Source organism: Falco cherrug, chromosome 4, assembly GCF_023634085.1.
Source record: "Falco cherrug isolate bFalChe1 chromosome 4, bFalChe1.pri, whole genome shotgun sequence".
In the NCBI taxonomy this organism is placed as follows: domain Eukaryota; kingdom Metazoa; phylum Chordata; class Aves; order Falconiformes; family Falconidae; genus Falco; species Falco cherrug.
The window spans coordinates 18,272,405-18,556,900 of record NC_073700.1 but is presented as its reverse complement, the minus strand read 5'-3'; the positions used below and the strand labels follow the sequence as shown (position 1 = coordinate 18,556,900).

The 284,496-nt window shown below is 43.2% G+C and overlaps 7 protein-coding genes across 22 annotated transcripts in view; 6 read left to right on the top strand and 1 right to left on the bottom strand.

The window, feature by feature from the left end:
* Positions 1-84,260, top strand: part of FRMD4B (FERM domain containing 4B) — a 138,488-nt gene extending 54,228 nt beyond the window's left edge. For 4 of the 5 annotated variants that reach the window (XM_055708650.1, XM_055708647.1, XM_055708648.1 and 1 more), the window contains 22 exons: positions 18,346-18,411; positions 19,157-19,251; positions 21,487-21,579; positions 26,154-26,238; positions 38,822-38,878; positions 39,867-39,889; positions 53,821-53,904; positions 55,100-55,165; positions 56,221-56,278; positions 57,211-57,297; positions 67,754-67,830; positions 68,874-69,012; positions 69,522-69,663; positions 70,491-70,624; positions 70,715-70,834; positions 72,084-72,312; positions 75,531-75,587; positions 76,943-77,090; positions 78,294-78,419; positions 79,548-80,353; positions 80,919-81,051; positions 82,508-84,260. In XM_055708650.1, coding sequence (XP_055564625.1) covers positions 18,346-18,411; positions 19,157-19,251; positions 21,487-21,579; positions 26,154-26,238; positions 38,822-38,878; positions 39,867-39,889; positions 53,821-53,904; positions 55,100-55,165; positions 56,221-56,278; positions 57,211-57,297; positions 67,754-67,830; positions 68,874-69,012; positions 69,522-69,663; positions 70,491-70,624; positions 70,715-70,834; positions 72,084-72,312; positions 75,531-75,587; positions 76,943-77,090; positions 78,294-78,419; positions 79,548-80,353; positions 80,919-81,051; positions 82,508-82,628 — 2,946 coding nt within the window. In that variant the 3' untranslated portion in view covers positions 82,629-84,260. Of the gene's footprint in view, positions 1-6,945; positions 7,066-18,345; positions 18,412-19,156; positions 19,252-21,486; positions 21,580-26,153; positions 26,239-38,821; positions 38,879-39,866; positions 39,890-53,820; positions 53,905-55,099; positions 55,166-56,220; positions 56,279-57,210; positions 57,298-67,753; positions 67,831-68,873; positions 69,013-69,521; positions 69,664-70,490; positions 70,625-70,714; positions 70,835-72,083; positions 72,313-75,530; positions 75,588-76,942; positions 77,091-78,293; positions 78,420-79,547; positions 80,354-80,918; positions 81,052-82,507 lie in introns of those variants that run through there. The other variant, XM_055708649.1, reaches the window with a different exon arrangement.
* Positions 84,261-94,482: 10,222 nt separating this feature from the next.
* LMOD3 (leiomodin 3) lies at positions 94,483-103,481 on the top strand. Its single transcript, XM_005432568.3, has 3 exons — positions 94,483-94,907; positions 96,727-98,079; positions 100,523-103,481. The coding sequence occupies exons 1-3, from the start codon at positions 94,617-94,619 to the stop codon at positions 100,547-100,549; spliced, it is 1,671 nt and encodes a 556-aa protein (XP_005432625.2). The 5' UTR covers positions 94,483-94,616; the 3' UTR covers positions 100,550-103,481.
* Positions 102,967-113,035, bottom strand: ARL6IP5 (ADP ribosylation factor like GTPase 6 interacting protein 5). Its single transcript, XM_005432567.4, has 3 exons — positions 112,792-113,035; positions 105,024-105,241; positions 102,967-104,706 (listed from the first exon to the last, which is right to left on the bottom strand). The coding sequence occupies exons 1-3, from the start codon at positions 112,965-112,967 to the stop codon at positions 104,534-104,536; spliced, it is 567 nt and encodes a 188-aa protein (XP_005432624.4). The 5' UTR covers positions 112,968-113,035; the 3' UTR covers positions 102,967-104,533.
* Positions 113,036-114,206: 1,171 nt separating this feature from the next.
* Positions 114,207-129,918, top strand: UBA3 (ubiquitin like modifier activating enzyme 3). Of its 4 annotated transcripts, none has more exons than XM_005432566.3 (18): positions 114,214-114,276; positions 114,413-114,454; positions 117,370-117,490; positions 118,484-118,564; positions 121,564-121,646; positions 122,220-122,300; positions 122,934-122,977; positions 123,266-123,330; positions 124,176-124,331; positions 124,455-124,557; positions 125,053-125,166; positions 126,645-126,698; positions 127,126-127,162; positions 127,242-127,323; positions 128,234-128,334; positions 128,461-128,524; positions 128,637-128,691; positions 129,133-129,918. In XM_005432566.3, exons 1-18 carry the CDS (start codon positions 114,257-114,259, stop codon positions 129,219-129,221), a joined length of 1,392 nt encoding a protein of 463 aa, XP_005432623.1. In that variant the 5' UTR covers positions 114,214-114,256; the 3' UTR covers positions 129,222-129,918. The 4 variants fall into 4 exon arrangements, with proteins under 4 accessions (XP_005432622.1, XP_005432623.1, XP_027662425.1 ...); XM_027806624.2 differs by having other exon boundaries at positions 114,233-114,287; XM_005432565.4 differs by lacking the exon at positions 114,413-114,454 and having other exon boundaries at positions 114,207-114,276.
* Positions 129,919-130,437: 519 nt separating this feature from the next.
* Positions 130,438-149,601, top strand: TMF1 (TATA element modulatory factor 1). Its single transcript, XM_055708638.1, has 17 exons — positions 130,438-130,734; positions 133,198-134,438; positions 136,115-136,218; positions 137,090-137,216; positions 138,161-138,266; positions 138,916-139,058; positions 139,636-139,802; positions 140,002-140,158; positions 140,656-140,748; positions 141,383-141,539; positions 142,272-142,464; positions 142,804-142,873; positions 142,953-143,045; positions 144,105-144,215; positions 144,854-145,000; positions 145,457-145,582; positions 146,421-149,601. Exons 1-17 carry the CDS (start codon positions 130,593-130,595, stop codon positions 146,562-146,564), a joined length of 3,321 nt encoding a protein of 1,106 aa, XP_055564613.1. The 5' UTR covers positions 130,438-130,592; the 3' UTR covers positions 146,565-149,601.
* Positions 149,602-150,446: 845 nt separating this feature from the next.
* Positions 150,447-171,505, top strand: EOGT (EGF domain specific O-linked N-acetylglucosamine transferase). The gene is made up of 17 exons (XM_055708836.1): positions 150,447-150,709; positions 151,187-151,233; positions 152,034-152,258; positions 153,114-153,214; positions 153,790-153,898; positions 153,990-154,084; positions 155,247-155,351; positions 156,507-156,613; positions 158,191-158,294; positions 160,878-160,970; positions 161,716-161,787; positions 162,328-162,414; positions 163,560-163,628; positions 164,937-164,998; positions 166,743-166,862; positions 167,836-167,938; positions 168,319-171,505. Exons 3-17 carry the CDS (start codon positions 152,049-152,051, stop codon positions 168,463-168,465), a joined length of 1,584 nt encoding a protein of 527 aa, XP_055564811.1. The 5' UTR covers positions 150,447-150,709; positions 151,187-151,233; positions 152,034-152,048; the 3' UTR covers positions 168,466-171,505.
* An 8,770-nt stretch (positions 171,506-180,275) lies between these two features.
* Positions 180,276-274,060, top strand: TAFA4 (TAFA chemokine like family member 4). 9 transcript variants are annotated; one of them, XM_027806580.2, is made up of 7 exons: positions 189,483-189,758; positions 205,477-205,586; positions 217,977-218,112; positions 221,208-221,323; positions 258,034-258,189; positions 267,587-267,670; positions 272,146-274,060. In XM_027806580.2, exons 3-7 carry the CDS (start codon positions 218,033-218,035, stop codon positions 272,265-272,267), a joined length of 558 nt encoding a protein of 185 aa, XP_027662381.1. In that variant the 5' UTR covers positions 189,483-189,758; positions 205,477-205,586; positions 217,977-218,032; the 3' UTR covers positions 272,268-274,060. The 9 variants fall into 9 exon arrangements, with proteins under 9 accessions (XP_027662401.1, XP_005432700.2, XP_027662381.1 ...); XM_027806585.2 differs by lacking the exon at positions 189,483-189,758 and adding an exon at positions 192,323-192,458; XM_055710169.1 differs by lacking the exon at positions 189,483-189,758 and adding an exon at positions 192,932-193,185.
* The last annotated feature ends 10,436 nt before the right edge of the window (positions 274,061-284,496 follow it).

Here is a 284,496-nt window from a genome sequence, read left to right as displayed (position 1 = left end):
TTACCTGTCTTAGCAGCTTTATGTACAACCCCCCCAACCCAACAGGAACAAACCAGCCTTTGTCAGTCATCTTCTCTTCAGCCTTCTTGTTTCTAGCACGTGTGTGCAGGAAACACCTGCCAAGGTCTTACCGGCTGTGGTGTCACCAGGACACCGGTGCAAGGACTCCAGCCCAACAAGCCAAGCTCAGGTGCTTCCCCGAGCTGGTCTCTGCTCCAGGGTGCTTGCCGTCATCTGTCTCATCTGCCAAAAGAGAAGGGATGTCCTATTTGCCCAGAGCCTGTTCATCTGGAGGAGTTTGTGAGCCAAAGTGCTGACGGGGTGTCCCCTTTCAGTCTGAAATAACCTCTGAACCCACGCGAGGGGAGCAGGGCTGTGCAGTGTGTGAATTTAGCTCCTGTGAGCACTTGGGTGGTGTGCCAGGGAACATTGCCTTGTCCGTGGCACGGAGTATCTGAAAGCCTGTCCTCAAAAAAACAGAGACTTGCAGAGGCAGCTGATGGAAGATCTGGCACAGATCTTCCTTCTGACTGCAGCAAGTCAATATAAGTTATTTGGGCTATTAGGGTTTGGAAAAAATTCTAGGTGAGAATTCAGCATAGAAGCCTTCATGCAAGGGTACCCATTTCCTATGAGGGAGAGGAGCGAGGGCTGTGGTCTGTTGTGGGTGTCTGGCACGTAGTACTCTGGCCTGCCAGCTCTGACCCCCCTGGGCTTTGGGGGGGTCTTCCCAGAGCCCCTCCTGATGCCCACAGCAGGACAGTGCTGCGCTTCTGGGTGTCCGGATACTCTTCCAAAACAAAGCTTTTGGCAGGGCTCTCTGCATACTGGTTTTATAGGCCACCTGTCTCGGATTTAAATATAGAGCAATAAAGCAGAAAGTGAAATTTTTATATAAATTAGGTTAATAAGCAGTGGCAAAGCAAAGTTTTCAGGATCAACATCTATCCTGTGTTTAGCTACTTAGGTTACCACTGGCCTGACTTCCATTGGGATATCGACACTACCATATTCCAGCGCATGTCTTCCCCTGCAGTATGACTGCCAATTTTCACCCGTATGTCCCACGGCACAGTCACTCCTCATTAGCCCCTGTGCTTTAAGCATGAAAGAAACATTGCATCAAAGTCTATTTGGTAATGCAACTAACTTATAAATTAAAATCTGGTCAAGTGAATGCTTTAGTGTCAGGGTTAAAATGCATGTCAGTCAGTCTGTTTGATGCAAAGCGGAGAAGAGAAACCAGGCAAACTGTCCCCAAACTCCTGCTGAATACGGTGACATGCTGTGATCAATATCTGCTGGACAGGAAAGCAGGTATAGGAGCATCTCTGTGATTAAGCTATTTGGTTACACTGGTAATTTGGCTAACAATCTTCAGTGGGAAAGTGTAAATTGAATTAATGTGAGTTTTTTGGACAAATGCTTTTTAACTTCTGAAAGGTCATTTCCTTTGTGTGAAGGGAAAAAAAAGATTTTGCTGATGAAGCACAATGAGTCAACTTTGTTTGTGCATCTGTCCCATACGTACCTGGGGTGGAGGAGCGAGAGAGGAAGCAGTAGACTTCTGTTTCCTATGGTGCTAATGTAGTTGGTTTGGATAGCGAGGACCATGTTTCCTCTGCTAGCCCACACCTTAACTTTTCATTATAAAATATGCTGACAAATTGGAGATGTCGTCTTTTTCCCCTCCCCCACCCCCTTTTCACAGCAATGGAAAGTGTGGTGCTGGAGCAGTGAGGGTGAGCACGAAGGGGGAGCTCTGTGTTGCCAGGGCAGAGCTTTCCTTCCTCCACACCAGTGGAGATGATGCTCAGAGGAAGCATCACGGGTTTCCTTCTGGGTTAGGCCTTTCCACAAGGGAACTTGAAGACCTTTTTGGAGGACGCTGAGTATGTGCCCCTTCAAAGACTTAAGCTTGGGCGCTGGGATTACTGGCTGCTCTGGAAAAACTTTGCTGCGATGGCTTTCATCCAGCTGTTTTCTTTGTTCACAAAGATCTGATCTAACGCTGTGACACTGCTCATACATCACCTGCAGAGCTTTGGCTCTACTTGAAACTCCTGTCACATCCAAACACGGCACGTGGAGGCTTCCCTGCGGCTGGGGCTTTGGGGGAGCCTCTTGCAGAGCTCGGAACAGGACTGGTTCTGGGCACTGCCTCCCGAGAGCTTAAACTTGGCTTTACACGTTTCCAACAGCAGCTTTCCAAAGCGCTCTGCCAGACATATTTCCATCGGACCTCATGATATAGCATTTTCTGTTTGAGAGAGTTTATTGAAACAAAAATATGATTTTTTTTGTACAGCTCCTCCCTCTTCCCTAGCAGACAAACTTCACAACCAGACTGTGAACTTCATCTCATTTCCTTCAGGGTGTCACAGTGCCAGTTTCAAACAGTGCCTTCTATTCACTAACTGCTTTGGCCCGTATAAATATTTTTTTTTCTTCGATCTGACGCAGTTTGCAAAATAAGTTAGATTTCAAATGTTGCTGGCGCCACTTTTCAGAAGCAGACTCCTATACAAAGGTATCACTGTATGAACTTGCCTGGATAAATCTCGTCTTTGGTCTGGTGCAGAGAGGCTGGCCAGCTTGCTCTGACTGGACAAGAGGCTTATGAAAAGGTGAATTAGACGTGTTTCAGGCACGTGCTGATTTTTCCATACTTCATTTTTTTGTCTGCATGCTTAGCTTTCCTTCCTTCTGCTAGTGTTGTCACTGCAGTGCTCTGTAATCTTGGTTGGACTGTCCATGTCCTTAAAATAACACTGTGCTATCTTTGTCTCCCCATTTTCTAAAAATCAGGCCACTCTTGTACAGTCTGCGTTGCTCTTAAAACCTCTGAGTCATAATTAGTGATTGGTAATTCTACTAATCTTCTGTACAGATGGAGGCCAGTTCATTCTAAGAGACTGAAAAGAGGATAAAGCTATCAGCACTGGAATATATTAGCTTAAATACCCTCCCACACACTAATACACTTCTCCCCGCTAGCTGGTCTGTCATTCATATAAACATGCATCTACTCTGCCTGTTGGGGAAGGAGAGGTGGGGTTATCAAAAGGTTGAGAATAGCCTGGTTTTAGCCATTAAAAGCCATCATTGACAGTACAAGCAACATGAGTTTTAAGACTGTACTGTTTCTGTGGTTGCTTTTGCAGCTGATGTAGAACAGGTGGTGTCCCAGTGATGGGTGTCCCAGTGTTCAGCTTGCTATCGGGCGCAAATGTGCAGTGCCAGCAGAGCTGGGGGGTGGTGATGGAGAAGTTCCTACGCAGAGCACTTGTACCATTAGGCCATTGCGAAGGATGTGTTTTCTTCTGAGTGTCCTGGTTTTACCTTTCGTTGGGCTAGCAGCTTGTAGACAGGGTGATGTGGGCTGGGCAGAGGGTGTATGGTATGGAGAGGGCCGTGCTTGTTCGTATCTCTTGCAGGCAGGCTACTGGCTTGTGCAAGTGCGAGGGAGGCAAAGGACTGAAGGATGGGAGTGAAGAAGCTGGAAGAGCAGGAGAGTAGCACAAGAATTACATAGCACAAAAAGTACAGGCTGTGTAAGCAAGGAAAGGGATGGGAGGGACCAGGGAATAAAAAGAATAATCATTCTGACCCCTTTCAGGTGTATGTCGAACCCCCCAGTACTCCAGACTGAGCACAAATTTGCAAGAAAGTTGTGGGGTGGGGAGAAACAACAAAAACAGGTAGGGGAAAAAAAGGCAGCAGAAGTGCAACAGGAGAGGAAAACTGAGGTTGTAAGAGAGACAAGAAAAAAATAAGAAGGAAACAGTCTCTCCAGGAAGGTGGCTGTCCTAGGCGAAGAGGTCCCTGCCATACTGAGTGTAGAGTTGTTTGGCTGATGCCAGACTGAACGTGTTTGGTAGCCACAGCTGTTTTGGGAGAGCAAATATGCTGGTGTAGGTGAAGGCCGTCAGGAATCTGGTTGGGCTGGTGCACTTAGCTGGTGTGCAAGTTGCTGTTTGCTAAGCCATAGTGAAAGTGGGAGTAATTCCTCTCTAATACCAAGCACATGGCATCAGTTTGCCTTGTTCAGAGAGGCTGGGGTGCACTGCCTTTGCTGTAGGGTTACGTACCCTTTGGCAAGGAGTTGTGATGCTGCCATCCCCAAAGCCCAGCTTGGGGCTTTTCTGGTGGCCTCAGAGTTACAGAGACTTCACCCTGCCCAACTCTTGCTGCTCCAACAGCTTCCCACTACTAGAACCTCTTACAGGTATGCTACATTTTGTTTAAACTTTAATTTTTCTTGTTTAGAAAAATTACCTGTGGCCTAGAGCACAGCTGAATTATAGCCCAGATCTGTAGTTGTTTGGAAGCCCTGGATCCTCTGAGGAGCTGTGCTCTTCCCTTCCTCCAGCTATTCCTGTCCCTGTGGCTGTCCCAGCAGGGCAGAAGTTGGCACCACCCAGGTAACCTTCACGTCATTTCTTGAAGGAAAAATGAGTCACTGTCTATTTTCCGTCTTATTTTAGGGCTTTGGAGCCTGTGTTTTGGAGACAAATGCAAGTTTGTTTTTCTGAAACGCTCTCCCAAAACTGTCCCAGCTGCCATCCCTTAGGCTGTTGGTGCAGTGTGGATCCAGCTGGCTGGACCTGACCTGGCACCCTCCTGCCTGGTGTGGGACCAGCTTATGTTTTGGTTTTTTTGTTTTTTTTTTTTTTTTTTTTAATGAAACCTGTGATATTGAGCATTGTGTGGAGAACTTCTGTAGTCTCCTGGCTATGACAATGTTACCTTTTACAAAGTAACCTGGGGAAAAAAACCCCACCTCTTGGTCTGCAGCTATTTAAAAGGCGGGTATTTGATCAAAGCTAGTTTCTCTGCATTAAACAAGGAGGGCGAGACACCTCTGGCACCTCCCTGCATCCCAGGTGTCTGGGGTAGCTGGGGTGAGTTGGCCTCTGGAGGTGTCTGGGTTGATGATAACTTACAGAGGCAACCTCAGGCCAGGGGAGCAGGGCTGACTCACGCTGTGGGATCGTGTGGACCAAGCAGCTCTGCTTCCCTTCCCAGCAGTATCAGTAAGGCTCCGGCTTCACACAGGGCTCCGCAGCCTGGTGGAGCCCCATGTTGGCCTCAGATGCTCAGTACTCAGAGCCTCCTGTTCAGGGGAGTTTAGCTGCACCAAGAGGGCTTGGTGTCTCTGGCACGTGGGAGCCACATCTCCCTGAGGTGTTGCTTTCAAAAGTTTGACAGACCCTGATGATCTTGCTTCCCATCCTGATATAAGCAAGTTAGTTTGTTCCAGGTGTTGAACTTAATTTTTTCCTATTAAAATAGATCCATGGATTATAAAAGTTAGGGTGGAAAGGTCCTTGTAGTTTGGTCCTCTCTGTGCATGGTGACTGCTCGGTTGGTAGCATAAATAACTGAAGAGGAGCATCTAGTTAAAGGGAAGAGGTTGTTCTTGCTCCCAGGTGAAGTGTCTTGGTGTGTGTCCAGAGCTCCTCCCTGCTCTGCTAGCATTTGGTGGTGTTCCCCCAGCCTGTGTCCTCCAGCCCACATCGGATGCTGTGGTCCTGGGCTGTGCTGTTTCCTTGGATTCAGTTTTCCTACCATAATTTATGTGGCCAGAGGATGTGAATCAGTGTTGTGATTCAAAAACTTGGGGTACCCATACTCACATCACAGGAAAAGAAAATAATAATGCTAAGGCTGTGTTTGTGAAGGAGGAACAAGCTTGTATTGCAGACTTTGAAACGTGTACATTTGAGAACTTGTGTCTTTTGTTTACCTGCCTGGAGGTCAGGCTGCAGCTCTGGAGGTTACAACCTCCTGGATTTGGGTGTGCAGTTCTTCAGTTTTCTGTTTTGTTCCACCACCCCCCACCTCCCTTTTCAGTAAAAGCGATGCTATACAGGCATTTGGCATTCCTTTTGGAGACCTCAGGTTTTGAGCCTTGGTGTGATACCTGTGCTCTGCCTGATGCTGTTACACAGGCAGTGGGGCTGTGTCAGAGCTCAGCAGTGTGCGAAGCCTCGCAGGTTGATGTACCAGAGGGGAAGAAATCAGGAGATGAACTACAAGTTTTGCACATAGAGAAAGTCCTACAAAGGAAGCAGCAGATCAGCAGGTAGGTGATTTACTCCTGTGCCTCTGCCAGCAGCAAACTGCACTCCTGGAGACCAGCCCTGACCCCAGAACAAATTCAGATTGATGGCCAAGGGTGTGAACTGTGTCTGCATGCCTAGTTCTCTCCCTGACGTGTGGTAGCCCACATCAGAGGCAGCAGACCTGTGCTTTGGAAAGGAGTTTTGGAAATCCAGCGAAACGCTGTGCTGGGGGGTGTCTGCTGCAGCGAGGGACTATGGAGATGTGTGTACGGAATGAGGGCAGGTGTGCTGAGAAGACCAGGTCTAGTTACCTTCGTTTACCTGTATACCTTCAGGTCAGTAGATGACCCTCCCTGCTGCCATGGGGCTAAGCCCCCTGTCCCAGGAGTTGGAAGTGGAGGCAGCTTGAAGTTTTCGTGCTGTGCCAGGTTTTGTTGTAAAGGCCCTTTCTGTCCCCTGGATGGGGATGCGTGGGGTTTAAGAGCCAGAGGGGTGATGGCAGCTCCCAACAAGCGCAGAGCTGCTGGCGTGGGGTCCTCAGCCGGCTGCTGTGGGGCTGGCAGGGACCCGGGGTCCCACAGTGAGGTGTCTTGCTGCCCCAGGGCTGGCACCTCGTGCTGTGCCTTTGGTCAGTAACTGCTGGTTTTTTTACTTAGTTTTGCTTCGTAATAAAGGGGTTAATATTTACAAAGGAAAAAAAATTAAAATAATTGTAATGCTTTCCCAGCTCACCTCCCGTTTTTAACAAGCACATTTCAATCTCTTGTGTCCCCTGACTCACGCTGGAAGGGCTTTTGTTTGTGAATCTGAAATCAAAGCAACAAATGCGAAGGTCACTTCCTTGAGATTATATGGCAACGGAAGAAGTCCGGGATCTGTCTCCCTTCTTCCCCCAGCTCAAATGTACAGAAAACTTGAAGGCTTAGTACATGCACACTGTTGAGTACTTCTTGGGTTTCTCCAGTCCTTTTAAACCAGCAGGGCGCGTGATTTGGAGGTAAGAGGCTATATTTTAATTGCTGGTGCTTAGCAGCAACAGATAATGTTACTTAGTGCTGTTACCTGGTGCCCCAACTCAAACACCGTGCGGGAGAGGAGGCAGCCAGAGCGCAGCACACAGCCAAGCAGGATTGCTTTGGGGTGCTTGGGTAGCACAGGCTGAAAACTTTCTGCTTGCTCTTTTCTTTGCCCTGTGAAAGATCAATCCATAAAAATTTCTTTGTATCTGTTGCACTCCATTGTGGAGATAAGGGGTTGTTTGTTTACTCCCAGTGTTTACAGCTGCTTTTTCCTGCCTTTGTTGTAAGTGCTGCCTTGACTGCTTTAGGAAAGTGCTAAATCCAAGCTTGGTTCTGCTAATTTTGTCGCAGCTGGAGGTCTGTTAACTCCTGATTATAGAGAGTAACCCATTTTCTGAGGTTACCCTTATAGGCTGCTCTGAGATGTGATTTAAACTGAACAAAGCCCAGATTCATAAGTCCTGAGCAACGGCAGTCAGTGCCTGGTACAGTAGCTCCTTTCAGCATGTAACTATTAAATGTCTCATCAATAAGGTCCCCACCCCTCCTGCCCAAAAAAAAACCCTCACGAAGAGGCTGGGCGCTGGAGATGCAGCAGTGCACGCGGAGCTCAGTAACGGCTGTTGAGAAAGAGCCTTTGATCCCAAGTGCTTGTTTTGCTTTAAAAGTGGAGTGTGGAGCAGTCCAAACCTGTGAAAGCCTCCAAGTGCCTGGCAAGGCGCTGGCAGCTGGGCAGGCTGGCCCCTCACCGCCGGCACTGCCAAGGAACACTGCTCAGCGCCTGCTGTGGCCAGTATCCACTATTAGATTTCTTCCAGAGAGCTTAAGATTTCAGGCTTTTCTGGGGTTGTTTGCTTGCTCTTTGCTTTTTTTTTTTTTTTTTTTTTTTGAAAGTTACAGATTTAAAGGCAATTTGGTGATATAACCTTTTTCAAAATGAATTATTTTTCATTGTCTGCTTACCTAATGTCTCTTCAAGGCTGGCGTCTGGGTTTCCTGAGGGGCTGCTCTCAAGCATGAGAGCAGCTGGAAAAGTCCAGGGGAAGGATGGGAACAGGATTGGGGGATGAGCTGGGTACAAGACTCTGATGGGGCAGGAGGGGAGGAGGTGCTAGATGCTCTCAGAGGGCATGGTGCTGCCTGGCAAGAATGGCAGATACTTGGTCAAGGCTTGCTTTACCGAAGTCTCCTGCCTCAGGAACCTTCCCACAAAAACCCAACCCAGGGGCGAGCAGGTGGTGGTGGTGGAGAAGCAATGCAGTGGGGAACAGAGCAGCAGCCTGTGAGAAGCCATCAAAGAGACAGAGCAGAGGCAAAGATGCATTAAGGGCAGAGTGTGGGTCTCTGGGGATGAAACTTCTCTAAGGGGAATTTTTTAGTCTTCTGTAACTGTGCCTGTTACAGGGAAAGCTGAGTTTCTGTTTCAGGTGGGTCAGGGATGGGTGGGGTGAAACGCAGGAGGAGTTACGAGCTCTGCACAGAATATCTCTGGAGCCTCATGTTGTAGAGACTTAAGCAAAGAAGCAGGAGCTTAACTGATTTGCCTGCAACCTCCTGGCTGAGGAGCGAGGGTCGCAGGAAGGCAGGAGACCAGCCGTGCCCCGTGGTGGGTACCGCTCATTCAAGGGCAGAGGATGCTGCTGCCTCCACACAGTGCCCTTTCAGGGCCAACACTGCATTTTCTCCATTGGGTAGTGTCAGGAAAGCTCTCTGATCCCCCAGGATCACCACCAAGTTCCCAGGAGATTGCACGGGAACAAAACATCACCATGGGCTTGTGTGCAGTAATGACCAGACTACAGTGTCTCAGCACTGGCGGTGATAAGCACGTCTCCACCAGACACTAATTTATGGGCTGTGTTCCGCCAAGGAAAGCAGATGTTGGATGAAGTATTTCACTGACTTGATATTTGTGGCAGATTTGCACTGATTGTTTCCTATTAATTTTCCTGATTTTTAGGATTAGCTGTAGAGTTGCCTGCCTACAATTTTCTTGCTGTTATTTTAAATACTCTGCAAAGTAGTAGGAATGGTAACATCAGCACTTGTGGAATGACAGGAACTGTTTGAGAAACATTTCAATTGAGAGTATGAGACCTTTATTTAATATAAGGAGAATCCCAATGCAGCAACGAGGCTCTTCCTTCCAGAAGATGGCTAACTAACCTCTCCCCCTGTCAGAGGGACTCGGCATCTACTGATAACACAGCCTGCCATATCCTGTGGCCTTTGGCAGTGTTGGGAGAGGCAAAATGCTGTCTGAAAGCTGCTTGTCAATGCTTGTCGAAAGTATGGGGCCAGCAGGGCCAGTGAAGGCTCTTCTGCAGCAGTTTGTCCCTCTGCCTCGTGCAGTGGCTTGTGATGTGCTCATCTGTGTGCTGGTGCACAGGTCGTGGGCGAGCAACCCCTCACCCCTGCATGGGGGAAGCAGCACCCACTACATCATCGGTAGCATCAGAAGAGGCAGCCATGCTGCAAAATTTCCTTGCGGGGAGGAGAGGGGTTAGTTTTTCACATTGCACACTCCTGGTAGAGATCAAGAAGCAGCAACTCTCCTGTTTAGATTTTGCACTTGGCAAAGGGCTTTATCTCGTGGCTGGGACACCATATTTACCATTTTGAGGAAGACTGAATTCATTTGTTCCCTGGATTTTCATTTGCCACTGTTCTTTGGGTTTTGTGCATGTGTGTTGTTTGTGTTTTTTCATTTTATTAATTGCAGTATGCTCATCATTCTCTCTGAGCACTGCATTTGAGCATTTTGGGAGAGGAGGAGATTTATGAGCCCCCACGACTTGCTCCAAAGAGGGTGATCTTGCTCATGACCACAAGAGGCTGTGCCTGTTGTCCTGTACAAATTGGCAAACTGTCTATAAAGGGAGTGAAAGACCTCTTAGATTTGCCATCCCCTGCAACGAGAAATAGTAGAATAAAAGGGGAGAAGGAGAATTGTATGGAAAGTGTGCTGGCACTTAGCCCTGAAAAGCCATGATGCCTGTGGTGAGCGAGAGCACTTGGGCTGTTACGTTGCCAGATTTTTTTACTGGCTCAGCTGGTGGGACTTACATGAAAGTCAGTTGATGCTCTGCAGGAGCCAGGTTTTTTTCACTGTATCTTCAGTTCACGCGGTTATTTTAGGAAGGTGCCATGCAACCCAGAGAGCTTCTCGGCCCCCTGTGTTTTATCTCTAACTCTTTGCCAAACTTCAGCAGAGCCAACATTTCCATGGAAAGCATCATCAAAGGGGCATTTGTACCAGCTTGCACTTAAGATGAGAAATGCTGGAGAAAACTTATTTAAAACATAATTTCTGTGCATGGTGTATTCAGTCAGGTCTTCAAGTGTCTGTCCCTGCCTGGCTGGTCCCGAGACAAGAAGCACAGGGACACCCTGAGGTGGGGAATGACTCTGTAAGGTCCTTGCAGTTGCTGTGGGTGAGCACCCCGTAAGTGTGGGGACGGGAGCGTGCGGCGCCAGTGTGGGCTCTGCAGCCCTTGAGAAGGACAGAGGTGGCACTTGGAGTCACCCTGGTGAGGTGGGATGGGTCTTAAAGAGTGGTTTGCCATAGCACGAAGGCTGAAAGATGTAGCCAGCCACTTCAGTGCATCACTGGCTATTTAACATTAAGCAGATGCTGGCTTCTGTTAAGGTTAATAGCAAGATAACGATTTAAGGCAAAATCCTGGCCCTATTAAAGTTAACGGCAAAATTCATTGACTACATTGGAGTCAGGACTTCAGCCAAAGGTTTCTTTATGACTTGATGATTAGGAAGGAGAGTCAGTATGTCTGGAGACGTGCTCTGCCCCCTGTAATGCTGGTGGAAGCTCTTGCCAGTTGCCTTCAAAGGGATCACATCTGCGTGGGCCAGGCTGCAGTGCCACAGCAGGGAACCCACCAGCTGCCCCGCCTGCTGTGTGCACAGACAGGGGGGAAACTGAGTGTTTTAGACCCAGAGCCAACTCTTTTGTAGGGGATATCGGTGAGTCCAAGAGACTTTGAGGGGAGGGCAGCTGTGCAGAGGAGGCATCACTTGGGATCCTCGCGCTGCACTCCTTGCTGGCAAAGGAGGTGATGGAAAGGCTGGAGAGGCATGGAAGTGGGCTGTGATGGGATGGGGTCATGTTTCCCTTCCCTGGATCCTTACCTGTGGGAGGGTGGAGCATTTCTAGCCCCCTCCCTGAGCACTTCCCACCACAGGGCACTGTGCTGGGCACCCACACTGGGTCAAGGAGGCCCCCAGGCTGCTAACAGGCTCACAAGAAGTGTGATCCTATGTGGATCCTTTAAAAAGTTTCCGTAGAAATGCTGGTATAAAACTGAAGTCCTGTTTGTTATTTTTCTGCTTATTCCTTAAAGTTTTGAGCGACTCTAAGTGCTAGAACACCACAAGGCTTTGCTCTCCCAACAGACACACCAGGAAACTCTGAGGTCATTTAAACCATTATAACTTTTTCCTTCTCCCCCCCAGCTGCATGCAGGCCCCTTCCTTCCAGAAGGATAGGCAAAGGCTTTTATTTTGCTGAGATGTGCCTTGTTAGGGCAGCTTCATATTGCAATACATTCTTGCACCTTATTTCATATTTTTATCAGGCCGTACATGTTTATGGGCTAGATATAAGCCAGCCAGTTGAATCAAAGTCAATGAAACAATGCTGATCTAAGGCAGCTGAGGATCTGATCCTAAATGTTTTCAGGACCAAAGGAAAAAAAAAACAACCCACAACACCCAAAAAACCCCTCCTAAATGCTGATGAAAATCCAACGTCAGCATAGGAGCTTCAGTATTAAGCTTTGAAATCTCGTACAGGCTTATGAGTTATAGGTTTGTGGGGTGGGGGGAAACAAAACCCTTACAGGAAATTACTGGTGATGTTTTATAGCTGGTTAACTGCAGCTCAGGTAAGGATTTTGAGATGAAATTCAAAGTGCAAGGCTGGTTCTCTGGGCTCGTACACCTGCAAAGCAGCACTGCTGCCTCTGAGTCACTGATCAAAAGCAGGACGGCAGGATTTTGGGGCCCCTTTGTGGAGGCTGGATCAGCGTGGCAAATGGATTTCCAAATGCACCACATGCCTCTTGTGAGTGGGAATATTGCTCTTTTGCTTTTTGTTATCTGTATGATTTTCTTCAGTGCTCTGACTGCTTGAGCCACCGTGAAGTTATATGCCTGGTTCAGGAATAAATGAGCCAGTTTTTATAATCCATGTGCTAATGACGCACTGCGGTCCAATTTTTCGCTTTTAAAACTGCAGGTTGAAGGCTTTGTGTGCAGCCATTTAGTGAGAATGGTTCCCCTTTCCTCTCATCACTGGATGCATGAATGCAGGGTTGGTTTTAATTCTGCCTGTAAAATATCTTCTGGAGCTTACTCACCTGCCAGTGAAGTGTAATTTCATGTGGTTACCTTGCAAGGAGCTCATGGAAATAGTATCTGCAGTTCTGTGCAGCTGGGACTGAATCCCCAGAGTCACAAGGGGCTGGGGGTTTGCAGGCAGAGCCCCCGTGGGAGCTCAGTAACACCCGTGCCCGAACAAAAGGGTTTCTCTGGAGAGAAGAGTAAGAGAATGGGGGGGCAGAGGTTTGCTACTTGCAAAAGATTTCTCCTGGAGTTTGGGGTGTTAAAAATATGAAGCCTTACTGGATGGGCAAGGTTGGTTTTAAAGCTTCCAGCGATGCATATTTATGTGGCTGCAGGAGCCCAGCACAGCCGTCCTGTCCCCGGGCACATCAGTTACCCATCGGTGTGACGCTGGTGTGCCAGAAGTGCGTGCACAGGGGCTGCTGGAGCCCGAATCGTGGCACATCCCAAATAAGAGCAGCTGGGATGCAGGCGCAGACCTCTGAGTGTTTTGATGGTAGAAACAGTTACTAATTTTGTCTCAATTATGTGCAGTTTATGTATAATCCTCTCCCCTCCGGCCACAGAGTCGTTAGGGTTTGGAGGTTTCTTGGCTTTCCCTAGTAGCGAAGACTCCAGACTTTCTTAAAACAAGGCTTAAAAATAGGAGTCGGTGACACATCTGGCTGGCTACGCTGAGCGGTGCCTCTAATTTGCCCCATTCTGGGAGGTGAAATCTGGTTTGCGGGGAGTGCAACACCTTTGGGTTTGCTTCTGACCTGGATCCTTTAGGTTTTTCCCATTCCTAAGCTATACTTCAGGAGATGAGTTATTCTGTTGGCTTTTTTTTTGGGCTTAAGTTTTTTGAGGTTTCCTGTTTACACTTTGTCCAATTATTTTTTTCGTTTTCTTATTTTTTTCCTAACTGGATGACACACATGAGTGTCTAAAAATATTGCATGTAACAACCAGCTTCGAATAGGGAGGATGTTTCTGCTGAAGAGAAATAGCATAAATATCCTGTATATGTTTCCCCCCCCCCCAAATAAACGTTCAGGCTCAGGATATCACAGGGAATTGGTTTAAGTAGCCAAGAAACAGGTTTGGGTTCTTTTCCTGTTTGTTTTGTTGTTGTTTGGGGTTTTTTTCCCATTATTTATTTTGGGGGGTGTGGTTTATTTTTGGTGGTTTTTGTGTTGTGTTCTTTTTGGGTTTTGTGTTTTGTGTTTTTTTTTTTTTTTTTTTTTTTTTGTTGCTGCTGTTGTTTTTTGTTTTAAAGGACTGGTGTTTTGGAAAATCTGCCTTGATTTTTAGCTGGAGAATTTGTCTTATTTTTTGTGTTATGAGTGAGATAGAGGAAAAAATTTGGGTTTTTTTCCCCAGCTATATGAAACCTTTCCATGTTCACCAGCTATATGGAATCACAATATCTCTCCTATGCTTTAATTTCCACATATGAATATATTGAGAATTGTGTGTTTCTTCATTATTTGTCTCTCTCACTGAAGCTCTGGGTAAACCAGGTTCTTGCTGAAAGTCGCCTGCCTGTAAGTTAGGAGGGGCTGCAGGGTTTTGATATTACTGCATTTCTGCATCGGACAGTGTTTGTCTCCTTTTTCACTTCTCTCTATTTTTGAGGAGCTCTTGCCTTCTTGCGTGCAGAGCATATGAGTGATTTTGGGAAAAAATAAGAATCCAGCATCCCAGTATCTTGGTTTTGCCAAAAATGGGGCTGTGCGTTATGTTGCTCAGCTTATTTCCTATTGGGAATGAGATAAGATATAGGGATACTTCATGAATTTTATGCTGCTACTTCTTTTACTGGGTAATAGCTGAAATATTAGCAGGCTTTTAAAAATAACTGCTCAAAAGACCAACTTGGGGGCATGTTGCAAAAATATAACAAAATTGTTCATTTGTACAGACAATGCAAAATCAATGAGAATATGATGAAAACCCAGATGCATGTATATATATCTCAAACTGCTCATGCCACCTCATAACTGAGCCAGACAGCTGTGCTTATCTCATAATGGATGGGTCCAACTACATAGAAAATCAATTATATTGTTCAGATTAGCAAGGCGTACTGAATTAAAGATGAAAGAAGATGTATCTGCAAGGGGCTCCCAGGGTGTTGGGTCTCTGAGGAGCCCTGAGAGCCAGGGAGCCCGGTACAAGTCCCTTCCCTGAGCCCAAGGAAACAGGCCTGTGAGTGGATATACTGTGGGAAAATAAATCACGCCAGTGTCCTTGGGGGATTTAAAAATGAGTCCTTTGCTTTGGCTCCAGGAGCTCAGTGTCTCAGCTGAGCTGGAGGCATTCTTCCATGGCCAAAATCCTTTCTGTATCTAGTGAAACTATAGTGGTGAAGTCCTCTTTATGAAGCTCTCCAGCTTTTCTTCAGGCAAGAGAAGACCAGAGCAGACAATTGATACCTGTGACTGTGCTGGGGCGTGTGGCAATGGCTGTGGCATGGCAATGTCACACCTCTGTGTCCCTGTGCTGAGACAATGTGGGGCTGCTGGAAGGTGACTGATGCTCCAAACCTGGTGAGATGGGCTGGTGGCTGCAGTAGCCTCTGAAGCTTCTGGTTCTGCCCCCTGTACAAACGAGGCTTGCAAAATGTGAGTATGGTCTCGTATATAGGAGCCCTGTCTGCATGGGAGGGCAGCTCCGCGGGGCGAGAATAGTCTACTGGAGATGACCTCTCTGATGGGTGACATTCCTGATGCAGGATGGGCTTGGGTTGTTCTGCAGTAGTAACTGGGAATGATTTGCTTCTGATTGTGTTTGTAAGTACAGAGCAAGCCAAGTGAAGTGCTCTCTGCCCCATCAGGAATGGGGTGGGGATACTTGGAGTGAGCTCTTGCACAGCTGCAGGAGCCAGGGTGCTGGTTGCTGCAGCCTTGGCTCTGCAAGAGGAGGATAAAGGCTGGTGTCCGGACTGCCCTGGTTAACACGGCTTTGGTAGGGACTGGAGCCTGCAAATGCAAAGCTGGTGGTCACTCCAGCAGAACTGTGCTCCTCGACCGGGCTTGGGTGCCACACAGTGAGTATCAATGCTGTGCCACTCAAGCCCAGGTGGAGAAGGCATCTTAGCAGGGATGTGGGCGGGGGGGCAGAGGGGTGCAAGCAGCAAACTAAGGGCTCCAGAGCCCCCCTTTTCCTTGACCTACAGCCAGCAGCAGGCATTTTCATGGCTGGGGATATTGCTGTTGTGTCCCACCATGCGACAGCTTTCCTGGGGTGACACACGTCCATGGCTGCATAGAACTCCAGGGATACAGGCTGGAGCTGTCAGGTTTGTCACAGGAATGGCATTTCACGGTGCTGTATCACCGAGCACCCCGGCATTTTCTGCAGCTTCTTGACTGAGCTTTCCAGTCCTCTGGGAAGCAGCTGTATGACTTGTTCAGAGATGAGATTCCTGGAGACTCAGATACTGAATATTATCTCTAAATCGGGCTTTTAAGCAGTGTCCAAGGTTTTTCATCAATGAAGTTGGGGCTAATTGTGTCTTGCCTGTATTCAGGAGAGTCATGAGGCTTAATTGCTTTACTTTTAAGGTGCTTTGTAATTACCTTGGATAGCTGAATAGAAGCACAGATCGTGGTCGGTATTTTTTTCATGTTTTAATCTTCCCAGCAACCTTCCTTTCTCCTTAGCACAAGGCTTTGTGGATGTGTTTGCTGTAATAGAAACCTTTTTTACTTAACAACAAACTGAGACAATTACAAGTCAGAAGTGATTAATGTGATTTCACTGGGTGAAAGCAAAAGCAGCTAGGAATTAAATAATGGCAACCCTTGTGCTATCTCAGAGCAACAGATGGGAAATGATTTAAAAACACTATTGGATCAGGTGCTTTGCAACAGGGGCAGATTGGTAACAGTGTGTCAGAGCCAGAAATATGCACCACCTTGAAGGGTGGGCTGATGAAATGATTAGTTGATGGTGACATGTAACTTAGTTATGAGTGTGCGATGGCAGACCTTCAGTTCTGGGGAATAAATGGACCTGTGATCAGATCATACTGGATTTAAGGGCTCCAGGCAGTGTGTTTGGTGAGCGGATAAATCGCAGGGAGTGCACTGGAAGCTGGAATTGGGGTGGTGCAGCTTTGCTTCCAAAACCCCAAGTATAAAGCACTGGAAGTGGTATCTTGCTGGGAGTGCAGGGCATGGGGCTGGAGCAGCTCTGGGATGATGCCTTTGCAGGGTGCAGCACCAAGGAGTGCAGCTGTGGTTTGCCTGGAGAACATCACTATCTCCTTGATGGTGCAGCCTTTGCTCTGCACCCCTGCACGCACAACAGGTTGTTCTTCATCTGCCGCTTCTGTACAAATTCACATTCGTAGCAGTAGGAGAAATTAAAAGGGAGGGGTTTCTTTCAGCTAGACGTGCTTTGCAAATGGTCCTTTTACCACTATTGCTGTTTCAGTGGGTGGTGTGTTGATCCATGTTTAGCAGTGCCAGAGGTTGTCAGTCCCGGTGCCGCAGACGCTGCAGCCCCTTTTCCCGGCCACTAGCCAGTTGTGCTTGCAGGCACTCATCTCTGACCTGTTTCCAGAGCTCCTCAGGAGGAGAATCCCTCTCTGCTTTTGGTCAAAATGAGCTCAATTAGTTGAAACAATAAAGCTTTGTTAATTTGGCTTCTTAGGGCTGAAAGGGCTGAGTGGTGACGGAAGAGGCTGTGTCTCTGCAGCCCTGGCATTGGAGCAGGGCAGCGCTGCGGGGAGGCAGCAGGTCTCTTTTCAGTTTTACTGCAATCAGGTTTAAATTGTATTTATTTTTAACTTTTTATAAGGTTTGGATGTACAGCATCCGAGGATGGGAGGTGATGGGGGGATGCTGGTGGCAGTAAGCTGAGCCCTGTCCTTGTCCCCCATCCCTGCAGATCCAGAGGGATGTGAAAGGAGAAACCACTGTGTGTTGCCATTTAATCCCTCTGGGACCCCCTATCTAAGCAAACCACCCTCAGCCTCTGCTCACAGCTCAGAATTTATAGTCCATGAGAAGCTTGTGCTGTCAGGGAAATGAGTCTTTCTGAGGCTGGGAGAATAAATAAAAAGGCGAGGTTTCCTTCCCCAGCTCCCGCCTGGGGAGTGTCGCGAAGCTGGTCCTTGCTGAGGCTGCTGAGAGGCCCAGAATTAGAGCAGATTTTAAATAATGTAAAAGCTTTCATGGAAATGTATTAAATTTCAAAGGGCAGATATTAAAAGGGCATAATGTGCAGCTATTTCTGAATTGCTTGACTATTGAAGAGAGGAAGACTCTTTGTTTGCAGAGATAAATGTGATACGAAGTAGGTGGTCCGGATATAACACCAGAGGCTGCAAAGCTCACCCCGTTCTTAATCATCCAATTTGAGCACCTGTCTTGACGTGTGCGAGCACCTGTATAAAGAATCCTATGGAGGCAATGACTTCTCGTACTTGGGAGAAGTTAGCCAAGGGAGATGGCTAATGTGCTGGTGGAGACTCCACCGAGACTGGAGACCAGTCCTCTGCCAACAGACCAAACGTAGGCTGACCCATCTGCAGGGAGGGGTGGCTGGACGGGAGGGTTTCATGGGTCCTTGGTCACGAAAGGCCATTCCTGTCGCCTGTGGCTATAGTACTAGCCAGGCTGGTTCATTCTCAGATTAAATTCTTGCATCATTTATGTTGTTATCTGATCCTGAGCACTGCTAAGCACCCTTAATTCCAGCTCAAAGCTGATGGGAGCTGGGGCAGCTCCCCAGACTGAGTCCTTGGAGAAGGACACTCAGCTCAGTACGGAGTCGATTCACTTATCGGTGCAGATTAGATGCTTGCTGCAGGCTGCCCTTGCCCCTGAGCCACATATGGCTGGGTGCAAGCCGGGAAAGCCGTGGATCCTGCCCTTCCTCAGGGGGCTGTGTTGCTGTCTTTGCAGATGACAGAGGGCCGGCACTGCCAGGTGCATCTCCTCGATGACAGGAACTTGGAGCTGCTGGTTCAGGTGAGGACCCCTCTCTCTTGAGCGCTAGTCACACAGTGCCAGATTGCTGCTTTTCTTCAGCAGTGCTGCCTGGGGGCTGATGCATAAGTGGTGGTTGAAGAAAAGTTGTATCTTTTATTGGAGCAACTCACAGAAGCGGAGTGAACAGCCGTGCTTTCAGGCATGCGTGCCCTTCCTCAGACTTGAATTAGCAGGAGGGTTTCCCTTGGACACTGGTGCATGGTGGGCAAAATATCTGCTGTCAGTTCTACATTCAATTTTTCATCTGCTCTGCTTTCACCAAAATTCATGAAGTTTTTAAATACACCCCCTGTGAGTAGTGGTTTATTGTAATTTGGAAGAGAAGAAAAGTTTTTCGAAATGTATTTTATTCCCACAACAGAAGCCAAAGCACAAGACCCTCTAGTACACAGTATTTTCTTAATTGACAATTTTCTCCTGCTGTAATTGCAGGAAAGCCCGAGCTGCTGCCTTTCTGCCCCAGAAAGCAGCGGTCAGGCTAGGCACTTCGATGTCTTGGATTAAGTATGCAATTGCCTCCCCATGCTCCGCATGTCCCACACAGCTCCATGGTGACGCTAAATCCGGCTGCCCGGAGACTGATGGAGCCACTTCTGCACTGAGTTGTACTACAGGGTTTTAACTCAGCCATGTGTACTTAAAGTCAGTATTTGCAGAAATTTTTTTTACTCTGTATGAAAAGCCTGGACTGAAACGAATTAAATGGTTCTTATTCTTTCAATAGCCCAAACTTTTATCTCGGGAATTACTGGATCTGGTGGCCTCACACTTCAACCTGAAAGAAAAGGAGTATTTTGGGATAACATTTATAGATGATACGTAAGTATGTTAATTTATTTTTAAACAGCTGTGTGATTATTGCAACGTGAAACCTATCCCCGACACTGTGGCAGCTCAGCATGATGGAAAATTGAGTTTTTCTTTTGAAGAAGAAAGATTTTCCTACCTTGCACTTGTGCTGCTTGGCTGGGGAAAGGGGAAGGCACAAACCAGAAAATAATTGGAAAATATCTTCTGGGCACAAACCGGTTGTAAAATACCTTCCTCCTGATGCTTTTACTTTTCGTGTTTGTCTCACAAGGTGAAAAAATAGGTTCAGCGATAATTTCCCATGTGAACACCCATGTGAGCTCTCCTACTCTGCACTTTTAGTAACAACAAAAAGGTTTTCATTTATTTTCAAAATGAATTGCTCCTACTGCTTTGCATTTTAATCTTAAATGTATTATTGAGTCTTTCAAACCTGAACTTCCCTAGCAGCAGTGGAATATGAGGTTAGTCCTTGCCATAAACAGCTTTCCTCTAGATTCCCTATTGCTTTCGGGTATCCAAGCTATTCTGCAGACTCCCAAAAAGAGCTGCAAAAGCAAAACACGCTCAAAATGCACAACCCTCCCTCCCCGGCAGCTGGAATATTGCAAGCACGTGGCGATGTTGGGTGCAGTTTGTCATCACCACTGATGCCAGCGGGGCAGTCCCTGCCACCCTTCGCCAGCAGCTGCCATGGGCTGGGTGGGCTGCTACAGCTGGGCTCTGGAGCGCCGTGGGATATCTGCTTCCATGGCATGAACCCGGAGCCAGCTGGGTTAATGGAAATCTCAGCTGGTGTTTAGACTCATCTGTCAGCATTGCACTGAAATGCTTCCCCACGTCTGCTGGGCGCAGGACCGAAACCCTCAGGCAGGACTCTGCTCTCCAGGACCAGGGTCTCCAGAAGGTACCTTCAGCCACCCAAAAAAAGCTGGAGCAGAGCCGCTTAGGGCAGTAGAGAAATGGAGCTGTGCACTAATACAGCCCCTAAATAAACCTCTTCTTGTCTAACGGGAATAGTACTAGTCCCCGCTGCTCTCTGTTGCTGTTTTTTATGGCATCCTGGATTGGAAGCTTTCGCCTACATGTCACGTCGGAGCAGTGTTTGGGGCCACCCTGCTGAGGCAGTCCCTGTCCCCAGGTGTGGGGCTGGTGTCACCGAGCTGGTTGGAGCCGCTCGCTCTGCAGCGCTGACAGCACCAGGGGGTTATTTTTACCAGCCACTCTCATCTTGGGCCCTCCCTAGAATATTTTTGCCACATTCTTGTCCTTTCAAACATCGGAAAATACTTTCTTCCAGCTCTTCTGTAAATCCCTTGAGGATGCTGTTTGCACTTGGCTTACGTTTTTCCCCCAGAAAAGCTGCCATGAAATTCTTCTTGGAGGTTTTTGATGGCTGGCGCTTCCTCGCAGTGAGCTTTAAAGTGTTGCCAGGGGATTACCCAAAAGCTGTTGGCTTCCCCAGCAGCACCAGTGGGACTCCAGAGGCTGCCTTGGGTGTACAGCACTGGGCTGGGTGCTTGGAAGGGAGCGTGTGGCCTCTGGAGGGCACCCATGCCCCAGCCTTTCGGGCCGGCCGCAGGGTCTGCACTGCCCCTTGGCCCCAGGGTCCTCAGGGAGGTTATTGGGGTCGGGGGGGGGGGGGGGGGGGAGTTTTGTTTTCTTTCTGGTTTCCTTCCCATTTCAGCCAGAGAAGCTGCTGCAGAGCACTGTGGTTTAGACACCTGGCTCATGGAAGGAGCGTGCCTGGGTGAGCCCTCTGCTCGGAACGGGGTTTATGTCACGCTGGGGTGGTGCGGAGCAGGGCTGGGGGTACAGCGGCAGAGCCGTGCGGCCCCTGTGCAGCAAAAGAGATAGACCCATTGCTGCTGCAGGCAAACATCCAGCCCCTGCCATGGATCACACCCCCCCTGCTAGATATAAGAAGTCAACAGAAGCATCCCCAGCTATAGCAAAGGGGGGTATTTCAATAATATTTAGTTTTTCTGGGTGTCATGCTATGATTTTGGGGCTACAGCTGAACATACAACTGCAAAGAGTATTCTCTAATGTCCTCCACCAGTGAATTACATCAAAATATGAAAGTTTAGGAAAAAAGGAAATAATTTGGTAAGATGTTTGCCTGCCTCAGAATAGAATCACATGCTTTAAAGTGACACTTGGAGCCAACACGAGCCCTGAGAAGACCCAGTTTCCCTGTTTCTCACCCCAGTTTCTAACTGCCTCCCCAACCTGTTTCCACAGAGGTCAGAGTGTCTGGCTGCAGCTGGATCACAGAGTCCTGGACCATGACTTGCCCAAGAAACCAGGCCCGGCAACTTTGTACTTTGCTGTTAGGTGAGTAATTGTTTCCACAAAGAAAACATTACCACTTGGGTTTATTATTTATCACCAGGGGGTTTTGTTTAAAAGAACTGATTACGGATTTGATAAAGGAAATAAATGTCAAAGTGATATACTATTTTTAGAGGGAGATTAGGTCCTGGACAAGTCCTGCTCTCTTTTGTATTTAAGTACAAAATGAAGTGCTTTGGAACCTACTTCTTTTTAAACTGTTACTAGGACATTGTTCCTAGGTTTGTGTTTGGTTTTCTTTGTTTAAAACCCCATATGTTAAATATCTTCTTTGCCTGGCTTATCTTTAGTAGTGCTAAATTTTAATACAGTTTGTTTAAACTTTTTTCTTTTCGTGTTTACTTAAGGGTTGTCTGTACTTGAAAGGGATTGCTGATGGCTTCTTTGCTCGTGCAGCTTAAGCCAGTCCCCAGGAGAGAATAAAATCCCTGGCAAAGTGATGATTTTGGCCAATGTAATTGCATTACTCTAGGGCTTTTGCTGGCAAAGCTCTGCTGGTTAAGGGCCTGAAAAAAACACTCGTGTCCTACGAGACAGAGCTGTGCTGGCAGAAAAGACCAAGCATCATATTCTTAATATTGTTGGAGTTTTTGTTTTCCTTGCAGTCTATGAGGAAAATGAGAGCAGACTGACCTCATTTGCTTTTCATATCTCAGTAAATTTATGCCTTGTGTGCTTAATTATTTGAAGCACTTCCAAGGCAGAGCCTCTTGTGTAGTTGGGTCGCCTCGCCATGTCCTCTGCTCCCTGGTCATTGAGGGAACGGTTCAAACAAGTGGCACTTTGTTTCGGCTGAATATGTGCTTATTTGTGATGGAGTTCAGAGCTTCTCTTCCCTTCCCCACTTTTAAAAGAAATCTAAAAATCCATTTTAAAAGGGATGATAGGTTCTTCAGCATATTCGCCGTGTTTGAGGACCTGGGAGGCTAAAATCTCTAGCTGCCTGAGAAAGCTGTGATGGCAATCATAAAACTTGAGCGTTTCTTTGGTTGGGGTTAATGCTGGTGGCTTGTGATGTTCGGTTTGGCCCTCCCTGTTGCAAGGTGGTCCTCTCCAGGGTGGGATGTGCGGAAACATGGGCAAGAGTTAATGTGTGAGGGGTGGGCTTGGAAAAGATCAACTTCTAGAAGCTAGTTTTAAAGCCTGACTACTGTGGGGTTGTGAGATCCAAAACAAGCACTTAGGAGCCAAGGAGGTGGGCAGTGAATGGGGAGCAGAGCAGGAGGAGGAGGATGATGATGGAGAAATAATTGGCAATATAAAAACTGTCTGATCTGTAGAAAATAGATATTCCAGCAGAAAAGCCACTTAAACCTGCAGCTCTCTACTTCGTTACAACTTTCTGGATAAGTAAGCGATTCTAGGCCTTTGCTCCATGGTGTATGCCTTGGGTGGTTAGTTCACTTACCTCATGTGAACTCCTCTGCCTTGTGACAGCCTATTCCTTAATCAAACCCCCAGGAGAGCAGCCCAAATACACGGCTGCGGCTGTGCGTGCCCATGGCTGGAATGGAAAAGCATAGCTGGGAATGGGGCGAGTGGCACGGCGGGGACGGGCAGAGAGCCCCAGCGCCTGGCTCTCAATCCCCTGGGCTGGATCGTCTCCAGCCGCACGTGGTGTGACAGCGGTGGCCCTGCTGCAGGGATAGGGGGTCCCTGGGGCTAGGCGAGCCCTCTGAGTGTTTGCAGTGGGTTCAGCCACAAATGCCATAACTACTGCTTCAGTGTGACTTTGGTTTGAGATACAATTAGAACGAGGCAGGGCACTGAGCTGCTCTTGTCATAACAAGTGGCAAATGTGCAACAGCATCAGTTCTTAGTGTCTTTCAGTGCTGCACTGGACAGTTTCCAGTAGTCATACTGGAAATGGGCTGGGATCACCAGATATCTGGTTGTGACCTCCTTTTCTTGATAACTCCTTGGCCCTGAGCTTTTGCTGTTCAGTAATGAAAAAGATGATAATCCTTTCAGATTTTAATTATTCTTCTTCAGATGGCATAAACTCAATCCAGTCACATAAGTTTTCATATGGTACACACAGCCGGTGAAGGGCTCTTTAATGCAGATTTAGGACTTGATAAAAGCGTCATTCTAGTTTCAAGGATGCTGACAACATCAGAAATAAAAGCAGAACATACACTTTATGATGTTCCCAAATATGCCTGGTGTTCCCTGTGCATCTTTGTTGCCGGGACTCCACCTTGGAGAGGACCACCTTGCAACAGAGAGGGCCAAACCGAACATCACAAGCCACCAGCATTAACCCCAACCAAAGAAACGCTCAAGTTTTATGATTGCCATCACAGCTTTCTCAGGCAGCTAGAGATTTTAGCCTCCCAGGTCCTCAAACACGGCGAATATGTTGAAGAATATGCTATTTGTAGCGTGGCAATAAGAGCATACAGCTTGTTGCGTGGAAGGAACAGAGCGCACGAACCTGGCTGGGGCAGGGGTAACGCTCCCCAGTGCTCTACCTAACTCCATGGACCCTGCAGTCTCCTGTTTGTGCCAGCGGTGACTGGGAGCTCCCTCTGTTCAGAGCCAGGGGTACTCTCCTGCTTCTGAAGCCTGACATCTCATCCTGACATCTCTGCCAGGTCTGGCTATTAGTTGAAAGGAATTGCAAATGAGGTCATTAGTTGAGGACAGTTGCCTTTGTGGTTCGGAGGAGGAGGAAGGCCTTAGCAGACGGAGGAAGGAGCATGGCTGCGAAGGGCTGGTCTGGCAGCAGGTAGGGGAAGGATGAAGCGTGAGGCTCCTGCCCTCTGATGCTCTGCCTTTCTGGAGAGAAACACACAAGTGCATGTAAACTGAAGTTTAGTAAAGCTGCTGGAGAGGGAAAAAAAAAATAGCCAGTGTGATCAAGAAAGGGTGGAAGTACCTGTGGCTCCTACAGTTCTCAGTGGAGGGTGAGTCATGGAAATATCAAATAGCCTTTCAAATGTCTGGGGCAGCCTGCTGAGCTTGTGTCTGCCCCTTGGGCGGGCTGCATGCCTGTAAAATGGGTAAATTACCTCCTTATCCTGCAGAGGCTTTCTGAGGAGTGTTTTAAAATTAATTTGATGGAACATGCTGCAGGAATGCGAAATATTAAAACAATTACTGTTTAATGTATTGCCTCCACTTACAGCATAAATACTGCATATGTTCCTAACAAGTGCAGCAGGTGCTAGATTTACTGCTTCCTAATATGTGCTCCGTGCTTCTGCTGTGGACTTAGTCCAGTATCTTGCAAATCACCTACACCAAGAAATGAGTGGCCGGAGCCTGAGACTGTGAGGAGCCTTAGGAGCACCATGGGGGCTGCAGGAGGCATCGGTCTAGCTCCGATAAACATCGTGGGCTGTGTGCCCTGTGTTGGCCATTCAGTCCTCCTGCTATTAAAAGAAAGACACTGAGAAGCCCTGGTGTGGTTTGCTGGGACAGTGGTGTTGGTGGTCCAAGTCTTTGCTTGGCTGGAAAAAATGCACTTTCTGTCTAGTATTGGGTGGGAGAGTCTGGACCCAACTCATTTCTCCTCCATAAGGAGCTGAAGAACAAGTATCCTGCTTTCAGATCCAGCTAAAGGAGGATTGACAGGACCACGTTCGCACAAATTTGTCTCTCTTTAAACTGACTTGGCAGTTCCACACTCCTCAAATTATAGATGTGTTTTCTCCACAACATTTAATGCATCTCGGAGCTGTTTGGTTTGATGCCCCGAGTGACTCAGAGAAGCGCACAGACAGGTTGTGTGTGATTTTCTGCAGGGTGCCCATGGCATACGTGATGTTTGCTGTAGCTCTGTAACATACTGGTACCCATCTGCCAACCTTGACCAGGTCAGAGTAACCAGTGATGGGATTGCTTCAGTTTGTGTGTGCCTCTGATGCACCCGTGGCCCTGGGAAGCAGAAGCCAGGGAAGGGGAGGAAGGCGACGAGCACTGTACAGAGTGGTGTCTGTAAGGCTGAGCCAGTTTGCAGCCCTTCCATGTAAAAAGCTGGGTTTGGGGTTCCCGTTGCTACTAGGATGTGCCTGATGGGATGGAGCTGATCCCAAAGTGTTCCTCACGTAGTCTTTTTTTGCTTGTCCCTGTTTGCTAGGAGCAAAGTTAATGGGTCTCAGCGTGTGGCTGCTCTTTTCTCCTGGGGAAGAGGAGGTCATGCAGGGCTGCTGCCAGCTCCTCTCCTCCAGCAAAGTGTCAGGCCAGCTTCCCAATCTGCGTTGGCATTAATTACTTTTTCCACTTTAGCTTTTCCACTGCGCTTTAGGCTTTATTTGCATAGGCAGGATGGGCTTTGCTCCTTTGGTGTTTGACAGGGTTTTCAAATGAGATGAAGTGTCATCAGATATCTACGATCTATTGAACAAGGAATGTGTTGTTCCCTGTGTGCTGCTGGCCGGTGATTTGCTACTTGTTCTCTCCTAATAGGCAGGAAATTAAGTGCAGTAGCTCATAGTTCCTCTGTGCCATTTTATTTCTAGAGAACAAAACATTGAGGAAATAAAATTATTTGGGAGGAAGATGAAACCTATTCAAGAAAGTAACAATTCTTTTTTTATTATTATTTTCAGGTTCTACATCGAAAGTATTTCCTTTCTCAAGGACAAAACCACAGTAGAGCTGTTCTTTCTGAATGCCAAGTCCTGTGTACACCAGGTAACGCTCTGTCCTTTGGAGCTCCTTGATGTCCATCCCCCTTTTATTGCTCCTCCACCACCTACATAGTCCTGCAAAATTGCTAAGAGTTGCATCTGATTTCTAGATTTTATTGAAGTGTTAAGATCTCAGCGTGCTTACTCTACTCTTTCACTTAAATGATGATACCACTGGCAAATGGGTAAGGATGATGATGGTTTCCTGGTGCTGTTTCTGCAGCCCCGCTGTGTGTTCACCACGCTAGAATAAGCCTTAAATACTCAAAAGCTTTAAAGTTGTTTGAAATCTGGGTTGTAACTTTGCAGGCAGGCTCTGTCTCAGTGGTGTACCCTTCTATACACTGCTTAGTGAACACTCAAGGCGAGTATCTCTTTACTAATCTCGAGTCAAATTTGTCTCAAGACAAATTTTCTCCATGAGGAAGGTCCTGTGCTGTGAACTTGCTTCTTGTTTCCCTGATTTCCTGCCTTCATTCAGTGTAGTAGTAAAGTAATAAATTCTATAAAATAGCATTAAAAGCTAGATATTAAAATACTTCCTGCATTTACTCTCTGCTTAAGAAGATTCCACTGTTTTTTTTAAAAATGTCCAGATTGGTAAAAATATATATTTTACCAATTTACTTCATGATGTGGTGGCCAAAATCTCAAAAAAAATAAGGTTGATCTGCTGCAGATACATCTTGGTCTGAAAAAAGTGGTGTGGCAGCTGCTTGTGCCATGCCCCTAATAACTGGTGGTATGGTAGCAGCTGCAGTTCAGTGAACTTCACTCTAGCAATGCTGATGTTTCTGGGATTTTCCAGTTAATATCAAACTTTGGCATCTGGGGGGGGGGTTGGGGTTTTGTTTTTTTGTTTGTTTGTTTTTTTCACTCATGATTCAGTTGGTCTAAGAGGGTCATGCAGTTCTTACAACCTTTTCTTGGAAAACAGTGCTGTATCATGAGCTGGTGGTGGAGCTTGGTATAGCCGGCCAAAGTTTTCACCTTTAATATGCTTCATATTTTACAGGATTCTCATTCAGTATTCGTTATTTTATGGTGGGATTAGAAACCTGACGTGAAGGTGGTTAATGGCAAAGTTGTGACTGTGCTTTGTACAGGAATTGCTTTCTGGAGGAGTGGAGGAAATTGGTGCATTTTTACAACATGCTAAAGTTTTAAAGATGCTTGAGGAACTTGGGGCCTCACTAGTTAAGACGAATAAAAAGCTGATCTCCATTTGACATGTCTGCCACTGAGTGAAAGGTCTTGGCAATGCACAGTCATCCTTTTGGGGAAAACTGGAGCAGTTTAGCTAGACAGAACAAATTATTTTGGATCTGGAAAATGGATCTGGTTTTAGGATGGAATGTGAAAATGCCACTGCTATCGAAACAAATGCTGATCAACATAAACACATATACTTGCACCCAAATATTTTAATTTGTAGAATCATAGAATCATTTAGGTTGGAAAAGACCTTTGAGATCATTGAGTCTAACCGTTAACCCAGTGCTGCCAAGCTCACTGCTAACCCATGTTCCCAGCTGCCACATCTATATTTCTTTTAAACACCCCCAGGGTGGTGACTCACCACCTCCCCGGGCAGCTTGTTCCAGTGCTTGACCACCCTTTCCATGAAGAATTTTTTCCTGATGCCCAACCTAAGCCTCCCCTGGCACCACCTGAGGCCATTTGCCCTTGTCCTGTGGCTTGTCTGGGCGAAGACACAACCCCCACCCGCACCGCCCAGCCTACCCCCCTTTCAGGCATCTGCAGAGAGCGATCAGCCCCCCCAGCCCCTCCTCTCCAGGCTGAACCCCCCCAGCTCCCCCCGCCCCCCCTCAGCCTTGTGCCCCAGCCCCTGCCCGGCTCTGGACACGCTCCAGCCCCTCAGGGCCTGGCTGGGGCTGAGGGGCCCAAACCTGAGCCCCGGCTCCGAGGGGCGGCCGCACCAGCGCCCAGCGCAGGGGGACGGGCGCTGCCCTCTCCTGCTGGCCACGCTGCTTCGGACACCAGCCAGGTGCCGCTGGCCGCCTTGGCCACCCGGGCACACTGCCGGCTCACGGTCAGCCGGCCGCCCACCAGCTCCCCCAGGCCCTTTTCCACCAGACAGGTCTGCGTCTGCACAAAGCAAAGAAGAGAAGCATAAAGCTGCCCTGACTGATCATAGACATGCATGTCATCAAACCAATAAGGAATCATCTCTGGCTGGATAAATATTATTATTCAAGCAACATAACTTCATATTACTGGACTGAAGTGCTGATAGCATGTGAAGTGCTGATGATGCACAGAGTGCCACAATAAGCAGACTGTGCATCACCCGTTTGAGTTCAGGGCTTCAGGACCTGGGGGAGGCTTGAAGGAAGGCTGGCTCGGATTTTCCTCCCATGGCTTTGCGAGGTCTGTGCTCTAAATGGTAGCAACCCAATGTGCCGGCTTCCCTGTTCCTGCAAGCAAAACTGCCAGAAGCGGAGGTTTCCTGTTGCGTCCAGTTTCTGTGGGCGGTGGAGGGATGAGGAGCATCGCTTCCTCCTGAGAGAAGGATCTCTGCGAGCAGCACCGGGTGATACAGCATGTATCAAAATCAAGAGGCCCTGCTCTGCCTGCAGCACTCTGTGCTGGGCGGCTTTGCAGCCCTGCTTCGGCAGAAGCCACTTCATTTACTTTCAAGATACATTTGGCTTTTAACATTCAATTGAAGTATTTAAAAAATATTTTATCCTGCTTGGTAAACTAATTGTTGGTCTCTAGGTTTCAAGTAGTGCATGAAGGGCATGCAAGACCAGTTCTCATACTTAAGCCCACGGGATGTGGACAAGAGGATGCACAAAGGCACCTGGTATGTGCTCGCACAGCGTGTCCGCTCCCGCCGTGCTGCCAGGCTCTGTTGTGCTGCGGGGAAGGAGGCACAGGCTGCAGGATGAATGCGGTCAGCTTCTGCATATGAGCAGATCCCCAGTTCTGGTGAAGCAAGTGAAGGCTGATGCTCACTGATGACAGCCAGGAATGTTCCCTGGCATTTCTCAGTCATTAATCCAGCTCCAGGAGATCAGACCTGTCTCAGTTTAGCTTTTCTTTCTCTTTTTTTTTTTTTTAAAATGCCTTTCTACTTTCTTTTTCTTGCCTTGTTCATGGAGCAAGGAAACCCCAGCATCTTAAAGCAGCAGCCTGCCCCCAGCCCACGCGCTCAGGGGTGCCCCTCAATGCACAGGGTGTGCCAGAGTGTGCCTTGCTGGGGCAGTATCCTAACCTGGATCTTTTCATGAAGCTTCTTCTCTGTGTGGGCCAGGAATGTGGCTCAGAGGACAAATGCTGCAATACCTGGCATGTGGGAAGACTTGCATGGATATGATTGCTTAAAAGCCAGCCATGTTTTTTTGCTTTCATAAAGCTGTTTCCAAGGTTTTCACAGCACCTTGTTCCCCAGAGAGCACAGTGTGTGAAAAGCCCATACCCAGGGTGGCGCAAAGGCCTGATGCTTGGAGGAGTTTGTGTGTGTGCTCTTTTGACATTCCTAAGCACTGACACGTGTTGACAGCCCAGCAGTTTGTAGGTACTCATGCTTATATGGTTTGTGTGCTTTAAATGAGAACGATGCTTCCCTGAGCAGAGGGTGAGACAGTGATCTTGCTCTGCATGCGAGATGGTGCATGTCGGGGCTCCCGCCAGCACGTAGGATGCATCACGAGAGCCAACTGAAGGCTTGGGTGAATACAGCCAGTGCGTTGGCAAAGAGTCATGCCATTCCCTCCTCTGGAGGGGATTTATTTGTTACTTAAGAGGTTCAGAGGCTGCATCAGGAATGGTTTTTACAGTATTCTCCGAGGGATCTGTGGGCTATCTTATGCGTGAAATCCTGGAAATGGCTCTGTCTAATCAAAGAGAAAGGTGTATTTCTGATGGAGTTTGCTATCTCTGGGTTTAGGCTGGAGCTGCTGGGCAGTGTGTGTTGGCTGTCTTGCCCCAGATGACTCGAGAGAGGCTTTGCTCCTAGCCGAATAAAAGTTCAGAATAAATAATATAGCATATTAAATACTTTTATTAATTATAATCTTTCTTTTGTAATATATTATATGAACAGTATATAGTGGAATAAACCCCTGCATAACCGTTCTGAAAATGGTTCACCTCACCCTGAAAAGGGTGAGGGCTGGCTTTGTGCTCTGTAGTGCATAGCCCTGCTGGTTTTGCTCACCTTTCAACTGCATGTTCCTTCCTGCAAATCTCTCTGCTCCTTTCTGTAAATCACCACTTTTTGCTGCTAGGGGTTGGAGGAATCTGGGGCTTGTGCATTTTGCAATTTCTGTAGACATTTTGGCAAGGCAGGGACACAAGAGAGATAGTAAAATCACTGCTGCCAAAAATGCATTTCTTTCTACTTCCCACCCACTCCCCTATCTCCGTGCACTTCTATACAGCCAAAGCTCCTTTGTGCCTCTGGGGCCTTTACTGCCTCTCACCACAGTTGTGCATCCCCTATGACCTGTGCTGTTCTCTGCACAGCCCCCTCTCTACCTTGCTCTCAGGCCCTACAAGCAGCTAGGGAGCCGGGGGAGACCTCTTTATCCAAAGCACAACAGGACTGAGACCTCATTTTTACTTTTGTGAATCGTGTTTTAGCAGTGTTGCAATTCTGCATCGGGAGCAAAGGGTCACTGAGCACTGAGTGCAGGGCATCCATGGCTGCTCCTTTCTACCTCACCCCTATCTTAACCCACTACCCCATCAGCACCAGCATCTTCCTTCTGCACAGTGCACCTTGACCAGTGCTTTATATGCCTGAAGAATAAACTTCCTCTGCTGGATGTGCCAACATGACCCACGCAGCATTTCCTGGCCTTGCCCTCCCCACACCTCCTTGCATATGAACTGAACGCAACATTTGCTGCCGCGCTTGTAAAAGCACCCGGTGTTTCCTCACTGCTGGTGCGTTTACAAACCTTGACTGCCAGCCAATATAACAAATGCTGCCAGTCCTCTTGCCCTACCCTCCTTTCATGTCAAGCTGCCCATTTTTTTTATTCCTGGTCTGATGCTGCTGTCCCCAGGCCCTCTCAGCCCTGTGTGGTCCAGCCAGCTGCCTGGCTGCTGCTCTCCAGCATCCCTGCTCTTTGGGTTGGAGCTTGGAGAAGCCGTATCTGCTGCCAGGAACAGCCTGGGCCACCAAGCAGGAGGTGGGAGCTGGCAAAACTTAGATCTCCAGGTCTGTGGAAGGGCCTCCCAGTGACTTAGTTAAAAGCTCGTTTATCCATGTGTGTTTTGGGAGGATGCAAAGGCTAGAAGGATGCTTTGTGTATGGCTGGGCTCTGTTTCCTTATGTACCTCTCTTTCAAGGTTTTGAGAACTGCTGCCTGAAAACCCTCAGTGGTGACAACTTCAGTTTAAAAGCTTTTTCTCCTGTCATTGAGTTCTAAGAAGCCGGCTTTAGATTTACAGCTATCTCTGAAATCTACTGTACAGCTGGAATTTAAACTAGTGAAAGCCTAGCACTTGGTTTCAGGTGAAATGGGCATCTCTGAGCTGGTGTGTTTGCACAGCGATAGGGGAGCTGTGTAACATGTTCAGCGTGCTACCGCACAGCCCGTGACCGTAGCTGGGATACTTTTAAGGCAGTGGGTCGGAACTGGTCACGCATATGTTGATGATAAATTTGGAAAGATAAATTACTCTTTTTCTTCTTTCAAAACAGCCAAGTTTGGAAAAATAACACCCTACTTGGCTAGCAAAGCACTGTCAAGTTTATTATGCATTAGAGCTAACCTCCATATAGTTCTGCAGCCATACAGTTGACTCTTTGCCAGTTCTTAAAATATGTTCTGTAAACTCAGATCTTGGTCAAGTTGGCTGTGTTCCCCTTTTCCCCTCTCTATTTGAGTGTTGGGGGGTTGGTTTATTTAATTTCCCGTTTGTTTCAAGGACTTGTAACAGTTGCTTTTAAAAAAGCAAAAGAAAAAAGTTAAAGGAAGTAGAAGTTTTCAGAGGAGTCTGTACCATGATAGCTTCATGAACAGCGATGCTTGTAAGCACTTGGCAGCCTGAAGACCAGTGCTTACCAAGAAGAGCTGTTGAAACAGACCCCTGGTGCAAGCATAAAGTCTGGCTGGCTTCCAGCTTGTGGAGAGCAAAGTAGTCATATATCAGAGAGCTCTCGAAAGTTTTATAACAGATATTTCCTAATTCTCCCCCACCTCAAGGGAGAGGGGAGCGTTCCCATGCAGCCTTGTAACACAGTGTAGTGTGCTCCTAGCCAAGGCTGTTAAAATGTGCTGTGTCCATTGCCTGTGTTAGCTGTTCTGCTCACGAAGATGAAAGATGGTCCCTGTAAAGCCCTGGAGGAGGATCAGCGAGACCCGTTGGCCTTTTGCACCTTCAGGGCTGTTATCTTCCATGAGTGTTGGCAGTCACCTCCATGAACCAAACCCCCTAGCAGCATGTCAACAGATGAGAAGGATGGAGCACGGTTGTGCCTGTGACCAAAATGTGAGAGGAGGAGGCAGGATGCCCATGCTGATGTAAGCCGGCAGGTCTCCGTGAGGCCCTCCTACTTTTTACCCCATGAACGTTCCACGGGGCTGCACTGGTGGCTTGAGGGGGACTTGGCCATGCTGTGGGCATAGTCAAGGAGCTCCACTAAGCGCCTCCAAGAGTGGTTGAGGTTGGTCCAAGGCTGCCTGCTGTAAAGGGAGGGGGTGCCCCGGGGACCTCTTGGGCTCTTGTTAGGGGAGGTGTATGTTGTCCTAGCTGGGCTTGGCCCATTACATATGAAGATTCAGTTGGTTTGCAGCCAGAGTTTCATGCCTTGCATCTCCTGATGTAGTTATCTCCTCGGTCTAACTACCAGTGTTAATTGTGAGGGAGAGTTTTGCTCTCTGATCTCCTAGCCATAGGGTAAAGATGCTGCAACAGCTCAGCCTGGTCTTTTGTTGGTGTGTGTTGGGTATCTCACCATGGTGCTGGGTTAGGAAAGCAAAAGGCTGTGATTACAAGCCTAATGATGCTTGCCATATAGCCTGGCTTGCAAACAGGGAAGTCTTTATGTCCTTCCTCCATTCTCTGCTTTTACTCTTGTATTAATGTAACAACAACAACAACAAAAAGGCAGCATCTTGTGCTCCTGTTGCACTGAACTGTGTAGGCAAGTCTCAGAGTAGCTGCTGCTGTCCCTGGAGTTTCATTGAAGTGTTGGCTGAGGCACAAAATGCAAACAAGGGAGATGGATGAGAGTGGCTGGCAGAGGCAGCAAAATAAAGGGTGTGACAGAGAAACCTGAAGCTGTTGCTCACCACGAGGCACTACCAGCTTTTTTTTGGCTGGGTGGCCCTGAGCTGCTGAGGTGGGAAGCAGCAGGTCCTGCCAGGAGGGAGCTACGGTGGCCGCTGCCCACGCACTGAGCTGCGTTCAGTCTCAGGCTGCACCCCCATGTTGGGTAGGAAGGGCTCAGTGGATGAAATTAAAGACATCTTGGACCATCTCAACGCTGTGAAGCAGCTGTGAGGCCACCTGAGCCATCTAGGCTGTGGTCCCCCATGGGGTATATGCAGCACGAGTAGAAAATTGAAGTGCTTTTTTGAGGAGGGTCAGAAGGACCAGCCTTTAATTCGCTTCTGTACTCTGCATCTCCTGTCGGCTTAGTGCTTTGCTTTACCTCCCTAGTGTGTTGGAGGCAGATGCTTGCTTTGCTGTGCTTTTTCTCAGCCCAGAGTTTCTGCCCTTAGGAAACTGGCCTTAGCTGAGATGCTCAGCCAAGTCTGGATCTTCCGATGCAGAAGGGAATGGGATGGGGTGCCTGGTGTGTTGCAGGGCAGCGTGAACAGCACCAGGATTGAGATATAGAAGCAAATGCCCGCAATCAGGACGGGTGCTTTAAAGTTGGAGGGTTACTTGTTTGCTGCCGTTGTTTGTCTCCTCGGTGTAATTACCCGGCAGAGCCACACCGACAGAGCCAGTTGCTGAATTTGCCTGACCTAGTTCCTCCTGCACTGCTCAACTTGTGCCGGGTCTGTGGCCAACAGCCCCTCCCGAGCTCAGCGCCGCCTTGCTGCAGCCTCTGCTGCCAAAGGCGACTTAAATGCTGCAAAGCTGTGAAGCTTTGTGCTGCAGGGTCCTGCCTTCACATCCCCTGGCCATCAGGACGCATCGCAGGGGTACGGGATCCCTTGTGGAAAATTGCAGCGGTGCTGGGTAAGGGCACAGGCGCTGGCATCGCTTTGTTCACTTGTGCTGGGCTCACACCCAGCTAATTGCCTCCCTCGGCTTCAACAGCTTGTTGTAGGCATTTGGGTCCTTTCTTTCCCTCTAATTGCATCCTTCTTTCTCTCAGCTTTTTGTAATCACAGGTAATTATTCAATATTGTGGCTGTCTTGAGGCTATTTGATCGTAGTGTGTGTATTTGGGGGTGTCTTTGTTTAATACAAATTCTTGAAGGGGTTGGTTTGAGGGAAGAGATGTGTTGGTATCTCAAGTCTCAAATCTTCAGGTGAAACGTTGCTATCAGTCTTTAACCTCTGGAGGTTACATGTGGTTTGAACAAACCATATCCACTTTCATTTCTTGCTCTGGCTCTAAAGAATTAAAGGTGACAGTTCCTGGCTGTTGCTTTTTTTTTGGATCTGCTTTAATCTGAGTTTACAGTCTAAAGATTTGCTTAGCACAGTTAACGCTCATCTGACTATCGTCATTCTTGATCTGTGTTTTCATCAGATTCCAGACTTGTATCTCTATGACAGTAAATTCTAGTGTTGTTGCTGTGTCTGATGAGGGTTCACTGCTCTGTTCATGACTGGGCTTGTGATTTTTATCACATAAGTCCATGTTTGTGCAGCAAAAGACTTGAGTTCTTATCTGAATCGGGGGCAAAGTCTGTGTCCATGGGCACTGAAGGCAGGAGTTGGTCTTCACTAGCTGCTGAGATAGCAACCTATTCCTGCTCTGCAGTAATTGCCACCCCATTTGGACATCTGCTACAAGCTTTTATTTTTCTGATGTTTGTCAGTGTGACAAAAGCCACCATTTGAATCTGCTGGACCAAATGCAGTGTTTTGATAAACCAGTGGCCTGTCAGAGAGCTGCAGAAGGGGCTGAATCTGTCTTGCTGGTTAAAATGACTGGTCCGTGCACAAACTCTAATTGAAAAATATCAGTTTCATCCCCTCCCTGGAGCTGCAGCCACTAGTCTTTTAAACTTATTTACATCTAAAATGTAGAAGACTCAAATTCCATTATCTGAATTACATCCATCTACTTAACCTCGCGCTAGTGACCTTGCTCCCACTTGGGATAGGTCTAGGAAAACCTTCCATCTTCAGCTATGAGAGCGCTCACTGCCCTGGTTCCCAGAACCCCCCCGCCTGCTCGCTGAAGTCTCTGCTTAAATTACGCTGGCAACTGCAGGCATTGCAAATTAATCTTCTTGCAGCCATTTTCCCCCTCTATTTTTGAAATTTGACCTTGCTGTTAAAGCAGTGCTAAAACAGACATCCCTGTCCGCCAGCCTTAGGGCTGAAGGATGGTCATAAAATCCAAAGTATTGCCTGAGTAGGGAGAGCCACGGCTCGGCACTCCGGAGCGACGTGTATTGCTGCATGGATCTGTGTCAAGCCAAGGGCTGCCCAGACTCCTTGACAGCCCAGGGCAGGGCTGGATTGCATTATAGCAATGGCCAACTGGGGAACCAGGTGGCAAATAATTTTATACTATGATGGAAAATAATTCCAGGCTCAGGCTCCAAGAGACTTGTCACTTGTATAGCATTAGTCTGTTAGGCAAAGGCTGAGCTGGGCTTTAGGATCCCTTTCTTCAAACCCTTGCTCTGCTACTCAGCTACTGCATGACCTCAGGGCAGTCCTTTGGTCTCCCTGCATCTCATTTCTTTGCTTTTTGGCCCCTTTAAAGGGTAGGCAGTTCTTTCTCTGATGGGTCTTTGGGGGGGTGGGTTTTTTTTTTTTTTGGTGCAGAGCCTCCCTCAGAATGGCCCCAGTCTCCTGCCACTGTTATTGTATAATGTGTATAAATAATATTATCACGGTATGTGATAGTAATTAGGGCTGGTCCACCCTGACCTGAGGCTTGCAACAGCTGGAGAGCTGTGATGGCAGCCCTGCACCTGCGGTGTCCTGTTTGTCCCCTTTGCTCAGGTCAAGACACCTTCAGCACCTTGTTTGAGAGAAGTCAGTTCAGGGAGAATCTCCTTACCCGTTTGCTCCTCAATACAGCTTCGAAGCGAATGCATTTGAAATGGAAGACATTGGCACAGCGAAACCCTTGCTGTGAATGCAAAGACTGAAACTTTGTTGCCTGAGGAAGGCAGTCCCCTTTCAGCATGTTTGGTTTCCAAAAACCCTCCACGCAGTGGTGTGTGTGATCACTTTTAATGTTTGTGGCAATGCCATAGCAGCCTAGTAAAGTAACCGGAGTTTCTTAACACTCATTTTTTAGCAACAAGTAAATAAACACAGAAGGGCAGCCTCGTAATTGCTATTGCTAATTAGTTAATGGTTGTGAGGTGCTTTGAAGATGAAAAGTGAAGAGGTACTTGGTTATTAAGTCCCAAACATCCCTGTAATGCCAACAGCAGCTATTGCTATGGGTCAGCAGAGACTTGCTGGCTGCAGTAGCTCACAGAGTGCTGCAAAGTTTTTCTTGGGGCCAGCAGCAAAGAGACGAGGGCCTTTGGACAGTTAAATCTCGATAACTTTTCTGGTACTGGTTCTGCCTTGGGGTGGAGAATGGTCTTGATGAGCTTTAAGGTCCCTTCTGGCCCTGTTTTCCCTGATTTTGTGGTCCAAGGACAGCTTTGCTGACTAGAGCCTGTCTTTCCTGCTGAGCAGGGGTTCCTTGCAGTGGCACTTTCTCACGCTTGGGTTCCCCGCCTGCCTGTGCAGGAGAGCATGGTGCTGGGATGACCTGATCTCCCGTAATCCTGCTGTCACAGTTGGACTCAGAGGCTGTTTGAGCAGATGCAATTTAGACTTAAAAAAAGGCAGCTCAGATGCATGACAAAGACTAACCTGATACAGACCTGGAAGTAACAAAGTGCCTTAAAGTTGCACCTATGTGAAGAGTTTCTGGGCTGCAATCCTTGCCCTTTTTCTTAAGCATCAACATGAAAGAGATCTGAAGGAAGGATGAACTCAAAGCTTTTTTTGTTTTTCCCCTCCTAACTTGTGATGTGCCTCTCCTCTTCTTCTAATAAAATGTCTGGGAATGCTTTGGAGGCTACTTCTGCATAGCTGTTGCCACACCTGTTGGGAAGGGGAAATTCCTCTTGGTCTGCCGCTGCAGAGCAGCCTGGGGGAGTGCTGCTGCTGCCGGAACGTTTTATTGACAAAGCTGGCAAAAAAACTTCCTTTCCAAGAAAATTGAATTATTTGTTTGTTCACTTTTGAATTTAGTCTCTGTGGGCCAGACCTGCAGCTGTGGTAAATTAGCTCAGCTCCAGATGTGCTCTATATATTTTGAGATGTCATTTCCCTGTATCTGTATGTAATTCTGTAGATCTTCCTGCTGCCCTGGTTTTGGCACTATTTCAGCCAAAGTTTCCAAACTTTCAGTCTGCTTTGTCCCCTCATTCAGCTGACAGGTCTTGTGGACAGAGGATGTGTTGGGATCTTAGAGGCAGGAGACAAGCATCATGTCTACCACCTTCACTTGCAAAAGGTCAATAAGAGAAAAAATAATCTCTGTATTCATGTGCTGGCTCATGGGCTCAGTTTTGTCCTTTATACACAGTTTGCAAGATGCAGTAGGTATAAGGGGTAGCTTTGATAACCCAAGAGCCCAAGTGTAACTGCATCTTCTACTCTTCCAGTGTTACTGCTGGTCCAAGTATAGAACCAAGACCAGTTTTTTTGCTGGTAAGAAGCTAACTTTGAAAGACTGCGCTTAAGCTCGCAAGCAGGGAAAAAAAAAAAAAGGATCTTTGTGTAGTTTCAATGTTTTGACGTTTATCAGCTGGACACCTCTGAGGCCAGCGTGGGCATAGCGCTGCTGGGACAGGACAGGTTTTGCAGTGGTGTCAAGGCGTGGGGCTCCATGCGGTTTTTCTGAGTGCAGCACCACAGCTCTGAGGTACTTGCAAGACCTGGAGCCTGCAAGATCCGGACTGCACGGGGCGAAGGGAGCTGAGTTATGCTATCCTTGTGACTGATAAGCACTACTTATCTAGCATCAGGGGTGTGCGTACCACCTCGCAGCAAAGAACCCAGATCCCTGCCCTGAGGAGCTGGTGTGCTTCAAGCCGTAAAAATACCCTTCTCTCACCCAGCCCTGCCTCCCTGCCCCACGGCAAGTGCGTCGTGTGTTTGCGGGGTGCAGGATCAGGCCCCGAGGAGGCACGCACAGCCGGATGCGGTACCGTCCAGCGCAGCGCAATAACCGGCAGCTTTGCAAAGCAAACGGCGAGGGCGAGAGAGGCGCTGGCGGGAGGAGGAGAGGCGCTGCCATGCTGACAGCGGGTGTGGGGGGGCAGCCCAGGGGCCGCGGGGAGGGGCTCCAGCCCTGCGGGGGCGGGACGCACCGTGTCTGAGCGGTGCGGAACGCCGCGGGGCGGTGCGGAGCGCTGCGGGCACGGCTCATGCTCTGCTCTTTCCCTGCACAGGGGCAGATCGAGGTGGACAGCGAGACCGTCTTCAAGTTGGCAGCCCTGGTTCTGCAGGTAAGTGCCTGGTCTGGCTGCCGGGGACCCGCTGGGTGCTGCGCCCCCCGCACAGCCAGCCCGCTGCAGCATCCCTCGGGCGGGGGGGACGGAAAGCTGGGAAACCTGGGGAGGGGGCTCGCCTTATAGGCGAGAGGGGGAAAAACTTACGTGCAAAGCTTGAAATTGAAAAAGGGAGGGAAAGAGGAAGAACTCATCAAGGGAAGGCATTTATTTGGGTAGGCTTCCATCCACTTGTCACCTGTTCTAATTTAAATACTTTCGGGAGATCTGGGAAGAAACAAGTACAATATTGTAGCTAAATTTACTGTTATGCCTGTGAGTCTTAGAGCATACGTTTTTGATATGTCTGTTATGTTGAAATATGCGATGTCAGTTTTTCCTTTATCAAGTTTTGTTGTACTCAAGAGTTAAACTCTTATTTTAATTTTTTTAAACAAAAATACAGATTTTGATATTAACGTTAAAACAAGGGGGTTATTTACTGCTTTTTAAGAAATAAAATTTGACCTTTAAAACACCGGGATTTTTCCTTGTTGCGCTGTTGGTGACAAAATGTCACCAACACTGACACTACAGCAAAGCTGCAGCGGCTCAAGCTGCCCCAACTGTTTTCATCTCGAGCGAGTGGCGTTTGCTCAGCTACCGACCCCCCTGCAAAGCCAGCCTGTCCCTGGCCGCGGCCAGCTGGAGAGAGCGCTGTATTTTGCTGCTTGTACAGTAAAAGTGATATCGGATTTGCAATATGAAATTCATCCCTGTTTTGGTTGCTGTTTTACTTACGGTGTAGTTGGATTATCTGTAGCTGGAAGTGTAAAGGGCCAAGTTCTGTGCCTGCTTGCAGGCAGCCTCCGTGCTCTGCGCCGAGTGGAACTGGGGTCAGGATGCGGCTGCAGAGCTGTGGGAGTGGGGAAGTGAACAATGCTGGGAAAAGCAAGGACTTTTGAAGAGATCATGTTTTAATTCTGTCACTGTTTTTCAATTGTAGGAAGCTAAAGGGGACTATTCCAGGTAATAACATTTTTCCTTTCTAATACTGGTGTGCTTGATGGATGTGTTTTTCTGTGTTGGCATTGTATTGCAAACAATCAAAAATGGGGGTAAAGTCCAGCGGCCAGCAGTGGCTGAAGAAAGTGAAATGCGCTGCTGGGCTGGATAACATCTGAGTCTGCAGGGTGAGTAATCCCTTTTGTGAGCAGGCTCTGAGTCAAAACGCTTTTTCAGGCTGTCCTGCTTTGCTCCCCTCCCCGAACACGGGTGCCAAAGCGGAATGGCGAGGAAGTTCCCCCTCTTTCCTACCCCAGAAAGGCTGTGCTTTGCACTGTGGCTTGTGCCCGTGTGGGCAGCCCTGCCCGTAGCGCCGCAGCACGTGCAGGGACGTGGAGCCCGTCAGCTGCCGGTGCCGGAGGTCAATGAGCTGCTTGCTTCGGCAGCTGCCCCTCGGAGCCTCTCCCTGCTCGTGCCTGACCCCACAGTTGTGTTGTAGCTGGTGTGCGACCCGGTTGCTGAGCTTTAGCTGTCCAAAGCTGTATCATCAGCTTGGGCTTGCCCTTGGAGATGGCTTTCTACCACGCACTGGTTATGCTAACTGGCTGCGGGGAGGGGGTGGGGTCGCACCCCGACCTGTTAGAGCCAGGGGAAAAGACCTTCTATTAGGAACAGCTCACTAAGCAAATAAAAAATCAGAGGGTTGGCTCTGGTCAGGTTAATATTTGACTACTTGCTGAGTTTCCATATGGGAAGAGAGGTGTGTTTTGTGCTTTAGCTACAATGGCTTTCAAGAACCGTGCTTTGAAACGGCTCGGTGAAGAGCTATCTGCCCAAACACGGGGAGCAAGTCACATCTGACTGCCAAAGTGACGTGACTCTCTTTTCCTTCAGTGTGCAGTTGTCAAGTGAGTGCCAGTCCTCCTGCCTGAGACCCTTTCTTCTCTAGGTGCCAGTCCTTCTCCGCTGATGGACATGCTCTGTGAAGTCCATCACAACCTCCTTCTTTTTGTTGGCATGCTGTCATGCCTGCAGGGAGGAAAAGATGTCCTTGTGACTGAGATCAACCGGGTGGGCTGGCTGCAGAGACAATTTCTGTTTGTGTTCACGTGTAGACCTGCTTTGTGACCCACAGTATATTGCTTATAGCTGCAGCATGCTGTATTTTTCTCCAGAAAAACTGCTCATCTTGCCTGATCTCACAGGGACACCCTATGATGCCCCAAGCTTAACTCAGTTTAGGCACAGATCACCAGACAACTGCTGTTCACTTTACAAGAACGAACTTGTTAAGCTGTAGCAGCTGGTGGCACATGCTGTCAATTCTCAAGAAAAGGGGTTAAGGTTAAAAACTCTCTTTGTGGTGAAAACCTCCCTTACGTGGCTTAAACTTAGCACTGACTCCTTATCATTTGCCATAAATAGGTTTGTAAGCATTGCTTCACATGCCCAAGATCTGGGTCTGTGGTTATTTTCCGTGCCTCTGCGGACATATTGCAAGGAGTGGATTGCCCATGGTTACCTTCAGAAGTATTTAAAGAAAACTGGAGGGAAGAATACTCTGCCCACAAGTGTGATTTTCAAGCATAGCTCTTCCCCTAACAGTTGCATGAAAATAGCCGCAGCAATTGTTTCCTCTGTTAAACAAAACATATGTTATGCCTCCGTAGCAAATGAGCACAGCCAGCTGTCCCAGGGCTAGCGAGCACACCAGGAGTGAAGGAATTTCATTTTATGTGTCACAAGTGGTCCTTTGGGCTACTGCTGATAAAGCACTAGCTTAATTACCAGCATATCTTAACAAAGATACTGCAGGACTGGCCTCCCCTGCCACGCTTGCTGTGATACAAGGCACAGGTTCTTGCAGCAGTGCCACTTGTGCGCGTGGTCGCCTCCGTTTGCTGTGGCCGGGGTTGGTGCATGCGTTGTTTGCTGTTGTCTGGCCATTCCGCCTTGAATCACTTTTCGGAATGTGACTCTTGCACCATTTCTGCTTACGTGAGAGCACACAAGTTCCTTTTTTGTTTTATATCGGATTAGTGTGGAGTGAATGCAGGTAAATACAGGAATTGCCTGAAGTCCTAGAGATTAGCTTTCTGGAAGTGAAAAAATGGGCCAGTCCGGACAACGCTGGTGATCTCTGCTTGGCTGATTTTTCACACATCCCCCAGGGAGCTTTTCCATGGGGACACGTCCAGTAGTGGGGTCACAGTGTGGCATGCCCACTGGCTTTAACTGGGAACAGGCAGGTCGGTATCAGGGTCCAAACGCTTCAAAGTCCTGCGGCTCTGCAGTAACCCCTTTCCCAATCCGCTGCTCAAATTCTCAGATAAAGTCTTGATGGCAGAGAGCAGCAATCTCCTGAGAAACACCCTCCCCTGTGCCGTGCTGAGTGGGTGAGCACATTCTTTTGAAATCTGTTTATTTTCAGTGAGCAAACCTCATGCATGGGCACTCGGAGAAAGTAAAAACTTTTGATTTCCGCACCACAAAGGTCACTCTGGAGGGACTTCACACCGGCAGCATGAAAATATCAGGGTCTTTGGGGTTTGGCTCTTGCAGGTGGTTTACAGTAGGACCCTGGGGTCCTGAGCTGGGCTGTTCAGAGAAGAGTATGCACCTTATCGTTTGGAGAGAGGCTTTATGCAAGGTAAACCACCCAAGTCCTGCTTTGAGAGGACCCTGGCTTTTAAGACATCTTGATAAAACTGAAGTACGTGCTTCAGAATTGTACCCACAGCATGTCCATTGCACATGTGCCTGGTCTGGACAGCTCTGGTTTCCCAAAGGCAGTCTGAAATGACTGTGGACTGCAGGAGGAATGATTAATGAAGGTGGTGGTGGATCACGGTTGGTATAGCTCACCGCACACCCGGTTTCTTTTCCTGTTTACTGAACTGGCAATCCCAGGCAAAGTAATTACCCCCTGTATGTGATGAAGAACACGTTGCAGGGGCACTCGGGGCAGCATTCCTTTGCCCCTTGCATGGGACAGTGTTGGGGCTGCCATGGGCAGAGCAGTTCCTCCCGAGAGTCTTGCAGCTCTGGTGTTCCTGGCAAGCCTGGGATGCTCCAAGTCTGTGGCTCTCGTGCCCAGTGCTTGCACAGGAAGGCAGTTTTGCTCGAGAGGAGGGATGTAACGCTTTGCTCATGTTTGTTTTTCACAACTCGTGTATGGCTTCTAGCTGGCTGCTTCTCTGTTTAAATGAATTCCCATCAGTTCTTCTCTAGCTCCTGTAATAAGATCCTCAAGCAAAGTATTAGTCATTAAAAGCAGTTTTGAAACTCTGCATTAGTTAATTGCGCTCCTCTGCTTGTATTTGCACATGAAACAGAAAAAGCTGCAAGCCTGGTTTTACAAAATTGTGATTTTTAAACTATGCAAGAGTTCTAGAAGGAGAATTTGATTCAAGTTGCAGCTTCTGGCATGGCTCAATTTTTTGGGGAAAAAAGTCCATATTCTATCAATTTTTGAAATTTTATTTAAATTTTAAAGAAAGCTAATCTCTTGGCAGGCAAGCGAAACAATAGATCAGTCTGGTAATTATTCATTGTGTAAATATACAACATAGAGTTCCTGCCTCCTTGGGAAACAAATGATTTAGCTGTATTTAGTTTACAGACGAAGTATCTGCCCTCGAATATGCTGTACAATAACAGTATATAGTATCATTTTTCTTAGTGGTTTGATGAAAGAGACAGTTTATAACTGAGACTTCCTAAATACTGTCCTTCTAGCATTAGAAAAATGTTTATTAAAGTCAGAGTAGCTACAGGGACTGTGTAAGGGAGGTAACTTTTTAAAAGTTTTTCTGACTGGTAATCCTGGATCGTATTTTCTCCCGTAACATTTCCAGGACTGAAACCCAGCCGTGCTCCCTGAAAGTTAATTAAATTGCTGGAGGAGGGCTTCCATTTTCTTTAAATAGCTGACACATTCAATTTTGATTCTGGCCTGTGGGCTGCAAAGATAACTCCCGACTGGTATAACATAACACAGACTAAATAATGAATTCCTGATAGCTGACATGTGCGAGGCACCAGGTTTATCATTATGTGGGTGATAAATGCCGTTTGTAAAAGGAAAAGGTTTGTGTGAAAGATACCTCTGCAAACTGCAGCTATGGAGCAATTGGTTCAGAGACTCCTGAATTTAAAAACTTTACTGAGGAAAAAATGAAGTGCCTGGTCTTGGTGCAGAAAACTGGTATTAACAGCTTGCTCCTAATTAAGAGTGTATCTCACTATTAGATTTTTGAGTAGCATTTACTGGGGAAGATGACTGTTTTGCCAAACAATTTGGAAAACCTTTTGGTAGGAAAGAATGTGTAAATGGTAACGCGGGCAGTGCTGGCAAATAGCTGCTTGAAAGAAGTTAGTAATTCTCTGATAACAAAGCACCTGTTCGCTATACTGCTTACCCCAAGATTAAGGTAGCTTCAGATGGAGGACACACCTGAGATTTTCTAGCGGTGGCTTGTCCAGCCTGTTTTTGGAAATCTCACCAGGTCCATATGACCAGAACTCCATGTGTGGCCATGTCCAGGGCTGGGGTCGGAGCAGAAAGACAAATTTGGACCAAAGCTCCCAGTTGTTCCTACTCCCCTCTCTCCGGTTTGCATCCTGGAGAGGTCTCAGAGGGCTCAAGGTGGGTCCGTGTGGCATGGATGGAGCCCACCTAGTGTGTCCCAGCACTAAGAGGTGCTCAGGCGATGGGGCCAGGCTAGAGCTGACCTAAAGAAAGCCCTGAAATGGGTACAGTGTGGGTGTCTGGTCCCCTTTTGCTCCACAGACCTGCTCCCCTTCCGCTGCCCTGTTGGTGAAGGAGACCAGTTGTGAGCTGTTCACTGGAAGCTCTTTTCCAGAGCCACTGCGTTTGGGGATGACTTACAAGGAGATGCCCGTGCTGGTCTGACGCAGGGAGGCTGAAGACCTGAGCATGGTCTAGGTGCCTCTCTCAGCTGCCAAGGATTTCCTTCTACATGTAACAGTGGGTGATAGAAAAGAGGTGTTGGCTCACCATAGGGTTCGCTCTTAGGGCATCCATCTGGTGCCTGTTATAAGTAGCACTGTGGTTTAGGTTTTGATTTTCTTTTCCATGCACTGATATTTACAGAGGCTTTCTCTAGTGTAAGCCACAGCTCCCCGTGGGCTGTGTCTGCCTTGCTGTAAATCAGTGCTCGGCACTGGTGCTGGGGTTGTGCTCCTGGTGCGCCACGGCTGCTTGTTTGCCAAGTGAGTCATGGTGTGTTTTGCCTTTCAGCTTTGACTCTGCACGCTTTTTCTTTAAAAATCTTTGCCAGGTGCTTGCTCCATGAACCATTAACTCTGCCTCCGTCAAACCCAGCTGTGCGCTTTCCTGAGCTCACACTTTTGCAATAAACAACTAATTTGAAAGAAGATGAGCGAAGATTTATTAACTTGGGGCCTGTTCGCTGAGGGGGGTGATTATTTATTTCACTTTATTTGGGAAGGTCTAATGAACCAAGGTAGTAAATTAGCAAGTTTAAGGAAAGTTATGTTTGCTATTTATTTCATACAATGATGACAAATCCGCTACTTGACAGATATCAGATACCCACTTCCCCAAAGAGCGCTCTGCTTAACTGAATTTTATATCCTCTTCAAAGAAAGCTGGCTGAAACTAGTAATTTTTCTCTAGCAGTGTGCAAATCTTGCTTTTCTTCTCAAGTCACTGCAGTTTGGTTTTTGGGTACCATGAGGAATGGGTGGCTGAGGCAAGGCAGTGGGCAAAGGGCAGGGGGGGGAAGGAGCTGCTGAACATCATCCCTGAGCATTTAGGCAGCAGTTCTGAGGTGAAAATGTTCTCTCTTGGTGTGTTACTTTTCAATAAAAAGTGGAAGTTCACTGTGTAAACTAGGTGTAATTGTGAAAAAAATATGGAGTTAAGACCCTAATTTTCTGCTAGACTTTTTAACAGCAAGAGGTGTTTTTTTCTACTGGTGCGACTTGTAGATTCAGTTCAGGGCAGACCAAAGCATACATAGTCATTGCAATTATGTTATTTTAATGGGATTTTTTACCATTTCCTATTTTACAGCAGTTCTGTAAGGACTGTCGAGGAATTGCTTCTCAAATAGCAGATGAATTAGGTGGAAGCACTGTGGGTGAAATGAGCAAAAAGAATTAGATGAAGCAGGGAAAAAAGGATGTTTTCAGTAACTTAATAATCTGATCTCATGGGATTTACTGCTTATGTATGGCAGTGTAACTTTTAATATCAATACATAATGATGGTGATTTGGTGAGGTACATGCACTTACAGATTTCATATGTGTGACATTCATACAGTTTCTTGAGGGGCAGCAAAGAGGTGGTTGTGTTTTGTCCTCTTTAATTGTCCCTCCACAGTCTTTTCTTTATTTTCTGTTAAGGCACTTTTAACTCAGAGAGGCAGTGCTGTAGTGGTACAACCCAGCCCCCTAGAGAGGGCTTCTGCGTGTGCTCTGCATCCCAAGCAGGTAGGAGACAAGGCAAGCATGGTGCCAGAAAAATTCATTATCCCCTAAGCTGCGTCCTGTGCAGGGGACAATGTTGCTGTCGTAGTTGTTAGCCTTGGAGTAGCGTCATGGCATCCGCAGCCTTAGGTGAAACATGCTGTCCTCCTTGTCCCTAAACATTCCCTCAAACACAGGTTCAGCATTAAAACACATTGCTTTTTCCTGTTGTAAAATTAAATTTCATGGCTTTTGCATTATAAGGTATTCAACTCCTTTCTGTTGAAAATCAGGAAAACTTTGGTCTACTGAGAGCTTTTCCAGTCTTGCACCATCAGCTGTGAGCAGGAATTTGGGCTCTGGTCTGACTCCAAACAACATCCTTGCTTTAAAAAAGCAAAAATAAATATCTCTTGCTTTTCCTTCCCATGGTGGTTGGGATGTATCACGTGGGGTGTAATTTGTGCTTTGAGGAAATGGAACGACAACTTTTCAGTCTCAGCTTTTTTGCTTTTGCAGATTTGTGAGGCCTTTATCATTATTTGGATACGTTATTTTTCTTGTGGTTCCATGTATCTCTGTATCAGCATGCAGGGCTGTGATAACAAGCTTTACACTGTGCTGCTGTAGTCAGACATGCGAAAACCCCACCGCTAATATGGCTAAGCTGACTTTTGTGTGAACAGGAAGAAAGCCTGAACATTAGAAATAACAGTCTGTTGTTGTGAGGAAGGGTTTGGGATCCTTCAAGCGTTGTATCAACTGGGAATAGTCATCTTTGGCTCTGCAGTAAATCCCCAGGTAAAGCAGAGCTGTTCTGCTTCCCGTCTGGTCTGAGAGCAGCACTGCCAGCACGTGCCGTTGGTACGGCTGAGCAGCTCTGGGAACGTGGATGTACTGCGCCAGATCCATGGGACTGCGGGCCATCACTGGTGGGAGCTGTGGTGTGCAAGGACCAGAGGGTTTTATCCTCAGAATATTCATATTTCACAGCAAGAGCTGTAAAAGAAGACTTGAGAATTTAGGGCAGATTCAGGTCACAGGTTTTCTGTAGCTTCTTTCTTGAACCTTCTTCTAGTTCAAGGAGAACTGCTTCCTTGGAACCCCATTCCTCAACTGCAAAGTGTATATATGAATTTCCCAGAGCCAGGGTGGCTCTGGGAGCAGGTCATGTTCGCATTTGTCCAGTCCCCATGTCCCAGGCAGAGAGGTGCATGCATACAGCTGATCTGAGAAATGTTGCTTTTTCCTTGGTGCTTTTGATCCATCTTCCAAAAGCCAATGAGCAGGGTCACCAGACCCCCGTGAGAACAGTAGGCACTGCTGCTGCCTTCTGAGTTGGACAGGGCTCAGGAAGCAGAAAAATTATCCTAAAGGAGCAGGGCTGGAGCTGGAGGTCAGGTCTGGAGGTCCAAGGCTATGGTCCAGCCTGTGCCGAGTGTGGGAGAGGGATGCCCAGCCCCAGCCACGCTGTGTGTTTGTTGCGGGTCCCTCTGGAGCTGTGAAAGTAAAGCTGTTGGTGCAGCACAGCATGGGAACCCACAGCACGGCTGCGGCGTAGATGCATGACAAACCTGGCATTGAAAAAGCCATCTGCACTGCTTATCGTGTTCCTTTTCACGTATGGGGTTTGGAAGGCTCTTAAAAATGCTCCTTCAAATACCTCTGTGAGCAGGCGGTCCCTATCTGGTGTTCAAGTGGCAGACTTTGCAGCCCTGCCCCAGCAAAGCTCCCCGCTGGCCGGGGGGGCAACGTTTGGGCTCCGGCTGTCCCATGCCAATGGGAGCCCCTTGTTCGTGGTCTTTCCAGATCCTGGTCTTCCTTCAATAGAAAAATAACTTTCTTGAGTGTGCCAGCAGACCATAAACTGAAAGGTTGGGAAATGATGGGAAACGTCTGGCATTTGTCACAAAAGAGGATTTGTCAGAGAGCCTGTTTTCAAAATCCTGCTGCCAAGTTCCTGCTGCTCCAACATACTCAAAAGCTGCTAAATCCATCGGCTCTCCCCATACCCTCCCTGCTCTCTCTTCCACCCCCAGTCTTTTTTTCTCTTGCATTTTTAACCCTGTGCATTTTTCCCCCCACTCCACTGCCTTGCTGCTTCCTCCTCCCACCTGTTCCTCGTGGTACCCTGAAAGGCAGTCCAGCCTCCATGGGAGTGTGAGGTTGCCACGCTCTGCCCTTCCATTTATTTTTAAACAAAACAACAGCCTACAGGGAAATCACCTGTTGCTGGAGCAGTCCAGCTGCAGAGTGATGGTCCGTGTTGCCCTCTCTCGTCTGTGAACATATGGAATGGGAGCACCTTGGAGGCTTTGGTGATGCTATCCTAAGCCTGGTCACTTTAGAAAGTCACTTTAGGACCGGGCTGGGGTATGGGCAGCAACATGGGATGTTCTTGTACCGTTACAGCATTGCTTGTAATCAGATAGCAGAGGAATTCAGTGGTTATCCTGGAGAAATAGGGCCATTACTAACATCATCTGAGTAACCTGACCAGCCCTCTGAAAACTTAAGATTGTCAAGCTTTCAAGTGTCTAGTCTAATTGTGTGCTGTTTCTGTGTATTTATTTCGCTAGCTCTAAATATAACAAAAAGATTTTGAAGCATCTTGATGATGCAGGGTAATATTGTATTGTCCTTTAGCTGTGAAGCTCCACATTGCCTTGTATCTCTCATGCAATTCTCAGAATCATTTGCTGATTTGTAGGTGTCCATGAAATAACTTTCAGGTTAACTTAGGAGGTTGGTCGATAACTTTTAAAAACAAGGCTACTCTAAGTTCTGTCTATGGTGTGCTTAAAATTCATTTTAAGAATTAACCGAACATAAAATTGTGACATTTAGAAAGACTCAGGAGTGACTTATTCTAACGATCACATAGCAACACAAGAGTAAGTATTTGTGTGAGGTCAGGAGGCTTCGAGAGTAGAGCACAACCACTATGCAGTGAGTGCACTTTCCCCAGTGATAAATTCCTACCTTATAAAGTGTTATGACCTTGATTTAGCAGAGGCAGACACACCTGCCATCACTTTAGTCAGTTAAAAGTTGTCTGAAGTCCTATCCTTATCAAGTTGTTAATATTTATAAAGATGATATGGGCTGATAAGCTTTTATGTTGTAGTCCAGTATATTGCTTTTGCTGCTCTGGGTGTGTCTGTTGCTCTTCACGTTTTAGGCTAATCTCATTAACCACAGTTTATTACATCGAAGCTCTTCCCTGCGTTAGCAACAGGCATAAGCTGGTTTTGACAGTGGGCGCAGGGGGGAGAGCCTGGGCAACCACTGAGGAGTGGTCCCAGTTGGCACAGTTCTGTGAATCTTTGCCTGGCAGGGAGTGTGGAATTGCTTGATTATAAGCTGTGAATGTGCACTTTTGCGAACCATAAATATATATGTCTTTTTTGATTCTCAGTAACGTGTTTTAGGCAGAGTGTGCCACGATAGTCTGGCTTGGTTCCTTCCCATATTTCTGGTGGAGTTTTAGCAAAATGCCTAAAATTTCACTGTGAAGCCAGTGGGTTGTAGGAAGCATGTGGGATTGGTCTTGGTTTGCTGCTAGAGATAGTAGTTTGAATGTGAGAACTCCTATTAGAAGTACGGTATGTGGTTAAATATTGCTGTGGGTTATTTTGGAGACAAGCTGCCCTTCCGTCTCCAGAGAGCTGGCACTGCTGAGCAGGGCGTGCTGCTGGGGATAGTGTCCTGCCCAGCGTTCGTTCCTGTTGGGACAGAAAATGAAATGTGGTCAGCACCAAGAAGAATGCAAGCTGAGGTTTGGCGCGAGGAGGATCTGATGTCATTTTTCATTTACATCACCCAGGTCAATTCAAGTTCTGCTCGATATCTGCTGGAGAGAAAACTTCCCTTTAGAGGGTGGAATAGGAAGGAAAGGGTCTGTCTGCTGGTTTTCTTTAGTTCTTCTCCATAATGGAAAAATACTTGAGATGAGTTTCCTATATTCTCCTCCTGGGGAATAAACAAACCTTTTGCCAAAAAAATGTTAGTCCTCTTGACTCTGGGCAGTTTATGTATTGAAACCATGCCAAGAACCACCAGTCAAGAAGCCCCCTCCGTAGCAGAGGTCAGATGAAATACAAGTGAGCCTCTCCATCCTGCCGGCCGAGTCGTCCCACCCTGATGCGAGCATCCCGTGGACATGCCAGATACAACATTGGTGTGTTGGGCTGGTAGATAGCACAGACGGTTGGACATCTGGAGCTGGGGCTGTCTGCCCTGTGATTTCTGCATCGTCTTGTGGCCCCTGTGAAACCAAACAGGAACAGGTAATAATTCAAACCGTCGCTCCTGCTATCTGGAGTCGTCACCTCTGGGGAACGGCTGGGTCTCGGAGGGCTTGGGAAAGTGATCCTGAAGGTCAAGGGGAGACGTGCTTGGGCTTCTCAGTGCAGATGAAGTGATAATGAACTCTGTGGAAGGAGGGGGAGGACCTTTTGAGGCTTTTATTATCCCTGAAGCCGTGAATCATCCCAAATGCTAATCCTCAGGCGCGCAGTCAGCAGATCGGGGTTGCTGCGTGCCAGCCTGCGCTGTCTGAAGGCGTCCAGCGTGCAAGGAGCTCTGCCCTGTTTCTCCCAGGTCTTTTACATTTTTCTAGGATGGTTTCATCCTTTATCTTACAATTACGCAGGGGGAAAAAAATCTTCATATAGCTTCTTGGAGACTTTCAGGCCTCGTAAGTCCATTTTGATGGACTGCCTCCAGCTGCAGATGGATGGGACGGTGCATCTGTACCTCAGGGTATGAGGATGAGTTCCTTCAGGAAGGCAGGTCCCAAGGGCCAACTTTGCCCTGTAAAAGAAGTGTTTTCTCTGCTATTGCAAGAAGTTGGATGCGTTTGTAGTTTGGCAGAAGAACAGAGAAGGTCCAGCTCTGCTGTGAGTTGTCACAGCTCTGTGGCCTCTGCCTGCTGACAGAGCCTGTGGTTCTGGGTCAGCGCCGGAGGGACGTGCCCCATGTCGTTGCAGCCCTTTAGTCGCGATAAGTCCCAGCTCAGAGCCCACAAACCTTGTCAGGGAGGTGGGTGTGCTGGCTGGCGCTTGGCTGAAATTCAGTGGTAGACATCTCCATATTGATGAGCTGCTGCTCATTACTCAAGCTTAACTAGTGCCCTCACTTTGGTGTTTGAGGATCAAGTAAATTGCTACTTAACCAGGTCTAGAGGCAAGGGACCCGAAAACCAACTGGGAAGGCGAGTAGCCCTGCTGGAGGCCACCAATTGTGCAAAAGGTGGCACTTCAGCGTGTGGTAGGGTGCACCTGCCAGGATTCGTGATGTTTCTGCAGAGTCTTGGTGCCTGCGGGGTAGCTGGCCCTGTAATGACTGGCGAAGGAGAGCTTGGCACATTTTCCCCTCAGCTGTAGTGGTGACAGCTTGGGAGTCACCTGTCTCCCCTGCCCAGCTGCCTCTGCCAAAGCTCAGCTCCTGCCTCCAGCATCAGCTGTGGTGCTTCAGCCCTTGCTTGGGTGGTTTGTTGTTCATTGGCAAGGAAGTTTCTAACTAGGGGTTTAGAGACCAACCATTAAACCTCTGATTCTGAATATTGTGGATTGAGAATCTATATTTAGAGGAACAGCCCTTTTGTTTGGTAAAAATGAGCTATTTCGTTATTGCTTCCTTCCAGAGTCTCTCCTTCTTCACTGTATTTCCCTGCCAGCCCTGACTGCTGCAGCAGCCATTGCAGTTACAAGTCGGGCTTAAAAATAGGAGGAAATTTTTATTTCAGTAATCAGTTAGCTTGTGAGTCTGATTGAAGTTGGAAGTGACCTCAGGAGGTCATCTGGCCAAACCTCCTGCTCGAGAGGAGTCAGCTGTGAGATCAGGCCAGGTTGCTTAGGGCTTGGGTTTTGGGATGAGGGGTTTTTTTTAATTTTTTTTCTTTTTTCTCTCTGGTATCTGGAGGCCTCAGGATAGTGTGCTCTGTCTGCATTTTCATGTGTCCCTACAAAACCCTGGTAATCTACCTTCTCAGCTGCAAGCTGAGATGTCCAGCAGCCTTTTGAGCCACTCAAAATGGGCTTTTAAAGGGTGAATAAAATGCTCTCAGCTTTTGTGAGCATTGGCTGTATTTGAAGGGTTGGGAGGAGAGATCCCGATTTTCCACCCAGCTGTCCCCGTTTGTGGCATTTGGGTGCTGGCCAGCTTGCAAAGAAAAGTGCATATTCCTGGCAGAAGAGTGCCGGCCCAGCAAAGCTCGGCAACAACAGCTCCTCAGCGCTAATTGACCCCTTTCTTGGCAACTTCATCAAAGACGTTGAAGAATAAATAGGCTGTTGATTGAACTGTTTCCTCGTCCCCAGAGGTGGTCCCTCCTAGTCAGGGTTGAGGCACATTGTCAGGGCTGGGGAAGGAGCTTGCAGAGCGATTAGCCCCTGCTCGCCAAGGAACAAAAAGCTTTAATTTACTGCGTCTTCCATGTGACATCTGCTGTGTGAGAGGGAATGTGGTAGGGGTTTGCTGCAGAGGTCGAGCTGCGGTGCCCGTGGAACAGATTTCTGTGCTCTGGTCCATTCTACTGATGCGCAGTGTGCTGGTTTTGAGGGAAGAGGGAGAACATAGCTCAGATGAAATCTCTTCATAGCGCAACCTGATGAAAACAGAGGTTGGGAGCCGGAAAGCACCTTCAAGGAAAGCCTGGGTGCAGGAGTCGAGGTGGATGCTGATGGACATGACTGATGCATTCTTTACATAGAAAAGTCATGTTCGTGCTTGTTGGCACTGCTGGGAAGGCACGCAGAAATCCTGCAGAAATGAGGCGTGCAGCTTTCAGCTGATTAATTAAGGGAGCACACAAGAAGAAAATATTAACCATTTTCCTGATGACTGTAAAGAGATATTTAAATACTTTGCTGGGGTTTTTTGTGACAAATTGCATTCAAATACTTCAACACAATTTATTTTGTTCCATGTTAAGCCTGGAGTCCAAACTATTTGAACTTTCTATGGAATAAGCAGTCCAAGAATGCTGTTTTCAGTGAAAATATTTTAAAGTATATGAACTGAAACCTTCTGTTTTGAATGAGATCAGTGTTAAATTCTGAGATTTGACAAATACCAGGCTGCTTCATAAAATATATTGTCTAGAGGTAGGATTTTAGTGAAAAGCAGAGCAAAAATTGGCACTACCACCTTTGCTTTGGGGAAGAGGCTTTCCTCCTGCAGCTGTTTGAGGGCTCATTCTGCACTCAGCAGGTAGAGTGAGTGTGTGCAAAATAAATATTGATAGGGTGCTCCCGCCGCAGTGGCCCCAGCGTCACGTGTCTGTGTAATGAGTTACAGCATGAGTCTGCATGACACCATATACATCACTGTCATGTGAGAGGGCCTATAGAGTTACGTTGCTATGACAGCCTGATATGGGGCAACGCGATGTTCTTGGGCAGCAAATACAGCCCTTTCCTTCTGCTGAAATGAATGATTGCATTGATGATTCACTAGCAGTGACTCTGTGCCATTTTTGTGGGTTTTTTTTAGTGATGAAAACACTAGAAAAGACTTGAAGACGCTGCCTGTCTTTCCTACCAAGACACTGCAGGAGCATCCATCACTCGCTTACTGGTGAGCTATTTAATTTAAAATGTAAATCATTGCTACGAATGGTAATGACAAGATGACTATTAAACAGTTTTGCAAACTCCTTTAAAAGTTTTCAGCCTGTATGATATAGGACTCGGAGTTAATTGCTCATGTTCAAGCATTTCCAGTTTCTAGAAGTTTATAAATTATGCAAGATCAGATGCAAATCCCTCATTGAAAGTTTGCTCAAATGAAATTCCTGGATCAGACTATGTGGGGACCATGCAGTAGAATGAGCTGACATCTGAACTCCAGCCAAGCCTGGGTTTGCAAAGAGCACCTTGCTCTTCAACTGTCGCACAGTAGAGCCTCTGTGGTGGGTTGACCTTGGCTGGCTGCCAGATGCCCACCCAGCTGCTCTCCTGAAGAGGACGGGGAGAAAATAAGCTAGAAAAGCTGGAGACAGAAAGGCAGGTCCAATTATGTGGCTTGAATCTGCTCTAAAGGAATTGGAATGAATCAATAATATTGTTTCCTTGCAATTGATTCCCTTTGTGAAAGTTTGACTCCCTCATTTGTTTCATTTTTTTCAGGCTTGATGCCTATCTGATGGATTTTCAAGTATACCAGGACATGCTTATGATTTTTTTTTTTTTTTCAGAATGAATGGTGCTGGGTTTTCCTTTGCTTCCAAGTGTCTGACACTTAAACGCTTATATTATTAAGCATTCCACTAAAACAAAATGTTCAAGTACATAACAGGAAAAATGCAAAAAGGTCATTGCTGACAATTTTTTTTTTTTTTTTTTTTTTAACCTATGAAAGTTCAGGGGGAAAAATACACCGGAATGAAAAAGTTTCTGGTTTAACTTCTTCTGTCTTACATATGGAGCAGTAACCATCCTTTGAAGTTTTGGTCCTTTGGAATGTGAAAATGAATTTATACAATTAGCACCATTATTCTGCAGCAGCATCTGCAGCAGAACAGGCTGATCCGAAACGATTCGTTAATTAGTCTGGAACGCGGTATGCGATGGCAGGGATCAGGCAGGCAGCTCCATGCTGCCTAATGAAGGGTGGGAAAGAAATCAGTAAGAAACAGAATGTAAACCAGAGTGAGAAATGTACAGAAGGACGCTTCTCTGCATGCTGAGCAGGCGTCTGAATTTCGACAGATGCTGTCACACATGAACAAAGTCACTGAGCCTCTAAATTGGGTTTTGTGCTTGGTTTGCAGTGAGGACAGAGTAATTGAGCATTATACACAAATTAAAGGTCTGACCAGAGGACAAGCCATTGTTCAGTGAGTATGACACTTGTTAATTTGTGAAGATGATATTTTTACTTTTCTTCTGTTCTTTGTTGAGAAGTGGTAATGCAGGCTGTTTTGGTCATTCGCTTCCAAACTTTACAATTATTATCTGTCAGAGTCTTTTTTTTAAAATTGAGTTATATTTTAAAGTTAAATTATTTGAAGTTTCAGATTTCACAGGCTTGCAGTTAAGGTTGTGTATCTTCGTTCATATGCCCCAAATATAAAAATTTTTTTGGACTTTATTGAAAGACTCTTCTCCATACCCTGCTTGCTATCAATTAGTTTTCAAACCAAACTTTTAAGGGCAAGTATTACCTGAGGTCGTATAAAAAACCCAAATGCGTGTTTGTTGAAATTTTCAGAATTTGGCTTTCAAAAGAACAAGGTCTTCCAAGATGCATACAGAGCTTGTGGAATTTTATTTTTAATTTACTGTTAATATTACTGAATGTACTTACATATAAATGCAGCGGGATGTGTTATGAGCCAGGAAGTTGGACTGCTACGGTTGCATGATGTAGAAAACTTGTAGTTTTTCTCACGTACCTCAATGCCTGTAAGTGTCTCAATAATTCAGGAGCTCCTTTCAATAGGAACAAGGGAGAAAATTGTCTGTTCAGTGCTTGTCTGAATTGCCTCATGAAACAGTCGTACAACTGCCTGAACACTTCTGGAGCCTATCCATTGTAACCAGAGCACCACAATGGAATCATTATAGACAGGTCTTTACCACCAGCATTTCCCAAAAGGCACACGTGTTCAGCTCAGAATTTTTACTTTCAGTTCTTCAGCCTTCTGATAAAAGATGGAATGTTCTGTTGTATGAGAGATTTTCCATTTTCCATAGCTGGGCTGAAGTATCACATCCTTCCCAAGCCAGGATGCTAAGTTTTTTTTGGAAAATGTGGGCCTTCAATTATTAAGACCTGCAAAATATCCAAATGGTAAATAGCATGTCCCAAATGTACGTGTGAAAAAAATATGTTAATAGATATTATTCCCTCCAGAGAAAAACATCTGATATGCTATAAATCTGTCTACAGGTACATGAAAGTGGTAGAAGCTTTGCCAACATATGGAGTTCATTACTATGGAGTAAAGGTTAGTAAATGCCTGTGGATAATGTGATTGCTTAGCTTATTACATGTGATTACATTCCTATAGGAGTAGTTTGATGATTCAGTACACTTCTATCAGTATTAGACCCTGCATTTTTCAACCTCTTTAATTTTTCCCACTTCAGTATTCTTAAAAAATTGTTTCCAGACAGGAGCAAAGCATTACGTGCTACAGAAGACAGAAAGGAATCTTTGTAAAACCTTCTGTAATCCTATCAGGAGCTAAATTCATATAATCTTAATTAAACAGGTTATCACTTCTAGATCCAAAGCAGTTAATAGTTTCCCCAGAGATGTTTCTAATTAGGAAAAAAATGCAATGTAAGAAAGACTACTTTTAAGTGGCAGGTGATTAGTGGGTGCGTACCTGGAGCAGGGAAATGCTGAGAAATATTTTTGGTGATGGCAATGCAGCATTTATTCCCATTGTAGAGCAGAGCCTGGGCCAAAGCATTTTGTGCAGAAGAGCTCAGCAGAGATGATGTCTCCTTACTTAGTCATGGCCATGGCACTGGTACCTGAGGAGCTGATGCTTTGCTCTCTTCTCTCCTCCTGTGGCTGTCTGTGCCTGAATTTCCTGGATGCACTCACTCACCACAATTTTTCTGTCCCATATCCTTCCCCCCTCACAGCCGCTCCTGCAACAAGTGACACCCCATCGTTTCAGCAGCACTGTTGCTTTTTTTGCCCACTTTGCACAACCACCACCCAGTTTCTTGCCTCTGTCTGGAAAAGCAGGGGAAGAAAATTTCAACACTCACTTCAGCAATCCACTTCACATCAATGTCTTTGCAAAAAAAAAAAAAATCTTTGTTCAGTACCTACTCATACTTGTCACAGAATTAAATGGGCTGTAGTCTTGGAATTGTGTATTTCTTAAGTAGCTCTTGGTTCATGTAGGTGTCCATTTTTCAGGATAAACAAGGAATCCCGTGGTGGCTTGGCATAAGTTACAAAGGAATAGGCCAGTACGACTTACAAGACAAAGTTAAACCCAGAAAAGTAAGTTTTTTGTGTCTGACCTTTTTTTTTTTTTTTTTTTTTTGGGGGGGGGGGGAGGTGGAATATTGCATGTTAGAGTATACTTTTTCAAGTTGTTGCTTGTTAAACTAGTGAGCAAAAGACAAAGGGTTGGAGGCAGAAGGCGAATTCTGCTGGCACTCAGGCAGTCAAACTCTCCCTCACACAGATCATAGACATTCCCTTTGGGAACTTTGGCTCCTGTGTTGTCCAGAGTTTGGTGGTCTCGGGACAGGAATTTTGGCAGCCTCCAGGGATAACTACAGAAGTATGAAGCAAATGGGTTTCTGCAAGTCCCGGACTAAAGGCCTTGTACTCGAGCAATGTATCCACTTGGCTTTCGTAGGTGTGTGTTGTGTGTGAATGGATAAAAGGCTCCACTGATACCTGCGAAATACAAGGGAACTGCATGGAACTGCAGGCCTGTTTGGGCAGCCCTATGTTTCCATGATGCAATGAATTGTAAGAGGAGGCTGAGAGTAAATGCCAAATGCTGGAGGTCGTCCTTCTGTTTTTCCACCCCTCTGCTCCCCCGTATGTCTCCTGCAGAGCGAACTCTGCCAGCAAACCTCCCACATTGTTTGAACAGGGCAGAGGGTCCCGTGTGGTGCTGGTGGCCCCCCCAGACGCCCCTCCGGCTAGCCCCAACAGGCTCCTCTGCCGGCAGCCTTGGAAAGCCCATTGTGAGCCCAGCACACTGGGAGCTCACCCGGTCCTGTAGCCACAGGCATCTCCCCATGACAGCGCTGAGCCTTGGAAGCCTTTGAAGGGTGATTTAACCCGCCTGGCTGTTAAAACCACCGGGGCTGCACGTGCAGGAGCCGTGCGGTTGGGCTGGGTGCGTGTGGTTTCTTTCTGGTCGTGTCTTCGTTGAAGTATCTGAGCCGTGAGGAGATAGGGACCTGGAGTTTTGCTGTTCTTCTTCCCCGGGAATGATCTGGGCAGGAGTTCACATGAAGCGTGTGCTTCCTGCCAGGGAATTTTATATTTGCAAAATGATATTGTTTAGTGTATCTGTGCCAAAAAACGCAGATTAACAAAACTTCCTTGTTAAGAGTAATTGCCCTTCAAGCTCCCAACTTGATCTTCTCTTTTTCCAGAGCAGGCTATGACTTGGTTTCTTTTGGTGTATTTATATACCTGTGTGTCCAAGGTTGATCTTGTATCTCCTTCCTTTGTTTAGTAAAGCACATAGTTTCATCCCAGGTCTCTCTTACTGTACCTCTTCTAAATGACAGTGACACAAGAGGAACCCCAGAAAGTCAAGTCAGTGTTAGTGCAGCTGTCAATTGTCAAAGGAGAGCATCAAGGAGCTCCTCTTGCTCATGAGCACTTCCCTGGTTTTAGGCAACATCTACAAGATTTTTTCCGGTCAGGTCAAACACGGATCACTCTCTAGCCCAGATGTCCAGCTGTGACCAGCAATGCTTTCCAAGAAAATGCAGCCTGCCTGGCTAGAAACATTGCTTCACCAAGCAGTTTTTATGCTTGTGGGATTTCAGTTTGCAACATCAACCAGGCAGATTAAGAAAAATTTTTAAGGTCAGCAGGGCCCAGATACCAAGTCACACCCTGCTACAGTTCGTTACAAGGCGTTGCCTCTGAATGCACCGGGAGCTGTGTTTAAGAAAAATAAAATAAAAACCAAAGTTCACCTCTGCAGTGGAAGTGTTACAATGGAAATGATACTAGTTGTCTGCTTTACTGTAGTTGTAATTATACAACAGAAGATAGAGATGAAAAGGGAAGGTGGGAAAGAGGAGTCTAAATGCAGAGGGGAGGTATAACACTAATAAGCTGATTGAAAAAGTGGGGATGGATATGGCTGTAGTATCCTTATGGATTTGTGTCTGGTGTTAATAGGAAGGGACACAAATGACTGAAGCCACAGCTTGTCCTGACACATGACTGCTTTTAACCAACGTGGCTAAATATGCAAATGGTTTCTTTATACAAAAAGTGTCTGAGGGTTTGAAATATAAAGTGCACTTCTGATGTGATCCATGGAAGCACTTGGAATCAGATCACTTTTGGTGGGGGGAAGCAAACGCTGGATCCAGAGAGGCACCCGCTTCCAGACTTGGTTTTGGAGTTAAAATGTTGACGTACTGCCGTTTATTTCAGCGTAGCAATAGCCTTGCTGCCTGTGGTGCAGCAGGCAGAAGTCTCCTTTTAACCAGTATTGTTGTTTGTTCATATTTATGAATGTATCAGAATATATTTCACAGAGAAAAGAGTCTGTATAGCTTGCCTGAATCCCCAAGGAATCAGCAAGCACAGTCCTTTCAGAACCAGCAGGCAGGAGGGGAGTAGGCATGGTTTACATGCCTGTCTTTTGGAGCAGAGGTGTTGGTTTTGCTGGATTTAGCAGAATTTTCTTGCTTTCCTTTGCGGGATGGAGCCAAAGTCAAGTGCCATGTGCTGGTGTTATCCTGTGGATCAAAAGTGCTGTTGTGTTTATCCCTAGCCATCTGGGAAAGAGCATCCTTATTGTGTTCCACTTGTCCAGTTAGCAATGTTTAAATATACATGAAGCTGATTATCTCAATAAAAGGGAGGGGCTGAGTCCAAGTCTTACAAAGACCAAGCTGATCTTTGCTAATTTTACAGATACAAGTGATCTATGGGTGTGCAAACCTCTCTGACCCTGGCTGCTGTGGGAAAGCTGCTGGGTTTCAGGTGGGAGGCTTTGGGCAGGAATTGGTGCCTGTGCTCCAGCTGAGTTTACACCAGGGGGTTTTATTCTGCTCCCCCATGTCTTTTCTGCAGTGCTAATGGCTGCTGTCAGATATAGCTGCATTTGCTTAATGTGTTCATCATAGGCATCTGGTAAGAGTCCACATTCAGAATAAAATTTTAAATAATAATTATGATAAAAAATATTTATGTAACTAACTGCACCCATTAATGAAGCATCAGTCAAATCCCAGCAAATATAACTGTACTCCTCAAAAAGTGAAATCTTTTGGCTTTATCAAAGCAGGTCTCTAGGCAAAGAGACATAAATATGAGCCTTGAAGCACAGTGGTTATCCCAAGACTTCGCTGTTGGCTCAACACTGTTGTGTGAATTCCAAGGCTGAGAACTCTGCACAGGAGACAACTTGCACGATGGACCTGGATGAAGCAACCTCCAGATCCTTATCTTGATCCAGCCTTGCCAAGGCCTGTGCACGTACTGTCAATCATCTGTGAGGGAAGCATGTGTTGCGGGAGAGGACGGTGCGTGACTCAGGGCTGGACCAGGAGAACCTGCTGTGTGTGTCTGGGTGTAAAGCTGGCTGGGGAGGTTGGAGTCCGGCTATTAATATTCTGCTGCTTGACCTGAGATGGTTTGGAGAAAGGAGTTTTGTTGCTGTAAGTTACTCCTGAAAGCTTGTATTGCTTTGGAACTGGTTTCCGGCAAAGTGAGCCCCTGTTTTACCCCTCACCGACAACTGCAAACTGATGAGCACGGAGGAGAGCGCTGTGCTCCAGCTCTGTAATAGACTGAAAATGGAGAGTTATTTTTGCGTCACTTAGGAAAATTGTCCTTTTCTTTGTATAGTGGCTCCACACTGGCTGGAGGTTACGCTGAGCTCTGTTGATTATAATCCTGAAGTCTCACAGGGCATAAAAAAAGACCGGCTTTTGAAACCCTTGTTCCGATTTCAGCTCAGACCTGGGATTAACTCTGCAGTCCTGCTGCTTTGCAAACATATTCTCCCTTTGGCTGCAGTTAATACCAAGAGATGCCTCCTGCCTGGAGAGATGCCTCCTGCTTGCTATGGGGTGGCATGCCAAGATCCTGCCCCAGTCTCCTCTGAATCAATTAGGGAAAGCATAAAACGGGTCCCAGGAATTTGTTTGCTGTTTCAAAACAGAATAGATCTCCCTTGTATGTCTACCCCTATCCTCCCTGATGAGATAAACAGTGCGTCCTCTTGTTTATGGAATGTGTGTTAGGGTATGAGTTGAGTTTATTCTGTGTTCAGCCAGTATGTGGTGAGCCTCTGAGGGATAGGAATTTGGGAAGGCAGCTTGCTGGCTTTTTTACTTGTTGTCCCACTTCGTTGTGTTTCTGTGGTGACTCCTTGGTGATAAAATGAACTATAGTGTCTGAAGAGAAGAACTAATCTTGCTATGGTATTGTTTCAAATCTACAAGAATTTCAACTCTACTGCAGGTTGTTGTGAATGCATTATGTTCTTAGAAGTGGTTTTGTTAGAGTTTACTCATTTTGAAATGGGTAATATTTATCATAGAATCCTAGAATGGTTTGGGTTGGAAGGGACTTTTAAAGACCATCTTTAAAGGTTCCAAAGGGACAGCTCCTACTAGCCCAGGTAAATGACATCAGTTGCTCTTCCCTTATCCACCAACACTGTAACCCTGTTGTAGAAGGCCACCAGGTCTCTCAGGTGCAGTTTGCCCTTTAGTGGATCTGTGCTGGCTGTCACCAGTGATCTCCTTATTTCGCATGTGCCCTAACATCATTTCCAGGAGGATCTGCTCCATGATCTTGCTGGGTACAGTGGTGAGACCAACTGGCCTGGGTCTTCCTTTTTCCATTTTTAAAAATGGGGGTTATGTTTCCCCTTTTTCAATCGGTGGACTGCTACGACTTCTCAAGTACAATTGATAGTGGCTTAGCCACTTGATCTGCCAGTACCCCAAGGACCTGTGGATGCACCTCATCAGGTCCCATGGACTTGTGCCCCTTCAGGTTCCTTAGATGGTCTTGAACATGATCCCCTACAGTGGGAAGTTCTTCATTCTCCTGGTCCTTGCCTTTGCCTTCTGTGAGCTGGGCGGTGTGGCTGGAGCACATGCCCGTGAAGACTGAGGAAACAAAGTTGTCTGCCTCAGGCTTCTCCATGTTCTGGATAACCAGGTCTCTGTTTAATTCCAGAGAGGGCCCACATTTTCCCTAGTCTTCCTTTTATCACCAACCTATAGAAGAAGCTTTTCTTGTTGCCGTTGACATCCCTGGCCAGACTTAATCCTGTCAGGGCTTTACCTTTTCTGACCTGATCCCTGGCTGCTTGGACAGTTTCTCTGTATTTCTTCCCAGGCTCCCTGTCCTTGCTTCCTTTTTGTGTGTGTTTTTGTCCACGAGCTGCATGTTCATCCATGCAGCCTCCTGGTGGTTTTGCCTGACTCCCTCTTTGTTGGGGTGCATCACTCCTGAGCTTGGAGGAGGGACATGTTTTGATATTTTTCTTTTAACTCAACATACACTAAGAGCTGATGCTGAAAGTTTTCCCTTGTGGAACATTTACTTAATGTAAATTTGCTGTCCTGCTTTGCGGAGTGGTTCAGAAGACAATGGCGTTTGTACGGGCTTCTCAGCAGGCGGATCTAATTAGGGAGAGATTTCTTTTACGGTGTTTATTTCTCACTGAGTAGAAGCCATTGATTTAGGCGTAAGAGGCTAAGCTCGCATGATGATTTAAAATAAACACAGAGCTGTGATGAGACCACTCTGAAATTCAGTTCCTTCCAGATGTGCAGAAAGTTGCTTGAGCATCGCCTGCCCCAAAACACACGCGTTTGGTGTCGAGGCATCTCTCATTCTTACTAATGCCAATGCCAGTGAGAGCTGGGCAAGGTCAGATCATCACATGTTAGAAAAAATGTGACTGAAGAGGTTTTTATAGGACTGGCTTAATATGTACGAGATGAAGGATGCCTTCAGGTGAGCTCTGCCAATTTATGCTGGCACAGGTGGGAGCAGTCTGCTGCCTCCTCTCAGAAGCTGCTGCAGGTGGAGCAGTTTGTGCCATCTCCTCAAATGCTTCCCTCCCTGGCCAGGAAAAGCAATTTAAAACAAAAAGATTTCAGTTGAGGATAGTATGCCAGACAGTAAACTGCAACGGAGGGGCTGAAATGCAGCCCTTCTTCCAGCATTGCCGGCAGGGTGGTAATTTCCTTCACCGGGGTGGGGTGCATTCCTGTGGGCAGAAATCTTTTTATGTTTCCATGGTCTGAATTGCCAGATTTGTCTGGAGATTGCTGTTCCCAGCCAGTTCCTGGGATGCTGGTTGCTGAACCTCCTTACAGGATCTGCACGTACCACCAGTTGCTTTGAAAGCGCTTCCCGAGGGGAAGGCTGCTGCTAACACTGTAGTGTGGTTTGCACTTCCATGCTCAATGATCCCTTGGGTGGAAATTCAGAAATTCAGAGGTCTGGGTAATTTAGCTTGTGGTCAGGATTTGCCATCAAATTCAGTGGGAAACATCCTGGCTGCAAAGCCAGCATGTGCTGTGCCCAGGGCTGGCGCAGCAGCGCTTGGCTGCACTACCCGTGCAGCCAGCTTCTCTCTTGGTTTTTCACCCCCTTGCAAAAAAAAAAAAAAAAAAAAAAAAAAAAGTAAACAAAATGCATCAGGCTATAGGAATATTAAGCAAAGGGCCCCTGAGCAGCTCTCTGGCGTGTCTCAAGGTGGAGGCCCTGCCAGTTCCTGCCTGTGATCCTGATGGGGCCGTTTTTCCGAGCCAGTGAGCTCCTGCTGTCAGGCCCAGACAAACTTGCATTTTATTCAAAACTGGATGTAAAATCAGCCAGGTAGGGGTGGGGAAAAAGTTGCTTCTTTTACTAAGGTGTCTCCCTACTTAAGCAGTCTGTGTCTGCTCTGTGTCTTGTTAGACTACAATTACAGCTCCTTTTGCATGGAAAGGAAGGTTAGAAGGGTGACACCTTTTTGTTGGATGTTCTGCAGTATCGGGAAGAGGATCGCAGCAGAAATGCAGGAAGCTTAAAGTCATGGGCTGGCAAAAGCAGCAGCTGGGTGGCAGGAACCTGGCTGGTGCATGGAGGGGGCTGAGTAAGGAGGTGCAATCAGGGAGCTTCGCCCCTCCACCTTCTCCAGAAAGACCCAGAAAACCAACCTCAGCCAGGCTACGTTCAGCCTGTAGTCGGATAGGGCTGTATGGTCAGGCAGCCCTTGCCATACTCCCTGCAATTTTCAGGAGCTTTTAAGGATCAGGCAATCTAAATGGATGGGAAGGCTATTAGGAAAACATTCATTAGCTCAGGTGGACCTAATCGTCTGGTTAAAGAGAACATGCATTGCAAAACTTCCACAAAAACATTTTAATTATTCCTAATTGTTCTTCCAGCCCTCAAAAACCAGTTTGATTTCCAGATTATTATTATTTTTTTTACAACTCTTTTGTCTTTTAATATGCATGTTGTTTAGGTAGGATTGAAATTAGGAATGATTTAGAAACATGTCTCTACAGAGTTAGGGAGTATTTGAAGAGCAGGAAGACTCTAGTGCAGTGATGGTTTCCTGAGTATTGCCTTTTGACCACAATTTAGAAAAGTTTTATTTGAAGGAGTTCATAGAATTTCATTCGGTGTACTATAGTTTATTTTTATTCCTTTTTTTCCCCCCCTTCGTTGTATTGAGACCTTTTTTCCTTCTTTTTGTCCTCATGAATCCAGCCATGATTATTTTTAAGTGCACCTATATAAATATTATTAGTCCACAACTTATTCTGGAGCTACTCATACAATCACTGGCCTTTTGTTTAAGGACCTGACTGCAGGAGGGTTTGTTGGAGGAGCTGATTGCTAAGGAGCTCATGTTGTTCTGAAGTGAGATGGCTGAACAGGGCGCTTCTCAGTCCAGAGGAGCACAAATGCACCCTGTGTGCGGAATTTTGAACCCGGCTTGCCCGGTGGAGCAGCAGAGGGACAGCCGTGGGTGCCACAGCCCCGTGGAGGCGAGTGTCTGCGCTGAATGTGCCGGCGCATCGGGCGCCCAGCAGCTCCCGCTTGGGCTGGGATGGATCGCACAGGGTGGGGAGGAAGTGGAGCACAGCTCTACCCACACCCTGAGGCAATACCACGCAGGTTTTTTTAAAAAGGCAAAGACTTTTTTTTTTTTTTTTTTTTGTGTTTCTTCTCTTTTTGCTTTCTTTTTCCTCTTTTTCCCTGCTCTCCTGCCTCAGCACCAAAGGTAATCAGGGGTACATCTCACCCAAGGTTGGTGTTGGATTTGCACTTGACAGATTTGCTCCTCACAGAGGGTCCCCCCAGCCCCTCGGAGTGCTGGTGTCCCTCTGCCCGGGCAGGAGCCTGCTCAAGGCCATGAGGCAGCTGCACACTGTCCCCCTGCCAGACGTGACCCTTGTCACCCCCGCTGCCCCACAGGCAGGCAACCCCTTCTCCCGCAGCCCTCGGGAATGCCGAGTGCGTCCGGTGGTGGAAAACCCAGAGGAAGTGATAAAGGGGACAAGGGGATGGGGAGTCAACACCTGCAACCGATAAGAGGCAGCAAGGCGGTTTTTCCCAGAGGTCAGGGTCAAAGCCCGCCCATCGTTGTTACGAGCGTGGGAGCAGGGCACCACGCTTCTGGTCCAACCTGTTGCCTCTCGGGCATGAGTCAATGCCAGCAGGGCCAGGGCTCGGCCACCACGGGGGCTTGGGGGGCTGCTGCAGCCCCTCACCATGCCGGGTCCCACCACAGCCCCCCGCTGAGGGCTCAGCATGCTCTGAAGGGGCACAGCCCCTCGGTGGAAACCTTCTTCTCTTCCCTCCTCGGTTGGGTTTTCCCTTTATCTGGGAGGAAGGGTGGGTCGGGAGGCGTCGCTGCCGCGGGGAGCGGCGGTGATGTCAGGCGTGTGTCAGCAGTGGGAGGCGAAGCCGGTGGAGCACCGGCGGGGAGGGATGGCACCGTGGCCGCCTCTTGCTCCACACTTCCCATGTCACCCCTGAATATCCCTGATGCTTCCCAGAGTGGCCGGTGGTACCAGGGAGAAGGGGCCGGTGCTGCAGGGAGGTGAGTGCCGGGGGCGGCTGTGAGGGGAGGTGGGCGGCCGGGGTCCTGCTGGGGATCCCTGCGCACTGCAGCACCCACAGGTGCTATTGCTCAACATCCTGACGCACTGCATGAGCTGTTGGAACTTTTGAAAAATGTATTTATTTAACAGTTCAATGCCAACTTATAAAGAGGGCTCTTCTGAAAGCAACATGGATTGGACGAGGTGCTTTTAATACAAAGATAAACTTATTTAAGCATCAGGGTAAAACTTCCACAGTCTTCTGGGAAATGACTGATTAGTTTAAGTAAATGACATTTCCCCTTGCTGCATTTTTCACATAGCAGGGTCTAATGATAAATTGTAGTACTAGAAAGGAAAGCTTTAACTAAACAGAGGGAAAGGTCACCGAGAGCGCCAGCATTTTCCCCGCAAGCGCATGCCCTGGGTTTTGTTTCATTTACGATCCGTGTTAAGAATATCTCAAGCGCAGTGTGGTGTAACTAGTAATTTTTTTCTGTAACTCAAAGTTCTTCCGTAGTCGGAGCATGGCGTGCCGGGTTGTGGCAGAGGCCAGCGGGAATGTCGCGTGTCCAGGGGACTGCCAGTGGGGTGGCTGCACCCTCGGAGGCTTTGGAAATCTCCTGTGGGGAAGGAGGGGGTCGCTGGAATGGCACAGGTGCCTCGGCTGGATCGTGCAGGTTGCCAGCTGATCTCCCTCTGGACGCTGGCCCTGCCTGGGTGGAAGTACCTCGGCTGCCTCCGCCTGGGCTGTAGCTCTGGAAAGCAGCCGGCTGTAAACTACAGCACGTGTGTGCCGCACCTGTGCACCCTGTCATCTTCAGGTGATGTCCCTGGGGACACCTGTGTGGCTTTCCGTGTGCACCCACGCACCCTGGCACTGCTGGGGGGGGCAGGAGGTGGAGCTGCAGAAACCTGCGCTGAGGGGCCAGGGAACAGCTCGGCCAAATGCAGCCCCTGACGGATCCCACCCGGAGGGTGGCTAATGCTGGTGCAAAGGGAGAGCGGATTCATATGAAATTCTGATCCCACGGGTGCAGCTGCCAAGCCCTGGTTGACTTTGATCTCTTCTCTCAGCTGGCACTTTGCAGGAAATCTGTGGTTTCCTTACAGGAGTATGTGTTGTGGGGTGCCTTCCTCCTGCAGCTGCTCTTTCTCTGCATGTGTTGTACCCCTGCTCCAAAATGTCATGCTGAACCTCTCACCCAGTGTCTTCAGTGGAGAAAAGTCTTGGTTTGCCCTGAGCTGCTGCCATTCCCTGGGGATGTTCTGACTGAAGGAAGAGACTGTAGGTGTCTATGCAATGACTTTGTATAGAGATTTTTGCATTTAATCAGAGAGAAGGCAGCTTTAGCTGCCCTCCCAAGTTCTTTGTGAACCTCTAGCAGTGAAATTAAATGTGCTGTTAATGGAAACAGATATTGTCACAGGCAAAATCCTCAATCTGCAATGCATTGTCTGTAAGAGTGTGAAATCACTTGAGAGGCATCCTATATGTTTGTATCTATGTACTTATTTTAGTTGATGTTATGAATGTTGTTGTTGCTGAGCCCATGCATAGCTGAGGATACACAGGAATTGTAATTTGCAGAAATTGCATAACCCTGGGGGCAGGAGCCTGGTGATTCTTGTAGTGACAGTGTTCTGCTTCTCTCTTGCAATTCTCCTAGCTATTTCAATGGAAACAGCTGGAAAATCTCTATTTCCGTGAAAAGAAGTTTGCTGTGGAAGTACATGATCCCCGCAGGTAAGGCTGGGGGAAGCGGTTGCAGCAGTGGGATGAGTCGTTACCCAGCCTGGGGATTCGTCGTCATCTGTTAGCAGATGGGGATGGGAGGGTGCCTCCAAGTTTAACATGGAGCTGAGTTTACTGTGGGCTTTGTGACACTGAGCCTGATCCTGCACTTGGCAGGGTGGCCGGGCTGGATGCAGCCTGTGGGTGATGGACACGCGGCGCTGTGATGTTGAAGAGGTACAGGCACAGTGTGCAACCTGGAGTGACTGTTCCTGTGTTACAGCTCTGGGTGTTCTTCTCTCAGATGTGTCCCCCAGGGGAGCTCCTGGAGCAGAGGGAGGGCTATCTGTCATGGCCACATTTGCTCACTGTATAAAACCCTTCCCCGAAAGGCCACTGTAACGTGCCTGTGCAGCAGGAGACCCAGGAATGCAGCCTGCAGGACCCAGACATGCCTTTCTTGCTCACCTTCTTCCCTCCCCTGCCTTGGCAGCAATACTCCCTCCTCGGAGCTTGAGCCTCCAGCGGCCCAGAGGAGCCCTGCCAGTTTGGGTGGGAGCTCGCCCGCGGGCTCTTTTCCTTGTGCTAAGAAGAAAGAGCCTTTGCCCAGGGTGAATTTCTGACTCCACTTTCCTTCCTGCTTCTCCTGCTGCCATCCTTTCTATCTCTGGCACAGGACCACTGTGCCTCTCAGTTGGGCCCAGGGGAGTGACGAGATGCTCTGCTGATCCCCCCAGATCCCCTATCCTGCCTGGTCACTCCTTTCGGGACCCCATGGCAGTCTGCTTGCCCTTTCTGCATTTATAGTGTACCCAACCATTGGTCTCATTAGCCACAATTATGCTGCTGAGCTAAAAGGCACAGCGGTTGTTACTGCTGCCCGTTGCAAAGGTTGACCAGGAGGGACTTCAACCTTGTAAAAGTAAGAGAAGGTTAGGAGGGAAGAAAGGCAGCAATGCCGGGTGGTGGGGAGAAGGAAATCTGGAGAGAGGGGCATGTGGGAGTTAAAACCTCAAGGACTTGTCTTGAAATTGCGTTTATCTTTGCCGCTTCAGAATTTCAGTGTCAAGAAGGACCTTTGGTCAGAGTGGATTGGTAGTGCAAACCTGGTATGCAAATACTTCCCTGATCAAGTCCATCTGGGTGATGGCCATCAGTCAACATCAGTTTTACTTGGACAGAAAGCAAAGCAAAGTAAGTTATAAGGCATTTTACTGTGGGCATAAGTTTCAACACCTTTCCGGAATACCCTTCACTGTATGTTTTCTTTAGCTTGAACTACTCTCCAGAGTAAAAGTACACATTGTTTTTGTCAGCTTTTTGAGCAGTCTATTAGCAACAGTATTGTTATTTGATCCATCTTAGCCTGTGTGCAATTAAGGGCTATGGAACTGTAATCACTGAAGAGGGAATTCCCACATCTCAGTGTTTAACCTGCTTTTTCTTTTGTCTCCTTCTCCTGTTCACTTTGAACATGGTGAAAACAGCAAAGAGATTTGGAACTGGGAGATGGTTCAGGCTTTGGGGGCAGAAGGGAGAGGAATGCCAGCACACTGAGCTCCCTGATGCTGTTGCTTTAGCCTTTAATCTTGTGGGAGATGAGGTGTGAAACATCATCTTCTGTGACCCCCTGGTTCTGAAGTTAATTAGAGGTAACTTGATGAGGCTGCATTTTCTTTTTTTTTTTTTTTTAACTCCTTCAGGCAAAAATTCCTTCAGCCAGAAGTTTGGATGATATCGCCATGGATCTGACGGAGATGGGAACACCAAAAGTTTCAAAACTAGTGACTTTGGAGGCAAAGAACCAACTTATTATGGCCAGCAACGGCAGTTTGATCTCATCAGGTAATATTTCATGTAAATGCAACCTAGTGAAGTACAGTGGGGCTTGTGTATGTGAAGAGGGAAAGCAAGGCTAGCTGGCCATAAATACGGTGACACATGTGAAGGCATGTATTAGTTATGTATCTGAAACAGTAGTATCGATGGTATGATCTGCTGTTTCCCCTCCATAACTAAATCGGAAATAAAAATCTGCTAGATGGATAAGCACCCGTGTACTCTTGGTCCATGAATAACTTGATATCAGTTTACCAGTCAGTCCTTGCATGAGTGTAAGTCTCAAAGTCCGGGGGAAATTGAATCCAGGCTGCCCTGAAGCACCTGTTCTGGGAGCTGAATTGCCCTGAACTTCCTCAAACGTGAGCAGAGAAGATAAATGCTTCCCAATAAAGCTCAGCCCTGGAGTGGACTTCAGGTCTCTCCCTTGGCTGTGGAGGAGGGGCAAAGGTGGGAGGTAGAAGCCTGGCTGCTGCACCTCGATGCCTCGAGGTGAAGCCCAAGCGAGGACCCTCGGTGTCTGTCTCAAAAGCAAAGCCAAAGCCAAAATGTCAACTATATTGTAGATCTTGTTAGTGTAATGATTTATATTTTGGGTGGTGGGGTTTTGGGCTGTATACTTGGGACTTGCCATGCAAATATATACATTGGGGGGTTGAAAAAGCTAATTTCCTGAAAGCCTGCTTGCTGGATGACAGGAGGGCTGGATGTTGCACTTAAAATAACGAGTCGTTTTGCTGGGCTGGACTGCTTTGGGTAGATCGCAGCTTACTCAACCAGATAGAAAAGGCTTTTAAATGCAAAACCTGTGATATAGAAAGTGTATTTTTCAGGCTCTCAGGATTCAGAGGTCAGTGAAGAACAGAAGAAGGAGAAAATTATGGAACTAAAGAAGAAAGAGAAACTCCTTCAGGAAAAACTGCTGCAGAAAGTTGAGGAGCTGAAGAAAATCTGCCTGCGGGAGGCGGTGAGAACTGCACCTTGTGCTGGGGTCGGGGTGGGTGAGAGCCCTTCTGTCCCTCTGGGACCTTCACGTGGAGCCCCTTCTGTTCCCCAGGAGCTGACGGGTAAGATGCCCAAGGAGTACCCTCTGAGCGCCGGGGAGGATCCTCCCCAGGTCAGGAGACGTGTTGGCACAGCGTTCAAGCTGGATGACAACCTGCTCCCCAGCGAAGAGGTGAGTGCTGCAGTTTGTTTTCACAGCAGAGGTGGGGTGGCCAGACCGGTGGCCAAAGCCACTTGTAAATAATCCAGTTCTTCCCTGATTGTTTAAGAGGAGGCAGCTGGGACAGCCACTTGCATAGGCTGGGGCATTTAGGAGGGCACTGCCCCCTTTCAGCCATGCTGCCTTCGAAACGACCAGGAAATTGGGTGTTTCAAGACCTTAAAATTTCCTAACCTGAACCCCTGATTTGGGCATGCTGCTTGAATTCTAATGGGCATTTTGCTGCTAATTAGAGAAGAGTGGGTGCATAACACCATTTGGCAACCCATGGCTATAAGCTTTTCTCGAGCGTTGATTTGTGTCACGTTCAGATTGTGTTCAAACTCCCAACATGGCAGAGGTGTGCGCTGTCCCTCTTGCAAAATCATCTCTCCATGAGCATAGCTGTGTGACAGGTGACAGAGATTTATCTCTTGCTGAATGCAAGTTCCACCTAAATAAAAGCTCTCTCTATTGCTCAAGAAGCTAATACGAACTTTGCTGGCAGAGACTGACTCAGGAGATACGATAATTCAATATCAAGTTTCTAGACATGTATCATTCCCCTCAGTCCTTGTGAGGTTTGTTAACAAGCTTTATCATCCAACTAGTAAGTAGGCGTTGGGCACTTTGCATCTGTCGTTCACCAAAAACTCACCGCCTTGGCTCACAGGACTGGTGTAATCCATGTCTGCAGCAAACTGATTTTATGTGGACTGCTCAAATGCTATTAAAACAAAATTCTGCTGACTGGATTTAGTAATGTGTTGCTTAGCACTTCTGCAGTGCCTTTCGTCTGAGCTTCTCAAAGCTGTTTACAAACATTTCATTAAAGCCTCCAACTCCCTGTTATGTAGGTATGGCGATGTTAATTCCCATTTTTATTTTCGCCAAAGTAGAGAGAGATTTTGAACAGACATTTTCAGGCTTGGACTCGGGGCAGGAGGTTTAGTGATCTAAACCTGAGTTTAGGTGTCTGTTTTGTCACGCAGGCTGGAGAACTTTGGACCTTTCTCAAGAGATCTCATAATCTTACACTAGTCTGAGAAGTAAGATCTAAGAGTTTCATATACTAGCATTCTTGTGTATAAACTTTGGTATTTCTCTGTTTTGCGCCCAAGATTTCACTTCCTTAGCACAAAAATTGATCTTCTGTTCAATAACCTTCATTGATAATTTCTACCCAGAGTACAAGCAAATAACTGATCTCACAAATTTGCAGGATCCTGCTTTGCAGGACTTGGAGAGCAATTTTATCATACAGCAAAAGCTGGTGGAAGCTGCAAAGAAACTTGCTAGTGAGCCTGACCTCTGCAAAAACGTGAAGAAGAAAAGAAAGCAGGAGTATGCTGATGCTGTGAAAAAGCTGCAAGAGATAGAAAATTCCATAAATGAATATAGAATCAAGTGTGGCAAAAAACCAACCCAGAAATCAAGTCTTACTCTACCAGGTAAGCGAGAGAATTCCCTGTGTTCAGATGAAAACAGGGCACAAAAAAGTTATTTGGATCACTTACGAGTTTTGTTTACATCTTTTCTATATGGTTTTTATCTTCTCCAAGGTAGCTAACTAAGAAAAATGAGGTGAAATTGCTGCATCTGATACGCTAGATGCAGTGCTTATAGGCTCAGGGCAGAACAGGCTGCAGTTTTAGGAACAAGTGCAGGCAGGTTCCAGCACCAGGCACAGACTGAAGGTGCTGGCAGGAGCATCTCAGCCACAACTGGTGTGAATTCACAGTGCATGGCGTGCAGTTGTCTGTCTAACCTGCCACGTGTGAGATCTCTCTCCCTTCTGCAGTGCTTCTGCTCCAGCAAAAATAGAGCCTGGCAGTTCTTCTACAGGATCAAAGACTTTGTTACCTGATTAAAACCTACTGATCTCCAGGAAGACATAAGTGAAGTTCAAGAGTTTATGGATGCAAATAAATTTTTAACTAAATCCATTTGCCGCCAATGAGCACAGTGAAAGCAGATACCCTTGGCCCCCTCCATTCTGAAAGTGCGATTTTTGCTAAGGGAGGTGAGATCCTTGCTTCTTCTTAGGATAAAGCATGGAAACTTGCTAATATCCGAGCCAACTGAAGGCATTTGGGAGTAGTAAAAGCTCATAGGTATTGCAGGCTCCTCTAGTTTCTACAGTGGTTAACAGTTTCAGGACATGTTTTACCTCTCCCCTCCATGGAAAATATCTATGGATAATTGTTAATGTTTAGCTGATTTCTTTTTTTCCCTCTTTGTCCCAGAGAAAATATTGTTTTGTGAGGTTAGTGGGGTTTTTTCCTGGGAATTACAAGGTGGGAAAGAAAATGCAAAATTTTTCTGTTGTTAATATTGATATACTCTTACTGACCCTTGAGATGAGAGATTTTGCCAACGTTATGTTTTCCCTGAAGGAGACCTTTCTCCCTTGCACTGCCAGGTTTCTGTTGGGGAAAGCTTTGCCATGTCCCATTCCTGTTGAGAGCTTGATTTGGCTCCTTACCCAGCACCAACCGTGGCAGCGCTGGGCTATCCATCATCACAAAGTGCTTACTCTAAAAGGTTGATGATTGCTATATAATGTGGCCCAGCTAGTTCCTGATTGACAGAGATGAGGAAAACATCTGTTTTTCCAGTCTCTTGCTCACCAATCTGGATACTAATCATGGGAGGCCCTGTATTACCTGGGACACGTGGTGTGTAGGAATAACCAGGGAGCTGCTGAAGGCTAGTGAGCAGCGAGAGCCCCATGGGGCAGCATCCGTGCACAGTCACTGTTTGTTGTTGCAGGCAGGTTTTTGTCCTGTTGTGCAAACAAGCAGCTTAGGAGTCGGTCCTTAAACGTTTAGCCCATCATTTTGCAACATTTGGTACACGGCATCCTTGTTTGCTGCCTGAGAAGGTGGATGTAGCCAGAAGGAACTAGACTCTGTGTCTTGGAGGGTTTCCCTGCAGGTAGGGACTGCAAGACAGCGAGTGCTTAGCCAGCAGTAAGTTAACTGCATTCCCTTCCAGATCCTGACGCTTGCACTGTAGCATGTATTTGTTTACCTGAAGCAGAACTGTCATCTGCTTCAATAACTGATTTTATGTGTAAGCTTTTCACCATCACTGACGGTACTCTCTGGCTAAGGGTACACGGTTTCAGAAGGCTAAGCAGTGATGAGTCGTTTGTGTCCTGTGAATTTGGGGAATGACTCGTTGGAAATAACATGTTAAATATCAACATTGATTTATTGAATCAAACTGTAGCTATTTTCATCCCAGCCCCTAAGGGATGGGAGATGAAGGACATACTGGACTGTCTCCTGGTCCCTGTGTTCTGCTCACCCTTTCCTTTGCTTCCTCTCTAGCCCAGAGTTTTGTTCCCTTTTGCAGGGATTTTCACAGACTGGGGATTTAAATTCAGAGCTCGCCCATATGTTGTCAGCATTTGCAGACCCCACAGGCATTCAGCAGTGCAGCTTTTGGCTGGCTTTTTTTCCCCTCTTTTCCTTTTCTTCCCCCCAGGTAATTTTTTTTTTGCCTCCTTGCACTGGGCCCAGTTCCTTGTTTCACCACCATATGGTCAAATTCATGTGAATAATCCCCCCCCCCGCAGCTTTTTCCCAGTGTCCGGTTGCAGGCGGAGCTGTAGCGCATCCTCGGTGGTCTGACAAGTCCCTTCAGGGCAGGGGCCAGCCCTGATGTTTGGCTGCTCTTGAAGAGAACTCAATTCTTGTAACCAGACCTTTTCTCCCAGCAAAGCGCAACAGCAAGGGAGCAACATAGGGTGCATGTGTTCATGATGACTGATGGAAGAAGCAGGTGTCACACACAAAGTGGCTGCCACTGTGGACTGTTGTTGCTTCCTTTCCCTTGTGCATGGAGGTTCACACAGACCTTTTATCCACCAGCACTGTCTTGCCCAAAACAGCATAGGAACAGATTTTTCTCTGGGTTAATTGTCTCTATTGCTGCTTTTTATCACCAGCCTAATTTCTTTGCTACTGCTGATCGGTTCTAAACCTTAGCAAGGACAAGATGTTTCTGAGCAAGTGCTAGTATTGAGTAGTATCCAGGTAGGTGCAGTAAAGCACTTAGAATAAATAACAGAATACAAAGGAAACAGAAACAATTTGAACATCCTTAAAACAGTTACTGCTCCCTGTGCTGTCGGAATTTGCAATACCTTGATTGAAATCAGTGGAATTATTCTGGATTGACATTAATGTAACTGAAACAGAATTTGTATGCTGATGAAACATTCAAAAGTGAATGCCAAATTTCAAAAGGCATTTTGTACCTACGTGGTAGGATTTCAGGCATACCTGGAGGAGATTAGATGCTAGCAGCCAAGATCTACATGTCTGTAGGCTCCTGACTCCTATTGAAACACCAAAACACCCTGTGAGATCTGTTGGAAGTTGAGGGGAAAACACTTTGGTAAATCTTGGCCTGATTCCAGCAGCAGCTGAACAAAATCTCCTTTGATAATTACCCAGGTAGCTTGCGGAATTGCAGTGAACATAACAAGTCATGCTGTATTCCAAAGCACGGCTGTCTTCAGGCTGTGGAGGGCTAAAGTATACGGATTGCAGCGGTACAAGTAGCATCTGGCTCTGAAGCTGTAGAAAATAAACCATATGTGATAGTTGGAAATGGATGTTGGGTCTCCTATGCTTAAAGTGCCTGTCTTCATCCACAGATGACATAATTCCATCTGAGAGCAGCTCCCTGTCCGATACAACCACCTACGATGATGGTATGTTGCTTATCCTTTTCTTCCTATGAAGTGTGCCCGTTCAGAGACATTCCTTTGGCTTGCCATGTCCCTTAGCATACTGTCTTGGTGGCTTTCGATGACAAATTACTTTACAGCAGAGGAAAAAAGAGCTTAATGAGGAATGTCTTTCCTCATCATGGGTTAGTTGTTATTCAAAGTTTCTGCCCTGAAAGCTGAACCCAGTTGCCTTTAGAGAAGGTGATTGGTTTGTTGGTTTTAAGGTGACCAGCCTGCAGGCTGAGGGCACTGTGGATGTCAAATCCTTCATCCCTTGGAAGTGGCCAGAGATGGATGAGCAGCTGGAGGACTTAATGAGCTGGGAGGATTTGCCCCGCCCTTCTGTCCTCATAGCTACTATAAAACTTACAAAAAAGCAGAATAGTCACAGATATTAACGATCTGTTTACGTTTGTCTGTTACCTAGTAAGCTTGCATCTCACATGGGTACGGTGTTTGTTCAGCTTACTCATTTTACACACACGCCCACAGACACACACATTCACACCCTGTTCCACAAGGTGGAAAGGACTTGGTTTGCCTCTCCCTTAAACCGGGTAATCATTATTTGGGGACAAACATTATCTAAGTTATTGCTCACTTTTCACTTAGGGCCTGATTCCCATCCCACTTTGTCCCAGTTTTAGACTGATATAACCCATCTGTTGCTTTAAAATGGAGTTACACCTGATTCCTGCTTCTACAAGTAGAAGTAGAGCCAGGGCTTTGGCTAGTGAGCGCGTTCTCTGTGATGCTCGTCCTGCATTTATATGTGTGTGTTGGAGTTTCCTGTTGGCTCTGATGGGACCTGGGTTGTGCCCTGAGCAAAATGAGAACAAGGATCAAACCAGCGCCTTCCCAATTGCCTTCAGCCAAATGTGTCTCTCCGTTGTCTTTGCTCATTCGGTCGCTTTTGAAGTCAGTCCCTTTTAGGTTGTGTTTCAAAACTAATTCTTAAAACGTCATTTTCAAGTAAAGAGCTGGAAGGTGAAGGAGAGGAACTGGCCTTTGCAGAGGCTGAGCTTGCCTGCTGGGCTCTGGGAAGGATTGTGTGCAAACAGGTGTTTTCCCAAGGAAGTTCCACTCTGTGATCTGGCACAGCCCCAAGCTGGGTGTAATCTCCATGGGAGCCAGGGCTGCTGAGATCTGGAGGAGCCTCTGCAGTGTCCTGTCAGCCTGGAGGAGAGCTGGGTGCAGGCAGGAGAGCCTTTCTACATTCACAGCTTCTCTTGTGGTCTCTGTAGTGCAAAGTTTTTTTGATGTAGGGGCCACAGATTTGCATACAGACCAAAAATATCAAGGATTTTGCTAACGAAAGACCGATTTCTTTCCGACAGTCAGTGAATCGCTTCCTGTGGCAGCACAGAGACCCAGCTCTGCGCAGCTTTCTCCAAGGCTCCCTCCGCCAAAGTCCCTCGGGGTGGAGAGAATTCATCTCAGAAAGTCGTCCATCAACGAGCAGCTCTTGGAAACCAGACACTCCAGGTAGGGCATGTCTTGCTGCCGCCGTGCTCACTGCCTTGCTGGCAGGAGCTCCATCTTGCCCCTGCCATGGTGCCTGTGACTACGGGCACTCCGGTGGAGCCTGGTGCCTCCACTCCTCTGCCGTTACAAGGTTCGGTGATGGGAGCTACATTTCCCACTTAGTAACCAAAGTGTCTGTAAGTGTGTATAAATAGTTGTCACAGTCTCGGAAATTGTCAGGTGGTGTAGTCTTTGTGAAGAGATTTGAGACGGGTGAGAAATTGAATAGCAAGGGCTGCATTTAAGGAATTGCTCGTGCCCACCAATACTGTCATCCTTTGTTTCTTTCTGTGGTTTGTCTTCAGTATTAGTTAAACAACTTGTAGTTTTCCTGATGACTGTGCTTAGTGGCTTCAGGTAACACCAAACCATACCCATTCCTCCCGATGGTATCAGTATTTCAGCAGGTATGCTGTCAAAGCATACAGAATTCGCATTAAGTCCTGATGAGCAATTCCCTGTGTAAGAGCGGAGTTACTGGGATTCAGCCAGCTATCATCAATAGTGCCAGCTGCAGTGACTGACTGAGGTTCCTGGATGTATCTGTGGAAATTAAGCACTTCTGAGCTAAAACAACAGTTCTGTGGAGCGCGTGGGCAGCAGTAGCTCTGCTGATGGTTGTGTGATCACGTTGTATGGGTCTCATCTGGTGCTAGTTGTTCTCAGTGTAAGGTTTCCCACTGATCTTGATACTTCTTGGACTGTGCCTTGCATGAGCAGGCTGTCGAAGGCATGCTTTAAAAATGTGTTAAAGTTTTGGGCAATGTCATGTCTTTGTGTTTTTCTTGCCTGTCGCTCAAGATAAGCAGAATGCTTCTCTGCACGAAGTTCAGAAGCTGAATTACAGCTTTATGTAACCATTTAGCTGTGATGTGCTCTAATTTAAAACCTGATTCCTTTGCTTCTCTGTTATCTGCTCTGTCTCTTCTGCTCCGTACTTCTGTCCTGGGCATCCTGTGAAGACCTCTCCTGAACCACAAGAAAGGGTTGGATTTTTCTTCCAGTTTAACAGTTCTGTAGTTATAGGGGGAAGCACATGCAGTTATGCCCTTACCTGGGGTCTGTGCCCTTCGTTTTATGTCTTCAAGGCTTATGGTCCATCTATTCCACATGCTGTGACTTGCATGGGGTTTAACCTAACTGAGATTGTCTCCTTTGTTACAGGGACCTGCTTTCGACTCACAGCAGTCCTTACCGAACCCTGGACCGGCCACCCCAGCCCCATGGGGGGAGAAGCATGCCTACAACCCCCGTGCTCACACGCAATGCTTACAGTAGCAGCCACTTACAGTAAGTAAGGGAGCTTTGTGTTAGGCAGCAGCAGAATAAAAGCAAATGGTGTTAAGAGGGCAAAGGGTCCTTGGCCATACAGCTTTCCCCACAGCAGGGTCAGGTTCTTAAAATGTCATTGCTGGGTATTGGAGGCACAAGGTTAGTATCAGCCACCATCTGCTGGCACGGTCCTGCACCAGCTTTGTGACACACGAGCGAGGATGTTCATGTGAGCACAAACCCTGTCTGGGCAAACAGCAGCATGCACAAATGGGTGTCCACAAAATCAGGAGTGAGATGGAACCTGGCACACAAATATTGCTTATCTGATCATTAAAGACTATAGGAGAAGAAAGGTCATTTCCAGATAGGCCCCATAGGGACTTTTAACAAATAATGAGTGTTCAAAAGGTTTCTGTAAAATACTCATAAGATAGCCAGAATTTTTTACAATTCCTTTGTGGCCTCGTTTTCTAACAAAGTGAGGCTTATGAAATTGTATTGTGTGTCAGCTAGTGATCTCCCCACAAAAACTTGTTCACAAGCTGACAGTTGTCTGCTGTGGATTATGTTCCTATAAGCTTCCTGAAAAAGCATCCAGATAGAGGAGAGAGCACCCAGTTAGTGCCCTTACTATGGGAAGAGAGCTGCAATGTGAGCTCACCTGTATTATTAGTCACCTGAGAATCCGTGCTGGGGAAGGGGAGATGCTATAAGTCTGATAATGTTATGAAGAGCTCATGGTTTATTTGGCTGGGGTGATGCAGCCTGGAGAGACAGAGCCACGGGAAACCCATCTTCCCGTGTTCTGCTCCCGGCTCGGTTATTTGCACACACTTTACCTATGTAAAAACTGAGAACACCTTCCTGTAAGTCATTACAGAATGTGAGTTTGTGAGCTTTGCTGTATGTATGCCTGTCACAGATTAACCTTACTCAGCATGATTGATCTTTATGAGAGATCTCCTACTGATGGAGCAAATCTAAAATTCAGCCAAGCTGAATTTCTTGTGATGCAGATATTCTGTGTGGAACCGTAAGACTGGGTTTGTGGCATGCCTGACTTGCCTGTGCGTGCTCCCTCCAGTTCTGTGTGTACATTTGCGTGTGACTGCCTTTAACCAGCTGACATCTGTGTTGTTTCAGGCCAGATGTTTCCCCGCACCATTGCCGGCAGCGCAGTGGAAGTCTCGAATCCCAAACCCACCTGCTGTCCGAGGCTCCTGCTGAAAAGGCAGCCTTCACCCTCTCAAAGTCCCAGCGAAGCAGCAGCACAGAGATCCTCGATGATGGATCATCCTACACTAGCCAGTCAAGTGCAGAGTATTACTGCGTGACACCTACTCCCAATCCGTATTATACTACTCAGACGCTCGACAACAGGACCAGGGGTCGAAGACGGTCAAAGAAACAAAACATTTCTGCTGCAAATTCAGGAAGTATGCCAAATCTTGCCCAGAAGGATGTCCGCAATGGTGTCTACCACAAAAGTCAGGAACAGCCTTCCTCTAGTTACTATATTTCTGGATATTCCCCATACACCGAATCTGACATTTATTACAATGGAGGATATGTTTATGAGAGTGATACAGAGGGACAGTACAGCGTCAATCCTTCCTACCGCTCATCAGCACATTACGGATATGACCGTTACAGGGAATTCAGGTCTTACCATGAGGATGAGGTGGACAGAGTACCGCACAACCCATATGCAACCCTAAGGCTTCCACGGAAGCAAGTTGCTAAAACGGAGCACATAACCAAAAACATTCACAAGGCCTTAGTAGCAGAGCATCTCCGTGGCTGGTACCAACGTGCCTCCAGTCAAAAGGAACAGGGTCACAGCCTGCAGGCAGGCTTTGAGTCTGACAGAGGATCTCAAAGGAGTTTGGGCTTTGCTGGTCTGCAGGTGCCGTGCTCTCCTAGCAGTCGGGTGTCATCTTTCTCTTCGGGTAATGTCCTGTTTCTTCTCTGCTGAGTGCTATTTCTAAGCCTCTGCTACACATCAAATTCTGCCCCTCTCTGCTGCCTTGATGAAGTCAGCAGAGTCAAAGCAAGGGTAGAGCTCTGTCCTGAAAGGTAGATGAGGAACCAAACAGGAGCTCAGTGTTCCATGCTTGGGAAGACTCGCTTCTTCTGTGGGTAAAACCACCTTTTGCTCTTTGCAAGTGCAGTAGTCCGAAGGAGCATAAAGAGCTGTACAGGTTTTAAACAAGTGTATTTACCAACTAAAGCTATGTGCAAAACTTCATGCCATCTAAATGCAGTTGCCATGATGGCTTCCAAAATACCGTACAATGAGCATCACTGAGTGGGTCGTGAAGTTTTTTTGAAGAGATTCCCTAGCTCCAAAATACTACTTGCACAGTGCTTTCCTCCCTTACAGGGCTTGCAAATCATGTTTTGTGTTTGCATTGTCTGCATAGATGCTGCTCATGAGAATTGCCTCACTTGTCTCAGCTGATTTTGCTGGAGAAAGATCTAATGTGCTGTAATTTATTATTTTTTTAATTCCAGCATCTTCTGCAAACACTGCTGGGAACTGGCGAAACCCACTTGCACTGGGACTTTCAGACTATGATACGCTGTCCCATTCCTCTTATGCCAGCTGTTACGCGAATGTTTATGGCAACCTTCCTTTGCAGAGCAGGTAAGTAGAGTATATGGAGATTTCCTGCCCTTCTGTCTGCGTTCCACAGGCTGTTGAAACTTCTGAGAAAATCAGCTTGATTCTAAAGGGCCAGGATGAAGAGTAATTATAAGATTGACTTTGTGGGAGCGAGTTGTCTTTGTGTGGAGTAGATCAGTTGTACCACCACTAACTGTACTGCTGATATTCAAGGAAGGGGGAAACAGTCAAATGAATGAATGAACTCATTGGTTGCACAGCAGTTTCCTCTGGCTGGTGCTGGACCATCGAAGATCTTGCATCCCTGGCAGCTGCAATGCTCGGAGCAGCGCTGTGAACAGAGCACCTGCTAAACCCAGTCCCTCTCACCCCCGGTGGCAGGAGGTCTCTCCTGTGCCCCATCAGCAGTCCAGCAGGACACAGTCCTGTTGTGGTTCTGAAGCTGTAGTGCCTGTGCTGATAAACTTTAGGAAAAAAGCAAGGAAAAGAAGCACCTCTTTTCAACCTCGTGTCTGAGCGCTGGTGTTTAAAGGTGATATGACATTACCAGCGCATCTCGCTTGGGAGCTTAACCCGAGCACCAGGCAGATTGTGCAGCTGCTTGCAGAGCCACCCTGCTCGTGGGGGCTCTCCCGAAGGCTGCAGGGAGCCCAGGGTCCACACTGGCCTTGCAGAAATTCCTGCAAGTCTCTCGCTACTTCTACTTGATGTTTTAGGTTTCTTCCCCCTGCTATCACTGGCTGGCCGTTAGCAGTGAGGACAGTGACCTCCTGCCCAGGGGAATGGCTCTGCCCCACAAATGCTGTCACGTTTCAGTACGTTTATGCTAATGTAGCCAGCCGTAGTAAGTACCCCACATGTGTGCCTCCTGCTTTGTGGGTTGCAGTTTGCACTTGCTGCCAGGCTGACGTGTGAAATTACTGAATTTTTTATTTTGTTTGTTTTAAAATAAATGGAAGTGTAAGAAAATATATACAAGCTTCTGCTAGATCCTTGTTTCTAAGCTTAACGGCATGGGCTTTTCTATTGCAGTGATTTAAAAGCTCTACAGTAACAGCATTTAAAAATACAGTTTCTACTAATTTCTTAATTTCCTATAATCGAGCTCTGAAACTCTGCTTATTTTGGCAGCTTTATCTAAATTAGGTTTATTAGCTATTAATTTTCCATATTCTGGATCGCTTGTCTGATCATTCATCTCTTTTATTTTCTATTTTAATGTGATTATGGCAAACGAGCAATCAATGCGCCCTACAGTCTTTGACAATTTATAGCAGCTGAGTTCCCGTTGCGCACAATTTTACTAATTACAGCACAAAAAGTGGGTTTGTGTTTGCATCCAGATCGCGCTGGGGTGAACTCACAGTAGCCAGTGTTGCTGCAAGCCCGAGGGAGCTGTGTGAGTTGGTGGAGCACTTGGGGGCCTGGGGAAGACCCTCTGCTCCCACGGAGCCCTGATGCCCTGTCTCTCTTACAGAGTGTACGCGGAGCCAAGCCAACTGGGTGGCAATGAGGACAGCCGGCTGGAAGACGACTTGCACAACAACGAGCAGAGGTTATTCTGGCACGAGGATTCAAAGCCCGGGACGCTCGTGTAGACTGCCTGCAGCCCCCCATTCGTACCCTTGTGTGCCTTGCACAAAGTGCTGTGAGTCCCAGGCAGGTCTCGGGTGGAACTTCCAAACCAAACAAGAAGAGGAAGCAGGCTGTTTTGCTGGGAAAGATGAAATTCAGCATGAAGAGGGACTGTAGCAAAAAATGACAAAGTCTTACCATGACCGGCATTTCTTTCTGAATCCAGATAGCCTCCACGAGGAAGAGCAAGCCACAGTCGAATCGATGACTAGATGCAGCACTTGGTTGAAGTATTTATATTTAGCAAGCACTTTTTGGGAAGATTGGAAGGTATTGAAGGCAAACCTCAGAGGAAAAAAAAAAAAAAGGCAAAAAGGAGACTCTTACGGAAAAACCAGGAGTTCTAGGAGCACAATTCTGATGTCTGAAAGAAGAAATGAAAATTTATTCTGCCATGGCTTATGATGACCTGGAAGGACTTTCGTAAGCTTATGAAGGATAGATACTGTGTGTGTGAGTGAGGCAAAGGATGACTTAATCAGTATTGGAACATTACTTGAAGGAAGGCTGGATTATTATTTTTTTTATTATGGAGGTTTGAATGAGTTTATCCTTTTTTTGGGGTGTTGTTAAGAGTGTTTGTTAGCACCACAAGTTTGTTCTGGAAAGAAAAGAATTTGCTGACACATGTTGTGTAAAGCTAAAAGGTGGTTGTGGAGTTTGGAAACAGAAGCAGTAAACTTTGAACTCTCTTTTCCATGATAAAGTGTAATTAATAACCTCCCATTTAATGACCTTTCCGTGGTACAACTTCATTGTGTGGAGGAGCAGGCAAATGTTCACGGTGGCTGCACGGTGACCCCCATTCATCGGGTGACGATTCCATTTTGCTCTGCCATAGTCAACCGAGGGTCCGCAGTGGGGAGCTCCAGTGATCACACAGCAAACAACTCGAGTGTAACGGCCAGTATTTTCAGGTGGATGCAAACAAAAACAGCCAAGCGGGTGCCTTAAAATGAGGGGCATTAGGATTGTACCGCAAGTCCATCTGAACTGCCAGGTGCATTGCGAAGTCACTAAGTGACAGAACAGCATTTTCCCAAAACCATTTGTGTAGGAAAAAAAAAAAAAAAAGCGACTGCAGTCTTGATCTAAGGGATAAACCTACCTCACGTCATCCATCTGTAGGAACACAATGGCATGGGTTATCTTGTGTGATTTCCGATGACTCGTTTGCGTACAGTAAAATCTCTCTTGTTTCTCAGCTGTACTGTGCTTCAGGATTCCATAAATGGTGCTCTTTTTTTTTCTTTTATACAAAGGATTAGTTACTCCTTGTTCATATTGTGAATAGAGAAGTTTCTGAAACTTTTTTGACATTTTTTACCAATATTCGAGAGCATGTAATATATACAGAAGGACACACTTGTTAAGCTGGTACTTAGTCGTTTGTATTATTAGGGTCGCGATTTGGAATTAAACAAACAAAACCAAAATAAAAAATAACTTATTTCCTTGTTTTTGCATATTTGTATAGCCTTCTAGAAATGCGAAAGCTCTTTTTGCTTATTCTTTTACTACTTCTGAATTTTTTAGACCTATTATTTTGTATAGGTCAATAAACTAAAAAGTGTGTTACCAAAACCACTTCAGCATTCCTTCTATTTCTACTCGAGTGCTTGGAAAAGTGCAGTGTGTGTTATTTCAGAGCTTTAAAATAAGAGAGACTAAATCACCCTGGTGTGGTTGCTTTTGGCCTGGGGTGTTAGGTTGGGTGCCGGGGGTCAGTGGCCTTGGCTGGGGGAAGCTTGGCCCAAGGCAGATCAGACCCTCCCAAAACTTGTCTGTAAGCCTGGATTTCTGATGGTGCAAGGGGAGAGAGAGAGGTGGACTCGGTGCCTTTGAGGGGCCTGTCTGGCACTGCTGCCCTGAGGGAGCCGAGCTGGGCTTATTGAGCATCCCTGGAGGGCCACTGTCCCTGGACCTGCTGCCCAGCCTCAGCCCAGCAGCGATACACAGAGGTGGCCTTGTGTTTCTGGAAATACTTCTTGCTCATCTCTCCTTGCACCTAAAAATTGCTGCAGCCTTTCCGATTTGGAGTGTGACCGTTGGGTTTGTGTTGCTCACCTGCTGGGTCCTCTTCTGAGTTTGTGTCCTCTGAGATGCCCACCTTTCTGGAAGAGTGACTTGGCTTCTGGATGTACAACTGCTTTTGTACCCTGGGCACAAGTAGTAGAGGTAATTCAGTCTCACTCTCTTCTCTGAAGAGCGCTTTGTCATTTCCTACTTTTTGTGGCATCCATAAGCTTCACCACCCCCACTGAATTTCATGCTTCTTTCCAGGTTCCTGGTAAAAATAGGTATTAACACAAAGTTGCAGACATGCCTACTAAAAATACCCCCACGTTGTCATACTTTGCTGTCTCTCCAAGTAGTTTTCAAGGTTTGTTTGCAAGTTCTTCATTCATTGAATCATGCTTGCTGCTGTTACAAAACATTGGTGTTTTGAGCAAGAAGCCAATTGGTACAAAGTCCAATACCTTACCCAGGACGAATGGTATCAGCACAGGCTGGTGGTTATTTATCAGCACTCAAAGCTTTTCATTTAAGAAAGGAAATGAAGTGTGGGGGGTGGGAAAAAAAAAAGTTTGTGCCCCATTTGAAGCGTTGTTTGCATTCCTTTATTTTAATGCTGTAGCCATTGAGTTTTGTATTGGCTTTTCTGTTTGCGTTCAGGATTTAGCTACCACATCTGTGTTGGCACACCGCTGGCACTCAGCCTGGCCTCCTGGCGTGCTTGGACAGGACCAGCACGGGTGATGTTGTTGAGAAGATGAGGATTTGAGATGGGTTTGGGGTAATCTATTTGGGGATATTGGGTATGAGATCTCTAGTGCCGGAGTTCAGAGCCTGGCTGCAGCTCCCAGGAGGTCAGAGCTTGGCACGGCGTCAGGTGCAGCGCTCGTCACCCCTCTGGGCATCCTCCGCATGCCTGGCCCTGCAAGAGGGGCACTCTTAGAAATGCCTGTGAAGGGCGGGAGTGCAGAGCCAAGGAAGGAGGCCCAGAAGAGGAGAGAATGAGATCCAGCTTCTCTTCCTCAGCTGTTGCCTGGGGCAGGTAGCAAAGGGCTGGGGTCAGCTATGGGTGGCACTAGGGAAGGAGAGGGAGGGCACAGCGTCCCCTGGGACCTCTGCCCATGGCCAGCAAGGGAGTTGGTGATGCTGTGCAGCTTGTGCAAACCTGTTTTTTGCCAGTTGTTCCCCAGGACCCTTAACTTTGCCTTTTGCAGACCTCCAGCTTGCTTTGTTGCACCGTGTTTGTGGAGCGATGTTTTGACACGTATGTACGCCTGCTCAGAGACCGGGCCTGTATAATGCAGCTGAAGAGGTAAAACAGATGTACTTGTAATTGATGCATTTGTTCACAGCTGAAATACAAATTCCCTGTTCTTGCTTTGAATTCCTACCTGTCTGGTGTTTCTGCTGTTTACCCGCAGCCCTTCCTCAGCAGGATTACTGAGGACATCTAGTGCCTGAGCAGCCGTAGTGAAGAGGAGAGCATCCCAGCCTCCGGAATCCGCCCTGCCCCTTCCAGTTTGAAGAAGTATTTAGAAACTCTCATTAAGTATGATCCAGAACAAAGACAAGAGGTGAACAATGTGAAACACCAGTGCAAATCACCCACAGCGTTCAATTTTAGCGTCACAAACATCTCTCTTTAGAAGGTAGAAGCTGCTGCTGCTGAGATGAGTGTGCAGATGGGAAATGAAAACCCCCATGAAGCTGTACATAATGGAGCATTTCTGGGTGCTTTTTAGTTGATGCGTGAAGAGGAAAAAGCTGTTCTTGTCAGGAATCCTTAAAAACACATTAGGACACTGTGCTAAAATAAGCTGTGCTTGATGTTTTTAGTTACTGTCTGCTTTTTCTCCGCTGTTTTGAACACAAATGCTCTGAGATGTGGGAAGACGAATGCTGCAAGCCCTGCTGGAGTCTAACACTCCTCTGGCACCGGGACTGGGGAGGGACAGGGCTCAGGCCAGGAGCCCCCTGCCCGAGAGCAGGTAAACGTTTAAAGATCAAAAATCTTTAAAATTCACCTGAGCATACTCAAGCAAAACTTGTTGGCCAAAATGACTTAATACATGACGTGACTCCTGCAGGTTTCTGCTGACTTTTCATTTATGATGTTGGACTTCTTCAGCTTAAACGTGAGCAATATTTGCAGCGATGTTTTGTACGCAGCAAGGCTGCTTGGCTCTTGGGGGTGGGGTGTGGGGTGAGAAGCCTTCACCATGGCCTGGCCAGTCCCCAGATGTTGGTTGGAAATCCTACAAGGGCTGAAGGTTTGCTCCATCTCCTGGGTTATGAGGATTAATGCAGGAGAGCTGCTCCCACAGGAGCTTCTGAGCCTGGGGAGAAGCGCCCCGTCACTGCACTTCCGTGGCACTTTCTGGATGAGTTAACACCTCTGCTAGGAAGAGTTCTGCTTTTTACACTATTTTTTTATCTCCTTTGTGCTTTTTTTATCATATTTAATGCATTTCTAAGAAAGAAAGCTAAGAGCTTTAGCTGTAGCAGGACCTCACATGAATATTGAAATTGATCAAGTTAAACCAAATAGAAGCAAACTTTTAATTGTGCTTATTTCATTTAAGTCAAATTATCTGTTTTCCATGGATTATTTTTTTCCCTAGGGAACTTGTGTTTGGGGAATAACTCTGTGTCATTGGGAGTGTTTTATCTTGTTGGTAATAGAAACTTTCTACAGTAGTTTTCAGATTATTTTTGCAGCTGTTTGAGATAAATATGGTGGGGGAAAAAATATTTTGCAAATGTGTGAAGACATAAACAGTTCTGCATGCTTTTTCTCATTGCACTGTGCTGGGCATCGTCTCTCTTCCTGCCACGTCCCCTGCTCTTGGCCTTGTTCTTCTCATGTTGAAGTCCAGGCTGCTGGCACTGACTGCCCAGAGAGCCCAGTGTCATTCCTTGGATCGGTTGGGGATGATATGGCTTTTCAGTCAAGCGAAGTAATGAACCTGGTGTCCGTGTAGACCAGGGGAAGGGGACCTACAGCTCTAATGTGGGGGCAGCCCACATTAAAATCAGTTACCATTTGGATTTATGTAGCTTGGGTAACTCTGCACATATGGATGTTTGCTGTTTCACCAAGCAATGAGAAAATGGACCTTCTGTTGCTGGGGGAAGGGACGTATGCGTGGTGTCCATCTGTGTTTTCAGGTGTGAGCTTTGTATGATGGATTTTGTTGTGGCTGCTGGTTCCAGTAATGTCCCTTGCCCACACTGATGCATGGTTGGGACTTTGGAAATCCTGGTTGCTCTCTAACACCAGTGTTGGCATCTACAGGGTGATCCCACCGTAGACCTGGATAGAGGAAAAAGGCAATTTTACATTTGTTGTATTGTCATCCACCCTCTTTCCCCCCTGTTTAGCTCTCTCCTCCACCTGCCCTGTCCTGTCACAAACTGGCCAAGAGCCCTTGCGTGCCAGGACGGTATGTCTGCAATGCCTGGCTGAGCTTTCCAAAGCAGACGCTTTCTCCTGTTCCCGGTGTTGCTGTGATGCCCACACTGCCAGCGGGTGAGGCTGGTGGCACCCTGTCTTGATGCACAACCCCCTGCCTTGCCTGGTAGGACCTTCCCCTTCCCCTCACAGCTGTTAAACACAGATTCAGGACCACATGGATCATCTCCTGCAGCAGGATTTATCATCAAAGGCAATTACTGCAGGCTCTGACGCAGCAAGTCAAAACTGATGTGACGTTTGCCCCTCGGAGGAAGGGCTGGTGTGAGCTGTGATCAGTGCTGTAGCCTGGGAGGAGACAGGACACAGATGTCAGGGCCTTCATGAAACAGAAGCAAGACCTTTAAGAGGAAGCTCCTTGCCATCCATCCAACTTCATTATCCATGTCTGTCCCTCATGAAGGGAATCACCATAAATTCTTCAGCAAGTCCTTGACTGCAGAGAGATGTACTCTGTCTCCCAGGGCATCTCCTGCCTGTCTCAAGTGCGGCAGGCATGGGTCTCAATTTATATTTAATTGTTAGAGTGTCATTGAAGAGCTACAGATGAAGAAGAGTTTGCAGCCAGCCAGGGCTCAGCTGGAGTAACTCTAGAAGAAACCCTTCCACCTGTTCCTGGGCTGAGGTTAGGGAAGGACGTGCCCCGTGTGTGCACAACGAAATTGCCATGTGGCCTTGCTGGCATCATTGCCCGCGAGCACGTTTTAGTGGCAGGATGATAGGAGGAATGGGGCTGCGATAGGTTTGGATGCTATAAAAGAAAGATACGCCCTGCCTTTAATGAGAAGGGTGATACTATTTCCTAGAATGACTCTGTTTCTTATCTCATCTGGCTTGTGCTGAATTCAGTGTTTCATACAAACCTGGAGGTGTTAGCTCGTTCAAAAGCTTATGCTGATGGCTGTCAGTCCTTGAAGAGTCCTTGTGTTGTGTTGTTACGGTTCTGATTTAATAGTATTGCCATAGAACACTTGGAGGGAAACTATATAAATTTGGCTGAAAAAGGGAAAAGGCATTTTAAAGTTTAATTATAGTTACTGGTTTTAGTGCAAGGTATTTGTAACTCCTGAGGCTGCCGTGCAAACCCAGAGCATAGATAAATCATCAGAATAAAGGCAGAGTTAGTAGTAAATGCTAAATTGTATATGCTGCCACAGGTAGGTTCTTATGCAGACTGCGTGCAGAATGAGTATCTTCTCCAAAGGTCTGAGCTTGCATTTCTGATGCAAAGTATTGAACCTCTGAGCCTGTGCCTGTCTTGCACACAGATTTGGAATAATAAGCCCTTGGTGAATAATAGTAAATATTTGGGTAAATGCGCTGTGTGATGCCCGTGGGTAGTGTGGGATTCAGCGCTGCCTGCCTGTGCTGCCCTGTGGTCCGGGCAAGCTGTGGTTGTCAGACAGGAGCCAGTGCTGCCCTGGGGCAGGGGGTCACTGGCACAGGGGGTCAGTGTCCCCCTCGAGTGGCTGTAACTAGCCTCAGCTCTGTCCCAAACCACATGAAGCTACGTTGGGGCAGCTCAGGGCACCTTTTGGTTTTGCCTGTTGGTGGAAAGTCCCCAGCAGAGCTGTAGCTTGGTCCCTGAAGTCGCAGTCAGACATTCAGCATCCCCTCATGAATCACCTGCTCCCCATAAAATAACAAAATCGCTCACGGTCTCTCACAGACCCGTTTTCATTCACCACAGGCTGGTTTACATTTGTTTGGCAGCTGTTGGTGCTCTGCTTTGGGAAGATGAGGCCACAAACCACCACCCAGGGATGAAAATATTCAGGTATTTGTAAGTGCTTTACCAAGGTCACGTAAATAACACAAGATGGGAAAGTAAAATACCGCGTTAGCAGGGATGCAACTAGTGCTGAAAGTTTCAGCGTTTTGCCTGTGACAGTGCAATGAATGATATCTGGGAGTAGAAGCTTCCCCCGTTGGCCCCAGCCCTGCTGCTTTGTTGATGAGCACGGTGCAAAGAGGCGTTGTGTGTCCTCTGACTGTGCTGGGGCTGCTGCTCAAAGCACTTTAAAACATGGTCAGTAAAAAAAAGTAAAAAATAAAAAAAGCACATATGTATATTGGCAGGGAGGGTGGCAGGTAAGGTGTAGTGTTGTTCTTTGGCAGGCAAACACTGAAACACGGGCTTCTAGGGTGAAAGTTGGAATGTGTTTTGGCTCTGAACAAGGCAGAGATTTGCCTTGATTCAGCCCAGACCCCCAGGACCAGCTCAGTTCTTCTCAGTGTCATCCACAGCCCCCCCATCAGCAAAATGTCACTGTCAGCATTCATATGTGGAGCTGTGCCCTGCCCTAAAATCAGGGGTTTGGGGTGATCTTCTTAAAACAGTTTAAAACACTTGAAATGGTTTAGAAATCCATCAGCTAATTATTTAACTCTTCTTGATGCAAACGAAGGCACACACATCTGACTTATCTGTGCTTTTCCCTGCGGGATCATTTGGACCCTGCCCCAGTCTGAAATTTTGTTTCCTTAATTTCTGATGTGGCCAAAGTCCCCTTCATGCTCCCCCTTTTTCCCTAGACATTTTAACATTTTCTTTTCCCTGTAATAAGGAATGTGGATGATGACAGAGGTGGTTTCCTACCATGCAGGGAGGACCCAGTGTAGCTGGTCTCAGACTTCTCTGAAAATAGAAACTGGGGAAAAAATCTTAAAAATCACAATGTTCTTTTTTAGGGCCCAATTAGAGGCACCCAGGTCCCACTGAAACAGGAGATGCAGCTGTGCTTGCTCCTCTCGGAGCCGAAGGAAACTGCCAGGCTGCTTTGCAGTGAGATGCAGTGATTTGGTGGTGGCTGGGGCAGGGGCAAGGGGCTCACACCCCTGTCCCCGCCGCTCCATCCCGTCCCCAGGCCAGCCACCAACGTGCCTGACCTTCACATGGGGGCTTGGCTTTGCAGCTCCCTATCAAGCAACTTGGGCAAATACTTTGAAAGTCAAATGTCCTTACTCTATTTAAGCAACAAACTTAATCTGATATGTTTATATCTGTCACAGTTTGGAGGTGTGGAGGGTTGGGGTTTTTTTTCCCCTCCAAGACGATCCTTGGTGTTTTTCCCACAGGGTGTCTCTCTATGATTGCTTTCATTACTTAGTAGTTGTTATTGTTGAGATCCATCATCTGACTCTTTATAATCCCGTATTGCATTACACTGCGTTGCTGGGCATGCTTGGTGTATGCTACTGTTTGTCAATTTTAGACTGCCCCATCAAGCCTATGCATTTCTTAAAGGCGATGCAAGGTTGGGTTACACAGGCACATTCTGCAGCTCGTTCCAGCTAATGCCTTGGCCCTTGGAAATGCCACGGATTCATAATAGAGGGGAATAAACATGTGGGTTTTATAAGCAAAAACAATGGAAGCAAACATTATAGAAATTGCTCTCAAGGATTTGGCATCAGCATGTGTCCCATCAATTACCTTAAAAACAGAAGACATTTTAGGCACTTGAAGCATGGTTTGATGGCCTGCTTCATGTCAAATGGTGTCACAGGGGTCGGCCCCTCTTGATATTTGAGTTATAAACTTGTCAATCCTTTTGCTTTCGAGAGACATAGGTTCCAAGTGTTGAAGGAAATGCACAAATAAGCAAAACCAACGGAGTGAAAGAATCCTGCATGAGAGCCTGCTGGGTTTCACGCAAGAGTTCATCCACATGCGAGTACCTCCCTTAGAAACAGTAAGCAATAAGTAGGAATTGTTCATTACCAAGGGCCGACCTTTTCTTCTACCAGTTTGCTAATAAAGTGCTTTTATTTAACACTTGTTAGGTACCTACTTTGCATGAATTTTGAGCTGCTACCCATAGGAATTGCTTTGCAGGTACCTCTTGTCTTCTCTTTCTCCTTTGAACGTGGCTGCTGGCTGGCACAGCTCTCTGCCTTTGCGTAACAGAGCACCTCCTGCAGCAGCTTATTAGCCCGAGATTCCTGAGCAAGTGTCAAATTGGTGTGAAAATAGCAAGTGCTACCGATGGAAGTGGCTTTCCTGTCTTAATGAAGGTTGAGGAACGAGCGATTATTTTACAAAACTCCGAGGGGAATACCTGCCAGTGTTATTCAGAAGAAGATGGGAGTTTTGCCTTGGAAAAGACTTCTAGATTTGGCAATGAGTGTGTCCCCAGCCTGGGGGGTGGTGTTTGTTGCCTTAACGTGCCGTTTCCAGCACACCGAAACACTAAGCAACGTATTAGAAAAGGAAGTGAATCCTGAACTCGAGGTAATTTATGGAGGAGACCTAAAGTAGGCAAAATGTGATACCCACCTTGGAAATCTGGGGGATTAGCACATGTGTCACCAGGAGAGGTGTCACCCAGGCAGCCTTTCGCTCTGCATCTGATGGAGAAGGCATTGCTCCCAGAAGTGTAGTGTTTCCTAATCATGGTATTGACAAGTGATATATTTCTACTTAGAAGAAAACTTGCTTTTCAAATACCTGATAGTGTTCTCAGTATCCCTGTTTTCCTTCTCGAGAGGACTTCATGGGTTTGACCCTACTTAACTTAGCAGATCTGATAAGACCATGGCCCAAGATGGCCTGGCTGAAGATCATGGAAATACAAGAAGGTGGCCAGGGGCTTTGCAGTCAAGAAATTAGCAAGCGATAAGTAACCACTGGATAGACAGTTTCTGTGACCCAAACAGCATCGTTTGGGAGAATAACATACCAGCTACAGAGAGCACTGATTTATATGATAACATCAGGAAACCATTTATGGACTCTATTATGGGCAGCAATTGCTGGGGGTTAAACTGCTAGACCAGATAGATTGATGTGTGGGTCTGCTGTTGTGCTTGCTACTGCAAAATATAAAATCAGGCTGTTCCCTGACATACCAAATGGAGCTGTTACATTCTTGGCTTGGAGGTTTGTTGTTTTTTCCTTTACCACTTATTTCGTTCTTAAATTTTTGCTGCCTTCCCTGCTGTGTAACAGCATTAATTAAATGAGGACCTTTGGATAATGGCTTTTTAATAGAGGTTAACAGAGCTTTGAACACCATGTTTCTTGTTACAAAACACAGCAAAGAGAGAGCATTGTCATGCAGAGACTATTTTGTGGCTGGCAAACTCCAGCAGAGTGCAGTTGAGACTGTAACAAGAAATATGACTTAAAAATTGGTGGGGCTTGATTTCACAGCCTCTTGCCTGTGGTTTCTTTCCTAGGAAAGATGCAGTTGCAAGGTGAGGATTTGATTTGATACCCCCTGTGAAGAATATTTGAAATTGAGAGGTATTCTTCCTAATCCAATGAACAGCCCAGACTGCGGTGTACTGAAATTGCACTGTATTGGAGAAACTACCTGCCCATGCTACACTGCTTTTACAAAGCAGCCATGAGCACAGTGGTGTTGGAGACTGGTGTGCTGTCTAAATTGAGAAGCCTGTAAAATATTCTGAACAAAGAATGTGATACTTCTTAGACGGAATGGTCTCTTGCTGAAAAAAAAATATATTTTGGTTAATCTTCTATAGTTACATCAGTTCTATGAACATTAGCAAAGTAAATCTTTGACGCTGCTTATTAATTTTGTAAAAAAATGGTATAATCTAGGAAAAGGATGAATCAGAGTGAACCGTCAGCCAAGATCTGTTGACAGTGCAAATAACATCTGTGACAGAGGCAGACCAGTCAAGAAACAGGGCATTGGCACTGCCCCTGGGCTGGCTGGCTGGGAGCAGGGCATGGATGTGCTGTGGGAAATGTTCCCTTCGGGACCACTTGGGCTGGTTCAAAGGGCTGCTGCCCGTCCCCACATGGACCCCTGTCCGTGTTGTACCGACTGTTCCCCTGCCTCTTTCCATCTTGGAGGATTGTATTTTAACCAGGATCTGGTGTCTGGGAGAGCTCATCAATGGCACAATGGCTGTGTCCGCACCAAACCCACCTGCAACGTCTGGGGTTTAGCCCTGGCTAAAGGTGGTGAAGGGCCTGCAGTCCCCAGCCCTTTTGAGTTGTCCGAGATGTTATGGACATGGAGACCTTGTGCCGATTCTTCCCACGGTGCAGGATTTCACCCACACACCTTGCAGGCACCGCTAGTGCCGCTCCACCCCGCTACGGCAGCTGGAGCGTGGGGTGAAGCGCCCAAAGGCGCAGGGCCCCGGGAATCCTCTAGAAAATGGCTGCCTCCCGCCTTACTCAATGGGGGACACACCAGCTGCACTGAAATGTCAGAGGGGTTTGCACAGCTGACAAGTTGCTGAAAATGGAGCATGGCAGCATCGCCATAAATTCTCTTTATCCAGCCAAGTGCAGCTTAATATAGACTTAGCTGCGCGGTCTGCCTCCCGCACTGAGATCGAGAGCTGCCACAGCTCATGACCAAAACATGAACTCGTCCATTTAACCGATTGAACTACTGCTAGTGAGGGGGGGGGAAAGAATTTTTTCCCTTAACATTGATCTTTCTCTTTAGGTTTAAAAAATAATACAAGAAGAACGAACATGTCTGAAATCGGCCAAAACTCTGATGAAGAAGTGTGTCCTGAGGACATTGATGAAGATGAAATCCTGGCAAACCTGTCCCCTGAGGAGCTAAAGGAGCTGCAGAGTGAGATGGAAGTCATGGCCCCAGACCCTGAAGTCCCAACTGGGATGATACAGAGGGATCAGACGGAGAAACCCCCCACGGGAAGCTTCGACCACAGGTCCCTGGTTGACTACCTGTACTGGCAGAAGGCATCCAGACGCATGCTCGAGGATGAAAGAGTTCCCGTCACTCTCCTGCCCTCTGAGGTAACGAGCTAAAAATCACAAATATTTATTATGCATCTGCTGTGGGATCTGCTTTAATACTTTAACCTGCCTCTGTTTGTACCGTACCTTACGTAAGGGATGAAAACAAATTCAAATCCATCCTAAAAGCCTCAGCAGTGGCAGGATGCAGCTTGGATTGATGTCAGAGTTAGCAATTTTTAAATGGCTTTGCCTAAATATTTACTTAACTTTTTAATATAAGAAAATCCTAAATCCTTTCAGTGAAGCAAATCACTGAGAAATTGTCATAAAATCGGTTTGGAGGATGTAACTCAGATTTGTTTGACTTTACGTATGGAAAACCACCATATTGCTTTTCCATAGAAGACTATGTTAATCATATGTATTAAACTAATTAATTGACAGAATTTAATGTCATACTGGACAAAACCCCAAAACGCTGTGTTTAACAATGTGAAACATTCACTAATGACCAAGCATGCAAACTCCACAAACTAGTGCAACCCTTTTCAATACAGGACTTAAATTTATTCTACTATCCCTATGACTTTGAAATAAAGTGAAGGTCATACTTAGATATTTTTCATGATGAAGGCCACACTTTAAAACAGGTTAATAAAATGGAAATATGGCCAGACAAAACACAGCCATACCTGAACCTAAGTGAATTTAAGATAACTGATTTTTTTTTTTTTTTTTTTAAAGACTAATGGTTTTGCTATTACGCAGCAGCACAGTTCATCACAGACTTCCCAGGGCAGATTTCATGGGCTGCCTCTGGGGAGGGGGAGAAATCTGTGTTTTTTTCCCTCCCGTGCAACACTTTTACCCTCAAAGAAACAAGTTTTTCTAACACTTCTGAGGTTAAACCTGGAATGTGAGCGTAGAGCTGCCTGCTGCATTTGCAACTGGTCAAGCGATCGGGTGCTAAACCCAGCCACTACCACAGCAAATGGGAACCGCAGCCCCGAGGGCAGAAGTGACTGCCACAGTCTTATCTGACTGTAGGTGAACCACAAGTTATGACACTGCCTTGCCCGAACAAGTGCAAACCTTTTGGGAAAATTATTTATTAGTGCTTCATCCGTATTTCTCAGTGATGGAGGATCCACTTGCAAAAAAATGCTTGAAAAAAAATCTCAGCTAGGAAGGTCTCTGGAGCTGGTGGGAGTTTGCAAATAATTTTATTTTGATGCTAGAAGCCCCGCTGCCTTGCAACAGCTGTGTTTAGAGTCCAGTTCCCTACCTCTGGACCCAAAATAAAACTGAGCTAATGTTTTGCTTTATCTTCACTGACATGCTTCTTTAGCTGTGATGCTCCAGCAGGTACCAGAGCCTTGTTGTCTCATGTGCTTGATGACTCCACTGTTGTTACAATGTGCCTCCTTCACTCCTCCTGGGGCTGAGCAAACAGCCAGCAGTTAGCAATGATTTGCAGTGGTTTGTAGCATAGGAAATAAAACTTTCTCTTTTGTCGAGGAAACAATAAAAATTATGCAAAATCCAGAAAGACACTTCGGATCGGAGACTCTTAACTCCCAGAAGGGTTCAAGAACCACCTTAACATAGCATTAAATATGTACAGGACTTAATTGTCAGGATTTAATTTTAAAGGCAAAGATGAGAAACTGGTTTGCAGCTGCTTTAAGAGCAATTGTCCCTGTGTTCCCAGGCAAGCCAGCACAGCCCTGGCTGACAGGCAATGACACTTTTGAGGGTTATTCTATAATGTATGGGCATAGAGGTATCTAAATCCAGCCGTTACATGCTTATTTGAGCAGAAAGTTAATGTAACAAAGCCATGTTCAATTATTTCAGCTGTTTTTGTCTTCCTCAGAGAAGCGCTGCGGAGGAGGTGGAAGGAAGGGCCGGCGGCAGCGGTGAGGTGGCCAGCGGGAGGGGGCCAGCAGCAGAGGGAAAAGAGAGACGGTACCAAAATGAGCACTTGTCCAACTCAGGAACACAGTTTGGGGGTGCAAAGAAAGATGGAAGTGATAAGGAGAGAGGGGAAGAGGAGGAAGAGGAGGAGGAAGAGGAGGAAAAGGAAGATGAGCCTGAATTGGAAACAAAGGAGACTTGCACCGATGAGAACAGTCACAGCGATCGGATAAGTAAGAAACCAGGTACAGAATCAGGAGAAATCACACAAAAGCCAAATGAAAATGAAAAGAAAATATCAAAATTAAACATCCCCCAAAAGTTAGCATTGGATACCAGCTTCATGAAGCTAAGTGCCAGGCCTTCAGGAAATCAAACCAATTTAGAAGACAGTTTGGAGAAAGTCCGAAAAAACAACCCAGACATGAAGGAGCTCAACCTGAACAACATAGAAAACATCCCCAAAGAAATGCTGATAGACTTTGTCAATGCTATGAAAAAGAATAAAAACATAAAAACGTTCAGCTTGGCCAATGTAGGGGCTGACGACAACGTGGCGTTTGCGCTGGCCAACATGCTGCGGGAGAACAGGAGCATCACCACGCTGAACATCGATTCCAACTTCATCTCTGGCAAAGGGATCGTTGCTATCATGAGATGCCTGCAGTACAACGAGACGCTGACGGAGCTCCGCTTTCACAACCAGCGGAGCATGCTGGGCCACCAGGCAGAAATGGAGATCGCCAGGCTGCTGAAAGCCAATGCCACCCTCCTTAAAATGGGCTATCACTTTGAATTGCCGGGGCCCAGGATGGTGGTGACCAACCTGCTCAGCAGAAACCTGGACAAGCAGAGGCAAAAGAGGCAAGAGGAGCAACGGCAGCAGCAAATGAAAGAGCAGAGAGAGTTGATAGCGATGCTGGAAAATGGACTTGGGTTGCCTCCAGGGATGTGGGAAATGCTGGGGGGACCACTGCCCCAGCTGGGGATGCACGAACCCCCGCAAGCCCCCAAACCTCCCGTCCCCACAGCTGTGTCTCTGAGCAAAAGGCAGGAGAGCGCGAGGCAGCCAGCTCCTGAGCAGCCGTGCACAGAGAAGCCCGTCAGCTTCAAAGTGGTCAAGCTGAAGAAGATTCAGCGCAAACCTGCTGTGCCGGAGTACGTTGAACCTGCTGAGAAAACCAACCTCAGAGATGTCATCAAAACACTTAAACCCGTTCCCAGGAGAAGGCCACCTCCCCTGGTTGAAATAACCCCAAGAGATCAGCTACTAAATGACATTCGTCAGAGTAACGTTGCTTATCTTAAACCGGTGAGTGCTCGGCGGTGGTGCTGAGGGGTGGGAATCGCGCTTGCCCAGTGCGCCCCCGACCTGGCGTTTGTAATGTTGACTGTTCAGGGGGGCTTGCACCTGCACCCGATGTGCCTTGTCATCGTTTTGCATCAGGCTGCCATCCCTGGGATGCAGGTGGTGGTTCCCCCGGGCAAAACTAGGGTACAGCTGGCACCCAGAAATGGCAGCAAGGGCCTCGCGCATCCTTGTCGACATCCGTAAAAGTGAAAGAAAGGAAATTTACTTGGGAGATAAACCACAGAAACTCAAGGTTAGCTACTAATAATAGCCTGTTAGTTATGATAGGCAAGTGCCATTATAAGATGTTTGTTTCAGGAGAGTAACAGGTACTATTTTTCACATTAGTCTGTTCTCAGTCCCCCATAAAACCCATGTTTCTTTTTTCAGTAGCTGTGTTTTTCTTCAGCTCTCACAAGCAGGAAAGCACCATCACTTAGCCCATTTCATAAATGATAAACCCAAACACTGGCAGCAACGTAGCTTAACCCCTAAGTCACCTAAGAACCTGCACAAAGGCAGGAGCCGGGTTTCCAGCATCATGCTGGAGCTGCCAGGCTCCTTCAGCGCTGCCGCCCACCCGCCGGGGCAAGGCTCTGCAGTACAGTCGTGGTCCGGGACCGCTTTTGGTGGTTGGGCTGCTTTACATGAAATTAAAGCTTTAGTGTGAGGGGAAATTTAGTATATTTCTTTAAGATTTATTTTCTTTCTATAGAGTTACTATCTGTAATGGTGATACTGCCAAAAACCCTTGCTATAATATTTTTCTGTGTGTTTGAGCCTTACATTTCGACTTGCAACAACAGGATCAGTACAAGATGCTTTTTCTCAGCTGCCTGAAGACGTAACGCATTTTTACAGTTGCCTAAAAACATTTCAGATAAAACAGTTGGTCCTCTGAAATACTTCTTGGTGGCAAAAGGCCCAAACGGTGTTCTTTTTTTTATTTTTAAAAATACCAGGTTGAAAAAATTGTCGATAAGCTGATAAAAAGCAGGGAGGATCGGGGCTAAATTTACCTGGGGCACACAGATATACCCACCCTGAAATGTAGCCTAGTGCTAACAGGAAAAAAATTAGATCCATTAGCGGTGAAGGTGGAGCGAGGTTATAAGAAGAAAGTAGTTATACCACACCATTTTTTTATATTTGTTTTCAAGTAAATCTTTGCCACTGAAAGTGCTCAGTGGTCACAACTCCAGTGTAAATGTGAGCTCAACATCATTGTGGTTTTGAGAATCCAAGTCCCAAACTGCAATAACTGTCTGGCTCTTACTTGGGTACCAAATTCATGGGCCACTTCTCAAAATGCTGGCCACCAGATTTAACCTTTTGTTTTCCTGAAGTGTTATAGTTCCTTGCATTGTACCATCATTCAAGAAATACTAAAAGCTGACAGATCTATTCGTAGCTAGTGCAGTTGATGCATGTGTTTGTGTTGCTAACACTAGAGGGACAGGGCAGAAAATCCTTTGCAATTAAAAATGGTCAAGTAGTATTTTGTAATTCATATTTTGTTTAATATTTTAACAGTGGGCCACATTTTGCTTTCATTTATACCTACACAGAAATAATTATTCCCTCAGTAATTCCAGAGAGAGTAGTTTGTCCTGAAATGTTGGCAGGGGCAGGTTCTGCAGTGCCTTCTGACCCTGGTCCACCCTTAACATGACCATTCCGCCCCTAAACCAAGTTTTGGGGTTGTGGTGCTCTGCTGGGCACAGCCTTCATTTTGCACAGCAAACGATTAGGAAATCCAGGTGCTGCCAGGGAGCAGTAGTGAACCCCAGCCATTCCCCCCCAAAACCATGGGAGGCTTTTATAAACGAGGGCTGTGGGGTTTGGGGCAGAGGGATCAATTCATGGCCCATCCTAAATGGGCTAGATAACAATGCTATCACAGCCCACAAAGAGATGAAGCAATGGACACATAGTGGGGTTTGGGGGTTGGTTTTTGGTTGCTGGGGGTTTTTTTTGGTTTTGGGCTTTTTTGGGGCTTTTTTTGTCCTCTGTCATCAGGCTACGTGGCTTGGATTTGGGGCATTACAGTGTTACTCCCGCCTGCCTGCAGTAACTCCCCCTTATGTGGTAACTCCTTATTTCCCTCGATATCCTCAGCTTCATCTCTAAAATGGGGTTTTACTGCTTGAGCCAAGCTGGGCATTTATTCGCTCTGTCGCAGGACTTGCTGCTTGAAAACTGATTTACTGGGCATTAAGCATCACAAACAGCAAATGGGGAACTAAACCCAAAATAAATTCCCAAACGGATGCAGCCCTTTGGAGCTCCCAGCTGTTATACTGTTGATTTTTTTACAGTTTCTGAAGGTTTATATTAAACTAAATTGGCTTGGGAAATAAGACTGAGAAATTTCCTCCTCCTAATACTTAGTGTCCTTGTCCAGGTGCCATTGCCAAAGCAGCTGGAGTGAGAGACCAGACTGACCCGGATAAAACAACTTGGAATAAAGACTATTCAAGTTTTGCTTACAACTGTTTCAGCAGATGTTTTCTGCAGAACCCAGGTGGTATATACGACTCTTTGGGAACAAAGCTTGCAATACACACTTTTGTAAGTGTGGTGAAAATGGCTGGCATGGGAAAAGTCAGTGCTAAGTGTTTCCATCAGGTATCAAACAATCCCGCTGCCATCTGTCTGCCAAGTGGATTTGAGGCTCCAGTTTGTTGTGGGAGTATTTTCTCAGAGGCATCAATAACCTTGTCTTTCTAGTTTGTCAGCAAACTGTTCTGCTTCCACGTTGTCCTTCTGCTGCCAGATTCTGCAGGAACATGCTGTGCTTTATCTTATCTTTCTTTTCACACACATGCTCCCTTATTCTTCTCTTGTCCATGAGAAATGTATTGGTTTCCATGTACACAGCTTCATTTTTTAGGCTAAGGAAACAGAAATAAAATAAAGCTCTCTCGTTAAGTTGTGTGCAGCACTTCCATGGCTAACAAGATGCTCACCGAACAGAACAGCTGCTCTGGTACATCAAACGCCTTGGCTTGATGGTTTCAAACTACCTCTGTTTCAGAACATAGTCAAGTTGGTATTGTACCTGATCAGCATATAAATGATATCTTTCCCCAAGATTCATCTCTCTCCATGATGTATTCCTTAATTACAGTGACCTTGGAGCTCACTGAAATGTTGTTTCGGGTCTCTCTCCCCACTGTTCATGTGGCAGGAGGATAAGCCTTCCCCCTCTCTCTGCCAGAGGTTTAAGAAACGCATCATTCATCCTAGTACGGGGTGTGAAGAGCATGTCTCACCTCTAAAAGGGCTGGGTGGGGTTAAACCTGCATATACACAACTTCAGTTCTTCCTTGATTTTTGTGAAATTGTTTTCCTTCCCTTTTAATCACATCAGATATTTTGCTGCAAACTTTTTTTATAAAGCAGCTACAGGTAAGTCACCTTCTTGTGGAACACATCCATGAGAGACCACTTTGTTTTGGGGTTTTGTTTGGTTTTTACAGCTAAAGGCACAGGGAAAGAACAAAGCCTTTCTCTTTGCTAACATGCAGCTGCCCTGCCTTCCAGTGGTTGATACACGTGCTCAAAAGGCACATCTTTGCAGCTCCCAGCAGGATTTCTTTCAGGTGAGTTGCTCCTGCCTGTAACTCTTAGCAACCTTCCCCTGGCAGCTAAATCCCAGTCCTACCCTGCTCCCCCATCCCATGTTTATTACAATAGTCCTGTAGTATCAGCAATGTCTGGGACCTCTTTGAATGCAAGGTGGACTCCACTATCGTTAGTTCAAATTTTCATTTGTCCTTGCCCTTTCTGTGTCTATTACCTGGTTTCTTTCAAATCTCCCATCTTCCAAACTTGTAAAGCTCCTTCTCGGCTCTGCTTGTCTGCAGCTGTAACATCGCAACTGTAACAACCTGGGAAACCTGGTTGATGTATTGTCTAACACATAGCAAGTAAGTTTTTCAGTATCCCATAAGGGGGAGGGGAGAGTCATTAAAAGGGAAGTAACATTTCCATTGCACCTGTTTCATACAGCCCTGTCTCTTCCTAAAGGATAAACGCAGGAAAGAGAAGGAACTTGGTACTTCCATCCAAGCCCTCGCATGGAGAACAGCAGCAAATGACAAGTGCAATGAGCAACTCTCCTCTCCCCGAGAGCTCTTTGAGCACACTGCTCTCTACACTGGGTTCAAGGCCAGGCTAGTGCAGCTGGGACACGGAAGGACAAAGGAAAGTATAATACAGTGCTTTATAATCTCCAACTCAAGCTGCCAGGCGCAAACTACCGCTACAGCAGAAGCAGCCAAAGCAGCAGTGCTGCCGCAGCTGCCAGGTACTCCCAGGGAATATACAGCAGGACCTGTGAAGCCCTGCTCTGATCCGCGTGCTCCCACCCAGCAGCCTCTTGAGCCATCGCAGGAGGAGGGAGGCAGCTCAGTAAGAGATCACACCAGTAGTTTGACTGCAGCAGAGCTGGCTTCCTAGTACTGCTCAAGGCACAGCTCCCAGTAATCCTAGAAGCAGAAATCCCTCTCAGGTAATTAAAAGAAATGAAAAATCCCTGTTAAGTAAAGTAAAGTTATATAAGAGACGGAAAGAGCATGAGCAAATGCCTTAAGTACTACTCCTCTGTAAGGAGCAAGAGCAAGGCTGTAATATTCCTGCAGCTCAGAGGTCCCTCGTGCCTCAACAAAGTCAATTCAGACACTTCAGCGCTCAAAGCGAGCAGCTTAATCTCAAGCATGGGCTTGCAGCAGGGTGACAACAGGTCTCCCACCGCCACTCCAGGGATTTCCACCAACCGTACAAACAGAGACCAGCTCAAGCTTCCAACCCCTTTCCCCAACCTGAAATAAATGCGCTCAGTAATCACCATTAGAATTTATTTTTAACTGTGCAGTTTTTAAAATTCTACAGTAATGATGAAGTCATAAGCTACTACGTTCTTTAAGTGTGGAAACAGTTTTCAAAAAAGACCATGCGCTACAAGTGAGGAACAGCCCATTGACTCTTCAGCTGGAATATACAAACATTTTCAATAAATACTGATCACTTTAACACTTAATGGAATGACATGTTCAGATTTCTACAGAGTTCACTATGGAAACAGCATGGTAAGTTACATAAAAGCTTCAACTTTAAGGATCCTTGCCTTTTTGTTAAACTAATTACTTTGTTAGAAAAGAGAAATGCAAGAACATTTGAAATGGAGTGTCACCTGGACAACTTCTTCCCTCCCTGTTGTTGGTAAGCTCCTGTTATCAAGATTATTCCATCAGAGCCAGCAGTTAAGTTAAAATATATATATATAAAAGAATCCCCCACACCACTTTTGGTTGTTACAGGCAAATATCTTCATGAATTTGAAATGGATTTTCAAGAACTGCATCTTGACATTTATTGCTTTTACTTGTAAACCTGAAATCCAGTTTATTCCTTTGAAGGGTGTCAGAAGTACAGAGTCAGTGAGATGCATGTTTTACTTATACCTTTGCATTCTGGTTCAGAAGAAAGAAAAAGATAACCCACGCTCGAGAACACACATACACCTCCATCTACAAAACAGCCTATACAGACTAAAGCAGAACAAGGTAAGTCCTAAAGTAGCAGTATTCAAAAACATCAATAGGGTAGAAACCTAGATCATCCAACATATCTGAAAACTTTTTATTTCTCCCATGCTTGGCCACAGTACACTAGTATGCAGGAAGTTTGACTCTCCCGCAGAGAGGAGCAGTTCCTCTATATCAAGATTTTAAAGAGACCAAAGGTGCTTTTTACTGGAACTGACAGAGGCACAGTGCCAGGTATATTCTTCATGCTTAGATCTATTTAGACTGTTTCCCGACTGCTAAAGGAGGAATGTGAGGTGAGGACAGGAACTCATATTTGTTACAAGTATTGCACAGTTTTACTGCTTGCCAATTAAGCTATCAAACGTGGTCTCAATACAGACCACTTGAGTAAGGGATGTGGAGGATGCAAGAGATACCTACTTTTGATACATTCCAGCTCACCTTGAACGATGCCAGCCTGAGGGTGCTACCCAGCATAAACTGCTAAACTGCCACCTTGTAGAGCTGAGATGAAAGGTGTGTTACTTTTAATAGACAAATTTGCTACAAGACAGTTTAAGAGATTGCATTCCAAAGGTTTCCATCTCTTCCTCCTCTACCCCCCAGAAGAAGAGACAAGCAAACACGTTTAATTAGTATGTATTTGTGTAAACACCAGAACATTTTGCTATACAATAGAAAAAGTTGCTGCTCTTATGTTCTCAGAGGAGCCCTGAAGATGCTTGGAATACCTGTATCCTGCAACTATTAATCTGTACCACGTGCATTTCCTGTTTTGTACACAAACTGAAAGCAAGCTTGAACAATAGTAAATAGCAACTACACTCCTGCAACAGGTAAAAATGCTGTGTTGCAGCTGCTTACTCCTTCACTTTAGATATGTAGTCAGCCAGTTTGTTGATACTATCCTCTTGCTGTTCTAGAGCATCCAGTATGATGCCCATTGGGGTCTTCTTCAAGCCTATTCCTTCCATTTTGTTCTCCAGCTTGTTCTTTATGTTTCGGAGTCTCAGAGAAGCATGGACAAACATCACTGCATGACAGAAACACACTTATTAATTGTTAATGCCCAAAGAATGCATAGTTTTTGCAGCATTCATCTTAAGATACACTCTAATGCCATGACATCACTGGAAGAAGTCTTAATGACTGCCTAAGTAACCACAGGTACCCATTTAATAATAACGTTAAAGAGGGCTTGTGCTGTTTTGTGCCCCCTTCCCCACAGTTTTGTTTTGGGATCATTTAAATAGATAGTAAAGGCAACCACCAGTTCAGACTCTGCAGACTTATCTGACAAAGCTCAAGTCACATGGCCCTAGCCTCCCAGAGGAGAGGAAAAATACTTACGGAGGAGAGGAAGTGTGATCCCAAACATGAACACCATGACATCTCCCAGATAGGAAATCAGGAAGTAGCTAGACAGCATGATGACCACTACAAATGTGGTTGGGTACTGCTTCTTCAGTCTGCGGAGTATATCCTTGTTGTGTGATACCCACACAAACCCCATGAACACCAGCACCACCACAGTACCGCCAATAAGCATATTCAGGGGACTCAGAAATCTGGAGAGAAGGGGGGAGAGAAAAAAAAAGTGCACCCCATTTAAGAGCCTTCATGACTTGTGTCCATATAGCAAACATCTAGCTCACTGGTAACTCATTACTAGGAAGGTAAGGCATTAAAAACTCAGTTGTTGCTGTCAAGACCTTTATCAACCTCAGATTTTTAGGCAGAAGCTAAATAAAGCAGCAAGTACAACTGAACAAGCAACCCTTAGCAGTGAATTCAGGTAATCATTGTCTTTACAGTCTCTTCCTGAGCATAGCTTGGGATAATGAGAATTCCTGCAGCACCTCATCAACAGAAGTACTTACCACTAGGACCCTTACCTGTACTTTCATTCGATATCAAACCCAGAGTTAGAAAATCCCAAGAGCAGATGGAGATAACTAGTTGCTCAAGGGATTGCTCTTTTCCCTACGCACGACCAAACCAGGCTCAGTCTAGGCCTTCAGATGAACTAGCTTTTCTTATTATCTTGTCTAGGTTTGCAAAATGGGTAAGGTAGGAAAACCTTGAGTAAAGCAAGTTATTTCACTATTTCTTATTTAACTTTTCTATTGGTTTACACCCAAATATAATAATTTTATGTACCTGCAGAAGGAGCTTACCACCATCAGCACAACAGATGGAAGCCCAGGCTCAAGGAAGCATGCCTTGAGAGTCAGAAGGAACCAGAGTATGGGATAAAGGTCTTGTAGGAAGAAGAGCCAGGCCTGGCAAGAGTCACTGCTGAGGTTTGTGTTCTATTACTGTTATCAGAGTTACCAAGCAAACCAAGCCATCAAGTGGATCAGCTTTGGACTATAAACAGTAAGTCCCTTTTTTGGACCAGGGCAAGAACATCACCTGCTCAAACCACCTTCCCAAGTATTTAGAGCTTGTTTAGAGTCAGACTTTCAGCAATAAAATTTGCTTGGTTTGTTTCTGTACATGCACAAAGTCCAGGCTCTCTTATATTTCACTTGTATAGCAATAAGTTATGTCACTTCATGTACATTCTGATTTACTTGCTTGTACGTGCACTGATCTAATTACAGCAGCTGAGGGCTGAGCTGTTACAACCAACAGCAGCATAACTGCCATGATAAAGCCAGAGGTAGTCAAGATTTCTTCTCGTAGGCTTTGCAGTCAGTCTTACTGTTCCAAAGCTAACAGGCACAATGACTCACCACTCCACCCCACTGCTGAGGAGGATGCTATGGTTTGTGGTCTGTGCTTCACATCCAGCACAGGCAGAAGAAATTTGTTGCTGGACTGGTATGCCAACACTCTACCTGTAGTGCCAGAGAGTATTTTCCTAGAGCAGGAAGAACCCCCAAGAATTACTTCAGAGCAGACACTGGCTCTTGACTCTTTCAAGTCAGTTGTGCCAACAAGAGACGGGACAACTGGATGAAAAGAGATTAAAATTCAGACCAGTTCCCCACCTGCTTCTGCTACTCATGCTGAAAAGCCAACAGGGCTTTTTGGAAGTGGTGATAGGGCAGACTTGCTTGTTGCATCTGAGTCACTCCCTGTAGCCAGCCAGAATATATTTAGCTCTGAATTGTCAATCTAAAGTTTCCAGGCTGGAAAATGTGAACAGCATTGCTCTGGAAGGAAATCAGTTTAATTTGTGCTCCTTTGCAGCAGGAGAAGGGTGACTGGACTGCACTAGTGACTGGCTTGCATAGGAACTACTGAACACAGGAGATTCTTAAAAGTAGAAGTTACCTCCACATCACAGCTGTCTTGCAGCAGAAATGACCAAACTTACTCAGACACCTCAGAGCAACCAATTTTTTGTCACCACAAATCTATGGACAAGATACTCCTGCAATTAACAAAGGGCTAGGCAGAGCTTTGCTCTACATTTTTCATGTGTCTAATAAATACTCTCAAAGCTCTATCTTCCCTACCCTTCCCTCTACTTTCATTACAACCTCAGAAACCGGTACAGAAGAGCAGTGCCTCCATATTTATGAGGAAAAGACCAAAGACTTCTCTGCTCTATAGCACTTTCTGGTATTACACAGGTTCTGTGTAACTGACTAGCTGTAAGGGATATGAAGGGGCGGGGGGGGGGGGGCGGGAGCAGAAAAGCATTCAAAAGATCCCACTTCCCTGGGGAAAGTTATTTGAATTACATGTTTTCTGAAGTGGGCTGCATTCCAACGCGTACAAGGAAACAGTGAACATAAGTATCACATGAAGTCACTCAGAGCCACATGAAAACAGATGGGGATAGCAGTTGCTACTAAAAACTGGTATTCAAATTATCAGCCATGTGTCCACAGACTTCAGTACTCTTGATTACAGTACTGGATAGAGTGTCATATGCCAAGCTCCCCTTTATTGCTTGACTCGCCCACAGCACTATCTAAAGACTCTCTGAGAAATCTGTACATAGAAGCTTCTTTTCCAGCCAAGCCATTTTTCAGGAAGGCAGACCTCCGTTATCCAGTTTTGCTTAGATCTGTTGGCACACTGCTCTCGCTAACACAATAGCTAAAGACTAAAAAGGAAAAAACACAGACATGTTATTTTAGAACACTAGTGTTTGGGAAAAAAAAAAAAAAAAAAAAAAAAAGGGCTGTATGACAGCCCTAGAAGTCACGTTATAGTTGGAACCACTAACATTGATATTGATCTTATTTACATAAAGATCAGAACACAATATGCCAAATTCATGCTCAGGCTGGAAATCTTTCAAAGCTGCGGAGTCAAGGTAAGTGACCAGCCATTAAGTATGTTACAAGATACTTTCTAAATATAATTCCCTTTAGCAGGGATTTATGAGACTTCTCAAATACCTAAAAACGTAATGCACAGAACTATTAGCATGGCAGCAGTGAGGTAACTTGAGTTTACACTGCTCAGATGACTTAGGGGAAGAAAAACTCTTTTGGGGGTTGGAGAAGAAAACCACTGACTTTCGCAACCCTGAAAGGAGTCAGTACAGCAGGACTACATAGCACTTTGGGAGTGCTAGTCACCCAGAGCACCTTAACCAGATTATGTCCTTCATTGCTCTCTGTGATGAACAAGGTATAACTCTGGTAGGATGCTGCGACCTTCACTACAGCTGGGACAAACTGGCAAGAAAAAGCTGTCACCTAGATTCAGTTCCAGCAGTGTTGTAGGCTGACATGCAATCACACTCCTACCACCCTTCAGAGACCAGGTTTCCTTCAACATCTGCTTTGATACAAAGTAAAGAGATGGGAAAAATAAAGAACATTAAACATCCTGCCTTGCTGCAGGACACAGGCATTGTCCTGTGCCACATGTCCCCACTGGACACTATCTGTGGAAGTAGTATCAGAATACAGCTGAGATGCCAGCAGCTGGGGGTGCAGTTCTGTGGGAAGTAGTACTGGCAGCTACCTCTGGGCAGAAAAAGCAGAATATGTTTTATATATATATATGTATTTTTTTTTTTACCAGATTCACATTTCTTTGGTATAAAAATGACATTTCTTTTTCATGCATCACAAGAAAGGAAAGCCCAAAGAGCTCTGCTTCCAGTGACTTACTACATCACCTCTTCTTGTCAGGTTATTTCCTATCTGCAGTTGTGCGCAGCCTTATAGCAGAAGTGAGCGGTTACTGAGAGAATATACAGCTAAAGCGTAAGGGGAAAAAAAAGGGCAAGATGCATCCTTTGTGTGAGACAAGAAGCTTCTAGCAGCATGAGCCCAGAAATAGGATAGCCACATAAAAAGCAAAAGCAAGCTAGCTTCATCCTTAAGTCATCTCCATTTTAGATGACTGTCTCAGAGTGATTATTCAGCAGTTGCTGTCACATCTGTTTCTTCTGCACGTGACCAGGCAAGCCTGAACAAAGGCACTAAGCATCAGACTTGCAGTCATTGAGAACATTTTTTTACTTGAAGCAGCTCAGTTAGGCCATTACATACAATAAGCATGAAAATTCCCTTTTAGAAGACCTTCTGCTCCATCATGTTCCAAGTGGTGGGCAGGTTAGAACTTTTAAATGCTTCCTTCCTCATTTGTATTGATTTAAATAACTTCAAAGTTCTGAGTCTCCTCTTCCCATACTTCCAGCTTCACTGAGTTTATACAGATGTAGCTAGAAGCAGCACTTAAAAACTATATATGGCATGTTGTCCCAGGTGACAGCCCTCAGCATCCGCAGATTTAATGATGCTTCTTTACTTACTATTGCTCACTTACATTGCTTTGAGAACAGGAAACAGATTCATTTCTTCAGAATTGCCAGACCTTTATGAAGCTATGTATTAACATTGCTTTAAAACATATGTTGCATCATAATGTGTTTTGCATGCTCGTGCTTAATCTTTCATTAGGCATTAGAGAAACTAAGCATTTTGCTGCTCCGAAGTCTTCATGTTGGCAAGGCAATCACTGCAAGCACGTCAGCTAGGGTAGTGGTCTGGGGGGGGGAGAAAGAAAACTCAAAACAACCACACACATTGATTGCTGGGGTTGTGCAGATGGGCAGTAGGTGTTTTAAAGAAGAAGTGATAAAGGAAAGAGACATCAAACCTCAAGCTGCAGGGAAGACATTATGCCCAAAGAGGCTGAAGACTCTCTTAGACGTGGCACTCTGAAATCCAGTACAGCTTTTAATACTGTTAGATTTAGAAACCAATTTTTAGCAAGCACATGGCAACAAAGGCCTAGAAGAAATTAGTTCAGTTTAAGTAGTTAAGTTTGAACTGCAAGACAGAGAAGCCTTGTTGGAGTAGGTGAAAATACAGACAAATTCCACTTATTAAACAAACTTGATTGTTTGAGGGGAGTTGCAAGCTGTTGTGGGAGGCACTGATTTTAATAATAAATATCTGTACAGCACTCAACGGCAGGACCTTGGCTCAGAGTAAGAACAGGCAGTCCAGTTCCTATACAACTGGGAGAAAGGGCACAATTTCATTTAGTGAAGATCTTCATTTTCATCAGCAGTCTACTGCAACACACTTTGGCCGGGGGGGGGGGGGGGGGGTTGGCGGCAGGGCTGGGCAAGCACACTAGTCCAGATTAATTCTTAAAGGAATTTGCAGAGCAGGGAGGGTGGAAGATAACAAGGCTGCTACCACCTGCCTGCATTAGAAGAGCAGCACTAACTCAGTAGTTTTAGTTTCTTGTTCACTGATTTATTATTTTCTATCTAGTCCCATAGGCTGAAAGTAAAACTACTTTATTGCAAAGCAGAGATCATTTACATGTAAGAGTAGCTATCAGAGAAGGCAAATGGAAGAAGAAAGGCGAGGAAATGATGATGTAGAGACCATTACAATTCCACTACGTTCACAGTAATATTATTCCAGTACCTTGTAGTGAGATGGTAAAAGACTGGAGAGGTCAACCTTGTTGAACAAGAGCCAGTAAACTGAAGCCATGGCAATAAGCACTGTACTTCCTGTATCAAGAAAGCTCTAGGCTACAATTTCCATGTCAGCTCAGCACCACCACAGCTACCAGGTATTACAGTAGCTGAAAATACATCTCTGCATTACAAGTCTGTCTATATAATTAGATGGTTTAACAACAGGTAGAGTTGGTCATGGGCTAAGTTTAGTTTTGATCACAGGAAGACCACTACATTAGCAGTTTCAATAATCCTGCCCTTAGGCCTGTATACAGCCCTGGAGTTCCTAAAAAGCCATGATTCATCACTTATCACTCAGGCATTCCTGCCCTTGGCAGAATGGAGCATAAGACAACAACTTAGTCATCAATTTAAATTTATCAGGAGAACTTTCTATAACTTTCCCATAAAACCACAGTCTGGCCAGGCAAAAAATCTTTTTAATGAAAGAAATTGATAAGTTTTTCCTCTATTGAAGTGTTCTCCTGTTTCCTTTAGAGTTCTTCTCCTGTCCTCTTTTACTTCAGTGTTAGAAGAATCAGATTCATCATATACCAAAGGCTTTAAGACATGCAATAAAAGAATATTTAAGAGCAAGATCCCACTCTAGATGTGCCTCATTCATAAGTTTTCAACTCACAGGGTTACCAGTTAGTGTTAAGATATTAGAATTGCAGTTCTGATAGTAATCTTCATCTCCTGTGGCCCTCCTTCTCCACCTCCCACCCCAGCAAAATACTGGGAAATAAGTGGGATATATACCAGCCTTGATCTGAAGAAAAAAAGATCAGCGTTCAAAAGACATAATTTAGGAGACTTAGTAAAAGGTGCTACCATCCCAGTTTTCCAGCCAGAGATATCAAAACTGTTGACATTTTCTTCCCCACCTTTTTGGGTAGAAGAGCTGTCCCACTGCTCTCCAGGGCCACTAAGATCTACCTACTTATTTATGGCTAGCTACAGCATCCCACTGCTAAACAAGGACAGATGAACACAGAAGTTTAGACCAAGGTGGTAATCTCATTTTACCAGTCTAGTAGTCTATTTAGCTGACTGCAACCTATCCCCACCAAAATTAAGAAAGCCTATGCCGCTATGCCAAACCTCTAACCATCATATACATCAGGAAGAAAAAGCAGGGTTTTCAGCCTATACTTTCACAGAGCACAGGCCAAAGATCTCTGCAACACTGAGAATCTTCACCAACTTAGATGCTGGGTCAACAGGTTTAGAAGCCCTAACAATGCAGACTGCTTAATAAAAAAAAATAAATATATATTTAAGGGAAGAATTTTAAATCTCTGCATCATACAAGATAAGATGCGCTTCAGCCCAAACCACTCTGGCCTGGTGGCTGGGCAATTCTCCAATTTAAGCATTTGCGCATTGTTTGTTGTGAAGGTGGAGTATTCCAGTTTCCACATTAAAAGCTTAACCGCTAGCCTCTGCTGCGTGTCTTGCTTAAGAGCTTTCTGACCAAAGACCCTAAAGCAAAACTTGAAGAAGAGTCACACAGGCACTGATTCAAAACATGATTATAAGGTTATTTCCTAATTCTCTTCAGGAAAGCTGAGCCTGACAGAACATCATCCCAGCAGATGGTATTGCCTCGAAGGTCTCAATCCTGCCCACCAAGATGAAATGAATGGGTGCCTTATTTATTTTATATTAAAGGTTTTCAACATGCTGTAGCTCAGAAATAAAAAAGGCTTGCTCTGTCCCCTGGCCATAAGCTTAGAACTGTAACACAGAGCCAAATTAATCTTTTTTTTTTTTTTAATTAAAAGTGAAGCTTCTCTCAGCTTGAGCACTCACACTGGCCAGACTGCGCGAGGAAGCACACATCACCGCACAGGACGCCGCTCGGTTTTTCAGAGCGGTGACACCTACCACACAGCCCCGCGACAAGCTGGGTGCCTGCAGCCCCCTCCCCTGGGCCAGGGGGCTTGCCATGGGGGGGCACGGGGGAGTCCTCAGGTGGCTCAGACCCCCAACAAATGAATCCTAAACCCTACCCCGAACCTAACAAGCCCCCCCCTTCCACAAGGGAGGTGTAACTAGGCCTTTTTTAAGCGGCACCCGGTGAATCGGAGGTCTGAGAAGAGGCAGAGGAAGGCATCACCCCCAGCACCCCACCCGAGGCGCAGCACCACCCGCCCGGGCCTCGCCGCCCCCCGGGCCCTCCCCGGCCAGTAGCGGCGAGGCCCACGCACTGACCCCACGATGGAGACGACAGCGGCCGCCACCATCAGGTAGTTGGTCTGGTAGTAGAGCAGGTTGCTGACCACCCGGTTGTTCCATTTCGAGATGTCCTTGAAGTCGGGCCGGGCGAAGCGGTCCGAGCCGGGGAAAAAATCGTCCCAGGCCCGCAGCGGCGCCACCTGCACCTCCATGGCTGCCGCCGCCCCGCCGCCGCGCAGGCCCAGCAGCTCCGCGGCACCGCCCCGGGGCGGCTCCCGGCCCCGGCCCCGCCGCCAGAACGGCCCCGCCGCCAGCCCGTCACAGGCCTGGCAGGGGGGCGCGGCGCGGCTGCCCGCGGGCGGTGCGCAGCCCTTGTTTCCTCCCCGTTCCCTCAGCGAAGGATGCCGGCCATGTAATGCCGCATGGCGGACGCGGCTTGCGTCAGCTGTGAGACGGGCAGTCGGGGTGCGAGCGCGGCGGGGCCCGCGGAGCGGCTGCCCCGGCCGAGGGGGCGCTGGGGGTGCCGAGCCATGGCAGGGAGGCCCTGCCCGAGGGGCAGCCCCCGGCCCGGGGGCCGGCCGGTGCCAGCAGCCCCGGCGGGGCGAGCTCCCGCAGCCCAGGCGAGGGCAGCTGCTCTCGGTGCTTTGTTCCCCACGGCTCCGGTACACGCTGTCCACACGTGCACGGCACAAGGTCCCAGCCTCACCGGACCGCCATGGCGGGCAACAAAGCCCTTCTCAAAATGGAGGCCAGCAGCAAGCCACGCATCACCGCAACACCAGAGGTTGGCAGCTGCTTCTCACAGCTCAAGTGGGAAAGATTTGGATTCCTGTAGTTTTAAGAGCCTGAGGCACAGCCTTTGCAGCCCTGCTCCTCTGCCTCCTGCCCTGCGCTTAGACACCATTCCTCTCATCAGCTCTAGAGCAAAGGCTCCGGCAGGTAGAGGCTGGCCTGTGTGTGCTCTCAGGGCGGCCTGTGAGGCTGGGCTCTGCCCAGGGCACGCTGAGAACACAAAAAACAACCGAAAACACAGCTCAGGCGGAGAAGGCAGCGTGCTGGTGGGCAGCGCGCAGCCTGAGGCTTGCCCCCCCCTCCACGTTTGGCCTCTAGCCTTCCCGGGGGCTTTAAAGCGCCGCGATGGCCACAGCCTGTGCCCCTGAGGCTCCCGGGAAGCATCAGGGAACTGGGCACAGGGAGAACCTGCGGCCGGGCGCTCCAGGCCGAGGGAGGGAGGTGGCCAGGTCCCCTCCGCGGGCTGGGGCTGCCCCTTGGGGCTCCGAAGGCTCTCCGGCCCAGGCGAGGCCGCGGCCATCGGGGCTCGGGGAGCGGTGGGGCCCGAGAGGGGTGGTGGTGTCGCCTCCCTGTTGCCATGGTGATGAGCGCCCCTGGCGGACGCTCTATCCCGCCTTCCCCAACTCTATAGGCCTGCAACAGTGGCGGCGCTCTGGGAAAGCACCGCCCATAGAGGCGCTGCGGGGCATCGTGGGAAGCAGAGGGAAATATGGCGGATGGTGAGGAACCGTAAGTGCCCTGTATGTGTGTGCTCGGCTGTCCCTTCCCTTGCTTCCCGGGGACGGGTGGGCCCCGGGGTCCCTTCTCCCTCCTCCCCGGTCTCTGTAGCGCGATACTGACCCTTCTTTTATTCTCTCTCTTTTAGGGAGAAGAAAAGAAGGAGGCTAGAGGAGCTGCTGGCGGATGGGTTAGTGCGGGGCTGCGGGCGAGCGGGCTCCTGGCCCGGGGCAGGGGCAGGCAGCGCTTGCTGAGGGGCGGCTGGTAGGTCAGGGCGAGCCGCAGCCCCGCAGGAAAGGTGTGGGCTGGGAGGAGGCTGCGGGTTAGCTCAGGGCTGCGGGGCCCGCTGGCAGGGGCGACCGTGCATGGCCGGCCCGGGGCCTGGCAGGCGGAGAGGGGCGGGGGTGGCGCAGGCCAGGGCCCGGGCGGGGACCGGGAGCCGGAGGAAAGGTGTTAGGTCGGTCAGTGTGAGGAGGGGGCACGCGAAAGGGTGCTTGATCAGCAAGGACTGGGGAAGAGGAATCTCCTGGGGAGAGGACCAAGGGGCTCACCCGGAGCGGGGATGGGAGTTGCGGGCTTGGAGCTTCGCATGAGTAAAGGCTGGTGTGCTGAAGAGCTTTGTGACAGGAGTGGAAAAAGCTGCATTGCCGGTCAGGGACCTGGGGAGGGCCTTTAGGCTAGAAGCAGGTGACTAAATTTTGGCTGAAAATTAAAAATTCAGGCTACAGAACTGTTGCCTCTGCTTATTAAAAACCCTAAATTCTACACATCTGTCTTAATGGCCTTGAAAACTAATGCTCGGAAATCTTTAACCTCATCTGCTTCCATCCCTTAATTACTCCCTTCCATCTGCTTGTGTCCCTCTTCCCAAAGATCGCAAATCAGACCTGCCTGCTCGAGCAGTGGACTCGCAGGCAGTGCATGTGTGTGTCGGGGTGAGGGTCACAAAAGTCCTTGGGCATGTTGGATGGGGAGGGTGCATGCGAAGTCCCTCAAAAGCATGAAGCTTTGGACATGGGGAGGTGGCAGGGAAAAGTCTGGGCCTAAAGCAACATAAGGACTGTGGTGCTCGGATATTTTAAACAAAATTTAAAACTAATTTGATGGAATAAATAAGAATTTTGTTAAACTCTCATAATACAGATACCTGGTAATGCTGTAGCAACGCAAAAATAAATACTTTAAAAAAACCTGTATCTGAAGTTAAACAGAAAACCTTAGGTTGAGTTATTGATTTTTTTTTCAGATCTCCACAATGTCCAACCCAGTAGAAACCAAAATGTAGTATAATGTCAAAAGTGAAACTAGATGTTACATTTTATCACATATAAAGAAAAATACATATCTAAACAGAAAAGGATTACTGCTGCTTAATGGCTGTTTATATGGACTATATAAAAGGGTTTAAAAAGTTGTTCTTAATGTCACCAAGCATAGTTTCTGTACATACTTCCAGAAAAGTTAAAATTCCTAGTATAATCCATGAAGTAATCATTGGGATGTATGTTGACCTATTTTATTTGCTTAAGTTAGTGCTTAATGCACATCCTGAAAACTGGTATATAACAGATGAGCCCAGGGTTCAGCAGAGGGAGTGTTGTATTTCTTCATGCTGTTTCCCAAAATAATGTGTTTTCAAATTACTGTGAAAACTGGGGGAGGTACAAAAGTGCAAGTCAAAGGTCAAAAGACTTATGAATTCAAATAAATCTTGTAGATTTTACTTAACTGCTAATACAGTAACTTACCTAAAGTCAACACTTAACCAGGAATGAGTTCAATCTGCAGCCAAAATATAGGCGAATTATGATGTGTTTATTCCTGTAGTTCAGTGAAGTTTTTTCCTTGTTACTGAAAATCTTTTGCAAAATTAATTGCCTGCAAGTTAAAGTTACTACAGACGTACTGTGTTGTCCATCTTCTGAATTATGTGAGGATAAAGGCATTTGCTGTCTAGACGTTTTCACTACATTTTCCTTTTATTTTGAGATGAATCACCAGGTAGCAATAATAAAATCTGAACATTACCCAATGGTTATTGATACAGGCGTTCTTCATATTACCTCATAGGAGGAAGCTAATAATGCTTCTTATTAATGATGACACAACCTTTCATACACAGGAGTGGCAGAGCTCTTTCATAACAAGCTTAGTTTTGTATTAATGTAGAGCACAATCGTTCATAATATATATTGAGCGGAGCTCCTATTTAAAAAGGGGAAGTACGCTCAGTTGCAGAAGGGCTTTTTCTGTGTAGCTGATGAGCTTACATTAGAAAATTACTTGAAAGCTGATTTTGAACTATTCCAGTAAGTCTCTTAACAGGTTAAATTTATAGTTATGTACTACTAAAAGTGACCTGCAAAAGCAGAAAAAGGGTAGTGGAGTCTTTGATATAAAATTCTGTCTTGAAAATTTAAAAGAGATAATTGCAAACATTGTTTTCTCCAAGTGAGACTGCTACCACTGACAAGCTCAGGAGGGGACTGAAAAATGGGGATGTTCTACATTCTATTACTTCCAACTGAGGGTGAAGAGCATTCAGGATTTGTATTTTTTTTTACTCTTGTTTAAATAAATTACTATGAAGATTCAGAGGACAGTGTTGGGGCATGTTACTGTTACTTATTCAGTGCCTTGCAACTGCAGTTGCATACTGATAATTCTGAATACAATTTATGAACTTAAAAAGTTTGCCAAAAAAAGGATACAATACTTGACTGATGAAAAAACCATCACCCTCAAAATCTAAAGGGATAACCTCTGTCTTGAAATAGGAGGGAAATAAAAGCAAAAAGGCTAGACCCTTTTTTCACTTCAGGTCAACTTTTACTAGTAACAGAGCTAAATCAGTGGGATTTATTGAAATGCCTGGGGTTTTCCCCTTCTATGCATATTTGTATTATTGCTTTCTAGTTCCACAAATAAAACCCACTCATGCAAATGTTCATGCATGTAACTTAAATGCATAAAGAATATGCTGATGCATTTATATGAATGGTCAATAATTTAGGTATATTTAAGATATATAAGGAAAAAAAAGCATTTTGGAGGTGTGCCTTTTTTTCTATGATTTTGCAGCTGAATTTACTGTGTTCTGTGCAGAATGGCTGTTGATGGTGGGTGTGGGGACACTGGAGACTGGGAAGGTCGCTGGAACCATGTAAGGAAGTTCCTCGAGCGATCTGGACCATTCACACATCCTGATTTCGAGCCAGGCACTCAAGTGAGAAATGCTTACTTTAAATAAAAAATCTGTAGCGTGTGTTGCAAACTAATGTAAACAGTTTCATGAATTGACCACCAGCAGTGTATGAATACTAAAACTGCATGAAAAGCTTTTATTTTAATCAATTGAATATTGTGATTCTAGAAGGGCATACTGTATTCTTATTTATAAACTTGTATTTCTACACTGTCAACTACAAGTTTGCTGTCATCGTATATATGAATATACAACAACATATGAATTATGCTGCCTTTGAGTTCCACATGAAAAATAGCAGCATTTGTCTCTCTGTTTTTAAATAACGAGATAGAGTAAGGAATTTCTTGTACTTAAAGAAGGGATTGAGGTTAATATGAGTACTCGGAGAATTGGGAAAGATGTTTAGTAGGGAAAAGCAAAATTTAGACTCCATTAATTATTCTGCTTTCCTTTTTTGGTACATTTTGTTTCAGACCTTACCGTTGAATTCTGTACAAACAGTTTACTGTTACCTTTTTAATATACTGTTCTGTTATTTACTACTTTGAGGCTGGGGTCTAGTAAAACAGTTCACAGAAAGCAGTTATATAGTGAAAAATTTGGGTTCTTTTTGGCCAGCAATGTTGTCTGCCTGTTTAGATTTATTTTTTATTATGTATCGGTAAAATATTTGGAGGAAGAAAACATTAACTCCTTAAACCGAGTAATTATAAGGGTGGGCCTTTTTTTTTTACGGTTAAAATGAGTATAAAGAGAATACTGATACCTACAGAGGTCTTACTTTTCTGTAAATTGGTATATAGGAACTGCATTAACTCAACAGCTGATTAAAGTCCGATATGTAAATTACTCCTGCAAGCACAAACTGTTTTATTGATCTAGGTTGTTTTATGTGAAACTTACTAGGCACTGAAAATGTATGGTAACATATTTATAAGGGTTATGAAGCAAAGGACAAATTGTGCTTTCTCCTATTTAGTGTATTAATTTTTTGTTTTATATTTTCCACAGGCTCTTGAGTTTTTGTTAAGCACATGTAAAGTACTAGTTATTGGAGCAGGAGGATTAGGATGCGAACTCCTGAAAAACCTGGTAATTACTCAGTTTTCACCCTTTGATTCCTAGAGTCTTCTTCTTTTCCTTGAGGAAATTATCTTTTTTACTTTGCTAATTTGGCATTTTTGATTGTATATAGCTACTGAGTTTCTAAGTTCTCCTGAAAATGTATAAAATACATGACGATACAGACAATATACTTGAAGAATACACTTTGTTAATAAGCTTGACAGGTGGTAGTCTAATACCTTATGTATTATTTATTTATTTAGCTATCTCAAAGTTTGTCATGAGGGATGACATGGTGCTGTTTATAAAGTGTAGACAAAAATTCACTTGCAGCGTATGGTCTAATGTTGGTAATTTCCCCTGATTACCAGATCTAGGGAAATGAGGGAAACCATGAACAAGTCATGCTCATAATAATACAAGGAAGTGTTGTTTGGAATACAGTGGCTAAAATGTATCTTTTCAGATGCAAAGCAATACTTTAAACTGCCCTAAGTAGCTAGTGCAAAGTTCAGTATTAAGAGTCAAAGTTGAATTTAATTTCAGTTTATGTTACATCTTTGGATTAATTTGAAGTGAGGTTAGAATTGCTGGAATTGTTTTTGTTCTTTCATAGTGAAATTAGTAGAGCCAGACTTATGGTTGTCTATGGTGACTTTCATGTCTGTTTGGCCTTCACAAGTAGTGGCTTTTAGATTTTGTGGTTACTCAAAATCAGTAAATTGGAGCTTGTTTGCAGAGTCTGAACACTCAAGAGTTGGATCTGTATTCCTGAGTTCAACCTGTATAATGGCAGCTTTACTGAGTCAGGCCAGTTCACGCTGTTCTGTATTGAAATGGCTAAGGAGGAATAGGCAATAGTGTAAGAACAGGGAAGGAATATTACAGTACTTCTCTGGTGTACAGATTACCAGAAGGTATTCTGTAGTTTTCTTGTAGCTTATAATGGATTCTCTCAGTATGTGTTCTGAAAAGCAATTTTAAAGTGTTTAAAATGCATGGGATCGTTTGCTATCAGACCTTTACCCAATAAATGTGTATGAATGTAATTATCCTATTAATGTGGGTTTTATCCTCACAGATGCTCGTATTTATCACAATGCATCACTGTTGCCATCCTATTTGGGTTTGGTAGCTTAGACTAATACGTTACTTTTCCATGCTTCTATTTAATAAGAAGAATTTCTGTCCTTAGGGATTCCCTGGAAAATGTGTGGATTAATATAATAACTTATTATGAAATAACAATTTCTTTCTTTTATACCAACGCTTACGCATAAGTGTTATTTTACTATAGAATTTATGTAGTGCTGTTTCAGTATTTCCACAGATTACCTCCGAGCTTGAGATGCTTGATAAATCAGTAGCCCCATTTAAAGCCACGCATTCCAGATCTTAGGAACTTAGTTCCAGCACTTGTGTATACTCTTGTTCTGGTTGCTGGTTTGTTACTGCAGTGCTTAAGCAGGATTTTACTTGAAGAGACTATGACAGCTCCAAGGCAATTTTCTTTCTTTGGGAATTTAGTGCTGGTGAATTTAACCTCAGCCCAGAGCTACTGTTTTATGGGTTTATTGGGACATAACAAATTCAGTCTGTTGATAACTCCTTGAGAAGGAGGATTTGTATGGAATAAGGGGCTTCATAAGTCTGCTGTGTGTGCTCAGTTCCCATCCCTTAAAAAAAGTTTTAAGTTATCATGATTTATTTTTATCATTTTCAGAAAGGTATGTTCATAAGTAAATCTAGATTCTCTTCACATGGATTCATGTCTTTGGGACAACAAATATAAATTTGATCAAGACTTCAATCTGTATGTTCATGATGTCCCAGGCTTGCTCTTCTCTTTAGCAGGCTCTCCCAGTCAGCTGTGATAATATTGAGCAAAAGCTGAACACCTATCAATGAAACAAAACGTTTGTTCAGCACCAGGGGTATCCAAGATGACATACAGAAATTCTTCCTGCTTTTCTTAGAGAAATTAATTCATATTGTGGGATACTTTAGTCCTGTTGTTCATTTGTTTAATCAGTTTCCCGATATAGCATTTTCAGTACTTGCTATGAATGGGATGGCTCTGTTTATTCAGAAAATGTAAAATGAAAAGTTTGAAAGTCTTTACATATATATATATATATATATATGTCAAGATTCAGTCTTAAAAGAAAAAAACATGGGGTACAGGACTCAAATTTGTTTGGAGTCACTTCAGAACATTGTAACACGTTTCCTTTTTCTAATCTCAGTGTTTTACAACATTTATTTCCCTTTAAACACAATTCACATTGGTTTTTTGTGTGTGACAGATGCTATTACTTTTATCAGATCAGACCCGCAGTACAGTTTTAAAACAATTCTCCTTTAAAGTTATTTGCCAAATGTAGCGATCTCCTGCATGCAGAGATCCGGTAGAACTCCTGCAAGAGGTTTAGCATGTTCTTAGATAGTGAGGTGACTTCTTGTGTTTGCGTTCTGTTCCAGCATTGAATATGGTGAAGAATGCTGGCTTATTTTGAACTGTGATTTGAGGGTGAATAGACCAGACTCATTTAGGCCAACTATGAAAAACGGTGAATGTTCAAATACTTAATTTTGTAGAGGAATTAAACTTCTGTTTTTCTATTCCTGGCAAGCAAAGAAGTGCTTATGGTATTTATTCAAATTCTGCATTTTTTTCCTCCCAATGAATGCTTTCGATTTATTCCAGTTGTGAGGGAGTATTGAAAGTTCCCCTAATGGTTCAGTCTACTGTTGGCTTCCCTGTGTTATGCTTAGGTAGGCTAAAGCAATATTGCATTCAGTAGAACATTGTCTTTGACTATTGAAATACTAGTGTTTCCATCTATTAGCAACCCAGCAAAGACCATTCTTTTAACAAAGAATGCCAATATACTTGTCTGCACAGGGAATGAAAAGCAAATACCTTTGTTCCTCCAAAGGCTGCTTTTTTGGCACGTGGAATGAGTTCTGGAGCACTGTAAGGATTTAATTTCCTATTAAATGAAGTTGGCTATCTCTTTTCACAGGCATTGTCTGGCTTTAGACAGATCCATGTTATTGACATGGATACTATAGATGTTTCTAATCTTAACCGACAGTTTCTGTTTCGGTAAGTGATATTTTCACAATTCGGCTTTCACTTTTTTTTTTATATGTGCCTAAAAAAATATGTGAATATGATCATTGTTTTGGTTGAACAAGTTGTCGCTAAAGGTGACTGAACTTTCAGATCACAGCAGTACTCATAATTAACTGAATGTTGCCTGTGATTCCCTCTGGTTTTGAGATCTGTGCTGTCATAGTTTGAGCATGAAGAAAATTAACATATATTCCATACCATTCAAATACAGCTAATGACTATGGAAAATGTGGCACCAAAGAATAATGGACACAGATTGAGATATCAATTTTTCTGATACCCTTTTCTCCCAAGCAAAATGATAACTTGTTGGATTTTTTAATTACTTTTTTTGGCGCTGGTAACTGTAGTTACAAGGACATATTTAGATAACTCTGGGGCTCTCGTATCTGATGCTACACAGGGATGCCTTAATACTATCCATATCAATAAATTGTCCTACGATAACAATTAGTCACTTAATTCAGTATTGCAATGCATAGAGTCTGGAAAGATTCAATCTACTAAAATAATGCCTTTCAAATTACTTCGTTTTTTTCCCAGACCAAAGGATGTGGGGCGACCAAAAGCAGAAGTTGCAGCAGAATTCCTGAACAGCCGCATTCCCAACTGTGCTGTCGTAGCGTATCCTTTTATAGAGTAGTAGTAGCCCTGAAGGCTTCCAAAAACCTACAAAACTCTGTAGGTGGTAAGACTATCTAGAGTATTTTGCTGCCATCCTGTTTTTCGTGCAATAAAGAACAGATTCATTCAGCTGGTGATTAAGAATTCTTTCTTAGTGACATTAACATACAGGAAATATGCACGGGGAAAGAAGATTAAGCTTTAAGAAAGTATTTTGTACGTTTCCACTGAGTCTTTTTATTCAAACGCAATATTCAAATTTTCACTTATATGTTAGAATTACAGATGTATTCACCAGAGTGTTTTGAGTATGTACTGGTAGGAGACGTTAGTTTATAAACATAGGACAACACTTAGTGATGGAGGAATTTGTGAGACCATATATTTGAGTGCCTAAATAGTTTGCCTGCTGAGCCTTCTCACGTGTATGACTATTAATTATGTCCCTTATTTGTTTGGTCAGATGCTACAGCTATGGGAATTTCAAATCCTTCAATCACTTAGTTTTTTCAAAAAGTGTCACATAAAATTATAGTAATAAATTAGATAATGTTTTGGCTTTTATGTTTGCAAATAGAAGACAGTAAACTTAACTACTTTATAAATATCTTCCTTTACTGGGCTTACACTCAGATATTTTAAAAGGATTCAAGACATGGATGAAAGCTTCTATCGACGTAAGTGGTATTTTTTTGCCTGCCAAACACCCACTGGTGCTTTAGGGGAACCTTGCAGTTGTTGCTCCTCACTGCTTTTCCTGGTAGTGAGATTGCTAATTTAGTCTTCTACAGCGTACTGGAAATAGAAGTAACAAATAGACAAAATTGAAATGCGTCTGTCATATAGGTAATCTAGGGGAGATAGTTAGACTAGTCAGTTCCTCTGGACTGTTATGGACAGAATACTTTGTCTTAAGAAGTATGCATTAGTATAGACTTCAAATACTGTTTTTTTCCCCCCTCTAGAGTTTCATATTATTGTTTGTGGGCTGGACTCTATAATTGCAAGAAGATGGATAAATGGCATGCTGGTAAAGTCTTTGGTCTCTTTAAAACCTGGTTATTCCTTGAGTATAGATAACTAAAATTGAACAGATTTGTGCAGAATGCGTCATTAAAATGAAATCAGGGCTGTTTAAACTCTCAGCTTTCTGTGTCTATTTGTTTTCTTTCCTCTTTTTGTGAACAGGATAAAATGCATGCTCTCTTACCGGCCTTTTTCTTGAGGAGTGTTAGCCAACATTTGTGCAGTGCCCCGCAGGGGTAATTTCAAAGTGAGATTACGTTGTTTGTGGCCTTGTGCAGTCAGCTTTTGAAAATACAAGAAGGGAAGTTCCACAGCCTGTCTGGATGCTCCCATTGTGAATGTTTTTTCTCATTATCCGAAACAGTACTTACCCTGCTGCAACTTGTAAATGACATCTTTTGGAATCCCGCTGCTACAAAGTAGCAGAAAGCTGGTCCTTGAACTAGGTGGTTTTATCACTGCAAAGTTGATTATAAAATAATGATCTTGAGTATTTACCAGTATTTAAAAACAAAAAAACCCAAAACAACAAGCCAAGGATCAAACCCCCAAATTGCCAAACCAACCAACCATTTGTTCTGGTGTACTATGAGGAAATAATAGCTTTTATCGCAGGGGAAGGGGAGGAGGAGGTGGAGGATGAAGGTGGTAGATGAAGTCCTGTGCACTGACACATTAGTGGTTTATACACTATGTGCCTTTCAAATAAACTGTATATTAAGCATTTACTCTTGTGTACCATTAAGAATAAAAAACCTTAGGATTCTTTATTCTTCCTGCAACTTGTTTAAAAAAAGAATATTTCATAAAACAGAAACCAACACACCCTCCCCCCCCTTTATTTGTTAGATGTCATTTTTACATTACGAAGATGGTGTACTGGATCCAAGCTCCATCATACCTTTAATAGATGGAGGGACTGAAGGTTTTAAAGGAAACGTTCGTGTGATTATTCCTGGTATGACAGCATGTGTTGAATGCACACTTGAGCTTTATCCACCACAGGTAATTGCAACCAGTAATATTTCATGGGTTTTTTTACTCCTCTGATTTGCTTGTTTCTTTTCCTAGTACTATATATAATGTATTACATGCTTTCTTCTGGTTTTCTTCCCCTGCCCGCACCAGGTCAATTTTCCCATGTGTACTATTGCATCTATGCCCAGACTACCAGAGCATTGTATTGAGTATGTCAGGATATTGCAGTGGCCAAAGGAGCAACCTTTTGGAGGTAATTAGTATATTGCACTGGTGCTAAATGGACATTTCTCCTTTTAATTCATTTGTTTTGAGTTAGGTATGCACAGCTACTTTTAACAAAACAATCCTACTTTTTAACCATATGTGGCTCTTTGTTGTGTTGATTCTAAGCCTCCTTTAAGCTGATGATGGATTTTTCTCTTCAGCTCACTCTTCAGTTCCATATTTGTTAGTGTGTTTTGCTCCCTCATACCTCACAGTGTCTTTCCTGACTTAAAATGTAACCTGTAACAGCTCTATAAATCTGTGAAGTTAAGGTAGTTTGTATATAGAATGTGTTAAAATTTACAATGTTTGTAGAATTTATATTTTGATTATTTAAACGGTCACATTTTAATAGCTTAATGGGGTATTCATTTTAACCAAAGTTAAAGCAAAGGAATTTTTTTTTAGACAAAAAGAACGCTACATTTCTGAAGAATTCTTATAGCTGTAACTTACCTGTAAATTCTTAACTTTGTTGTAGAAGGTGTTGCGCTGGATGGAGATGATCCTGAACATATACAGTGGATTTACCAGAAGTCTTTAGAGAGAGCATCGCAGTTTAATATTAAAGGTGTTACATACAGACTCACCCAAGGTAAGGGTATGGCATTTCACTGAGTTTGTGGCATTTGTAATTAGGCTGGATTGGCATTCTTTGTATTTGTAATGACTAAGCTAGCAGCTCTGCTGAGGAAGAAATAGTTCTTTCCTCCCTTAACACCTTAAAACAGAAACAAGCGCTTGCTTCCTGTGCCAGCACAAATATTTTGATGATGAATCAGAAGTTTAGGCATTCATGATGAATCAGAGGAACTTATCTGGGACAAAACTGAACATTCTTTTTGCCATTTTATTTTTAACCTGGAGCAGCTCCACAATTTGTATTACACTGTGACCACTTTTTCTGGGTCAAAGAGCAGGAACAAAAGAACATGATTGCCTCTTTTAGCAACAGCAGCACTTTATGCCAGTTCAGGCTGGTTAAGGCTGTAGCATCTGTTCTTCACTTCTGTGTATGCCTCTTCAAATGCAAGTGCGGAAAGCTGCCACTCATTTAATCAGCATTTTAAACACTAAGTAAATAAAAAAGAAGTGGAGAATCTCATACAGAATATCCAGAATTTGTGTAACTTCTCTTTTTGACTTGCAGTACTGATAATGCTTGTGAAATGCTGATGTGAAATGCCTCACTTGGACCTCAGTGTGTGCCTTTCTGTCAAAAAAGGGTGAACTGATTCTTTCTGTATCTTCATTAGATTTCATCTAGTGTATTGCAGATAGTCTTTTTTCTTTGCAGCAGTTCATACTAGCTTCTTTAGTAGGTTTTTGGGTTTTTTGGTTAAGGTAAATGTGAACTCCAATTCCAAAATATAATTATGTACATGCAGATGGCTGCACAGTTTTCAGCATTAGAAGATGGCTTCATTATAAAGTACATAGCAGGCAGAAGGCAAAGATAAAAGTTCTGTGCATGTTTTCTCAGGTATGGAGGGATACAAGCCAATAGTAAGAAGCCAGAGGAACTTCAGACTACTTAACGAACTTGCTGTCTTTTTGGCAGGCCTGAAAAAAGAGTGAACCTCCTTGTTCCCAATATACATACTTCAATGTGTAGGAAATCTTCCTGTATATCATTGTATGTGCTATGCTGTTTTAACTGGATGGGCTCATAAGAAGAGTTGGATGAAGTTCCCAGTACAGTTTGGCAAGCCTGTTCTTGTAGACCAAACCCAACCATCTTTCCTTTATGAATTTCTCCAGTTGAACAGGAGGAATAGAACTGAGTTTTAAATTAATACTCAGTGCTAAATACAGAATACATGTTTTTAAAATTTGTTCACTAGTTCTCTTCATGTGATACCTTCTTTTTCTTAATGTGCTTGATCCATTTTTAAAATAAAGTGCCGAAGTACTTGAGCAGCACGAACAGCAGGCCATTTATCTTATTGTTACAGAAATTCCTGGAAAGTTTAAAGTACCTTTCGGTACACCCTTCTGTAATTATTCTGGCTAAAAGTTGTGTCTCAGTATAGTTTCTTGGAAAAGACTAAGTTGTGTCATTTGTTTTTACAGGGGTGGTTAAACGCATTATTCCAGCAGTAGCTTCTACAAATGCAGTAATTGCAGGTATGCTGGAAGAATTTATCTCACTTCTGCTTTATGGACTTTAGAGTTTTGTAAGGCAACAGTCATTTTTAAAGGAGTCTGACTGATTCTTACAGTGTCATTTCTGTTTTCCATAGAGAAACTGGATGTGACTCTATAAATTTTAAGCTGAGGTATGACTGTGGGAGGGAGTAGAAGAGACTGAGGAAAAAAAATAGTTGGAAAACACAGTATATAAGCTTAATGTAGTCTTAGATTTGTGTGGAATCTATGGTGTTAATGCACAGAACTGCCAGTTCCCTTCAGATCTTTATTTTTCTCTTTAAAAATTGTTATACTTGATTTTTTTTTTCTTTTGTCACTTCTTTGGTACAACTCTGTGCAATAATGTCTGTATGTTCTGAGGTAGAGCTAGAAAGTGAAGAAATTGGTTTTTTTCTCATTCCAGCTGTTTGCGCCACTGAAGTTTTTAAAATAGCCACAAGGTATTTCATTTCTTATTAATAACATACATGATTTGCGACATAATTACATGTATTAACACTAACATATTTGTCATTACAGTGCTTACATTCCTCTTAACAACTATTTGGTGTTCAATGATGTGGATGGATTATACACATACACATTTGAAGCTGAAAGAAAGGTTAGTGCCATTAAAGGCGTGCAGGGTTGTTTCCTTGATTTTTCTTGAATTTACAGAGTTTGTGTGTATTTTTGAAACCCAGTATTGAATCTCTGAGCCCCTAGCCCTGAATAATAATATTTCTGAAGTTTTAAAAGCAGAAACTATGATTTTACTAGTCTGCTACTTCTCTGGAATATTATTTTTAGCATGTAAGAGTTTTGGGGGGGTGTGTGTGGGGTTTTTTTTAGCTTCTGTAGTTCTGGAGTCTAATAGAGATGACAGTGTCAGACTGTCCACGTAGAGTAGCAGGACCATTAATCTCCAGATCAACAGATGCTGTATTTTATGTCCTAGTAGTGAAACCTTTTCTTCTACCCGTTGGTTTACCAAAAATTATTGCATAGTATATGTAATAGCATATATTTTAAGTTTTGCTTCTTTAGCCAAGTTTTCTTAGTATTTGGAAGAGTAGCTTCTGGTATAGGGAGGTCCTTCAGACAGCTACTTCTGTGGTGTCTGCTGGTGCCACATTGGTATCTCGACTGTTTTGCTATGCTACCCACAGAGGAAAACAGTACTTTTTTGAAAGTGAGTCGTGCAGATTTCCCCTGTAATATGGGAAATGTTTTTTACAAAATAAGGGACTCATAACCTCTTTTTGAAAGATACGCTTATGACAAAATTGATTTGAAAGTTTGTAGTATTAAATTTTGTTAGATTAAATCTGTAGTTCATAAACACTTTGCTGCTTTGAACAGTGACAGACTTCACGAAGAGTTGGGTTTTGTAATTAATATTTGCAACAGTATTGATATTTCTAGAGCTAAAACTTTTAAAAAAGCAAACACAAATAATTTTGAGACTTTATTAGCAGCATTTTAAGATTCATATTTAACATAACATGTATTCATGCGCTACTTTGTTGTAGGAGAACTGTCCAGCCTGCAGCCAACTTCCCCAAAACATAGAGATTTCCCCATCAGCTAAACTGCAGGAGATCTTGGATTACTTGACAAATAACGCTTCATTGTAAGTGTGCAGCTATTCTGACTGACTTGATAATTTTTGATAGTTCAGTATTTAAAAACGTAATCTCCAAATGTATTTTTACCTGATTCTCTGGTTGTTGTTTTGCTTTTTTTTTTTTAAATATAGGCAAATGAAATCTCCTGCAATTACAGCAACTATGTATGGGGGAAATAAAACACTTTATTTACAGGTAATCTGAACATACATAATTGTCTTTAATAATCTTAATTTATTTAAATTTACTTTCCTGAATTTGAAAGGAAATGCTGTGGCCTTTTTTTTTTCTTTTTTTTTTTTTTCAGACAGTAGCTTCAATTGAAGAACGAACAAGGCCAAATCTTTCCAAGACACTAAAAGGTACCACGCAGTTGTCACGTGTAGATTTTCAAGATACTGTTCTAAACAGAAAGCCAGTTTCATCCCTCTGTATTGCATATTTAGCTTTATTTTGGACTATGTAGTAGAATGTGCTTCATTGTCCTTTTATGTGCAATACACCTTTGTCAGGTGTGTCAGGGATGAGTTTTGAATTGCTTAAATGTGAAGTGTTGGCAGATGCAGAGAAAGGCATTGCAACAAGCAAGGTGGTAACTGATGTAGATTAAACATACTTGTTCTATGTATTTCTTGACAAGGTCTGTTAGTTTCCTGGTTGAATTAGATGAGTATTAGATTACCTAGTGAGCTGTTTGCAGCTTTATTTCATTGTATTTATGGTTTGTGGCATTTTTTTTTTATTTACATAAAAAAGACAAGCCACATTGTTTTGCTGTACTTAAACTTTTATTTCTGTTTCAGAATTGGGGCTTGTGGATGGACAAGAACTTGCAGTTGCTGATGTTACTACACCACAAACTATGTTATTCAAGCTGCATTTCACCACTTAAATTTATTCATAAGTAAACCGCACATACAGCGAGAGAAATCTCTACCCACTTCATAAAACAAACGTCCTCTGTGGGTGTTAAATAGCCTGAAATGTTCACGTTAGTACTAGCGTTGTTGAAGGTTAGGTAATCCAAACCAATCACCATATTTCAGAATTGTATGTAGAAGCCAATATTTGGTGGATTATATTTGTATAAATGCTTATCAATGTACAGAACTCTGATGTATAGGAGTACACTTTTCCCCCCCAGTTTTTGTTGTCAAAATGTTAATGCTAATATACTTGCAGACACATGGAAGCTCCAAGGTGGCCATAAGTCTTGTTTTCAACATGTGTGCACATATTTTTATGCAAAGAGCAGACTCTTTAAAAAGGAACCACAGTGATCTGGTTTTCAATTGCAGCACTCCTGTACACTTGCTGAGTCACCTTTAAAAACAAGAGGGCTGTAGATTTAAATGAGCGTTTTCCTGTTATTTGGTAGTGATTGGGTTAATTTTATGAAAGGTGTTAAATATGGAAGAGATTACTTTGTTTACAAGGAAACACAAAAGGACAAAACGTTCAACTGTACATGAAAACACGGACACGTCTACTCCCTGTCCGCGAGCAGCTGCTGTGCGCAGCATTGCAGGATTATGTTCAAGGATCATTGGTGCTGTTAAGGTATTTATTAATAAAAAGTCATAAAGGCACCTTCGTTTGTGGCTTGTCAGTCGGCATTCTGAGTGTTTATAACCTCGATTAAAAAATGTAGGGCATCGTTTGGTTGCTTTAGTCAGAGGCCTTTCTGTAAGCCGAGCTGGATAGCTCACTGGCAGTCAAGGTTTTACTTGAGGGGTGTCAATTGCGTGTAAACCTCGTGTCTTTTAAATTACCAAGTGCAATTAAAGTTTCCATCTTCCAGCCTTGCGCTGGAACTCCGCAGCGAAGGGGGGGGCTTCGCTGCAGTTTTTAATGGGGTAGTGTTTAACCACCCCGTGTTTGGAAGCGCTAAAAGGCCCCACGCAAGCGGGGGGGGGGGGGGGGCGGCACAGCGGCGGGCCGGGGGTCGCTGCTGGCGCTCGGAGGCCGAGGGAGGCCGGGAGGGGCGGCCGTGCTCGCCACCCCGCCGTGCCGCCCCGGCCCTGGCCCCGCCTCCTCAGCGCCGCCGGCGGGCGGCTGCGCGTGGCCCCGCTTGCGACGTGGAGCCCGGCCGCGCGCAGGCGCGGGGCCGCCCTGCCCCCCCCTCCCCTCCCCGCCGCGCCGCGCCGAGCGCCGCCGGGCCCCGCCGCCGGGCCGCGGGCTCTGAGGGCAGCTGGGCTTACCGTCCGCCTCCGCTGCTTGTGCCCGGTGCCGCTGCCTCCGCACGGGCCCGGGGACGCGGAGGATGAGCTGGTTCAACGCTTCGCAGCTGTCCAGCTTCGCCAAGCAGGCGCTGTCGCAGGCCCAGAAGTCCATCGACCGGGTGCTGGACATCCAGGCCGAGGAGAGCCCCTGGCCCGACGCCGTCATCCCCGACTACGGTGACGGTGAGTGCGGCCGGCGGCGGGCCGCCCCCCCACCCTGTGCCGCCGGCCGCGGGGCGGGCTGAGCCGCCCTGGCCTCCCTCCGGCCCGGCCCGGCCCTTGCCGCGGGGCGGAGCGTCCCCCCCGCCCGGTCTGTCCCCCTCACCCGGGCGGGGGGTGACCCCCGGGGAGACTGGGCCGTCCCCCCCGCCCCAAGCCCGGCCTGCGAGGCCTGCGCGGCGCCTCACGGCCCTGGCAGGCGGGGGGGGGACCGCCGGGCAGCCTCGGCGGAGGGTGGTACTGCGCCCCTTACCCGTGCTGCTCACGGCGTTATTGTTTTGCCGAGACGCTAATAGATGACAAAACCTCTCAGGTAGCCAAAAAGGGGGTGTTATGTTCTCTTTGAGGCACGCGTGGGTTCTCCCTTTGCCCCAGAGTTGCGGAGGAGCAGCTGAAGCCTGCCCCACGCAAAGCACGGAGTGCCCGCTGGCTGCGGCGCCAAGTTCCCACCTCCCGGCGCCTGTCGGAGGGAATGTGGCCGTGGCAGGGCTGTCCCGGCTCGGTTATGGGGAAGTGGCTCCGCTGTGCGTGGGCTGACATAGGACCTGAGAGCCACCAGGCCCGAGCTGCTGTTTGGAAAGGAAAGAGCAAAAAGGAGCCCTCTGCTTAGAAACCCGTTTCCCCCTAAAGAATGCCTTACAGATAGGAATGGATAAAGAAAAGGGTCGGAAACAGCTCATCGGGAAACAGCGTCCTGCTACAGTGTGCAGTGCAGCATATCTAGAAGACATGTAGTTGTAGGAGGAGGTTGTTTCGGGCTATACACACAGCAGAACTGGATTTCTGAGAATCAAAATCTGCAACTATTGAAAGCGTTTCTAGGCTGGTTGTTCAGCAAAGTGTAGGGTCAGTTTTGCGTGTCTTTCTCTTTTGTAGCAGCAAGGGCTTGGCAGTCGCTCAAGTAGTCCAGTGTCACCTTAAACGATACTAATTGTTCGTAGAAGATTGATTGCATCGTGCTTATGAAAACTTCAGACTTGCCCAAAGAATTTAAAAATTTATTTTATATCTTAGTATTTATAGTAGTTCTGTAATTCATCAGGAAAGCAGCAAAGATCAGCCTGCAGATGTTTTTCGAGGAAAATGTGATTGTTTTTAAAAGAAGTCAAAATATTTTCTGAATGTTACAGTTCACTGGCAGAGCTTTTTCTGAAGCTATTGAATCATGGACAGGGCAGTAATAAATCAGATGTTTGTTGTATTTTTGGCAATGAGAGCAGTAATTATCTGATTTGACATCTTGAGGCCAGCAGCTATGAACAGTTTCTAAAAGTGGTAGTTTGCTTTAAATATTATAACTTGGCGTTTTTTAACAGATGCTGCTTTATCAAGTGAGTTTGTTTTTAAGTAGCCTGAAATAGTTATGTTATCCAGATTATGTTTGTAGGTCTAAAATCAACTTTAATACTATTTTTTTGATTTATCTTTCTTACTTGGGATGCTGAAATTTGATGCTGAAATTCTTATTATTCTTTCTGTTGACAAGTCCTAGAAGACCTGCAAGAAATACAATAATAGGAACTGTTGATGTTTTAGGGCAGCTTCAGAACTAATCAATTCAGTATTTCACCACAGGAAGAAGAAAACTATGATCTTGTGTGTGCTGCTGACAATGTGTGTTGTCAGCTTCATGCTGTTGTTTGGTTTCTGAGGGAAAATTGAAATTGCAAATTTCACAAATTGAAAGGGCAAGAACCCTTCTTACAGTGTACATGATACAAATATTAAAAGCTTGTTCCCTCAGTTTTTTGCAATGGTGCATGCAGTGTTTGTGTGCTACTTGGCAGATGGCTTTCAAGACCTAGTAATTGTTTCATCCTCCTGTAATCTGTTTAATTCTCTGCTTTTAAACTACAGTTTTTCAGATTGTTTTGCTTAGCCTTCTATAACTATACAAAGCAGACAGCGATATTCCCCTTTGCTTGCTCCCTTTTCAAAGGAAATGATTGCTTTTTGTGCCCAAACAGGCTTCACGCTTGCCTTTACAGCTTTTAGAATGTTGTGTGAGCTTGTGTCCCCTTCCCAGACACTTCCCTCTATCTCCTTTCTGAAATTCTCTCTTGGATTAGTGGTGGAAGTTCGGTGTGGTTTCTTGCTGCCTTTGCTGAAGTTACTCTTAAACAGGGAGGGAGCAAGTTGTTTCCATTCAGGTGCTCCTACTTTCTAGAGGTGTCTGTGTCCACCTTAAGTCTTACTTGAGAATTACTTCATGTCTTCCTCAAGCTTCTTTTGCTTTGTCTAAAAATCGGTTCCAAGCTTTGTAAGGAAGTAGTAATGAAAGTGGTGGTGTTTGTAATCATGTATAATATTCACTTTGTTACATGATACTGAAAACATTTTTTCTGAACTGTTGCATCTAAAAAGACAAATACTGAAAAAGAATACATTTGAAGTATTCTTGCCTCTCTGTTTTTTTTATTGTTTTAGGAACAAATTCTCTCATAAGTGGAGGATGGGATACATCTTCCTGGGGCTTAAGTTCAAATACAGAACCACAGAATCAGCCAATATCGCCAACAGCAATCACTAAGCCGGTGAGGAGGACGGTAGTAGATGAATCTGAAAACTTCTTCAGTGCCTTTCTCTCTCCAACAGACGTTCAGAGTATACAGAAAAATCCGGTGGTATCCAAACCTCCAACCAAATCACAGAGACCCAAAGAGGAGGTGAAAAGCACTTTAAAGGAATCTCAACACCCCAGTCAGCTGGAAGTACCAGTGCCTACAGAGGCAGAGGTAAAGGATTGCTCTGTAGCTGGCCTAGTGGACTTAAAAAACCTTGATGTTCCCAAGGGGAAAATAGAAGAGAATTCTGTGCTTAAATCTAATGCCAAGCATGAAGAAAGCACAAATGAAGTCACTGACAAAAAGGTGTCTGCTCTAAATTTGGAAGTACCTGAAGACGCTGTTAATGAAAAATCCAGTGTAGGAGGGAATGGAAGGGGAGGTGCACTGGATAACACTTCACAGTCTCTTAATGCAGGTGCAAAAGACGTGGGTTTGGAAACTAAGGAGAGAAAGACTGAGGACAGGCAAAGCAATACTCCATCACCTCCAATTAGCACTTTCTCCTCGGGGACATCCACAACTAGTGATATTGAAGTTCTGGACCATGAAAGTGTAATAAGTGAGAGCTCAGTGGGTTCAAGACAAGAAGCTGCAGATTCAAAATCCAGTCTTCATCTAATGCAGACGTCATTTCAGCTCTTATCTACATCTGCCTGTGCAGATTATAATCGTTTAGATGACTTCCAAAAACTGACCGAGAGCTGCTGCTCCTCTGATGCTTTTGAAAGAATTGATTCATTCAGTGTACAGTCTTTAGATAGTAGAAGTGTAAGTGAAATAAATTCAGATGATGAGTTATCAGGCAGGGCTTCTGCTTCAGCATCTGTTGCTGTCAGTCCTTCTGCGCCAAAGACAGAAACGGTTGATGCCCTGAAAAATAAATCTGAAAACTTGAATGACGCTCCTGTTTTACATGCTGAGGAAGCTGAGATGGAAGAGAGTGGGAGAAGTGCAACTCCTGTTAATTCTGAGCAGCCAGATGTTTTGGTTGCTGCCGTGCAAACTGCTGAAGAACAGATTGTGAGAGAGGAGACTGAGGCGCAGCAGGATGCCGTTGGAAAAATGTTAGAAGAGGACACTGAAAAACAAGAGCTTAAAAAGGTAATTGCAAAATGTGTTTTGTAAACACACCCTTTAGTTACAAATGAAACTCCTATCATCGCCTTATATAGGTATTAGATTCACCTTATTTGATTGAATTAATTGATGCTGAACTACCTTACCTTGTAGAAAACTGTCCTTGATATTTTGCAGTGGGATAATCCTGGTGAAATCTCAGGTCAAATAGTTTGGGGTTTCACCTAATCCACCTAGTTATCATTACTGTGAAGTGTGAGTAGTGCTAGCAAATGGGAAGCCGTGATAGGTCAAATGTGCTACTTTTAATTCTTTGGTGGGCCCCCCAGCCCCATGAAAGGTGGAAGAGATTTCCTGAAGTATTTTGGTTTGAATTATGAAACTACAAGCTGTTAATATTTGAGCAATAATCAAGATAATAATTTGAAAGTGTTTTTTTCTACAGACTTATAAAATGTCAAAATTTTATTATATTCCAGGAGCATTATGCATGTTCTTGGAGGATAGCAGTAGCTAGTGTAAATAAATCCTTTTTACTACATAAATTAATGTTTGGTTTTAACAGAAATTATCTTTACTTTTGAAAAGAAGGTGTGCTAGGCTTTATAATGAAAAAGATAAGCATAGTTATGGATAGTGAATATATTAAAAGAATTTTGTGTGGCTAGTTTAGATAGGTAGAATGGCTGGAGATGTGACAGAGTAGGATACTCGAGTATATGGAAGGCTGAGCTGGAGCTCTGAAGCAGTGTGTTTTGTCCAGTTCTGCCAGTGTGTTGTATGAACTATCTTTTTTCCATCTCCTTTGCCAACTTAGTGTCCCTTTACTATTGCTTTTAATTTCCAAGCCCCTTTGACATGGGTTTTGCTCTGCTCACAGTCTGTGTGCCAAACGTAGATGGCCTTGCCCTGTAGGCATGTTTGCAATACTGATGCTGTTTCTGTTAGTAATATGGGAAAAGCAGTACTTATTATGGAAGTTCTTAAAACCCCAGTGTAATCTGTGTTTTAAGGAAAGCATTTTTTTGTGTAAATTTTACAGAATGTCAGTGTAAATTCCATAGAGAACTCCAAAGCTGTGGACTGTTATCCATAAGTTTTCCTAACTTAAATGTTTATACGATGTGGGTAATAGTGTAATGGACCACAGCAGATTTTGTCTTTCATTGGCTGTGTTGAATTACACTTAGAGAATATGTTTCATTTGTTTATATTTGCATGTATGTTTGTGTTATTTCACTACATTTACCTTTCTGAAATCTGGTATTACAAAAATATTTTGATGATGTGAGCTAAGAGATTTTGACCCTGCCTGACGGTTTTCTTCCCTTATCTGATGCTGTTTTGCTGCTTTGTGCTAACGTTTCACAGAAGAGACCTATCAGCTCTGTTTAAAAACTTAATTTATAATCAGATTTAACTATAGATGGTTTTGTTGAGGAACTTAGCTAGGCAACATGTGCTTACTTAGTAGGATTTCCACACCTGTAGAAAACTGGTTTAAATATTGCCTAGTTCTAAATTAATGTGGCAGAAACACGATAATTTTCACTGACTTTTACCTCAAATTCCTAAAAACATTGAGAAGTTCAGCTTTAAATAGTGTTGGGAGGGAATGGTGGGGGGAAAGGGGAAGCCTGCCCCTCCTGTGTTTTAATTGTCCCATTCATCTGATCTTTATCTGTAAAAACATTGTCCAGATGATTGATTCATTAACTGAGAAACTGGAGAAGAGGGAAATACAGTTATTAAGTACTAGTAAAGAAAAGGCGCGCCTGGAAGAAGCTTATGATAACCTAAAAGAGTAAGTATGAAAATATACACAGTAGTGGGTGTAACTGTAACTTTACTGTAATACAATCCGTAGACAATATTGTAAAACAAGTAGCTTTATAACTAGAACAAAGGTTGCAAGGGATGTGCACTGTTTGGGAAAGGTGGAAATAATGATTGCATGTGCTGTGATGGTGTTATTTTAAAGACACATTATTTCTGGGGCCAAATCTCTTTTGGGAAGAGGCTAGTCAAAGACTTTTCAGTAAGCAAGCAGTAGGAATGACAAACGTAGTGTAGAGTCAGACTTGGCTGTTAATAAAGGTCTTTGTTAGAAGACTGGATTCAGCTATTAAGGGAGGCTGGCTTTGCTGATACAGATGGGTGAACCTGATTTACTAAGTTACTTGCTGACTGAAAAGTAGGCTGTGAAAGTGTGGTAAAAGGTCTGGTTATAGGAAAAACCTGAATTCATTATTTAATTCAGTTTAAAGAAAAAAAAAGAAAAGAAAAGTTGGATTTACCAGTTTACTGATCAAATATCAAGTTTAAAAAATTTACAGATAATATGTGGAGGTATTATTTAGTAACTAAATTGGTCTTAACTTAAAAATACATTTAATCAATTTTCCTTGTCAAAAAGAACTTGATTAAAAAGGGCAAAACATTTAGGGTAAATCTGCATTTCATGGTTTTCATGGGTAAATTACTGAATTAATAAAGACCTTTGATTAGTACTTCTAATATAGATGTGGTTTTTTGGCCTTCTGGATAATGTGAAGTAAAATAAAATAAAAAAAGCAACACCCCCCCCTTTAAAAGCATTTAAAACAACCTGTTGCAAACTGCTTGGAATGTCACATAACTATGCAACTGTTCTGAAATGTTAATTTTAAATGTAGTGAAATGTTTAGAATGAAAGAAGAGAGCAGTAGCCTTTCATCTCTTAAAGAGGAGTTTGCTCAGCGAATTGCGGATGCCGAAAAGAAGCTCCAGCTAGCCTGCAAAGAAAGAGACGCAGCTAAAAAGGTAGTCTGGCTTTTTAGTGAAATTAATGTTTATTGGTTTAGAACACAATTAAATTTCTTGGGGTAGATTCATAAAAATTAAGAAGAATCGTGAGACTGACAGGTGCTACCTCATGGTATTAGTAACTAGAATAAGATGTTTCAAGCCTCCCAGGCTGCTTGGTGTTGACCCATGTATTTTTGCAGCTGTGTTGTGAACCAAGTTAGGGAACTCATTTAAGTTAAAGTTAGTCTGGGGAAAAAAAGGTTTAACTTCTCCTGTCATTTACCTTGTACCCATATATGCATTTGCATTGGTGTGAGGGAAAAGAATGGACTAGAGAAGTGGCAAAGAATGGGAATGGCTTCATTAGAGTTTTAACTGGTAGGAAAGTTAAGGACTGATGACAGATTAGTTTGGAATGAGCAAAGAAGTCTGCAGCAACAAAGTTTATGGAGTTTAAATGTTCTTGACCTGGTATCGCAGAGTTACATTTCCCTAGCTTATTACTAGTTTGTGAAAAGTAAACTCAAATCTGTAACTAGAAAAAAAAATACTCTTCATAGTTACTTTGTCACTGTGCATGTCACAACATTGGCCCAGTAGTAATTCAAAATATAAAAACTATTGGATACCAGTGTGGAATACAACAGTTTATTTTTATTACATTGCAAAAGTTTAAAGTATAGAAAATTAAATGGAAGGAGGAGTTGGAAGAAATCGTACAGAGAATTTATGGAGTCTCCATCCTTTGAGGTTTTTAAAGCTTGATGGAATAAGGCTTTGAGCAATCTGATTTGATCAGATAATCTCCAGAGTTCCCTTCTAACCTAAATTGTTTTCAAAGAAAAGCCTTTTGAGAGGAAGGGAGGGGAAAAGAAAAAGGTGATCAGTGTAACTTACTGTGTGTTTTTCCCAAGTATGTTTTAATAAATAGTCCCTAAGTATTTTATCCTTTTATTTAGGAAGTAAAGACTGTTAAAGAAGAATTGGCTACTCGACTTAATACCAATGAAACCGCTGAATTATTGAAAGAAAAAGAAGAGCAAATCAAAGGATTAATGGAGGAAGGTGAGAATTAAATTTTTTTTTTAATAGTGAAAATTTGTAGAATAATTTGAAACATACTGCCTTCACATAGAGCCTTCTTTATGTGGGGAAAAAATACAACATTTGAAGCATGTTCAATGTTTCTGAGCAATTGAACCATTTAGCTAAGAGCAAAGAGCAGCAGGAGGGATCAGTCAAATACAGGTGGCTAGCGGGGTACTTTCTGCAGCATGCATTGAAAGGTGCTGTGAGGTAAAAGCAACATGCAGAACCATGCTCCATGTTCCATTTGGCAGAAGTCTAACTAGGGCATTGTTCAAGCCATTTCTACAGTTTCTCCATTACTGCTTTTTAATTTTGGAAGTGTAATATTGTTACTAAATTAACAGACTATTTTGGTATTTTTTCCCTGATACTATGAGCTTATTTGCTTTACTTTCAAAGCCTTTCACTGCCTACCCTATCTCACTATAGCTTAGCATAGCAAGGCCATCTGAGGGATAAGGTAGTTTTAAAACTTAAGAGCTTGCATGAAAAAAATGTACGAGTAAGCATTTCCATACATACTTGATTATTATTTTCACAGAACCGAGGAGCAGGGGGAGATGTGAATAGAGAGTTCACAGAGTAACAGCAATGTGCACTAGCGTTATGTTCCTTTTCTTCACAGGAGAAAAGCTTTCCAAACAGCAGCTGCACAATTCCAACATTATTAAGAAATTAAGAGCCAAAGAGAAAGAGAGAGAAAATACTAACACAAAACAGAATAAAAAGATTAAGGAATTGGAAGAGGAGTTACAGCATTTAAAGCAGGTGAGATGTTTGGAATTTTTTTTAATGCTTTTTGCATTAGCTGCAGAGTAGCCTTTTAGAGAGGCTCTAGATAGTCTGGGGTTTTTTTCTTTTCTGGGACATTTCTCTATTTCATGTTTTTGGAATACTGAGGTGTGATTTCTGTGTGTGTTCTCAGAACAGTTTAAAATTATGGTCAGGTATCTTTCCAGCTGCTTATTTGCACCTGCACTGCTGGTTGTCAGATGGGCTGACAAAATTCAGTGCGCTACATTTATAGCTGGGAAAACCTATAGCAGCAAAATTTGGGCTTTTTTTTCCCTTTTTTTCTTCCCCCCCTCGGTTAGTGATTGAATCAAGATCTTAGAAGCAGCAGACCCAGTATGAGGAAGTATGTGGAACTGTGATGATGACCTCCCCCCCCTCCCCTGGGAAAGATGGGGGAGCAAAACCTTTCTCTTTGGCGAAGTGTTTGATCAGTTTAGTCGTTTGTGTAACTTCATCCTAACTAGTTGCCGGAGTTGTCATTGTCCTCGGATGGCATTGTCTACCAAGTGTGCTGGGATTAGTCTCATGCTTCTTGTTTGTGCTCTGATAGGTACTTGATGGCAAGGAAGACCTTGAGAAGCAGCATCGAGACAGCATTAAACAACTGAACAGTGTTGTAGAGCGACAAGAAAAGGATCTTGCTAAACTTCAGGCAGAAGTGGAAGACCTTGAAGAACGGAACAGAAGTGTTCAGGCAGCACTTGACAGTGCATACAAGTAAGCAGATAACCTGTGTGCCTGTACTCAACCGTACATTCAGCTTCTGTGTCTATTTCTTGTGCAATGCTTGTGAAATGTTAATATATAACAAAAGTTATTTGCAAAGTTTCTGTTACCATTGTAGTAACTGTAAATGAACTACTCTTTATTTATTTATTTATTTTTCTCCTCTCCCCCCCCCCCCTTCCTCCTCTAGGGAACTTGCAGATCTTCATAAAGCTAATGCTACAAAGGACAGTGAGGCACAAGAAGCAGCCCTAAGTCGGGAAATGAAGGCAAAGGAAGAGCTTGGGTTAGCTCTGGAGAAAGCGCAGGATGAGGCTCGGCAGCAACAAGAAGCTTTGGCTATTCAGGTGGGTCTTAGATGAGGTGGAAAAAAACCCTTTTTAATTAAACAAATAAATGTACTCACTCAGGTGGTGTGTGCATCTGACATAATGAACCAGCTGCAATATAAGGTGGAACTCATTTTTGTGTACTTAGCAAATACCCAAAGGATTTCTTTTCTGTCAACTTGTTCAGTCTTTAGTGGTAGTTGTGCTAAGCTTTAAAATCCCAATTCTGTTTTATAATACTTCAAATTTTATTTATTTAAATGAAATTACTTTTGACAGGTTCTGTGTTGTTTGTAGCGCTCTTAGCATAAAGCAAAGTTCAAGGAATATAGTTGGACAGAATTTTTAGTGATAGATAGATCAGTGTAACTATTTGTGTGCATGCAGAACTTAAGCCTGTAACTTGTAAACAGACATAGCCTCTCCAACAGTGTTTAAAAATGGTGTAGGACTGTAACAATTAATAAGGTGGTACTGTTAACTGGACAGGAGATTAGTGATGATGTCTTGTTTAGGTGGCGGACCTGAGGCTAGCACTGCAACGTGCAGAACAGCAGGCAGCAAGAAAAGAAGACTATTTACGCCAGGAAATTGGTGAATTACAACAGGTACTGCAGCAAATAGATGATGCCAACTTGTATGTGCCAGAGGGCTTTTAAAAACTGAAAGTAAAATGCTATCATGACATTAATAGCCTGAAAGAAAGGCTTTGTTTCCTGGTTACCTGTGGTACTTGTCCTGTGTAGAACAGCAATAAAAATATTAAAGGAAGTGGGTTTTTTCAATCACATATTGAAAACAAAATCACATTTTTTTATAGTGCCTCGTAATTGGAATACTGTCCTTTTAGTATAAGACAAAGTACAGCCATTAAGTTTGTGATAGTCCTGTAAAATTGCTAGCAAATACATTTGAATGGCTCTTTAGCTGCTTCTTGAGAATATTTTTATTGTTCTTAAGGTCCAGAAGATAGATTGTTGCCAGAATGGTTCAGGTGATGTCCAGAGGGCTGGACAATTCTGGGCAGTTCCTCTATCACGTATCTAAAAATGTTAGGCTTCTATTTTGGAATTTCACACTTTACTGTGACTTTGAACACATGAATTTTAGGATGTAAACCAACAGTAATGCAGTAATTTTAGAATGTAAGCCAACTGCTATGTGTTTAGCTGAATTCTATATTAATCTTTCAATCCATTATATGATTTGTAAAGCCTAATTGTATTTAATATGTGATCTTAGAGACTCCAAGAAGCAGAGAGCCGGAATCAAGAACTAAGTCAAAGCGTTACATCTGCTACACGGCCACTTCTCCGACAGATAGAAAATCTGCAAGCCACACTGGGAGCACAGACCTCTGCATGGGAAAAACTGGAAAAGAACCTTTCTGACAGACTTGGTAAGAGGGTTTCTAGCTTTTACTAAACTGTGAGGCTCTTGATGAAGATGTGAGATGGCTGAAGGTAAATGAACAGGGTTTGATACTTGCTCAGAGCATAGATAGTGGATCAGGAGATGTAAGCACAAAATGTTTTCCTGTAAGGAAATGAAATGGTGTGGGGAGTATTCAGCTAACGTTCTTGGACAGATAATTCACTGACACCCCCGAAAATGCCATGTAACATGATTGCACAGTGGAGGTGTTAAGGTGTACATGTCCTTACAGCATCTAAAGGAAGGATGCCTGCTGAGACACTGAAAGTATATGAGCATTTTCAGTTGTCAAGCCTCGTGCTTATGTGCTATATTGTAAAGGTTGGAGTCATTTACTTAGTGCATAGGTAATGAGACATACATTTGTTGATACAGTAGTAATTTATTACTTTAAATGAAAAATGCATAAAATGCCCAAAGACGGACCCAGAGAATTTGCTTCCTTTCTGGAGGCAATCTAGTTGCGTTCTGGAGAAGTGAATATGAAGTCTCCTTGTTCTGCATTGCTTTGATCCTCTAACTGTATGGTAGAAAATAATTTCTATTTAAATAGAAACCAGCTGTATTTTTAAAAAGAAAAATTAGCTGTATATTTAAAAAAATCTCAAATTATATTTTGATGCATAAATAAATGGCCTGTCTTACAGATGCTTGACAAAACAAGTTAAATTCTATGGTTTTCTTTACTTAATGTTAGGTGAGTCTCAAACTCTTCTAGCAGCAGCTGCTGAGAGAGAACGGGCTGCTACAGAAGAACTTCTTTCTAATAAAATTCAGATGTCTTCTACTGAGTCTCAGAATAGTCTTTTAAGGCAAGAAAATACACGTCTTCAGGCTCAGCTAGAAGTGGAGAGAAACAGATTGAAGAAAATGGAAAACGAAAACAGTAGGTGAGTTGCATTTTGGTTAACAGTATCTCTTTAAAATTGTAGAAAGGGGGTAAGCTATCTCTTAAGGCAAGAATCTGCAGCAGATCTTTGTGCAAGCGGGAAGAGTTGTTTCTTTTGAGTGTTGAGGAGCAAAATGTTGACAAAATGTTGCAAATGTTGACAGGAATTGATAAGGTTGCCCAGCTTGTAAAGGCTGCTTTGTTTCCTTCTAAAGATTGAAGCTGTTACTTTCATAATGTTCTAAAGCCTTTGAAGCTATGTTTGTTTAAAAGCATATGAATCCAGTGTAAACACGGGGTACTCAGTGACTTTCCCTACCTCTTTCTTTTCTCAATGTAGGTATGAGATTGAACTAGAAGGGCTCAAAGATGAATATGCAAAAACCTTGGAAGATGCAAAGAAAGAAAAGGTATTGCCTACTTCAGCTTTAACTATGTTATTATTGAAGTCTGAGCTATCAGATTAGCAACCTGTATTTATTTTTGTAGACACTGCTAGCTACACAGTTAGAAATGGAGAAGATGAAAGTTGAACAGGAAAGAAAGAAGGCAATTTTTGTGCAAGAAGCAGCAAAGGAGAAGGTACTGAACCCTAATATTTCTGTTCAGTCTTAATGATGCTATAATTATTTTAGTAGATATCTAGAATCTGAAACTGTCGTAAGCAACAAAGTGGACTTAGAGCCACACAGTATATACTGTCAGCCCAGGCATTAGAGACTTGGCTTTTTCTGTATTGTGACTGCCTTTTACTTCCAGTGAAAGAAGTGCTTGTGTTACACTCGCTGAAATGAGTCTTGAGTAATAGTCTATTTAACCTGAGAAGGGATAAAATATGCATAATGATTGTTATAATCTTCTGACTTTTTTGAATGCTCTTGGATTCTTTTTCTTCTGGACCTACTTGTTTTCTTTGCTTAGGCTACTTAGCATTGCTTCCACTGAATTCCTGTTTTGCATTTCATGTGACCACATGCTTTCCAGCTTAAGTCACAAGTCACAGAACGGTCCCTAATACTCCGTAGCTTTGTGACTTCTAATTAGCAGTTAACATTCAAGTAGAACTGTTTCTATTACTGCTTTCTTACCACTTCCAGTTCTAAAATCCAAGTGCTTTATTGTTCAGAGGCTAGCATACTTTCAGATGCTGCCTGTACAAAGAGGTCAGCCTGTTTGGAAGGTACATCAGTAAGGTATCAGCATGTGGAAAATGAAGAAGATTTTTTTTTTTTAAATTTATTAACATGCATCTAAAAAGAGACATACTTTTAGATTTAGGATATTCTTCCTGTGATACATTTGGGCACACAAAATTGCCTCTGATTCTCCTTTGGCTACTTGAAAGAAACATTCCTTTGGTGTAACTTGCAACTTCTGTCTTTGTTTCGTGAAAAGTTTTGAGAACTTGAAGATAGGCCATAAGTGTTAGTAGCACAGAAATTCTTCATTGTTGGAATTTCATATGTTTTAGTGGTGAGGGAGAGGGGAAGAGTTATCTGTCACACTGTTCTATGGTTGGTGGTGGAAAAGGGCAGTTTGTTCTTTACAGAATCTGTCATTTGCCACCTGGAAAACTTTTTTCTTTACCTGACTGGTGATGATGTATGCATTTTTTTTTTTTTTTATTATTTTTATTTTAAGGACCGGAAGTCATTTACAGTTGAAACTGTTTCAAGTACTCCAACTATGTCACGCTCTAGTTCCATAAGTGGAGTTGACATGGCAGGTCTTCAGACATCTTTCCTCTCGCAGGTATCGTAGATCAGTTATACTGGCCTTTTTGTTTTGACAGACTGCTTGCTTGCTTTCTTCTTCAAGAAGTTTTATTAGTAGAAAATTGCTCTTCAAGAACATATTTGCATTAGACAAAGTAATTCCTGTGCAGAAATGTCTGAAACCTGTTTACAAGATGTCTTATGATTGTAAAACAACTGTGAAAGACAATGTGAAACTACAGCTTTTATTGCGGAGTAATTATGCATGTGTTGGTGCTGAGTTCACAGGTCTAATTTCATCTAGAAGAGTTGAATAACACTAGTTATTTAGGATTTATTTTTACTAACCATCATGGTTTAGGGCACAACCCTGCTCCCTAGGCAGTATTACTGACTGTTGTGGTCTGTTATGGTTATTGATGTCCAAGCTAAATGGCAGTTGTATAGGTGACATAAGAACTTGCCAGTATGGAGCTATCTCAAACTGTATTCACCTGAAGCTTTTGTTTTTATGTTAAATATTAATGTTGAAGTTAAAAAACTTTTAAGCATTGAAGTGTTTTCCTGATAACTATATTTTTAAACCTTAAATGATGTAATACTTCAGGAGAGTGAAGACTGTAAAGTATGCATGTTTTTGTCTTGTTTTAAGCTTCTCTAACCTTTTCTTTGTAGGATGATCCTCATGATCACTCACTTGGGCCAATAGCTACTAGTGGGAGCAATCTTTATGATGCTATAAGGATGGGAGCAGGTTCAAGTATAATTGAAAATCTTCAATCACAGCTAAAATTAAAAGAAGGAGAGATTTCACATCTACAGGTACTGTAGTTACTCTTATGTAACCAAACACAGCATTTATAAGTATAAATGCTAATGCAATCAATATTATATTAGTGGGTTTATATTCAAAAAGCTTGGTCCCTCTCCTCACAGCAGAGTGCGTTCACTCTTCCCCTTTCATGACAGTTCTGTTAACCAGAAAAGCCCCTGGAGGTACATGTAGAGATGAGCAAGAGAAGGATTTGTTGCTGCCTTTCTTGTTTTGGCAAGGACCTATCCAGGCAACTGCAGTTGTCTATCTGAAAAAGAAAAAAACCCCAAAGCCAAACCACTGATTAGATTTGTGAAGAAAATGAGGGTGCATCTGAGGTGTGCTGTTTCATAGTCTGGCTTTAGAAAAAGCTTTAATTACTATATCAGAGTATTTTAATATGGTGTTTTATAAATACACCAAATTCTTCCCTCCTCCTAATTGTTAAAAGTGTTTACCTTTAGCTGGAAATTGGAAACCTTGAGAAAACTCGATCAATAATGGCAGAAGAACTGGTTAAATTAACAAATCAAAATGATGAACTTGAAGAAAAAGTGAAGGAAATACCAAAATTACGTACACAGTTAAAGGTAAGTGTATTTCTGTTGCAACTGGTATAAAATTGACATATTTGCGGTTTTTTAGGAATATGCCTATCAATTTAGGATTATATTTGAATCTGTCCCTAATCATAAATGACCAAAGAGCCTGTGATGTTTATATAAAGTAGAATATGAAAATGCCTACTCCATAACTAGGTAGTGACTTAGTTGTTAGAAATGTGTGGTGCATAAGATTGCATGCTAAATCAGGGAAAGAACATTTTTTTTGTTTGTCTCATTCAAGATGCTTGTCTGGAAGTAGTCTTTAGTAAAGGAGGTGTTTTGATACATAGCATGGATTTATGGGAGTCTAATGCAGAAGCTGAATGAGGTGCAGCAGTGATACAAGTAATGGGACAACTGTTTTAATCCTCTGAATGTTTAAGAAAGTAAATTGAAATATTCAAATAGTTTGGGAATAATTTTGGAAATTGTTGTTCTGTAAATACAGGCTGATAAATTTCGCAATGAAACATTAAACTGTGGTCATTCCTGCAGTGAAACTTAGTGCAGTTTGCTAATTGATGCTTGTAGCAGTTAACTTCAAGGTGCTTCAGTACGTCCTCTGAAGCCAGCATCAATTCTCTGTAGTCAAGGGTCTGTGTCTTAGGAACATCTTCCTTTTCTATCTAGAGTATAAATCTGGCCATATTCAGAAAGTCAAAGCATGAGATATTTTTGAAATCTGCTATGTGCTTCACTGTAAAGTAATTATACTTTGATAAGATACTGCTACACTCATTTTCCCTAACAGTGTAAAACACTATCCTAGTAGCAACTTTTTTAAAGTTGAAAACCAGTCAGGTAACAAACTGTGTCCTTACAGGATTTGGATCAAAGATACAATACAATTCTTCAGATGTATGGAGAGAAAGCAGAGGAAGCGGAAGAGCTCCGACTAGATCTTGAAGATGTGAAAAACATGTACAAGACTCAGATAGATGAACTTTTAAAACAAAGGCAAAATTAATTCCTGCTGGAACTCTTTAACATTATATGATAACAGATTGTAAAGATAATGGTTTATGTAAATGCTGAATTTAAATGTCTTGTAAAAATAACTGTATTATAGAAAATGTGACTATATAATAGAGTTCATATGTTGACAAAAAAATCAATGCTTTAAGTGTCTTGTACTGTCTGCAGTTAAGTTATTTGTGCAATATTTAATTTTTTTTTCAGTCATCCCTTTATTTAAGTTTTTGCTAAATGATGGACCATTTTACTTGTAAACAGTAGCAGAAGTGATGATTGTACCTTGTGAGACAGCACTGGAAGGCATGAGTTTTACTAAAGCAGCCCTTGATTCATAAACTCTGTATGCCTATGAAAATGACATTAGACGTCTTTCTTAAGTGTTCTTAATATGAGCTTTTCTAAAATCTCATCAGTTCGTTAATTTTTAATAACAATAGCAGTGTCTTGTTTTCTGAGGCATAGTTAGATATTTTTATGATGGGAAAATGGTATTTGTACTTGCAACTTCTGAATCTGTTAGGATGATAATTCTCTATTCTTACAAATCAGATTAGTCTGACTATTTTACACTAAGTCTTCTAAAGCAGAGTGTGAGACTCAGATAAGACTTGAACGGCTTCATCTTGTGTACTGCTTGCGTTCTCATGAGCTGTCTGGAGACAGCAGCTCTGCTCATAATTCTAAATGTCTTTAACTTTTAACACCAGAAATCTGAACTATTCAATATTTGTTCTAGATTTGGATACTGATCTTTGATAGTAGCTAAAACAGTTCAGAAGAATGCTGGAAATTGATTTTTTTTTTTTTTAATTTTATTTTAAATAAATTGCTGCTGCTCTCATGGTTCCTTGTATATAAGTAGCAAGGGTTAGACTTTTTGCAGAATTGTACTGTGACTTAATATAGTTTTCAAGCAATTCTCCAGTGGCTGCTGCGTATTTCTCATGTCATTCCTTAAGCAAGGTATTGGTCAAATAGCATCCACATGGCTTGAAGTTTAGCTGCATTTTTGGTAATGTCAGAGGAAATGTTTGAATTGGACCCTTGGGAATGCTGAGAATCGGGGGAAGAAGCTTGCGTCTTCCTCTCTGCATTCCAGACAGCAGATATTTTTGCTACATCTCAGAACTGTAGCTGTGATAGTTATTCATGTGAAATACTCGGCAGTTGAATTTCTTTGCTTGTGATACCATTGCCTCTATTGAGAGAGGGTTTTTTCCCATCTTCGCATGTTGTCGTTTGTGTTAGAGAGCTCAATTCCTGCTTGTGTATTCAGTGGCCTGAGAGAGAGAAATGATGTGAATGATGAGAACTTGCTTCTGGAGAAAAGCCTTTCAGTAATATGACTTCTCTGTGGGTGTTAAGAGATGTATTCCTCATTGGGAGAACAGTTAGTCACTGAAGTTACACAGGCAAGAGTATGTTCATGGAAAAGCCTAGTTCAGTTTGAGATTCGAGCAGTTACTCTGAGGATTTCAATAAAGCCACAGAGCAAGAACACTAGAATTTGTCTTAAATCCCCATCTGTCATAGAAACTTTAATTGCTTTAATAAAATAAAAGACTTTCTTTCTTTTTTCTTTTTTTTTTTTTTCTTTTTTTCATGGGGAGCGGGGAAAGAAGTGCCCTGTTACTGTCTTCATTTTAGTTTTGGGAACCAAGGTGAAATCATTTTTTCTTTTTTTCTTCTAAAACCTGAATTTAACACTTTGCCTTGATATTGAAGCATGTTTGGTTGGTCTAAGTTTCAACCCCACCCTACCACAACCCAACAAAAACCCATGCAAAAACCCAAATAGAAACTGTGTAAAAGTACTTGTTGGAACTTACTGGAATTGCTGTAAGTTAAAATGATGAAGTGCAAATGTTAGAAGTTCAGCCTTTTCTAAAAAAACCCAAATTTGTAATGAGGGTCTGGCATTAGAGATTCTAGTCAGCTTCTATCTATTGCACTGAATCAATGAATTTCTGATTTTCACCATTTTTTAATAGTTTTGGTAGACACATGCAGCATTTTCTTAAAAAAAAAAAAATCCTTTGAACTTTTATTTGGACCTATTTCTGCCAATGCTTCTGAAGGCAACACTTGCTGTGTAATGTGTGAGTAGATGCTCCTGAAGGGCTGAGACAGGTGCAGTTTTGAGTATGTCACAGACTATCTTGGGTTTTCTGGAAGAGCTTAGGTAAATGGGAAATGTTAACATGTCAGCATTAACTGTTTTAGATATAAAAGCATTTGTCAAGAGTATTAGATTTTTAAATTTTACAAAAGTGGATGTAAATATTTGTATTGACTATTTTTGGATTCTTTATTCCTGTTTAGTGCAACCTTTTACGATTGCATGAGAATCGGATGGCCTACCGTGTCTTAATCATCAAAGCCTTAGAAAACAAAGTGGCTGTTAGAAGATAACAGACTTTATTCTGGTATGGTCATCCTTGGTCTAAATCTTGTATGTTTGTTTTGAAGAAATATCAATGTCTGCTCAGACACCTTAAGTCCATTGCTATTACTGAGGTTGCCTAGAAGAGTAACATGCAAAATGAAAGGACCTGGAATACTAACGTCCGCTTCTGTTTATTATTTGTGGATATTCCCTCTGAAAGCAACTAACATACCTCATTTCCACTGCATATGCAAGTATGCAGAAATGCTCTTTAAAGGCTTACTCCAAGCATACTGCACAGAGGGGGCTCATTTCCTAGTCTGTGGGAGGTGACGAGGGTCTCCGTGGGTGGGTTGGGATGAGGGGCTGTTTGAGCTGGCGCTCGCTCCCCCCCTTGCATCCTTCACCAGTGCAGGATCCTGGGTGTCCATTTAGTTAAGGTTAGTTCTGTCAATTCTTCTTGTCTTGCTACACGTCTGTTGAAATTTACGTATCTGTTTTATTAAGGGCTATAATGATCCTGAATATGAAAGGGAATGGGTTGTTGCAGGGTGGAACTGGAACCCTTGGGTTTTAGCTGTAAAATGTGTATAAACTGTAAAAAGCCTGGGTCAGGGTGAAATAAAATTTTGTGCTAAGAGCATGCTCTGGTTCTCTTTGAGAAAATACTTAAAAATAGTTTTGTGGTGGGTGGGTGCGTGCGAACCACTTGGTATGAAAGGGAAATATTGCTGAAGTTGAAGTACATCAGCTGTAGTTTGAATTTAGAGCTACGGGTGCCAGCTGAAGTCCTGCGCTGTGGTGGGCACCGAGGCGCGGGAGCTGGCTCCTGGTGGATGCGCTGCAGCAGTGGGATTACAGATAACGCGGAACTGGGATGAATTCGTTTTGCCGGGGCAGGCGAGGCGGGGGGCGCCGGCAGAGCTGTCCGCCCCCCCCCCGGCACCTGCGGTGGGAGGGCGCCGTGCCCGGGCGGCAGAGCGGGGACCGGGCACAGGCGGCCGTGCCACCCTGGGCGAGGATCGCTTCTGACGGCGGCGGGGCTGTCGCTCGCCGTATGACAGCCGGGCTCCGCGGGGCCGCCTCAGGCGGGGGGCTCCTGCTGAGCGGCGGCAGGAAAAGGCCGTTTCCCTCCGCGCCCCGGACCGCTCCCGGTGCGGCGGCAGCGCTTTGTTTCCGGCAGCGGGAAGAAGGCGCCCCGCTGCCCCAGTGCCCCCCGCCGGGCCTGCGGGCCGCGCCCGGACAGGTGCCGCACGGCCCGGCCGCGGCGAGGCTGGCGGCCCCCCCCGGCTCCAGCTGATGGCTGCCGGGCCGAGGCGCTGAGAAGCGGAGGCCGGCCCGCGCTCTCCGCCCGGTTTCCGGCGAGCGGCGCCGCCGGCCTGGCCCGGCCGGGCTCCTCCCTCCTTCCCCGGCGGCTCGGCGCTCCCGCCGCCTCCAGGTGGGGCGGGCCCCGGCGCGGCAGCCCTCAGGCCGCGGTCGCTCCCCGCGGCGGGGGCCGGGACGGGGTGTGGCGGTGCCGCCCGCCCCGCTCCGCTCCCCGCGGGTGTGAAGGAGGGGCGCAGCCCTCCCCCGGCGGCCGCCTTTCCCCCGCGGAGCCTGGTGGGGCCGGGCCGTGCGCGCTGCCCCCGCCCCGCACAGCCGCCAGCCGCCGCGGCGGCATGAGGATTAAGGCCGTCGGCGAGCGCGTAACGGGAGAAGCGGCCGGTCCCATGGGCCGCGGGGCTCCCCGGGGCCGGCGGCTCTGAGCTGAGGTGAGGCGCCCGCCGCGGCTTCAGGGCGGGGGGTCGGGCGGGGGGCGCTGCGGGCCTGGCGCCGGGTCCCGGCGGCCGGGTCCAGTCCGGAGCGGGCTGGGTGCCGGGCGCCTTCCCGAGGGGACAGCGCCGGATGGGGAGCCGGCCGCCGCAGCGCTGCCGTGGGTTTGAGCTGGGCTGCGGGGCGGTGGGATACGCCCGAGTTCCCCTAGACCCCGCGGTGCGGTCCCCCCGGGACCCCCCCGTCCCTACGGTGGGATCCCCCCGTCCCCGCGGGTTGTGCTACTGGGAACGGGGAGCGCTTCCGTGCGGGGATCCCCGCATCCCGGCGGGGCCGAGGCGCTCCCGGGCAGCCGGAGGGAGGCTGCTCCCCTCGCCGGGCGGTTCTCGGGAAGCAGGGCTGCTGCGAGGAGCCGCCCTCGGCAGGATGTGTTTAACTCCGCTTTCCTTCCCCCCCCCCCCCCCCCCCCCCCCCAGGTTTCTGCACTTGGGAAATCTGAAGCAGTTCTCCTCAAACCAAACAGGTAAAACGACTTGTGTCGTAGGAATATTGCTAAGGGCTTCGGTTTGCAAGCAAGCATGCAAATTCTGGCAAATTATAATGCCAAAAAAGGTCTTTTAGATACAGGCCATCCCTTTTTTTTTTTTTTTTTTTTCTCACGAAGTTTAATGGTTCAAAGCAGGGGTGCCTGGCGAGGGGGCTGTGTTATCAGAAAGGTATCCAGTCTGCTTTAGAGTATGTAGGTGTGTGGGGGCCCATAATTAAGTATATAACTCAGTATTCAAAGTTTCCTTATCATGGTGTTAACTACTAAAAACAAGAAGCCTTGAAACCAACTGGAGTTTGACCATTTATCTGTGACCGCATAGCTAATGATTAGTTTCTCCCAAAGTGGAGAATGTATTATACTTACTTTTAAACTAAAATTCCTCTGCTTCTCACCCCTCCCCCCCAACACTTCTACATTTTCTTCCTGCTGACTGCATGTTATATGCTCTATACTTAGTTTCCACATCTGAACTCTCAGGATCTCTTGGGATTTAGCTAAAGTAAACACACCCATTTTAGTTTGACTGTGAGTTGGAGGTTCATAATAACCGTCAATGACTAATGATTCAAAGATAATCTTGAGGCTGTACAGTCTAGTCTTTTAGTGAAAGTTTACTTTTCATGGGAAAAAGAAACCACCCCAGAAATAAAAGTACATATTCTTTGAGTACGTGACTCACTTTGGCTGAATGATGTCTTGTATGCTTGAAATGCGCTATGCTGCAAATACGTTGTGTCTTTTTTTTTTTTTTTTTTTTTTTTTTATAAATCCAGAGCTCATAGGTTGCCATGTTCATGTTGCTTGTATTTGGATTGCTACTGGGAGAAATTCTGGCTAATTCCCAAGCTGCAAACGTTACTGAACTCAAAAGCATTCGAGAAGAGCCATTATATAGCTACAAAGCTATCAATTTACCAGATGAGCATATTCCGTATTTTCTACACAATAATCAGCATATTGCTGGCATCTGTAAGCAGGACTCTCATTGCCCATATAAAGTAAGTTTGCTTTTTTTTTCGGTTCGTTTCTTCAAATGTGATGTTGGGGTGGTTTGTTCTTGGAGTCATAGCAGTTAAAGGTGGTGATGAATTGGTCTCTTTACCAATTAGTCAGTTCCACTGGGAATTGGAATTGTTGCTTTTGAAGCAGTTGTACAGGCCTCTTCCTGGATCTGATGTCGTCACAGGACTGGATTTTTAACATACTGTTTTGCAAGATTTTTATCCCCTCTCTTCTAGTTGTTACAGACTTGAAATGATGATCTTAATCTGAATGACTTACACACATGAAAGGTGTTTGAACGAAGTGCAGTTAGTAATTTCTAGGCCTGTGATTTTTAGCATGCTGTAGTACTTTTGTTGAAGTGTCAAGAGTATAGGCAAATCAATGAAAAACTGATTTAATCTTATCCTGTGGTTGCACTTAATTCACTCACCCGAAGCAGGGACAGTGAACCGCAGGATCCGTGCTGCATGTGGCTGGGGAGCAATTCTATGGTCTTCGGCTGGAGCTGCTTTGTAGAGCTGGGGGTGGGAGCTATGCTCCCCTTCTCTGGCTTTCTGCAACACTGCAGAAGCCAGTGCTTCTAAAGTCTGCGTGGGAGCAGTGGTACACTCGGCCTGGATCAGATGTGTTAAAGACAAAGATAATGTTGCTGCGCATGTGTGTCCTCTTTGAAGCCTCTGTTGTGCATGAAGAATCTGGGTGCTGTTTCTGAAACTCGTATTTGAAAACAGATCAGACCAAAAGCCTTTTGTGCAAGATTTATTAGCAAGAGGTAGTTTATGAGCTCACAACTAACTTGTCTCCCATTTTGCTGTTGCATAACTTGATTCAGTTATTCTGTGTTACAGAAATACTTGAAGAAGCTAAAATCCTGCTGGGGTTATGAGAAATCTTGCAAATCAGATTACAGGTTCAGTTACCCAGTGTGTGATTATGTTGAAACTGGATGGTAAGTTTCATTGTATAGATTAAAGTATGTTAAAAAAAAAGTATACTGCTCACTTTCGTATTAGCTGTGAATTTAACATTATTGTGATATCTAGAGTTTAAAGGATGATTCTTTGTGGTTATATGTGCATATATTTATATGTATGTGATGGAGATATATGTGTGTATTTATACATAACATACATCTTCCAACATGATTTTAAAAATTTAACTTTTTAAGGAAGAAAACACAGTTTGAAATCCTTCCTGCCATAATGTTTTCATTATTCTGATTTAGCCTTGAATTCAGATTCCTAAAATAACTGGATTTCCTTTCTTAGCTTTAAAAACAGAAGAAAAAAAAGTTTTTTAAAAATAATACCCTTTTACAGTAGAATAGCTTTAATTTTTCATTGATGTTTTCACTTAACATGTAGCTGATAAGTTGCTTCCTGTTTTTCATCTTAAATGTCAATAAAAAACTGTCTGGCTCTTCTGTTCCACTTTCAGTGGGAAAAATGTTATCCGTTAAAAGTTTTTACTAGAATTGAGCAACGGACCTTGATATTTTTTTCCCCTCTCTCCTGCATACATCAGGGCAAGTGACATTGAGACAGCCCAACAGATATTCTGGAAACAAGCTGACTTCGGTTACATTCAAGAGAGGCTCAATGAAATGAAAACCCATTGTAAGCCTGCAGCAAGAGTAGGTATTTCTGATAAATACAATACTTTTCACTTGTTTTTAAATGTGATTTTTCTTATTGATGAAGTCTTATTTGTTCTTTTCTTAACAGGGAGATTCATCTCTGGCCTGTTCTCAGTATCTCCAGCATTGCAGAGCAACAAACTTGTACATTGATTTACGAACTGTAAAGAGAAACCATGACAGGTCTCTGATTTGCTTGTGTTATAGTAAAACCAAAGGATAGCGGGGAAAAGGACTTCAGAGTTTGTTTTACAAAGCTGGTGTGCTTGTTGCCATGGGCTTTACTGTTGACCAGAGACATGTTGCTGAAGTCCTGTTGAGATCTACACCTCTTGATTACTCTCTGCCGCTGCTGTCAGCAGTACAGGTTATTTAAAAACAGAAGCTCTTGGTTTTATGAAATGATGATGGGTGATTGAAATCCTCCCTTCTGATGAAAGAGAGGAAGACTTTTCTGTGTCATCAGTCTCATCCTTTCTGTGCCTTCAGTCACATCCTTCCTTGATCAGATGATGTGCAAAGCAGAATTGGTTTTGTATGAAGCATGGAGAAGACCTTTCCTATTCTAGGTGCCTTCATATCAGAACCAGGAATTGCATTTTTAGATACAGTGAGACTGAAGAGAGATCTGATCCGGGATCTTCCATACCCCAAATTAAAATGCTACATAGTGGAAAACTGGGTAAAAAAACTTGTACCACTGATGCTGGCATCACTCGTTTTTCATTCTGCCTTCTCTTTCAAGTTAGTGTCTTGGGCACATGGCCTGATAAGAGCTGGTTCATGACTGTGATGCTGACACCCTTCAGAATGGGTTTTGTCATCTTTTCAGTCTGTCCTAAGAGCTAATTTAGACAGTGCTTTTAGTTGGCAATTTGATTTCGTGAAGCCTGTTCTTGCACTTCATGCTTCGCATGTAATACAATAATTTTATATGACTAACTGGGTTGTGGAATCTGAGGTGGATTTTGGTGAGAATTGTTGTTAGAACCAACCAAACAAAAAAACCCCAACCACCAACTAATGATGCTCCTGTAAGTATAATTGTGTAGCAAAATCTAACCAAATTACTCATTTGGGTGTGTGAAAATGATTCCTAATAACATTCTGTGTGGATTACTGCTGTTTTCTAAATTGATGTGTAGAACTCCAAGGACACCGCTGTATTTGGGAATTGTGGGAAATGTTTGATTTATACTAAAGAAAATACTTAGGTTTTAAATATGTACAAAGTACATTGCTGCATTGAGACTAACCAGCACTAGCTCAAGTATGTAATTGAAATTGCAAAGCATTTGTAGCACAGTTGCACAAAAGCTGATAGACTTTTACTAATTTGCATTAGGTTCAAAGAAGACTTTTTCCAGAAGGGGGAAATTGGAGGTCATTGCACCCTCGACGTTCAAGGATTTTTGGCTGAAGGTCAGCGCAAGAGCCCGCTGCAGTCTTGGTAAGAATCACTTGTCAAGGCTGCTTCCAAGTTCACTTACCGATTGTTTTTTATTTTTTTCTTTGGCATTAGCAGCTTTGTGTAGGGGATTTCATGCTGAGGAGTTAGTTGCTCCTTGCTGAGGTCAGTTTGAGAGTTCATAGTAGATACTTCAGGTAATTATGTCTATGCAGAATGTTCTGAACTATGCTGTCTGTAGTAATTGTCCTGCCTAATTTAGAGCAGCAAAAGATCTGAAATGTCTTGTGAAGTTCTAACACTTAGATGTTTTGTGGACAAGATGTTGGTTCTACACCTAGTCTGCCTGTAGGAGGAGACAGTTGTTTTGTTGTGAAATGCCTTGGAGTTTGCACTTGTCTGCTAGTTCACACAGTCCTTGGTGATGCTGGGGCCAGTGCAGCACCTGAACTGGATACACTCACGTGGTGTTCCCAGGGAGCCTGTGTTTGGAACGTGGAATGGGCGACAGTCTACAGGCTGAGTAGGCAGTGCAGAGGGTGGTTTATGGTAGCTGGTTAAGTGTCACAGGTTACATGTTGGCACTTCAAAGCTGCATTGCCATTAATTGATGAAACTTGAAGGATTTGGAGCCATTAAGGTCCATATTAAAAATTAAGTTTTGTGCTTTCCTCATGTCTTCATTTCCGCCCCCCCCCCCCCTCATTTTGCATTGATGGTCAATTTCAGTTAAGAATACCTGCAGAGGAGAAAAAAAGACTTTTCTTCTTTACCTGCTATTGTCATCTCAACTGCTCATCCTTGTTTAGATCAGGAGTAATAAATACTGCATCTACATTCATTATTCTGACCAAAGCAACGGAGATATTGCTGAAGTGTCTTTGGCAATGCAGATCAAGTTGGATAGACCCACAGATCTAGGCTCTAAGGCTCTTTGTTACATCTCCTCTGCCTTGATTTGTAGATCAAAGATGCTGTTTGCTCCTGAGATCAAAGGTGGTGTTTAACCTCTTGAAGCTCATAACCTGAAGAATCTTCCATTACAATTTCAAATCATTGCCAAGACTCTGCCAGCTTTCAGCAGTGCTGTTAAATCAAATGGACTGAGTGAACACTTACTAAGTTTAAACAAATGTACTTCATACATCTAAAGTGTGATAATGACAAACCATGTTTTGTATGATTGAATCTTTATAGGTTTGCAGAACTCCAGACATTTACTGCATTAGACTTCAAGCCCCTAGAAGAAGAGAAGTGTGATGTTGTTGTTGAAAAGCCAACATACTTCATGAAATTAGATGCAGGTAATTGTTATCCTTAGTTTTTTTCATCCTGCAGTACTGCAGTAAAAAAAGCCTGTATCCAACTTGCCCATCTGCGTTATGCCTTTGTGATTGTCAAGTTCACCTGTAGAAATAATGATTTTTTTAAAAAAAGGGTGTGACTTTTTAATTCCTTTTTTCCCTATAGTTCCATTGATGAACTTGGAAACTTAAATTTAAAACTCTTACATTTTCCCACAGATGATTAAAAAAAAAATCAGAAAAATTTCCTGCCACTTGTCGTGCACATTCATTCTCTTGACTGTGTTTTTCCAGTCTTTGACTTTGTGCCAAAGACACTTCTGTACAGTGTGTTTGATTTTGGCTGTGTTTCTAGATGTCCGGTTTCATACCGTGAAACACAAGGTATGGGTGTCTTGTAGTAAGTGCTCAGTAGTTGAGGGCTCATTGTGTATTGAAGAAGTGGTATTCAAAGAGGGGCAGCACCAAGCATCTTTAGAAATCAGCCAGTGGTATCTGGCCCTTTTTGAAGTTCATCAGCCTTTTTGTTCATGCAGCATATTTTGCAGACAAATGTTAATGAAGGAGGGTGTTCAGGATGTAGACATACAAACAAGCTGCTGCACGGGAAGCTGTGGTTTAAACTGGATAGTTGTCTGCAGCATTCTGACCCTGTGATACTGCAACTGTAAACTGGATTACCCCTCTTCCCCTGCAGGCTAGTAGCTTGTATTTTAAGCAGAGTTGTTGCAGGCCCCTGAACAGTTATTGTGGGAGAGTTGCTGTGCTGTCAACTTGTACCTTTGAGCAGGGTGGTCTAGTGGCTCAGGAGGTGATTTTTGTGCGGCTCCTTTGTTTTAGGGGAGGTGTGGGAAGATTGCTGTTTTAGCAGTACAGGAAGCCTGGCAGCTCGTTCCTGTCGTGACAGCTCTTTTTGGTCAGAAGCTTTGAAACAGGGGCTGTGTGCACATGGTTCAAAATTTGAATCTGGTCCTCACTAGCAAGAAAACTGGGCTACGTTCCTTCCTTTGTTTCATGGAAATTTTTTATGCACCGTGGTCTTAAGGTATTAGCTTAAGGAACCAAGAATGAACAAGAACACTCTGAGAAAAAACCTGCGGAATTGCTTGGGCTTTGGCTCATGTGCAAGTACAAGTTCTGTCTTGCAGTCCTGCAGACAGAGCTTCCCTTAACCCAAATAAAGCAGAACTAAGATCAGTGCCCAAGGCCTGTTTTTAGCGTTTCCTGTATGTCTAGCTATTGTTAAAGTGGTAGTTGCTTTCATATGCGTCAGGAAGCAGCTGCAGACTGTAAAGAGAAATAGCATGTGAAGCTTATTTTTATTTTTTTTCTTACACTGTCTTTTTGGCTGCTCTTCTAATTTCTTTGAACTTTTTAAAAACATGTTTTACTTCAGATTTCTTACCTTGATTCCTTCCCTATAAAGGTTTGCTTTTTTTAGGGTGTATAAGAAGTATTCAGTCAGAAGCAGGGGAAAACTAATATAAAAGCAGGATACTACTAAGGAAAAAATGCACGAACCAATAAAAAGTGCGGAGAGTAATTTGGTGTTTTGCTAACTATTCTTTCTTTCTCAGGTGTTAATATGTACCATCACTTCTGTGATTTCGTCAATCTTTATATTACACAGCACATCAATAATTCCTTCAGTACTGATGTCAACATAGTCATGTGGGACACTGTAAGTCTGCTTTTAACATATTTATAATTAGTTGTGTTTCTTCTTTGTAGAGACTCTGAAGTGTTTAGTAGCCAATCCTTAGCTTTCTTGTGGGCTTAGCCGTGTGGAACTGGTAAGTTTTTGGATCCTGTTAATACAGACGTGCGAGCAATAGTTAGGGAACAGGTTTTCTACAACAAACCATGTGCTGTTTGAATTCTACTCCCATAGCTCATCTTTGTTAGTACATAATTATGTCTTTTTTTGGTGTGATATCAAAAAAAGCATGATCTGTATTTCTAGTATTTAGTATTTCAACATGTTATGCTGTTTTCTGTAGTCTTTTTTTCTCTGAGAATATGAAAGGAGATTTACTCAAAACTGTTTCTTCTGTATTTAAAAGGACATGCAGCCTTGCATGTTTCTAAATCAGCAATGTGCAGCCTGTAATAAAGAAAACTACATGAAATCCTTAAATGTATCTGTCAAAAGTGGGTCTAATACTTAATTCCTTTAAATAGCCTTCTTGCAGTTCCTTCTCTCAATCACCTCTTAGAATGCTGTGACACGTGCAAAACATCTTTTTAAGTTGAGCTCTTTCTGCTGTACTGCTGAGTTGAAACCATGACTCTGTTTAAGTGTAATAATTACTTTTACTGGCCAGTGTTTAAGTTGTGTAGGAGAGCCTTAAACTAAATAATGAAAACCTAAGCAATTTGTAGTATGCCAGATAACATATAATCAAGTCCAGAAATAACACAGTTCTTGACTATGACGTTGTCCCACTCCTATCTTGTTCTCATACAATTCTGAGTTTTCTAGGACAACTAATGTTCAATAGAGAACTGCAAATATCCTCTGCTTGCTATTTAATGAGAAGCCTCTTTGGCTAGAAAAGACTTTTTTTTTTTTTTTTTTTTTTTAGTTCTTTTACACTTTGAAAGCTAAAATAAATGCACCTGCCAGATAAGCAAGCTCTCTAGATGCTATACAGGGACCTGTTAATCCAGCTCTGATGGTTTCCTGTAAAGATCAGTTGTCAGACAGCATTGGAAATTACTTTGAAAAGCAACTCTTTGTCTTCTATCGCATTGTTGAATCAAATAATTCGTTCAAATGTACCATTCAAAGTAAGTACTGTCACAGTACGGTCGTTCTAAATGAACCTGAACTGCTCGGACAGCTTGCGTTCATGACCATGTACAACCAGGTGATGGCACCAACTAACTGCTGATGAGCTCTGTGCTGATTGAAAGATGGACGTGAGCTCATCCCTCTTCCTTGATGTAATTAATTTGGCCATACTTTCTAGGTACTGTAGAATCAGTGCACTGCTCTTATTAAACAGTAATGCCCTTAGATGTAGGTTAAGCAAAGCAGAAGATGAGGAGGGAATCCACTGGGTGTTAATTTGCAGACTGTCTCTGCAAATGGAGGAGAGCAATGTTTATAAAGCGCTTTCAAGGAAAGCAGATAGGGTTACAAAATAGTACTTTCAGCTTTGAAGATCAATTCTCTGCTTCTGACCTGGAAGTGCAGTTCTCGTAATACAGATGGCCAGAAAGTAGAATGGATTGTAAAATTCCTGAAAACTTAACGGCAAAGGACAGGGAAGGAAGTGCCCCTTCAATTGAAGGAAATCTGGTGCCCTTTAGCTTCTTTTAGACTTCACTAGATATCTGCTGGTTTCTGTGTTCGTTTGTAGTCTTATTCCCAAATTTCTTGTTGAGAATGTTTCCACATAACTTTCCAAGCAGCCTGAAACAGCTCCAGAGTTGAAAGGAAGCTTTAATTGAGAATCGGCACCAGGGCTACTGAGGTCATGTTTAATTACATTCAGAGAGCAAGAGCTCTTTGCCCTCTGTGTAGGAAATGTTACAAATTTGAAGGCAAGAGCCCCCGCTGCTAGGCCAGTGTTGTAGGGAGTACATGGTTCTTCAAGCATTCCACGGAGTTTTGTTGCGAAGGGGCAAGTTTTATGCTGCCTTGTAGAGAAACTTTTTGGTAGCTTGTCGGAGTAATGCAAAACATAGTTTCCTGGCTGTTTCTTCCATCAAATTGGATTATTGCCTTCAGTTTGTGATACATGTGCAATATGCCAGTGACTATCCCAAAACAGAGGCAAATGTGAAACAGGCTTGTTGTGGCTTTTTACTTCAAACATTACTGCTGCGCTTGAATTCCCAGGTGGCTTTTTTAGTCTTGGGAGTAGAGGTTCATGCCTTCTGCCATCCCTGTGTTTCTGTTACTTCAAATTTAACTTGTGTTCTGTTGTCTCTGGCAGAAGTAGAAGGTAGTCTTTTCTCCTAATTCAGAAATTCTAATCTACTGCTGAAGAACTTGTCTAGATTGCTAATTTATAGAACTGTGTTTTTGAAAATTAACTACCTGACGGGTACTTTGAGTTGACTGTCATTGTAAACGCAGGGTTAGGTGTTCTGTAATGTCTGTGTTCTGTGCGAGGCTGTCTTAGGTCCTGTGGTGGTGATGCACATAAAAATTGTGTATTAAAACTTGTATACAGCACTTGTAAAGCATGAAAAGAGTTTTTGTATGCGTTTATGTAATCATTATGCCCTTGTGTTTTTTTTCCTTTCCTCCTAGAGCTCTTATGGCTACGGTGATCTGTTCAGTGAGACGTGGAAGGCATTTACTGACTATGAAATAATACACTTGAAAACCTTTGACTCCAAAAGGGTATGAAATTTTATATTTTGTTTTTAATTCATAGTTACTAGGTAGTGAGTATGACAGCTTCTCAAGCTGCTTGTGGGTATGGGTGTTTCAGAGGAAAGCATGTTTAATTTGCGTAATAAGAATTTTCTGCCTTACAAATGAGACAGAGCTGTAACCAAATTCTGTGGCATGTCTATGGTTTATATAGATTGACCTAACTCTTTTTGTCTTCTGAGTGGTGGTATTTATGTATTGGTTTCACTTCTGCAGGACCCATTACTGAAGTTAAGGGTTTTCAAATGATATTGTCTTTCTAAATCTTCTGATTCCTACTGAGGTGCTCATCTTCCCCTGCAACTGTTAGTATACCTGCTGCTTGTTATTAAAAGAATTTTTACTCCAACCCATAAATGTAACCTTTCATTTAGAGCTCATTTTAGTTTCTTAAATCCCTTTAAAGTCTGTCTTAAACTCTCTACTCTCTAACTGATTTTCCTCTTATTTAGTTCATGTTTGTTCTGGTTTTGTTTTTGTTTTTTTTACCTCTTCCTACACTTGTGCTGTAGCATCCTAAGTGAGAGCTTTTTTGGGATCAGGATTGTCTTTGTTCTGTTCATTTGCACAGTCAAGGAACTGAGGATGCTCTTGGCAAGAGCGTGTAATTGCTAGCTCATTATAAGCAGATCCCACTGAATGAGCAGGGGATGTGTCAGCTGTCAGTGGAAGGTAGCAGCACAGTGTAACTTCTTGTGATCTTTCTTTACAGGTATGCTTTAAAGAAGCAGTCTTCTCATTACTGCCTCGAATGCGATATGGCTTGTTTTATAACACACCATTGGTGAGTCCTTTTTTTCCATCCACTGTGTTAACTACATACATGTGTGACAGTATAAAACCTGAGGTAATGAATCTTTCAAGTATCTAGCTGAGTTATCATGAAATGTACTGTGTTGAAGGTCTGTGCAATCCCGAATGAAATGATCTTCCATAAAGATCAGGATTTTGAAGTTACTTTAGGTGTTGATAGTAACTGATTATGTGCAATCTCCTATGTCACAGCTCATGAGATGCATATTATCCCTCTTTAATGGGTGGGCACTGTGAACTTACCGATATTTTTGCAGAGCACAAGAGCTCGTACACTGACAGACTTTCCCGAGGGTATTAGCTCATGCATTCAGGCTGTAACACTTTAGAGAGAGTTATATTTCTTTCTAAATGAAAGTGCCACTTGTGTCACAGTGAATAGCGACATGCTTAGCACAATGCATGATACTAGGCTTTTTTTCCACAAGAATGGCAAAAGACTGATCACAAAGAGAGGTTTTCTGAGCAAAATAACTTTGTATTAACAGCTGCTTTTTTTTTCTAATTTCAGATATCTGGCTGTCGTGGTACGGGGCTATTTAGAGCATTTTCTCAGCATGTGTTACACAGGTTAAATATCACACAAGAAGGACCCAAGGTATGATAACTAAACAAAATTGTAATACTGAACTGATGGCTCTTATTAGAGAAACAGCATTAGCAAGCTGGACCCAGTGGGGAATAAGAGCATATCATGCGCTTTTTGTCCTTGCCTGTGTTGCTTGGGATTGTTTTTCCAGTAAGTCAGCCTGTTCTATAAAAGGTCTTCAGCAAACATTTGTGTATGTTTGTGAAAGATACCCTCATGTCTTATTTCCATAGGACAGACTTTAGAGCATCCTCCTTCCAAGCCTAGGATCTCTTCCCTGTCTCCATTCTCTGTGCTCCAGGCCTTTGTGTCCTTCCTAGTTAAGCAAGGTACATGGCATGTGGTCCCTTCTGGAGCAGGCTGACAAGGTGCTGTCCTTGGGCCCAGCAGAGGGGATCCCACAGAGCAATGCAGTGGGCTTGTTCTTTATCAGCCCTCTTGGGTACCGTTGAGCCCAGATCAGAGAAGGAAATGGTTGAGCCTGGTCCTTCCGACCCTTGCCTGGTACTGTCTGTCTGGCCCTGGGCTTCTCTCTTGTACACACTGGTAGTTTTTGCAAATTGTTGCAGAGGCTGCATTGATGGATAAGGCAGTTCTGGGCTTCTTGAAGTATTTGCTAGAGAGTAGCCTACATATTATCGCTGAGGGGCACACATCCAAAGCACTGCACAGGCATTTAGTTACGCTTCTCCTGCTGACACTAATGGGAGTCATGCAGTTAAATCTCTTTATTTCACTTGGAACACTTACCCCTGTGAGTACAATTAATTTAAAGAGGTAAAAGGAGGAACTGTTATAGAAGTAAAATATTTTTTTTCCAAGGATCTTGTGCACAAGGCATCCTGAAAGCTGCCTTCCTACATTCAAAACCTGCCAAATAATGTGTAATACAAAGGCTTTTTTTTTGTACTGAACAACATAAATCTTTCAGAAAATGTTTTATTCTTTGTTAATAGTCAGACCTTCACAAAGTTTTTGACACTTAATCTCTTGGGAAATATGATGTGAATTTTAAGGTGGTTACATCATCTATTACATGGAGAAGGAATATATTTAGTTGCTCAGATAATTGCCAAAGTAAATATGGAAGTGTTTGGGGGTTTTTTTGTGAGATCTGCCTCATAGCTAATACACTGGTGCTTTTTTCTTTTCAGGATGGGAAAATTCGAGTCACAATACTTGCACGCAGTACAGATTACCGGAAAATATTAAACCAGAATGAGGTGTGGCCCTTTCTGTTTTCAGAACAAATTTATCAGAAGTTAAATTTTGCTTGTGGAATTGATTCTTTGCTTTTTCCAGCTACAGCCAAGACATCTATCTGCTGGCAAATCTTGGACAAATATGTTTAATGCTAATATTAATTTCTTCTAATATGTCTTCTACCCAGTTTTCGTTTCTGTCCACCAGACACTGAACCTTGCTGCCCTTTTTAAATATCCAGCAGAAGACTACAGATGTAATACTAAAAGTATTTCCTCTTAACAGGCACTGCAGAGCTTCTGATAAAATTAGGGTTTTTTGCTTTCAGATGATCTATTTTATTTATAGTATCCCTAGCACTGAAGCCTCTAACAAAAACCTGTTACGCTTGCAGATTAAAATGCATAAGCTATTGTGTCTGAGTATGTGTCTTCAAAACTTCATGAATTTTCATATTCAGTCACATTTTCAAATTGTGCAACTTGGTGGACTTGCAGTGTAGCTTCTCTTGTGGTAAAACAATAATATCTAGTGTTTTCAAACCTGTCTTCATTCATAGCTCATAGTGCCTGACAAAAATGAATTGGTGTTATCATCCCCACCTTATGTAGGGAGAAACTGGGGCTGCTTTGGTGCAATAGCTCAGTGGCAGAATAGAGAGTGTGCAGGTGGCTAGATTTGTGCCTTATCTGCTAGGCTGTCCACAGTGCATGCCTACACACCGCTACATGTAGTGTGTTTTCTGCTAATGAGTATATGGCAGAAAGGGAAAAGTTAACCTTATCTTTACTGCTCTTTTGTAAAAGAAAATACATAGCTTCTCCCTCTACTGTTGGCTTATGGATTGGAGACTTACAAAAAGCCCATTTAGGTGAGAAGCCTAGGCTCTAACCCGGTTCCCCTTCTCATGTGAGTAGGAGTCTGACCTTCTAAGGAATTCTTGAAAATCCTTCTTGCTACCAATTTGCTTTTTTAGGTATTGGAATATCTTTTGGAAATCCAACCACATTTTTTTCTCTATTCCTGGCAAAACTACTAGTTTAAGTGGTTTAGGATTGGGTCCTGGCACATTTAAAGGTCAACAGTAGCCTCTGAGAGTGAAGGCGAATCTCCTCTCTAGGGGTGCTCTGCCAGGAATGACGTATGTATCTCATGTGGGAAGGCACAAAAGGAGGGGAACTGCTCCTTTGTGTGGCAGCGACAGCATGTTCTGTCTACTCGTCGTAATTCCTGGTGGGGAGGAGGAGTGTGTAAAGTGGTCAGGAGAGCAAGGGAGGAATTAATGGAAGGAGGACACCAAGTCATTGTCTTTTTATATTTCTCCTTAGCTTGTGAATGCTTTGAAAACAGTATCGACATTGGAGGTCAGAGTGGTAGACTACAAATACAAGTACGTAAGTTGATAGAAGAAACTAGTGTGATCTTACGCTGCCTGTTGCTGGTGAAAGCCGTTTGTAGGCAACGCTGTGTATGCCTTGATGTGTAACCTTTGCAAAATCCAAGAACTGTTAAGAAAGGAAGGATGTTACTGAGGGAGTGGTGGTGAGCTAGTTAAGCACTCCCATCCTATGATGCATTACTTAGGAATGAATCTCTAGAGTTAGTAGGCTCAGGTTAAAGCTAATGTATGATGAACAAGTTTTGAAATCACTTTTCTTTTTGTTTTGTCCTCTCTCCCAAAACCAGCTGTGTTTCCATCACCCTTTTGGTTTTGCTAACGCTCTGCACTAACTGTGGGTCAACAGGGATTTCTCTTGTATGATGCTAGTGTCTTATTTTATATGACCCTTAGTTTAATAGTGAATAATAGCTTATTTGCTGCTCTGGTGGCCCCCGAAGACTCCACTGGAAGTCAATTTGTGGTGCCCAGATGTACTAAGCACTGTGCCAGTAAGACACAGCTTGAAGAAAAGAAGTTTCCAAGTGGTGTACGCCTGTGCCAAATGGTAACAGCTCCCATCTACTCAGTGTTACTGCCATGGATCATGCAGGAAGAGTGAGAAACTGAAGCAGCAGCAAGAGATCAGTGTTTTGACCAAAGCAGAGACAGCATGAGGAAGTTAAGAGTTGCTTCAGATTCCCTTGTTGGTGAAAGCACTTGAGCAGTCTAATAACAGAAAAGTGAGTGGATACTGAAAGCTTGACCAAGTGGTACTTGCACAATTCCTGTGCTTGTCAACTGTTTGCAGTACCATCCAGCATTACAGATTTCCAAAGCTATCCTGCAGCGTTGCTGTCGTCATAGGCAGAAGGGTTTCCCTGGTGTCTGCCCTTGTAGCAGTTCAAGCACTTTAAACTTTCTTATTGCAGTTTAAGCCAGTTTCTTTCTGCTCTGTTCCAAATAGTCTGAGAGGACGTTTTTCTCTTCTTTTTCAATGTATGAACTGTTCATATGCAAATGAAACCTGCTGTAATTTCCCTTTCCAGTTGTCTGTCTTCTCTTACATTTAAGTGTTTTTAGTCCATTCTTCCCTTTTGTGCTCGGGGAACACCTGATAATTTAAAGAGAATACTTTTATTTGGAGCTTACAGTCAGAGGATAGGAGAGAGTGACAGTTCCAGGAGCTGAAAAAAGTCTGCTCTCCTTATTTCTGCTTGATGCTCTATGCATAAGTTCAGGTTGGATATCTCCATCTTTAGGCAGGAATTGTATACTTCTACATTATGTAAAGAACAGTAGAACAGTTTAGGTCTTTTATGTTGGTGGTTGGGTTGTTTTTTTTTTTTTTTAATGATGATTTTTTTTAAAGGGGATTTGTGGTTTTTTGTTTTTGTTTTTTTTTTAAAGGCAAGTTACTCCCCCCCCCCCCCAAAAAAAAAACAACAAAAACAAAACAACAAAACCAACCCCAAAAAAACCCAAACCAAAAACACCCAAAAATTTAACTGGGGAAAAAAAAATGAATTTTTTGGATCAGACTCTTGTGAAGTTTTGAAACCTGTGTGCATGTCTTTTAATTCCATGCTGAGTTATTGTTGGCTGCAGCATTTGTGATTCTTAGTATTGTTCCCTGAAAAAATCAATTCTCCCTTTCAGTGTTCCCTTAAGTTAATTTTGTGCTTTTCTACATGTAGCTGATTCTTGCTGAGATGGATAGGCATGCCAGATCACCATTTTGTTGTGTTGTCTGTAGGGAACTTGAATTTTCAGAGCAATTGAGAATCACCCACAATTCTGATATATTCATTGGGATGCATGGAGCTGGACTTACCCATCTGCTCTTTCTACCAGACTGGGCTGTTGTTTTTGAACTGTAAGTCTGTTTCTCTTTTCCCTCTATTATACTCACAACTGCTCACATCTGTTCTTACGGGTTAATGAAGCACTCGCCCTTGCTAGTGTTTGACTATGAACGTTTGTCTTGCATCCTCATCTAGACCTCATTTTTGGTAGCCTTCTTTTCTGGGAATCAAAAATGAGGAAGCTTTCTTTATAAAGTACAGTGTCGCTACATCATACAAGTTTAGCCTGTGATTTCTTAAGATGCTGTGGTACAAATAAAATGCAGCCTCGGCAACAATTGCTTGGGGAAAATAGCAAAAAAACCAAGAAAGCCTCACTGGTCAGATTCTGCCTGGTGAGTGAGATCTAACAGTATTTTGGCAATCCAAGGGAATTGATTAGATAAAGTGTGTGCCCAGGGTGTTTAAGATCCCCCTGAAGGTTTTTGTACTCCTTTCTGCGCCTAGGACATGAGCACCAGCTTGCTGGCCAAGCTCAGCTATGTGTCATTCTGTTTTACCTGAATTTCTGTAGCAGCTTCCTTTTAAACACCAAGTATGGTTGTTAACAGACACTCCTATAGAACTAAACAAAAATGCAGAATGCTTGTCAGGAGAGCGCTGAATTCTCCATCCTGGGAAATTCTGCTTAAAGCCCCTGCTGTGGGAAGGCTAGGGAGCTGGTGCCTTGCAGCAGAATCTTGGCTTGAAAGTGTTTTGTCCAGTCTCCAAATAAGTTCAGAAACCTGGGGTTTTCTTACATGTCCAAGAGCTGCTGCAGCTGGACAGGGTTATGTCTGATGTGCAGATGTGCCTCAAACTGCCTCCCAGGGCGCGTGTTAAGAACAGATAGTTGCCCTTGTTTTCATTGGAGCAGAATTTGTCCATGGTTTCAGTGCCTTAGGACTGGACAGCAAACGTTTTGGCTTGCAGGTTTTTCCTGCTTCACTGGTAAACTTCAGTATAATCTCTGTAGGTAAATATGATTTTTGTGCCTGACCCTAGGTACAATTGTGAAGATGAACGTTGTTATCTGGATTTGGCAAGGCTGAGAGGCATTCACTACATCACTTGGCGAAAAAGGAATAAAGTATTCCCTCAGGATCAGGTAAAAATGGCCACTGCTGGAAAGGTGGGGTGCTCTAACTTGAAGCATTTAACAGTTAGTTTGCTTTACCTATCTATGTTCTGATATTTGAAATATGATTTTCACTCTTCAGACCAAATTAACTTCCCTGTTGTGATTAAGAAATCATTTGATGTTAATGGCTGAGGGAAGACGAGAAATGAAATTAATTGGCCATTAATCCAAGCCATCTATAGCCCTGCTGTTACGTGGTTACTTTTCTAACTCTTTTGCCTCAGAGCAGATCGGTGGATCAGATATAATGAATTAAAATGGCAGATGCTCATTTTTTTTCTTGCTTTTTGAATGGAAGATGGTTTGAAATTCTTTTCTGTCTAAAAGGCCTTATTTCATTCTTCTAGGGACACCACCCAACACTTGGAGAACATCCAAAATTTACAAACTACTCCTTTGATGTGGAAGAATTTATGTACTTGGTGCTTCTGGCTGCAAATCATGTTTCACAGCATTCCAAGTGGCCATTTAGGGTAAAACATGATGAATTCTGAATTAGACTTCTGACTGAAATATTATTTTTAAATAATGCTCCATAAAAATATTGTAACAACATAAAGCAAAATGCTGGTGTGAGATGTGTAAACCTCTACGAGGGAAATAACCCATTATTAATTTGTCAAATCACTTCTTAGCACCATACCTTATCTTTATAATCCCTCTTTAATTCCGGGAGTTTTTGATATGTAAAAGCTATTTTTCAGAACTCTCTTTGGGTTTTGCGCTGTATTTTTTGCATTACAAATTCTGAAATACTTGTCTTCATGCAAAGATATGTCCATGCATTTCACGTAAGATTTTTCTGGGGTAGATACTAATCTTGTAATAATTTATGCCTATTGTTATGTGAAGAAATGCTGGAGGATGGACAGTGTTACAGCCTCATTTCTCAGTATAGTCTTTCTGGGAATGAAATGGGTGTATCAGAGCTCCTCAGTTCCTCTTTTTAAGAAGCTAGATGCTTTTGTACGATAGTCCTGTACCTGTCAGTAAAAGTCTGAATAGGAATTACCTTCCTATTGTAAGACACTGCCCAGTACGTCACTGCAACATGATGCAGTGGTTCCAGGGTGGCTTGTTAGTTCCTTTCCGCCACCACCCGTGTCATTGCTGTGCTTGTCCCTGTGTTGTTTCTGTTTGAAGATTTTCCTTTGTAAAATAGTGGTTGTAAGAACAAAGTGGTTAAACAAGCTTTAACTTTTGTTGTTTGATTCAACAGACACTGCAAACTTGTATTTCAAGTTTTGAAAGTTTTCAAGTTAGAGAGCAGTGTCTTAACGTTTTTGCATTTAAATACAAACTTTGACTCTTCTCCGTGTCATTTTAAATTCTAATATATAACAAGTCTTCTCAGTAGGTTAGGTCATTCTTCTATCTCAAGGCAGGTAAATACTAGTGAATACTAAAAAACTCATGTAATCTGGGTGTTTCCTACTTTTCCACATAAATCAGCACTCTGCAATGGAAAACGTGAGCAAATTGGAATAAAATGAGTCTTTTTGAGGACGCTAAAGGGAACAGACTTCCAGATTTTTGTGGCAAATGATAAGATGTACAGGGTGTCTTTCAGCTGCAGCTGAAAGGAAATAGAGTTGTGAGAAACCCTTTTCTTGGAGTTATTAAAAGCCTAATCTGTTAATATTCTTGTTTTCTCAAAATATTGAAGAGTCAATCTAGAAAACTTTTGAAAATCCTTCCAAAGCCGGTAGCATAATTCACGGTTTTCAGTGAAGGAAATACTAAGCCAAAGGTGAGTTCTTTATGAAATTCCTCCTGGAGCTGACATGTTGGTGCTAGTGGGGAGGGGGGGGAAGGGAGCAGTTCTGTTGTCTTAAGTGGTGCAGGAGGATGTGTGGAAGAGTCAAGTTCAGTGAGATAAAAAAACAGAGTTCTGTGTTAAATTATGGATTTTTTTCAGAATGTATTCCCATGATAGGCTTTCAGTATAATCATACAGTCTCAGTGGCTTGAAGCAGAACATACATTTGTATGCAAAAGCTGGACAGTTACAGTAAATGTAAACATTTCACTGGTATAATTGTAGATATTATTGACTTCCGTTCTCCAGCAGTCATAGGCAATTTCACAGAGTGTAGGTACGTTTACTGACCTGCCTATACTGGTGAAGATGAGTTACTGTAAGGATAATTTTCATACAGATCTCTCATAACCTTAAGCAGTGTATAGGAAAAGCTAGATAGAGCTGATACCTTAATGTATCTGGTGCAATTCCTGGTGTAGTGGATTGGTTTACTGATGGATAAAACTGTTTAAAGAACCATACAAGCAAAATTGCACTTCTTGACAAAGGGGGGAAAAAACCCTCCGGAAATAGTTTCCTGTTTTTGTGTCTGTGTGTGTGTCGGGTTTTTTTTACCTTGCAGGATTTTTTAAGAAAAAAAAACCTGTAAAACTTAAGTCAATACAATGTCTGAGTTTGAATGAAACCAGCTCAAAATAAAGAAGACATTTAACTATGAACTGTGCTCAGATATTTGATAATGTTTTTAATAAAGTGTTAAATTTTTGGTCATAGTTTGCCAGGTTTTAGAGGCAAATTGATTTACTCTATTAACTGCATAGCATCATGCGTCTTCGCTTTTTCCTGCCACGACAACCTGAAGTTCTGAGGTCCAAACTGATACTCTAATTTACTTATCTGGGAATCATTCAGAGACAATCTTGCACTGATGGCTTTGTTGCCAGGCATTTTAAGGCTGGTTTGTGAAAACATTTGTGTATGTTTAATTTTGTGCGCTGCAGAGGATGTGTGCAAATGCAGGCATGTGCTTGAATCTGTACAGAAGGACCTAATGAGGAGCTTCTCTTTCAAGCTGTGTTAGGACTCATTAAAACAAGTGGTCGAACATACGCCTGAATGTGTGGAGGAGAGGCTGTGGGGACTTAATCCAAGGGCAAAATATCCTGCCAACATTCACCAGTTTCAGCACATTTGAGTGCCGTGTCAACAGTTGATAGCCAACACGTTCTTCAGCATTTATGGCTTAATGTAACTGGCATGAAGACACTGTTTTGGTTGATTAGCTTTACAAACAGTTGCAAAATCATCTTGGCAGCAGAAGGAGGTTCAGTTGGATTAATGGGATTTTGCCAATAAATCCTGAGAGAGAGTTTGGACAACAGCAAAGGTTTGGCTCCTGACTTTCTTAAAGAGAGGATCTGGGCCATCTCTTTCTGCTCGGAGATGGGAATTTGAGGGAATCAGTGAGACTTTTGGGCTACTTGTTCTTTAGGCAGGGTATTGCTCTGGATTATATTGTCCTAGCAGGCTACAGCAATACTGTTCCTTGCTACTTCTGTGTGGGTTTTTGTTTTTGTTTTTAGTTTTGGGTTTTTTTTTTTAATGGGTCTCTCCGGTTTACTTGTGTTTAACTGGCATGTTGGTGTCAGTGTGATGAATTTAGTTTTTGGACGTAATGGACGTTGCCAATCCTGAATGCTTACAGGATTGTCTGTGTTTCATGTACAATGTAAACTGAGAGCAGGATTTGAAATAAATAATTTATGGATGTACATGGTGTCTTTCCTTTTTACTTCAGAAGTCTTCAAAGTTGTATTTCCAATTTTTTTCTTTGTGAACTTCCGTGGAAGTTGGGTAAGTGTGAGAAATGGTTTGTAATGGTGGTGGAAACCGGGAGTATTAATCTTAAGAGGACAATTATAAATATTAAGGCAATACATTTTTGAAAGCAATTAAATAATAATGGAATTGCTTAATTTTTGCTGTTACTCTTACCAGTTGTATCGTTAATGAGATAATTCAGGGTTTAGAATGTCTCTTAATCTTTTTTTTTTTTATTTAAGCAGGAGAGAAACTGAAGGAAATGTTCTCCTTGAGAGCTTTTTATCTGTTCAGAAGTGTGAAATGTGAGTGGATAATTTTCTTTGATTTCAACATTGAATAATTGTTTCAATTTGCAGTGTTTGCCTTGAAGTTGAGCTCTTACTTCCACACCTGAGCACACATTCCTCATGGATTGGGCTTTCTATCTGAAGTAAAAGCACTGCTTTTAAATACTCTTCTGGCTCTGGCCCTGAAATGGCTAAAGTAGTCTGGATCTTCATTATTCATTCATGGATTCTGATCATCCTTCTTGCATTTTGGTGTCTCCCCTCACAGTGTGGGTGTGAGGGTGCAAAGCCTGCAGCTACTGAAGCTACGGACCTAATATGAACGGGAGCTGCTCCTCCCACCTACGGACTCTGTCCGTCGGCTTGTGTGAGGGCTCTCGAACTCCTTTCAGCCAAGGTCAGCTGCCTTAGCAAAAGCCCACGGGGTTAAACTGTTTGCCACAGGCTTGTTCTTGCAGTGGTGTAAGGGATGGCTACGTGAGCCGCTCATCTGGTGCAGCAGTACCTCGAAGCAGGTAAATGGGTCTTGGTTGTAGTTGGGTTAACCTAGAAAAAACTAGAGCTGGAAGAAAATGACCAAGCCAATCTCTGTGAGCTCAGGACTGAAGTTTTAGTAACTCTGTGTTGGTGGCATTGAGCAGTTTATGGTAGGAGTATCTCAAATAGTGCAGCTGATAAAAGCATTTGGTGGAGGTGGGGAGGGAGATGCGCGGGGGGAATGAGAGGGATAAGGAGGAAAGGGTAAGTGTAAAGGTTGCAGATGGGTGAAACGGGCAGAGTCATTCCCAAGCCTGAGGCTCCGAAGACCTCTGTGATGATGAGTCAAGTGAAGTGTGCGGAAACGCTATGGGGACAGAGCCAAAAGTGAGGGTAGTGAAAATGTTACTGTCATAAACTGCAAGGTGGTGCAGGAGAGAGAAGTGGAAGGATGTGAATTCCCCCCGACCTGAGCTGGGCAAGGAGGGGAGCGGCATCCCCGGCCGGGGGGGCTCTCGGGGCTGAAAAACCGGGTGGCAACTTGGAAGCTGTGCTAGAGAGACAAACTGGGAAGGGCAGTGGAGCTTGATGCGGATTTTTGGCAAGTTTGATGGATCTGACAGCATGTTCTCAAATGTATTTTTTTATAGGCTGATGTCCTCTCTCAGAAAAGTGAAATACATTTGTAATATATAATATGGATAAATGAAATATAAAATAACGTTTGTATATAGAAATATATAATGAATAGGCTAATATATAAATGTATATTTAATATAACTTTATTTCTGTTATTACTGTTGTCTTTTGGATAACAGAATAAACCCCCCAAATAAAAAGCAGACTGTATATCTTACTTTCATTTATGTTTTTTTGGCTTTCCTTCCCCTTCCTATTTTTCCATGGCACATCAAAAAGAAGGAGAGGTAGCAAAAAAGAAAGATGACGCTAGTACTGAGCATAAAAATACTTGAATTTACTTCGAAAGTGTGTAACTTCTAAAGCAGCATTGGTTTTTGACTGGGATTTTTTTTAAAAAATCAGGTCTGGTTTTTGCCCCTAGAAAGGTATTTGAAAAAATATAGTACACGAAACGTATACAGCTTTTGAGTGGAGAGTGAGACGTCGATTGGCTAGAGCTTAGCTACCCCGTCACTTAGAATCGGGTTTGTTGATTGCTTGCTGAATATTAGCAGTTCGGAACTTGCAGCCCGCGTTGCCTGGCCGGCGTTGGGCGGCGGAGCTGCGTCGGGGGCCTGGGAGCGTCCCGGGGCCTCGCAGCTCCCCCGCAGGGCTCGCACCCAGCGCAGCGCCGGGCATCCTGGCTCGGCCGAGCGCCTGCTGCTCCTCCCGGTGCTCCCGGGGGCTGCGGCTGGGGCTCGAGTGGCCACCGGTGGCCCGGTAAGGCGAGCAGCACTCGCTGCCCGTTTCAGCAGAGCGCAGTAGGTGGCACCAGAGCCCTTCCAGCGTTGCCTGGGCTGGTCAACGGGAATCTCCTTTCCAATGCAGGGTCAGCTCACCCAGGGGGACACTAAAGCAACAGCTCCTGCAGGTTATGATTTTTGGTTTTCCCCTTTTCCTGTTTGTAAAAGGAAATGTCTGGAAAGTATTAATCCAGGCAGATTTTAGGTTTTAGTGTAGGATTATTCAGATGCTACAGTATCAGACTACTGTTCTTCATTTTTTCTTTAAGCAAAAAGGAGCTTGGTGTTAGAAAACAATTTGCAGTCAATCTTTTGTAGCAAAATGCTGGTTTGCGTTTTTTTGGTAAAAACATTGTGCTAAACTGTTACATTTTAGCAGTTAATTCGATTCCTGTTCTGCTGCGAAGTCTTGATTTTCACTTACGTGACGTGTTAACCCGTTCTTGCAATATATTGTGCACCTTTCACTGCCTAATTCTCTCATGTAGTTCACTGCAATGTGTGTGCATGTGCATATGCGTCTGGTGTCGTCGAAAATGTAGACCACTGACACTCAGAATACAGTAAAAAAATACTAGAAACTGGTGGAGTTGTTCTTCTGTTAAAAAAAAAAAAAAAATTACCATAAGGACAATTGCTTTTAAAGAAAAATATTTGAGTTTTGCAGGTTACTTCTTTTCCAAACTTTATTCTACAGTTGGCCGTTAAAAATTGAATCAATTGACTTTTCTTTGCAGCTTTGAAAACCTTTGAGCTGAGGCAGGCCTCAGCTTGTTGGTTAAAGCTGGTGGCTTTGATTTCTCTGTCTGCAGTCTGACCTGTGGCTTTTAACAGCTTGGCAAAACAAGCTTTAAAAGTGAGTACAGGGTAGTAATTGTTTGAATTATTGTGCAAGAAGGATGGAAAGCGGGTGAGTTTTGTAATATGATGGAAGCATTGAAAGAAGGCAGACACTCTCCCTTGCCGTGACGCAAGGGCAATACATCAATACATCCATCGTTAACTTTGGTGTTTGAGTTGGGGTTCTCTGGAGACCCTGGATGGGCAGATGTGATGGAACCTGGGAGCTATAGCTTTCCTTGCATGGGTGTGGTGATGCTGTGAGAAGAGGAAGGCTGCCACAGGCAGTGAAGGTCAATAACCGGCCACTACAAGCTGGCATCTCGTCGCTGTCACCCACGGGTCTGTGCCGAGTGAGGAACGTGGGCTGATCCCGACCACGCAGTGTAGCGTGTGTGTAGCTCTGGTGGAGGCTGCAGCAGGGGTTATCTTTGTTCGGCATTTAATTTTTTTGCATCTTGCGGGTAATTAAAATCGTCATCACGGTCATGTGTCAGGTGTGGCAACCTTGGCCCGTGGGATGTGCAGGAGGTGCTGAGGGTCCATGTCCGTGGCGGGGAGGGGTGCTTGCGCTGGTCAGGGCTTTGCGGGGATGCTGGCTAAGAGGGTGCGAGCATGGCGGTGACCGAACCCCATCAAGGACTCAGCACATCAGTCAGTGAAAAGGCGTGTGTATTCAGCTGACAGCTCTGAATTGTTTCTTCACCAATTACCACGCCAAAGCCTTGATAGCATAATGAAATGTGCCTCCTACCCATCACTTCATCTTTGTCAAACTGACTGGGTGTTCTTAGTTTTTTATGACTGGGAGAACTTCAGCAGCATCAGAAAAATAAGCAAGCTTATCTCTGATGTAAACGGCTCAAAGGCAGAATGGAAGCTGTTAAATAAAGACACCTCAGACTGAAGGAAAATGTACATGGAACAAAACATTACGGACCAGCTGAGCCTTCAGCTCTGTCTTCATTTGTGACCCAGTCAGGGATGAGAAGTGTAGGTACTTTTCTTTTGCTAGACATCTTTATACTTAGTGTTCAGCCTTTTTTATAATTTATTCATTGTGGTCTAGCATAGTCTAAAATATCAGACCTTCCCTCTCTGTCCTTTTACATATGTGTTCTTTGATGCCTCTTAATTCATTATTTAAGCAGCCTGCATTCTGCTTTACAAAACGTCCTCCTACCCGGTAGCTTAATGTTATCAGTTATTTGTGTGTCTGTGTCAGCGGCTTTTCAGCGGGCAGGGAGGGATGCTCTGGTCCCTCTGCCCTCGCCTCCTGCGCCCGCATCGTCTCTCCCGCTCAGCGAGGTGCAGAGGGCATGGCCCGAGAGGCGCTGGGCAGCCAGGGCTCGAGTGCTGCAGCTCCAGCAAAGCACTTGAGTACGTGCTGAAGTGATGTTTGAGCATGGGCTGCTCTGCAGCCTGGGAGCTCTTCTGAGTAAGAGCGTGGCTCAGTGGCACTTCAGGTAGGGTGGGGGGCACGGGGCATGGCGGCTCTTGGTACCCAGACAGCCGGGGAAAACCTCGCTCCTGCTGGGACCCGGAGCCCGGGCACATCCCGTCCTGCAGCAGCGGCTGTGTGAGCGTTGCTGAAATGCAGGGGATTCCTTTGATAGATGTGCGCTTAGAGTGCAAAGTATTCCCTGCCTTATCATCAATTACCAAGTTAGATAACTGTCAACAGGAACAATTGCAGCTGAAAAATGCATCTGTACGTTTTGAAGTCTGAGTGATGCTTTGATTTGAATTCTTGCAAGCAATCTGTTTGCTCCCTGGGTAGGGTGTTGAATCCCTGCCAAACGTGCCGTTCTCCCCCCCTCAGTTTCTGTGTGTAACGTCTGCAAGGCGGGTCTGCATGCAGGAATGGTGAGTCTGTCTGTAGCACTGCTTTTCCCTAGCAAAACAAAGCTAGCTAGGTAGTTCAACACAGAATATTAAAACACTTCATCTAAAAAAAAAAAAAAAAAAAGTTAAGGAAGTTCAGAGGAACACATACTCCAAACCTCCTTCTAATGCCCTTGGTTGCAAAACTGCCCTAGATATTATCTATTCAGTGTTTTTAACATTCCATACGAAGAAAAAGTTTGGATTGTTTGACCTTTTAATGCATGCTTGAAAGGAAACATTTCCGAATGGTATGTAATAAATCAATCTTTACTTACTTAATAACCATAATGTTTTCCTTTGGAGTCAGTAACTCATCAGAAAGTCTAGGATTAAAAAACAAAATTGACAGATTTCTGGCCATTTAATGTAAATTGTATTTTATTGATCAGATTTGAAAACATTTAATATTAGCTTCCTGCAGTTACATCAATTGAGGATGCTGTCACTCTGGAGACAATAGGAGAAAGTAAAAACCCTGGCTGCGTGGCAGAGGCTTGATCTCAGCAGAAGGGACTTGGCTGAGGATACCCCAGATGCCACTGGCTTGGTACTCAGCTAAAAATTTTTGCCTTAAGTCCTGCAAATAATAAACAATTTTGCTTATTTCTAAGGCTTTCTGGGTTTTGCCCCCTCCTGATAAACCTGTGTTTGCTTGTTCTCATATTTACTTTCTAACAACTCTCTGATATCATATTTACACAGTTGATACTCTTCTGCTGGCAGATTATGTTTAATAGAGCGTTTTATTAGAGCATCTTTCATGAGGATATATGCATTGCAATGCTGCGTCAGGGCACTACTGTGGGAGGAGGTTTTCTCCTGAATGCAGGACCACAGTGACTTGCTTATCAAATTTTGTGCTTGGGATATTTAAATGAAGAAGGATAAAAAGGAATGCGACTGTGGATCCTGTGTAGATCCTTGTGCCAATCCTGCTGTGGGTGAAATCTTGCAGATATCGACATGTTTTAAGTACAGCACGTTCCTTGCAGCTTTTTTGTCCATCACTGCTTACATTCCCATCATCCAAGTTCTTTCTTTAAGTCTTTTTTTCTTTCTTTTCTTTTTCTTTGCTAAGAAGCGATGCCCAAGTTTCTCTCCCTTGGGGCAGGTGTCAATTTACCTCCAGTACACTCCGTTACTGCTCTCCTCTTGGAGTCAACCAGACCTGGACTGCTGCTTTGTGGTGTTTTTTTGTTTCACTTTGGACTTTTGCCATCGCTCTGAGATGGAGGGTGGGGGCTGGCACTGCTCGCACTGAAACCCACAGCTCGGCCCCACCTGGCACCTCTGCAGCGCTGAGATTGCATCGGAGGTGGGGGCTGATGTCATTTTATGTGGTGACACTTCCCCTGCCAGCCACTCTCCCAGCTAGCACTTCACAGAGAAAAGTTTTGGCAGGGCTGTTGTAGGCAGCTCCATTTCATTTTGTTCTTTTTCACTATTAATTATTATTGGAAGCAGTTTCCAGTGAACTAAAAAACTCATGTTTACTGAGGAGCAGGGCTGCATTGCACTCTGGGTGTTTCTTTATTTTTCTGTATGTCTGTTCACGTGGATTTCCTGAACACCTGGAGTTTTTCTAGCTTCTCTCTAGTATTTGACATTTATTCTTTGTGTGCTTTTCTAGCTCATTAATTTATTAAACAGCAGTGGTGATGCAGGTCTTTGATCCTCTTAAAACTTAACCAGCTATGGCTGTCTGTTAACTGGTTTTTGAGCCATGGCAATACTTTTCTCCTTTATACTTCAGTTCATCAACAGACCCTTGCTAATGCATTTACCCAAGATATTTCCAAGGATCATATGATTTATAGGTGAGTTTCCCTTACTATTTTGCAGATTAGCTTCTGGAAAGGTGCTGTTCTCCTCTACAGAAAGGTATCGTTCATCTAGGTGTGTGTAACTTTTGATGGCTTCTCAAAATAATCAACTTTTGTGTAAGGAAAAAAAACAACCCACAAACAGAAAGTCATGGCTGGGAAATGGATTTGTCTTGAGCATTTTTCAAAAAAGGGGGACACTGGTGGTTAATGAGAAGGGATCTTCATGCTAGCGGCTCATTTGTTCTTTCCTTGTAGAGCTTTTGGGTGAAGCCATCTGGCCCTGATAATCTGCGCTTTCCCCTGCACTGCTGGCTTGGGTGATGCTGCACCCCTCTTCTGCCAGAAACGCCTGGGCATCCCCGATGCCAAATCCATGATTTGAATATCCTCATTTACAGAACTGCTTGATTCTTGTCCGTGTTCCCATTATTATTTTTTTTTATTGTGATCTGTTCCTATGGGAGGTAAATTACATCCCTACAATGTACTGCAGCCCCTAAAACTTAATGGTCCAGGCAGAGTTTACTGCTAATCTTTGGTCCCTAGGAGACGGGAGCTTTTCTCCCTGGAAGGAGCCCTTCCAAAGGCCGCCTCCAAGTTGCTAAAAAACAGCTTGTCACTGTGGTATGGGCTGTAATCAGTTGTATGCAGGTAATTAGAAGTCACTACTGCTTTATTATTGTTTGTTGATTTTTTTTTAAAAAATAATTTTCCTCTCTGTCCCCAGAGCAAACACTCCTGGTACATCTGCATCAATTATGCATCGTCTGTGTGATTTTTCTTCCTTGGGAAACTTGGCTTCCAGAGGCTTTTTCTGGTGCTCTAACCATGACCTAACCCGCCTTTGCTGAATAATTCCTACCGAGACAACACAGTTTCCCCACTGTGTTTTCCACGCTGCCGTGTTTCAGCAAGGCAAATAAATCAGGCTTTCTCCCGTCACCGGGCAGCCTTGTTTGCTCAATTTTGCAGTTCCATTTCTGGCTTTATTGAATAAGCATGTATTTATGTACCTCGTGTCCTTTTTCTGCCTGCCCATTTTTATTGAACTTCTCTATTGGCCGCACAGTTGGGTTTTCCTGACAGGGTTTTGGATCTTAAAATGCTATTTCTTCAGACCAGCTGTCACTTCTGTCCTAACCTCGTCCCACGAGATCTCTGTGCATCGCTTACGCGTCTAGCTCTGCCTGCCTCATCTCACTGCCCCCTCACCTTCTCCTCAGCTTTTTTTAGTTTTAATACCTTCGTGCACCGAATCCCACTGGGGTTTTCCCCCTTCTCTCCAGATAAGGTGACCTTCTGCTTTTTGGCACTCTCCAAAACACAGCACCCACCCGGTAAGATTCCCTCACAGCCTCGTGCCTGAGCTCCTCTTTGTGCCGGTGCTTTACGCAGGCAGCGCCGAGCCCACGTCTGTCCCCAGCAGGGACAATGCTACACCAGCCCTGGTCTCAAATCCCTTTCCCAGTAACAGGAACGTGGTCTCCAGCCCCAGACCTACGGGTTTATTTTAGCAGAATTCAGTAGCGACGTAGAGTGCTGCTCCCAGGGCAGGGAGCCGTGGGCAGCTCGTGGCTGGGCAATTTGGAGGGAGCCTCCTGCTGCGCTTTGCTGGAGCGAGCACCCAGCAGCAGCGTGGGGAGGGATGTGATGTGTGTGCTACCTGGCCGTGGGGATCTGCTCTGGGCTGACGTGATCCCCCACCTGACGAGTTCAATGTTTAGGACCGGTGAGGAAGGTTTTTCTGCCGATTCACTAGTTTGGGAACATGCCACTCGGTGGGACTTTCCCACCAGCCCAGCTCCCCATTTCTCTCTGGAGGGGACTGTGGAGCCTTTGGGATGCAGGAAAGCAGAAAATCTTTTCCCTAATGGCTCGTGTTGCTGTTTAGTGCCTGCCTGCCAAATTCGATGTCGGGAAATGCTGAGATCTGGTAGGGCTGAACGTTGGTGTCTAATGAAGGAACGTCAGGATGCGAATGAGGTTTCTTGTCCTGTGCCGCCGAACGCGGGGGTGTTATTTATAGCTGCTCGCTGGCACCATAAGCACCTGTAGAGACTTGATTTCCTCAGCCCCTCAGTGGAATCACAAATGACAGAAAGAACTGAAGATGTAATGACCCTTGAGGTAGGAGAAATTATTTACCAAACCATAGATAAGACGACTGTTATCTCCTGTACTGTGTTTAGGGCACCCAATCTATTGCAGATGTTACCATAGTCATGCTGTTTAATTTAAAATTGTCCTGTGTTCCTTATGTCTCAAATTCTTTTCTTGGGAAACTAAATCCTTTCATAACCTAAGTGCAGCAGAGGAGATGAAAACGGCTGGTTTGTGGATGTATATGGCCATTCCAAGGGAGCTTTATGTAATTGTTTTTTAAATAGAAATGCTTGCTCTATTTTTTTGGTCCGGTTCATCCTGGTTTTGTTGTTTGCCATATGTTTTCTGACATATGCTCCTTGTCTAGCAATAAAAAGCTACCAAGACTAAGAAGCCTTTGTTAAATTGTATACAGGAATAGTAAGAGCTCTTCTCATTTTACTGACTTTGCAAACTCAGGGCAGATATGATATAAATCAGAGATGATAACAGAATTCATACCATTGGTTTCCTGGAATTATTTTCTTTGTGAATGGGTCAAAAGGGTAAGGATTAACAGAACTATTAGGTATTGGAGATGGTAGCCCTGCCTTTTTGCCTTTGTCTTTTAAAATCTGACTCTGGTGCAAGAAGAGCTGCCTGTCTCAAGTTGAACGTGGTCCCCACTCCCCAAAAACTTATTCGCTTTGGACAAATCTCTCTCCACCAAACACCCACTGGGTCTTTCTCCACTGAAATCAGTCAAGGGTCCCAACTTCATCTGTGTGTGTGGAAGCTGGTTTAAACTTGCAAGACATTATACATTTGGTTGCATTTTTTCACTTACATTCAGCTGCAATGCTGAGCAGCGAGTTGTGCATGCCTCTCCAGTGTGAGCTTTGTTTATTGCTCACCAATCACATGTGAACCTTCACTTTAGCTTTCCTTCTTCTGAGACGAGGTTTTGGAAGCACTTAAAGGATGTCAAATGCATGCAGCTGGAGATAGCCCTGGGGATTAATTTCACCCACAGCTTTGTCAGTCCTCTGGTGAGACCCACAATACAAGATGAGGGGCCGTTTACCCACAGATCCTCAATTATTCTTCCTGTGACCAGGCGGTGCTGCACAAATTAGGACGTTTTCCATAAAATGATAGTGTGCGGTGATAATCAGTCACACACTAATGGAGTGGCAATCAAAGCTGTCAAGGAAAATGATCTACATGCTATAGCTTGATTATATTTGTCCTGAGATACTTTTATGCTAAAGGATTTTCAAGTTTTAATCAGTCTGCATTAACTGTGATGCTCCTGTAGTTGATCGTGGAAAGACAGCAACTGTTGATTGTACTAAAAGCATTAAGTGACCTCTGCTAATTAAAAGATAATGTCAGTGCAACTGAGTGGAGTGCCTGGGTCTTTAGCCTTTTAGACAGACATTAAATGAAAACCAAAGAGTTTGTAGGAAATAAATGTGGGAAAGGTAAGAGACTTTTTTTTTTGTGGAAATAGCAGGTCATGTTTCAGTAAAAGTTGTTTGATCCATTGATGATACCTGATATGCCATATCAACAGCGATTCGCTGAAAAGAACAAGTTTCCTCACCAGTTGTGAGATGTCTTCACTTAGTCTACCTTGACTAGAGCATTTCACTTGGGAAAGCCCATGATACAGTGAATCCAATGTGTCTCTCTGTTCTCCATAAATAAGCTAAATGCGTTTTCTCACAAGTGCCTGTCACCTTTTAAATGACCCAGACATTCAGTGTTAAGTTCTGCATTCAGTAATAATGTAGTCAGTGTCTACAAATGCAGACTTACTTGCCTTTCTTCATTAATCTCTGTGTCTGCGAGAGAAAACAAAACAGGTGGAATAACTATGTACAAGCACAACCCTTACTCCTTGGAGACTACAAAAGGTAAACAGCCTCCTTGCTTTCAACGTTTATATAGCTGCAGAATGAAATCCCTTTGGACAGAGAAGCAATGGCACAAATTCTGTGTGAAATCGCCTGAAGATGCTGCCGACTGTTGTCCTCCAGGGAGCTGTGGTGGCCCGAGAGCTCTTGGAGGAGTTGCCAAAGCACTCAGTAAAAGTTTGGTATCGTTTTTCAGGTTTGTACCTCGCTCTTTGACTCCTTCCTCTGTGAGAAGAAACAGAAGGAAGGACAATTAAAGTAATTTTTTTTCCACGTGGAAGAAGTTAAATCACATGTGGGGATATAGAAAGTAGCATAATGGTTCAGATTCAGTGCTTGAGAACGAGGTTGGCTCCATGCATAAAGCAGAGGCTTCACGGGGAGGAGAGGGGTGGTGTCAGCTTCTCTTCAAATTAAAAGAAATGTTCTTGAAACTGCAGGTTATCTCTTCCCTGGCAGTTTGTAACAGAGCTTTACAGCTGCCAAATTGTATCTGATCACATTCAGCATCTCCAGCTGAGGAGGCTGCAGGGTGAGGAGCAGCCACGTCACCGGGGTGTGAAGGCATCTGAGCCGGCCCTGGCTTTGGACTCTGTCAGAGGCTCCATCCAAAGGGTATTTCCAGGCAGAAGATGCTTGCTCTGGCACCAGCCCGAAACCTGCTGAGGAGGTGGGCTGAGCCTCCGTGGTGCCGCTGACCTTTTGGCCAGGAACCCAATGCTGTGACGAGCTCATGCACTACAGAACCAGCTATTACTGCTGATGACAACTGTAGTGCCTGTGCCTTTCATCCCATCGCACCGTGGGTAAAAGACCCCCTCCGCTGGCACGTGGTCCCTGCTGCCCTCTGTGCCAAGGGCACGAGGCTGGCTGGCTGCTGGGGTGGTCCCTTGCGCATCCCCGTGGGAGAACCACCGTGGAGGAGGCAGCTCTGACGGCCGGCACAGCCTGGGCTGCCCCGTGCCAGCCCGCCAGGAGCAGGGTGCCGTGCAGCTCTCTGCTTGGCCGTGCTGCAGCAAGGCGCCGGCAGAGGCTGGGTGCAGCGGGGAGCTCAGCACCACCAGCACTGTGCCCAGCACCCTGCCTGCCAGCCCAGAGCAGCATTTCGGGGCCAGGGGTATCCCGTCAGCCAAAGTAAGTAACAAGATGAAGGAGAGATTTTAAGAAAAAAAACAACCCATAGTGATTTTCCTCAGTGCCAACCATACACCTTACAAAAAATATTGCCCATCTGGAAGGAAGTCTAAAAGGGAGGTTTTGACACAAGTACCCCCTTTATAGAAGCTCTCCCCCACCCCAGCCTTCTTAGCAGAAGAAAGTTACATCTACTTATGCGAAGGCCCAAGAACTTTCACTTGAAAACTTCAAACCTTGAAAAAAAATGCCCTTTCTGTTCACCCTAAGCACTGAATTTTGTGGAATCCACCCCTTTGCGGTGCTGTGGTCACAGGCCACTGCTGATGGGCAGACCCCTGGTCTCAGCAGTGCCTGATGTCTCACTTGTTTTTTTAGGGTTTTGCAGTAAGTTCTTATTTTCAGTGTCTTTTTAAGTAAGTATCTACACCTGAAGAAGCTTTGAAGAGAAGCTATTTAGAAGATTATAAAAAATAAAATAAATACTTGGCATGGAGATTCTTGGAGAGCATGATGAATATTTTAATAGTTAAAATTCTAGCCAGAGAGAAATGAAATGATTTAGTGCTCTAAATAAATCTCTTTGTGGGTTTTAATGTGCAAAAATGGACAATGGCTTTAAAACCTCTCCACAGATACTTACATCTATACCGTGGTATGCTTCGTATACGTTATATTCATAGCCAGTAATGGTCTGTTATATTTTTTAGATGCTGAGGGAAGGTATTACACAGATTTTTCTCCTCTAGGACTTTGCATAATAACCTTTAGGTTTTGAACAGAGAGTTTAGAGCTGTTGTTGTTAAGCTCATCCTCAGCACCTTCTTTCTCAGAGTTTTCGTGTCTTGTGTTGGAAAGTGGAAACCAGAGAAAGGAAAGTCCTGGGGAGGCTGGGAAGGGAAGGGAGATAGGGAAGATCCACATGGGATCGTTCCCATGTGGAGTGGCTCAGGCTGCATAAATTGTGGAGAGCTCTGTGCTCACTGAACTTCTAATTGTCTTGTGACTGCAGCAAGTTTCAGACCAAAATGGGTAATATTTGATTGTGTCACTGCTAACGCTTCCGTTTCTTTCTCACATGCATCCCCCCACATCTGGAAAAAAGAAGCTTTTTGTAACAGCAGCTATGACAGAGATGGAGCGTTGCTTGAGACGTTATTTGTGTAATTGATCGATGTACTGGCTAAAAAAGCCTTTAATTTTTTTTAATTAACAAAATGTATTAGAGTTCATGAAACGTGTATCCCTGAGCTATTATTTCTGTAAAATGATGTCTTTCACCTGAGCAAGAGTCCTTCAGTCCCACTGTAAGGCTGCCTTTCTGGCAAACCTTCCTGCTAATCGAATCTTCTGTATTTTCTTCCTTGCTTTTATAGTAGCTCCTGTTGCTAAATGTAGCGAATGCTATTGCTAAAATGATGGTGCCAGTATAAATTATTAAAATTACATAGAGTAATAAATGTGTTGTGTATAAAAAGATACAGAAAAAGGCAGTAGGACTCAAGCTTTTAAGTTACTTCAGAAAATTCTCTAGTATCTACAATGTGGATAAGCTATACTTTAAATGCTGTTGGGTTTTGTCTTTATGCGTTTTCTAAAGCAGAATATTTGGGAGCCATGCTTTTTAGGCTTCCAGCTTCCCTTGAAGAAAACGAGATGGTGAGAGGTCTGCTCACAGGTTTTTTGAGAATTTTGGAAAGCATCTTGGGCTGGATGCTTAAAAACATAGTGTCCAAAATCCTAAGTCACTTCTGAAAATGTACGTGGGATGTTTATAACAAGGAGCACTGAAAAAAATTAACTGTATGAAGTCTGCTCTGTATCTAATATAAAATTCATTAATTTACTGCATAATGTCTGTTTTATTTTCATTGAAATAGAAAAGGTCTTGAGAATCAATGAAATATATAGAGCCTTTGTCATCTACTGGCCCCTTGAACTCATAGTAATGATAGGACAGTTTGAGGTTTTTGTTTCTTGTAGCAGGCACTCGGAGACTGGATACGGGAAGTGTTACAGAAAGTTGGAAAGGGACACTAAACAGCACAGATGAAAGGTTAGTGTAATAAAAAAAAATAAAAAAAGAGTACAGTGCATAATCTCAGCCCTTGATGGAGAAGATATGGTGAAATGTTGACTTTAATTGCCATGGGACATAGATTAGCAGATGGTCCCATGGATAGACTGCTCTCCACGTCTATAAATAGCATAAGTTAATTTATGCAAGATCTTTTTTTCTTTTATAGCTATCTCCCAATGTGTCAATATCTTTCTGGCAAGGAAGTATCCAGTACTGGAGCTAGAATATAGGTCCTGTTAAAAGTGCTGGTATCATGTGATTATGTTACAGCAAAAAACGCATCTGATCAAGCAACTCATGATTGAAAAGACAGGCTGTGACAGCCTGATCTGAATGCACCTTCATTTCAAAAATAACTATCGGGTATCTGCAAGTCAGCTGGAATAATAGCTGTAAGGGGGGAGAAGGCAGCATGGCTCTGCACAGGGTCAGGGAGCTTCGTGCAGTTTCCCATCTCGGGCTGGCTGGCTGGCATTTTGCTTTGCAGATCTCATCTACCTTCAGCTTCCACCTCCCCACTGCTGGATGAATTTCTCTGCTTGCAGAAAAATCTCATTGCCACAACCTATTGTTTGTAGCCACTCTTTCTAGCAGGTCCTGCACAGCTTTGCTTGATTGCCTCCTTCCTCCTGCACTGCCAGGATGCTCGCGTGCTGGGGCTGGTCCCCACGAAGCTGCAGTGCCAGGGGATGCTTGCCTAGTTCAGGGCAGCCACGTTAACCTAACCCTGCTGGGGTCCCTCTGCTCCTGCTCAGCAGGACTAGCACCTGCTTTCTGCCATCCCACGGGTGGGCTCTTGACTTCCAGTCGCATGGTGGGACCAGCCGCCATTGGAAGGGGTGAGCGGTCCTGCTGAAGTGGGTGGAAAACCTCACATCTCCAAGTACCCTGCTTTGCTCAGGCCGAGCAGCAGAAGTGCTCATGGCTACGTTGTTGAAAGGCTCTGGGGTGGTAGGTACAGGAGATGCTGTTCCCCTGCGAAGGGACATGCCACCCCCACTCTGGGTCAGCTGCGCTGTCCCTGTGTGCTGCAGCAGCCAGCCCACGCTCTCCATCCCTTTGTACCTCGGGTTGTGCCTCCCTGGGGTGTAGACCCCAGGCGCTCCAGCTGCCTCTCTGCTCCTGACCACAGGAGCTCGTTTCCCTCCTTACTGGGCTGTCCCAGGCCTCCCACGCGGTGTCTCCCTGTCGATTGCGTCTGTAACAGAAACCTCACTTCTTGCTTCATAGCTTTGGCTTCCCTGTCATTCAGGAAACCTCATGTCAGCAGGCTTAGCTGTGGCTGTTACCTAGCAATCGGGTACCGGATTCCCACTGATATTTATGCTTTGGGTTTTTTGTGCCGTTTGTGCCTCGTCCAAAGAACTCTTAGAAAACCCCGCTTTGAAGCAAAGGCATCCATCGTTGTGCAGTATCCAGCATTATAAATCAGCTGAATCCAAGCAATCTTTATGTCCAGTTTTCCCTTGCTGTTACATCGAATTAAAGAGGTACTAGTAAGTAAGAAATAAGCGAAGAATTTGCTAAGCTGCATGTGTAAGTACAGGGAATATTTTAAGACAGAGCACTTTCTTTTCCCAAGAGCAGCACAGTATCTCCCGGCCCCGCAGGAAGGCTGAGCCACCCCTTGGCTCATCACCTGGGCAGGTAAATGAAAATGTAACAGAGGGTGTGCAGAGCGACTGACTCGGTGCCACCTCGAGCCTGATGCCAATCAAAACCAGCCACCAGAAACATGTATCGAAGGATCAAGGTCCAGATCCAGCTCCACGATAAATCTAAACCCCCTTTGGTTCAGCAGGGATGTTCTGGATTTACCTACATGTAATTTAGAACAGATTTTGGACCCTGCTTATGAGCATTATGCCTTCCCCTACAGGAAGGAAGATTGTTTCTGACCTGACTTAAACTAAGCAGCTTTAATCGTTCAGTATGGTAACACCAAGACTGGGCTGGGGGCTGGGGACACAGACATGGGAATCCTATAATCTTTGGTTAAGTTGTAATGAAATTGTCTAGGATGAGAAGGAAACAGATGGATTCTGATTAATTTCTCACAAGTGTAGACCTCAGCATCCGATGTAACATATGTGGTGAGCAAATGTCACTCATGCCTCCAAAGTGCAGAAAAAATCACTATTGTCAGGATATATTCATTGGCATATTGGCTGCTGAACTCCCAAGGGTATAAGGATGCTGTGCATTACATTTACTCCTGAATTAAATATTCAGAGGCAGAGATACCTAACCCTTTCCTGTATGCCTCACTGGTTATCGCAGTTGAACTTAATGAATTGAAAGAGGGACGGGAAGGGAGGTTTTCCCCCCCCTCCTTTGTAAATCGTTATTTACTGTGGAAGGAATATCAAGATAGCTTGATATTTCTCCTTTACAGAGTTCAGTTGGGTAGCAATACAGCCTGAGTTAGGGAAAATAACACAGCTTTGAGCTGTAAATGAGCAACTACACTACTTTGATCTCATACTGATAGAAATCAGAGCCCAGCTATGTGTTCATGGAGTTGTTCTGGGTTTTGTCACTTCTACAATCTATTTAATGTAATTGCATATATATATAAAAAAAAAGTAGTTCATTTATTGACTGCCATTATATTGGTTAAGGCAGGTAAGATAAGAGGCCAGAGCTACTTGCTCTTGTGTCCATGTAGTCTTAGGAAGTGGAGGAAGCTATGCACATGAGTAAAGTGAGGCCCCATCTGCACGGAGGAAAGAGATTCATTACAGCTGACTTGTCCTGTTAGAATTACTGCCCCAGACTGTTTCTCAGAAAAGGATGTCACTAAGAAATCTATTAGAGTCTTTCACCACCAAACTTGGGAAACGAGTACGGAGCAGTGGGGCTCCTGTGCAGCTCAGGCTCTGCCCCATCTAGTCTCCCTCCTTTCAGTCAATCCCTCTGCAAAATCAAGCAACATGTATGTTAGTTTCTTCTCTTCTAAAAATGAATTCCTCATTAGAAAAACATAGATATTTTTCTCTCTGCTTCATTGTATGTTGAAATTATGCCTATCTTAATTTGAGCATTTCCCTCTCCCCCATCGGCAAACACGGCTCCAGCTCACATTACGGGCTGGTTTGTTTGTCTTAATGATCTCCTTTTTAACAAGTGGAGGTACATCTTCTTTTGGGCAAGCTGAATCACCTCAAAAGGAGCTTTATTTCTGATTGAGGAAGATGTAGCTGATAGGTCCGGGGAAAGCTGGAGACATCCACGTTAACTGCTGTCATAAGCTGGCTGAAGTACGCTCCCTTGCTCTTTCTCACAAAGCGTTTTGTTCTGTTCTAAATTGAAGATGCAGCAAATCTCAGTAATAGCTGAGACTATAGTAAATGGCATCCATCTGCTAAAGTCATAACCTTCATTTTAATTAAGACTCCCAGTTTTGGAAAAATTGACCTGAGATTCTTGTTTTCCTTTTTTACCATTTAACGTTGCGACCTGTGCTGGCCCACAGGCTCCTCTCAGCTTGTGAAGCACAGCAGTATTGTGTTTGACTTCACTCATTAAAGAAAAAAGTAGTCTGTATGCTTAAACCTTTAAAAATTCTAATAAGATGTTCAGAGTCTGATTCCTCAGGAAGATGATATGCAATTGCATGTTTATTTTGCTGAAATTCCTGATTTTTTTGCTGAACTTAGTTGTTTCTGACAGTTTTCACCTGTTGTTGCCTTAATTACGTGCCAGAATGGACGTAACAACTTGTGCATGTGCAAACTTTGAACATCAGTGCTAACCATTGTCAGCTGGAAACTTCTGTTCACTTTTCCTGTTTTTTCCGTGGTTCTTGGCAACGTGTTACTTGTAGTTCCCTCCCTGAAGCTGTTACCAGTGCCCACAGGACTAGGTTTGATGGGTGCTTATAGCAAAAAGACTGCACAAAGCAAAATCACGTAAATCCTCCGTTGATCTCCCAAATCACTGAACAAGATCAGACTAGCTCTTTTTTCCTTGTTTTATTATGTGGCACTGGAAATTCCTTGAAGTCTGCGGTGCCCTCCTTTACCATCCTGGAGACCAGAAGCTGTGCTGGGACTCCTTGGCCCATAAGAGTGGTGACATTGCAAAGCTACATCAGGATTTTTTGACCCAGCTTATGTTGCATGAAAACTTTGGAGGCTCATGCCATTCCAGATAAATACAGGGTTTGCGGAATGAACCTACCCACTGCTTTGCTTGGCGGAGGTTTTTGCGAGTAACCAGGAAAGCCTGAAGACACAAGAAGAGGTAAAGCCAAGGAGAGGGGTGGGAGATGGATTTATAGGGAAGATAAAATGGTGGGTGTGGAGATTTGTATTAATTAATTGCAAAGACACTGAGAAAAGGAATATACAACCAATATGTTGTGACTAAAAATAGTTCCCTAAATCAGGTAGCTGAGAATATACTCAGCCAAGTGAAGCCATTTTCAAGGTGCGGCGTGATGAGAACGGGACCTGAGTGCACGTTGCCTTTGTCTCTTCAGCTGAGGCATCGCCCATGAAAGTCCCAGTTGCTGCTTCCTGTGTACAGCAGACCAGTACAGATATTAAATTGGGGCATAATGATGAATGAAACTGTGGGATGTGTCTTGATTATCCCGGGTTTCTAATGTATAATTGAATTATTTTGGTAAGTATATTTCAAGCCCTTTGATTTCTGGCCTCTGTTTTTAATTACTCAGCCCCCTCTTGCCCTTGTGTGTTATTATGCTACTCATTAGCATTCAGTGAGACTACAGAAGTTTGACTTCTGAATAAAGTAGCGTACAAAAGAGAAGGGATGCTTTTTATCTTGCCACTTAATAATTTAAATGGAACCCTTTTCTTTAATCAATGTTTAATAGTACAATAGTTGTTTATTTAAACTGCACATTGTCTAATTTTGCAAACAAAAAAGAGAGGAAGGATAAACACTTTTAGAAATAATGAGCTTTGTAACCATTGTAATCTTCAAAAGATTTAAAATATCTACAGCACTTATAGTGTTGGTTCATCTCAATGAGACAGTGACACGGGCCTTGAATGTATCTGTATCATTTATGCAGTGTTAAGTAGTACAAGCCTATTTTTTATTTGAGGGAAGCAGAAAACCTTGCTAATTGCAAAACTGAAAGCTACTCAGCAGCGTTAATATTGTTGGCATGACCGCCAGCTGTGATGATTAGGATGTGTGACAGAGGGAGAGATAATTTGATCACAGGCCTGGGGACTAGAAGCTCCTGTGTCCTGCTCCTTCCCAGCACACCTACAAAGGCAAGGAAAATGCAGGGGGAGATGTAGTTGAGCCCTGCAACGCCCACACTTTTGGGAGGGGGGTGTGTGTGTGGTGTCCTTCAGGGTGCAGCAGATGCCAGAAACAGGTGTGTAGCACCGGCTTGTGGGAAGGAATGGGACCTCAAACCTGGGCATTAACTTGTCAAAGGAAACAGCTTTATAGGCAGTTAATCAGGTGTGGAGGCACCGCAGTGTGATGCTTGTCCTATGTGGCTTCGGATGTGACTCAGTCGCTGTGGGCCAGCGTTGAGCCATGGCAAGGTCAAGGGGACCCACAGAACCCGACATAAAAGAGCTGGACTAAAGCATCCGTCCCTCTGCTCGGCTTCCTCATCTGTAAAACAGGAATTGATCAGGGAGATCTTGAGGATTTAGAGATATCTGGAGACCGCTTTGGAGGCATTAAAACTAGTGAGCATAATATCTGCATTTCAAAGTACTCTTTGGACATCACTTAATTCATTTTGACAGCAACCCTGCGCGAGAAATGTGGCTGTCTCCATTGTCTGGATGGGAAAACGGAGTCTAAGAGATGGCCCGAGACAGAGGTGTTGGGGGGGGAAATGTGAGCGCAGGATGGCACCACGCCGGGGGAGCTGTGAGCTCCCGTCTCCCACGACTCTGCAGCCCGGCAGGTAAACTGCTCCCTGCACACGTACCGGGGGTGTTGCTCCTATGTAATCCCTGCCTGGTGTCCTGGCTAGCCTGCTTTCAACAGATTGTTCCCCAGGCAGCAAGGCAAGACCCTTTTCCTGGTGATTTGTGTCTCTTGTCCTCTAAATCTTTCCCTTTCCCACCAGTAGATCCACTTCTCACAATCCTTTGTGCAAGTTTGGAGCTCCTCTCCTTCTCTGCCTTTTCTCTGCCCCCTTTTCTAGGCTCGCTGGAGGTCTGGAGGGGTATGAAGTGTTGAGAGGCAAGAATGTGGTAGCTCCAGGTATAAGGAATGAGATGGAGAAATGTGATCTGATGCTGTAGGCTTGTCCTCTCCTATTTTATCTGTATTGTAGCTCCTGTGATTAGAAGAGCATAGCTGAGTTATGCTAATGTGAGGTGAGGGAGAGCTAAGGCTGGGGATTTGGACCCTTTCTTTCAGGCTAAATGAATTTATCCAAGATGTGAGAGTCTGCTACTGTATTATTAATTTACGAGGCATTGTGGTGTGAAGGCTACTGACATTTTCGCTGGTTTTCACATGTGTACTGGCAAAGTTGCAGATGGATAACTAGAAAGGTAATATGCAATGCTGGATCAGTAGCTGATGAGTGATTTCCTGTGATAGAAGTAGCCTGCCCTGTTTCAGAAGGCATGATTTTGGTGGCTCTTCCAATGTAAGGGAAGTTTGTCCAGGATAATTTGCACCACAACAGCATTCAGGGAATGTAGCCAAGATCAGCCGACCATTGCGCTGAGCTCTACGGTCACTTACGGTGAGGCACTGCCTGCCCACAGAAATGGGACTAATATCTACAGATAATTAACTGCCTGACTCCCACTGAAGCACATGCTGGGACGTCACTGTGTAAGCAAGCTCCAGAGCTACAGAGAACCTGAGGGTGTAAAGTGAGGCGGTAAAGGCTGTGCAGGAAGGCAGTGGCAAAGCAAGAATCAGAATCTGTTTCCCAGCGGCTGCTGGCAAGCCTGCCCAAAAGTGACCCCGGCTTTGTGGCTGGTGAGAGACCATCTTTCACTTTTTCCATTTAAACTAATTTTTTGAAGGTGCTAATGTATTGATAACCGGCAGGGCTGTGGTGCCGGGGGCAGCGGGGCTCAGCCGTGCGGGGGGAGCCTGTGGCCCTGACCCTCTGCACCCCCCTCGAGTCGCTCCTGTCTCCTGAAGCTGCTGCCAACTCCGGCCGGGCTGCGAGCTGAAGAAACATCTCCCTTCCCTTCCCTTCCCTCGGCTGAGCGGCGGCCACCCGGGTGCCCAGACCGGCCCAGGGCTGTGCCAGGCGGCTGGAAGCCCGGGCTGAGCCGGGCGAGGCGTGCAGCTCTGCCCCCCGCAGCGCAGCTCCCCCCCCGCAGCATCCGCGCCGCCCGGGCGGAGGGAGGGGAGGGCGCTTGGTCCAAACAGCCGGAGCCGCGTAACCTGCGCGGGGGAGTCGTGGGCTGGGGAGGGGGGTGGGTGAAGGGAGGGAGCGGGGAGCCCCGCGGTGGGGGGAGAGAGAGAGAGAAGCCGTAACACTGTGCTTCCTCCCCCCGTCTCCGAAGAGGAGGAGCGGGAGGGGAGCTCCGGAGCCACTTCGGGCGCTGCGCCGCTGCGTGCGGGAGCCGGTGCGGAGCATCCCCGGGCAGGCTGGGGCCGGCTGCCCGCCGATGGGCCGCCCCCTTCCCCGCACGCTTGCTCCTGCCTCCGTGGCGCTTCAGCGCAGCCGCTCCTCGGGCGAGCCGGCGGCCAGGTAAGGGGTGCCGGGGAGCAGAGCTGGGGCCCGGCTGCCCCCCGGGGGGTCCCCGGGCCGGTGCTCGGCGCTGCGCGGGGGGCGAGCGGCTGCGCCGGGAGGGGCATCGCTTCCCCTGCGGGCTAACTTGGATTTAGGAGTGTAATTAGCAGCAGCGCGGTGGGTAACAGCGACTTCTCTCTTCCCGAAGTGGCCCCCCGGGTCCGGCAGGTTGCCCCAGCCGGGGAGCGGGGGGTGCTGGCCCCGCAGCCCGGCACCGGCAGAGCCCCCCTTGCCGGCAGGTGCCTGGGATATTTGCGCTCCTCGGTGCGTCCGTGGGGAAGCTGACGGGCTGGGCAGGCTGGGGGAGTGCGGCTGGCGGTCCCCAACACCCCAAGTGTTCCTGGTACAGTTAAATGTCTCTGTGCACCGGTGTGTGTGGCTGTGTGTGTGTAATTCATCTACTGCCGTAGTTGTTCCAGTGATGAGGGTGTCACTAGCAAATGGACAAGCTTGCCTTGTAGCTATCACTCTTACTTCCAAATTTTTTTCATTTTTAAAAATGTTTTTAATTTCAGCTCCAGATCTTATAGCTCCTGAAATACTTTTTTCCCCCAGATCAGCTAGTTTCTCACCACTGGTACTTTAACCTTTTTGAGTGGGAGGTCTGGAAGATTTACTTTCTTGAAAATCGAGCTGTAACAATACCCACTCCTTTCAGGGAGGCATGTGCCATTTCCTGACCCCAGCAACTTCACTTTGACAAAAAAAAGCTGGAAATAATCACTGAAGGGACGCGACTTTCCCTGTTTCAACAAGTTGCTTTATTCTCTGCTCCAGTAATTTCCTCTAAGACTGGCATTCATTGTCGTTATGTAGATGATGTGGTGATATGCATGATGTTAAACCTGCAGTCACTGGGGATTAATGCACGGGCATGACATCATCGACAGCCAATGAGGTGATGGTTTTGGACACTACTGACCCAAACTGTCTTCCAAACTGATGTGGTGATCCTGCCGAGCTCCTAAGAAATAACACAAGTTTGGGCAAATGGGGTGGTTTCCTAGCACGGTTTCATTGTGTTGCTGTTGCGTGCCCTGCTCCAAGATAGGCATGGCTCGATAAATAGCCACACGTGTGTGGTTCGTCTGGGTGGTCAAAGGTTTCACTTCTTGTGAAGAGATCCTTGAAAACAGACATACTAGTTCCCTGCTGTAGAAAGAAATGTGATTGAGCCGGTTGCTGGCAGAATATAAACAGCTGGAGAGTTCTCAGCACTTGTGGCAGGAAAGCTGCCTGAACAGTGTGTTTGAGCACACAGTGGATTTACCTGTAGTAAACTGCTTCCTTTGCTTTATGGCTTGGAGTAGAGCTGCTCACGTGGAGGTAGGCACCGGGTCTGTGTCAGGGGACTGAGGAGGAAAATGGTGCAGCCAGGTGGATGCTGCTGTAGCTGGTGAGGCAGGAAAGTGTGTGTTCCCCCGCTGTGCTAATGGCTCCTGCTGCGCTCTTGCCTTCACCCCAGGACCCTGGTGCCTCCGTGCTGCCGAGGTCTAGCAGGTTGGAAGCCCTGGGCCTCAGTTCCTGTTACATTGCTGTAGGGTTACTCAAAAACTCGGCTGTCTTGGGTAGCTTTTACAGAATCACAACAGATGTTGCCAAGCACAGTCTGGCTCCTGAAATGTCTGTTTGTGAGTTCAGGCTGCCTCTTCTGTCTAATGTTTCCTTAACCTTCATCATTTTGCAGCAGATTCATTCAAGTCCCCTGCAAGTCAGTTGGGGGCTTCCCTGCAGGCTGTGTGAGACCCTCTGTGTCACCGTCACAAATATTTGCACACAAATCACTTGTATTAGCTTAAATATTTTCTGTTTGCTAGAGTTCTTAGTGTGGAACATAATTTTTTGGGTCCAGAGTTCATCCTTGAAGTAATTTAATATTTTTGTTTATAATTTATATGTACGCACACACATGCACTTCCTTATCAGTTCCATTGCATCAGTAGTTATTTACATTGAGGGAACCGTATAGAACATAAGCAGTATGACTGACATGCCTCAGAGGTGCGTATGATTCTTACGCCATCGATGCCAATAAGATGTGACAGGATACATCTAATGAATTACCTTTAAATTAGAAAGCAGTAAACAAGCCATTATTGGATTAGAGGAATATTAAAATTAGAAGAACGTTACCATCTTTTGATATCCTGTGGCACATTTTTACTAGCTAGAAAATGACACGGGTTACTGCAGAGAGAGAGAGGGTCTCTAGAGGACTGTAATGATTTTCATCTGTGTGAAATAGATTTTTTTTTTAATGCTATTACTTAGTATCTTGTGTTTAGATGATGCTGTAGCAGGTTTTTTTTTTTTGCCTTCTAGTTTCACATTGATGTTTGCTATCATTTTTCTGAGTGACTTCAGTGCTTGTGGAAGGTACAGGTCTGATGTACTCTGATAGCTAAAAGCTCCTAATTATTGAAGAAAAACACAGGCAAAATGATACAAAAGGCTTGGTGATAGATTTCAGTCTAATACTGAAGAGCTTTCTGTCTTGCTGGGGTGCAGAGACAGTCTGGGTCCATGCCACTTACTTCATGGCACCTTTCCTTGGCTGTCTTGAAGGCTGCTCCAGCTTTGGTAATTCTGGGATACTATTTAAATTGCCTAAAAAGATTCCCACAACCTTCACATATAAATTCTTAGGAACTAGATTAAATTCACCAGTTCTCCTGACCATACATGTCACACCATGCAGGTGTTACCTCATACTGCCTTCCAGATGTGGCTGCTCTGGGTTAGATCTGAATTGGCCAGCGACTGATGGGACTTGTGCGGAGCAGCTCCAGATCTCCCCAGGCCAATCTTGTATTAATCTAAGGCCAACACCTGCTGTCCTCTCACAGGCAAGCTGCCCAGTTAAGGACTGGGCTTTGGGTGAAAAGGGGTAGAATTTGGCAGGTACTCCTTAAGTGTTAGAAAAAATGTACATTTAAGAGGTAAACAGCAAAATATTTGATGGAAAGCAGTTACTTCTGAGGCTTACGTAAAATAAGTTTCTTGTACAATCTTGAAATTACTGTATTCTTACAAAGCCACCTAGCTATTTTGGGCAATGAAAGATTAAGCTCTTAATCTAGAACTAAACTTGAATTTGTGGGTGCAAACAATTGTTTTGTTTGGAATATCAATCTTTAATAACGCTCTCAGACAAATATTTATTCTTTTAAACTCACTATCAATATGAAAATGGAGCAACAAGATAGCTTGGAGTGCTAAGCCTCATTCTAGTCTCCCGAGGAAAGTCTTGAGGATAATATTTTGCCCTGGATGTTGGAAGCATATTCAGAACAAAGAGCTGTCATATATATATATATATATATATATATCTGTATATATATATTTTTTTTTTTTTTATCCAAGGCATTGGATTTTCCTTGTCTCACTCTCACAGTTTATGGCCCTGGGACTCCTTGCCCCCTCTCAAGGTCTAGGAGAACTCCCTTAGCATCTCCTTTTCCCTTTGAAAAAGTTGATAACCATCATGCAAGCGGTTGTTTTGAAGCCGGTGCCAACCCTGCAGATCAGAAGATCACAGCACACTTTCACCTGAGGTTAGGCGGTGCGATCTGAGCTGCTTTGCAGTGGCAAAGCATCCTGAACACTTGCAAGCTGTGGGGATTGCTATTGGTCTGTGTCACTGAAACCTCTTTGCTATTCTAAAGAGGCTTATAAGGAGGAACAAAAGACTGCAGATTTCACCAATTTTGCTTTATTTTACATTTCCTAGCAATTATTTTTGAAAGGCTGTGAGCTGAAAGGCTGATTTTTCTTGGACTTGATACAGCTATGCCAGAGTAAAGCTCAAATGAAGGAAAGTAGTATCAGGTATCTCGGTGACTCAGAAGGTGACCTGTTGTTTTTATTGCCCCTGCTGTTGTGTTTCAATTTCAGTTACATTTTACAGGGAACATCTATGGAATAAAAACTCTGGTGGGGTCAGGCCTTTCTCCTCAGAGGAAATTTCCCTCTGCGCAGCATCAGTACAAGTTTTCTCCCTTCCTTTTTTAAAAGAACAGTTGCGTTACAAGTGCTGTGAGATCTAACAAGCAAGGATAAATATATGAAGGAGCAGCAATCCCAGCCTCAGTGTTATGTGATGGTAAAAGTCTGGTTAAAGAACTTAGTCCCCAACACTGGATGCAGAGCTCTTGCCCCTTTCTGCTCCTCAATCAGCCGCTTGCAAAGCATGACTCAGTTGTGCATTACATCCTTCTGAACTGAAGGGCACGGTGTAACTGTGATCAGCCTGGACTTGCTGGTTCTGGAAGCAACTAACCCCTTAAAAGGAGAGAGCAGAACTCTGGTGCTTTAGCTCTTAAAGCATTTTTGCAGGCTTTTTTTCTAGCTTGCAAGAAACTGCTAATTAAGCCAGAAGCATTTGAATAATGCCTGGACATGGGCAAACCAGTCAACGTGAGTTCTTTTAGCTTTTTAAAACAAATTGCAAATCTCAGCTTCATATCTGCATAATTCAGGTTATTAATTCATGTGTTTGCATTTCCTAAACTGTGTACCGAATTCCCATTTGGAGCAAGTTTTAAAGTGTTAATCTCAGTGTAAAGAGGAAAAGGAGAAGATTTAGTTGTTGCAGGAAGCTTTGAATGGTTAATGATTTCTCTTTTGAACAAAATTAAATTAGCTGCTTTGTTTTCTGCGTAATTTCAGTGTTACCTGAGGTATTCAGTGAGAAATCTGGAAATTCTTAATTGATAGGGTACCCAGTCTTTTGTATGTGCATCTCTGGGACGTATATATTGCAAGTTAATAAAGCTTCCAGCGTACAGTCTGTGCATGTGTAATTGAGGAGTGACTATACTTCGATGTCATTTGCTCTGTTATCTAGGTTCCAGTCATGGGGATGATAGTATTTTATGTTGTCATATACAAGCAGGAACATCCGTGCATGAGTGAATCTGTTTGAAGGACCAAGCTGTGGCTGTTTTAGTTTAGAGAATGTAGTTACCCTCGGATTTCTTTGCTGCTTCCATTATTCAATGAGAATTATGTATGTTTATGATAGTCCGATCAGCAAATAGAAGTGCATTGCAGATGTAGATATATTGTGAAGTACAGCGGTTTACATTAATAGGAAGGATTTATCTTGTTGCGGTATTGAATTTATGATGCTAAGCTGTGATATTTTCCTGTTTCAAAAATGTTATATTGCAGTGAGCTGATATCAGGGTGATAAAATAAATGTTTCTTTTTTAATTTAAGCCACTGTAACATGCTAATAATGTTGGAGACAGGAAGAGAAATGCCTTATTTCACAAATGAATATAATGCATCCATATTACAATTTCCTAGCAAAAATTGTTTAACTTAGACTCCTAAATGAATCTTCTTGTTTGTTTTAAACTATTAAACAGTTGTGGTTGAGGTCTTTAATGGAAGTATGCTTTTGGACACAAGTAGCGGGGTTAATATGCCTTGTTTTAAATTATTTTCGGGACTCTTTTTTTTCCCCCCCCTATAATTCTGAAAAGGAAATGGAGAAGCTGTAGTTGCTGGTGGTGGTCCCTTTGCTGGGCATTCAGGCAGCCCACCCTCTTGCTGATTTCCTTCCAATTTCCTGGCAAATGCTCAGCACGTAGGTTTACTAGGAAGGAAGAAGGGGTCATCTCTTCCCCTTTGCTGTTGTCCTCACTTCTGGCCATTGCCAGGGACCGTGGCAATGCCAGAGCTGTGTTCAGGATATTTGTTTGCCCTGTTCCTAGAAAATGCAATGGAGCACAAAGGAAATCTTTGTGATGCCCCACAACCCTCTGCCGCTGCCACCTGTGCACTACATGCATCAGCTGCGAGGGGAAGGGGATGAGCCTTCCCCCATCCTGCTCAGGTATGCTCCAGGGATTGTGCCTTGTTGAGCACTCCGGGAAGGGAATCTTGTCAGCCAGACTCATATGGCTGAGAAGAAGGAAGGCAGGAAGGCTGTTGTGGCTGGTCTGCTCTGAAACCAGCTCTGGGCCATGGCACTGCTGCCTCCCCAAGGAAAACTGGGATGCAGTGAGCCAGTGAACTTAATGTTGGCCAGCTGGCATGGTTAGGAGGCTAAACCTTTTCTTCTTTGTATATATGCAGCTGTGCCTCACTCCCCGAGTGTTTTACTGATTTCGCTGGAATTGGCCCAGCATGAATGCAGGTAGCTGTAAAAAGACTGATTCGGGCTGTCTGGTGGGCTCGTATCGATGGCATTACTGTTTGTACTAAGCACTGTCAGTTTAATGACTGTGAATCACCACGGTTAGAAGTCAAGTGCTATAAAATTTTCCCTAAACACACATCTGCAGCAGTGAGTGGACTTGCACGTAAAATAGGCCATTGAATCTGAAAAAAGGATTAGTAATTTTCTGGAATATAGAAAGGTTGTCATATGTGTGTATTCCAGTTACATTACTCCCTCAAACAGTGTCTCTGAACCCTTGACTTAATATCCATTATTTGGAAGAATATCAGCCAATTAACATTGGCTTGTTTAGCTGAAAGGTACTACTGGAGTAATAGTTTAACTGTGGAAATACCAGTTATAGGGTGTATAGGCTTAACTGGGGCTGAAGGGGGAAAAAGCATAATTATTATTTTAGTACTGAATTATCCCCATATTCTTGGCACGCTGCTAAGATGATTCATTCTGCTTTTGTTTAACGATAGATCTGTTTTTGTTCAGAGAACATTAAAAGAACAAAACGTAGTTAAAAAAAATTACTTCTAAAAACCTGCACTGATTCTCTTAATTTAAGAGAGTACTGGGTAAAAGGGATTGTCCCTCCTTTTCTACACCAAATTGACACAGAGGGATGGATCTGAGGTAAAGCAGCACAATTTCTGGCAGAATTAGTGTAACCTTGCACCTGAGAAATGAATAGGTTCATTTGGTTCATTAAGTGCTAGATATTAATTGGTATTGAGCTTATCCACATACTTAATAGCATTTCCCTCCAGAACATTTCCTTCCTGTAGATGTTTTGTGATACATATTTCAGTTTAACAATAAAATAGACATAGAAGCCCTAAACCTTTAAGAACAATTACTGTTTATAACTCTGAAAAAGGTGCAGCAACTTTAAATACAATTACTTACCCGGCCAACACGCATCGTTCACCTGTGACATGCTCCAGGTTATGCTTGCTCGCTAGTTGCACACCAGACCGAGATGAGTTGTGTGGCCGGGTGGATGAACAGGTAGCTGCGTTCACCCAGCGTCTTTGCAGAATTCTGTAGGAAAGAGAAGGAAAACAGGTATTTTCAGCAAAACTCTTGCTTTTTTTTTTGTTTTTGCCAGTGTTACACATTCTTCTTGAACAGAATCTTCAGCAATGAATAAACTATTACTGTTAAGTCTTGCTTGGAAATGTAGTGGGGACTGGCAGCTATTTGTAATCAGTATATTTGGGACATACATAATTGTACTATGGCTGAAAACTTCATACACATTCTATTTTCCTTGTCTAAGAGGAAAACAGAGACTGGATAAAGCCAAACTGGTCTTGCGTTAAGTGCTTTTTTCTACAGAAGTAACATCTTCTGTCACAGTTAATGAGCATAGTTGTCTTTTGTTTAAATTCTTTGTTACAGAGGCTTAGAGAAAGAGGGGTTTAACAATAAAAAGGCCGCTTTCTCTGGAATGTCTGTTTGGTAATAGTGTGTAAGATTTAACAATAATACTATAAAATAATTGGTTTTCTAATGAATGATTTTGTATAACTAATTGGAGGGCAAATGGAAAATCTGCATCCTCCAAACAAATGTAATGTGTCTCTTTAAACAACCAAACCATTTTTCCTTCTATTTTTCCACCCTCACGATGAAAATAATACCAAATCTTGTTCAGATTGTACTTAAATATGACCAAACTGATAACTACATTATTATAGAGAAGGGCAGGATAGCTGGAGGATATGTACAAGGTGCATTAGTACCACAAATAGAAGCTGATTTACTTATTGATAGTAGAGACACGTTTTAGTCACTTTATAGAATTAACAATTGATCAGCTTGTTAGGTTCTAGTTCTTCATAAGCACAGCATGTTTATTCATTATTGTCATTACATGGTGCAAGCAGCTGAGGTCATGATTAGTAAGGCAAATTCTAAAAATATTTACATTTGCTTAAATACAACTTTTGCAACAGGCAGTTTTTGAGCAATGCACCGATTCTGACTTTTCAGAAAATAAATATAACGTATACCTGCCTGGTTAATTTGCATTTCATTTACATTTTTCAGAACCATCGGATCTATTTGTTTCCCAAACGCCAGTGATTCAGGCTTGTAAAAGTGTAATAAGATGGGCAACATAAAAGCATTACTTTCAAATTGCCTTGGTCACTGTAAATATACACCGATATATAGTATTGCAAGGGAGAAACTAAACACGCTGCTGGAGGAGAATGGAAAGATGTTATTCCAATAAATATATTCATGATTGTTTGTTACTGAGCGTAAGTTGTATTTTCTAAATCAGCATTGACTTAAGCTTGAGCAAACTCGATAGCAAAAATTCCCACAGAGGCTTCTCCTGCTACATATAACTAATATATTAAAGAAGATAAATAGTCATTTTTAAAACTTATTACACAGTAGGATTGAACACAAGAGGAAACCATTTTGCAAATCTGAAAGTTAAGGTCACCCTGAGAAGAAAAGGACACTTAAGATGACTAGAAAAAGTCTGCTTCCTCAAGAAATGCAGATTCAAAGTTTACTCTTTTCATGGTGTCTTTTATAAAGCTTTAGAATCCCAAGTGTAAAACCAGACTGTGTTTTGATGTGCAAATATTTCAAAACTGTGTGGTGGACGGGCATTTAGACACTCTAACCCGTGCTACGGATTAGCTTCCAGTCTCTTCGTTCATTACAGAGTATGAAGCTTTTTGATAGTGATTTTTATCATATAATCAGTATTAAGGATGAACTTTCTGAAACATTTCATTGGACTCTTTTAATATCTTTATCCCTTTTCTTTTTGTATTTGTAATTTTTTTTTTAAGTCCATTATGTGTATTTTAGTCATACTGAACACCATTAAGCTTTTGCCTCATAATTCAGACTTCTAAGAGTATGAAAACATGCTCAATAGCATTTTCTTAGGGCTTGTTAATAAAATTAATGAATTATTTTTCTATCAGTCTGCCTCAGATAATACTGCTCTCTTTGAGCTGTAGCAAATCAGGATAACATTGATTTTCTTTAAGAGACGAATAATGAAAGATCTACATTCTTAAATATGTAGATAAAGATAAGTAACTTAATTAAAAAATTATCAGTGGAAGGTAGTAAGATGAATTAGCTGTTTTAATTTCTTGTATATGTCAATATGCTGTAACATAACCTGGAGTATTATGTAAAATCCATTTACGATATCCTTGTCTTTAATTTTCAGTGTGGTTTCATAGGGTCTTCAGTTGCTTATTCTTTTGAAAATTGTTCATGTATTGGGAATGTGACATGCTTGGAACTATCTGCCCCAGCTTCAGCTTACGTAGGCCTTGACTCTGCAAATGTTTGATGTCTAGTGCAATGCAGCCTGATGAAAACAGTTCCACTCCGATCAACAGTAATGTTTACGGGCTTTGTCTTCGGTGGTGGAAGTCAGGTTATGAGCCTGATTGTTTTTCCAGTGACTGGCAAATTCTGCTCTTTGATCACATGTGCTATGAATATCAGAGCTGGCAAAATTCCAGGCTAAATTGCTTGCTATTTCTTGACTAGCTTTACAAATTATACAAGATGAAAAAGCGACATCTTGGGGCCTCTGTCTTTCATCCAGTGTTGCTTTTGATATTGTGTAGATCTCATCAGGGTACACAGTACAGAGGAGGAGCTGTGAGGAGGAGCTCCTCTATTAAGACATATTAGTTGATCATAGTAAAGAAGGAGATAAACAGCCTTTTTCTGGAAGGGCTGCTCTGCATCACAAATTCTTTTGCGTTTTTTTGGGTCTCATGTGATAGAGCAAGCACCCACACAAGTTCCACTGGTGTATTCCCTGGTGGGAATAATTAGGTGTGTAGTACTGTGCCTTGAATAGGACTTTCACAATTCTCATGCTTAAATTCAAAGTGACTCCTAAGTCATGCTGGTTTTCAAGCTTGAATCTCAAATCTCAGTGCAGCTACAAATACACCATTTGACAAGCATGGCTGAGCTTCGGCTTCAGCTCCTCGGGTCACCGCCTTTCTGTTGCAAATGCATTGTCCAGTGGTTTTTTTGAAGGTTGGTTATTCCTCTTTTCTAGACATCTCCATTAGCTTTCTGGGGCAAGACTGCAGCTAGCTGGTTCATGTTTTCAGGTTTTGCCTTCTCTTAATGCTAGACTCACGGCTGTTCTGCTTGAAGTAGTTCAGTTGTGTGATAAGAAAGAGGGGTATGTTGTAGGCAGGCCATACGTACCGTGGGAAGGAACTGGATCTCTCCGGGCTTTATAAAAATCTCTGGGTAAGGTATTGGTTGGTAGATAGGACATGAGCTGAGAAGTCTCTGTAGGTATCTCTGTAGTGCTTCCGTGGAACCGTTTGACAATACAGCGTGTGATTTGGGCAGACAAATGTTGTTCTTTGAGATTCTACCCAGCAACACCCCGCCAAACTGCGAAGCATTGAGAATAGACTGGTTCTTCAGGCTTTACCTTGTTTTATCTTGTTTTATTCATTTTGCCTTGCTTCAGCTTTTGATTAAACATAATACTTGTGTCGATGAAATGAGTAGCAAACACCTGCCAGGCTATGGATTTTGCTATGTTAGGAGCAACGAATAGGAGCCAGCGTTTTTTGTTCAGAAGAGGAAGACTGCCAGAATCAAAGATGTAAATAAGAGCCAAGAAAAATTAGTTGCAAAGCTCTCAAGTCTGGTTTGTCTTCATTTTTATTACGTGCTCAGCAGATCTTAGAGATGTTTTAAGAAAGAAAAATCCTGCTCCTTGTGTGAATTCAGCTGGAACTTACCCATTCACAGTGGAGATACTGATACTGGTCTGCTGTGCCAGGGGAGCAACCTCAGGATTTTTGCTTTCGCTCTGAAACATATTCAGACAGAATATGGCCATGGTTCTGTGCTTTGGGACGGGTGGGCAACCTGGTCTGGTGGAAGGTGTCCCTGCCCATGGCACGGGGGTTGGAACTAGATGATCTTTAAGGTCCCTTCCAACCCACACCCTTCTAGGATTCTCTAACCTACAGCTGTGTCTAGACTGTTGCAATGGAGCTTAAGCCAGGCTTGAGCGCCATATTCAGAGAGCTCTGCTGACTTTGCTTACTTAGATCCTGGCACAGAGCAACAATGACAATGCCCGCTGCCTCCTCAGTGCAACACTCCTGCTTCTAGCCTGAATGCTGACACATGGTGCGTGGGTCTTGGCTCTGCACATGAGAGTCAGCCTGCTCTTGATCTCTCCCCGCACTTGTGGGGCTCTGCTGGAAGAGGACGCACTGTCATTGAATGATCTATTTGACCCTAAATCCTCCTGAGTGGAGAACAGGAACCTTCAAAAAGTAATACCTTCCTATTAGGGTGACTATCATGGGAATATTCTATTACTAAATTAGAAATTGTTCATATTCTTGAAGACTAGATATTGAGACCTTCAGGTAAAAGAGGTAATAGATTATTTATGCAATACTGCTATTCTTGGGTAATAAGTTGGATAGTACTATTGCAAACAGAAATATTTAGGAAATCTTGTACAATTGAGTATTCAAAAAGGACAAAACCGTGGTTTAAGAAACCAGCTGTGTTTGGCTGGAGTGCAAAAATAATTTAAAATTATAAACCACACCCTCCTCCAGCCATTTGTTCTGTTTTATGCAGCGGTGTCCGTACACCAAGTGAGTTATACTGTCTTTCTGACATACAGATGCTACAAGAAACATCATACTCACAAATACCTCCTCAAAATTGTACAATCCGAATGAAGCTGAACAGATAAATTCCCAAGTATTCATTCTGTTTACTCAAAGCCATCAACTCAGAAAAAGAGAAAGGACAAACAGGGTAAAATAAGGGTGGTTACACTCTCTAGAAAATGTCCTTTGGGTGCTTACCGAACAGCATCCGTGAGCAGAGAAGGGAATTTTGGCAGTGTCTGTGAATTTTGGGGGAGGATAAAGGTGGGCAGGACTTCATCCCTGGTGGAAATCCAAGGTATTTGACTAAATTGGCAGTAGATAGCTATGTGAAAACAAGGGGGGTTTACCTCGTGCAAGGTGCAGCTCTAAATTAAAAGTCTGTATCTTTCTTTTTGGATGCAGTGGTACCCTCTGGTGAGTGAAGGTTTGGTTACCTGCAGCCTCTCTTGCTAATCTTGGCTTGTCATTTGCGAGGAAGGGGATTCACTTGGAGAGGGGAAAATATAAATCCAGTAAGTGATTTTTTCCATATCCATTTTTTTTATAAGCATTGCTGCTTTACATTTAATTAGTGATCAGTATTAAAGTAAAAGACCTAACGAATTCCTGCTATAGTCCCTAAGATGTAGTACATTTTTAACAATAGCAGTTTTTACTCTAAAACAGTTCTGTGACTATCTTTGCTAATGGCCTTCTTTCAGTTTGTGTGGTTGTCTTGCCTATGGCCAGGCTATGGAAATGCTTTGTGCAACAACCCTAAAATTCGAAAAAATGATGCAATCACTCCATAGACCTCTTTAAAAAGGTATCTCGCAGTGCAGGAAACTCGGATGGGAACAGTTAAAGTGAGAGAGTTTCACTTCTGTGTTCTAGTTTATGAATCTTTAAAGAGACACTAGTAGGTGAAATGGGTCTAACAGTGATCAATTTACAAGAAGAATCCCTTTTTAAAGTAAATCACAATTCATCTCCAATGGGCAATTGAAAAAAAAAAATAAAAAGATAGAGCACTGGGGTCCTGGTGAGGGAGTACGTAATTAGCTCAGCCCCTTACATAGTCTTTAGGTATTGGTCCCTTAGAATCCATAACCCCGTCTGTTCTGTTTTTTACAGTCCATTAAACTTTCATTCAGTTAGCTCTTACTGGATCTGAGAACATGTATCTGACTGATGCCTACCACCAAGAAGGGCGTCCTTTCTTGGCTTTGAGGACAGGTTCCCTGCAATGCTGTAACAAAAAAGCATGCCTGTCCCCCAGTCTCTTACCAAAGGCTGCTTGCTGCTTAACTGCTCCTACAGCAGAAGTACACACAGGACATTGCCTGGTCTCCACCCTGAAAGGCAAATATCTGTGGAGTAGCAGTTCAACAACAGGAGCGCGACAGCAGCTGGGACCTAGCGAAGGGCTCATGATTATCTTGCTTCCCGGCAAGGAGGGTGCATTGGAGTTACAACCAGCTTACTGGTAAAGGTGTGTGTGGCAATAGGGTGGAGGTGAATGAGGCATATTGAGGGTATACTTTCATGGGATTACTGGTGGGAAAAACTTCTGGAAATTATATGTGAGATGGAGGGTCTCTGTTTAGTTGTCTATCTGAAATAACGGAAAGGTAGTATCTGCTGTTGCTAATTCTAGTCTGATTGAAATTTGGAGGCTGCTCTTGTTATTGTACTTAAGCTAGAGTACTGTTACCTCCAGGACAGTGTTCACTGTTCATTTACTAAAAAATGGAAAAAAATGTATTGTGGGGATCTGAAAGACAAGATTCTGTGAATAGTCAGAGATCAGAAAAATGGAAGACTCCTGCAATTTGTTTCCTTAAAAAAAATATCTATAATTCAGCAGGAATAACTGAGTGTCCACCCCAGGTGGCTGGAAATGTTGGTTCTTACTCAGATGCCAATATCCGTAACATCATACAGGCTTAGGAAGCACAACCCAGAGAAGGAGAAAGGGCAGTTATTTTCTTTAGCTCTGCCGTTGTGAGCATGACTGCAGACAAATTATACTTGGTGGAGGTGAGGGGAAACAGCTGCCAATATGGGACTAAACCTGGAGGATGTGGTAAAAGGACAGTGCTCTGGGAAACAGAAGGTGGAGAAAACCTTCGGAGAAAGATTTGGAAGGGGGCAAGCAGGGCAGTGGTGGCTGTGACAAGGTGTATGAATCAGCACTCAGATTGGTGGGTGACTATCTGTGGCAGCCTTTGTAGAAAAATGTGAAGTACGGTTCAGTTTTTCATGTCTTGTTTCCCCACCTCTCTGGCAAACAGTATCTTATTGTTAGAGTGAACTAAATGTGCCACCAAGTTAACTTTTTTTGTGAAGTTTAAGATTATTTTTTTCCCATAAAGTCCCAGTTTCCTCGATGAAAATAATTGGAGGACATTTTTCTTTTCTGTTTTCTAATTATTTTTAAGAGAGTTAATAGCTCTCTAGTGGTGATGGAAGCTGATTAAAAGCTGATTGTTGTCTACCCTGAAAATAAACAATCAACAATTTATTACTTTCAACAGATCTCACATCTTTAAGGCAATCATAATTGCCATCAAGTGAGGCAGGGAAAGTGGTGAGAATCTCATATTTCATTTCCAACCCTGAGCATTTCAAAGCACAACCAAAATTATGCCACTTACCTCCCCCCAGCTCCTCCCATCAATCACGCACATGGTTATGTGATCATGAAGTGGCTTGTTCATGAATGAAGGGACAATAGAAAACCAAAAATCCATCCTAGGCAGATTGGGAACTGAAAGCCTGAAGTTCAGCCTTCTTTGTGAAAAATATATTATTAATTTTTTTTAAACAAATAGTTTCTAGCTTTAGCCATGAAGAGGTCATGCTGTTACTCGTTCAAAGTCTGGATGTGGTGTTACTTTAGAGTAACTGATTGAGCCTCTTGTATGGAAATTTGTTACTACTTCAGCTGTGACAGGTGCTGGAAGGAGGACCCTCTGACAATTCAGGTGCTTGAGAGGGAAATACCGTGCTGACACCTTCTCTTACTGTTTCTGAAGAGCATTTCTTAGCTTGCTGTGGCTGCTGCTGTCCTGCCTTGGCAGTGGAGGGACAGGAAAGTGTCTGGCTACGACTATTCTCTTTACCAATCCCTCAGCACCTTTTGAGGTTTGCTCCTTTTTCATTGCAACGGTATCCAAAGCTCCACCTGGCTTCCTCATGCCTGTGAAGGGATGAAAACAGCATCCAGTAGATTACTAGATTATTAATCCGCTTTAAATGGCGAGACCTTTTCTCACCGTTGATTAATATGTAACTCAGGTGGGGTCTCTTTCCTTGCCTGCCAGCCATTCTCTTGATGCTCACACATATGCTGCTGCCAGGCAGATGAACTTCCCAGAGGAGATGCAGTGCAAACAAGAAACAGAGAGGGCTGAGAAGGAACAGGGAAGAAGGCTTGAAGGATTAGGCTGAAAGAGGAAAGGATGAAGGAAATCCATTCTGGAGGTGAGGAGGCAAAATGTAATTTATAGGACTTCTGAAATTCTATCACATTGGGGCATGCAGTAGCTACTGCTGCTGGAAATGAAAGTATCTGAGCGTGTTACCTTATTAAGCAGTCATATTGGATTCTGGAATTCTTCTGGTTACAAAGAGAAAGACACGGGCCTACAGGAGAGAGACAGAGTCACTCCATGTATATATTAGTGGTCTGCTGGGGCAGCCAAACCAGCTAGGGCATCGTGCTACGCATCACACATGATACATCTTTCTGAGATCTGTCCAGTTTTTAAATTCACTTTTTCTTCTGGCAATGTAATATTGATTCCAGGGCCGCAGGACCAATGGCTCAGGAGATAATTAACAGATCTATCTGATATTCTTCTTCTTCTTGACTCAGTAGTAGGCTGCTGTCAGGAATTGGAAAACCTTATATGACTCCTGGTACCTGAAGAGCACAATACAAACGGTGTATAGCTACAGCCTCACTCAGGTCTCAAACTCAAACCCAGCTGTGCCATGCCTGTACTGTGGTGCCCCAGTTAGCTCCAAACAAGCAGATGCTGCTCTATGGTACAATGTTGAGCAGAGATCAGAGTTTAGGACTGAAGACCAGTGCCGGCTCATGCTGGGGTAGGAATTAAGTTATGCCTAGTTCAGACAGTGCCGTGTACAGCACAGATGCACTGTGGGATGGTCAGTATTTCTGCTCCGCATGATGTTGCCAAACCATAGAAAAGCAAATACCACTCTGAGACTGGTTCTGAATATGCTTTTGTTCATTTAACTAGAATCAAGACTGAACAAGATTGGGTTCTCCTTTAAAGTGCAATTGTTTATTGACCCAGCTCCAAGTCTTCGTGCCGTACAAATGCCTTGCTAGTTTATTAGCAGTATTTTGCCTCTGTCATTTGGTTACAGAAAATAAGGAATGATTTTTACACTTTTTTTCTTTTTAGTAGTAGTTCCTGAACTGATAGGTCAGGAATTTGGTTCTGGAATTTTCTTATTCAGTAGAGCAATGATTTTCTAAAATAACTTGAGAAGTCTCCGATAAGCAAACAATGTTCTCTAACATTGAGTAAAAGCTTGTCCCATAGCAGCAAAGTGAACTGACAAAACAAGGTCAAGAAGTTGGGTTATAGCGCTTTGGTCTGTGCCTCTCTCCTCCTCTGCAAGTTTGTGCTTCACTATTGCCACCAGAGGTTCTATATGCTAGGGATAGAATTTTCAACCAATCCCAAGCTGACTGTGTTATCTTTGTACAAAAATGGGAATATCAAAAATGTAACCTTTCAATTTGCTAGTAATTATCCTACATGCTACCCTGAGACTGACAGAGAGAACAGAGATAGCACACCACAAGATATTTTGCTATTGGCTTACGTAGTTGATAACACAGGTGATAAAGATGTGCATTCAGCCTGTAATTACACTTCTGGAAATTTAGTGCTCTATTTATGAAATACTTTTCCTTAGAATCTTTTAACAATTAGCTAACGAGTCCCAAGTGGAACAATTATCCCATATACCCAGACAGTTGGGATTCTTCATCAGCTAATGTGCACCCACTGCTCATAAAGCATGTCTGTGTTCTAAAAGCAAAACCAGCCATTCTGTGCTTTCTTCTTGGAGTGTTTCATGACTTGAAACAAAAGCAGAGACCAGATTACACAGAAATGGGCAGCCCCTGTTGCAGTCAGGTCCTAATATGGTTTGGAGAAGGATGAGTGGACACGCTCTATTTACTGTGAATAAGGTGTTTGGGGGAATAACGAGAGAATGTAGTATTCTAATGCAGTAGAATCAGAAAGAACCAAATTTGATTGCATAGGGACCCTGAGAACCACCAGAAAGATTTCTGAATATAATACGAGCTGACCCTGTCTGCTTGAAAAAAAATCAATATGTGCAGGAGCTATTTTCAGTTTCTTTTTTGCCACAATTTTCCTCCACTAACCTCTGTCTTGATGACTGTCTGTGGTCAGGGTTCTGAGGATGACACTGTGAACAGTGACTATTTACCTCACATTTATATTCCAGTGCTTTTTTGCTCCAAGGTATAAAGGAGATGTAGTCCTGTTACAGACCCTGAGCAAACATTTAATCCAGCCCTATGGATGGAGAAGGGAGCCTTGACGCCATCCCATATGTGTTCAGCAAATTAAAAAACCAAACACTTCCACTGAAGCAGGCTCCATGAGTTTTTTGAGCTGCTTGTGCCACTATTTTCCCATACTTAGATACAGAAACTTTCTCTTCATGCACACACTAAATTATCTTTGCAGGCACTTTATTTTTATGCTTTCTGCAGTAGCTACAGAGAACCACTTCTTTAAATCATGCCCTTCTTTAAAGCAAGACTCTTCAAGGAGACAGCATGTCTCCTATAAACTCTTTTCTTGACTAAACAAACACAGCTATTTCAACTTTTCTACTGCTGGCTCTTGCTGAATCTCCTGATTTTCATGTTATTTCCTTGGGATTGCCTCTTGTTCTTAATTTGAATGGTCACCCATAGTAAGTGGTCATCTGCTTCTTGCACGTGAGCCCTGGGCTGGCCACCAGGCACCTGGTACAGGCCTGGGACTTCCCAGGGCTTTATCCAGAGGCACAAACTGATGAGGTCCCCTTCTCCATCCCTTCCCACATTTCATGAACCACGAGAGCAATCTCTGCAAAATAACCTGCCAGCTCACCTGGGTCCCTGGTGAGTGTGAAGGAAGATGATTGACCTGCTCTATAGCAGGTCTGTTATCTCTTCCTTCCATGGAAGAAAGGAAATTCCTCCGGCAATCCAGGATATAGAAAACACTGTCTTATTGCTCAAGATAATCTATGCAACAACTTTAATGCTCTGCTACCTGTCAGGCAAAGTTTACAGCAAGAGAAAACACGTTTGCTGTGTCTGAAACATCCTGCTGAAGAGATTTCCTTCTAAGACCTTTCTCTCCACTTTTGGTGTGCTGCATGCTTTACGTGAGTACTGCTCTGCTCCTGGGAGCTCAGCTGGGAGTGAAGCAGGGCACTGTCTCTGCTCTGCCTCCTCTTTGAACAGGGTTGAAGCAATTCCTGCGCTGCCTTGAACACAGTGCTTAAGTCTGCCCATCTCTTAAGCAGGCCATAGGCCACGGGGTGGGGAAGATGTTGAGCTGTAGTGAGGGACTGAAAGAACCTGGATAATCGCAATGAAGAATTCTCTCTGGTAAATGTAGTTGAAAGAATTGAAATGCTGGGCTGTAATGAGGACATATCCTGTGTTGTCTGTCCAAATTGGGAAGTCTGCAGCCTTGAAAATGAAACTGTGATGGCAACACATAGCTCTTCAGGAGTTTAATCTGGCAGAAGGGTTCTTTGTGGGGTGGTGATGAATAATAAAAAATGCTGTATGGAGAAAAGGGTCTGTTTTGCCCCTACTTTACAGCTAGAATAACTGTACTCTCTAAGCAGTCCTGTTGGTCTTGGTGGACTTTTTGCTGGAGGGAAGATGAGAGCTCACTTTGAGTGGAGAGAACAGATTCCAAGACGTTTTCCTTAAGATTCCATTTCTAAAAGATTCTATTTCATTTAGATGGTAGTCTCATCCACAGACATTATACTTTTGGACTGCAAGTGATCAGTTATTTGTGCCAGCTTAACTCATATGCTTCATTTACAAGACTACTTCTTACCACATAAATACACTTGAAAGCTGGTCCCCAGAATGTGTGCTGGAGTTAGTGTGTATGAGGAAGCTACTGTTCCCTTGCCTCAGGGGGACCTGAACTAGCCCCCTGTAGTATGCGTTCCGTCAGGTTCTGAGTAGACACCTGACTTGTTCTGTCTCAGCAGAGGAGGAAACAGCTTTGATTTCAAACTCCTTCTTACACTCTCTGAACTTGGGGTCTTGCAGTCCTCTAGTTCTCACCTTCAGTCCTTTGCTTGAATTTGTTTTTTGATTCTGTGCACTGCTGTTGCTGCATCTGTGTGACCTGAGCTCCATTGGATTAAACTTGGAGGCCACAAACTCTCACTTAAAACAAGTCCAACTGAAAAAGGCTTTCCAACAGAGCATCCACTCAACTCGGCATTCTCACTGTGGCATAATTAACTGAGGAAGGCTACAGTGACTGGGGAGAAAATTAGGGTGGCTCAGGCATATTTTGCAGTCCTCCCAGCACATGCTCTTAATGTGCCCACAACAAAGGTAAGGTTTCCTCTCATCTTTAAAGGAGACAGTGAAGATAGATATGCCTTAGAGAACTCCAAATGCTGGTGAAGACAGACACATTTCCCCCTAACACACGGTACATAGGATGTCTGTCTGTGTGTGCATGGTTTGGCTGCTGGCGTGGTCGATACCTCATGCTATGTGGATATAGTTAAGAGTTCAGTTCTTCCTTCTTAGGAGGCTGTGGGTTTTATTTACTTTAGCTCTCACCGGCATTGTTTTCTTTTCCTCCCCAGCTCCCCCGGTTGCTGTTAAGTGAGGTTTTGCAATATTCCTGTGGAAAGAGCTGACGAGTGGTGACAGACTGAGCTGCCGCCAGCCGTGCTGCTGTCGTAAATGGGATGTGATGTCGTAAACAAGCACTTCAAATATTGTGGGTCAAGTGTGTTGGGGCCTGAGAAGTGCTGGAGGGAGGGCTGCTGCCATTGCCCCATGGCTTTTAGGGTACATTCCTGGCTTGCTTAAAGTGAGGAAGCCGCTTATAGTTTGCTGCCTCCTCGTTTAGTTCATTTTCTCGCCATCTGAACAGCCCTTTTGCTTCAGTTTGTCCCGTGGAGCTTGTGGCTGGAGCTCCCTCCATGATACCTGTGGGGCAGCAGACACAGCAGAAAACTTGACGTAGACTTTGGAAGTAAAAGCTAGAGGAGGCGTGCCTGAGAGAGGTTTTGCTTTCTTGCACTGTGAGGTTAGTCTTCTGTTACTACGCCCATAACTCTGTGTCCTTCTTGTAGTCCCTTTTGCCTGGCGTACATGTTGATCGGTGTGAGTAGAGTAATGACGGGCAGAATTAAGGCCTCTAAAGACCCGGCACATCCCTGTGCGATGTGCCAGCTGGGAGAACAAGCAGAATATATCAGGCGGTACAAGCTGGAGGGTGCGGCGTGCAAAGTGAGGTTAATTAACTGTTGGAGTAACTTAGCTGTGGTGAATTTACTGCCTCTTGAAGGCTTGAGATCCAGCTTGGGTTGCCTGACCTGATGCAGAGGTCTCTGGGTGAGGGCCCAGGGGCTAAATCCAGAAGGAATTCCCGTTATTTCCCTGTGGCCGGCCCGTCTGAGGGGCTCGGGGGACCCCGGGGAGCAGGCCTGGGCTGTGGGGTGGCGTGGGAGGCCTCCAGGCCCCCTGCCCCCCCTCTGAGGGGAGGGTGAGTGGAGGAATCCTGTGACAGCAACGTGTTAATATGATTAATGACAAAGCTTAATTTGCACAGACAGTTCATTTTCGCGCAAAGGAGCACTTGCAAATTAGAGGCTTTGCGGCAGGCAGGGGGCCTGGGGGGGGGCTTTCTCTGAGGGCCAGGATGGCTCCGGCTGGTAACAATGAGCGGGGTTCGGCGGAGCCATTTGCGCCCGTTGTACGGATGGGATTTAATGAGATTTCCGAGTAATGACAAAAGTTGGAAGTGTTTAATAGCTGACCGCTGAATTATGCATGCGGGCTGGCCCGGGGACAGCTGCGGCGGGCGGCCGCTAGGGGGCAGCAGCGCCACGCCGCAGGGCAGGAGGCCGCCTGTGGGGAGCGGGGCCCGCCCCCCCGCGGCTCCATGTCGCCCCTCAGCCCGCTTCAGCGCCACCAAAAGCAGCGCTGTCCCGCAGCGACAGGGCCGTTGCCCCCCAAGGCAGCCTGGGGGGCCCAGGCCGGGCCGAGGAGCTGCCACTTTTCGGGGTCTCCTTGCCCCGAGGGGCTGCAACTGCTCCCCAGCCTGCGGGCCTGGGGGCGCGCTGCCTCGGTGGGACAGGGGCCTTTGGAGGGGCATGGCGAAATGTATGGCGAAATGTATGGTGAGATGTATGGCGTGTTTATAGCCCTTTGGCCCTGCGACGGGCGGGCAGTGTAGGTTAGCCGCTGTGTAACAGGTGCAGCTGGCCAAGCCCTGGCACTTTTCTTGATTTTTGTCTCTGTTTCCCCTCAAACAGCGGCACGTTTTGAGCACACACAGTGACCGGAGCAGGTCCCGTGTCATCCCCACCACCCACCCCTAAGAAATTCCAGCCGTTGCCCTGTTTTCCCTTGGTTCGTTATTCTGCAGTAATCAGAGTTTTGCAGGGCTGACGGGGATTTAAACCCTCAGCTGGCAAATCACCCTGTAAATCACGAGGCACCGAACTCGCTTCTTCCTTACCAGTCGCTTTACTGAAGAGGAGCCCTTTAAGGGATACCCTGTATTTTAAGTGAGGAATTGTTGAGAGTAGGGAAATTAAGGCCTTTTAAATATTTAATGGACAGAGTTTTTCTCAATTATTTAATAGCTTATTATAAAAGATGGCGTAAAATGGGTTAGTAATTTATTCGCTACAGAAAGTAGCCGTAAGAAGTATTTTACAACATGTAAATATTGGTAGGAAAAGTACCTAATTTAAAATGCTATCTTATTCCATCTGTCAAACGAGTTATGCAGCGCCCATACAATTTTCAAATAACTTTAGACTTTTATTGACCTTTATTGTTTCTGCTCTTGAAATGCTCCTGTGGCGTAGGGAAATGCTGTTGATACGTGTTTTCCTGGAGTGTGGAGGCACAGAGGACATACTGTGCTGTGACTGAGCTGCAACAGGCCCGACTGCTGCCGTTCCCTTCGGATACCAGAACCCACAGCCTTAGTTTGGGCTCATGGATGCCCTAAATACTGACACAGGAGAGTGGTGTAGCCTCTGGGACAACTAATGTGCAAAGCAGGAGTTGTTCATGGCCAGCCCATGCATAAATACTGAGAGCAGAGCCCTTCCCCTCTTCCTCCCTTTTTTTTTTCTTTTTTTTTTTTTCCTATAGCTTTGCTCAGAGATGGAGGTGGGGTTTTGGTTGCCTCCTGGCTAGAGCTTATTGTATAAAAATGACCCTTTCTTTATAAGACTGCTTTCCTTGGGTAACTTCTGTTCAAATCCCTCTTGTGTAAATTAACCCTGGTGCACTGAACTCAAGGACTCCATCCACAAAACTCCAGTTGTCAGACATACTGGCACTTCTTGCAAGGTGATGCTGATTTTTGTTCCATTTAAAGTGGCACTCAGTTTGCTCGCAGGTGGCCAGTGGGGGGGCTGGTGCCTTCTCATGGGAGCAGCTGCCCTCACTGGCCCCGCTGCCCCAGTACAGCTCCCGGCACAGAAGGTCAGGAGTGGTTTGTTTGTGCAGCCTGCAAATAAGCAGTTCTGCTTTCCAAAGTAACGCTGCTCCCTGTGACAAGGCAGGGACCAGCAGTAAAACCACCAATGGCAAAATAAGCACAAACCATGGTTTCACTATGAGAATCCTGGAATTCCTTTTACTGTTATTAACCAAGTGGGCCTCTTACTTCTGTTCTGAACTGCCTTCTTTATGGACAAAAACCAGCTGAACCTCAGACTTAAGATGGCACTGTAGGAGTTTGCTTTATATTTCCCTTAAACAACCCTATTTTCTTAAGAAATATTGCTGCCTGGAAGGCATCAGGAAGCCCCAAGATACGCTGGTGGCTGTATCATCTGCCACTTTTGCTGTATCCATTTAATTAGAATGAGTTAGCATAATCAATACTTGTCTTTTACCGGTTTTTAACATGTGTTTACAGAACAGGTTACTCTAAAGTCAGTACTTACCTGTAGATGCATCTACCCAATTTTTTTTTTTCCTCTCTAATAAAAATTATGGAACAGATAAGCACTAAAACCTGAGTTATTGTATTGCAATATTGATTTCTACAACAGCATTTTAAGAATATATTTACCTATCTATCCTTATATGAAATGAGTAAAAATGTACCACACAACCATTTCAGTCATTCATTTCAGTCATTCAATACTATATTGAAAAGCCTGTTTGTTTGCTTTTTCTCAATAGGCCTTTTGAGGCACACTGGCTTTTTTATTAATTTTTTTTTTTAATGTGTGTTTGTGCAAGAAAGGATTAATGCAGGATGGTAGTGCTTTGTCTTAAGCCATCCCTTTGCCCTCATTTTGTTTGAATTAGAACTGCTGCGTGGTGATTTTGGCTCACTCTGAAACTCTCCACATTGCAAAGCGAAGACAGAGTAAAATATGGTTACTTATAGATTACTGGCCTGATACCTCTTTAATTTCAGCAATTACTCTATCTTCTCATGGTGTCCTAAAGAGAATGGAGCTGTTACAGCCGGGCTGGATGGAGCTTTGAGCAACCTCATCTAGTGTAAGGTGTCCCTATCCATGGTGGGAGGGTTGGAACTAGATGATCTTTAAAGTCCCTTCCCATGCAAACCATTCTATGATTCTTTCAGTGTATTGAGCCAGGGGCTTTCCTGTCCTAAGCTTCTGTAAGGTGTCTGCCTATGTGCTTTTATGACCCCAGAGATGCTTGCCCTCTGATGTGACAGTGTAGTTTTGTGTTTCTTAAAAGCAAATTTCTAATTGATCAAAAGAAGATTGAAATGCAAAGAGCGGTGGGGAAGATGAGAAGAGGTTACTGTGATCACTCCGTAGGTGAAGACTGTGTTGTTATTACTCTCACAAGTTGCACTGTGTTGTGTTTTCAATAGCAGAAGATCAAGTTAGACCCAGGGATAGAAGTGAGAGAACAAATAAAAACAATAAAAGCAAAGAGACTCAAATGTCTATGAAATAGAGTGTTTGAGCTCGTTATTCTGTGGAACATGTGCCACTACTGCTGCAAAGGGGTCTCCATACAGTGATTTCAAAGTGTAACTTCTGGGTATAGGTGGGCTGGATGTGAGACGTGATGCTGGAAGTAAGTGGAGCCAAAAGTGTCAGCGGGTGCTATAATGCGTTGATTACACAGAAACGATCCTATGGATGTGACCCTACAGATCCTCTGCTCCTGGGGCAGCCAGCCTCCAAGGGGTTTGGCCAAATCTTTATGAAAGATCTTCCCCTGTCTGTGATAGTCTCTGGTGCAAACTATTGGAGGTTTCACGTAATCATATGGAAATCTGTTTGCACTATGGTGGGGTCTTAAACCTTATAGCTTTCTCAGGGGCTGGGTGGTGAGAGCGCACGTGGTTATAAGGACACTAAGCTGCGCACATTATGTTTGTAATTTCTAGTATAGTGAACTCTGCCTTTGGTTAACATAATGATATTTCAGAGCTGCCTTATCACAGTTTCTCTGTGTTCTTGGAAACAAGTGAAAAGAGCGATATGACTGCTGCCTTTTGCCTTGGATTGCACTGTAGATGGCACTGTGAAACAATGATTTTGCTAACAAAGCTCTATTTCACAGCTCCATTCCAGACATTAATTGCAGTGTAATATGGCTTTCTTTCTAGGTCCCCAAAGCGAAGGAAAAATTCTGAAATGCAGAAAGGCTTATTTGCTGCCGCAAATGGGAGTCTGGAATAACTATGAAAAACACACTGAAATAATTGTGTTTGACTGGAACAAAATTCTTGCAAAGTCCCCAAGGTAAGAGCACTTTTTATCTTTCAAATGACACTGAAGATTTGCTGTGCTGGTTAGCAACAATATCCACTTGAATCCAACAGAGAATGAAGGCTTGACATTTCTGAAAGCGGCAGCCCACTGACGCTGAAGGGCTAAGCACCCCTTGCTGCATCTGTCTGCCAAATTTCATTTTTTCCCTGCCTTTTTAAAGATCCTCTTGTATTTCTTTATATTAGCAGGCTGGAGACTTGTGTCCTGTCTACTTGCAAGGCAGACTAAAGTCTGCAGATGTTGTATCGTTTTAATGGTACTGGATGCTTTTAGCAGCCCTTCAGTTTGGATATTACTGAGTTGATGCTTTGTAGTGATACACTTATTCCTGGGCTTGAATATACTTACAAAGGGCTAAGGTTATCCTTATTAACCTGATGAAACCTGGTTTTGCAATCCCTGTCTAATATCAGGGCCATGGCTTCAAAAAAGAGTCAAATTCAAATCTGGGAAAGCTTTTGAGGTCAGCGCACAATCATTTCCACCGAGACCGGCTTTGCTCCTGTACTGGGAATGGTGGGAACACCTAGGTTCACTTAGGTGCTGAAATTGCAGCTGTTGAGGATGTGGTGCTTGATTTGAGACTATTCATTCGTCCATTCATACCAGAAATGGCATGTTCAAAATGTCCGATCAGTGGTATTTAATTCCAAGGGTTAAATCCTGCTTTCAGTCTTACTTCAGGAAACCTGAAGGAAGGTCCCTGTCATGGTACTACAGCATGGCACTAGAACTGAGGTCTCCGCTGGTACTTGGGTCAGATTCCTGTGTTCATTTAGAGCAACAGAGGGATGGTATCGTGAGATGAGCAGATGGTGACTTCCTGTTTAGCAGTAAGTGGTGCACGAGGTGTAAGCTGTGTGTTTCTCATGGAGAGAGAAAGAAAGCTAAGGTTAAATATTCAGGTCTCTCCTCAAGAAAATTACGTTCAGTTACCTGGGGAAGATTTGGGTCCCTAAAATCTGAAGTGGCACGTTGATTTCAGAGCTTACTGGGCAGTTTCCTTAGGCTAATACTGGATCAACAACAACAATAACATTTATGCTGGTTTCACAGTGACTCAATCCCATTAGCTGCAGTAGCATGATGTGTTTCAGCTGGGTGCAAGAGGTGAATTAGGTCCATGCTTGTCAGCTGAAGTATAATGTTCTGAATTAGCCTTAGAGTGCTCCATAAGAGGGTGCACGTAGGGTAGTCAAGGACCAGTGATGTCTTTATCTTCTGGACTTGATTCATGCTTACAGAAGACTTCTATTTTATGCTGCAAAAGAGCCTTAGTGTGTTTCTTCCAGTACTGGTTCGTTTGCTTTCAGGGTGGCAACATGTTGTGCTTCAGACACAGCACCTTCGTAAAGCAATGAAAGGTACCTTTTTGCCAAATCAATCCTTAAAATGTGCCTTCTTTACATGTAACTTTTTTTTCTTAACTCTGTAGGCATGGTGAGTTATTTTTTAGCAATATTTGTGTAGCTTTTGTAAAAAAGTTTGTAGGATGGAGTAAAGTCTACAAGGGCGGTTGAAGGTGCTGGGTATTTTCACCAATGTATTTTTTTCTCAAGTGTAAAGTAGTGTTTTTTACTAAACTAGATGTACATTCATCAGGCTTTTGGTCTCTTAACTTTTTATATTAATATTTATATTAATAAGTGCATTTGTGATTTGTTTGGGCTTTACAAACATTCCCATTCATACATAATGAGAGAACAACATTGTTTTGTGATGTGTAAAAGGGAAAATTATGCAAGCTTTTTTAAATGAGAAAACATGGCATCTGTTTTGGTTTCATTTGTAGATGGTTATCAAATTTAATACAGGATCCAAGTGCTTCACCTGGCTTTGACAGTAGAGCTGTCAAAGGCATGAGTTGTTTTGTTTTTAAACTCTCAGGGTATTCAGGGTAACTTGAATATTGGGTTAGCTGAATAGTCTCAGGTATTTTAAAGATATACAGATAAACAAATTATTTATGAAATACTTGGAAGAATCAGAACTGGAATCTGCAGGGGAAAGAAGTTCTCAAAGGACTTCTTGGTGCGTGTAAGCACGCTTATGATAGTCTTGCCCAAATCCCAGCGTGCTGATTAACTTCAGACTAACATCACTGCTATGAAAGCAGTATTTAGTTCAATTTATGCAAATCTATAAATTGCCTTTAATTAATTTGATGTATTCCTGCTTACAGCATTTGCTGAAAGTGTGGAACATTGTATCTAAGGGTTCAACTGCATAATGCCCATTTATGTGTCGCATGAGTAATAAATCATCATAACTGAGTTTAAGAAAATTATTAGATTACCTTTCTATATGATGAATGGCATAACATAAGCTATTGAGGGATTTAATTGTACATATTTGCAGCAAAATTACTGAGGATTTGTGGTCTTAGTTCTAACAGTAACATGAGTAAGGCTAACAATATCCGCTTCCTTTAAAACAAATGTTTTCTGAAATGCAGTTTCTAACACCCTGGTAGAGCAGTGAGCCCTCCCCTGTTTGACTGAGGTGCTGGCTTCACGAGTGTTTAACCTGCAACAAACACTGATCTCCAGGAAAGCCAGCAGATGTTGTGTGCTTGGGAGATCCAGCCAATTCACATCATGGCTACGTGGGAGCTGGTAGCTTTAGCGAATGTGTCCCGAGAAGTATTAAGTAAAAGGGACATTTTTTGGTGATGTTTCTATACTTTTAAGGCAAGTGTAGTTTAAAAATCGTAGCACAACTTATGTGTATTTAAATTTGAGTGTGGATGGATCTTAATCCAAAAAAAAAAAAAAATCCCCACCTCGTATCTCAGATACATAGAGATGTATTGCATTCATAATGTGCTGTTATAAATAGGTGTTTGTGGGTAATATGACGTGTGGTAGCCATTGCATTGCTTCTAATTATAAAACATGCTTAACAAAGAATTGATCCCATGAATATGATTTTGCCAGTGTTGTCTTGTAATAAGCCATATTAGTTATTCTTCATCACTTTTTCAGCTTTTCCTTCACCACATAATTTTTATGTTTTTCCCTACTCACATTGTTCTTTCACTCAACTGCCTCCTTTTCTGCCTCCAGGATGAGATTCTGTGCCAAATCAATGCTTCTATCTGACTGGCTCTTTCTGGTCTATGTGTTAATGGTCTGCTGTAAATTGTTGTCCGCCTCTAGCCACCATCCCCGGGGGCACACAGGTAGGAACTTTTAAACTCATTAAGTGCTACTGAGACCAATGAATACTACTTGCAGAATGTTAGACCCCACTTTTTAGCAATGGATAATTGATGAGGCTGTTGACAGCGTATCATAATCAGTGCAATGGCTTAAAAATTCAACAACAACAAGAAAAAAAAAAAGAGTTATTGTAAATATTCATGGTATTTATCTAATAATTTTAAGTAACTGAAGCTTACGGTACAGTTTTTGCAGTGACTTCATGACTGCTAGGACTTTGGGATTTGTTTGTGTCATTTTGCTTTATCCTTATCCAAAGATATTCTGAAATGTATCTTTATCTTCTCCCTCTTAATCCAGTTGTTATCAAGAGACTTTACGACGGTATCATTTGCTTTGGTGGGCAATAAATCAAAGCTCTCAGACTTGTGTTAGCCAATTCTTACACTAAGTGACACAAATACTGAACTGTGGTTTAGTTCATTTTCTTCTTTTCCCAACTTGCATAGTGAGGCAAACAAAGACTCTGCATTTAAGAGGTTGCACTATTGTAGTAGGGTATATCTACCAGGCACAATGTAGTATCTTATTAGAAATGACAGAAGTATCTCAGAACAAGCTGGAGTGGCTTCATGAAGAGATACCAGACTGGATCTTTGAAGCAACATCTCTGTTAGGATCATACAGGCACATCAGCTTGAAAGCAGAAAGAAATACAGATGTACTAATGCTAATGCAAAGATATCAGTGCAAGTCCTAAAAGTGGCTAGCTAAATTAGCCCTATGTCACCTTGGATCCCAGAAGAGAGACGTAAGTTAACAAAATACCACCTGTGAGCTCTGCTTTTTAGGATAGGTAGCCTGGCTGCAGCAATGATGAGATGACTGCATTCTCAGTACCATAGTTAGCTTCATTCTGGCTTGGGGATTTCTGCAAGTGTTGCTATTTGTGATGTAGTGTCAGTCTTAAATTAATTGCGATGCCTTAAATACAGATGTAATGTTCTTAGCTCTGAGCTAGACTGTTAGCATCCACTTCAGCTCAGCACTAGGAAGCGGGGATGTGTTTGTTCAAGGCTCCATCCTCCAGATGAGACAACCTATTGATCTCTTTCCTGGCTGCTTCTGGTGACTGTCTAGGTAGGAGCTGAAGGTTCCGCATGTGCTTGCCAGAATCTCTTCCATCCTGGCAAGCAGGACTGACTGTGACCTGCATGTAGCTGCAGTGTCTCTCTACATGCTACTAGCACATCAGCAGTGTGCGTATCTTAAGAGCTACACAAACCACCTCCTTGCCTTACCCCATCACCATCTCTGTGTTCCCTGGTGCTGTGCAGCACTCGTATGTGTTTGCCATAAAACTTTGCAGGTAGCTGTTAAGGAAACTAGTTGAATCCCTTTAATGAGGAAGGGGATCTATGCACGATGACAAGTTAATTAAGCCCTCTTGACCTTTCCTGTAAACAAATGGTGCTTAGCAGAGTATTTCAGAGCTGACTATGCAACAAAACCTGGAGAACAACCTTCTGCAGCTTTTCTAATTCAGGGAAGAGTCTTGTACAAAGAAATGTTATTTTTGTTTTTAAAGATGCGCTTTGCATCCATACCTAAGGGAAATACCTGTAATAAGACAGTAGTGATTCTGTATTGTGGGCTTGTATGATGGACGCTTATTATGTGTTATGTAAATTATGACAATCTTTTTAACATAACATTTCAGAATGCTTGACTGCATGCTTTTAATTGATAACAAGAGTTCTTTCCCTGGTATCAAAGAGGTCCTGTAAAACACAATCAGGCTGCTCGACTGTTCAGCAGATTTGTGCACCGGGCTTTCTCCGGTAGGCTAAAGAAAGGTTCTGCTCTTCATGGATAGTTTGGTCAAATTATGGAGCTCTTTTTCAAATAAAGACCCTTGAAGCTGGAACCTTCATGCAACTTTTTAGACTATGGTGTCATATTCTTCCCCAGACCTGTGTTTCTCTTAAGTGTACACTGAAGTGATCCCCATCCCGCTTTATAATTCCATGTAGCAGATGAAACAGTCACCCCATTTTTTATTCTTCAACTCCCTGTGTCTGACACATAGCACCATGGAGCATTTAGATGGCTTGGTGGGCTCTCCTCAAGAGGCCTGCATCTCCTAGCCTCATCTTAACTTTGCTGTTTGATACAGTCCCTAGATTAATCTTCTAACATATAATCAGATCTGATATGATGGAATATGATATGTGAACAAGGCAATGCCTTGTTCATCAGGAAAGCAAATAATTTAGCGCTTTTAGTGTAGCCTGTTTTGTGGAAAACAAATAATTAGCCTCATTTGTTTAATCCAAATTAGCGTGTTCTTGGATGGCAATTGAGATAAAATTTTTGCAGTCAATAGACAACATTAACGTTTTTCAAAGTAAAATGTTCTGAAGCACATTAGAGAGATGAATTCAAGCTTTGGGTTTGGCAAAGGCTTTGTCTGGTGTCCATTAGGTTGAGCAGCTGTAACTTGACAGTGTACTGTGGTGGGAAATACGTGCTGTTGGTAAGACATGAGGTGCCTAGCCTGGGATGCTTTAGGAGGAGCTGCTTTTCAATAACATGTTGCGTCTGGTCCCAAAAATCGGCATGTTTCAAGCTACGTACTTGACACCTCTAGTTGCTTTGAAAAAATGCTTGCTCATTAAAGCTAACGAAGTTTATTAACCAAGAGCAGACAATAGAATTTAAGATGAAAAGTGGGAATCGACTTTTGTCTTTTCAAAATACTGCCATTTTTAAGGAGCCTAATTCAGGAAAAGACAATTATTGACTTTGGTCATGTTAGATGATGCCTGAAAGAATGATGTCCGACAGCTGTCTCTGCAGTATTCAGACAGGAACAGAGACTAGATCTTTAAGGACCCAATAACAGTCCTGTTTCTGAAAAGTGGGGTAGAATGCCATTGAGCAGTCTCTGTGACAGGAAGGGCCTCTTCACTGTAATAAATTGTAAGACAGACCTGGTTCTTTCTTTTGTTCTGCAAAATATTTACCAGCATCAAATAACCGTTGGTGGAGAAAGAGACTGTTCAATCTAGCGAGCCAATCCTGCCATTGCTTTGAAGCAGTTTGGATCTTCAGTCCAGCTCGGAGGCTGCAGCCTATTTTTCATTTCAACACTGTAATTGCTTTGACTGCCAGAGTTAACTAGGCAAAAGGTAGAGGAGAACTGTTCCTTCTCATTACCATTAGATCACTGAAGATGCTGCTTATGCAGATTATTTCAGCAGGTTCCCTGTAATCTATGTAGAGAAGACACATCACAATATTCATCTGGCTTCATTGCTCTGAATTACCCTTCTGAAGAGTTTGTCTTTTGCACTGACAATAGCTGAGGGAATCATAAGCACCAAACTTACTATAGCTATTTAAAATTGGGCAGTATTTCAAGCTCCTAGAGTACCTAACTGATACTGATATAACTATCAATTCCATGCTGTGCTCATGAAGTAGATACATTTAGTACCAGAAAAGATTTGTTTCCACCTCACTGCTATAAGTCAGGATCCACAAATGATCAAACATTGAAAAGACATTTCCTCAGGTCACCTCATGTAGGGGCTGGACTTGCAGACCATTAATTGGTAAAGCCAGCTGTGCAGTTTCTGTCATGAATTACCAGTGCAGTTTGGCTTTTTTGAGACTGCTGTGTTTTATTTTTATATGATGATGCTCACCTAAAGTGCTTCTGGCCTCCTTCTGTGTGCTGAAGGGCCTAGATTTTTGGAAACTCCGTTATTATTAATATGTCCAGAATCCATGTTTAATGAATATCTGTAGCTTAAAGCGAGGCCAAATTTGTCTCTAAATTGTCTTACTCGGTTCACATTTTCTCTTTTCTTTGTGATTTCAAGTGAAGGCTTCAATGGTAGCCCTAATGATTTGCTTGCTTACCACACCTGTGGGATGATGCAGATCGTAGGGATACATCACTGTCTGTGTGCGCAATGGGACATCTTTGTCTTCTAGCCAACTGGAGGAATAAGTAGCAACTTCTTTTCATGGAGTTTACTCCTTGTTGCACTGCAGATGGTTTTAGTGACAGGGTTGTCAGAGGTTAAATGAGAGAAGTCGTCTTAAAAATGGCGGTGGCAAGCAAATATGCATGACTGGTAGAGACTGTGAGATGGGTTCAGGAGGGAATCATCACCAGCCTGAGCTCTTGTAGACTCTACATCTTTGCTTAGTGAAATCCAGCTGAAAATTTATAAGCTGCTGCCTAGCATCTTAGATGTGATCTACAGCAACCAGAATGCTGTCCTAGCTGGTTTTCAGAGGACCAGTGATTTCCATCACGAGTGAAAGACAAGCTTCTTTTGTAGACTCTGCTGAGCAGGGCCTGAACTGGGCAAGCCTTGAGATAATTTTCTGGGATTCCACAAGTGTTCTCCTCTGTTTTCTTCTGACTGATGTTTGAAGAGGGAGAGACATGTATGGAAAGGCTTGGTTTGTGTAGGAGCAGTCTGAGTGAGTAATACAGCAGTATGCTTGATGCAGAAGACAAAGGCTCTCCTCATTGCTGTTCCATTTCTGCCCTTGCTGTGGGTCACGGAAAGCTGTCTTTTTCCGAATGTGTCTGTCTCTTCTTTTTTTTTGTTTGTCTTTGGTTGCTCTTGGAAGATGTGCTGGTCTAACCTATCAGTGGGATGGTCAAAGTCACTTGTTTATTACAGAAACAGACCTCCTGTCATTTGGTATTATATGTACGTGGACATGATGCAAAGATCAGCCCTTGATGGACAGACCTGCTGAAGGCAATACAGAGGGTATATGTTGGACTAGGTGCTGAAAAATTCTTTTCTGTGTCCCAAACAGCAAAGTCAAGTTAGTACCTTGGAGGAGTGGACAAATCCTCCTTCAAAACCTAGCGACCACTCTAGCGCACTGGGAGAGTGCACACTTCATTACCCTCTATTAGGTAGCAAGGGAGGAAGAGCAGCCTGCCATAGGTAAAGCCATTGTGAGTTGTCAGTGTGGGGTGTGTTATCAGTAAAGCAGGCATCAGGTGAAGAAGAAATGAACATTAGCATTCATCTGAAGGATGAATAAAGGATTTGGTGATGCTGTTGTGTTGGATTTAGGGGCTGAGTGGCAAGAAGGCATAAATGATACTGGGGAGATCCCAGCAGAAGGTTGCTCCTTTATGCGTGAAATAGCAATCCGTGTGTTGAGGCATGTATCACACATTGTTTTGGTCTGCAGGACCCTCTAAGCCTGCTTTTTAAAAAACTCTGAATGTGGAATTTCACCGTCAGCTGGAATTCAGACCTGTTAATAAAAGACTCTTGATGATGCTTTTGGTTTCAGACAGTCTGGTAGCAGACTGGATTGTTCCACATAGATTGCAGGTTTTCACAACTTCAAGGTCTTTGTGGACAGAATCCTGTCCTCATTGGACTCAGAGGAAAAAATCCTCCCTGGCACAGGCTCCAGGACTTAAGTCTACATCTGCTTAAGTGAAGGCTGCGTGTCTGAAAAGCGCAGCTTTGTATTAGAAATATTGCTGCTTTCAAGGAAAGAGGGAACACCCACGCTTCTTATTCTCCCCTTATTTTTGGGTCTGAGCATCGTTCTGCAGTGCTGTTGGGTTGCCACGGGCACAGTTCCCAGTTCCACGAGAGGGCCCTGCAAGGCAGCGAAAGGCTCTCTAGTGCACAGCAGTAGGCAGGCACCATGCTTGCTTTCTTGTGAGTTAAATCCTAACTGTGCATTTTACTAATTAGAATTACGAGTCCTTTGTATTTCAGTGGGTCAGACATGGTTAGTGCACAATAAGCTTTAGCCCTTTGTTCTATTTAACTCCTTTTACGTCTTAATGTTTTATTCAGTGTGCTATTTATGTGTTTTATTATCCAGCTTCTAAATATAGGGTAGCTACAATATACATCCCTGGCTGTAATCTCTTGAAGTAATAAGGTAGGGAAAGCAATTCAGTTGAGCAATAGGTTCCCTTTAAGACAAAAAGGAGCAGAGTTCACTGTGTGAAGTTGGCTGGTATATTTATTTTTGAGAATAAAATAGAGGAAGAAGCACTTCTTATTTTCTCACAAACCACTCCCCGCCCCCCCCCCCCCCCCCCCCCCCCCCCCCCCGGCAATGTGAACTTTTAATATATATGACAGATTTTGACAACTATTTTGATTTGGATGCATAGCTATGTTACCACTAAGGAGCTATTCAGTGTTAATTTAGTCTTTTATAAGGTAAAATGTAACTCCTGGTATTGTTTTCCATGAATGCATGCTTTAGCTACATGGAATGTGATTATATATGAAAAGATTTGCGTATTCGGGGAGTCAAGGAGGGAATAATACAGGCAAACTGGTAAATGTATGGGTTTTGTGTATCATATTTCATTGTGTTTTAAAAGGCTGGGGTGGGGGGTGGGGGTGGGGGAGAAGTTCTGTAACAAAAAACCCACAAAGTCTCATCTAACACACAAATGCCAAGTCCAGTGTATCAATCTGTATGGCAGGAGGCTGAAACCAAGCTCTTCCCTGCAACATCAAAGTGACTTTATTTTAAAGCCATTGGGGAAACCTTGTGAAAATACTGTCTTTATTTTATTCATTTTACATTGACAGCATCATTTTTTATATGGCTACAGTCTGCATAACTGATAATCTTCATATTGCATTGACCAAAACTCTAACCAAGAAAGCTTTCTTTGTTCTTTGTCTTTTTTTAAGCTACTTCTCTGAAACTTAGAACTTATAAATTATTATAGTGCAAATGGGCAGGCTTGTGCTAATTTGAGGAGGAGGAAATGCTTGGATAAGTGAGAATCTACAAATCGGGTGGAAAGCATCTTGTCCTCAGTGTTCATTTGGGTGAGGTGATGCAACAGAAAGTGGAACACATTCTACTCAGGAGCTCTGCTCTGGGTTTACATGGAGGTCAACACACTGAGTCCTTGGGAGGATGGATGTTTGAGTGATGAAGGCAATAGATTGAAATGTAAAGGACTTGCATTGAATTCCTTGCTCTGAAATGATTAAAAGACCTGCCTAAGATGAAGTCCTGACCCCACCGAAGTGGGAGTTTGCGATTCTTCTGTGATTTAGTTTCCAGCCTGCTCCGGATACGTCATACGGTTTTTGGTCCCAGCAGGAAAGTTAGACTTCATAGTTATGATTTTATTAACGCTTAAGCCAGTCATTCTTACAGAATTCATCATTGAGTGTTTTGCAAATCACTGCCATTTTCAGGGATGGAAATTGCTTTAGGGCCTGTTCTGCTATCGATTGACTTGTCTGTGTTTACTGCATAGGCTGCATTGCCACAGCCTTAAAATTACATTAATTGTGATAGCAGCACAGAGCCTGACCCAAACTTAAATTCCAGTTTTAATGTAATTGTAAGGCCTTGTGCTACTGGAGAGTTTCATCCCAAATGGGTGACTGCACAGGCTTGAGTGAAAATCCCTGGAAATGGACAGCCGCTTCTGTTGATTTGGTGATTTAGAATTAGTGTCTATTTTTGTCTGTGCTACCAGGTGAAGGGAGATTCAGAAGCAGGCTAGGACATGCTGACCCTCTATGCTGCCTTCCATTTGCCCATGGTTTTGGCAGTAGGTGGGTACAAAATATTCACCCTGTATTTAAGAACAGGAAATTGGTTGTCATACCTGGCTGTAGCATCAAACATGCCTCATCCACTCAGACTGCATGAATAAGTGCTCAGCTCTGCTTTCATGCCAAGCATGGTATTTTCCTCTGCTAGAGTGCTGCCCCTCACTGTTTGTTTGAAAGTTTATGGTGTTGATGCATCTGGTTTCAAGGGCATGCTTGAGCAAGCGTTTCTTCTTGGAAACTAGAAAATGTTTAATTAATGATGGAAAAGAACCTGGAGACAGATTATTATTATTTTTTTTTTAACTACCATTTCAGTGTTTCGTTGGCAGAGCACCTCCAGATTGCTGCTGATAGCCCTTTGCTGCAGCTGTTTGTTTTTCAGTGTTTGGCAGCATTCTTGCATTCATTCCTTCAGGAGAGTGACAACTGGTAGAGGACAATGGATTCTAAATCTGGAGATTAAAGATGTCTTGTAGGGTTCAGCAGGGTAATCTCTCCTCATCAGACCGGAGATGCTATCCATCAGCACAAGAGTGGAGGCTACATCTGACATTCATTATCTTCCAGGGTAGCAATCTTTAATAATACCCTCCAAATGACAGAAGTTATGAGTGGAAAATTCTAGGATCAACAATTCTATTGCTCAGTGTTTGACCTGCCTTTATTTTTTTTCCCTTTCTTTATTTCCACTTTTGTTGCCCTGATGGACATCATCCATATGCCTTGTGGTCCAGTGATGGTCACTATTCTTTTGATTTATGTTGTTGTTTTAAGAAATAATAACCAGGTAAGTGTGATGCAGGATATCTCTTAGCATTATTTACTGCTTGCATCTTCCTGATATCAGTTCTTCCATTATTTTTACACCTGTGTCTCCTTAAAGTAGCATCCTAAGCTAATATTTTTGAATGAGCAGATTTCTTCTACTGTCTTTTTTGCACAGAGACAAATTATTGCAAATTAGCTTGGTGTGTTATACCTCTGGGGTGGAATGGCAGGATCGATGTGTAACAGATCATGATTGTGTTAGCAGGTATTTGTAGGGTGTTGCATGTAGCTGATTTTAGCTTCGTGTTGGCTTTTGATGCCTGATAGCAAAAATGAAATTGTAAAAAATTGTAAAGCAAAAAGTTAAATGTGTCAGAGTAGTCTTTCCTATGCATCTTATTTTCAGGTTGGGTGAAAAAGCTTAGAGCATCTATCTCATATGCTCTGTATATCCTTTCTTGTATAGCTCCCTTTTCCCTTAGGAGATTTCCTTCTACATAGCAGGAAATAAAAGTTGATAGAGAGCATGCTGAGCTTCCTTTGTGCTGTGCCTGGATTGTCACTGGACAGGACATGAAGATGAGGGGGTTCAAGGGCTCTAAGGTGGCATTAGCTTGCTTGCTTAGAGCACAAGGGTCTTTCAGAACAAACAGCGCAAAAGGGGAGAGAGTCCCTCATTCATAGCTACAACCTTTGTAAGGTACAAATTGGATCCAGTGCTCTTCCTAATCCAGTGCACAGCACAGTGAAAGACACAATCTCTTTAAAAAGAGCATGGAAGTATCTGTTTTTCCTATAAATATGTATTTATATCTCTTTTATACTATCCTACGCACCATACAATTTGAAAGTACTAGGGCTTTCTGACACATTCCCTCACTCCATCCCTGTGATGTCATTTGCACAGCCTGGTGATATAATAAAAACTATACTGAGGCACAGGAAGTTATGGAACCAGGTTATTGCATTTCATGAATAAGCTATAATTGTACAAACACCCTGCACCCCTCCCCCCACCCCTTCTTTTTTTTTAATTTTTAAATGAGGCCCAACAAATAACTGGTCACCCAAAGGAATGGTGCCTGTCCTCTTATGACTGACGATTTTGAGGAGATGCCCTCTTCAGAGGAGATCAGACAGGAAGATCTTAGACTGTATATTGTCACTGATGTTTGTTGCTACTCCTAAGTTTTCTTAGATTGTCTTTAGAAAATATAATTTATTGAAAATATGGAAATAAAGTCAGTGTATAATTTGAAAAAAGTGCAAATTATGTCAACTGGCGTAAATCACCCTGGCAACATGAGTGTCTGGCCCGAATTGTGGTTATGCTAATGATGTCTGTCTATTGAGCCCTTTCAGCAGATGCTGGTATTCCTCCAACTGAAAAAGCCAAACCAAAACAAAAAAAACCCACCAAACTAAATTGACTGAAATTTCTTACGTAAAACAGTCTAAATGTGGAAGGAGGTCCCAACCGTTCTCTCAGTGCACCCTGTTGGAGTCAGCACTGTTGGGTCACTGAGGAATTACTATGTTACTAATATTTTTATTTTTAGTGTTTCCAAATGCATCTTGCTTAAAAAGAAAAAAGTAGCCTGATTGCACTGGAATTTGCCTTTTAGGACTGTCACTTGCTTGAATGTGTGCCCGGATGAGTTTTCTGGTTTTGGGAGTGCCCGTTCATAATAGTTTCATAATTTACTTGCATTGACTTAATTTTTCTGATTTTTTTTTCTACTTCCAAGGTTTCAGAAATAGGGAACAACAGTGGATTTTAGTATCAGACTTATGCTCAGTTTTTTTTTGTTGTTTGAACTACATAGGAAAAAGCACTAGTTTAACATTTCATTTGGAATTACTGTGGCAGGTGTGCTGTTTTTCTCCCCCCACCACACACTTTCTACTAGAAATACAAAACCCCACAACTTTATGTCGACATTCTTTAGAAATGGAGTAAAATTGCTGCCCTCAGCAAAATGCTGTTTACTGCAAGGGATGCCACAGTCCCCAGACAAGGAGCCGAGATAATTAGTCTACAACTGACAAATAAGTCTGCTATGCTAATGTAAAGAAATGTCCCTTTATCAGACAGTATCACATGGTAGTTTGTGCCAAGGCAGAGAGAAAAGAGTTTACTCTGAAAACATGTCTTCTTCTGAGGAAGCAAATCTAATCCAACAGTGACTGTGGAAAGCATTTTCCTGACCCTTCCCCAGTAACAAGGGATTTGGATCCACCGAATCCTGGATCAAAACCAAGGACTGAGTAGTTTTTTTTGCAAAATCATTGCTGTTTTTCTTTCAGCTGTAATAAGAACGGCATCAAAACAGCATTAAAAATAACTATGGTTGCAGAATGACCAGTTTACCAGCGGGATAAAGGTGATGTAGCATTCTCTCTGTATTGCCTCTCAACAAAAGAGAAGGGTCTTTGCCCCAAGTGCTTCTGTCTAAATAGACAGCGATACACTGGAGTAACTCTGCTCTGGCAGCCGGACTCGGTGAAATCAAAGCAGCACAAGGTGTTTGTCAGTAGAACATGAAGTGCTTTACAAATGAAGTGTGATTATTCTCATTTAACAGATGGGGGGCTGAAACACACATGTGTGCATGCTGAATGCTTCCAGGTCTTGGGAACAAATTGGATTCAGTTGCAGAACAGTGCCAGAGGTCATATTTAGATTGCCTTGCCTGGGACTTGGTGGCTGGGCTACTATTTATGCAAATAACACAGAGCACTACTTAAATACTGAATACCATCATTGCACTGTTCTGGCCAGCTACGGTGAAGGTACACGTCTATCAAAGCTGACAACTAACTGGTAAGGTCCTTCCAAATTTATTTCCAGTATTCCCTAGTCCAGAGTCCATTAGCTGAGGTGGTCAAAAGGCCATGTAAAGAAATAGCATTCTTAAATTATTATTAACATTTTGCATGGAATGCTTAGTACTTTATTCTTACTGTATATAAGTTTTGCTAGCTGTATTTTTTTTAATGGACTATGACATAGGCTTTCAGTCTGAGATCTGTTAGATAAAAAACAGTATTAGCAAGGTCATGCCTTAACCAAGGAAAAACTGCATGTTGTGAAGTGATAAATTCAGCCGGGGACAAGCAGTGGAAAGATGTCTGTTTTGTAGCAGCCTCGGCAGATGGCTGTAAGGAGACAATGGATGTTGCTAATTGCCACTGCTCTTACATTAGCATGTTTGCAAAGAACTGGTTTGCCACTTGCCTGTGGGGATGGGGAAGAGAAGAAGTGGGGTCCTTCTGTCTCAGGTGAGCGAGGTGGCAATACAGCCATTGCATACCAATTGACTGATACTCATTTCACTCAGAAGTCAGTGTGAAGCACAGGTAACACTAGGGTAACTGGAATTGAGAGGCAGTATTGACCTCTGGCAGAGAGGAGGTTGACCACCCCTTCACTGTCATGACCACTGCTTGCTAAATCACAAACTATGCCAGCTGAGGAGGAGGAGGAGGGGGGAGGAAGCATTGTTATGCCCTGCTTAGTTCCCTGTGAGAGTTGCAGTGACTGTGATGCTTAGGTGACAAGGTTGTCTCTCTGTTCACTATGTAGAAAGCCAACAGCACTCTGGCACTGCCCCATTGAAATGGCTGGTTGATAGCATCACTCTTCAGGGCATGCAGACCCCTGAGCTTTGCCAGGGACAAGGGCAGTACCGTTCCTTTCCACCGTTTGGCTAACCACAGATGTAGAAACTTAAAAAAAATACAATAAAGTCCTAAGACAGAACCAAGATGTGCAACATTTACAATAAGCAGTTTTCAGTGAAACACCATTCTTTCCCTGTGAAGCTGGAGTGACAGCTTAGTTGAAGAATGAGATTACAGGCTTAAATGAAAGCAAGGGTACTTTTGATCCTTACTGGAGGTGCCACACAGGGCGAGAAGCATGAAAGGAAGATGCTGATGACTGGAGTTATCTGTGTGCTGTGGTGTGTTGAGAGGTCTGTGTTTTAACAGATGAGTGACGTGAGCATGTGAATATGTATTTCACATGTCCCATTTTGTGTTAATGGGTTTCTTAAATACCCTTGTCTTTCCATTTCCTCTTTGTCTTTTTTCTATACATTTGAAAATCAATAAGTAGTATTTTTTTTTAAAAGGTCATTGATATTATACTGTAAATAAAGCATTAAGCAAAGAATTGATGAATATAAAAAGAAGGCATGAAATACACAAAGATAAACACTGCACTTCAATAGGAGTGTGTATAAAGAACAACATCCAATTGCAAAGTGCTCTCTGGGGCAATGAGAGCTACTTGTTGTTTTTTGCATAAATCTGATGACTTAAGCTATCTGCTCTGTGAAAGAAAGATAATGTCAGACTGATTGATGGAGTGAACAGGACATGACAGTTTTCAAGGAAGAAGAAAGGTAGAAATCACTTTTGGTGGAGAGAGGATCTCATGATGTCGTTGAGCACTTGATAAGCCAATTGAAATTCAAAAATCACATTTAAATTACTGAATGATGAAACGAGAGGAAGATAAATAGGTCTGCACTAATGATTACATACCCTCTTGACTAGAATCAGAGATTAAATAATATACTGTACATTTTCAGTTAATTCTGCTGCTCTGTATCTAAACAAGTGCTAAAGTTTAAGCCATGGTTAAGTAGTAGCCTGGTAAAAATGTTCAAAGGTTGAGGTTATTCTTCGTGCTATGTGCTGTGAGTCTTTTCTATGCACTGTTTGTATGGGTATGTGTGAATTACTGGGGGTTTAATGCTGCAGTTAATTATCTTAAAAGGTAAATGGGCTTTTTGTATTTTGTGTAGAGGCAAATCAAGGACATCTGTTTACTGACAAAATGTAGCTATCTTAAATTAATCCTTCTGAAATTAAGCACTGAGAGGGTCTTGGGCTTGACATCTTGCTCAGACAGAGCTGAACTGACCATATGGCAGAGAAAATAAGGGCAGATATACTTGCAGATTCTCTGTAGAAAATTGACTTAGTGCCTGATGCAATGTATAACAAGTAATCACAAGGCAGCTCTAAGTTTTGCCTGAGTCCAGTGGAATATTACTTGCAGCACTCAGGACTTACTGGAGAGTAGAAAGTTTTTGCATCCATGCTTTTCAGGAAGGTGAACTGTACAAGTAAGACAACATGTGTCAGTATTTCTAATGGCTATACAAATCCCAAGATAATCAAAGAGTTAGGCTGATGTGAGTATGTCTTCAGTAGTCAAAAGAGTTGAAATGTGAATTATGATTATTCTATTCTGCTGATGGTATAGGTGAATGTCCGGACTGGTAAATGATGTTTATTGGGCCCCAGTTCATCTACTTCCTCCCATATACCAAGAAGAAAGCATCATCCCCTTGGTTGACTGCTGCACCACTACTGCTGTTTAGGACAGCTCTGTGTAGTGGGATTTGATGCTGTGGATTAAATGATAATTTCATGTTGCTTGTAGTAATTTTACAGGAAATATTATGAAGGTATGAAAAATACAGACAGAGAAAGAAGAGTCAGTCTCAGCAGCATCTCGGTCTCACAAAGCAGAGTGCTGGTTGTGCAGCTAGACTTGAGGAAGTATTTGCCTTTTCCTCTCTCCTGATCCCAAGTCAGTCCACTTCCCCCTGCTTCCCTCCCATTCTCCTTGATTTGCTGGAGGAATTCTTGCCTATTGATATCTTGCTGTAGAGTCCTATTAGCATCAGAAATTTATCTTCCTCATAAATTGCCCTGTAGACTGTACCCTGACAATTTGAGTTGGCTTTAAATTGTTGTCACTGCCTCTGCTTCATCATCCACAAGTAATGATGTGGATAATGAAAATGTTATGCTATCATTTACGAATTCTGAGGCCCTCTGTTATCTAGGAGGGGATGCTAAGTAGACAGCAGAGTATGAAAGTCTCATTTTGCTCTATACATCTATATTCTGAGCTCCCAAGTACTCAAACAAGGCAGATATGGGCTTTTAAAGCCAGATTTAACAAGATATTTGGATACTGATCACTGCAGATCAGCAGCCAGTAGGATTTTTCAAATGTCTGTGTACAAGGTAGTTGCTGAACTTCCATTTTCACTGCAATGAAATTTGTAGATTTGAAGATGTGAAATTTGTGAAGGTATAAGCTGAGATCCTCATGTTACAAAGCTTTGTGTAACCATTCCTCTATCAGCTTCAGCATCTTAAAACAGCTAAACAGCTGCAGGATTGAAGTGGATCAAGTCCATAGAGTGATTTCACAGGCAGCACCGGGAATGAGCTGGAGCAGCAGAGTGCCTTTTTCGTCCTTGTGCATAAGGAGCAGGCTGTTACAATGGTTTCTTATTCAGCACCACTTTTATTTTACTTTGAAAACTTTTGTCTTGGATGGCATTGGCAACAAGGTGCAGAATAAGCATCAGTTTGACAGTGACTCAGACTCAGCCCTTGTTAGCCATCGATCTTTACTCAAGTGCTTTCTACTCAACCTCCCCATTGGATGGCAGCAGCAGAACACATCCATAGATTCCTTTTTTTGTCTGAGTTAAGCAGTGGGACTGTCCAGTATTCTCCCAGCTTTCATGTGACTTTCTTCCTACTTAATCTTCTGTTACTCACCTCTGTGTATCCAGGAAAGGCACATGTTGGTCTTCAGTTTCCTCTTCTTACAGCATCCAAGAATGTGTATTGCTTTACTAGATCTTGAAAAAGCCAGGGGGCTGAGTCAGCCAGCAAGTAGGTGGTATGTCCGTGTGCCTGGTGTGGGTCAGACTGCAGCGACCACCAGCTCGGCTCACTGAATGTCAGGTAGAACACCCGGAAAGGGAACTGCAACTGGCTATGGAGGTTTCCTTTCTGATTTTTATTAGTCTATATCAACAGTGATTAAAACAGGTAGGTATTGACTGCCAGATAGCATGGACAAATAATTTAATTTCCCACTACTTAAAAAATGATCCTCATCTTAGCAGGCTTTGTAATTAGACTTGACCTTGAGCAATCCCACATTCCTTATGTTACTTGAAGCAGTATCTGAATTTTTGAGTCTATTTAAGATGTAAATTACGTTACCTAAAATTTGTAACATCTTGCGTACCATTGTACCTTTAAAACATAACATGTTTCTTAACTAATTGTCATCATTTTATGCTGAGTGCCTACAATACTTTGTATGTGTGCCAGCATTTAAATGGGATCCAGCTCACCTCCGAGGCTAACCATCCATTAGGATGAAAGTGTGGGCAGTTTACCTCAGTGTCAGTGCTATATTTTTCAGCTATTTGTGTGCTGAATCTGTACAGTAAGAGAAAAAATTTGTTCAGTTAAGATGCTCTCTGCAGTATGAGACAGTGCCACAAAAATTAAAGTTCTAATGGTGGTAATAACATTTTTGGGTTATCTAGGTAGTAACTGAACTTCAATCAACAGAACGAGCTTTTTTATTTTTTGACATGTGGTCTCTTGCAACTAAATGTTGATATATTTTATTTATTTATTTTTAATTGTCCTTGAGTATTAGTAAATACTGTAGCTGAAATGACAGCAAAGTATATTTTGGAAAATACCCCACCTGCTTTCTTTGGAGGTGCTTCTAAGTTTAAGAGGAAACACTTCTATTTACTAGGGGGTGAACATGGTATTAAGTGGGTAGAATAAAGATGGTGCTGTTTGTTGCAAGCTGGAAATGAGATCAAAACACAGACTGTTTCCCCAGAGCAGCTGGGGCTGTCTAAATGCTGTAGCAGTGGCACCCAGTGACTGGATTGTTAACAGTAATTCCCCAGTAGTTCCTTTTGGATATGTAGAAGAGAATCCCAACCTCAGGTTCTAGTGACGGTGCTAGGCAAGACTGTGGAGATAACAAAGTAAAGAAAATTATTATGTGGGGGAAAATGCAGACTTGGAGCTGGTAGATGCTTGACCTCTGTTATGGCCCCTAATCTTGGAATGAAACAAGATTTTGGCAATTTGTTCACCTCCTCATGAACTTGCTTGCACATATAGTGACGCAAACCTGTTTGAAACTTATCAACACAAACCATGTGCGCTGGCTGAATGTATTACCTGATGCTGCACTATGGAAATTGGGGCTGTTTGATTTATGGGGCTGTCCCAGCTGTTGAATTTATCTGGTTGGCTTAAAAGTCTAAAGGAAAAAATCACTTTGAAGGAGGACTTTTTTGCCAGTAAAGAGATCTCTTAATTAGGTTTAATTGTGTCATTCAGAGAAGGTAACTGGTTAGCATCATTAATCTAGCTCTGTGATTGACCCTTTGGGAGTGGTGCAGCGTATGCCCCAGGTGACAGATGATGGAAGATCCTTGGAGAGGACAGAACATCTCTAGCTGGCAGACACATGACATGATCCTAAGAAATTGGGGAGTTTAAGGGGAATTTGGGAGTTTAAAGGGCACAGTGTAGATGTGTACTGGGATTGTCTCCTGTACATTTATTAGGAAATGATACAGTATAGTCGAGAGATTATTTATTATTTATGTAGCTGTAATAGTTGTATAAAAAGGCTGCTGTTAAGTAGATCTCTATGTGGTGTCTTGTTCTGAGTATTGGGATTAGCTACAGGTGGCAAGAGCAATGCTTTGGTTTTTGTCCTGAGTAATTTGTTTCTTCCTTTTCTTTAGTTATTCTGTTCCATTTCAGTTTGCTCTTGTGTATTGTGATACCTGCCAGTCCAGTAGTCCGCATGTTCTGAATTAATTACGAAATGCTTCAGAGTTAATGGAACTGGCGCTGTTGCAGAGAACAAGAGATGGCTGAGTCTTACTGTGTCTAGTGAGACTGTTTAATTCACAGTGCTTTTCAAAAGGGAACCATGTGTACATCTTGCATTTCAAACACACCTTAATCCTGAAGGAGCAGGACATATGTAATTTTATAGTCCCTCTTACTGTCACTGACTCCCCAACCATTTTGTGGAACTGCTGGGCCAAACATAACCAAATGAAGATCTGTAGTGTGGTAGGTTTTTGAGGAATGTGAAGAAAACCAACAGTGAGGTACATTGTTGCCCCCACTAAGAAAAAGCTGTAGTGTAATTGTGAGGGTTACTTGCCCTGTGTCCTGGCAGCTTGCTGACTAATGCACCTTTGTGCTGGAACCAGCACTTGAGTTGTTGTAGTTGAGAGGCACAGAAGATGCCTGAGCCCTGTGAAGTGGATGAGAATGGAAGGCATGACAGTAATGTAAAATGGGAAAGAAACCAGACATGTTGTCATGGATGCAACTTAGTGGAGCAGCACAATCAATGAGACATTATTTCTTATAGTCACCTCAAGAAGCGATGGCTGCCTCTGAAATGGGATTTGGTTTGTTTAATGTCAGAAAAATTGGTATCTTCTGATGGGAGAAGATGGTGATGGTTTGAATGCTGGTTTTCATGGCATTGCCACTGTGAAATGGGCCAGATACAAGACTGCCTGTGGGGCAATTCCATCTAGCCTGTGGCGATAGAGGAGCAGTTGCAGATATTGCACTAGCCTGAAAAATCCAGTAAATGCCTACATGGGCAGCTGCTTCTGGCTGTGACCTGTAGCTGTTTTGTCACGGTGAGCTGTGATCCTGACACTGGGGGCTGTCTCTTCCAGCACAACCACTGTCATTCTCACATGTGAGTGCCCAGCTCACACTTGATTTCTGTTCCATTAGATTTTGATTATTAGATATCATCCATTTGACTTAGTAGCAACAAATGCTGAGCAGGAAAGGTCATTGTTTTCAACGCTCCTGGGTCAGCTTTTAGACACTTCTAAAAATCCTATCTGCAAAGTCTAACTCTTATTAGCCATATTTATTATATGAACAATGTCACTCCTCATCCTGAAATGACAGGGAAACACCAATGGCAGTTTGCCTTATGCTTCTCTTTAATCTTGTTTCGTGTTCAGTGCTGAAGTTATAAAATATATTTAGCAGAAAGAATCCCATAAATAATTGCAAGCTGAGAATGGAATAATGATGGAGAATAACTGTTTAGTTAGATCATATAACTGCAACGCTATGGGTTTCCAGAAAGGGCTTACTCCAGGTTGCTTGCAGAGTTGCTGTTTTGAACCTCCTTGAAACCTGGAGGAAATCTAATTTGAGAAATTTTATGGATTTCTTTATGTAATAGTTCTAAGAAGCCTTGCCCCCAGTGACCTAATTATGTCACCTGCGTGCTGCATAACTTTGTACTCAAGCAAGACTGCCACAAGCCATGTGAGCTTTGTAGTGAATTTTTTTTGTAAATTGGATTTCATCTTTTCTTTCCACCCTTCCCAGTAGAAGCTGCTGACTTCAACATTTTACCTGAGGTTGGAAGCTCCGCTGACTTTTTTTTCCTTTTTTTTTTTTTTTTTTTTTTTTCTCCAAAAGGCCAAGGATGCAATGATAAAACTCATTTGTCTTTTTAATCTTTACCTTGTAATTAGAGCTAAGAGAGGCTGGAAAGAGATGCCAGGCAAGTAAGCTCTCTTCCTTTAAAAGCTCTCCGGGCACATAACTCAGTCTTGGGAGAGCTTTAAAAGAAAGCAGTAATGAAAATCCTGCAGAAAAGGAAAAATAAGCCAACAATGTTAAGACTTAAGTGTGCTATTTTTATTCAGGACTGGGGGTAGAAAAGTCTCTGGTACCTCCTGGGCTCATTCTCAGATAAAACATTTGAATCACTAATTATTTTTAAATATGCTTTTTGTACAGATGAGCTTCTGTCTTTTTCTGCCCCACTGATGATTGAAGATGATGTTGATCTTACTTGGAGGTTTTGGAATCATTTTACCTCAGCTTTTTTTGAAAATCAAGTTGTTTTTACTGTGAGATCAGTAATTTTCCTGAAGTTCCGTTTTTCTAGAAGGCAAAACCCCCAAACACAACTTATTTAAATGCTGGAAATCGAATTGCTGTAGAATTTAGGTACCTGGATCTCAGAAAGTATTTAAAAATGGCACACCTTTCACTCAGGCAGAGCACTGAGTTAGAAACAAAGCACGGTGGCGGTCATCCCTGTTTATAACAGCAAAGAAGGTGGTGGTGGTGGTGAGAGAATGAATGGCAAAGGATTGAGGTGCCAGTGCTGGTCTCTTGAGAAGCCGAAGTAACGGTGTTTATTGTGCCTTTGGGTAGGATTCTGCAGTTCTAAGTCACTAGATCTCCAACAGTAGAGCACTGCAAAACTGCATTTGTGCATGGATCTGCTGATAGTATTGCTCTAGCACAGCAGATTCTTTATTTCTAGGAAACACATATGCAAAATTTCAATTATTTGTTCCCTTCTGAATGCATATAACACCATCAGTGCAGTGAACTCCAAAGCTTTCCTTTTGCCAATGCATCCTCTAGGAGTCCCATGACTTCTACTCAGTGGCTTTTTCCTTAGTCTTTAACAACCTTCGTTGTCTAAACACTAGTTTGTAGAATCAGAACGATGACTCTGAGAATTACTCTGAAATAGTCAGAGATGTTGCAGAGTGAAACAGTGTTTTTTGTTGGCACATCATGCTGCGCATGAGACTTACGGTTTTTCATTCCATGTATGAGAAGTAACATAAGCCTCATCTTGTGCTTGCATTCCTGAAGATAAATGAAAACGATTGTTTTAGAACAAGATTTCTTTTGAAAAACAAAATACCCAGTTAAAAATGAAACTAGAGCCCTTTTTTTTTTTTTTTTTCTTATACAAGACTAGCTTTTCATCTTTTTAAGGCAGAGATGTTCAGGTGAATACATAGGCCTTAGATAGTATTACTTAAAACTGGATTGTTTGTCCCCTTTCCCAGTGGGGCCATGAATGGTTACCTTTCCTTGAATTCTCTCTTTTTGACTGTGGAAGATTGCAAAAGTGGTTTTCTCCTCCTGTTGTTTGATAACTATCCTTTGGATTGTTTTAAAGTGGTTTGGGTTTTTTCATTGTTTTCAGTGGCTTAGTGAAGGCTGCTTTCTCCACTATCTTAGCTGGAGGTCAAGGCTGAATGTCAAATTGACATGTCATCCATGGTCTGAACAGACAGAGAAGGACAAATAGCAGTTATGATTTGTGAGCTGAATGGTAAACAATGGGGGGTTTTGTGTTTGTAAAACTAAATTTTGGAAGCTAGCAATATCCCCCAACATCAAGGGTATTCTTGACTATGTGCCTAACTTAAATGTATGAATTTTTCCAGTGATATCAACCAAGTCAATGGGCCTGACTTTTATATTACCTGTGCCTTCACGCAGTCAGTGCCCTGGTATAAATGCTGTCATTTGGACGTTAGCAAGCAGCTGTAAACCTCTATACCTTATTGGTCCCTTGTAACTCTGTGCTATGATGCAGCTCAGCATGCAGATTTTTGAGTAAGGAGAGGCAATAGTTTTCAACATAAACAAGTCCTCTGGGTCACATTAACCTCCTTCAGTCTCTGTGTTAAATAATTAAAATAAACTAGGTAGTGTTTAACTATATGTATTTACAGGCTTACTGGAGGAGCTTATTAGTTCAATATCCTCACACAGTGTCTTAAACCTTTCTGAGCTCCAGGATCCCTTATTAAATATTTAGTGCATATTGCTGAAAAAGTCAAGATTTGCTTTATTTTTTAGAGGCAATTTCTCTTCTCAAAATTCTTTTAGCCTTTAAAATACTGGCCATCTATAAATCATACATTTCTCAAGTTGCCAATTCTTGCCACCAAGGAGTATTTGTCATTTGTGCTGATCTTAATAGTACCTCAAGAAGGTTGTGCAGTGCATCCTCACTGGATTCTATAGAACCACCTCAAATATCTTTTTAAACAATTCATCTGAAAGCAGCTCCCTTGGATAGAAAGAGGATGTCAGCTGCTAACTGTGGTTTGGAGACATCAATATTTCTCCTCTTCTGTTTCTGAGACAGTCAAAATGGAATTAGTTAATTGACAAGTATTTTTGTGTTGTTGCTGTGGGATAGTAATTATTGGTGACAAGGGCTGCTGGTGGATATGCATTAATACAGTACAGCAAACCCTAAAATTTGAAAATACAAGGCAATACCCTGCACTATTACGACTAGTCATTTTGCCGTAATCTGACTTGTTACAGATTGAAACTGGTGGTCTTGCCAGGAGAGAGGAGACTTTGTACACAGCAGAGTTTTATAAGACTTGCTATATAGCTGAGCAAAGGCAGCTTAGTGGATTAAAATAGCATCAGTGATATCTCTTGTCTCTAGGGCAATAAGTTATGAGCAAAGACCTCCAGAAAGGATTTTGTTTCCGTGGAGTCTCTATTAGATGATACTGTACAGTAAACAAATAACAAATGGTTTCACTGAGTCCGTTCTCATTTTGCCTAATTGCCTGTCTTGGTTCAGTACTAGTGAAGATAAGACATAAGCCACGTTGTATTTACTTTTATGCCCAAGGCCTGATTGCTTACTAAAAGAGGCTGGGCTATGTATGTTCCCTCTGCCTGTAGCTGGAAACTGGTCACTCCTTGCTACAGGCTCCTCTTTTAAAGATTTTAAGTCATCACTTTCTGTGTTCCATGGTCTGAGGTGGCAGCTGGGAGAAAGAGTCCCTGTTCCGTTGCAGTAAAAGCATCAACTTCATAGTGTGAAGGTACCTGGCCAAGCCATTTACAGAATCCTGCAAACAAAGATGTTTTCCACTTCTAACAGTAAGCCTCCATATATTGTCTACGCACTTTGACAAAGGATAATGTGCTGGACTGGCAACATGTTAAATCTCTAATATAGGATCTATTCACGCCAGTAATTGCCATCCACCTCTGACCTGAAACTCGCCTGTTCTTTAAGCAGTGAATCATGATCAGTCACAGTGCTGTTCTTGCTAATATTAGGAAGAACATGTGAGAAATTCTTTTAAAGAATGTAGTCCCAATTTTGGCAAGACATTTCATGCATAAATATGCCTGTTTTTTCACTGAAATATTTTCAAGCTTTATGGGGTCTAGATTAATAGACTTCCTCTGTTGGAATTTTTACTGAAATTTGATGTACATGTGCAAATTTCATTTAAAAAAATCAGTCTGGTTTAAACTGCCAGGAACATTAAAAGAAATAGAAATCTAGTCTTTCTTACCCAATTTCAGTGTTTATTTAATAACAATATATTACCAAAATTCCAGATAAAATGTCAATGATTTTAAATTAAAAAAAAAAAAAAGGAAAAATGAGTTACGATTTTCAAGAGACTGCACCTTTTAATTTCAGAGTGCAAAATGCATTCCTGCAGGGGATAAATGATACTGGTTCTTTTAGTCCATTGGAAATAGCTGTCAAGTTTGTTGCCAAACAACATGTCTGATTTCATGTCTAATATTTAGCAAAATTTAATGAGTACAAACTGAAAAATGGAATAGTTCTCAGTAGGAGGGTAGCAGAGTTCTTCTTTTGACACACCCCATTGTTCATTTGATTCTAAAGCATGCCTACAGGTGGCCATTCAGCACTCTCAGTGCCTCACCTGTATTAAAGAATAAAAGTGAAGCCAGGGGCACCTTGGAAACGAACCCACCCCAGCTCACAGTCTGAATAGCTTTCAAGAGGAAGCAAAAAGGGCAGCCTTTGTAGCTAACAAGACAGTGTTGGTGGTCTGGGATTTTTACTATTGATATTTAAGGTACTTGAACCTAAAGCTCAGGAAGGAAGTGGAATTTACACTAAATACAGTGATTCATCCTTCAGGCTACTGACTGTTGCAGTCAGTTTGGAAGCCATACTTGAAAACTTCTCCAATTTTTTCTGCTGGGAATCATCTGCTGGCTGGGATCATCAAAACACAGTGGCCTGAGTGGGCTCTATGGGGAGGCAGCAGGGAAGACCTTGTCAGAACTATCACACTTTTCTTTGAGTGTCCCATCCACAACTAATGCAGAACGCGTGGCTCAGGGACTCTGTTGTGGGTGTTATCTTGGAGTTGTCATGGTACTTGGGAGAACTGCATTTGCCTACATCATTGTGATGGTGGAATAGCTCTTATTGCTAGGATGTGTTAAACTGGTCCCTGAGGAAAAAGTGATGCATTTAGCTATCCCACGTGGAACTGTAGGTGCTAGGAATGGACATATGTTTGGGTGCTTCCCTGTGTTTTTAGTGAACTTAATGGCAAACTTCCTTCAGTAAAGGTAAGATACTTAAAGTGAAGTGTCAGATGGTTTTAAAGGTCATATCTGAAGGTCTAAGTCTCGCAATGCTGAGCCTTTTAAACCAACACTTTGTGTAATTTGGAGTTAGGGATACTTTCTACATGGCCAGATCAAATTCTGAATATGTTGACTGTCAGCTCATTGGTTTGGCTTGCTTTGTAGTTTCAAGTTGTGATTAAAGATAGATCATTATTTTTCAGCTTCTCAGAGCAGAGGTTGCTTCGAACTCAGTAGGGGAAAACCTGCTTTCTTGTAAAAGTGAAGTCTTTGGGGATTATGTTGTTGAAGACTGATACCTTCTCAGCTGAGGTCACTTCCAAACTGTACATATTTCTGACAACTTCAGGTCCTCTGCCACCAATTTCAGAACGAATAAAAATATTCATCCTAGATGCATCCTTCCTTGTGTGAATTCACAGCAGAATGTATCTTTTGTTGTATTTTATTGTTTTAAACTCAGTAAGTATTTTACACTCATTTTACACATTTTAAATCTTTCTCCTTTTTTGCCTCTCCCTTAACCTTGCCCAAAAGTAAAAGGAAAATTTGCCTTAACTTCTGTACTGCCATTGTTACATTCTGAGAAGCAAATTTTTGGAGACCTCAGTTAAAATTTCCTCTTACATGATGTGCAATACATGAATAAAACGTACAGGACTTGGTTAGAAGTATTTAAACAGGAAGCTTGCAGGCAATAAATCATATATAAAGTGACAGAAAGGTTTTGAAAAGCCATTTCTTCATCAGCATTTTCATGCTGAATAATGCGATGCCTTTGCCTAACAATACAATTTTGTAATATTTTTAAAGCAAAACTCAGATTTTTATTAATGCAGAAATGCAGATATTGTTACTTTACAAAAGTCAGACTATTTAATTATAGAAGTTACGGTATGGTAGTCCAGGTGTGTGAATTATTTTCCTTAAATGTTCTGTTTGCCAAGGTAGAATTAAACTGGACTAGCCAGGACTGTCAATGTGCTGACAATTGAAGTCTCTTCATGGTAGTGGTAGTGCAGAAATAAATACATTAATTATATTGCTTAATCTCAAACGGTCAGGTTTGCGTGCTCCAAAGGTCTATAGTCGCTATAAAGAAAGTCTTGTAATTTCTTGTGCTTGAAAGTGGCACTTGAAAATAATTACAAGATGCAATCACATGAGAACAGGAAGCCTCAATGGATGAGTAATTAGATGCAGAGCCTTTCACCTCAAGGTCGTTGTTTCTAATCCAGATCTGCTTGGTAGTGTTTGGAAGTGCCATCAGACAGGTGGTTAGTGTGAAATTAGTTGTGGAGATCTCGGGTTTGTTCGTAAGTACATTTCCGCCTAAGAAAAATTGCTGTGGCTGTGATTTTCATTCTGGCTGTCTTCTTCCCTCTTATCTAGATAGGAGACAAAATTTCTGTTCTTTTCTTGTATTGAGCTGACTGGGTAAGATTAATGTGATTCTGGCCAGTTTCACTGCTGTTGGGAACTACCTGCTGGACAACGATGATGCTGTCAGAAATGAGTCCTCTGGTGTGGGTGCCGGAGGGATGTCAGCAGAGGGAGCCGGTAGAGTAGTTCATGTTTAAAGGGGTGGCTAGTCGAAGAGTAGTGTATGAGAGGCACTCCCAACTACGCAGAGTGTCCTAGGAAGCTCTGAAAATAAAAGGAATTGAACGGGTGTGGGTGGAAAAGTCTTTTTCCATGGCCTATCCAGCCAGTGCACAAGTGTGTTGTATAGACTATGAAGGACTTCATAGCTTCAGTGGCGCTAATGCATTTGTCACTGTCTCCTGCTGTTGTGATTCACTACAGATTAAACTGACCTTTCCTTAGGTTCTCAGGACCTTCAAGCAAGGGGTCTTGCAGAGGAATCTGCCTTTATGAGGCTGCTACTGCTCTGTAGAACAGCTATCATGAGCAATGCCTGTTGGTCCTTCCCACCCGGTCCCTGGTGAGACACTGAGCTAAAGCAAGTACCAGAAGGACACTATATATAATCCAACAATGTTCATGGATTTTCAAAGTTAGTTATTGTTCTGACAAATTACCTTTCAAGTGAGGCGATGCATGTTTTGAGATTTAGAAAATCCAACCATGCTAGCAGAAGCTGTTTCGTAATGAGTTACTCAATACAGTTTTTAAAGGTAAGAAAAATAAGCATTGTAACTGCTGATTTTACTTTTTTTGAGAATATGATCAGAAGACATATTAAAAAATTTTCCCCTTTGTAATGTGCACACTGCAAGAGGAAAAACCCAACCATCTTAGAGTACCATCTTTGTGGAAAGATACTGGAATTAATGACGTGCCAGGTACCAGGTCACCTTTAATCTTATTCAGAGGGGAGATGGTGGAGCATTGCTGTTAAAGTCAATGGCTCTTGGGGGAGTCTAACCACCGTCGTGTAAGTTAATGGCATGCCCTCTCCTGCCACCCATGGCTGCTCCATTACCCTTGAAAGCAGCCGTCAAATTTGCACAGCTTTAACAGGAACATCTGCTTCTCTCCCCTGGTTGTTTCCTTCACATCTGCAGCGATTGTGACAGGGTATGTGCTCTTCTTCATTCACCCTCGTAGCTCTAACCTTTCCTGTGGCTCATTTTTTATGCTCTGCCTCCTTAATGACTATTCTAATTCATCTCCGTGTTTGCTGGTAGTCTCATTAGGGCCAAGGGAAAATTCACCAGGTGAGGAAGCCCGTTGTTTTCTGGTAAGAATAAAAGTTTGTCAAGTCTGACAAGCTAGCTGGGATACTTTAGAAAGACAATTTCACTACCTTGGTTCTGCAATTTACCCAGTGGTGGCAAGTGTTCCTGCTAAGAAGGGCAGTGCCCCTCTTCTGCAGTGAATGATGTCCCCTTTTCTGGCTGACCTGGGTCTTTTTTTGGCCAAGATCTACAAAGATGTACAAGTGTCTTCCTACTATTTAAACATCTCTTTTCCATTGATTGATTTCAAATAGATTTCCTTGCCAACATAAGACCTGGACATCTAACAACTCTTGGGAATTTGAGATTTCCCATTCAGTTCTATTTCCTTGGAGCCTCCAATCCAAATACACCTTGGCACGTGCCCTGGGACTAAGCCAGTGACTGTCTTGCTGCATACAGGTGTAGGAAAGTGCTGTTATTGCAGCTGCTACACCACAAAGCAAATGCACCCAGTTACCAGGGAGCAAATTTCCACCTCGTGGTAGAACCCCCCCTTCGAAATACAATAATTTGCAGGAATCAAGTCGTCTCTAGTCTTTTGAGTGATGACAGTGAAGCCTGAATATGGTCTAAGGATAAAACTGTTGAACCTTCTTCCAGAGTTGTAGTCTCTGTCAAAGCTAAGATATGGTGTGGAGGAAGGCTTTTGATGTTACTCTTCAGTTTGTTCCTGTTGTACAAGTTACAGCATAGAGCAGCATTTTAAAGTTATATTTTAAATTTTTACCTCAAGCTGAATGGCTTTATTATAATGGAAAATCTACCCAATCTTTGTCAAGGACTGTCCATTTTAATAAGAATGGGAGAAGAGTTGGGTTCTTGGGTGGTTGGAAGGGGATCTATGGAACTCTAAAAGGATGTCTTAACCTTCAGTTTGTTTCTGAGAAGGGTCTGTTAACACTCTGTTTTTACTGATTCATATAGCTTTGTCATAGGAACTCACATTTTAAGCCTGGGTGAAATATCTTTATTGTTGTTAGTTGCCAAATGAAAAATGCCAAATTTGGGTAAAACAAGCAGCATATTGACTGCAAAAAGGCCTTTTGCTACATAAGATCATAGGCTTAAAAATATAAATAGCATGGAGGAAATAAGGTGAAAGATCAGCATAGAATGTGTGTTGTGGCAGCACCCATTTGTGCATGCACCTAGTTCAGATTTCTAGATTTGGCTTTCTGAACTGTACCTCTGAGATTACCTTGGGTTACAGCCTGCAACTGAAATGTCAAAATTTTAGGTTTGCACTTTTATTTTTATGTAAGAATATTTAAAAGTGAAAGTTGAAAGGCTCAAGTCATCTGCAGAACCTTGAAAAGAAAAAAAAGTATTAATGTTGAAGCCTTGAAAAAGAATCATAAGTATGAAATGGGAAATGTACAGGCTCTCACAATTTCTGAATTCTGACCTTTTTAATTATTACTTGGTTGTTAGCATTGTAAGTCAGGGTAATGATTTATAATGTGGGCCTATGGGAAATTGTTACCAGGTTCTGATTCTCATTTTATTTGATCATGATTATATTTTTTTATTGTCTTTTGTACTGTTACAGTGTAGCATAAAATATTGGGCACTCTTCAGTGTTAGTTTTTTCCATATAAGAAAAAAAGAACATAATTCAATAATACTGACTAAAAAAAAGTCTGTTGGCATTCTGGAAAGCTCACTTATGCTTTGCATTTATGAATATAATAGTTAAAATAGCTTAAGTTCAATTAGCTGTTCAGCCAGGTTGGATACAGTCTTCGCATGCTGAAACCATTTACAAGTCCTCATACCACTCAGAATTAAAAATGCATTTGTGCAATTTAGTTTTATGACCTCTTATTGCTTAACTAGCAGCTGGATCTTATACTTGGACTGCTGCGATGCTTTTCTCATCCATTCCATCGGAATAAACCCAAAGTAACCATTACAGCTATGTAAAACCTGATATAAAATGAGGCAAACTCTGAAAATAATTAATCAGTGGTGATCAAGACATAGGGGCTTTTCCAGGGATTGAAGACCAGCTGAGGAGCTGATGGCCTGGTGCCCAGTGCATTAACTGATCTGATTGCTTGTAACGTTCCTCGAAATTCCATTTGCCTGATTTGCCTATCGCATGAAAATTTCATCTCACTTCAGCAATGAAATGTATCATTCAAATTCACAGTCTTATCCACTGCTCCTGTTTTTTGCAAAAGATGATTCTTCTAGTGCAACAAATACTGTTTTAGGACTTTAATACACACAGAGCAATTAATGGAAAGGAGATTCACTGCCAAAGTCGGTCGTCTAAATTAAGACAGTCAAACAGGACAACCAGAAAAGCTTTCATAAACCATACCATTTAATGATAACAGTTATATCTGGATCTTTCTTGAGTGGATTCTCAAATGAGGGTTAACTAATGATTAATTATTCATTTGCCTACCTCTAACTGCCAAATTCAGGCACGGTGCTATTACTTTACAGTCCCATAGAAGTGATTTCATTTAAGGAGGGAAACACACCTTTGCATGTAAAAAACATAAAACAGAAACGTGGAAGTTCTTTGTACCTTGTAAATTTTGAGTACTGAAACAGAACAGAGTACAAGTTTCCTTGGTTGCCCTCTGTTTTACCCATGATACTTGGGCATGAGAATAAAGATTCAATTTTCACTTGAAATGAAGAAAATGCTTCTTTCACAAACATCTACTTTATTTTCTGGCAACTGCTGTTTACTTAATCTGCAGAGTCTAATGACTTAGATGACAATTGCTGTTTTGTATTCTCTAAACAACTATCATTCTTGTCTGATGAATGACCTTGAACGGAGTTAAAAATACCTCTGGCATTTAGTGGATTACAAATATTTGTTTTACACAGCTAAACCCAAAATAGTCATTTGATATTTCAGGTAATGGAGGAATGCTCAGAAGGGCACAAGGCCTAATCCTCAACATTTATTTTGTTGCATATGTGAGACAGACTTCAGAGTTTTTCTTTCATTTTTCTTTCTTAAAGTTTATGATAATATTAAAGGAACTTCTGGCGTGCCATAGATGTGCAGTATGAAGTTGTAAAAGGGCAGCGCTGAGTCTGGGCGTGCTGAGCAGCTGCCAATGGAAGCAGGCTGTGGGGGCCAGCAAGCTCACCTGCGCCCCGATGCCTGAGGGTTGCATCAGTGATGGTTTGGTCAGGATGGCTTCTGCCATCAATGAAGAGCTAGTTAGGGATGTAGATGTGATAGTCCTTCTCCCCGGTTTGTGGTCTCAGGTATGCTCCTTTTACTTTCTGATGGCAAGAGCAACGCTGTTATTAGATGCCATCAGCCCTCAATATTGGGGCAGAAAATTAAAATTTTGCTTAAAAAATGGTGGATAACTGTGAGTCTGGCCTATGCAGATATATGTGTACCTGCTTTCTTCAGGCTAGCAGAAATCTCTCCAGGGAACTACTTTCATTCTTTTTTCCCTTTCTCTCACGGTAAACTTGTGAAGGAAGGAACAAATGAGAGGAAAAGAGTGGTCCGCATGTAATAGTGAGAGTGAATGTTAATGGGTCATGTGGGAAATACTTCTGTATTACAGAGCACAATGTTGTGATGGAAAACCAAATCTTTTCCTTGTATTTTCTTCTCTGCCTCACCTAAAATAGCCACACAATAGAAAGTTTTCCATAGGAAATGATTAGCACTATTTTACTCCATGGTACTTCATGAAGTTTTATGCTTTTAGATTTCATTTGTAAAGGTGATATGTGTACTTGAACCAGGATGAATATTTCTACCTGGCTGAAAGGCAGTCCTTATTGATTAACTTCAATGTAGCACCCCAGCAGGTAGACAGGCTTATGTTTTAATTTGTTTTTGCTTCCAGGTCACTCTTCATCCACCTTTCTTTTCATTTGCAGCAACCATACCCCCCTTCCTCGCTCATTTACAGCACCTACATTGGTCTCAGCTGTTTTGATTTATTGACCACTCAGATTTAATGCTTCATTCCTTGGAGAAGTCTCAGTGCTTGTGTCTGATCTAAGGTCACCTATGCTACTTATTCCAGGGGACTTTAATCTCCATATGGATGTGACCTCTGACACTTGCCAAAGAATTCACTGTTACATGATTCTGTCCAGCTGTGTCAGCATGTTCCTTCACCTGCACTGAAAGGTTATGCTTTTGATTTCATTAACTTTTTGGGTCTCATTATCAAGGTTTGAGGTCACTCACCTTTTTTCCAAATACACATCTAGATCTATTGTACCCCTAGGGTTCCTCTCAAATTGGTTGCTCATTTTGAGAGTTGCTGTTTTCTTTGAGTGTCGCTTCTTGCCCAAAACAAGTTAAAGTGGTTCAGTGCTGGTTCTCTGGTTATCCAGTTAAAACGCTGATTATGATTTTGCACATGCCATACTACTGGCTTCCACGACTGATGAAGAGCAAATGTCTTGGGTGGAACAAAGGCTGTAACTTTATGGGCTGTTAGAAACTCCTTGGTTAGAAACCTGTAGATTGTGGAAGCAGCAATCTCAAATCCTTCATCTGGGAGATACTGTATCTTTGCTTGCTTGTTTTGTTACAGATGTTAGCTCTAGTAATCAAAACACTGCTATGTATTTGAGGAACATGAGATTAATGGATAGCAAATAGGATTCCTTGCTCCCTTTTTTTTTCTCTTCCCTTTGGTGTGTGTGCTACATCATACTTTGCCTATTATCATGGTCAAATGATTATGGAAAGATATTCCTTGTCTATTTATCTGGAGAGCAGTTGAACTGGTTGAACTGGTCTTTTGTGGCAGTTCTAGACCCTCTGAACAGTCCAGTCCCTAACTGCTAACAAGTAAAAAGGTAAAACTTTAAAAGTGAGACTGGACTGAATTGTATGTGCAGAGACAATTTATGCCTTTTTTTTAATATATATATTTATATATATATATATAAAATATTGTATATCCGTGAGGAAGAAGAGCATCTAAGTCAGGACCTTGTGACATGAATGTGACATTATTATGAAAAAATCTAGTGGGTGATGGAATGGTAGTAGAGAAAAGCTCTGCTGAAGAGCCTAGAAGCCTAGAAGATGGTGTGTAAATTTTGCCTTTCAAGTGACTTTTAGCTTCTTCTTTTGAGAAGAGCTGTCATCTTTCAAAACATCTCACCTTTCCTCCCCCAAAACATCCCATGAACTGGAGAGGTTCTCATAAATACGTATGGTAAAAAATTGTGAAAAAGAACATGTTATTTCCTTTAATAATGTGGGTTTTTTCTAGGAATATTTGCCTCTTGGTGTGTACTTCATATATTTGTAAGCAAAAGCCAGCATTAAATGAAGGTGCAACATCAAGCTTTTTAGAGTGCTTTCCTCTTCCAGAAAACATCAGGGCTGACTTGTAAACTCACTTGTTTCTCTGACTGTTGTCTGCAATATTAGGCTCCATAGCCATTCATCTTCCTATTGACAGACATCCTCTTTGCCTTTTAAATAAATGATGCAGTTGATGTCATCCAGACCAAGCTTGCTGGTTTTGAGGCTTACTGAAGAATGTGCTGAGCTATGGTCATATTGTCCTACTGTCTAGATGTGCTGTTTCTCCACAGTGCTAGTTGCTTTCTTTATTAAAGAGGGCAGCTTATGAAACAGAGATAAAAATTCCCTTTAAATGTGTCTTTTCCATATGTTTCTTGGTTAAGAAATTAGAAAAAGAGGAGATTATTCAGGATTTCGGATAAAGGCATGCTGCCTGCACGTATATTGCATTGAAAGAGCACTCCTTGTGAGTGATTAGAATTAGTCACAGAGATGAAATGGATGTGGACAGAATTGGCTAGCAACCTTCTGAAAGCCTTCCTCTTTCTTTGATATTTTCCTTGTAGTTTTGAAGTACATCACTGTGATGTTTGATATTTTATTAACAATAATTGTATTTTCCTCTTTTCATTTGAGGATTTCAAAGAGTTTTAGAAGCATTAATTGCATATCTGCCCCCTGACTTCTATGAAGAAAGTGAAAATAAGGTCTTGTCAAATATGTTAGTTGAAAAAAATGTATTAAATTGAAAATAAACAGTTCAGTGTTGATGATTAAGTCAACTCTACTCACAACACTTGTGCTGGCTTGTAATGTGCAAGCCTAGTAACTTCCTAGCTTGTACTTTCTTTTCTTCAGAGATGATGACTGCCTTCTCTGCAAACTGTGAAGCTCTACACAGGACCATCTTCTGGGCTGGAAAGTCCACAGCTAACAAAGAAACGGTCACAGAGCCTTTGTTTGGCTAGTCCTTGAGATCGTTAAGATGCATCCTGGGCTTGGGCACCTGAGGGCTATTATTATCTGTAGGTATTTCATTATGGAAGGCAGCAAAATTCACAGCAGGGAGTATCCTGGAGGTTGCTTCTGTTAGCGAGCCCTGTCCCATTATGTCTGTGCTCTGTATGGAGAGATAAGGAAAGTGTCCTTAGTGAACTTGAATAGCGTCGGTATTTCTAGGGAAGCTAAGCTGTAAAGGATTTGGGGTATTGAGAGTAACACATACGCCAGGCTCCTGATCAGAGGTAACCCAGAGGCCCCTAGTTTTCAACATTCATCCTCTGTCCTCCACAGTGCCTGGCTGGCAGACATTCCCTCTTCAGCATGCAGAAGGTGTTCTATGACAGGAACATTTCTTTGGTATTGTTGCTGATAAAATGTATCTCTCCTTGGAGAGTGTTCTTGTTTAAATGTGAAGATGTAACTGAATTTCAACTGCAAATATTGACAGCCCTTAAACTGCAGATCTGTATAGGTTTATGGGTGAAGAGCTATAAATTTATGGGCTTTTTCTAAGTGAGCCCAAAGGGGCTTGTCTCTCCACAGCCTGCTTTCTCCCTTTCTCTCAGTGCAGTTCTCCCTGAAATGGCTTTCCTGATGTGTCCAGTGTAGAATTCACTTACTGTGATCTTCACACTTTAAAAATCGTTCAGTCCCAGCTTCTTTAATGCCTTGGCTTCCTGAGAATCCATTGATTATAAAATATTTTAAGGCTGTTCTTGGGTTTTTCTGTCATCATGCTCTCAGCTGTACCTTAAATGTACTTCAAACCCAAGATGAGGGTTTATCTAGTGCAAGATGGAAGTTAAAATGTGCAGGAGAAGAGTTTATATTCTTCCTTTTTTGCTGCCTTTGGGCACCTGAATGCAGAATCAACAGGTTTCAGTAGATCTAGGCAGAGAATAGACTGAGTTGATGGTTAGTTGTCAAGACACTGATAGTTTTCTTAAATCTGAAAGCCACTCTGCAAACTGAATGCTTGTCCTCTAGATTGCTAACACTGACAGAAATGGGACAGAAAGCCAGTATGTTAACACTTAGCATTTGTTCAGCACCTGTTCACAGATGCGTCTGAATATTAAGGAGAAATGCATATGGTGCTCAACAGAATAAAAAGTGTTAAGATGCATGTGAACAAGCAGGAGGAAATATAGATGTGAACATGTAGGAGGGGAAAGACTATTACAAGGCAATCCAATTAATGCAAATGATGCATGCAGATGTCTTTGGCTTTTTAGTACCTTTCACTGTTATACTCCATAAGAGCTGCGCACTAGGGACAAGAGAGCACTGTCTTCCTTTGCGTGGCAGCAGTACTTTCAAAACTTAGCATCCTACCCTTGCCAGCAGATGAGCAGGGGACACCTCTTACGTGCTTGTTTAGCTATGAAGCATGAATAAGTGCACAGTAAAACAGCTACTAAACCAAAGGATGCATTCATGAGGTAACTTAATTTTGCCTTCTGCAAACACCTGTGTGCCTGTTGACTCCTGGCACTTCAGGGGAGCACTGTCACTGCTTTAAAATTCAAACAAGATAATTGAAAGTGAGCCCTGGGTTTCCTGGGCTGTGTGCTCAGGGCCAACTGGTTTGATTTATTTTGGTATTGACTTAACAGGACTGTTCACCTAAAGGAAGCAGGATTTGAGCTTGAAAGCAGACATTCTTTCAGCTATATATTGATCGTTAGAGCTGGATCTAGTCCATCCTTATGATGTACCTTCTAAAAAAATGGCTTCTACTATTATCTTGGCATCTGATGTCTGGTGAATAATGACTTTAATTAAAAAGAAGACCCGGCTGCTTGGTCTTTCAGATGAGAAACATGGCAAACTCAAGTATGTGGCATAAGCAGTTCCAAATTTTCCCTTTTTCTCTTCTCCCTTATAAAACTTCCTTCTCATGAGACAGTCCAGACTGTGACCTTGCTCTCCTGAAGTCAATAGAAATTTTTTCATTGACTCCAGTGAGTGCAGGATCACCACTGTAAGCATGATAGGAACCAATGGGATTTTCCCTTGTTTACTCCAAAGAGTTTTGACTCAGGCTGTAAGTCTAATACATAAATAAATACACTCTCTTAAATCAGCAACTACATTTTACGTAATCTTTTCTGTCAGAACCCCTGGCCACCTGCTTATTATCTCCAAATATTGTTGTGTGAGGTGTTTTGTAGAACAATATTTTGAATGAAGTGTCACGGCCAATTGGATTTTCCTATTTGTATATTTATTTTCCATATTGACTTGCATAGAAGCTTCTGTCCCACAAGCTGGTAGCTGGTTTTATTTTTTTCCCCATCTTTATTATGGTATGTATATTAGGTACTTGCATGAAAATTCAGTCTGCCAATAAACTTGTTACAGGAGCTATGTAAGGTACTTTTATGCTGTCTTCAACATTTTTTCAACTTGCTGTAAAATACCTTATGCATTTTTCTGCTGTAGAATATTTTGCTTAAAAGTACAGTGTACTCTTTTCCTCAGAAGAAAGTATCTGTGTGTGTGTATATATATATTTATTTAACATGCTTTAAATTTGCTTTTCAGGATTGCATGTATGAAGTTTCTTGCCCATTGAGGTTGCTGTGAATACAAATTTGGCAACAAGTCATGCAGTCCTTTAGCTGTGCTTGAAATACTTGTGAAACCAAAGCACGTGTATTGGAAAATTGCCAAGACAACCTTTTAAAAAGTTTTATATATATTTGAATACTCCCCTTTCTTGGGGAAACCCCCTTAGAAGCCTAAATCACATTTCTAGCTCTTGTGAAGGTTAAGATTTCCCACTTAATCAACGCATAAAAGTTTCTACCCAAAAAGTACAGTGATCTTTATCACTCAGTAAGATGTCATCTATAAGGATGTAAGCCTAGTCACAACTGCAGCAGGCCAAGGTGTTCTCTGTCTCAAAATCTTGTGTCTGGTATTCATTAGCAAGAGATACTGTAAACAACCAACCAACCAAACAAAAAAACCCCAAACCCAAAACAGGGCAAGCATGGAGTGAGTAGGAAACAGGTTGATCCTCCAGGCTTGCCAGTTGGAGGATTGCCTGTTTCTTTTACCTTCCTTTCTTTAGTCTGCTGTGCCTTTGATATTGCCCACACCTACACCAATATCTGCACTGTTGTCTCTTGTTGAATAAGGAGCCCATACTGCTTTGATGGTGAATATTTTTATTATTCTCATCATTGTCTCTCTGTCTAGCTCGTTTATTAAAAAACTCACCCTGTTCTGTAGTGCTGTTAATTTACAAGGTGCTTTACAAACATAGATAAGAGCCATCCAAGGCTCTACTCTAAATAAGACGAGACAAATGCAAGATTAAGCACTTGAAGGCTGTTCAGTAAAGTGAGGACATGGAAATGACTTATGCAAAGAGGAGAGAGGTTTTGTGAAGTGGGGTTTCTGAGAAAGGGGTTTGGGCAGGGTGAAGAGTAAGTATGGCAGTGGAGGAAAATGGTTGGGTGCAAGGAGCAGCAGAGCTAAGATGTGAAGGCAGGAGTAAGGTGACGAGGTGGAAAAATTAATTCGGAGAATTAGGGAACAGTGAATTGTGAGGAAAGGCACTTGAGAGGAAAGCAATAGGATAGAGTATCCCAGTTTTCTTCAAAATGGTCTGGGAGAAAACTTGAAAACTTGAGAAATCCATATAGTTTGGGGATTATTTTTTTTTCTTGGTTTGTTGTTGTGTTGTGGTTTGTTTTTTTTGTTTTGTTTTGTTTTGTTTTTTTTTTTTTGACAAAACTTGACTATGGCAGCTTGTCAGCCTACCTTGTTCTTAGCTTGCCTCCAATAATAGGCATAGCAAGCAGTGCTTACATGTTGTCATGTTAGAAAGTTTCCCTACTGTTTAAGATGTGTTCCTTGTGTTAAATATTATCCTGCCCATTGTATCCATTTATGAAATGAAATAATGAAATATAAATCCTAATGCAAGACAGGAAGCCAAATGAAGGAGGACTGTGCTTTCTCTCTGCATGTTGTCTTGTCTAGTCTATCTAATTGACTACTCCAGTCTCCTTTTCTCCAGATGGATTTGTAAGGGCCAGAGAAGAAAGACTGAAAAATTGACTTCTTATGATGAATTAATCTTTATTAGTAAGAAAGGGATAAACTTGGGGAATAAGCCAGATCCTACAAGATGCTTTGCCCCTTTGTCTTCCTGGGATTTAAACTGGCGTTTGAGAGATTCAGTATCTTGTAGGACTGTATGAACTAGCTTTTTCTTTATGCACTGATGTTTTGTTTTGCTCTCCATCACCTATCTCTGCAATTATTAGGCCAGCACCAAGTCAAGCAAGGGACATGTGAAGTTGTGGCAGTGCATCGTTGCTGCAATAAGAACCGGATTGAAGAACGATCACAAACAGTCAAGTGTTCTTGCTTCCCAGGGCAGGTGGCTGGTACGACAAAGGCTCAGCCCTCGTGCGTGGAAGGTAAGCAGCCTCCCGCTCACTCATGGTTCATTAAGATTGTTTGAGAAGTTTAGTCTCCTTGATTGTTTGACTTCCCACTGCCTCAAAAGCATAATCCTTCCTTTTGTTAATTTTGGAAACATCTCTGTACGTTGATGATAATGAGTCTGTGCATAAATCTGGGTGTAATTAATCCTCTTAATATATGTACTTGTCCATTTCATGTCTGTGCCAATAAAACTTCTTAATTTTTTTCACACAAGAATTCTCCTTTAATACTAGTCTGGAAACAGCATAAGCCAAGAAATTCAAGCTTATGATACTAACTCTTCCAGCTGTTTTTAGACTTAGTAACTTGGCTAAAAATTCCCTGGATAATAAATGCAGCCCTAAAACTGGGTATGCAGATAGTACTGGAACATCTGATTTTGAAAGCTGTTCTCCAGATGACCGTTTCACCATATTATGTGCCTAATGGGCCCTTATGCTGGACACCCGCGTTACAATGATGCCCCATGTCTGTTCAGTTTTGTGTATTGTAACCACAAATAGGTTGGAGTTTAGAGAGCAGAGCAAGCACGCTGCTGCACAGGACCCAGTGTCTGAGCTAGGACACTTACCTGATGAAGGAAAAATGTGGTACAGTTGCTTTATTCAATCACCTTCCTGGGTAGACGTTGAAATCCTTGCAGAGCTCAATATTGCCATCCTTATGCTTTTAGCATTCTAACTCACTTGAAACTAAATTCATTATATATACTAAAGCTAAAATCTTACCTTGATTGTAATGTTGATCAGGTATTCTGAGGCTATATAAAACTCTCCTTCCTGAGGCTTGCTCTGTACCTCACCCCCGCCGTTTTCCTCTCTGGCTTACCAGCAGTTCAGAAACTATGGGTTACCCTTCTTCCTTTTCCACCAGCAGGGTCTATTCCCTGGAGAGGCTGCTGCTGCTCTTAACTTAGTAATCAGCTACTCCAAGACAGACTTTCTTTGTTTTTATTTTAGAAAAAGTCTAAAAGTTACCAGATCCCCCATTTCATTGGTTCATAAGCAAGACTCTTTTGTCTTCATTCTTTTTCACACAAAATTGCAACCATTTCAAATTAAATATAAAACAGAAGATTCAAAAGCCAATTTTTAATGTATCATTGGGAGATCCTTAGTTCTAAACAGAAAACTCTAAATACATGTGATATCTGATTTTTTAAATCTATTATCTGTTTTGAGAACCTCTTATTTAAGAAAGTAGATGTTGGGTTTTTTTTTTAAGATGCTTAGTCTTTTCATGCCTTGTAATTCAGGAACATAATCAACTTTAACTGTGCAATTTGTTAAGTAGTTTTCTTGTCACATCAGAAGTACCTCCTGTATTTTTAGGTGACACATCAAACAGCAGAAATACTTTTACGTACAGCAGATAATAAAAGTCAGGCATTGTTTAAAACTCACTTAAGGATTGCAAAGGTGACACTGTTGTTCTATGATAGAAAGATTTAAATGTACAATACCACAGAAGCTTAATTCAGTCAATGCAAATTGTTGCTGACAGAATTTAGTGACTGTTTTTTCTTCAAGTATAGTTAACATTAAATATGACAAAACATTACGAATGTAAGAATTTGGTTTCTACAGTGGAAGCCTTTGATTCCCCCTCACCCCTTAGGGCAATGTTTTAGCATGCTTTGCTTATTTTTGCAAGCATTGGGGACCACAGTCAGTTGCCATAGCACAGAAACTGTAACTGTCTTTCCTTAGCCTCCGGATTAGATGTTTTCTCCCACTCTATACATACCTTTTGGTAGGCTTCTATGCTGTGGAAGCCAGAAACAGTTTGTGTCTTGAATTTGCATATTTCAGTCTGATACAGACATTTTCTTTTCCAACACTACCTTACTGAATGCAGGGCTGTGTAATTTGCCTATATTTTGCCCTGAGCTTAAAAGGAAGGACATGCTGAAAAAAGTTACTTTTCTAACTAAAGAAAAGATTTCATAGAGCAATTGGCTTGTAGTAGTCTTTAAAAATATTTTCTTTGAACTTCAGACCTTATCCAGTAGTGGTTTTCATTTACATTAGGGCAGCAGTTGTCTCTGTGCTGGTGCTCATGCATGGCATGCATACGGTGGTTGGTACTTGTAGTTCCTACCTCACATCAGTCACAGAATACCTCAAGCTGGAAGGAACCCATGAGGACCATCAAATCCAACTACCTGCTCCGTGCAGGGCAACCTAAAACTGAATTGTATGACAAGAGCATTGTCCAGATGCTTCTTGAACTCTGACAGGCTTGGTACCACGACCATGTCCCTGGGGAGACTGTTCCAATGACTGACCACCCTCAAATTACTTACGTGCTAAACTGTGTTTGGACAACATAAGAAAACAGTGTAGTTCACGTTCATTGAGAGCGTGTCCAAAAAGTACCTGTAGTGTCAGACTACACGATTTTTAGTCATACACAGAGAGATTCTTTTAACTATTGGAATTCTTAGTAAAAGTAGCTTAGTAGTTTTTATAGCAGGTATGATTAAGTGTGCTCTATTTGGATTTAGAAAATATGTTCTGTTTGGATTTTAGCCTCTTTACATGCACGCAAAAGAAAACCAACTATGTACAAGTCATGCTGGAAAACAATAGTAAATAGGATGAAATCAGTCTCTCTTAAGTTGATGTTGCCTGTGAACTTTCCAGGGTTTCCATATTTCACCTGTTCTTGGGCAGCACAAAAAGACTATTGGAGCAGAGTAAATGGAATTGTATTTCATGTTCTATGCAGAGTAACAGCCTTTATAAAGTTATTGGAGTGTCATTATGTTTTCCTTTCTTGACCAAATGAATGAATGCTTATGTAATTAAATAATTACAATAAGTTTTGTTGAGATAATTTTGTTGCATGACAATTTTACAAAAGCCTGCTTTGTCATGGTATTTTTAAATGGAGATCTGATTTCTCTTTTAGTGTTAACAACTCATGAAACAGTGAGTGGATTCTAGTTTTCCTTCAGGCCAGGCAAATATATCACTGGTCATAGACTGTAGATAGTCGATGAGAAATTAAGACTACTGCAAGAAATAGATTCTAACAGAATACAGAAGACTGTAAAGGTCTGGGACTTCAGCAATGTCTAGACAAACTATTTACCATTCTGTTCTGGATTTAAACTTGACATTTGAGCAGCTTTCTCCTATAACCTATTTGGATTTTGTTTTTTTTTTTTTGTTTTGTTTTGTTTTTTTTTTATTTTATTTAAAATAAGGCTTTCTCATTGGAAATGTGTACATATTTTTTTAGTATTTTATGGGGTTTTAATTTGGTTGGGTTTTTTTCCTTCGTTTTCTCAGTCTTGCAGCACATAGGTTTCCTGACCTAGATCCCACTGGGTATCAGTGACAGCTCGTTTGTTAATTTGGGCAGAGGTAGAGCCTAGTTCATCAGAGCTCCTTGTTGACAAGTATTTGGCATTGTGCCCGTTTGTATATATAGTCCATGAAATAGGCTTATAAAGCCTGTTGTCGGGTTTTTCAGGATACAGTCATAGGCCAGCTGGATGTTTACATTTTGAAATAGGTTGACAGATGCTAAAGAATTTTGCACCAGGTCAGATTTAAAGCAGCAGTTTATTGGGGCAGCTAAGCTCTGCTTGAAGAGGTAGTGAATATGTGGACCAATATTCACAGCTACCAACATCTCAGAAAGGCGCCCTATTTGCGCAAAGTCAGAATAGATGTTTGCATAATTACATTCAGGCATACACCTATACATAGAAGAGACTCTTTTTATCATGATATGTGCTAAGGAGGAAACTAAGTAATTGTGCTACGGAAGAAATGATAGATATCCAGGTGAGTTCCAAGGAAAAGGTGTTGAAGTGGTGCAGAAAAGAAAGTAAAAGCTAGTTAAATCTTGCAAATGCATAAGGTGAAAGTCTTAAGTGCCTTGATAGATACAAATGGGTCCATGTTGTGGAGTAATACTGAATTGTCAGGCCTAACTGACATTTATAGTGCATTTTGCATTTCTACAGTGTCTTTCATCTCTGAAACTTTAAATATTGGTAGTAAGAGAAGTCAAAGTACTTAATTTAAAAAGGATATGAAGGTGAAAATCAGTGTTTTTTATAGACTGAGATCTTCCTTGCATTTTTACAAGTAAAACCACTTGTCATAACTAGATGAGAGTACAGGGCAAGAACTCTTTGGGTCAGGATATTTTTTATTCTTTGCCCGTGATAGCACGCTTACTTAAGTAACTGCATTTTGGATGCATCCAACAAGAAACTCTTGTTATTTGTGTATTTGAACTTGTGAAAGCTATTGACAAGCACTGACAAACAAACAAAAAAACCCAAGGCTAGTTCTTCTACACATGCACACCTCATTTTCCTGGGAGTTTGAGCTTCCAAGCACAGGCTCATATGATACTTTGGGAAATGTTGTAGATAAATTGAGCCACTAAACTCAGAAAAAGACAGAGCATGTAAAAGGAAGTATTTAAATATGCAGAGAGGACATACCATGTAGTCTGTATGCCGTGCCTTGAGCTGTAGCTATACTACTGGATTGCAGCTATAGAAAATTTTGCTTAGCAATGGTCAACCCATTTTTCTGTCAATGACTAAATTACATTTAAAGTAGTTATGAGATTTTGTTTATACCAGTTTTCTTCAAGGAAATAAACACCCTTGAATAAGTACTTCCAGCTTGCCTAACAGCTACTGCCAAGAAGATAAAACACTAATAACTCTTGTCTGTAGAGTAGCTATCTTAGCTAAGTGTGTTAAATGCCCCTAAGTAAATCATCACTAGCCAAATCATCTTCCATCTAGGCAATTCTATTAGTCCTAGAATTTATGAGGAAGAAACGCTCACATTGGAAGGAAAAGTGAATGGGACTAAAGAATTGTTGAAGAATTTTTCTGTAAGGCCAAAAAACCGCAATGAAGAAAAAGGACAATTTTGGCTGAAAGCCCATCTGGGTTACAGACTGAAGGGAAGAGGGCATATAGAAAGAAGAAAACAAAAAATCAATACGTAAGAAATAGATGAAAGAACAAAGAGCTGAGAAGATTTCCCTCCCACTGTTTTTGAATGGATTTCAGAATACTTGAGAATTCAAAAGGATTCTAATGCTTTGTCAGTATTCAAAGAGTAAAAGGAAATATGCAGTAGAATGAATAGTGTACAGAAAATTTATATGGGAGAAAGCATAATCCAGTGGAGTAGGAAATACATCTGTATTTGTCCAGACTAAGGACAATATGAATTTACTTGTTCAAGACGAACACACAGAAATCCTTAATAAAAATACTAGCTCATAATGCATGAAATATTGACATTGTTAATGCTGAGGCAGATCAGTGTCACAGTTCTGCTTTTGGGTAGGTAACAGGATGGGCAGGTACTTTCTAACTTGTTGGTGAGCGTCTTTTTTAGTCAACAATATCTACTAGGATTAAACTTTTTTTTTTCTTTCCTTTTTTAATTCTAATCCTGGGTAGTTTAGAGTCCTAACAAGCTGGCTAATAGATCTCTGGTCAGTTGTAATTAAAAATGTGTTTCAGAATACTTGTGGTACTCTGGAAGAGCACTAGTATTGTGACAGCTTAGGGAGGGTAGGCACCGTGGTCTAGATACGCAAGGGCAGCTGAGGCTGATCTCAATCCTGTGTGAGTAACTGTGAAGCTGATCTGATATCCAATTAGCAAGGAATTCCTGGACTACAGATCACAAGAATTTATGTGGCTTTCTGAAAAGAGATTTGCCAGACACAACTGATTTCATTTGCCAAGGAGTTTTCAAGACTAATAGAGATTCTTGGTTTAACACACGTAAGCCCAGGTTTTCCAAGTTACCTTGGAAGACAATGTTTAATTTATTCAGCTAAAGATTTGGTTACTAAATACATTTGAGGATTTAAGTCTTATTTTTGTAAGCTATTTAATCTTGAACCATATGCCATTGTGTGCAGTGCTCAGTGTCAGTTACCTAGCATACCTCAAAAACACAGCAGTAGGACGTGGTAGTCAAATGGCACGTATCTACTGGGATTTCACAGTGCTTAGCTCTACACCTGACACTCTGCAACGTTTTCAGCAGTGACCTGAAAGCAAATATAGAATCTCTCCTGACAAAAACGTGTATGGGTTTCATCTGGTGGGGCAAAAAAGTAATTAATGATGAGCCCAAGGCAGTCATGTGGCATAGTCCTGCTCACAGGAAGTGGAACCTGTTTGAAATAACTGCGTTAATAAAGACAAATGCATTGTGGTGCGAAACTGAAGAAGTTCAATCAGCTCAGTTTATCAGGCAGAAGATTGAAAAGTTACTGGGTTGCAGCACATTTAATACCTTCACAGGGAGAAAATGATGATTGCTAACAGGTGCTGTAATGTAGGAGAAGAAATCACAACAGAAGAGGTGGGAAGAGGAAGAAAACTAAGGCTGTGTGTTTCATGCTGAGATTATTTTACTGTCAGAAAAAAATGACAATGGTAGAAGTGTCTTTCTTCACCTTTTCCATGTTGGCTTGGAAAACACTGTGTAGCCCAACGTGACTGGGGGAACAACACAGTGAACTGCATGAGACAAGATGAGATGATGTATTGACACCTTCTGGCTTTACTCTTTGTGAACCTACTGTTTCCATGCAGTCACATTATCTAGGGAGCAATGTCGGCAGAAGATGTATTTCTGGCAGGGTTTCTGGCTGGTTTCCAGCAAATCATTTGGCTAATGTCAAACTAAAGCAGTCTCCTTTCCTTTCATGAGAGTGTTTGTGTATGAGAGTGATATAGCTGCTCTCATTTCTTAGAAAAGTCATCTGCTGAACCTGCTCCAAGAGTGCCTCAATCTGAAAAGAAGAGGAAGCCTTTATACCCTCCAGTGAGTCACACCATTTCAGGAATGATAGGTAAAGAGCTGTAGCTATGAAGATGAGCCTAAGGCTCTGATGGAGAGTTTTAATCGACTAGTCTTGGGGGTGTGTTTGACACAAACAGCTACAGCTAGTTAGGACATATAGATCAGCAGAGTGGACATTACAACTACAGAGAAATTGGACATTAAATGGATGTAAGAATTAGTGGATTGTTACAGCAACGAATTGAGGATTTGCTGGAAGCTAATGGAATGAGATCTGTATTAAGTGTTTCAAAGTGTTGCCATTACTCTGAGGAGAGATATCTGCACAGAATAGAAATCAGTCAACAGAAGGGTAGGAGTCACTTTCTATGAAAGTGTCTAAACAAGAGGTGAATAGAAGGTGAAATATGCAGTCTATTGTAGACCTTGTGGATCTTGTTTGAGTTACAGATTCATTCAGCGATGTTTCCCATTCACATCCGTGCTTGCTTGTTTTAATAGAAGATGGTACTGCTGGAGATGATGGGCCAGTTCCACACGGATCAGGAAGTTGCATGAACACCAGTGGCCAAGAATGCTGTGTGAACCCACACCTGTGCTGCACTTTTGGCCAGTCAACTAGTGCCTTTTTTTTTTTTTTTAATTAGTTATTAGAAGCAGTTTCATGCAGGTTGTATAGATAAATAAAAACTACCATGTTTGGTGCATTTTCTGTGGTCTAAAAAAATACTGCACCCAAACCAATATGAAAAAGGTTGGATCTAAATAGTTATCAGGGTAACCGAGGCACAAGGAATTCTAGGTGTCTTCAGGAGACAGGTGAGTGAGATGGTTTTCAAGGTCTGAAGTTGAACTTAGGGTTTTAGTGTAGCACTAAATATAGGAAAGCATGTTCACATGTCAGAGTGCAGGCAAAGTTTCAGTATGTCACTGCATCCACACTCACGACAGGACTGTGCAGAGCTGTGGGGTGGTGTGCCAGGCCTCCCAGGAGAACTCGCTGACTTTGAAGCAGAGCTCTGAAGATACAGCTAGCTTGCTACCCGAACCTCCTGCTTGCTTAGGGACCTCTGTGCATGCCCTCAGTCTTCTTGAATCTGACTGTCTAGACTTACTTGTGTTTACCTGAAATAAATGTAGTATAGAAATTGAAACAAGTTTAGAAAACAGCAGAGAGAAAACAGATAAAATAGATGACTGGAAGGTATGCCTGGTGTGGAAATGATCCCTTGCCTTCTAGGAAGTGCGGTCAAGTTTCACCCGTTTTTGTCAACAATCGATCAGCATCAATGCAAATGATCTAAGATCCAAATTACTGGTGAAAGGAATCTTGCATTTATTTTATAATTTTATGGGGCTGAAATAGTAGTTTATAAAAGACAAACTGGTGTTTCGAAAGTATATTTGTCAGAGTGCTTTTCACGTAGGCTTAGAGTGAAAGTGCAAAACAAAAGTAATTGAATGAACATTTCAGCAATATCCTAATGTCAGCTTGCCTGCTTGTCACCCTAATTTGAAGGTTGCAGGACTACGAATCTACCTTGAAATTAAAAAGAAAGTGCTTTACAAGAAGTAGACTAAATTATTTTTGTTTCTTTCTTTGGGATGTGGTATCTTTTAAAGCAAGCAATTTAATATTTTGTGCACATAGTAGCATAATACAGACTAACTAAATCAGTATTTTAAGTCATATTTTATTTTGAAATGCAATTTTGATTGTGTAAGATTGTGAACTGATACATTTCATAATAATTTTCTGGGATTTGATGAATCCCATGAACAATGCAAAACAGAAATGCAGGCAGATGATTGCAGCTGTTTGTGGGAAAGTGTATCTGTTGTTAACAGCAGCATTATAAAGTTACTACATTTGTAAAAATAACAAGCGTGATCTTATTAATGGAAATTGGCTTGAGGGTAGACAATCAATAAATTTGCACAGTTAAGGTGTACTACTGTAGTCTTCCAATACATACTGCAAAACAGGCAGTGTAACTGCAAGTAGCTTTTTAGTTAATAAACTAATGCTTTCCAGCGGTTTTCACATTCTTATCTGCATTATTTGCTGACAGATCTCACATGCTTACATCTCTGTGCAATTCTATTTTCTCACTCAGTGAAGGGAGAAACTGGCATTTCTTCGTCCAGTCTTGCATATGCATATCTAGGTTAAACAAGAAGCCTTCGTTTCCTTCTGCCTTATAGCAGGTACTTGACTGAAGCATGTAAATGAAGGAGGCAAGTCATCTTTTGTAGTCAGTGGAGACAGAAAGGCACTTCCAGAGGCCAATTCAAATGTTGGAGTCAGTCTCTGGTGGTGCTTGCCTGTCTTCACCATTTGCATATGACATTTACCCTTCTGTGTGCTGGTGAAGTTTTCTAGCCACGTTTTTAGCTCAAACACAGTGTGATTAGCCATTAAGCCAGTAGCTGTCAGTTCTGCCTTTTGATATCAAACAATTGAACATTGCACAGACAACCTCCCTATTAAACCAAACAGTAATAATAATAAAAAAGATTTAATTCTGTTTCTCTTTTCTGTTTCTTTTTGTAGCTTCCATTGTTCTACAGAAGTGGTGGTGTCATATGAACCCCTGTTTGGATGGAGAGGATTGTAAAGTACTACCAGACTATTCAGGTTGGTCTTGCAGCAGTGGAAATAAAGTCAAAACCACAAAGGCAAGTACAGAGATCGCCTATATTTAAAGGTGGCAGTCTGCTGATAGCACTTGCTTATTATGTTGTGTCTGCGGGTGTGAGCACCAGTACTGGACTCCTTAATGTTTTGGAAAGCAGTGATTAGTGCAATTGTTCTCAGAGAGGGAGATGTTGGGTCAGAACTGCCCTTCACTGCTGGCCTGGTTAAGTTATTGTGTGCTGAAGTTCAGACTGTAGAAGGCCCTGCTTCAGTCTTTCGTGAGCAAAGAAACTATTCCTTTGTAACCAGTGCTAGCTGGACAATCATCTTCCAGGATCAGTTCTTCAATTTTCAGGCTGAGTACATGGATCCAAGGTCTATCGGTGTCACCTAAAGTTCCTGTGCTACTGGAAAGCCCTTTCAGCTTTGGAAAGCAGTAGTCTGTCTTGGGAATTGTTGAGAATCTGCATTGACGTCAGTGGGAACTGTGGGACATAGCACCACTGGAAATCAGGCTGGTTCAGCTCATTTCTGATTACAGGCCATCCTGTAGATGGCCTATTTTTTAAAAAAAAACTTTGCTATACCATCATATTTCTTAATTAATAGCCAGCAGAGAAAATACCATGTCCTCCGTCTGCTTAACAATCTAAATTGAGTTCAGTGCATTGAAGTTCAACAAGTCATGGCAAACTGCATATCTAAATATATCACAGAACAGAAGTCTTTGGCAGGCAATAGCAAGGAAAGACATATGCTTAGCTTTTCCCTTTACAGCCTCTTCTAGCTGTAAATGGATGTTGTTGATTAGGTTACAGTCTGAGTCAATACGCAAATACTGACACCAAATGTTTAATAATGGTTGTTCTAAGGAATGAAAACTGCCAATTTCTGGATGAGGGAGAAAAAATAGGATGGTTTGGGCAGCTGTGGTGTAATATTAGTAGTCTGAAGCCCAAATACAGACATTGCACGGTGGCAGGCTTGCTGGAAAAATCTGACCAAACCAATGAGTCTGAAAAACCCTATTTCTGTTTTTAAGATCAAAGGAATTATTGCAAGTAGATGTAATTTGTCAAGTGCTAAAGATGTAGTCTATAGTGTGCCTAGGTGCTGCTCTTCTCCTGTGATGGACATTACACCTGAAAGCTGACCTGCACACTCTAGAATCAGTACGGGTAACTGGCAGTCAGTTATTGCAAGATATAGATTATACTCAGCCTTTAAATTTCTTCACAGACACTGACTTTTAACTACGCGTGTGTAGATAAGGGGTAGCACTGTAGCATTACACGGAAGGGTAAGACTGGCAAAGTAGGAGTTCTAGGTGTTGAATAAGACATCTTCATCTCTTTGCATACCAGAAGAGAGCTAGCAATTTATACCAAAAGAACCTTATTGGAAAAGAATAAGCCAGGGTTAAATATCGTTGATCCCTTCAATAGATACCACAGGGATGAAGGGTAGAAGAAAGAACTTTATGTTGGAATTGATGACTGAAAGCCTGAGGCATCAAGGCCTCATTCATGCAGGTGCCTCTTCTTTCGTATGAACAGTGGCTTTTTAGTTCATTGAAGTCAACTGATCACATCAGCCATATAGCTTGTGTGCATGACTTGCTCTTAAACAGTGAAAGGAGACAGCCTGAGTCAGTGGGAGTTTGCTAATAGATGGGCAAATTCGGCATGGACGATTTATTTTATCATCCATGACAAATATTGTAACCAGCAAACTACAGAATATGGTAATGCATTTTGATGAGTTTAGTGTTGTCTTTATAAAGCTAAGGTGGGACAAATCATCCTGCCTACATTTAGACCTGTGCAAATTCATCAACTCCAGTGAGTTTGTGTGGGTCTAACAGAAGGCAGGGTGTAGCAGTGTGAGTGCAAATGTTGTTTCATTAAATTCTTTCACTGCTTTGCTGCAATGTGGACTAATGCGTTTCACACTGGTTTTTGTCACCATAGTTTTCTTTGAGAGGCATTTAATTGAAAGGATAAGCAAACAACTGGCACTTGTGCTTATATGTGATTTGTTCTACTGTATTACTGACATGAGAACTGTTAATTTTCATTACATGATTTTGTTTTTGTTTTGCTGTGCTGTATTGTTTTAGATTTTTGATTTGAGCACCTTAAGGTAGGACTGTATTTTCTTGTGTATGTGGTCAGCAACAACATAAGGGAGATCCTGATTCTGATAGGGTCTTGGGTACTGCAACAATATAAATTTATATATGAATAAAGAACTTAATGGTTAAACATTACATTGAAATGACACGAGAGTCCTAACCTTTAACTAGTGATTGGCCATGTTAAAGGAGGGAATAGGCAGACTTCACTAAAGAACAGATCCCTTAAAAAGGTGTCTCAGTTCTTCCCCTTTTAATTATTCTTTGTTAGAAAGTCTTTCATTGTTTGCTATATGTGTTTTATCCATGCTTTTAAATAGAAGGGTTACCTGTGTGTTAGTAAGTGAACCCTGAAGTTGCTTTTGGAGGCTTAAATTTAAGAGCTGTATCCTCAATAGTAGTAATGTTTCTAAAAGCTGAGGACCTGCCATGATATCACCAAGTTATTGTACTCCTGTAGTTAGCTTTTAGTATTGCACCTCTTGAGAATTAGTCTAAAATCATGAAGTTTGTCTTCTTCATTGGTCCAAGTAGGAAAGGACATGATTTGTCCAACGTTTTGTGTGTGACATTCATTGTGCCCAGCTGCAGGCATGTTTCCCCCCAAACTGAGCTATTTAGGATTCTCCAAAGTCACGTGGGGAGAAATGGCTGATCTCACAGCAAGGCTGTGCCCGTCCACAGGAAGGTTCCCACTTCTTTCCCTCTTCCATACCTTAAGGAAGCCCTGGATGACAAACTTACATGTAGGTGCCTGCTTGCTAGACAGCAAAAGCTGTGCTACAGAATCTGTTCTGGCATCCATATTCCCTCAGCAGGTATTTTGCCTGTCGTGTGTGGTTTTCTCTGTTTACCAAGATAGAGTTGTTGCACAAATATAATGAGTGATGGTAACTCCAGATTCTCCACAGAAGCTTGTGGCACAGGCAATATTAATCCTGAAGGAAAATAGAATGGAGAGAAAATTTCCCATGTTAGAGGGAACTATGTATGAGATAACTTGTTTTGAAAATGAACTGAAGATTTGTACAAACTCGGCTCAATCAACAAGATATGCATTTAGTGTGTTATTAAAAGTTTACACAAAGAGGACTGTATGAACTGTCAGACCAGTAGTCCAAACGATACAGCAGCCTGTGTGCCTCAGTGCTGGGATACTTAAATCAGAAATATACAGCAAAACCTCTGTGGACAATTATAGAAAATGTACGCATAAGTGATATTCTTCCAATTTAATAGTTGGCTTATGTCTAAAACATAAGAGTTGAGATCATTCCGTATTAACTTTTTTTCTGTTATGTACCAAAGACAACCTCACTACCATTTAAATTTCTAAATTAATTTTTGAAGCTTTCTAAGACCCTGGGATCAGTGCTAGTTGGGACAATGACTTCCACAGGTTAATCATACACTGAAAGAGGAAGTGCCTTTTAATCAGTTTTAAGTCCTCTACCTTTTCATTTTGTGAAACTATTAGAGTAACTTGAGGTATATGAAGCACAGGAGACTTCTTATGCTACTTAGCGTTTAGATGAAAGGTTTGTAGCTGAGTGGGACAGTTAATGTGAAAAGCTGGGGAGCTTGTATCTTACATCAGTTACTTCAGGGAAGGAAATAAAAACTTCTCTGTGCTGAGTGTCTGTTTAGTTTTGTAACACATCTAGACACCACAGAGCAGAGCTGACAAAGCTTTCCTCCTTGCAGGCTGCCTATTCTCATCCATTTCGAGGATGGGAAATCTGACCTGACTCCTCCTCACTGTGCAGCCAAAACCAGTGGGTTTTGTGCACTGTGTGTGCATTAAGGCTTGGGATGTATGTGCAATACATGAGTGTGCATGTGGTGTTAAGGGGAAGAGACTGTGGGGTCCGGTGAGAGAAGTGTCATCTGGGAGTGGCTTCTGCTGCAAGATGAATTCATCCTGTCTGCAGACCATGTTCTGTCTGATCCTAGTTCCCTCGCACAAGACGGATCGACGGGAATGGGTAGCATTAAGCACGAACAGTGTTTTGAGATGCAGGTCATACACTTGTGCTGTAGGCGCTGGTGTTGTAAATGATGCTAAGCAAAATAAAGTAGAAGGAGATTTCCATGGGATGTTGGTGGCAACTTTAATCATGAACAACCATTTTTAATCTGCAAATCTGCCTTATACTATTGAATAACAGTGTAATTAACATTTACATATGGATTTTGTTTCTCTGCAAGCTATATAGGTATGGCTGGGGCAAGTTCATTCGTGACGTAGTCGTACAGTTTCTTCACAGCAACAAAGCATGTGTTATTTATCATCCTTGTTTGATTGATTCTGTGTAGGTAACTCTCTCCTCTTCTTTTATAGGTAACACGGTAGCAACGAATAAACCTGTGGGTCACTACTGGAACAATGGCACGTGCAACTGTTGCTTGGCTGTTACACAGAGACCCTTTTTTTGTCATGATGTTACTGACTTAATTCTTTGAACTTGCAAAATTAGTCAGCAAAAAGGACAATACTTCTCCTTTCAACTGTGGCTGCAGTTCCTGAACCTGAATTTTGCTATACAGAATGGTACATTTTAATTTCACGAGAAAAAGGAAGGAGATGTGGTTCTACCTGAAATGCACCTTGGATTCCCAAAGATCTGTCACCTGGCAGAAATTTGTGCAAGCATATACCTGAACTTCTGCAGTGCATTAATGATAAGACTGTCTTAATGATACTAAGATATGTAAAAATGTTTTAAATGAGTTTAGATCATGAATGTAACCTAGGGGGTCATAGAAAGAAAATTAGAACCAATACAGATGATCTTAAAGGTCTTTTTGAACCTAAATGATTCTATAATTCTATGGATTTCTCTGAGGTACTTCTCACATACAGTACAGCATAAAAATACAAAGCTGATCCCAGTGCTAAGTGAGGTGACAGGACAGTGTTAGTAAATTATGTCTTAGCGTATTTTCAACAGTGATTTAGTAACTATCAAGGCTGTATGAAGGTGAAAAGATGGAACTTATAAATCAGTAGCAATTATTGTAGGGCATACTTTGGTTGTAGCTGTGCAATTATATTTTTTTCCTTAGATAGTTCTAGATAGCTTAACTTTTATGTTCATAAGTGATGGCAGGAAAGCATGAGGAAGAGACAAAATCTGAAAGTAGACATAGTTTTTCTTGTCCTAAAATAAATCCATTCTCTAGGGGAATAGCAAAGTATACATATTCCTTGCCTCTTTGAATCTAGATATGGAAAAGAATTTAGCCATTAGCTAGAAATACTCATTCAGATGCCTCAAAAAACGGAGAGCATGCTTGTACTGCATAAGGAAAGCTTACTGGAAGAAGAGTAATTTGTTTGGATTTTCATAGCCTTGGTTATATCCTAATAGGTAACATACTTAAAATTCATAAGAAAAATTCTAGATAAAAATGAATCCTCAGTTGCAATTAGTTCTTGTTTAGAAAGATTATAATAATTAAATGTCCAGATCCTTGACAGTCTGAATTTCCAAGTGGTTACATTTTGTGACACATAATTGTTCCATATTATTGTAGATGCATTTCATACTGTTTTTCTTATTTGCCTGTTGCAGTTTTTTGTCATCAGTCTGCATAAATAGAACAGTAAGCAGAAGTGAAGCTGTAGCAAGTCTGTTCCCCATTACATCATTTTTTGACTTAAGATGCATTGAAGCAGACTAAAATGCAATGATGCAGACGGCTATCATACAGATGAACTGCTGCTGACCCAGCTACTGAATTCATTGTTATGCTTTATGTAAATATTAGGGTAACAATGTACATCTAATTTTTATAGAGACAGAAAAGGCCCCCCCCAAGAAAAAAAAAAAAAAAAAAAGAAAAAAAAAAGTGTGTTGTACTCATTTAGGTCATTGCGCATAAGCTTTCTAGTTTGTGGGAAAGATACTGTCAGCAGTGTGAAGCTGTTCAGAGTAATAATTGTTAGTTTTTGGTTTGCTGGAGTGAGTGGGAGTATTCAGCCAGGTAATTCCATTGAAGTCAGTGGTGGGAAGATCTGGCCCTCTGTTTTTTGGTTTTGATTTCTCTGGTTTAGTTCACTTTCAATTATGTATTTGATTACAGCCGGGATCATAGTGGTCATTGTACTCGGTGATAAGTAAACTAGAGATTTTCTGCTCTGTGCTTGGACAGCTGAACAGTTAATAGACTCTGCTTGCCCTAATGAGCTCTACATTCCTAATACTTTTCCATTGTTTTGATTTTCTGATTAAATTTTAAAATTACCTTTACTATTTCTACTGTTTCTGTGCATATGTATTCAACAGTGTCATCAGTGAAGATCATTTTTATTTACTATTTGTAAAATGTTAACCCATAACTGGTATTTATTTATTTATCTATTTAGGTAAGTGCTCTACAAAGGCATAGTAAAAACCATTGCTGAAGATGTTTGAAGTGGACAAACAAGTTTAGAGAAAAAAATATTATCTTTGTCTTTTTTTGAAGATAAATACAAAGAAAATAAGTTACTTGCCAGTGGTCATACACTGGATTTGTGGTGGAATTGAGAACAGAACCAATACTACGTATGTCTGACTAAGCCTTTCTCGTTTAAAGCATGTAACATACTCACCCAAAAGGGGTACAGTGTGTTGCTTGTCTTGCAATAGCCACCTGGAAGGTGCTTTTGCTGCCACTGAACAAGGGGGAAACTCCAACGTAGATTTGCTAGCATGGGATTATGAAATACAGCCCAAATGAATGACTTGCCTTCCTAGATCCTCAGCCCATGACAGAGATTTTCCTAAAGCAGCTTTGTTCCAGAGGTTCTTGGGTTGATTTACAGGTTTTTTTCTGACTCATTGCACAAATGCTGTAATATATGCCTGTCTCTTTTTGGAGGATTGCTGCTTCTTCTAATGCAGTTGTCTGGCATCTGACACCAGCATTGTCCTTCTCTTGAGCGATAGCAAAATTAAAGTCTTTGCCAGCAGCTCTGTTGGTAGAAGAGATCAGTGTCCCAGACTCTTGTGTGTTCTCTATGTAAATGACTTAGTTCATGTTTATCTACTTGTTCTAAAAGAGCGGGTTGTGTAAGCAGCATACTTGCAATCATTTAGAAACCTCAGTTTGCATCCCACTGTTAAGCTTCTGTGGGACTAAAACCCATGGGTTATCATGTCCAGGCTTTTGTTTGGGCAGGCACTGTCTCCTAGTCTGGTGCAGAAAGTAATCATTTTAATCTTAAAATGGTTATGTTTTCTCCTACAATTTCTTATATAGATTTTTGCAGACAATCACTTCTCTGATAAAATATTATTCTAAAATCCAAGCCAAACTGATTAATGTCCTGATTATATCTATACCTTACCTAGCTGTATTCTTTTCTCCCCTCTGATGTATATTCCTTTACCCAGGTGACATTTCAGGAGGCATAAAATAACGATGGCCTCTTCATATCTTTTTTTTTTTTTCTCTGCCTATCTTTGTAGCCCTCTTTGCACCCCTTGCAATTTAGGTGAATCTTTTTTTGAACAAGGATTGCCAGAATTATGGACTTTATTTGACATCTGCTGTTGCCAGTTTTCTAGTGTCATTACACTTCTCCATCTTTGCTGCAAATACTTCACGTTCTACAGCCTGTGTTGCTTTTGCCTTTTTCATAGCTGCATCACACTGGCAAGTCACAGTCAGCAAGTGTTTGACTAATATTCTAAGCTTGCTTTTTTCAGCTCACGTCTCCTTGCTGATAGCGTGTGTTCTTACTGATTCTGCCTTGAGAGTGGTTTGTGCTGCTGAATGTCACCCACTGTTACTCCCCGAGGCTGAGGTGCTGCTTGCTCCTGGTGCTGAGGTTTTCTGTGTGCCTCTGTGCAAGGCCATGCATGGTTGAACGCTACCGAGACTGAGTGGTGAGGAACTCTACCCTATCTCATTTTGAACACAAAGTGCCATTGTTCACTCTTTAGCCATTTCCTTACCACCATCCTTATCTTCTCCAATTAGATAAGGAAGTATCTGTGGTATCAAAATAAATGCTTTATATATAGATTAAACTAGATACCTGGAATTTTCTTTATCTAGAAAATAATCACAATAGAAATCCCTGCAAGGGTTCTCTTGTATCCTACAACTCTGTTAAATTCATATAGATTTTATTCCATTTTCCATTTACCTCTAAGTCTGTTATCTTCAAGGATTTGTGTTAGAATTTGTACCTAAAGAGAGTGAACAGAATTTTTACATTTGCAGTAAATTTTCTCAAGGGTTAGTTCATAACACACCTACAACAATAGAAAACGTCTTTGAAGACTAACAGTTTGCTTGCAGACTGAACAGACCCTAAGGTAAAAGGTAAAAGAACACTTAAGACTTCCGTCATAAAAATAGATGCTTCTGTATCTATTGAAATATAGATGATCCTGTAACACACTTTTAACTGTTTAGGATAAATAAATGCCTCTACACTGTAGTAATATCATTTAAAGGACTGCTTTTTGCAGCACAGTGTCCCCAAGCACTGCGTTGTGGTAATTCTGAGCAGACTCAGAATGGATCTGCTCACCTTGGAATTTGGAATATGCTGGTTATGTTGAGTTCATAAGAATGTTGGGTTTGTGTTTTTTTTTTTTTTTTTTTTTTTTTTGAAGGTTATGGCTGCAGTGTTTCTCATTGCTTGGAAATGAATGAGACTCCTACACCTGAAAACATGGAGTATGTACTGTTTTCCACTTCATTTACCTTAGTGTTTAGTTGAACAACTAGATCCTCTTTGCAAAAGCAGGGTTATCTAGACAATGATAAAAGTTGGAGTTTTTTTCCCAGTGATGGCTTTGCCTTGATGAATAAGCAGCATATCTCCCTTTGATTATCTTTGTGTCTTTTACTTGTTAAAACAGTTACTCTTAAAACAAACAAACAAACAACAACAACAGCAATAAAAGCATAGGCAGTGCTTGCAGCCTGTACTTTAAAGTCTAGAACCTTGTACGGGTATGTCTCAGCTACCAGATTTTTCTAATTTGGATCAAAATTCACAAAGGTAATAGGTTAGAATAACAGCCTGTACCAACCTTCAAGAGACCTTTTGCATTTTATAAACTACTGTAGCTTTATTATTGTTATGAGGACAAAGTCGCCCACCAGGAGAAATTAATATTGCTGTTAGAACACTTCAGGGGCCAGTCTACCCTGCTTTGTGTGTGTGTGTGACATTCCTATTAATACTAATATAAATTTTGTGCACTCGAAAGAACAGTTTTGGTAGACAGATAAAAAGTTTGCTATTACGATCATTTATACAAAATAATAGTCCATGAAATTTTGCCAGAAAAATTACTACAGGCTGCACTGAACATGGAGGCTCAAGCCTGTGAAATGCCACTGTTGCCTTTTACCAGCCCAAGATGGGTCCTGGAAATGAATATGGCTTTCTGCTCCTTTGAGATGTAATGCCTTGTAAAAGGTGCAGACATGAGGGAGACTAAGTGGAGAGTCAACTCTGGCTTCTCTCTTCTTGCCCGCACTGTAAAATGAAGAAAGAAGATTGTGCATTCAGTCTTTGTACGCTTTTCTGGGACCAAAGTTCAGAGCCTTATAAATCTCTCCTAGCCGATGTAAGTTTTTCATTTTGGAAGGTGTCTAAGGGCATGGTCAGATCACAAGTGGTTAAGCAGTACATCTTAACAAGGTACTGGTCTTCAGCTGAAATGCAGGTACCATACATACTTGTGGTCTTTGGATATCTGGAAAGAAGTGAGGTAGCTTAAACTACTATGGAGGCTGCAGCTGGGGTGCAGTAATTTTTAAAGATACATTAACTCTCTTGTGTTATAATGCCTATAGTTATCTAACCTGTATTATATATGCCATGTAGTGGCTGTTCATGGACATTGGATAATCCAGCACAAGCAGTGACTTCTTCATTTAGAGTATAATAAGTTTCTATCTTTGTAAGCAAATTTTTGCAGAACTGAATCTTTCCACTTAGATCTTGGTTTTTATTCATTGAAGACTTCTCAGCAGAGGAATAGGAATACAAATGTTTTTTTCAGCTCGCTAGCGTTGTGTATCATTTCATGACAATCTATACCAAGGTAAGGTTGCACAGACTGATAAGGGCATTTACACAAAAATGTATAAATTGTAGGAATCCAGTATCTCTTCTTGTCTTTAATGTATGCTCTGTATGAAGGTTTGGTAATCCCACTCATGGCTCTTGGCCATAGGAGTCCTTATTTGTGTTCTCTGCAATTCAAGGTTGTGGGTGGATGCACTTCAAGTATTTTTTTTTTTTTTTTAAATTGAATCATCAGGGAGATTTTTCACAGAAATGCCTTCTAGTCAGCAAACTTCTTGCTGAGTCTTCTGAGTAGAGGGAAGTTGGGTTCAAACATGAAAAGAAAGCTAAGAGGGACAAGATTCATCCAGTCCCATAAATTACCTCTACAGGGAGCCACAGGATAACAAGGTAACATTGGTAAGATAATTTTACCTCAAGATACTCCATATTATTTATACAAAAGGTTATTCAGTAGGCTCTTCAAGGACAGTTGACCTGTGGCCTTCATATGCTGGAGACCTCAGAGAGCCACAATAAATGGAAAATAATTTTCATGCTCCTTAAAGGAATATCTACAATGCCATCCATCAGCTACCATGAGAAAGAGATCAGGCACTTTGCAACAGTATAAAAGCAGCCTAAAAGATAACAAAAAATTAGAATCAGTCTGCTGCACAGTAGTATGCAGGTCCACCCAAGCCTATGTGCTGAATGATTTTGTGATTTACAGAAACACGATGATTTTTCACTTTACCATGTTTTTTAACAAATATGTCCATTGCTAAAAAATTCACCAGAACAGGTGATTTGCAAGCAAAACTGTCAGCTGTTTGCTTACCCTTTAAATTAAGTGGCCCACAAAGTAATCTACTACAGTGGTAAAATCAATGTAAAATGCATTAAGTCCCAACAATATAAAATAGGTGCTTTGTAAAACAGCACTGGTATTCACAGGACTAAACTCTGCTGTCACTTGGATTCATACGAAACTCCTGGAGCTGATGAGTTCACACTGGCCCAGATGAATGCACAATGATGTTCTCCAGCCTGTCTTTTGAAGATGTGCCTGCAGACAGCAGGAGGCATTAGCAAATCTGTGAGGGATGTTGCAGGGAGAGTAGAGGAACGGTACTGCTACTTTCAACAACTTTTACGCAGTCTTTGGAAAGTAACAGGAAAGCAACCTCATTCTACATTAGACCGTGGCTTCCACAGCCTTTGTATTGGGCCCTAGCCCTACAGAGAGCAGGGATGTGTAGCAGTGGTTAGCAGTGAGCTGATGGCTTGTTGGTGGTGGTTCACACACATTTATTTGACAGAGACTGTGCAAGTTGTAATGTGACTGTGCTGAGTGTCTAAACATGTATTTTGTGTCCTGTAAAGAAGGGGTTGTGGGGGTACTCAGCACCCTTAGTGGCCCAGATAGATCGGGGATGTGTGTGAAAGAATTGAGCTTCCTCTCCGCACGGTGCTCTGTCCCGAGGCATTGTCTCTGTACATGTGCTACTAATTCGTTCCTGTCTTCTGGCAGCAGAAAAATACAAACAATTGCAAAGTGGGTGTGAATTCTTGCAGCAAGGGCTAAAAAGAACATTTTTTTTTTTTTTTGTCACTTAAAGTAAAGCAGACAAGGTAGTATATCCCGCAGGACACTAATGAGCCACCTGATAACACCAAGTGTACACCTGACCTCTTGACACATGAAGCGAAGATGACAGATGTACTGTCAAAATACAAATCTATCAACTTCATCATGTAAATATACCCACAGATGCTTTATAGTAGAGATCTGAGGGGAAACAAACATTTTTAACTTACAGAGTAACCTTGTAAACAGGAACTTTTTACAAAAGACTCCGGTTAATAATTTATGAATTGTAACAGTGTCATGAGAAAAAGGTACTAAGCATTGATTTTTGGCATTGAATGACAACAAAACCAATCCCCCAGTCTCCACAATAATAATGCAGTCACTGTTCTAGTGTTGGGGTGTATTGATATTCATAATGTATTTGCATAAGATCTTGTCTGTCATCTTTTATATTATTCATTTTGTGCTTTCCATCTCTTTCCCAAATGTGTTGAGTTGCTTCCTTAAACACAGACTTCTGTTCTGCAAGTGGGAAGCACCTCAGGGTCACTTCAGAATGCTGACTTTTGCTCTTTAATTAGGTTTGTAAAGAGTTTGGTACTTAAAGCAGGAATTAATTTTTTTTCTTATTTACAAGTAATTTATCATGACCTCTCCAAATGATAGCACTTGCCCTGCGTGAAGACAGTTAATTTTCCAAGATGTGACAAGCATAGTTTTTAATTAGATTGGGGGTAATCATGACAAAAAAGGAACTTTCTTTTATAAAGTATATGGATATTTGCATTCTTTTAGCAAAAGCTTTTTTTTTATGATTGGAAATTAAGCCTAGCAACAACAGAACAAATTTGGAGTGCTGGAGTTTATGCAAGAGGAAATAATTCTTTTTGAGCAGTTTATAGTATCTTTCAGGACTGCTCGCAGAGCTGCATTTGTGGTACAATATGTTTATCTATGATGAATATATAAATATTTTAGTTTACATTTTAGAGAGGTTCTATCCAAATACCTCTACATATCTTTGCCAAGAAACCCTCAAAATGTGGGTTGGGTGTACTGTGATTAACATTGTTGTGTCTTTTCTCTATTGTGCCTTTGCTCTTTCCCCGTTTACTCACCCACCAGGTTATATTCCTCACCACAACAGGTTGTCTTCCGTGAAGGTCTTAAAGACATTCATAAAGTTCTTCACCCTGGGTTCCTTTCCTGACAAGCAATGATGGAGAACGGAGACCCGTGAATCAGCCGGGACCAAGTGACTGACCGCCGAGGCAGAAGGCTTGAGTGCGACTGCTCTGGCCCCAGCACACCGAGGTACCCAGGTGAGTTTGGCACATTGACTACTCACGGTCTGCTCACTCCTCCTTTCCCAGGGTTTTGACTCTCAAGCTTTGCCCGTCTGTGCCATCCACCGAGAATATCACACATATTGGCAAGGGCAGAGAAGAACAGAGATGTTTGGAAGAACAGGGGAAAAAGGAGAAGCTGAAGACATTGATGGGCTTGAACTGGGTGAAAATAGAAAGCTGTAGCTGTTGGTCTTTCCTTTTGGCTCAGGAAAGAGGCATGGCCACATCAAACCCAGCTGTCCATCGCATCAAAGCAAGGCGCTGGCACTGAGCAATGATGTGACAAGTTCAGCCCCTGTAGGACATCCTCCTTTTGGGAAAAGCCCTGATGGTCATGAATTGGGAAGGCGGGGAGGGTGTGCTGTGTTGTGGTGACATGATTTTGTGAATGGAATCTCGGTTTACCCATTCAAGCATCCCGCTGGAGTTTTGTAGTCATGACGTATAAAAGGAGTGGGGTTTTCAACCTGATCTAAGGCACTTATAAGCACCTTTGGAAATATTTTAGTTAATAGGTCTGATGAGGCTATTTCAGTCTGTCAAATCAAATCAGACTTTGCTCCTCCTTTACAGACACGCACCTTTCTAGACCTATGGTTTAATGGACTGATGGCAATTTTAGAGATGCTACAGTCTGCTCAATTGCTGTGCATTGATGGGTTAGACCCTATAGGCCTATTCCAAGCCACTAATGTTCACCACGTCAAGAATATTTCAACAGAGTTATGTTCCTAGTTCATTGATCCAGTGATCCAAGGTATATAGAATTACGTTCTCTCAGACAAACTTCAAAATGGGCAGGAACATTTTCTGTACTCTCCAACAATATTTCTTTATTACCTTAGGAGAGCCACAATCCAATGATTGTTCTGGAAATTCCGGAGTTGTTTTAATGAAGGAATGACATTATTGAGCCTGCCAAAGGTGTTGTCCCTGTGCTCAGTAAGTAACTGTATAAATGAGTAAGTAGCCTCTGAAATTATAAACTAAATTCTTTCCTTTCTTAATGTTTTCTACCACCACACAGTACTATCTGGAGTATGATTCATTATATCCTCAAATCTAGGAAAAATCAATATTTGATGAATAACAAAGTGAATCCTTTGTCGTTTTTTTTCTGTCGAGTACACAAAGGTCCTGATCTGAATCATAGGGATCAGCTCTCAGCTGATTTCAGGGGGTGACTAAGCAGGACACTAGGAGAGAGGATCACCTGCTTGAGAGAAATGCTGGATTTGGTTCTGCTGTTAATCAGAGCCCTGCAATGCAGGTTGTATTGGAGATCCAGTTGCAGGCTGTTACATACAAAGAATGACAAGATGGTTGAATAAATGCAGATAGACTTTTAAATGCAGTGGATAACCTAGTGTGCATGTTTATCAATAGAAATTCTGCGTTGAATGATAGAGCCCAAAGGTTTTCAATCAATGTCTGAAAGCAATTGTATCCCTCTCTGCTTTATTGCTTATGACAGTGAGGGCTAAGAAGCCAAGGCTGTTCCCATCCTGTCCCTTAGGCACAGGTCCAAGGACAAAACCAGACCGTAGTGGCTGCCTAGTGTGGGTCCCTATAGCCTGCCTGCAGCCCTAGTCTGCTGGGTAGTGAGTAGGTAATGTAAGATGCAAGCAGCTTTGCCAGCTTGTCTGTCAAATATTGACTGTGTGCAGCTACTGCGAGGCATCACAGGATATGCAGGGGAAAACTTGGCTGTGTGGTAAGCGCTACATCTATACTCATTCAGCCCACGATGTAGATCCAAATTTTATTCACTTCTGTTCTCCTTTCCCTCTCTTTCTTATATTCAAACTGTGTATAAGCACACAGTCAAAAGGCAATGGAGAGACACTCGTTAAAGCCTCCTGCACTGCTGTTGCATGGACAGAATTAGATGAAAGCTATTTTTCCTTTCAAAATAGCATATTTTGCTCTTCAGGAACATTTATGGTATTGTGCAGTGGGGGAAGCTCTTCATAACAGCATTTGGTTCTTACAGACAGGTGCTGCGGCATAGTTTTCCATAAATGAAGGTCTTAAGGTTTGCCAACTGCTCCACAGCTGCAGCCAGCTGCTATAGTGACACAACACAGCTACCCCGAGAGCATGTGGGAAGCTGTTAGCTTGCCGATGCTCCTCTCGTTTATCTCGGAGTGTAGAGATCACATCAAGTCACTGTGGAAATCCATAAAAGGGTTTCGTTTCATGAAGCTGGAAGGGCTTTTTACATTCTAATGTTGCAGCATGCGTGGCACAGTGTAACTTGCATTATCACTTTTGTGGTTTGCCCTGTTTATAGTCCCTGTTGGGACTGGTTTGGATCGGTGGTAAATGCATGCTGAAGGCAGGCAGAATGGTGTAGAATGGTGAGCCCAGTGTCAGGAGGGAGATAGAAGTGGAGAATTTCCAGTTTCAGACTGCTCAGCTGCTGGCTTCTATCAGTCCCCAGCACGGGCTTAGCCAGCTGGATGCTGAAAAGGAACAAGGAGTATCCCATATTTACTAGTACTTTGTTTATTTGCATGACAGTGAAGTACCAAACGCACAACGTTGCGCTGCCATCAGGTTGCAGTAAGGAAGAGACAGACAATGCCAGATGAGACGCAGTGAATCTAAATGCTCCTTATTCCTTTTATCACCCTTTTCCATGTTTCTAAATTAGCTTGATATTCAATGGTAGATTAAAGTTGTGTTAACTGAAGGCAAAATAGAGTATGTTATTATATATTGTGAGCAGCAACACTTTCATTTCTTTGCTAAATAAAGTGTTAGATTTGCAGAGGGTGTTACTTTAAGACATATTACTGAAAATCTGAAATAAATTTATTTAGCTTTGCAGGCCAGCATGAACTTTCCTTACTTTTTTTGTTTGTTTGTTTGTTTGTTTTGTTTTGTTTCTGCAGCCCAAGGAGACTGTCTTCTGTGGCCCTGCAGATGTCTCTGCAAATCTTAATAAATCCTCAAACTTGAGTTAATGTCTTATGTATATTAGTCACATGTGAATTTAATCACCATTATGAGAACCTACCATGGGTCATGGTCACAAAAAACATTTCCCTTGAAAATAATTACCCTCAGCTGCAGTATAATGTGTTAATAGAATGGCTTTAAAGCAGGATAGCAGTCCTATTAACACTTGTCACTGCTCTGTGTATTTTCAGTATGTCTTTCTCTTCTATTGTGTACCATTAGAATGGAAATGGCTTGGATGCAGTAAATAGTCTGGTACACACTGGCAGCTGTGAGCAATGAACTGACAAGTGATTTATTCAAAAGGAGACATCTAACACTCCAAAGGCAGTTGTATCCTGGACATGCCTGGTCCAGCTCTGCAGCCCTGCTGCTGAGAATACTCAGGTGAAGTGGTCTGTGTAACTGCTCTTTTGCTGGCTGCTGCTCAGTGTTTGTAAGAGCTGCTGAAGCAGGCTGTATAGCTGCATGTGCCAGGAACGGCCTACGGTGAGCTTTCCTTAGTTAAAATGACCTCAAAATCAGAAAATGGAACAGAAGTGTGAGCAGGAGACTTTTCAAACCCATAGGAGAGCATGCAGGTGCTGTCTCTGCCCCAGTAATCCTGGATCTGCCTACACAATGTGGAATTTCTTCAGCTGGTTGGGGTGAAGGTGCCTGTCCCATACCTACACCTAATGGTGACAGCGTGTGCTGGTGAGCTTTGGGTTGGCCTCCTTTAGATGGAAAAAGCGACTGACCCCCGTATCCCACACCCTGTGA

What these genes read in the sequence shown, in the direction of transcription:
- LMOD3 (XM_005432568.3), top strand. Translation starts at nt 94,617, where the DNA reads ATGTCTGAAATCGGCCAAAACTCTGATGAAGAAGTGTGTCCTGAGGAC. An exon ending in TCACTCTCCTGCCCTCTGAG is followed by an intron (nt 94,908 to 96,726) that starts GTAACGAGCTAA and finishes TGTCTTCCTCAG; the next exon opens with AGAAGCGCTGCGGAGGAGGT. An exon ending in ACGTTGCTTATCTTAAACCG is followed by an intron (nt 98,080 to 100,522) that starts GTGAGTGCTCGG and finishes GTCCTTGTCCAG; the next exon opens with GTGCCATTGCCAAAGCAGCT.
- ARL6IP5 (XM_005432567.4), bottom strand. Translation starts at nt 112,967, where the DNA reads ATGGAGGTGCAGGTGGCGCCGCTGCGGGCCTGGGACGATTTTTTCCCC. An exon ending in GCTGTCGTCTCCATCGTGGG is followed by an intron (nt 105,242 to 112,791) that starts GTCAGTGCGTGG and finishes CCTTCTCTCCAG; the next exon opens with ATTTCTGAGTCCCCTGAATA. An exon ending in GATCACACTTCCTCTCCTCC is followed by an intron (nt 104,707 to 105,023) that starts GTAAGTATTTTT and finishes TCTGTCATGCAG; the next exon opens with TGATGTTTGTCCATGCTTCT.
- UBA3 (XM_005432566.3), top strand. Translation starts at nt 114,257, where the DNA reads ATGGCGGATGGTGAGGAACC. An exon ending in GTTTTTAAAATAGCCACAAG is followed by an intron (nt 127,163 to 127,241) that starts GTATTTCATTTC and finishes TTGTCATTACAG; the next exon opens with TGCTTACATTCCTCTTAACA. An exon ending in CATTTGAAGCTGAAAGAAAG is followed by an intron (nt 127,324 to 128,233) that starts GTTAGTGCCATT and finishes ACTTTGTTGTAG; the next exon opens with GAGAACTGTCCAGCCTGCAG.
- TMF1 (XM_055708638.1), top strand. Translation starts at nt 130,593, where the DNA reads ATGAGCTGGTTCAACGCTTCGCAGCTGTCCAGCTTCGCCAAGCAGGCG. An exon ending in AAAAACAAGAGCTTAAAAAG is followed by an intron (nt 134,439 to 136,114) that starts GTAATTGCAAAA and finishes AACATTGTCCAG; the next exon opens with ATGATTGATTCATTAACTGA. An exon ending in AAGAAGCAGCAAAGGAGAAG is followed by an intron (nt 143,046 to 144,104) that starts GTACTGAACCCT and finishes TTTTATTTTAAG; the next exon opens with GACCGGAAGTCATTTACAGT.
- EOGT (XM_055708836.1), top strand. Translation starts at nt 152,049, where the DNA reads ATGTTCATGTTGCTTGTATTTGGATTGCTACTGGGAGAAATTCTGGCT. An exon ending in ACTCTCATTGCCCATATAAA is followed by an intron (nt 152,259 to 153,113) that starts GTAAGTTTGCTT and finishes TCTGTGTTACAG; the next exon opens with AAATACTTGAAGAAGCTAAA. An exon ending in ATTGTAAGCCTGCAGCAAGA is followed by an intron (nt 153,899 to 153,989) that starts GTAGGTATTTCT and finishes TTTTCTTAACAG; the next exon opens with GGAGATTCATCTCTGGCCTG.
- TAFA4 (XM_055710167.1), top strand. Translation starts at nt 191,319, where the DNA reads ATGGCCCGAGACAGAGGTGTTGGGGGGGGAAATGTGAGCGCAGGATGG. An exon ending in ACGACTCTGCAGCCCGGCAG is followed by an intron (nt 191,422 to 217,976) that starts GTAAACTGCTCC and finishes CTTTCTTTCTAG; the next exon opens with GTCCCCAAAGCGAAGGAAAA. An exon ending in AGTACTACCAGACTATTCAG is followed by an intron (nt 267,671 to 272,145) that starts GTTGGTCTTGCA and finishes CTTCTTTTATAG; the next exon opens with GTAACACGGTAGCAACGAAT.